This window comes from Canis lupus, chromosome 27 (assembly GCF_003254725.2).
Source record: "Canis lupus dingo isolate Sandy chromosome 27, ASM325472v2, whole genome shotgun sequence".
NCBI lineage: Eukaryota > Metazoa > Chordata > Mammalia > Carnivora > Canidae > Canis > Canis lupus.
In genome coordinates, this window is record NC_064269.1 from 29731210 (window position 1) to 30019567 (window position 288358).

Here is a 288358-nt window from a genome sequence, read left to right on the forward strand (position 1 = left end):
CCACTTCAAACAAGGCAGGTTTTTTGTTTTGTTTTGTTTGTTTTGTTTTGTTTTGTTTTTTTGCATTGAAGCCTGATACCCTTTTTGCAGTATAAATTCTGTAAAAATCATGGACTTCCTTGTAGTTGTAAAGATAGTAGTCCTCTTTCCTGCCACTAAGCCACTGAGCATGCTGATCACTGAGTTTATTACAGTACTTACTGAAGTGTTACCTTCTCGTCAACTCTGTTATTCATGAGCTGATTATCCAGGTGGTGGATTACCTCTGTTCCACCTTCTCCTCCCTTTTCCTCTACTATCTGCCCATTGGCTATTCACATGCTTGTTAGCATTTCCACCAGTTAGGTGAGTAACAGAAGGAAGGAGGAATTAAATTGCCATCAGTCAATTTTATTACTTGTTAGCAGCCCTTATAAAGGTTTGGTAGAAGAAGAAAATTTAAAATAGTCATTAAAATTAGGTTTGGGGGATTATCTGTGGCTTTTATTTATTCATGTCCTTTCTCTTGTCTATTAGCATAATCTATGACTATTGCATTTTACAATTATCTTGAATAAAAATGTGCTTTTAGTGGATATAGCTACTTTTCATTAATAAAGCTGTGTATGGTCTGTAAAACACATTGGGAGCTTTCATTATGATGGTATAAGTATACATGTAAAATATTATGATTAAAACTGACTACTTAAATAATGTTGGTCATATTTAATAATTGATGTTTGCAACATAGAGAAAGAAACATCCAATAAAATATGCAATATTTAGAGTTTCCACCTGCAGGTTTTCATATTCTCTGGTTTCTAGTGCTTCATAAGCATTCTGATCACTATGATTTCCAGTTTATAATACACCAAGAAGTTTAAGCTTAAGATACTAGTGATATCATGTTCCTTTTCCATAGAAAATTCAACATAGTGGTTACTTACAGATGGTATACCTCTATAATGCCAATATCATTTTTTGTATTGGCATTACAGATTATTTTGTATTTGTTCTGACCCTAAATTGGTAGAGTATCCTACCTAAATGCTTTACAAAGTGCCAGCACATAATGTAGTAAGATATTCCACTTCAGTGAAGAATAAACAACCTTATAGAGCAGTTTCTAAAATTTGACGTCTCTATTTTTTGTTGTTGTTGTTGTCTAAGAATATGAACTTCCAGAATTATTACCTTGGCTATCTCTCATCCCACATCTAGCAATATAGTAAAATATCATTAGTGTAATCCTGCTACAGGAGGAAAAAAAATAACCCACGGTTTACAAATATCCTGAAATACTAATTCTTTTTAAAGCTTTAAGGACTGTTATCTTAAATATTTATTTTTTTAATAAAGATTTTATTTTTAAGCAATCTCTACACCCAACATGGGGCTCAAACTTATAACACCAAAACCAAGAGTCTCATGCTCTTCTGATTGCGCCAGCCAGGCACCCCTTAAATATTTCTTAAAGAAGTCAGTGTGTAGCCTGCCTTCCTGGCAGAGAAGGGTTGACTTCTTAAATGAGGTATGTTCTGAATACAAGCTATTGCCTTACTAACTGGTTTGGAATTATTTTCATGGTTTCTATACTGCTATTTTTTCAATAATTATTATCACAGAACAGACACTATTCAGTAATAATTTGCTAATTAAGTCTTTTTTAAAAAATTTCTTCTCACTTGATTGAGAGTATGGATTAAGATGAGGAATTCTCACCCACAGCAATGCAAGAATGAAAACAAACAACTCAAAATAAACAGAGCTGAAGCTCCACAGGAGAATTAGTGATATAAATAAATGAATAAATAGACAAATAAATATGATTATACATGTGTTTTGACATTACATCAGTAGAAGTTCAATCTTTAGTGATCACACAAACACATTCCTGTCTAAATTATTTCTGGGAGAGAGATGGGATGTAATGTGTATGTAAGGCAGGTGTACCAGGAATCGAGAGGATAAAATGCATTCTCATGGATGAAGAAAAATTTGTAAGGCCAAAATGCTGATGGTTTTCACTCCATCAAAAGACAGGGCCAAAGTGGACTCATTGTTAAGTCCCACATCACCGAATCAAGACTTAATTACAGTTTCAGCCTCTCCCAGAAATCAAATCTAAAACCAGTAAATCAGAAGTCACTTCTGCAGGACTAGGAATGTAATCTCCATGATAGACTCCTCCCACCCCCAAAAGAAAGGGATCTTGGCCAAACCAATCCACTTTTTGCTAGTATAACTCCCTTGTTCCCACTCCCTTCTGCCTATAATAGTCTCTCATTTTGTACAGTTCCTTAGAGCTCCTTTCTTTCAGCTAGATGGGATGCTAATTAGCTTCATAAATTGTTGAATAAAACCAGTAATGTCTTTAAAATTTACTCAGCTGAATTTTATTTTTTAACAGACTCCATGTAATATTTCTCCCAGTTTTGGCAAGACTGGTGGTGTATGTACTAGAAAGAAAGCTGCACAGTATCTCCCTCTGAAATATACCTTAGAAGTAACACCATTCTGAAGCCCTGCCAGTATGAACATTTGCATCTTTTAGGATTAGTCAGAGAAAATATTGTCCTGCTCCTTAGCCCAATATAATGTATCTTATAGAAAAATGTGTAGCCTTTCCAGGCACTGATGTATCCTGGGGAAATAAGTAGTCATAGCAAGCAATAGATCTGACGTCATGAGTAAAACAGTAAATTGTTGTAGGCAAATTATGTAATGCCAAGATTGGAGAACTGTTTCCATTAATCAAAGCACTCTTCTAGGACCCAGTTGGTAAAATCTCTGCTTCTTCTCCTTTTTTCTTGTTAAATTGACATGCAGAAGTTTGAATACTTTATTCAGAAATTGACATAACATGAGGAATAAAGATTCAATTCCTAAATGTCTGCTAAAATGGAGCTTTTACATGAACTGAGTAATGATATCAAAAATGGATAACATTGGGAATTAAATGTGACTTCAAAATTCCTCACCACTACTACGGTGGTACATGCCCATAGGAAGATAAAAGATTTAAGACAAAAATCACCATAATTATGTCCCAAAGAAGCTTCAGAATCAAACGTAGAACAATATTTTTAAACTCTCAAGAGTGGTTTGGTCTCCACAAAGATCTTTTTTTGCTCAAATATTTGAGAACATTTTTCCAGATTCTTTGACTGTAGGCCAGACAGTATTTTGAATAATTTAGTGACTCCAAGAATGGCATTATGGCATAAGAATTTGAATATGATTCCCCCACACCCCCAGCCAAATCAGGGTGTATTGTCAGGATTCTGGAGAGTTACCTATCTTCTAGATTCTACTATTCATCCATCTATTCCTTGGAGACTCTAGATCTTCCCTAGTTTGACTGCTCTGAGCAATGCGGTCATGGCTAGATGGCTACAAAATTCTTAGACTGAAGATTTGCAGAGGAAGGATGGCCTTTGTGCTCCTCTGCTATTCTTGTTTCAGTGATAAGTTTACTATTCTGCAATTTTGTCTGTTCCAGCTTGTAAGGAATATAAAACAAAGTACTTGAAGAAGAATGGTCACCTTATGTCATACGTGCTGAACTTCCAAATTTTTCCACTATAATGAAAAGTTTCTAAAAACTACAGCATACTATGTCTGGCTCATTACTATATTCCCAGAGACTGCAGTGTCTAGTAAAAGTAGTCTATTAAAAACAAACTGCATCCATGTTTCCATTGGGGGGGGGATCAAAGAGCGTTTGGTTTCCTCCAGGTATAACACTATATCTCATGGCACAATTCCTGTTCTCTCAAATATGTTATAGGTGGTTTTGGTCAACATATTTCATCAAAAAAATCATCCAAGGTGTGAATACTGACTACTTCGGAAGTTCCTTTATTTCTGATAAATATTCTTTTGTGTTGGATGTTATTGTTCTAATTATTTATGTTATAATTTTGTCAGAGTAAGACAAAATCCTATCAGAAATTAAATTATAGGGAAGCCTGGGTGGCTCAATGCTTAAGTGCTTTGGGCTCAGTTTGTGATCCGGGAGTCCCGCGATTGAGTCCCACATAGGGCTCCCTGTATGGAGCCTGCTTCTTCCTCTGCCTATGTCTCTGCCTCTCTCTGTGTGTCTCTCATGAATAAATAAATAAAATCTTTATTATTAAAAAAAAGAGAGAGAAATTAAATTCTAATTCCTGTACACCTAGCATAACTCCCTATCCCTAAAAAAGACTGTTAGTGTTGTTATTGTTTGCTATTGTAAACATTCTTGATGCCCCTATCTAAAGATGGATATGATTTTAAATAGAGTAATTTGCAAATAAAAAAGAGTAAATAAGAGTCATATTACCTCTTTACCCCAAAGAGTGAATTATGGGCTATCCTTGATTATCATAAGATTTCATGACTTTGCTAAATAAAATGCATCTAAATAACTTCAACTTTGATTTCTGAAAGCCAATTGCTTACAGTTGACTGACTAGTGGATAAATGGTAGTCAAGGCCTTTCTGGAAATATGCATGATTACCTTTGGGTAAAGACTGCTCAGTCTTCACAGGTGTCATGTTTTGCTCTGGTAATTCCCCATATTTTTATGGGAATTTACAAATAACTAAATATTATTTCAATTCATTATCAGCGATATTTTTAAGCCCTGTTATATTTAAGACACAATGCTAACATATTCTCATCCTAGCTGTGGAAACAGACATGTTGATAACATGTCTACAATATAAATCATATTGTTAAAAACACTTAGCATATGCTGACCACAATGGAAACAGAAAAGAACTAGCAATTAATTTTGGTCTAAGTACTCATGAGAGGTTCCAAGAGAAAAACCTTTCCCTTAGGAATACTCATGAAAGACTCTTAAGATTTTGTAAAGGCAACATAATTCAACTAGAAAAACATTTACAAATGGCCATTTTTTCTAAGATGCTAAGGCACTGTGCAAGGCACTTACTTGGAAAGTACAAAGATGGGAAAAAAAATCCCACTCATTTATATCAAATTGCTTGGTATATAATGCAGGAGAAAAATATGTACAAATCTCATTATAACACAGTAATGCTCAGAGGTTGTGTGGCAATAGAGAAGGAGAAATTAATTCTAACATGGATTATGATAAAGTTTTCTCATGGAATAGTCATCTGTTCATTTATTAGTCTTTTATTTAATAATTTATATAACAAACTGTGAGCTAGGTACTGAGAATACAAGAAGACCAAAAAGACATAATGAAAGTTATGTTAAAGTCTGAGAAATAAACAAATAAGTAAGAAACCATCCAATGATAAAGTATGCTATTCTAGATAATAGATTTCAGCTTCAGAGACATATGAAATTCAATGGTTAGAGAAAGCTACTCTGTAGATATTACCATTTTAGCTGTGTTCTGACCAACAAGAAGGAGCCAACCTCTTAAATTCCATAGGAAAGGCTGTTCTGGGAAAAATAATGTAACTCATCCAAAGGCTTAAGTTATAAATGGAACAGGCCAGTTTGAGTAGAGTTAAATGATGGGGGTTGGTGGGGGGAGGGGGAGCAGGAAGATTAGGGTAATAAAGTAACATGATACAAAGAGTAGGGCAAGGCCAGATCTCATAGGGCTTCATAAACTAGAATTTGGAAGTTAGTCTAAGTACTACAGAAAGGCACTGGGGGATTTTAAGCAGGTGCTTTATAGGATCCTTTTTGCATCTGTGAGGTACATGGATTAATAGAGTGATGATGTTTCCAAGTTGTATGGCTACTTCAGTAGTCCAGGATAAATGTGACCTTTTTGTTTTTTTCATTAGAACTGTCAGAGTGGAGAATAAAAGAAGTGGATTAAATCAGAATACTTTGGAACTTCACATTTGACCAGAGCATTATGGTTGGATACTGGGACTAAATAGGGTATTTAATCTGATCCGTAAGTACTTCAACCAGGGAGATAAGAAAAAGTTTATGAAAAGAAAAAGAAGACAGGTAATATGGTTGAAAGACACTTGTTCTTAGAAGCAGGAACAAGGCAGATATGCACAGGTAAGAATATTAAGGTTACAAATTATGTGATTATTGAAAGTTCTGAATTATGTAGATGAGGAAGACAAGAGTAGTGAGAGTGATCAGATGTAGAATGTTACAAGTGCAGTAGTTAGGTCTGAGTTTTCCTGTTTGAATCTTGGAAGGATAATATGGGTCATTATTTTCTAAAAAATATTTGTCAACACATTTCTTTTAGTAGACAAGTAATAGATACTACAAAGTAATCTGAGATTTAATACTTATAATCTTACAAGCCAGAAATGACGTCAACATACTGGTTTTGAATTTAGGATGTCTTAGATTTTATGCAATCATAAATTGTGTTTCACACAAGATATATGTTATTACCTAATTCTTGATATTTATAAAATCAGGATCAATTACAATGTTATTGTAATTCTGGCTTGTAACTTCACATTTTATTTTCAACATAATTTAAGAAACTAAAGAACTTTAAAAATTATTAACTTCTGTTTGGAAGTACACAATATATAAAAATCTAATTTTGTGACATCAACTGATAGAAATGGAGATGGAGATGTAAAGGAGTAGAGTTTTTGTACATTAATGAAGCTCAACTGGTATAAATCTAAATTAGCATGCTATAAAATTAGGATGTTAAATGCAACCTCTATGGTAACACAAAAAATACTGATAGTATATATGCAAAAGGAAACAAGAAAAATTTTACTATAATAAATCAACTAAACATACAAAAAAGGACAGAAATGTAGAAAATGAGGAACAATAAAGTATAAAGCATTGAGAAAACAAATAGGAAAATGGCAAAAGTAAGTCCATTTAATCAGTCAGCCTTAAAAAGGAAGGAAATTTTGACATAAGCTACCATATGGATGAATTTTAAAGCTATGCAAAGTGATGAACACCAGGTGTTGTATGGAAGTATTGAATCACTATATTGTACACCTGAAACTAATATTACATTTACTGTATGTTAACCAACTGGATTAAATAAAAACTTAATAAAAGAGATATGCAAGGTACAAAAAACCCTAAAAAGGCAAGTATTACATGATTCCACTTACATGATATATCTAAAATAATCACATACTTAGAATCAGGATGTATTATAGTGATTTTCAGGGGCAGGGAAAGAATGGAGAATTAGTGTTCAATGAGTAAAAAATTTAAGTTTTGCAAATGAAAATTTTCTAGAGGTCTGTTGTCCAACAATGTGCATGCAGTTAACATTACTACATGGTAAACTTAAAAAAAATTAAAATATAATGACTGTTAAGGTTTCATTTTTTGAGGCGCTTATCTTCATTTGATTTACTTCTTTCTTTCTTTCTTTCTTTCTTTCTTTCTTTCTTTCTTTCTTTCTTTCTTTCTTCTTTCCTTCGTGGATGTTGTTTGTTGTTTTTTAGCACCAGGGAAATAAAATGGAACTCCTCAGATTGCTCTGATTCTAAACAACAACTTTTCTTTCCAACATATGGACTAACACTGACCTCTAAAAAATTATATTTCCTCTCACAGTTATAAAGAAAAGTATCCCTCCCCCACAAAAAAAAAAAAAAAAAAAAAAAAAAAAACAGCATAGGTCCCTAGGTCCACTCCTAGGCTTCCTCTTCTGCTGACCTTAAAATTAAGATAATAAATTTTGTGATTTTTACCACAATTTAAAAAATTCTCAATGATATTAACTTTGATTTCTCATCAGAAATCATGTAGGCCAGAAAAAGAAAGTGACATTTTTAAAGTGCTAAAAGGAAGGCATCTGGGCTCAGTCAGTTAGGCATCAATCAGTTAGGCATCCAAATATTGAATTCTACTCAGGTCATGATTTCAGGGTCATAGGACTGAGCCCTACATCAGGCTCCCTGCTCAGTGGGGAATCTTCTTGGGGTTCTCTTTCTCTCTCTCTCTCTGTCCCTCCACCTGCATGCTCACTATCTCTCTCAAATAAATAAATAAATAAATAAATAAATAAATAAATAAATATTTTTTTTTAAATGCTAAAAGGAAAAATGCACCTATCAAATAGGAATTCTTTGGGAAAACTATCCTTTTACAAGTGAAAGGGAAATTAAGACTTTCCCAACTAAATAAAAGGTGAAGTAGTTCATTGCTATAGTAAAAGCACCCTATAAGATTATAATAAAGGTTGGCTTATGAGCTGAAATAAAAGGACATTATATAGTAACTTGAAGCTATGCACACAAAGAAAGTAAAGGTAGCTACAAAGATAAATGAAAGTATTTTATAATATAAATATAATAAGTATTATTATGTTTGGAGTTTGTAACTTTATGATATAAAAGAAAACATGCATAAAATTATAATTATAAATCTAAGGTAATCAGCACATGATTTATAAAGATAAAACTGTGACAATTATAATACAATGAAGGGAAGGAAGGATATAGAAGCATAACGTCTTGTGACATTGAAGTTGATTACTAATTCAAACCATATTGCTATAAATTTAAAATATTTATTGTGACAAAAGAATAAACACTAGGAAAATAACAACAAAAATATACAGAAAATGAATGAGAGGGAATAAAAATGGCATACTAAGATCAATTAAACAAAAAAGAAGGCCAGTAATGGAGGCATTGAGAGGAAAAAGGCATAATATATATATATATATATATTAAGTAGAAAAACATAAGTAGCAATCCTTCTATATTAGTAATTATTTTCATTGTAAATTTATTAATCTCTTATTTAAAAAGCAGAGATTGGTAAAATTGATGTGAAATATGATCCAAATATATATTATTTTATAAGTAAGGGTACAAGAGACTCTTTTTAGATCTGAAGGCAAAAGTAGACTACAAATGAACAGTTGGAAAAAAAATACTTTACCCAAACAGTAACCAAGGAGAGGTAAGGTAGATATAGTGATATAAGACACAACAGATTTGAAGTCAAACATATTTATAAGAGTCTAGGAAAGGCATTATATATTAGTAAAGTTGTCAATCCATCCAGTAGAGATAACAATTATAAACATATGTGCATGTAACAATGGAGTCCTAAAATATATGTAGCCAAAACTGACAGAAATGAAAGAATAGACAATTCAACAATAATAGTTGAAGACCTCAACAATTCACTTTCAATAATGAATAGGAATACTGGACAATAATCAATATGGACATTGAGAACTTAAATAACATTATAAACCAATCACATGTAAGATCTATAAAATGCTCAACATTTCACACAAAAACACTAGATAGAATAAATGTGCTCAAGTACACATGGAACACTCTCCAGGGTAAACCATATGTTCTTACAATATGTGGGTATTATTTCAAAAACGGAAAATAACAAGTTTTGCTAAAGATGTGGAGAAATTTGAACACTTATGTATTGCTGGTGGGATTGTACAATTGTGCAACTACTATGGAAAATAGTTCAGTGGTTCTTCAACAATTAAATATAGACTTTCTATATGATCCAGTAATTCCACTGCTAGGTATACATCCAAAAAGATTGAAATATATTTTCTAGCAAAAATGTGTATATGAAAACTTATAGCAACCCCCTTTATTGATGGCTGAAAGGTGGAAACAACTCAAAGTCTGTCAACAGAGGAATGGACAAACAAGATGTGTATATTGATACAATACAATATTATTCAACCCCCCCCCCAAAAAAAAGGAATGAAGTATTGCTCCCTGCTAAGATGGATGAACTTTAAAAACATTATGTTAAGTGAAAGAAGACAGATACAAGGCCACATACACATAATGTGAAGTATCTATCATAGGCCATTCCATAGAGACAGAGAACAGACTTCTTAACTGATATGGGGTCTCCTTTAAAGGTCCTGAAAATTTTCTGGAACTAGAGAGTGCTGATTGTTGCACTATATTGAATATGTACTAAATGTCTCTGAATTGTACATTTAAAATGTTTAAAATGGTGAATTTCATTTTGTAGACTTCTGCAATAAAAAATTCCTTATCTTTAAAAGATAATTTATAAAATATAAAGGAAAAATTTATATGTAAGATATATATAAAATATGAAAAAAAGATTTCTATAAAATATGATTAACCAGTATCTATATCACACTTGGTACACTATAACTTTTTGATGATCTATAAAATATTTTACATATTTTTCATAACTTCAATTTACATATAGACTACCAATTTACAGATTTACACATCAATTATATATTGGCAGGAGGAGCAGGAAGATGGCAGCAGAGTAGGAGGATCCTACTCATCCCACAAATACAACTAGATAACTAATAAATCATCCTAAATACCCTCAAAATTGACCTGAAAATTGACAGAACAAAGTCCACAACTAAAGGAAGAGAAGAGGCCAAATGAAGGGAAGTAGAAAGTGTGGAGATGCAATTTGAGAGAGAAACAGATCACCAACGCTGCAGAGGGGAGAGGGCCATGGTGATGGAGAAGGGAAAGAAAGAGTACAGCACATACAGGAATACACAAGGAAAATGTTACCTAAAAGCCATTAGCTTGGAAGGGGAGAGGAGCTGAATTTCATCAATTTTTGCAACCATTGGGGCTTTGAAGCCTGGAGTTTTAAATGTTAGTAGGCTGGGCTGGGATAGACTGTGAAGGGCACTGCACTGCCCCTAGTGAGCAGGCAGGACAAACAATTCAGGGCAGATAGTGTGGTAACAATGATCTGAAAAACACCCAGGGCACAAAATGGGGAGATTATTTACTCTTCTCAGAGTGCATCCCTGAGAGGCAGCATTGACAGAGACACCACACTGGGAACAAGCTGGGTGGCACTGTTTCCTTCCCTTGTCCCTCAGCATAAAAACAGAGCCACCTACAGGAAGCAGCACAGTGCCAAAAATGACTGTCTAGCTTGCTGATGGAACTCCCTTCATAGTCACCATTGCCTCAGTCCCATTGCAGTAGATCCCTCCCCAGAAGACCAGCACAAACCCCTCCCACTAAGTCCCTTGAACAGAGAGTTTTATAGAGCTTCAGTTCCAGTGGAGATGGTGACAGGTCTTACTTCATAAGCAGACCAGAGCACACCAAGTTAAAACTCACAACCTTCAGGCCAGGCCCAAACACTGTCCTTAGCAGGCAAACAGAACCTCTGAGACAACTGGCCTGAAGGATAGAGCAGTCAAAACACAACAGCAGAGCACATGTGTCAAACACTAGAGACACTCCCTGAAGCATAGGCCCCGGCACTATATGACTTCTTCTTCATAAGGCCATTACTTTCAGGAGCAGGAGACATAACTGGCTTTTCTAACATAGAGATGGCAGAAACTTAGACAAAATGCAAAGACAGAAGAATTAATCCCAAACGAGAAAAAAGAAAGAAAGCCATAGCCACAGATCTAAGCAAAATAGATATAGGTAACACGAATGATGGAGAATTTAGAGTAATGATCATAAGGATACTGGGTTTGACAAAAGAATAGAAGACATCAGTCAGACCCTTACCACAAAGATAAAAGAGAATCAATAAAAGATGAAGAATGCAATAAATGATATTATAAACATGCTTGATGCAATGAACAGGCTGGAATAAGCAGAGTAAGAAAATTAATGATTGGAAGACAAAGTAAAGGGAAGCAATGCAGCTGAGGGAAAGAGAGAAAGAATAATGCAATACAGGAATAGACTTAGGGAACCCAATGACTCCATCAAATGTAATAACATTCCTATCATAGGAGCACTAGAAGGAGAAGAGAAAGAGAGGCAGACAATTTATTTGAAAAAATAATAGCTGAAAACTTTCCTAATCTGGGGAAGGAAACAGACATCTGGATCCAGGAGGCACAGAAAACTCCCATCAAAATAAACAAAGCCAGGCCAATAAGAAGACATATTATAATTAAATTTATAAAATACAATGATAAAGAAAAACTCTTAAAGCAGCAAGACAAAAGAAGTCATTAACTTACAAAGGAAAACTCATCAGGCTAGCTGGATATTTTTCAACAGAAAGTTGAAGTCACAATATATTCAAAGTTCTGAATGGGAAAATCTACAGTCAAAAATACTCTATCCAGGAAGGTTATCATTCAGAATAGAAGTAGAAATAAAGAGGTTCCCACAAACATAAACTAAAGGAGTTTGTGACCACTTAGCCAGCCCAGCAAGAAATATTAAAAGGGACTCTGTGAATGGAAAGGAAAGACCAAAAATGTCTATACAAAGGCAGGAAACACAAAAGCAGTAAAAAGGAATATTTCTATAAAAATGATTCAAGGAACACAAGAGAAAAAGGATATAAAATAAAATAACATATACCTAAAATGTGGGGAGCAGAGGAGAACAGAATGGTTCAAATTCGAACAACCATTAACTTAATGTAGACTGCTATTTGAAGAAAAGGTTATATAGCAGCCTAATGATAACCATATATCAAAAACCACTAATAAACGCGTGAAGAATAAAGAGAAAGAAATCTAAATATATCACTAAAGAAAATTAGAAAACCATGAAAGAAAGACAAGAAAGGATCAGAGAAAATCTCCAGCAATAACCACAAAAAAGTAATAAAATGGCTACAAATACATATCTATCAATAATTACTTTGAATGTAAATGAACTAAATGCTCTAATAAGAAAACGGGGTGCCAAAATGGATGAAAAAGACCCATTTATATATTGCCTATGGAAGATGCATTTTAGACCTAAAGAATCTGTAGATTTAAAGTGAGGAGGGGGAGGAGTGCCTGGGTGGCTCAGTTGGTTAAGCCTCTGCCTTTGGCTCAGGTCACAGTCTCAGGGTCTTGGGAATGAGCTCCATAATGGGCTCTCTGCTCAGCTGGGAGTCTATTCTCCTTCTCACTTTCCCTCTGTTCTCTCTCTCTCTCAAATAAATAAATACATAAAAATCTAAAAAGAAGAGGAAGAAGAAGAAGAAGAAGAAGAAGAAGAAGAAGAATAAGAAGAAGAAGAAGAGAAAGAAGAAGAAGACGAAGAAAGAAGAAAAAAGAGAAGACGAAGAAGAAGACGAAGAAGTAGAAGAAGAAGAAGGAGAGGAGGAGGATGAGGAGAAGTTTGCGGAGAGGAGGAGTATCAAGGACGAAGCACCTCTCGAAGCAAAGAACTCCCCAGCAGAAGCTCCTCCTCCTCCGTAGCTACCGAAGGCTCCCCGAATCACTGAGATCGTGGACATCTATCATTGCAAATGGATGTCAAAAGAAAGCAGAGTAGCAATATGTATACCAGACAAACTAGACTTTAAAACTAAAACTGTAACAAGAAACAAAGAAGGTCACTATAAAATAATAAGGGGGAAAATCCCTTTATACAAGAAGATATAACAACTGTAAATATTTATGCACCCAACATGGGAACACCCAATAAATAAATTAATGAATAATAAACATAAGGAACAAATTGATAACAATAATACAATAATGGTAGCCAACTTTAACACTCCACTTACATCAATGGACAGGTCATCAAAATAGAAAATAAACAAGGAAACAATGGATTTGAATGACATTCTGGACCAGATGGACTTCACAGATATATTCAGAACATTACATCCTAAAAAAAGCAAAATACACATTTCTTTCAAGTGCACATAGAATATTCTCCAGAATAGATCATATAACAGGTCACATAACAGGCCTCAACAAATACAAAAAGATTGAAGTCATGCCATACACCTTTTGTGACTCACTGTTATGATACTAGAAGTCAACCAGAAGAAAAAATCTGGAAAGACTACAAATATAGAGAGGTTTAAACATGTTACTAAAGAATTAATGGGTCAGTCACATAATCAAAAAAGAAATTAAAAAATATGAATCAAATGAAAATGAAAATACAACAGTGCAAAACCTTTGGGATGCAGCAAAAGTGGTCATAAGAAGAAAGTATATAGTAACATAGGCCTACCTCAATAAGCAAGAAAAATCTCAGATTAAAACCCCTAACATTATACCTAAAGGAGCTAGAAAAGAAGCAACAAACATTGTCTAAAGCCAGCAGGAGAAAAGGAATAATAAAGATTAGAGCAGACATAAATGATTATAGAAACTGAAAAAGAACAATAGAAGAAATCAATGGAACCAGGGTCTGTTTCATTGAAAAAAAATGATAAACCTGTAGCCAGACTTATCAAAAAGAAAGAACACAAATGAATAAAGTCACAAATGAGAGAGGAGAAACAATAACTAATACCACGAAAATACAAACTAAAAGGTAATATTATGAAAAACCTATATGCCAACAAATTGGACAGCATGGAAGAAATGGATAAATTCTTAGCAACATATAAATTACCAAAACTGAAACAGGTGGGATGCCAGGGTGGCTCAGCGGTTGAGCACCTGCCTTTGGCTCAGGGCATGATCCTGTGCTCCCGGGAGCGAGTCCCACATTGGGCTCCCTGCATGGATCCTGCTTCTCCCTCTACCTATGCCTCTGCCTATCTCTCTATGTCTCTCACGAATACATAAATAAAATCATTTTAAAAAGCTGAAACAGGAAGAAATGGAAAACAGCAAAAGATTGATAACTTGCAAAGAAATTGCATCAGTAATTTAAAAATTCCCAACAAACAAAAGTCCAGGACTAGATGGCTTCACTGGCAAATTCTACCAAATATTTAAAGAAGAATTAATATCTATACTTCTCAATAACTATTTCAAAATATTCAAGGAAGATAAACTTCCAAATTCATTTTATGAGGTCAGCATGACTCTGTTACCAAAACCAGATAAAAGCACTACTAAAAAAGAAAACTATAGGACAATGTAACTGACAGATCCAAAAATTCTCAGTAAAATACTAGCAAACCAAACACAACAATACATTTAAAAAATCATTCACTAGGATCAAGTGCTATTTGTTCTTGGGTTGGTCGAGTGTTTTAATATTTGCAAGTCAATCAATGTGATACATCACATTAAAGGAAAGGATAAGAACCTCATGACCATTTCAATAGATACTGACAGAGCATTTGACAAAGTACAATATTCATTCTTGATAATCTACCCAACAACGTAGGTTAGAGAGAACATACCTCAACATAAAGGCCATATATGAAAACCCCACAGCTAATATCATCCTAAATATGGGAAAACAGAGTTTTTCCTCTATGGTCAGGAACAAGACAGGGATGTCCACTCTCACCATTGTTATTTAACATGATACTGGAAGTCCTAGCCAGAGAAATCAGGCAACACAAAGAAGTAAAAAACATACAAATCATCAAGAAGTCAAACTTTACTGTTTGCAGAAGATGTGATACTTTATATAGAAAACCCAAAACACTCCACAAAAAAAAATGCTAGAAATGAAAATTCAGTAAAGTTGCAGGATACAAAATAAATGCATAGAAATCTGTTGCATTTCTATACATCAGTAATGAAGCAGCAGAAAGACATTAAGGAATCAATCCCATTTATAGTTGCACCAAAACCACGAAGATAACTAGGAATAAACCCAACTAAAGTACTGAAAGAACTGTACTCTGAAAACTATAAAACATTGATGAAAGAAATTGAATACAACACAAAGAAATGGAAATACATTCCATGCTCATGGATTGAAAGAATAAATGTTGTTAAAATGTCTATTCTCTCCAAATCAATCTACACATTCAGTGCAATTATCATCAAAATACCAACAACATTTTTCATAAAGCTTAGAACAAACAATCCTAAAATCTGTATGGAACCACAAAAGACTCCAAATAGTTCAAAGCAATTTTGAAAAAGAAAAGCAAAGCTGGAGGCATCACAATTCTGGAATTCAAGTTGTATTACATAGCTATAGTCACCAAGACACTATAGCACTAGAACTAAAACAGACATAAAGCAATGGAACAGAATAGAAAATCCAGAAATGGACCCACAACTATATGGTTAATTAAACTTTGACAAGGCAGAAAAGAATATCCCATGGGAAAAAGAATATCTCTTCAACAAATTGTGTTGGGAAAACTGGACAGCAACATGTAGAAGAATAAAACTGGACCACACTGTTACACCATGCACACAGTAGCAAAATAAATAAATTCAAGGAGAAAAAATGAGTGGGAAAAATCAGAAAGGGAGACAGAACATGAGACTCTTAACTCTGGGAAGTGAACTAGGGGTGGTAGAAAGGGAGGTGGGCTGGGGGTGGGGGTGACTGGGTGACGGGCACTGAGGGGGCACTTGATGGGATGAGCACTGGGTGTTATTCTATATGTTGGCAAATTGAACACCAAAAAAAAATAAATTTATGAAAAAAAAGGAATTGAGAAAATGGAAATGTCAAAGCATTATTGGAGAAAATAAAGTTGGCACCACCTTGAGAGTGCTTTCTATCTAGTCAAAAAATAAATAAATAATGAATAAATTCATAATGAATTAAAGACCTAAATGTGAGGTCTGAAACAAACAAAAAATCTACAAGAGAATGCAAGCCATATTCTTTTGACATCAACTATAGCAACATTTTTCCAAATCTTTCTCCTGAAGCAAGAGGGAAAAAAATTGAAAAAAAAATATTGGGACTACATCAAAATAAAAAGCTTTTGCAGAGTGAAGGAAATATTCAGCAAAACTAAAGGACAATCTATATTATTATATAGATTATAGATTATATTATTTTCTTATTAGAAAAGATATTTGCAAGTGACATGTCTAGTAAAGGGTTAATATCCAAAATATCCAAAGAACTTACAAAATTCAACAGCCCACAAATGAATAATCCAATTAAAATGGACAGAAGACATGGATAGACATTTCTCCAAAGAAGACAAAGATGGCCAACAGACACATGAAAAGATGCTCTATATTTTACTCATCATCAGGGAAATGCAAATCACAACTATAATGACATATCACCTTACACCTGTCAAAATGGCTAAAATCAGTAACACCGGGAACAACAGGTGTTAGTGAGGATGTGGAGAAAGGGGAGCCCTCTTGTATCTTGATGGGAATATAAACTGGTGCAGCCACAATGCAAACAAGTAAGGAGGTTCCTCAAAAAGGTACAAATAGAAGTACTCTATGATCCAGCAATTGCATTACTAGGTATTTACCTAAGGAATACAAAAATAGGGACGCCTCAGTGGTTCAGCAATTAAACGTCTGCCTTTGGCTCAAGGCGTGATCCTGGAGTCCCAGGATGGAGTCCCACATCGGGCTCCCTGCATGGAGCCTGCTTCTCCCTCTGCTTGTGTCTCTGCCTCTCTCTCTCTCTCTCTCTCTCTGTCTCTCATGACTAAATAAATAAAATATTTAAAAAAAGAATACAAAAATACTAATGTGAAGAGACATATGCGCCCTGATATAGAAATATTATTAACAATAGCCTAATTATGGAAGTAGCCCACATGTCCACTGACTGATGAATTGGATAAAGAAGATGTGATGTATATATACAATGGAATATTATTCAGCCATACAAAAATGAAATCTTGTTATTTGCAATGACATGGATGGAGCTAAAGAGTACAATGTTAAGCAAAATAAGTCAGAAAGACAAGTATGCTATGATTTCACTCATATGTAGAATTTAAGAAACACTATGAAAGAGCAAAGGGATAAAAATTTTAAAAGGGAGGGAGGCAAATCATAAGAGACTCAACTACAGAGAACAAACTGATAGTGCCAAAAGGAAGGTGGGGGATAGATTAAATAGATGATGGGGATTAAGGGGTCCATTTATTGTGAGGAGCACCAGGTGATATATGGAATTATTGAATCACTATACTGTGCATCTGAAACTAATATTACACTGTACATTAGCTAACTAGAATTTAAATAAAAACTTAAAAAATTATATATTGGCATGAATATTATAAATTTTTTCTCCAAACTTAGATTCTCTGATAAAATGCCAAAAATAATAATTGAAACAAAAAAGCAATAGACGCTTAAAAATAAGCAAATAGGAAAAACTGATTTGCCAGGAATAGAGAAAAACAAAATTAAAAAAAAAACTTTTTAGAAAGTGAAGGTAGAAAAATACTATGTCAAATATAAAAAGCAAAATAATTCAGGAAAGCATGTTACTCTTGAATCAAAATTAATGAGAAAAATCGAGTAGTATTATTTAATGTTATTTCATATGATTAATATGATTTGTTGTTATTGTTATTGTGCTTATGTGTGTGTGGTGATTTGCCAGATTAATATTCTTCTCATATGTAATGTCTAGGAGATAGTATTCTAGAGTTATATACCCTGGAAAGTACCACTGTGAACAACAAAGGTTTTTTATTTAATAATTTGTCTTTTCCTAATCATATCCAAATTTACCTTCTTATATTACTCCACCATTAAAGTCCAAGATTCAGCAAATGAAAACTTAGGCTGAACTAAAAATTCAGGTAATATAAAATTATTTAAATTAAAGTGGAAAGTTAGCTGGATGTGTAGCCTTGGCCTGTACTTAAGAACAGTCTTAAAATCACCAGATGCACCATTCTGAAGACTGCCAAGTGAGTAAGATTCTGGGAAAAAATGTTTGAATATAAATCTAGTCTGTCTAGAATTTATATTTCACAATTTTATGATAAATATTAAAAATTCTTTTATTTCAATTTTAGTGTATCTCATGACCAAACTAATTGTACACAGTCTAACAAATTTATGATAGATTTGGAGTTTAGAAGATAAAGTTTTAACATTTTATTGTGAAACTTATGGTAAAATTTAAAGTAAACATTCTTTTACTTCAGTAGCATATTTTCCTTAATATATATAAATCTGAGCTCTCCAAGGACAAGTCCCAATTCTTCAGCTTTAAAATATCTCATATTAAAGTATTTTTAAATGCTTCAATGCCCTCTTCCTATACTGTGGGAATCTTAGAAGCCTTTCAGTATGTTTAAAGAATTTCAGTTGTATGAGAAAAAGAAAAAGGGTGGTTATGTTTCCATTGTTCATCTACTCTGCCGCCTGCTTTTCTTAACCTGCAGCCGGATAATCTGTAACCATCCTTCTTGGTCCTGTAATTGGTATTTGCCACCCCATCTTGACCACAACTTAACTCTATTTTTAATATTCCAAAGCATCTTTTGCAAAGATTAGCTTCTGTGGTTACGTTTTCTGAATGATTTGGAGAAAAAGAAACAACTAAAAATTAAGTGTTAACTATCATGGTACCTAATAGCAATCATTGCACACAATCTGATTTGTTACTCTGGGTCCTCTTTTGTCCTAAATGCTCTTCCTTTACTTTATAGTCCCCTCACTACAAAGCTATCCAAGAAAACCCAAGATTTCCTTAATTTATCCTACATAAAATTCAGCTCTAACTTCATTTTTTGTGACTCTGCTTTGAGGCTAAGGGTGTGGGAGTCAGGTTGCTCATTGTTACTTCCCCAAATGCCCTTGAAAGTGCTTTGCTAAAGAAACACCCATCTCCCTGAAGATGAGTCATTACTTACCTATTATATAAAAGTGGCTACCCCGGATTTTTCTTAAATGTACACCAAAAAGCTGGTTTCATCCCTTTTTTGCTATATATGCAGATAGCCTTAAAGTTTTAAGTTATTTTTCTCAATTTCTTGTTAGATAATCCTTGAAGGGAAATGATATACGTATTTTAAAGAGATTGTGTACTTGCCTTACAATTTTTCTTTGAAATATTTTAATTGAGCTATTACACCTCCTAACCCATAAGCTAATTTTTTGAAATTAAATAAAGCAACATATGTGGTTAGAAAAAGAAAACAATACAATATAATGAGCATTGAGAAATAGTGACTTTAATACTGACGTCTAGTGCCTCTATTCACTTTAATAAATAGCAATCACTATTAACAATTTCTTTTATCTTTCTAGATATTCTGATTATATACATACATATATGCACCTTAAAAATGGTAATAGGCAAAAAAATGGTAATAAGCTTTTAAATACTGTTTTGCTCCTAACTTTTTCATTTTTGTTTATTTGTTTAGTTTTATATATTGGGTATATTTTGTATCAGCAACATAGCTCTAATTTTTATATGGCTATAAAGCATTCACTCATATGGTTATATTGTGATGTATTTTCCATTCTTCTGATTGACTCTGCCATTGTCTCAGCATATTGCTACTACATACAGTAAAGCAATGTATGTCCTACCTATATTTTGAGCACATGGACCATTAGCGTGCAAGATAACCCTAGAAATACAATTGCTGGTTGAAAATATAAGTACATTTTACATTTTGATAGATAATGCCAAAATATCTTTTAATGAGGTTCTACCAATTTACATTCAATCACTGTGCTTATTCTCAAGGATACAATAGTGGTAACATCAATCCTTTTGCAGCTCCTAAGAGGTAACAACTGAAATGATTAAGAGAATGTACTCTGAATGTAATGCCTGGATGTGAATCCTGGCTTACAAGTTTGTGACCTTGGAAAATGTACTTGATATTTTCTGCACAGTGATATTAACAATAGAATTTACTCTTTGGGTTGCTATGAGAAGTTTAATTAGTTAATATGTAAAAGCACATTAAACAATATAGACTTCCTATGGAATACTTAATACAAATTAGCTATTATTAATTCAATCAAGAGGAGAGACAGACAATAATCAAAAAGCACAAATAAATATGAAGTTGCAACTATTATGATCATTTTGAAGGAGAGGCACTTGATTTCAGAGACTACAGTATAGATCCTGCTTTGTCAGAGAAGGCTTTTCTAAAAGCAAGTGATTGATGATTCAGTTCCCAACTAAAGGATGATTCAACATTAACCAAGTGAAGAAGTTCAAGAGGAGCATTTGAGAAGAAGAGAATTATGTGCAAAGCCTGTGTCGAGGGAGCAATAGAGAGTATGGGAAACTGAGCGAAAAGAAAGAATACAGGTGAGAGTCACAGTATAAGCCTAGAGAGGTAGGCAGAGTATGAACAACATGGAATCTGACACATATAAGCATTCAATAGCTTTGCAGTTTTCTTTTCTCTTTTTCTCCTCGATCTCTTCTTTTATATAGTATATGTAGAATCAGCCCAATTGTGGGTACATATAATTGCTTTATTTTTATATTTTAATCTTATATATTTATTATTATTATTATTATTATTATTATTATTATTATTATTTAGACTAGGTATGTAGTAATACAGTCAGGAATATATTACACATTATGGAGGCAGGAATTTCCTAATTTTTGACATACCACAATTCTACCTTCTGAAATTATATTAACCTATGATAAATTCTAAGTTATTTATTATATCTCTATAATATATAAAATAACAATTGTGATTTAAATAGTTGCTAGGAACTCTAATAACTGTTGGTGGGAATGCAAACTGGTGTACCTGCTGTGGAAAATAGTATGGAAGTTACTCAAAAGGTTAAAAACAGAATCCAGTAATTCTACTACTGGGTATTTATCTAAAGAATACAAAAACATTGACTCAAAAGGATATATGCACCCTTATGTTTATTGTAGTATTACTTACAATAGCCAAATTATGGAAGTAGCCCAAATGTCCCTCAAAAGACGAATGTATAAAGAATGTGGTATATAGATGTATGTGTTCATATATGGCTGAATATTAGTCATAAAGAAAGAATGAAATCTAGCCATTTTCAGTGGATGGATCTAGAGGTAAAATGCTAAGTGAAATAAGTCAGTCAGAGAGACCATACCATATTATTTCACTCATAGATGGAAATTAAGAAACAAATGAACAAAGGAAAACAATGAGACAAACTGAAAACAGACTCTTAACTAAAGAGAACAAACTGATGGTTACCAGAGGAGAGGTGGGGGGATGCATGAAATAGGTGAAGAGGTTTAAGAGTATACTTACCATGATGAGCACTGAGTAATGTATAGAATTGTTGAATAAGTATATTGTACCCATGAAACTAATATAACACTGTATGTCAACTATACTGTAATTAAAATTTTTAAAAAGAGGAAACTAAATAAACAGAATATGAAACTGAGTGACCAAAAAATAATAAAAGCAAACAGAAATAGTTGCTAATAGGAAATAAAGCAATAAATAATGATAAAATAGCAATAACAACAAAGCATTGAGTTATGTGTCAGTCTTCTAAGAGTGTCATATGTATCCTCTCATCTTACTGTTATAGAAAGGAAGTTGGGAAGATGGCAGAAGAAGGAAGACTCTAGGTTTGCCTCATTTCTGGAGCACAGCTAAATAAATGGAAATCATTCTGAAAACCTAAGAAATCGATTTGAGGAATGACAGAACAAAATGCACAACTAGAGGAGAAAAGGCCTCCTTATGGAAGGTGGGAGAGCAGAGACATGATTTAGAGGAGAGGGTTGTGAGTGCTACAGAGGGGAGGAAGTCCTGGTCACAGAGAGAGAAGACAGAGAGATCAAGAAAAGGGAAGGTACACAGAGGATCTTATGACAAAAACACTAACCCAAAGATTGAGATCATACTATGCATATTTTCTGACCACAGAACTATGAAGCTTGAAGTCAATAACACACACACACATACACAAATTGGAAAGGACACAAATACAAGTAGGTTAAAGAACATCTTACTAAAGAATGAATGGGTTAACCAGGAAATAAAAGAAGAAATAAAACTACACAGAAACAAATGAAAATGAAAACATGACAGTCCAAAACCTTTGGGATGCAGCAAAAGTGGTCATAAGAGAGAAGTAATGGCAACAAAGGTCTACCTTAAGAAGCAAGAAAAATCTCAAATACACAACCTAACTTTACTCCTAACAGAGCTAGATGAAGAACAACAAATGAAGCCTAAAGCCACCAGAAGAAGATAAATAATAAAGATTAGAGCAGAAATAAATGATACAGAAACCAAAATAAAACAAAAAAAACCCCACAATAGAATAGATCAATGGAACTAGGAGCTGGTTCTTTGAAAGAATTAATAAAATTTATGAACACCTAGCCAGACTTAGCAAAAAGAAAAGAGAAAGGACCCCAATAAATAAAATCACGAATGAGAGAAGACAGATCACAACCAACGCCACAGAAATATAAACGATTATAAAAGAATCTTATGAAAAATTATGTCAACAAAATGAGCAATCTAGAAGAATTTGATAAATTTTTAGAACCATATGAACTACCGAAGTGAAATAGGAAGAAACAGAAAATTTGAACAGACTGATAACCATCAAAAAAATAAAATCAGTAATCAAAAATATCCCAAAAAACAAAAATACAGGACCAGATGGCTTCCCAGGGAAATTCTACCAAACATTTAAAGAAGAAAAGACCCCAAATAGCCAGGGGAATTTTAAAAAAGAAAACCATATCTGGGGGCATCACAATGCCAGATTTCAGGTTGTACTACAAAGCTGTGGTCATCAAGACAGTGTGGTACTGGCACAAAAACAGACACATAGATCAGTGGAACAGAATAGAGAATCCAGAAGTGGACCCTGAACTTTATGGGCAACTAATATTCGATAAAGGAGGAAAGACTATCCATTGGAAGAAAGACAGTCTCTTCAATAAATGGTGCTGGGAAAATTGGACATCCACATGCAGAAGAATGAAACTAGACCACTCTCTTTCACCATACAAAAAGATAAACTCAAAATGGATGAAAGATCTAAATGTGAGACAAGATTCCATCAAAATCCTAGAGAAGAACACAGGCAACACCCTTTTTGAACTCGGCCATAGTAACTTCTTGCAAGATACATCCACGAAGGCAAAAGAAACAAAAGCAAAAATGAACTATTGGGACTTCATCAAGATAAGAAGCTTTTGCACAGCAAAGGATACAGTCAACAAAACTCAAAGACAACCTACAGAATGGGAGAAGATATTTGCAAATGACATATCAGATAAAGGGCTAGTTTCCAAGATCTATAAAGAACTTATTAAACTCAACACCAAAGAAACAAACAATCCAATCATGAAATGGGCAAAAGACATGAACAGAAATCTCACAGAGGAAGACATAGACATGGCCAACATGCACATGAGAAAATGCTCTGCATCACTTGCCATCAGGGAAATACAAATCAAAACCACAATGAGATACCACCTCACACCAGTGAGAATGGGGAAAATTAACAAGGCAGGAAACAACAAATGTTGGAGAGGATGTGGAGAAAAGGGAACCCTCATACACTGTTGGTGGGAATGTGAACTGGTGCAGCCACTCTGGAAAACTGTGTGGAGGTTCCTCAAAGAGTTAAAAATAGACCTGCCCTACGACCCAGCAATTGCACTGCTGGGGATTTACCCCAAAGATACAGATGCAGTGAAACGCCGGGACACCTGCACCCCGATGTTTATAGCAGCAATGGCCACGATAGCCAAACTGTGGAAGGAGCCTCGGTGTCCAACGAAAGATGAATGGATAAAGAAGATGTGGTTTATGTATACAGTGGAATATTACTCAGCTATTAGAAATGACAAATACCCACCATTTGCTTCAACGTGGATGGAACTGGAGGGCATTATGCTGAGTGAAGTAAGCCAGTCGGAGAAGGACAAACATTATATGTTCTCATTCATTTGGGGAATATAAATAATAGTGAAAGGGAATATAAGGGAAGGGGGAAGAAATGTGTGGGAAATATCAGAAAGGGAGACAGAACGTAAAGACTGCTAACTCTGGGAAACGAACTAGGGATGTTGGAAGGGGAGGAGGGCGGGGGGTGGGAGTGAATGGGTGACGGGCACTGGGGGTTATTCTGTATGTTAGTAAATTGAACACCAATAAAAAAAAAAGAATTAATATTTATTCTTCTCAAACTCTTCCAAAAATAGAAATGGAAGGAAAACTTCCAAACTCATTTTACAAAGCTAGCATTACCTTGATTCCAAAACCAGACAAAGATCTCACTAAAAATGATAATTACAGGTCAATATTCCTCATGAACATGGATGCAACATTTCTCAACAAAATACTTGAAAATGAAATCCAACAATATATTATAAAATCATTTTTCATAATAAACTGGGATTTGTTCCTGGGCTGCAAGTGTGGTTCAATACCTGCAAATCAATCAGTGTGATACACCACATTAATAGAAGAGAGAATAAAAACCATATGATCCTCTCAATAGATGCAGTAAAAGAATTTGACAAAGTAAAACATCCAGTCTTGATAAAAATCCTCAAAAAAAAATAGGTTTAGAGGGAACATACCTCAACATCATAAAGGTCATAAACAAAAGACCCACAGCTAATATCATCCTCAATGGGGAAAAAGTTTTCCATCTATGGTCTGGAACAAGACAGGGATGTCCACTCTTACCATTGTTATTACCATTATTATTTATTTAACATGGTAGTGGAAGTCTTAGCCACAGCCATCAAACAACACAAAGAAATAAAAGGTATCCAAATTAGCAAGGAAGAACACAAACTTTTACTCTTCACAATTGACAAGATACTCTATGTAGAAAACCCAAAAGACTACCAAAAAATTGCTAAAAGTGATACACGAGTCCAATAAAGTCACTAGATACAAAATAAAGGTACAGAAATTTGTGACATTTCTATACACCAATAATGAAGCATCAGAAAGAGGAATTGAGGGGCTCCTAGGTGGTGCAGTCAGTTGGGAGTCCATTTCTTGGTTTCTGCTCAGGTGGTGATCTTGAGGTCATGGGATAGGGCCCTGTGTCAGGCTCCATGTGGTGTCTGCTTGAGATTCTTTCTCCCTCTCCTTCTGCTCTTCCTGCTGTGCCCTCTCGAAAGAAAGAAAGAAAGAAAGAAAGAAAGAAAGAAAGAAAGAAAGAAAGAAAGAAAGTCAAGGAGTCAATCACATTTACAATTGCAGCCCAAACCAATAAAATGCATAAGAGTAAACCTAACCAAACAGTAGAAGATCTGTCCTCTGAAAGCTATAGGTCACTTATGAAAGAAATTGAAGATGACACAAAGAAATGGAAAAACATTTATTCCCATGGATCAATAGAATAAATATTGTTAAAATGTCTATACAATCCAAAGCAATCTATATATTTAATGCAATCCCTATCACAATACCACCAGTATTTTTCATAGACAATCCTAAAATCTGTATGTCAGCACAAGAGACCCCAAACCGTCAAAACAATCTTGAAAAAGAAAAGCAAAGCTGAAGGCATCACAGTTCCAGAACTTGAGCCATATTACAAAGCTGTAGTGATCAAGAGTGTATGGTACTGGAGCAAAAACAGACATAGATCAATGGAGCAGACTAGAAAACCCAGAAATGGACCCACAACTATATGGTCAATTAATCTTTGTCAAGGCAGGAAAGAATACCCAATGGGAAAAAAGAATCTCTCTTCAACAAATTGTGTTGAGAAAACTGGACAGCAACATGCAGAAGAATGAAGTGAAATTGGACCACTTCCTTACACCATACACAAAAATAAATTCAAAATGGATGAAAGACCTAAATGTGAAATAGGAAACTATCAAATCCAATAAGAGAACACAGGCAGCAACCTCCTTGACATCAGCCCCAGCAGCCTCTTTCTGATTACGTCTCCTGAGGCAAGAGGAACAAAAGAAAAAATGAACTATTGGGACATCATCAAGATAAAAATCTGCATGGTGAAGGAAATAATCAACAAAACTAAAAGGCAATTATCAGAATGGGAGAAGATATTTGTAAATGACATATATGATGGAATATAAAAAGAACTTATCAAACTCAACACTCAAAAAACAAATAATCCAGTTATAAAATGGGTAGAAGACATGAATAGACATTTTTCAAAAAATACATACAGATGGTTAACAGATATATGAAAATATGCTCCATATCATTATCCCCAGGGAAATACAAATCAAAACTACAATGAGATAATCACCTCCCACCTATCAAAATGGGTAAAATTAACAACACAGGAGACAACATATGTTGGTGAGGATGTGGAGAAAGGGGAACATACTTACACTTATTGATAGGAATGCAAACTGGTATAGCCACTCTGGAAAACAGTATGCAGGTTTCTCAAAAACTAAAAACAGAACTACCCTACAACTCATCAATTGCACTACTAGGTATTTACCCAAAGGGTACAAAAATACTAATTTGAAGGAACACATGCACCTTGAGGTTTATAGCAGCATTATCAACACCAGCTAAATTATGGAAAGAGCCAAAATGTCCTACAACTGATGAATAAAGAAGTGAGATACATATATATGTAATATATATATAACATGTATATGAAAAAGTGAGATTCATAAATATAATATATATAACATATATATGAAGTAAGATACATACATATATATAACATACATAACATATATATCATATATATATATATAGGATAGAGCCCCTGTGTCAGGCTCCACGCTCAGTGTGGAGTCTGAGACTATATATATATTTAGAGACAGTGGTATATATATATACCACTATATATATATATATATATATATATATATAGAGAGAGAGAGAGAGAGAGAGAGAGAGAGAGAGAAAGGATATTACTCAGCCATAAAAAAGATGAAATTTTTTCCAATTTTGAACAATGTGGATAGAACTAGAGAGTATAATGCCAAGCAAAATAAGTCAGAGAATGAAAAATACCGTATGATTGCATTCAGATGTGGAATTTAAGAAACAAAACCGATAAACATGGGGGAAAAAAGAGAGAGGGAGGTAAACCATAAAATGTACTCTTACCTATACTCTTAAATCTTATAGTATATAGTACTCTTACTCTATAGTACTCTTAACTATAGATAACAAACAGGATTGCTGGATGCAAGGTTGGTGGGGGGATGGGTTAAAAATGTGCAATAGGGGGCAGCCCCAGTGGCTTAGGGTTTAGCACCGCCTTCAGCCCAGGGCGTGATCCTGAAAACCCAGATCGAGTCCCATGTCAGGCTTCCTGCATGGAGCCTGCTTCTGCCTCTGCCTCTCTCTGCCCACCCCCGTCCCGTCTTTAATAAATAAATAAAATCTAAAAAATAAAAATTAAAAATAAATGTGCAATAGGTATTAAGATGGCACTTGGGACGCCTGAGCCGAAGCCAGACCTTTTGAAGCCTCTCAACCCCGCCAGCATGTTTCAGGCTGAGTTTGACAAAGCTGCCGAGGATGTTAAGTACTTCAAGACCAAGCCAGCAGATGATGAGATGTTGTTCATCTACAGCCACTACAAGCAAGCAACTGTACGTCACGTAAACACAGAATGGCCTTGGCTGTTGAATCTCAGAGGCAAGGCCAAGTGGGATGCCTGGAATCAGCTGAAAGGGACTTCCAAGGAAGATGCCATAAAACCTTACGTCAACAAGTAGAAGATCTAAAGAAAAAATATGGAATATAATGGCTGGATTTGGCTGCCAGCATTGCATTCCGTCTAAACTGATCTAATGTCTTGTTTTTCTAATACTGTGGATGACATGAAATAATGCAAATAGCCCATTAACCTAGGTCCTGAAGACCATGCAGGACATGGCTCCAACAGAGTAGGAGCTGCCATGGTTACTGATCTGCGCTGAGTAGTTTTTATCCAGAGATCAATTAAAGTTGCATTTGTTACTTAAAAAAAAAAAAAAAAAAGTGTCTGGCTTCTGCTCAGGTTGTGATCCTGGAGTCCTGGGATCGAGTCCCACATTGGGCTCCCTGCATGGAGCCTGCTTCTCCCTCTGCCTGTGTCTCTGCCTCTCTCTCCCTGTGTCTCTCATGAATAAATAAATAAAAATCTTAAAAAAAATAAGAGGGGCACTTGTGATGAGCACTGGGTGTTGTAGGTATAAGTGATGAATCACTGAGTTCTACTGTTGAAACTAATATTATACTATATGTTAGCTAATTAGAAAATTAAATAAAAACTTGAAAAAATAGCTGTACTTAAACTAATAAAAATAGTTTATATAACCACATACAAAAAATCTTATAGGACTCTATGGAACAGATATTATTATCCATATTTTATAGATAAGAAAACCGTGGCACAATGGAGTCAAGATTCAGGAAGTTTTACTGCTAATAAGTAGTAGAACTGGGATTTGAATCCTGTTTTCTCGCATTCTGGAACATACACTCCATGATGAATTTGCAAATTTCATTTCAAAAATCACTCCACTCAATTCTTGTTCTGTCATTTACTAGCTCTAGGATCTTGTGCCATTGTCTTACACAGAAACTATAGATGAGAAAATTCAAAGAAAACACTAAGGAAATCCCTGTCATATGATATGTGCTCACTTTATATAAAATAAAAATATTTAAAAAATAAATTATTATTGTTGTTGTTATTGTTCAAGTTTGTTTATTCACTTGAAGACCAAAAAGATTCAATTCTCTCACTCCCGACATTTTATATTTATTTATATTTCCCTGGTATTAGGGCAATGAGTACTTCCTAAAAATTACATTGTCTATGAAACTAGTTTTACAAATTTTAAGTCCACAAAATTCATCATTGCAATATGCAACTGAATGGAAACTCCCAGTTTCCTGACAAAAATGTTTACAGGTTTCTTTAATTTTTGGTGTATGTTTTGTTCATAGTCAACAAAAGAATTTGGATGCTTGCCAGAAAGGTGATTTAGACTACATTTGCATGCAGAACTAGTTCAATAATTATGAGGGTCAAGTCATTCAAAATCCAATTCTGACAGAATCTAGATTGCTAAAGTAGTCTTCTTTAAGATGAGTATGGTTTGAGACCTTAAATATTCATCATTAATAAAAATTCTATGACATTTTTCAAAAGAACATTTGCCCAGGTCATTTGACCAGATGCCAAGTTAAATCATTAAGGCATGGCCAACTGCTATTTCATTTTTCTTTTCTCCCTTAATATCATAGGTTTTTTTAATTTAAAGGAACCTGAGATATAATTTTTCTTGAGTATGGAATTTACAAGTGAATATCAGAATCTCAGAAAGTGCCTTTCCCAAACCTAGAACTTTTGAGGTTTTTTGAAAAATCTCTTCTTGGGATCAGGGTACTGTTGATAGGGAAGAGTGTTTCTGAGCTCTTAATAATTAAATTCTGGATAAAAATTTCCATTTGACTATTTTCCAAAGGATAGGACAGAAGCTGTTTTACTTGCTGTTTGTTGTGTAGGTGGTCATTACTGTTGTTTTTTAATGATAGGATTAAACCATAGTCTATTTGATAGGTTTACTCTGTTGATGATTTTCTCTTCTATCACAATTTCACAGAAATAAATGCATCTTTTTTTTTTACTTACCCACACATTTTAATAACCTTTAACATTTCTCATTAATCAGAAGTAGGGTAAATCTTTTCCAATCTGTTTTAGGATATAATAAGGACAACTTTCTTTCACATTTCACAGAGTATACATCCATGCTTTGCTACCATAAAAGTTTCTTATGTTATCTCATCAGTTTTGAGAGTTTGTTTGCATATTGAAGAAAATTAGTGATGGAGTGTTTGATAGGTGACTTGATATGATTTTTGAAGGGCTACCGGAATTAAAGAATGAGTTGTATAAGAAAATGAAAATTAAAATTAAACTTTTAAGTATGCTATTTTAGATTCTCTATCTCGTAATTTAAGTATGTTGAATTAATATGTTATCCTAAGTTAGGAAGCATGTTTACTATCCAGTGACAAAATATCTCCCAGTTTTATCAAAAACCATCTATATTTTATTACTTTCAATGTGTTAAATATTAATTGCACAAATAGATGCCTACTATTTGTCACTTGCAATTACATATGCTTAAAAACTGTGATTTATATCCAGGTACATGAAATAGGACCTGGTAAATTTTTACTGATCCTTAAGAACTCAGATTATATTTTGACCATTTTGTGATTTCTTGTCCAATGCACAAAAGTAATCTTCTCTGAGTTTCCCTTAGAACTTTATTTATCAGAGATCATTTTATAATAATAACATAGCTAAAAATTTTTTGAGTACTTAGTATGCTAGGCATGTTTCTAATGCAGTATTTCATTTAATGGTTTAATTGCTCCATGAGAAACTTTACTTTCTGAGTTTGCCAATCAATTGCTATCACTTATCCATTCAACAAGAGCAACACATGTTTGTGTGTGTATATAGAAAAAGAGAGGGAGAGAGAGAAAGTAATACATATATATAGAGAGATTAGCTATGTATGCTATCCCTAAACATTGAAGATTCAAAGATTATAACAGAATCTATTTGGTTACAAAATAACATTATAACAAAATGCAGTTACATAACTATATAATAATACAGTACAGTAAATATCACAAAAGAAGTAAGTATGAAATGTGGTATGATGGAAAGGTCCAAAACATTTATTATGTGTCTACTATGTGCCATGTACTTTATAGAGTTTAAGATTCACAACTAACTATAGGGACAGCGATTGAGCGTCTGCCTTAGGCTCAGGGCGTGATCCTGGAGTCCCAGGATCAAGTCCCACATTGGGCTCCCTGCATGGAGCCTGCTTCTCCCTCTGCCTATGTCTCTGCCTCTCTCTTTCTCTGTGTCTCTCATGAATAAATAAATAAATATTTTTTAAAAGATTCACAAATATATTAATAAATAAACTTAACCTTTACTTATGAAAAAATTAAGATTAGAGAAATTTAGTAACTGTACAAAGTCACATGGCAAGTGACTAGAGATTAAGAAATAGAATAGATTAAGAAATAGAATCTAACTCTGATTTCATTATGTCAATTGGATTTTTTGCTTGGCAGAATTGAGGAAGACCAAAACAGACCAGAGGACATGGGATTTAGAAATAAGAAAGGAAAGGAGGGAGTTATCAGAATACTGGATTTTCTCAGGTTCATGCTCTGACTCTATTGTGAGCCTACAGAATCTATGTAAGTAACTATTCAAGGATTTCTGTGGACTTAATGCAGCTGAAGTTGCACCTCTCGGGAATAGCATTCCAGTTTCTTAAAGTAATGAAGACAAAGTGATGTAGATCTGTTTCTCACAAGATACACACACACACACACACACACACACCCTTATCAACTTATACTAATTTCTTTAATGAACTAAAAGTTACTTAATAGGTCAAATGGTTAATGAATCTTTCAAAACCTTCTAATTTGCACTCTACCTGCAGCTAAGTCATTAAGAGTATGATTCCTTGTATATCAATGACTAGTATGTATTACAGTAAAATGGTTGTACTAATATGCACACATTTGCTCAATCTGTTAGTTGACTACTTTACATAGCATTTGCTGTTTATTGATTTATCTTTTAGATTTATAAAATTGCCTTTCCTTTCAGAGCACAAGGATATTAAATAGCATTCAATGCTATATATATATATACATATATATATATATATATCCATACATAAATCCAATTTATGTATATAAAACAGATCCCAGATTATTACATATTATTTAATTCTCTGCCAGAATAATTGCATTTTAGTAGAAGAACCAAAAGACTCTTGATGTTAAAAAGAATAATGATGATTATAATTTACATGAAGGTGAGAGCATTTCAGAATCTGTATGAGAGGGGTGCCTGGGTGGCTCAGTCAGTTAAGCGTCTGCCTTGGACTCAGGTCATGATCTCCAGGTCCTGGGATGAGCTCCTCATTGGGCTCCCTGCTCAGCGGGGAGTCTACTCTTTCTTTTTCTCTCCCTCTCCACCTCTGCCCATCCTCCCTGTTCATTCTCTCTCTCTCTCTCTCTCTCTGTGTCTCTCAAATAAATAAATGAATGAAATCTCTAAAAAAAAAAAATCTGTATGAGGAACTAACTATTTGAGAATGTGTTTTCCTGAAGCAATACTAGCAATACTTACAATAAAAAAGTTTTGGAAGGTAAATCTTTAAAATTAGAGATATAAGAACCAGAGAATATCAAACCTAGGACACTCAGAGGTTTTTTATTTTAGTAAATGTAAAACAAAACTGAACCTAAAATTATAAACAATATAAAATCCTACTTTTCATTTACTGATTCACTCAAGAAATATTTATTGAGCCCTGGCTATAACAATATTGCTAAACATTAAATAAAATAATGCATTAAATAAATAGGTACCACATGGTAGAAACTTTTGTGGATATGGGATAGTGTGAGAAAAAGAAAGACAAAATATCTATAATGAAAGCCAGAACTACTCCCTACAATGTATTATTTTTTCACGTTGTTAGAGTTCTCTAGGAATTTTAGCATTATGATTAATTGGATTTTCTGATTTAAAACATTTTCATTGTCAAAAATTTTAATAAAATATACTTATCTTCCCCCTCTCTCTTAATATGTTTAGGATGATAAATGCAATGAAATTTCTTTAACAGTAGACCATATAGTATCTTATGAAAAATGATTATTTTTATGAAGAGCATTTTTTAAAGAATATTCTACTCTTGGTAGTATTTTACACGTAGTCTTAACTTTACATGCAAGCATAAAGATAATGCAATTTTTTTTGGTAATCCAACTTATTATGTGATTCCTGGTCTACTCAAATGAGATATGGGACAGTATTTTAGGTATATTTTTAAAAAATATACTTCTAGCTTCCAATAAATTTGTAATAAAAATATTGCTATAGTCTTAATACTGTATTACAATATGTACTTTCCTATTAACCAAATGAGTTTGAAGGGTTTTTCAAACTCAAAAGGTAACTTTCTTCTTGGTTTGAGGGTGAACTATTAAATTTATTTTGGGATTTTAAGTCCCCATATGTATCAATGCCCTAGATTGTTGTGTTTCTGAAATTCCTTAAACTAACAGAATATTTATACCCAATCAGTCAATGTCTTTAGGAAGATCAAAATGCAAAAAGAAAAGGATACCACTGGATAGGAAAAAAATACAGTACATTTGTGGGAAGTGCTGTGTTTTAATCATTGAATAGAGACAATTCTCTCTCCTCTAATATTTTTATTTCATTTTGATTTATTGTATTAAAGAATCAGAGGATGTCCTAAAGGTAGGCAGAGCATCCTACAGATGAGAAAACTGAACCTGAGTTTGATGAACTCAACAAAGGTCACATGGCTAGAGGATGGCAGGCAGAGTGGATACCCCTTTAATTCCCTGTCTCTGACTATTCAAATGCTTTTTGCACTGGACTGTATTTTTTCCTACAGTATAGACTACAGCCTCAACAATCAAATTCCAGCAGTCTTTCTATTGGGTCTTAACCTTTCTTTTCCTTCAAGTTTGATAGGAGTAAAGGAAAAACTCCCCTGTTGCCTTTTTTTTTTCGCATACATTTCAAAACACCTTTTAAGCTTTACAGACAATAGCTCCTAGAAACTATACTAGGTCATTAATACAAATTTCAGGGAGAAATTTGGTAAAAATAAAAATAAAAACAAAAGAAAATAAATATGGTCCTCTTTATAATAGTAGAATCTTTGTAATTTCCAGTGTTGGGTGTGATATAACCAATGAATTGATTATTTCTTTAGAAGGACCACCTTATTTAAATGAAGTATAATTCTTCCTAATGAATACTGTAAGAAATTTAGTGGAGCACAAAGAAATAATTCTTTTCTATCAGAGGGAATTTTGTAATCTCAGCAACTCCCTATATTTGTAACTAAGCAAAGTTCATAGTCCAATTAAAAAAAATCAGTATCTATGTATTGCTTTTCTTATTGCACTATAATCAGCACAAATTAAACCTTTATGTCAATTATAAGCATATGAACATCTTTTAGTATAAAAGAGAATGACAAAATGCTATACTTAAATAAGTAACGGCTGAGGCCAATTGCTGCTTAATTTACAGATGACATTACATCCTTTTATGGATGCTGTCTGTATGTTTGAGCCTAAAAGTTATCACATATAGATTCACTATGTCCCTTGCAGAGTGTAAAAATACCAGCAGACTGAAGTATTTAACCAAATAACAACAACAACAAAATGACTGGGAAACAAACATTTTGCTAAGTGTCAAGCATGTAACCTTAACCTTAGAAAGGTTCTTGCAATTGGAAATGAAAATCATATGGCACCATAAAACCAGGGAAGAATAAAAAGGAATAAAAATTCTGCTAGCCTACAACTGTTACATAGCTTTTTGTTCATGTTTTCAAGGAACTTGCTAATAGAAATTCACACTTCCAGAGATAAAAACCAAGTAAGTTATACTGTTGAATTGTTAAAGAACATCACTATTATATATCGTTTAAGAAAAAAGAAAAAAAAAAAGCACAAGGAATGTTTGCATTTAGAAATTTATCAGTTCCTTAAGTATTGTTCTAACAGGAAAATCAAAGTTTACATGTTACAATTAAGGGGAGCAAAGTTTTAGAGTTATGTCTATCTGTTATTACAATTCTTTTTAAACACCTGTCCTACAGATTAGATGGAAGGAATTTACATTTGATTTGCCAATTAAAGGTGTCTTATTCATGTTCAACTTAAAATATTTTTCTCTAATTATTTCATAACCTTTTGGACAATCAGTTCAACTCCCTATAATGGCTATTTATCACTCTGCCACTCTCTATCTACTCCCTAAAATGGCAACTAGGATTCAAAGGAAACATTACTTAACATTACTGAATGAGAGACATAGCTCTGAATTTTCACTCAAGTCAAATGTGTTCCAGACACTTTTACCTGCACTAACCAACATCTTAAATTTTACCAACATTAATATATTTAGTTTAAAATTCACAGCAGGGATCCCTGGGTGGCGCAGCAGTTTGGCGCCTGCCTTTGGCCCAGGGCGCGATCCTGGAGACCCGGGATCGAATCCCACATCGGGCTCCCGGTGCATGGAGCCTGCTTCTCCCTCTGCCTGTGTCTCTGCCTCTCTCTCTCTCTATCATAAATAAAAATTTAAAAAAATTAAAAAAATAAATAAATAAAATTCACAGCAAAGTAGATATTAGTATTTTAATTTTGTTGATAAGAAAATTGAGTCTCAGAAAATTAGCTATTTTTGTTGTTAAGAAAATGGAGTCTCAAAAAATTAGCTATTTACTCATATAACAGTTAAACTCAATTAAGCATGTGATATCTGATAGACATTTAAAAATTATGTATGTAATACACATATATAGTAATTAATTGAATTCATAATAACCTATAATGCAGACACTGATATTATCTTCATTTTATAGATGAAGAGACAAAAGCATAGGTTAAGTAACTTGTGTAATAGTACAGTGATATGTTTGAGTGTAACAAATTAAAACCCAGGCTGTCTGGCCCCAAAACCTATACTGTTAACTACCACTGTCTCTACAAAATGCACTGGAATATCACAAATTCAGATGATCTAAAAGTGGAATTGAACCTGAATAATGGGTTGGCACTTTGAGGTACTAAAGAAGGAATGAATGATCTTGTGCACTGTTTCCCAAGGTGTGTTATGGTATATTCCATAGCTAGTAAGATGGATTATAGCTAGTAAGATGGGTTATCATTAGCTCTGTCATCCTTACTTGCCAGTGACTAACACCCCCAATCTCACAATATGGTTATAAAAAGAGAGCCTGTGTAGCCTGAAATAGAGGGACAGTTTTCTTTCTTTTTTTTTTTTAATATTTTATTTATTTATTCGTGAGAGACATAGAGAGAGAGGCAGAGATATAGGCATAGGGAGACGCAGGCTCTGGGTGGGGAACCTGATGTGGGACTCAGGATCATAACCTGAGCCAAAGACAGATAATTCACCACTGAGCCACCCAGGTGCCCCTAGAGGGACAGTTGTGCATGCACTCGCTTACCCTAAACATGGGTTCCTACAACCCCGGTGTGCCTATATGACTATTGGTGAAGTTGAGGAGGAAAACAAAATGTATGGATATTACTGGAGTTGCAACTTGCCCCGAGTTCAGCTCCCACTGAGTGTCCTGCAGAGTGGTAAGGACCCATGGTAAGTACCATGGCAGTGAAGGGACTTTTGGTCTATCAGTTTCACACCCCACGAATTGTGGATATATGACAGGCCCATGGTTGAAAGGGGAGAGAAGCAAGGTCATTAAACTGGAGGAAGAGTGGCACCTGCATTATATATAACTAATTCTCAAATTTATTCTTCCTTTTCTAGATTCTATGATTTCCGGGAAGTTCTCTGACAATCCTCAAGTCTGGTGTTGGTATCTCTCTTATGGAATTTAATAATAAACTCTACAACCACCTAAATTCATTTCAAAAAATGTTAAAAATTGCAGAAAATATTATATAATTTAATTGATTTCTACAGTTATATATCTGTATTCTTTGCATGTCATACTTCTATAAAAAGTTAATAAAAATGTTAATATAAAGATTATAGGAACTACTGAAAAATGGTTTCGGAAGACATTTATCTTGGAATACAAACTTTAAAACTATGCATGCCTATTTTTCTTGATATTTAATACAATTAACTTATATAGCTATATTCCTTTACTTAAGATAAACAAATAATGAAATAAATGACAATAAAGAAATTAGTTTTGGGGCAGCCCTGGTGGCTCAGCGGTTTAGCACCACCTTCAGCCTGGGGTATGATCCTGGAGACCCGGGATCGAGTCCCATGTCAGGCTCCCTGCATAGAGCCTGCTTCTCCCTCTGCCTGTGTCTCTGCCTCTGTGTGTGTGTGTGTCTCTCATGAATAAATAAATTAAAAAAAAGAAAAAAGAAATTAGTTTTGACTTCATATCTAACTTTTCTAATAAAGGAAATCTAACTTTGAAACATTATTATAATGATCACCTATCATAATTACAAAGATAACCCAAGTTTTGTAACATCATCATAAAAATAAATTAAGTGCACTCATGGAATTTAATAAACAAAACAAATAAGCAAAGGGGGAAAAAAGAGAGAGAGAGGCAAACCAAGAAACAGACTTTTAACTATAGAGAACAAACTGATGGTTACTAGAGAGGACAGAAGTGGGGGGATGGGTTACAAAGGTGATGGGAATTAAGGAGTTTACATGTGAAGAGCACTAGTGCTGTATGGAAGTGCTGAATCATGATATTGTACACCTGAAACTAATATTACACTTTATGCTAATTAACTGGAATTTAAATAAACACTTAAAAAACATAAATCAAGTCAATTTTCTCTAAAGTGTGCCTTGTCAAATCAAGTTATTTGAAAAGCCCATCTTTAAACCTTGTTGATTTTCTTTTTAAAATTTTGTTCTCCACCAAAAAGCACAGTAGTATTTTTAACCACATTAATATGCATGATCTATATTAACTATATTTAACTGCATTAATTGTTACCAGTGATTCATGAAGTTAGTCATTACGAGTAATTAATGTAGTTCTTCAACATCACTTTCAGAAATTTCATGAAATGTACACATTTTATAAGATTTGTAGTTTCACTTTGCAATCACATGCCATTGTGCTTGAATTGTTTTTAGATGTTTAAAATAGCCAACGACCAGTAAAAAGACTGACCAACAAAGAATAAAGACTTTGATGTAATGGGGGAAATGTTTGGCATTTGAAGCAGGGCTGATAGCCAGTAAACACTGTTGTGGCCATATAAGTTGTTGAATTATTGGGATACATCCATACCTCAAAATCTCAACCCAAAGTATGTTGGGTGCTGCTGCCTTCACTAGCCTAACACTACTCTGGGACCCCCCCCAAACTTCCTCTTAATGCAAAAACTAGAGGAGAAATACCTGGCATAGCAGAGAGTCTCCATGACTCTGTCCCAGTGCTTTAGTAAGCATCGTTTCTGCTTGGTTAGTGACTGCCTCTAGATAGAAAATAGACGGAACAGAATATTTGAATTGAGCTCATTTTTTTTTACTAATCACTTTCTTAGTGAATATTCCCAGTGTGAGATGTGACTTAAAAAAAAAAAAAAGATTTTATTTATTCATGAGAGAGAGAGAGAGACAGAGACAGAGACAGAGACATAGGCAGAAAGAGAAGCAGGCTCCAAGCAGGGAGCCTGATGACTCAATCCCAGGACTCCAGGATCAAGCCCGGAACCAAAGGCAGATGCTTAACCAATGAGCCACCCAGGCGTCCTAAGATGTGACTTTTGTTTACCAAGGCAACACTGTAACTTCAAGAAGCCAGAAACCGCACACTTGGATATGGAGGATTCCTACTCATCCTTGCTATCATGTTTCATAGCACTCTATATTGCAAATGTTTCTTCAACTTTTTGTTGTTGTTGTTACTAACCTGGACTTTATAGCAAGGCACAGCTCTATCCTTTTCATATTCTATGCGTTGAACCAAGTTTTTACTCCGATTCTCTGAACCCTTGGATGATTTCACACCAGTGGAGTAAAGCTAAAGTTCTTACAATGATTTTTGAAGGTCTGCATGTCTTCCAACAACTTTGCCCTGACTGCTTGTCATTCTCACCCTTCCTCACCCTGGTCCAGCCATACTAGCTTTCTTGCTGTTCATCTAATTTGCCAATATGCTACCTCTAGAACCTTAGTATTTGTTGTTCCCTCTGCTGGAAATAGTCATTCCTTAGATATTACCATGGCTTATGTCAACTGCTTTCAGATGTAATCTTTCAGGTATTTCCTTAAAACCTTTCCTCTCAGGAAGTCTTTTCTGATGCACTTTATTTAAATGTTCACCTCTCTCCCTGTCAGTCCATATGCCTCTTATATGGTTCATTTTTCTCTATAGATGTATGATTGTCTAGGGGGAATAAATATTTATCCGTCTCTCTTCTAAAATATAAGACCCTTAGGTGTAAGGATTTATACAGTCCTTCATTCACTAAGGTAACTGTTGTCCCTAAGACAGTGCCCAGAACATAGGAGGTGCCAAATTAATATTTTTGAATTAACAGAAGCAGCGGGTGAAATAAAATTTTCATTAAGACGTCCTTTTGAGTCTCTCCTATGGGAGATATGGATTAACATTGATTGGAAATCTTCAATGTGGGTGATGCTTTCCCATTTAACAGTAAAATCTGTCTTGAGGGTATTTTTTTTTCATAAAAGTTTTTTTTTTGTTTGTTTGTTTTCATAAAAGAGGAAACACAGGTCCCAGAGTAGCTCACCCAAGGAGGCAGAGGAAGGATTCAGCTACAGATTATGAAGGGTTTTTTTTTTTTTTTCAGATTTTATTTATTTATTCATGAAAGACACACACTGAGAGAGGCAGAGACACAGGCAGAGGCAGAAGCAGGCTCCATGGGAGCCCAATGCGGGACTCGATCCGGGGGACTTGATTCCGTGACTTGATTTGGGGACTCGATTAGAGGACTCCAGGATCACGCCTTGGGCCGAAGTCAGGCGCTAAACCACTGAGCTACCCAGGGATCCCCAGTGTTTTTGACACTTAGGTTCTATAAGACCCTGTTAAGCTACTTCTGCAGTACAGAAAAAAATTTAGAATAGCTATTATTCAGAAAAATCACACATTGTCAAAAGTTGTGCCATCAGCCACAACCGTAAATATCTCATGTATTTTAAACTTGTAATCTGAATACTAGCTTGTGAAGATATGGCAAAATGGGAAAAGAAGGAATGAAAAACAGTGCCCCTGTCTTACCTTCTAAGCACTGGTTTCCATGTACTTTCCATATCCAAATAATTGTAAAATTTATGTTACTATCCCATATTACTCTCAATCTTGGAACTGATCCCTATTTAAAAAAAGCAATACAATAATAGAATAAACTATAGCGATATGAAAATGAGATCTTGAAAAATACAAATACCTTAGCATGTTTTCTTTTATAATTTTTAAAATTTAGAGTGTGTTTTATTTATTTAATTGCTAATGGAGATAACGGAATACAAAATATGTGTGAAAAAAAATAGTGATTGTCAGTGGTGGCAGAAGAACTACAACTACCCCAGACAGTGACACAACACTAACCAGAAAATGATGCCTTCTCTCCTTTAGGCAACACCCTGTGCTGAGATAATGGGCTGGCAAAGGAAGAGTAAATTGGATTTTTGGTCTGCACTCATCAAATGTTTATTCCAAAATTTGATTCACCATGGTCAAGATACAGCCATAATATCTTGAAACATAATTAAGATATTAAAAAGCTAATCTCCCTTTGAGTTATTAACAAATCAGCAATTAACACATTTAAATGTTATAAGATTCATCAATAAAATAGCAAACTGTTTTTAATAAATGTATCTTATTGTATGCAACTGTATCTCAAAACAGTTTTATAAATCTTTACAGATAAATTTAGTGTCTAATACATATCTCATAATCTTATAATTGTACATTGCTTTGGCAAAATTATTAACCACTTTAATTAACCATTGCTTTTTCAGGTTTAGATAGTTATGATGTTTGGTTCCTGAAAATCAAAGCCATTGTCAAAGCATAAAGGCCTCTCATTTTTGTCTATACTTAAAATATACTTTAAACCTTAAAAATAATTCCAGAACCCCGAATGGTATTTAAAACCCTAGCTAGATTATTATAATAATGGCAAAATATAAGCCACAACTCTTTTATTCATGTATTCCTAAGTTTTGAAAGGGACAATATTTATTTGATTATATAGTTTGCGGTAAATTTGTTGATAATTGAATTATAATACTCTTTCATTTTATAGAGAAATAGCTTTTTTTTTCAAATTTTATAAAGAAATTGTTTGTTTATATACAATTAAATACAACAAAAACCAGAAAGCAGTAAAAAAATACTACAGTTCTGATGTTCAGAAGCATATTTGGGAATGATATGCTTTGCTTAATATAATTTAGTCAACAGAAAATTAGTATATATTACACTGAAATTGTCAATTTTGTACTCTTGGACTACAACAAAATAATGTTGAACAGAAAGGCAATTCAAAACATTCAAAATGTAAATTCATCTATTATTTTTGTTATTCTGAAAAAACTATGAGTTTTCAGGACATCGGTGTATTCCCACATGCATTTTCATTGTCCTGTCATAACTGGAAAGTAAATGGATATTTTCAGTTGATATATACTGGATGAATAATGTTATATTCAATTTAAATTAGGAATATTTTGGAAATAAAATACAATAAGCATCAGTGTCACTGGCAATTACACATTCAGCATAATTACAAATAATTTACCAGCTATTAGAGTTTCCAATATTCTTAAAAAAATCCTTTATTGATTATCCAACTTATTTTATAAGTAGTTGTTCTTAGTAAAATTTACATGTGGCTACATTTGAATTGAAGGTCCATTTTTACTACATTCTTACCTTCTTTTATTTAAATTTTGATTATTTGTTGTAGAGTTGACACTTTTTTCATTGGTGTTTCTCTCTTTAAAATATCATTATTCCTGCCCACCTTCCTTCTTTTTTAGCTTCTTTAAATGAAAGCTTTCCTTTCATGTCTCCTCCCTTCCCCCTTATCATGTCCCCAAGACTCCTTACTCCACTATTCACAGGACATTATACTTTCTAGCTTAAACGATTTTTAGAAAGTCCCATTTTGGTGAATGGTGTAAAACAATTTCAAAAACAAAAATCAAAAGTGATTCACTAAAAAAAAAAAAAATTAAAAAAAGTGATTCACTAAGTTCCTAAAATATTCATGACACAACAGGAATTTCCTAATTATTGTATTTCTTTTAATATGTTTGCAAATTATGCTGTGTGTGTTTTTTTTTTTTTTTTTTTTTACCTAGACGTATGAATCTTGATTAGGAAATCCCTGTCCCTTTCTTAGATATACTCTCTAATTTAAAATCCCAATGCTAATTGTACAACAGTGCCAGCAAACCTACCAAAATCAACAATATTCTACTAATTTTTAACTCTGAAAACACTTATATAATATTTAAATAATAAATGGTCCATTTTACCCAATTCTCAGAATATAATTTTTAAAAGAAGAGATTAAACCTTCCAATTTTCTGAAAAATGTTGTGTGAAGTGCATTATGAAGTACTGAAATACTTGACAATGAAAATGCTAACATACTATTGTTTCATAAGGAATAAAAGAAGTAATCTGTATTAAATTGAAAGTTGATCTCTAAGAACCTTTGCATTTTTAGGAAGCTAGATTTCTATTCTTGAAATCAGATAGATAAATTAAAAGAAGTGCTTGCTTGCTTGTCTTCCAATAGTCATGCAATTTACTTCTGAAATTTAATTTTAAACTAGAGTAAAATATGTCTTAGAGTATGATACTACCTCTATTCTCTATGTCTAATCAGGCTAAAACTGATATCTTGATTTATCCCTGATCCAAATTCAGACAAGAAGCCTCTATATCTCCTCTAAGGGATTTTAATCAGTACTGAAATCATTTTGAAAATATTACAAAACTTTACCACGTGCTTTCTGGTCTGTATATGTATTTGGTCAACTAACCAGAAAAAGTGAATCTCAAAGAAGATACTTTTGTTCTCTAATATTTTGAGATAAGAATCCAGAACTTTTCTTTTACTATGATCCAGCATTTGGATTTCATACCATGTTTTTTTCTATAAACAGTCATAATATATATTCTATAACATCAAGTTTGTTTTTTTCTTAAAGATTTTATTTATTTATTCATGAGAGACACAGAGAGTGAGAGAGGCAGAGACACAGGCAGAGGGAGAAGCACGCTCCATGCAGGGAGCCCAATGTGGGACTTGATCCTGGGATTCCAGGCAGGCGCTAAACCGCAGAGCCACTCAGGGATCCCTCCAGTTTGTTTTTTAACATAGAACAGGAATTTAAAGGGACTTAATGAAGCAAACTTCAATACCATTCTGTATTTTAGAATGATAAAATTCCTCTACTTACTCTTTTTGGGTGCCTTTCCCATTTCTGACTTGGTAGCACTCAACTTTATATAGCTTTCCTCAAATATTCAACTTCATTTTCATAGTAACAAATCATTTTACAGTCCTATTTTACTTATTTATGTATTTATAATGCCACAATCGTTAATGAAAATTAAAAAAAAACCTGTCTCTTAGCATGCAAATAATTCAACCATTGGAACTAAAATCCATGGAGGGATTAAAGAACAGTGTCTCATATGGCAGCAGTCAGTGTGACATGCATATCACACAGTAGGTTTTATGAAGGGGATGAACATCCAAAAAAGTGACAGATGGCTTAAATGGAGGTAATACATTTATTGTACTGTTTCTTTTTTTCCTTAAAATGTCAGGTCTACAGTTAGATGTGTCTTGTGAGGATAACAGTGTTTGCTTAGGAGGAAATAAGCAACCCTTGGGAGGTTGATCTCAAAGTCAATATATGCATAAGAATCACCTGGGACCCTTGCTGAAATTCAGATTCTTAACACTAATCCAAAGACACTGCAGAGAAACTAAAGATTTTTTTTTCTTTTTCTTTCTGTTCCTTTTTTTTTTTTTTAATGGCATCCCAGATGATTCTAGTACAAGTGATCCATAGACTATATTTTGTGAAATAATGATCTATTATGTCCAGGCCCCAAAAACAGTGACTACTTTGCTTCCCAACATATAATATGACATTACCTCCATTTTAATTTTATACTTACTGTAGAAGTAATGATGTTTTATTCAGAAAATTTAGAAAATATTGGGAAATACAATAATAAAAATCATCTAAAATTTCACTATTCAGATATAATATTTAAAAATACATATTTGGGGGGCATCTGGATGGCTGTCAGTTGAAAGCCAGTTCTTGATTTCAGCTTAGGTCATGATCTCAGGGTCCTGGGATACAGCTCCATGTCAGGCCCCTTGCCCAGTGGAGAGTCTGCTTGAGGATTTCTCTCCCTCTCCCTCTGCCTTTCTCCCCATTCATGTTCTCTCTCTCTCTCAAATAAATCAATATATCTTTAAAATGCATACTTTTATGTATTTACAGTGAATTATATATATATGTACATACTTAATATGAGAAGTAATTTTTGTGTGGGGGAAGGGGGCAGATCTTTTTCATTCTGTATCAATTACATTCTAATAAAATAAAATAGAAACCATGCTAAGTATTGCAAATAAGGAATTGGTTAGCCAGATTTTAGAAAACTTCAGGATGCTGATGAAATTCAGGTATTAGTCACTCCAGGTAGTACCTGCCCTTCCTATGATAGAGGGAACCAAAGGTAGTAAGTGTGACCTAGAACCTAGGAGCTCAAAGAAGGGACCACAATACAACTGAAGCTTGGCTGAGGGAACTCAATCCTCCTGGTGATTAGAGGTTGGATGGTTGGTACTTGGACCAGTTGGGAATGGAGATAACCTTTGTTCTTGATGTGGTGTTAATAGTAACTACAAACAGAATGAGGTTTTGTATCAGCCCTATGTGCTAATAAATCTCCCTCTAATGCTTCCCATTAATGGAATATAGTAGAAACTCAGATGTCAGGAGGTCTGCTTTTCAGATCTAAGAGAACAGAAGAGAATATAGAAAGGTAAATTTGCTGCTGAGAGAAAAATAGTCACCACAATCCACCCCTTGGATTACTCAGCATCCTTCTATTAAATATACTTTCTAAATATACATCTACAAAATATACATCCTGAATATATTTTCCTGTAAACATATTTAAACTTTATGGAACACCTCAATGTTACTGCATTGAGCAGTAACAACTCAATGCTTTCTCCTAATAAGGTACAATTCTTAATTTAGATGGCAATTTTTTCCATCTTTTAAAAAATGTTAGATGCAAAGTCTACCAGTCACTGTGTTCAGTGTATCATCTCTGGAATGCTATTAATCCAATTTTCATTTGAACATAAATCCACCTGAACATAGGTTACTACCTAAGTACTCAATTTAAAAGTTACTAACAACAATCATTATATAAAATAACGAGAGAAATGAAGAAGAAAGAAAAACTTTAGCCAGAGTTTGTAAGTATGTAATAATCAAATGACAAAGTGGCAGTTTGTCTCTGTATTTTTGTAACTTGTCCCAAGGCTGTAGTTGTAACTTATGACTTCATTGTTCTCTTGCCTATCTATGTACCCTTTATTTAGTTGCCTTTTCATTAATTTTTACCATTAGATGGAAGTTGAAAAAATTCACCAGAAATACCCTTGAATTTAAGACAAAGTTCTTTCTGTCCCAATTATGTATCATTAACAAACTCCCCCTTGAAAAATGAGATTAATCACCTCAATCCAGTGATTCTAAAGCAGTAATTAAAATCATTAGAATCCAAAAATGAAGAGACAGAAAGCAAAGATTACAAGAGTAATTGATAGCCTCGAAATTAGTAACTACATTACCCATTTTAAGTGGTGGATATTATTACACTGATAATTGGTTACACAGGTATTTAAAGATTTTCTTTGAGGATGCTATATTAACTCAAATGGTATCTATGAGTCTACTACTATCCTAAGTCTAGAGGAACCAAAGGAAAATACCTAATAGCTCAGAAAAGAAGCTTCTAGATGGATGTTTCTCAGATCTCTGAAAGAATACCTTATAGTTGGGCCAGGAAGTGCTAAAGAAATTGATAAGTTAGGACTGACTTTGCTGCTGCATCAACACTGGAAGAAAATGAAAAAAGAAAGGAAGCACTTTTCCAGTTTCCTACTGTTCAAATAGTTTCTAGCTTTTCTACTGATATAACTTAACAAGAAGTGAACTGGTAAGAAAATCTAAAAACATATTTTGAAGACCCCAATTCCAATATCACAAGTTCATAAAGACAATATGCAAATAACTAACATACATGATATTGGACATATTTTGAGAATAATATTTTAATGTCTGCAATATGGTCCAATTCAAGACCACAGGGTATTTCTTGAATTATCCCTGAGCCCATCCCATCCCTAACCACACCATTCTCCACATGGTAGTAAGGATAAGGTTTCAAAATTGAAGCAGTGAAGTTCTGAACCCCTAAAGTAAATTCCCCGGCCAAGGGCAAATTCAAATTCTTTAACATAGCAAACAAATCTCTTTGTGACCTGACCTCTCTGTGGCCTCAACTGTTATTCTTCTTTGACTCTCGTCTCATCACATTGACATTTCTGAATAGTTTTTTTTTTCTCAACTTAACTCTATATCTTTTAGATGCATATGTGTCTGAAAATTCTTGTTCTTTCCTTGGGTTTTTCCTACTCATTCATTAGATTTTTCACTTAATCATTACTTACTGGAAGACTTTTCTGAATTGTTCATGCATGTCCTTCTCATAGCACACTATTTATTACCATTTATTATAATTGCTCTATCAATTTTTGACCCACTGGTACAAACTCCTTGAGCACAGGCCAGTCTTCCTTACCTGTCTATTCCCTGTCATGGCATCTAACTGACAAGTAAACAATTCCCAGAAGAAAACCAAATATTGCATATACATATATAAGTAGTTGTTCAGTAAAATTAAATTAAAAGAAATTTAAAGTAAAATGAAAATGAGATATACTTTTTAATAACATTTTATTATTTTTTTTTTTGAGAGAGAAAAAGAGCACATGTGTGAGGGGGTTGACAGAAGGAGAGTGAGAGAGAGAGAGAGAATCTTAAGCAGGCTCCATACCCAGTGTGAACCTAATGTGGAGCTCGATCTCATGACTCTGAGATCATGACCTAAGCTGAAATCAAGGGTCCAACACTTAGCCAACAGAGCCACCTATGCACCCTGAGATATATTTTTTATTAGTCTGATAAAGCATAAAATGTTATGTAATATTAAACAAAGCCCTTAATATTACAAACTGGGGTATAGAGTCGTGGAACTTTTATGAGAGCTATCTGGATATATTTGTTAATATGTTTAAATCCAGAAATTCCAGTTCTAGGGATACTTTAATGATATAAAGTAAAATATATGTCATAACATAAAATTATAATTGCCTCGCTACCTCTCAAAAGATAAGTAATTAAATATTTTATATATTTAAGTTGTCATGTTATGTAACTGCTATTAAGCAATACAGCTGATCCAATAGTACATAAGCAACATGGTAGATTAGTTTTCTGCCATTTCCTCCCCCCCAAAAAAACACTGATTTTGATAAACATCCATGGATCAGAATAATTCTGTGGAAGTCTAGGAGTCCAGGTGGAGAAGTTTCAGAATACTAGTGGAACAACAACAACAACAACAACAAAAATGATACTGAATGTATTAAAGAGGGTAAATGAAGAATTTAACTTTACTCACATCACTCTTCCCTCAGAGCATAGCTCAGGATCTAGGGAAACCCTCTAGGCCTGTTATTTCTCCCTTGGTAGAAAGAGAGGGCATGTGAGTGAGTGTGTGGAATTCTCAGCTTTGTGGAATGCTGCCTAAGAGGGCTACTTCTTTCTTACCTCATTCAAAGCACAGGGTAAGCTGCCTGACTGAGGAGTGCAAAGGGTCATGTAAAACATCAGACAGGGCTTAGAACATACCAAAGAAACATGGATCCTGCCAAACACTTAGTGAACCTTATCACAAAGCCAACCCATGAGCCACTGGGAATGTCTCAAATGTGGATCTCCCTAAGTGACCTTTGGGCACTCTCCACATTCTGTGTGCCTCACATATACCCACACACCCAGACTGTGCCTGGCTTCCTGTGCATGCCTTCAAGAATGGTGAGTGTTAGACTTTGCAGACGTTAAGTAAGCATGTGTAGAGTGCCGGCCCAATCCTGCAGAATTCGGAGAAAGCACCCAAATGTGACCATTGAGCACTACTCTAGGTAGAGCAAATGAGAGGTTGCCTTAGCACCCAGCTAGGCCTTTCAGGATCAAGAGAAAACATACAATATTAAGAATTTCCCCCACCCTCACCCCCAGAGGGAACAATAATATGAAGTAGGTGTATCCACAGAAAAGATCTGAGAAAGATCTCAGAATCCCTAAAATAGTTAACAGTCTATTTCTTTTCAAAAGGCAACTAGATTGACTAGAGAAAGTAACTGCTTCTTTAAATGTGCAGATAGCAATGAGGACTTGAAGGAACATAAAAAATCAAGGAAGCATGACACCATCACCACCAATAAAAAACACACTATTTTTTTTTTTCTGCACCAACCCCAATGGAGATATACAATCTGCCTCACAAAGAATTCAAAATAGCTGTTTAAGGAAGCTCAGTGAGTTACAAGAAAACACAGACAAATAAATGAGATCAGGAAAATAAAATACAAGCAAAATAAGAAGTATATTAGAGATAGATATCATTAAGAAGGAACCAATCAGAAATTCTGGAGATGAAGTATATAATGAAGGAAATGGAAAGAAATACAATAGAGATCACTGATGGGAGATTTGAGCAAGTAGAAGAATCTAAATTTGAACATAGTTATTTGAAATGATCTAGTCAAAGGAGAAGAAAAAAAGAATTAATAAAAGTGAAGAAATCTATGTGAATTGTGACCAGACGCAGCTGCAGGGACGCGTGGGCCTCGCTCCTCGTGGTGCTGAGCGCAGGGTGGGGTGCAGGGCTGGACTGGAGCTGCAGGCCTGGGATGGAGCCCCGGCCCCCTTCATAGCTATTCAGCCATTCCCAGCTTTACTGGATCTTCCCCTGGGTGCAGATGCAGTCAAGGCCAGCTGTGGATCCTGGCACACAGCTGTGGTGACCAGAAGGGGGGAGCTCTACACCTGGGGCTGGGGTAAATATGGACAGCTTGGCCACAAGGACACAACAAGCTTGGATCGGCCCTGCCGTGTGGAATACTTTGTAGACAAGCAACTCCAAGTAAGGGCTGTGAGCTGTGGGCCCTGGAACACCTACATGTATGCTATGGAGAAAAAGGGGAACTGATCTCTACAGCTAGGGCGTAACACAAATGTATAGTACAGTAACTTACACAGTTAACACCAGTGGCACTCCCACACCAGCCAAGGAAACCACTGCGAGCACCCCAATGGCCATGAATTTGCCCCTCCCAATCACAGCCCTCTTGCCTCACCTTAGAGGTGCATCTTCATCTTCAGTTCTGTCCTCCTGTTGAAGCTTTGGAAGGGAAGGCCCAAGGCCAGCACTGCAGACATAGTGAAATCCGAACCTCTGGGTGGGGGGCCCAAATGAGGGTAGGTTTCAAATCACCCCCCAACAACCCAAGGTAATTGAGGTCATGACAAGATTGGGGATCAGCAGGGGTCATCGTTGTCATCCTTCCTTACCTATTTTCACTTGGAATTTTATCACCCTTGTATGCATCCGTATTCAATAGACTTTAGTTTGCTTTCAACTTTATGTAAATGGCATCATTCTGTTTATGCTCCTTTGTGGCACTTTTTCATTCAGCACTGTATGATCCATTTATGCTGTGCCCTGCAGTTCATTCATTTTTACTGTTAATGCGATATTCAGTGGTGTGAATATACCTCATTATACGTTCTTAAAAAAAAAAGGAAACTATTTACACACTACAGATGTCTCAGAAGAGAAGAGAGGGAAAATGGAGCAGAAAGCTTAAAGAAATAATGGCTGAGGACTTCCCAAATCTGGGGAGAGATTGAGACATCCAAGTTTATGAAGCTCAAAAGTCCTCTGACAGATTTAGCTCAAAGAGATCCATTTCAAAACATAAAATAAATTTGTTGAAAATCAAGGACAAAGAGAATTTTAAAAGCAGGAGAGAAAAAGAATCCTCATATACAAGAAAATCCTGTAAGGATATCGGTAGACTCCTCAGTAGAAAGGATTCAGACCATGAAACAGTGGAATGATATATTCAGAATCCTGAAAGGAAAAACAAAAAACAAAAAACACCTGCCAACCAAGAGTATTTTACTTGGCAAAGCTGTCCTTTAGAAATGAAACAAACATTTTCCCAGACAAAAGTTGAGGTAGTTCATTGTTACTTAGACCTGTCTTACAAGAGATGTTCAAAAAAATTCTTCAGGCTGAAATGAAAGGATGCTAATTAGTAACATGAAAATAGTAAAATAAACTGGTAAAAGTAAGTATATAGTCAAAATCAGAATGCTCTAATAATGTAATAAGGTGGGTAGCTTGATCATTTAACTTTAGAATAAAGGTCAATGGACAAAAGTATTAAAAATAAGTAGAGCTACCTAATTTGTTAATAGATGTCAACTAATGATTTCAGCATATTTCAGGAATTTTCTGGCCCAGAGCATCAAAATACATCTTTAAAAATCAAATCATATAGCCACTGAAAACACATTGGTTGGTAAATGTAGTAAGTGTTTAACTTACTTGCTTTGATTTTTTTATCTGCGTATTGTGAATCATCATAGTAGACCAACGAGGAATAATTTCCTGGATTTTCCTGGAACCATTAAAGAAGTGTGTGTATGTGTGTGTGTGTGTGTGTGTGTGTGTGCCTTGAGTTTTCCTATCCTCTTGTCCTTGATTTAGCTGTAGTAAAGAAACTAATTCACTAGAGGCATGATCAGTTTTTTCTGGTTGTTCCAATATATTTTCTTTTGTGTTCTTTTAATATTTCTTCTACAAAAAAAAAATATTTCTTCTACAAGAGTCCTACACCTTCAAGCTAGAAAGGTGAAAGTTTAATAAACACTTAACCACTCTGTTAAAATCTAATATATACTTTTAAGCTATGCTGGGCTTAGTCTTTGCTGGTAAAAAAAAAAAAAAAAAAGTAAAGGAGGAGGAAGAGCAAATCAATTTTGCTTTCTAACACTATGAAGATGATTTTTAGTAGTACTTAAGAACTAAAGGGGATAAGTGATTGATAAGGTAATTAAATGATAAAAGTATCAGGCAAGGATGCAGAAAAAGTACAAATGAGTAAAATGATCAAGTGTGCTTGATCTAAAAAAATTACAGTTTCAAATCATATAAATTATAATTCTTAGAGCAGAAAAGAAATCTGTTTCTGGCCTATAATTTTTTTCTACTGCCTTTTTTTTTTTAAGCAATCACTGTGGATATGCTTTCTCCTCCTCTTTTTCCTTCCTTAACATTAGTGTCATGATTTTTAAACAAGACAATTACTTCATCATCCATGTCATTTTTCCCTGTTAGTTTTATGCCTTTTGTTCAGAAATCAAAAAAGTTAAAAATTGCAAAAGGTATCAGTTTCCTTGTTTTTTTAATAGTTTTTGTGATTATCACAAGAATCATGCAAATCAACTACAGTAACATGGTACAATGTGTAGTGTCATATATATTAGACAAAAAATTAAACTTATAGATTGTGGGCATTAGGATGATATTTCATATCCAGATGGATTCAAGACCTTGCAATTAGAATACTCTAGGCTACAGAGTCTTGTGTCTAAATCACTGATACCAAATTAACAGTCTGGGGGATGTAAACTTGCTTTTCTGGAAAATATTTGGACATTACATAATAGAGTTCAAGTATTAATGTAATTTAAAAACACAGAGTTAATATTCAGTAATGATAGTAGTGGCCTATGAATACCTTGAACCTTTCTATGTCCTTATTTTTCTCCTATTCTTATTCAGATTCTATTTCTCCTCACTTTCAGCTCATGGTTCTGGTTTTTCTTTTCTTTCTCTTTTTTTTTTTCTTTTTGGTTTTCTTAATAAATAAATGCTTATTGTTTACCCCTCTGCATCATGACATTGTATGCTTTCCTGGGTAGGAAGATTCACTTAAACATCTGCCTGGAGAAATCCAATCCACACAACCAATCACCACTAGCACTCTGAGAAGGCCATCTCTAGAACTTAGACAAAGAATAGGTTTAGGCAAGGATTTCATATACAAAGATGAGGAAATGCTTCAAAGTTCATATGTAACAATATTTGATTTCAGTTAGAATGCAAAGTATAGTGGCAGGCCTTACCATCAATTTTATAAAATTGACTAAATATATTTGAGATTTTTGGGGGGGGATGTTTTAATTTTATTAATATTCCTTATTTCTGTATTTTAAAACTATTCTGAGGTTAGAAAACATATGAAAGGCAGAAAAAAATTGTGTTTTATCATGGGAAGCCATTAAGCACTGAAGTGTGTATATGCAAAGATATAAATAAGTGTTACAAATGCATTAACATTTAAGACAAGTCTGATAATCCTTTAGATTTTCCTCAGCAGGTAAAGAAACTGATGGCCATTACAAGTATCAAATAAATAATGAATAATCACAGGATTTACAGTACTATCCTAGGTTCAAATCCATTAATTTAAACTCAATAACTTTTTTTTTAAATGCACACTTAGGGGAAAGCACTATTTAATGCATTTCAGAGAATACAAAATCAATTTATCTTTAATTAACAATCCAAATTCCTGTTATCAACTACCTGACATCCTTCCACTTTGCTTACTCTCATGAGTTAAAATTCAGCTCTTTGCCTACTCCACCACAGAATTCACATAGCCAAAGATAACTGATGGAAAACACAACATAATACTGACTATGTTATCATTAAATTCATGACCAATCTCAAGTGGGTCTAGTAGTACACAGTATCCAGGCCCAGCCTCTTTTTCTCCTTCATGTGACTATTTCTAATCTCTTCCTTTTCCTCATACTTTCATTTTTTAAAAATTTTTAAAGATTTTATTTATTCATGAGAGACACACAGAGAGAGGTAGAGACATAGGCAGAGGGAGAAGCAGGCTCTCCGCAGGGAGGCTGATGCGGGACTCAATCCCAGGATCCAGGGATCAGGACCTGAGCCAAAGGCAGATGCTCAACCACTGAGCCACCCAGGCATCCCTTCCTCCTACTTTTAATACCTCCTTCCAAAGTTCAGTCTTAGTTGCTGATTTCACTTCTTATCTCCCTCAGAGGAGAAAAAAAATGAGCGAGTTAGAAAATGCAGTAGACTTACTATAAGATGATGCTCAATGAATTACACTCTAGTAGAAAACCTTCTGCTTGAAATCGCTATAACCTATTTCAAACTAATAAAATATGAGAATAGAATGGGATGTCATTCACATTATATAGGAAAGATAAAAGGATTTTGCAGATATAATTAATATCTTTAATCATTTTGATTTCAGTTAACCAAATGGAAGAGTATCTTGGGTGGGATTGACTTACCAAGATAACTCTGAAAGAGAGCAGAGGCCTTCTCTGAAGACAGAGATATCTCTGGTGCTAGCTTTAAATAAGCAAGCTGTCATGAGTTCTACAGCTGACAGGAAATTAATTCTTCCAACAACATGCAAGCTGGGAAACAGATCTCAAGTCTTAGGTAAAAAGCACAACCCTCATTGCTTGATTGCAGTCTGGTAAGACCCAAAGCACTAGACACAGTTAAACCATATCTGGACTTCTGACCCATGAAAACTCAGATAGTAAACATGTGTCATTCAAGCAGTTAGTTTATGATAATTAGCTATGCAGCAATAGAAAATTAATACAGATGAATACTTTTTAAAAATAGATCTTATTTATTTATTCATGAGAGACGCACAGAGAGAGGCAGAGACATAAGCAGAGGGAGAACCAGGATTCCTGTGTTGAGCCTGATGCAGAACTTAATCCTAGGACCCCAGGATCACGACTTGAGCTGAAGGCAGACGCACAAACACTGAGCCACCCAGATGCCCCACTTTTGATGACATATATACACCTCACCTGATTGTGAACCCATGTAGTTTGCTTTTCCTCTTATAATAGTGGATGGATTTTTCCTAAACATATTGAGGACAGAAGATTATATGCTAATGCCTTTCAGCTACTTAAGTACATTATTTGTGTGTGTTGTGTGTGTGTGTGTGTGTATGTAACATATATCCCCTTCCTACTACATACCCATTTCTTTGCTCTCCTTCACAACAGTATACACATTTGAAGAAATTTACAGGTATATACTAACTTTTCTATCTGTTTTGAACTGTGTCTGATTAATACTTCACCCTCACAATCATTTAATTCACTTCTCTCTCACCATTCCACAAAAGCTGTTCTTATCAAGGTCAACAGTAACTTTCATACTGCTGTATCTGATGGTCAATTACTTTTTATCTTACATGGCTTATCAATAATACATAGCAGTGCTGACTCCCTCTTCCTTGAAACAGTTTATTCAGCTTCTAATACACCACATACTGATGATTTTTTTAATCACTTTAGTCTTCCCCCAATATCCTTTGCTATTTCTCCCTCATCCTCCTGATCTCTTAATATTAACATGCTCCCTTGATCATGGAACTTTATTTTCTCTATCGGCACTCATTTTTGTAGTAATCTCAAGTCTCATAGCTTTAGCTACTGTCCACTTTCTGACAACTTCTAAATTAATTGTTTTAGCCTTGGCTTCTCTGCTGACCTCAAGACTTATGAATTTGACACCCTCCTAGAATATCTACTTATGTGTTCAGTAAAGATATCACACTTATTATCCACAGATCCACTGAGATCTACCTTCATAATACTGTAATACCTTTAGAATCTGGTCAGTTGCTGCCACCTCCACACATGACATAATCCAATCAAAATCATCTTTCCCCTAGAATACCACAAGTATCCATTCCAGTTTCTCTGCTTCTATGCAACAACCAGAGTGATTCTTTTGAAACATAAAATGTCTCCTCTCCCTCTTCTGTCCCAATTCTTCTAATAGTTCCTTTTTTGTTCATAATAAAGGAACCTCTTTAATGGCTTTCAAAGTCCTTTATAATCAAGTTCCATTTTCTTTGAGACCTCAGCCCTTCATGTACTCTGCTCCAGCTACATTGGTGTCCTTGATTTACTGTTCACATGCCAGGCAAAATCTTGCCTTAGGGACATTACATTAGTTATCCCCTCTACCTGGAATATTGTTCCTAGATATCTATACCTCCTTTAAATCTTTGCAAAACATCTTGTTAATGAGGCTAACCTAGCCAATCTGTTTAAAACTGCAGTCTGCTATACAAGACTTTTAGCCCTTTTTCTTTATTTTTACCTTTATTTTTCCAATGAATGTATCACCTTGTAATGTGCTACATAACTTTGCTTTGCTTATTAATGTGTTTTAGCATTTGATAAGAATAACTAGCGAATAATAAGTTTTCAATATATTTGGTAAATGAAGAATGACTAAAAAGAATAAATTGATGAACAGTAAATATGAGGAAATTCAGCTTAGAAAAGTTCAGTAATTTTTTTTCCACAATAAGAATAGCAAAGCCAATATTCAAATCTAGTCTTTCTGGGTCCAAAGCCTGTGTTTTTCATACAATAAGTACATTAAATTTCAGGGTCTTGCACTAGATTTTGGAAATACAAAGATAATAGAACATAGTAATTAGACTCAGAAGTTAACAACATAGTGAAGATAAAATTTTTAAAAATACTAATTTCAGGGCAGCCCCGGTGGCTCAGCGGTTTAGCACTCCCTTCAGCCCAGGGCCTGATCCTAGAGACCCAGCATGAGTCCCACGTCGGGCTCTGAGCATGGAGCCTGCTTCTCCCTCTGCCTGTGTCTCTGTCTCTCTGTCTTTGTCTCTGTCTCTCTCCTTCTCTCCCCCTCTCTGTATCTCTCATGAATAAATAAATAAAATCTTTTTAAAAATACTAATTTCAGGGATCCCTGGGTGGCGCAGCGGTTTGGCGCCTGCCTTTGGCCCAGGGCGCGATCCTGGAGACCCGGGATCGAATCCCACATCGGGCTCCCGGTGCATGGAGCCTGCTTCTCCCTCTGCCTGTGTCTCTGCCTCTCTCTCTCTGTAACTATCATAAATAAATAAAAAAAATTAAAAAAAAAATTAAAATACTAATTTCAGTTGTTTTTAGGTATTTTTAATAAGGTCTCCCCAGAAGCTCAGAAAAAAATGGGGAGTATTTACATACAGTTTCTAAAGATTAGAAGTTTACTAGCTGCTTGTAGCATATATAAGAAAGGGAACAGTATTTTTCAAAACATGAAATAAATAGAGATAGTGGGAAATTTAGGGAGAGAAGAGGAAGTGGAGAATATGGGGAGGTGACTTTATGAATGAAAAAGACAATGGACTCAAGACCTTCTATTTCAAAGGTTAGTCCAGTTAGCATAGTAAGTAATTATTGTGGTCAGGGATCAAAAATTCTGAACCATAGGATTTGGTTTTTCTGTCATCTCCCTAGAAGTCTCTGCAATAAATTACCCATAGCGTACATCAAGCAGATTTTCAACTTTATTACTATAAGAACTTTATCTCTGGTACCAACCTAACACTCTTGAATTGGTTTAGGATGGTGGAAGAATTTCATGGCTCTGTATTAGATGTCCACCTGAGAAACCTAGAATAATAGCATTGATCAAAATCCTTCCTTGGCAGCTTCTAACTTAAGTTTTAACCTAAAACTCCATCAGTGTCTTTCCACTCTGGTAATAAGAAATGGTGAGTTGGGGGGGTGGGGGGGAAGGGAGAGAGAAAAAAGGAGAGAGACATGAAACATCAATAAAAATGAAAATAAGAACTGAAAGTTTCTTAAAAATGAATATCAAGGTAAATGTGGTCTAACTACTTTAGGACTATCTCACATGAAAGCCACCATTGGCCTCATTCCCTTGACTAATCAAGTGGGCAGAGAGGGAACTCTCTCCATGAGTTCATATTTTCCAAGAAAGACAATGCTATAACAAAGCCTGTACAATAATTTGTCTTCAGCTATTTATCTCTACTCTTTAATTGAGGAATGAAGCAAAGAGAATCTTGAATTTCTTATTTTAGTGAGTAGATAAATAAAGACATTGAAGCATATTGAACAGAAGGATGACATCTGATATTCATTTTATAAATATGGATGAAAGGGGAAGCAGAAAAATAAAGTTAATGTGGACACTAGGAGACCAATTTGGATCCTCTTTATTTTGATGAGAATTTAAATATAGGCAAACAACTAGGAGGAAAGAGACATATGAGGAATAAGAAAGGTCAAAAATTTGAAAGAAAAAACAAAGCACAAGGACAATTTGGATTATATTCAAGAGAGTAAGGAATTTAGGATTCTCAGAATTTGGCTTTGATAACTAGAATTATTGGGAAAGCAAGTTAGATGACATATTTCCAGGTGAAAGAAAAAGGTCAGAGTGCTTGGATCTCTTTACATGAACAACAGTTAATGTCTAGCAGTGATTAGTACTTTGTCAGGCTAAAAAACCAAATAGCAACAGCAAAACACACACACAAAAATCTGTTTTAATGTATTAATCACCTTGAATGAGGATATCAGCTGTCAGTTAAATAGAAAGATGATTAGGCTTTGAACATATTGGCCAATCTACTAATTTGCTGATCATCATCAGGCATTAGCTGGTTGCCAGACAACTACACGTTCCAACTGGGAAGATTCTCTCATGCTAACCAAGGATTAGATTATTTGACATCTTTTGGAAACTTCTCATATTATCTGAGGTCCTAGCAACAGATTGCAGTAATTTTACCTGAAGATATCTTAAAAGGTAAGTTAGTTTAAGTGATTGGGTTACTTTTAAAATTGCCATAATGGGGAGGAGGTGGGGCATAATTAAAAGGATAGTCCATTCCAATTTTAGTATGGCTGAATATAAATATTTGCTGATTTTCCTGCATGGGTAATTGTAAGATTTGTGTGTTTATTCTTATAATTTGAAAAAAAAAACCCTGCCAATATATGTGGTCCATTTTTAAAAAAAATAATTTTAGATATAACTTAGTGTGTCCTTTGAAATTTCATTTTTCCAAAGCTCAGGGAAATGTTATTTAAACATGAGTATTGTATCCATTTAAATAGCTATGGATTCTTCTTCTAGAATATCTTAAATTCTTAGGTTGGACTGTTCTCTGCTGTATATTTTTTAAGTGTTTATTTAAATTCCAGTTGTTAGCATACAGTATAATATTACTTTCAGGTGTACAATATAGTGATTCAACACTTGCATACAACACCCAGTGCTCATCACAACAAGTGCACTCTCTAATTAATCCCCATCACTGCTTTAAATTCCTGTCACTTGCCACATCACAGTTTATCTACAGTATAGTGGAGTCGTCAAAAGTAATGTATAAGAATCAAAAGGCATGGGCTTGGATCTTTGTATGTGCCACTTACACATTGTGTGTAGCACACAAATCATGTGTGGCATGCTTTTAGCTGCAAGTAACAAAACTACTGACTCAACAATTATTAATCTATAAAGAAATTTATTAACTTACATAATTAGGATCCCAGAGGTAGGTTAGTCTCCAAAGGTGCCCCTATTTACTGGTTCTAATATTCTCTCAATTATCCCTTCACATTTCCTCAAAAATCCCTGCATTAGGCACAGCAGTTCAATGATGTCATTAAGACCCAATAGAATGCTTATCCCTCAGGAACTCACTTCTTCTAGACATGAACAAAATAACAAATAGCTCTATCTACTACTAGTGCTCATCTTGTAATCACAAAAGTAGCTGCCACCTTGGAGTGAAACCAACACTAAATATCTGTAGGCCAGGAACAGAAAAACCTTGGACCCTTCGGACATCATTGAGCTACTGGTCAAATGAGCTTAGTTTTCTTCCGCTGGACTTGTAGCTATATAGGAAGCTAAAGTCCTTTATGGATCAAATCAATGTGAGGGCAGGGGTTTTTGCATTGCTACATACAAATTCTAAGTGGTAGATTCAGAAATAAAAACTCAAGTCTATGTGACTCCTCTGTTTCACTTTTAACCATTGTCACACAGTATCTATAAGCCATGATGCAAGAAACAGAGATATAAAAAGAGAAACTTAGCCCAAATACTAATTTTTTTTTCAGATGATTAAATAATCTTTGGACACAAACCCACATTTAGGCCAGTATAAGTTGGCAAAGAAATGCCATGGAGTGCTCACTTTAGACTTAATTAGAACCAGCTCTTGAAACTTTGGAATGAGGTGATCTTCTGAAATACATGGTCATGTGGAGGAATGGTGGATTTTGTTTTATTTTTAAAAAAAAAAAGTTCTGGCAGAAAGATTTAAGGGGAGTGGAGAAGGGATGTGGAGATGAACAGCATTATCCACTAAAATGTGTGATCTTGTTATTTATTCTAGTCTTAATATTATAAAATGAGAATGACAATAAAATAGCAATAGCTGTTTCTTTGAATTCCTGTGACAATTAAATAAAATAATGTGTATAAAATACTCAAAGCAGGTACAACCTGAAAATTCAACCAATCTTATTAATTATTAGGTTTTTGTTCATTTCTGTCAACATTCTAAAAGAAATTAAAAGTGTGTAGTTGTGCTGGACTTCTCCAAATTCACTCTCCACTCTTGGTAAGTCTTCTCTGCATCTCATGATCTTGGCTCATGCTATCTACATCCTTGAATTCCATTGTTCTGTATCTTCTGGCTAGGTTTGATCAATGTGAGACATTGACAAATCAGAGGAAAGGAGAAGAGAGAACCTGGAAGTATTTACTACCCAGGTTTTATCTCTTTAAGTTTTCATAAATTGATTACATTCATCTATCAAAACTTGCAGTTCCTCTCTGATTATTTCCAACAGAGATATCTTTTTCAGATTGCAGTAGCCACTCTATTCCCTTGCGTCTTTGCCCAAAGGGTTTGTACAGTTACTTCTGTTGCTGGTGTTGGGGTAACACTGTATTATGCCCTGATGGTCTCCTTGAACTAACTACATCTTTGCTTTACTAAGCTCTCCTCAAATTACCCATTTGAGTGTATATTACATTTGTTGATGGGACTCTGACTGATACTATTACTTGCATTACTTTTTCAATTTTCTAAAAGTCAATTCTGTTTTTATTGCTACTGGTGGTAGTTTTAATTTTGATATTGCATGCTTATTTTTTCAAAGATTCCTTATTTCAAATCAATGATCATCTCTGTATCCTCTGTCCCTACAGTACTTTGCATCCTTTTCAGTGGAGTCATATCTTCTTGGGTCTTAATGAGATCTTTCTTTAAAGAAAGAAATTTAAATTTTTCTTCTAGTTTCTGTAATGAATAATTTTCAGAATTTGATCCTTCCTCTGAATACTCAGGGAAAAGTTTTTTTTGTTTGTTTTGTTTGAGTTCTTTGTTGGTTGGTTTTTAGTTTGTTGTATACATTTTGATAGATATCATTGGCATAAGTGTATCATGATTATATATATTTTGACTGTCCTTTCATTTCAAGACTTTTCATAGTGAGTAATAATATCCTTTAAGAAATTGGTAAACAAAAAAACTCCTATCACCAACCTGCCTGGCACTCACAGCACATATGTATAAAATGAACTCTACTGGTTAAATGATGTTCCACAATATGAAATCTCCCAGCTGAAGGTGCTCTACATAGAACCTACTTTCTGGTGAGAGTGCCACAAGAGGTGTCTGACTTTGGCACAGCACCATGTAGTTTGGGGATCGGCATCAGCCATTCAAGGTCTGAAGTTAGTGGCTAGCTGCTGAGTCAGTGAGATTTTCACTGGGGCAGTCCTAGATGGTGTCAAGAATTAGCTTCTGAGTGATAATCTACCAATTCTGATTTACTGTTTTGGAAATTCTGAGAACAATATACTTTAAAAACATGTTTTTTTTTATTCTTATTAAATTGACTCTTTTATCAATTATGAATTCTGACCATCACCATAGATCTATTTTTTTTAATTAATGCAAAACCATACTCAATCTTTCCAGATACTATCTTTGCCAACAAGCAGGTCGTGAAGATCTACTTTGACCTAATTCCATACATGCTTAGTAGCATTTCCCTAATGAGATTTTTAAAAAGATTTAGTTTATTTATTCATGAGATACACAGAGATAGAGACAGAAACATAGACCTAGAAAGAAGCAGGCTCCAAGCAGGGGGCCAGATGTGGGCCTAGATCCCAGGACTCTGGGATCACATAAGACCCAAAGGCAGATGCTCAACTGCTGAGCCACCCAGGCATCCCTCCCTAATGAGACTTTTGATCTGATACTATAATGGCATGCCTATTAGTTAGCCCAATTTCTTATGTCCAACAGGCATTTCTTTCCCATTATGCCTTTTTGCTGATCAGAATTGCGATATTATATCCATCTTCCTGATCCTTAACACTGAACTGATGAAACATCTTAAAAATTACAATTCCTTGGATGCATTGATTTGAGGGAATAATGTCTTTCCTTCCCTTTAGCAATTCTTTTGGCGAAAACTGTATCATTCAACATTTGTATCCTCCTATATCACAAATTCTTTGCCTCTCCTTTCTCAACCTCCCAACACAGCATTTCCCTGAAATCCCCCTTCTCAAATCCTCCTATCCCTCAATATCTCTAACTCCCTCTCAGGATTAGAGTTTTGAATGAATAGAGGAAGAATAGCATGGATGGCAGACAGAAATAAAGGCTAATAACTTACCTTCTTCAGACAGCTGACCAGAATGTACTACTAACTTTAGTTAAGCAAAACCTTGTGTCTCTAAGACAAAGACATTAAAGGAAAAAACAGATACAGTATTGTTCTATCTGCCGGTTGGTGGGTCTTGCTAGAAAGGAAAGACAAGTTTGTTTCTAAATGAATTTCTCCATTCAGCTTTATTTGCCTTGAATTTATTGAAAATTCTTCATAAATCTTATGTATATATAATATGTATAAAGGATATATGCAATATAGTATATGTATTATTATATATTTATATATACATTTTTATTATCACGTTTATCATATTATATATGTATACATATGTACAATAAGTATATAAGACTAAATGTCTTGTGTGTATTAGTTTCCTAGAGCTGCCATAACAAATTATATAAACTGGGAGGCTTAAAATAGAAATTTATTTTCTCATAATTCTGGAAAATGGAAGTTTGAAATCAAGGTATTGCAAGGCCACATTTCCTGTGAAGTCCCTTGTAGCTTCTGGTGATTGCTGATAATTTTTGGCTTTCCTTGATTTCCAGCTTCCATTATTTCAATCTGTCTCCATCTTCACACAGCTTTCTGCCATATGTCTCTTGTCTCTATGTTCCAATTCCCTCTTCTTATAAGGGCACTAGTCATATTGGATTTAGCTGCTCACTCCACCCCTACTTAGTATGATTTCATCTTAACTTGCTCACATCTGCAAAGATCATAATTCCACAATTACATCTGCAAAGATGCTCTTTCCAAGTAAGATCATACTCACAGGTTCCTAGTGAATTTATAGTAGCCTGATGGACATTAATTTGGATGGAACACTATTGAACTCAATATAGCATCTAAATTTTAGTTTCTACCTTCACTTCTGGCTTTATCTTATTTTCTTACCCTATACCCTTTGCTATAATTCATTCTAAAATTTTAAATTTTATGTAACTTTGAAACATGGATCTTTGTAAGATTCATTTATTTCAACCAAAAGAGAAAAAATAATGTATATAAATATTCTGTAACATTTGGGGGAGGTTATTATATATAAGGATTTTCTATATTATAGGTATATGCATATATATTTATAAATATATAATTTATAGCTTAAAAATAGAATATTAATAACTTTCAAACCTGCCCTGAGCTTTTTCCAGATTGCATTACCTACCCACAAAGTAATATTCTGAATTTTATGTTGTGTTATTTGCTTTCTTTATAGTTTTTCCATATATATGTGAATAATTTTTTAATATATTTTCAATTTTCTTAATTTTAAAAAAATGTGTGACTGAAATAATACTGACTAGATTCAAGTGGCATGTTTTTCCTCATACTTAACATTATTTTAGAGGAAAAATCTATGTTGATGCATATGCTATGGTTGATTCATTTTTCATTATTTTATAGTGTCCCATTGTATATTTTCAACCTTATGTCCACTATCTCTTTATCTTTTTGCATGCTGAGAGATTTTAGGGTTGTTTCTTTTTTCTAATTTTTTTGCTATTACAAAACAATGCTTATTTGTTTTTTGGGGGTTTTTTTAAAGATTTTATTTATTTTTTCATGAGAGAGAGAGAGAGGCAGAGACACAGGCAGAGGGAGAAGCAGGCTCCATGCAGGGAGCCTGATGTGGGACTTGATCCCAGGACCCTAGGATCATGCCCTGGGCCGAAGGCAGGTGTTAAACTACTAAGCCACCCAGGGATCCCCAATAATGCTTATTTGAATATCATTCAATATGTCTCCTGATGCACATATGCAACTATTTCTCTAGGAATAATGTCAATGAAAATTTTCCGTCACTGCATATGTTCATATTCAAATTACTAAATAATGGGGAACAATTTTGAACATCGATTTACCAATTTACAGTTATATCAGCATATGTATTCATATTCAATTTTCTATATAGCTCCATGTTTTCATCGACACTAGCATACCTTAGTTTTATTTTGGGTCATTTGATGAATGTTAAATGGAATCAATGTGATTCTTATGCTGTATTTCTCTGCTAATAATATAGTTGATATGTTTTCATTTTAGCCATTCTAACAACCTCTTTTATGAAATGCCTTTTGTTGTTTATTTTGGGGAGTGCAATTTGTATTTCTTTATTTAAGACAGCTTTATAGATATTCTGGATGCTAATCTTTTGATATTATGTGCTTTGCTATTATTGTTTGTCATTTAGTGTTTTTTTTTCTTTACTGTCTTAATGGTATATTCTGATGAAGATAATTGCATAATTTTAGGAATATATTAGTTCCATTAATATTGTTTTGTGATTAGTATGTATTTGTATGTATGCATTAATTATAATCCTCCAGGTTTGAAATTCCTCCAAGTTTGAAATTTCTACTTATTTAGAACTATGTTTACTTTGTTTTCTTTATATAAATTCTATATGTTATAAATGATATGGCACTCAGCGATAATAATTTGAAAGCTTATTTTTCATATTTAAGAACTTTATCTATTTAGAATTTAGTTTCAATTTCTTTTTTTTTAAATGGTTTCAATTTCTTTTTTTTAAAACCCCTAATATTGGGTAATTGTCAAAACACCATTTATTTTTTATCCTACTTGTCTTGTTCCACTTTCACATAATGTGTTTCATATTTGTGTGCTTCTATTTTTCAGGCCTCCATATTCTTCCATATTTTTCTGAGGTTGGTATGTTACTCCTGTACCTATTCCATTCTAATTTAATTTCAGGGGCTTTATAACATATAGAGATACCAATTATGTATCCCTGCTCAATTTCCTTCAAATAAATATTGATTCTTCTTGGATATTTGCTTTTTGATTAAAGTCTTGAAATTAACGTGGAAAGATTCCTGAAAAACTTACAGAATCTTTATTTTAATAGTATTGAATCTAGTAATCAATTTGGGAAAAATTGAAATCTATAATCAGGATATTTTATCTTTTATCATAAATATGTTTATCCTCAGAAATTAGGCCATCATTACGATATTCTGATAAAAAAAGATATTCTGATCAAATATTTAACTTTATTTCAAAGTAACATTTTAATTTCATGTAGTTTAAAAATTTCATTTCATTTTATTTATTTATTCATGACAGACACAAAGAGAGAGAGAGGCAGAGACATAGGCAGAGGGAGAAGCAGGCTCCAAGTAGGACCAGTGTGGGAATTGATCCCCAGCTCCCTGGCTTCCAGGATCACGCCCTGAGCCAAAGGCAGATGCTCAACTGCTGAAGCACCCAGGCATCCCATTAATTTCATATTTTTAAATTTCATTTGAGTTTTATAGAAAAATTGTTGATTAATATCATCGTAACTTCATTTATTAAAATAAATAACTAAATACTTGTAGATTTTCTAACAGAAAGTCAAAGCCCCTAGAAAAATTGACCATAAGATTCTGCTTTTCCAATTTTTATTTTTTTCTTTTACTATATTATTGCATACATTATGACAACCAGTATATTTTCCATTATAATTAATATTGTTTTTCTTTATTTTAAATATAAATAATTTTGGTATTTTAACATTTACATTATAGTTGATTTATGTTTTCTACTGTATGGATAATCCATGTTATTAATGCTACATTATATCAACTATAATTATGCCTATTGCTACAAATATACTTGTCTAATTTGTATGTTACCCATTTCTTGGTTAGTAATTACCTGATACTACTCTTTGACCTCAACCTTTTTTAGTTCTTATGGTTTAGGCATATATTCTATAAACAACATAGAGTTAATTGATTTTAATAGGAAAAATGTACTTCTTTATAATAATTACATTTACTAAAATGAATCATTACTGAAACATATCTTATTTTTACCACTTTTTGTACTATTTTACTTCTATAATTTCTCTTTTGTGGTTTACTTCCTTTCCTCAGTCCATTTTCCTTCTCAACATATTTAGAATTTATGCACTCTATTGTTTTTTTTAATAGTACAGTAGCAATTTAAACATGCATATTTTGCTTAAAAATATATGTGTAAAGTAAACCTGTATATTTATTCTATTTCAATCAATATAAAATATTATTTTTGCAGAAAGTGCTTCTTTCTGCCTTCAGTTCTGGCATGATCCCGGGGTCCTGGGGTCAAGTCCTGCATAAGGCTCCCCGCAGGGAGTCTGCTTCTCCCACTGCCTATGTCTCTTCCTTTTTCTTTATGTCTCTCAAGAATAAATAAATAAAATCTAAAAAACAAAAACAAAACCCTATCCTATTTAAACCAATGTATTATGTATTTAAGGGATCATTGGTACAGAATGTTAACATGTATTCACTATTACAGATGAAAATGTTATCAGTCTGCTATGGACTATCTGGAAAAAAATACAGCAAATACATTGACTAATACAGAAATATAGGAAATATTTCCTTTAAAATCAGGAACTGTTATGGAAGTTCACAAATCACTTTTTCTGCTTAATATTGTATTAGAGTGTTTACTTGAGTCAACAACAAAAAAGTAAATAACTAGATTAATAACAAAAAGATTTGGATACAAAATAATACCATCATTAATTGTATATATTTGTCAACATAAATGTTTTTATTTTTTTTTAATTTTTTTTAATTTTTATTTATTTATGATAGTCACAGAGAGAGAGAGAGAGAGAGAGAGAGAGAGAGAGGCAGAGACACAGGCAGAGGGAGAAGCAGGCTCCATGCACCGGGAGCCTGACGTGGGATTCGATCCCGGGTCTCCAGGATCGCGCCCTGGGCCAAAGGCAGGCGCTAAACCACTGCGCCACCCAGGGATCCCACATAAATGTTTTTAAATGCAAAAAAAATGATTTGACTTAGAAACTGAAGCAAGAGAGTTTTATATAACACCATTACACAAATCAACTCTATTGATGTTCAAAAAAGGCAAACGGTCAGTAAATATAACTATTTCAGATTGAAATATTCTGATATAATATCACCAATGAAATGAAAACTAGTCCTTAGAGGTGAAAAAAATGTTAGATATTACAATCATATTTGGCCCTCTGACTCAGTTCAATTCTACTTGACCAAAAACAAACAAACAAACAAAAACGTTTAAAAAGCACATTGAGTAGGAGGGAGAGAACCATAATAAAGAAGGTTGAGAAACATAGAATTAAAATATGATGCAGTAACAAATCTAAAAATCTCACTAGCTTAGAACTCAAGGATGATATTATTTATGCTACAGGTTTGCACAAGTCAGATCAAGCTTTCAGCTCATTGTGTTCATTTACAAATAATAATATCATCTACTAAAATAACAACAAATGATGTGATTTAAAATATCAACAACAAATAAAGGAACCCAGGAATAAATATTGTGACGGATATTTAAGGCCTTTACAGAAAAGCTTTTAAAAAATATCATTAAAAAATTAACAACAAAATGTCCATAAGAATGCAAGTATCCATCAATTTACATATAGATTTCATCAATAAAAAAACCTAACACACACGTCTAATAATTTGAGAAGTTGACCATAAAATAGCTATATTAGGACAAAATATCAAAAATAGCCAGGTTTCTCTTGAAAAATAATAAGGTGTGGGAATTTACTCTGTCAGATATCAAAAGCATTTTTAATAAAACTCTGTTAATTAATTCAGTGTGGTCTTGGCACAGGGATAGAGACCATTAGATCAGAACCTAGTCACTCTGTACTTGGAAACTTATAGTACAAGGAAAGTGTCAGGAAAAGAGTAATAAATGGGATACTACTGGGGCATTATTTATTTACTATTATTTACTAGTACTGAGATAATACTTATTTGAAGGAAAAATGGAATTGGTTTTCTATCTCACATCAAAACAATAAATAAATTCTTGGGGATCCTTGGGTTGCTCAGTGGTTTAACACCTGCCTTCAGCCCAGGGCATGATCCCGGAGTCTTGGGATCAAGTCCCAGATCATGACTGCTTCTCCCTCTGCCTGTGTCTCTGTCTCTGTCTCTCTCTCTCTCTGTCTCTCATGAATAAATAAATAAAATCCTTAAAAAAAAACAATAAATAAATTCCAAGTAGAGCAAGAGATAAACAATGAGAAGAAAATTTTGCAAATTTAGAAGGAAAATTTGCAAATGAAAATTTGCAGAAATAAAATAATAGATTTAGGACATTGGGTCAGGACAATACTTTATATAAAATACTGTTATATGAGGGAAAATTAATGGTATATGAAGGAAAATATCAATAAATTTGCTACATTAAAATCAAGTTTTGTTATTCATAGAAAGCCTCTGCAGAGATAATTAAATGGCTAGGTAGAACTTGGGAGAAACTATTTGCAATGAATGTAACCATAAAATAATTTAGTATGTAAAGCAGAAAACATTCCTTCAAATCAATAAGATGAGCATCCCATTCAAAAGAAGTAAAGGACTTTTGAACAAACTGGCAGCAAGCATGTCATAAAAGTGGAAATAAGAATGACCAATCATCATATGAAAACCACCTCAGGATTAGAGAAATGCCAATTAAGACCATGTTAATATAATTTCAAGGTTGACAAATATTTAAAAGTCTGTTGGTTTTAGTGTTGCTAAGGATATGGAACAATAACTTACACACTACTGGTGGAAATGAATAATATTTACAAAGCTAGTCATGGAACTATTTCTATAAGCTAGGTCAGACATGTTGAACTATACAAATAAGAAGTACAGATTCCAGAAATATGTTAAGCCAAAAGTATGAATCTAATCCTTCCTAGGTATTAAATTCTATTTTTAATCAATCAATATTCAAGGGGACCCATACACTATGCATGGGAATGTAAATTGGTAGAGCTACTATGGAAAACAGAATGGAGGTTCCCACAAAATTAAAAATAGAACTACCATAAGATCTAGCCATTTCACTTCTAGTTATTTATCTGGAAAAAAATAACACATTAACTTGAAAAGATATGTGTACACCTATGCTGCTTATTGCAGCATTATTTACAATTGCCAAATACAGAAACAACCTAAGTGCCCATTAATGGATGAATGTATAAGGAAGATGTGATACAACACACACACACTGTCTCTCCATCTCTCTCTCTCACCCTGCACGATGGAATACTCACCAGCCATAATAAAGGATATAATCTTGCCATTTGTGACAACATGATGGACTTTGCTATACTAAGTGAATAAGTCAGAGAAAGACAAATACCATATAGTTTCACTTATATGTGGAATCTAAAAACAAACAAGTGAACAAACTAAACACTGATATATGTGGTGAAGAGATTAGTGGTTACCAGAAGGGAAGGGGATGATGGGGAGGTAGCTAAAAGGCTGAAAAGGATTGATTGTATGGTGATGGATGATAACTAGACTCATTGTGGTAATCACTCCGTAGTATATACAAATACTGAATTATTATGTTGGATACCTGAAACTAGTATAATGCTATATACCTTAAGAAAAAATATCCAATCATTAACCAACCTTCACTTTTCTTCTGTTATTTAAAATATATAGCCTTTTATTTTCTAATTCCTTGGGTATTTGAGTTGTCTATAAGAAGTATATTTATCTCTTAAATGTAAAATGCATGGGCCTGAAAACAAGGCTCAAAACTTGGATTTGGATTCTGCTCCAGTTCCTTAGACTACATACGGAATAGAGACTTTGGGTGGTCTCATTGCATACCTTGTAATTAAAATACAAGCCTATGTGGTATTTAAAGCAGGTGTGAGCTCAAACTGTTAATTGCACTATAAATTCATGCTCTTGCACCTGAAGAGGATTCATTTGTATGCACATTTTCAAACATATTACAAAAGAATTACCAACATATGCTGTATATTCTGTGCCATTAAGTCACAGAACAGGCAACAGCCATTCGCCAATGTAAGTGTGGTGCAGGTGTTAAGTGGAATCACAGATGTGATATGACTGAGGAAATACTGTAATTCAGGGCAGCAAGTAGACTTATTTCCTAGAAACTTTCTTCCAAACTGTTCTAAAGCATAAGATCATGCAACTGAAAATACAATAAAGATTGCATTAAAGGAAGACAAATTAAAAGATAGTTAAAGAGCAGGAAATTCACCTCCATAAGGTTGGAAGTTACAATTTTCTTTTGAGGTCTTGAACTATACCTTGAACTTTGATAAAAGTTGGATAAACCTGTTTATCACCAGGAAAGCAATCATTTCTCCAGGATATCTTGATATTAGATGTTTAGATGTTTACGCCTATCTGTTACATCAAAGGTCTGCTCCAGTAAAAGGTAATGAACCCCGAAAATCATTACATGGAAAACGTTAAATTCACTCTAGTTATCTTTAATACAGTATTTATAGTAGGTTGAAATGTAATGAAACTAGATTTATGAAAAAGTTAAAAATTCAAATGATTGTGAATCCTTTAAGAAGTGTAGACTATAAAAACTAAGATAAGATATTCTTTAGACGTAAGATTTTGCCCTTTTAAAATTTCATCAGGTCTTAGCCAATGACCTATTAAGACCCTAAACTCTTTGTGGAAATTTTAGGGCAGAATCCTGTGTATTGGTGTTAATCTCTGTGATGTTACTTCAGGAATATATTTGGGCAAGAGAAACATATGTTGAACACTAAACCCAGAGTTGATTTGATAAAAGTGATAACATAATGACCTTTGCAGTTTACTACAGGGAGACAGCTTGTTGAGGAGAGTCAATAGCATACTTAATTATCAAATAATTAAAATGCAAGTAAATATAAGTAGATATTATGGATATCAAAGAGGAAAGAAAAACTAATATGAAACAAACCATGTCATATGAATTTCATGTTAAAGTTTTCATGGTCTTGTTAACAAGTCTGTTAGTTAATTTTATGTGTCAATTTAGCTGGACCATAGTGCCAGATATTTGGTCAAATATTATTCTGTCTGTAGATTCTGAATTGCCAGCCTTACAATTGCATGAGATAATTCACTAAAATAAATCTCTCTTATGTATATATGCATCCTGTTCCTTCTGTTTCTTTGGGGGAACCCTAATATATATAATGTGTGTTTGAAGCAAACCAACTGATATACAGCATGCATGTTTTGACCTCATGCAAGCTAAAAGTAAGAAAAAGGAAGTATAAATATATAGAGAGCATAGAATGAGCTGGTATGAGTTGGTGATGAGTGTGATATAGATTTGAATGCACTATAATGAATAATCCAGGTTCATAGATCTCTTTGCCAAAAACCAAATCACACTTCCCAACTGTGTATTGATCATAGAGAATCCCTAGGTCTATCCCAGATAAAAGTCACATCCCCATTCTAGAGTTCACTTAAGTTACTAAGAGATAGTTGTGTAGGAAGAAAATATCTTTGTATGCTACTAAGCATTTGAAACTGTCAGCATGTCTTTAGAAAATGACCATATTTAGAGCATATCAGCAATAAATGATTATCTGATAGGTTAAGTCAGATAGAAAAAAACTAACAGGTATGGAGTATGACCTATTTAGCTAAAAGGTTCTGTGAAAGATAGACAAAGCCACTAAAAACCCAACAGGACACAGTAATTACCAGATCACAAATACAAAAAAATAAAAATTAAAAAAATTAAAATTATTTAGCCATATGTATATAGTAAACATGCTGTCATTTTGAGCGGTAGGAGAATTTGATATTTGATTACTGTATTAAACCAAGACCAGGGGTTCAAATGATAAGAGAGCCCAGTTTCTTTCTCTCCATTGGCTCAATTCTTTATGCTGGCTTGTTACTAAGACAGGCATTTATTTCTCTTACTGCTGTAAAGACATGGGATTAAATTCACCTTGCATTCTTTCCACTTCAAATCTCATAAGAGAAAAATAAGAATACCTTTTAGACACATTTTGTTTCTTTTTCTTAAATTTTATTTATTTACTAATGAGAGACAGAGATTGAGAGAGAGAGGCAGAGACACAGGCAGAGGGAGAAGCAGGTTCCATGCAGGGAGCCCAATGCAGGACTTAATCCCGGATGCTGGGGTCACGCCGTGAGTGGAAGGCAGACGGTCAACCACTGAGCTGCCCAGGTGCCCTGACACATTTTGTTTCTTACTTATTTTAAAAGTATAACCATATGATGACTATCACTTTACTGGATTTCTAAATGATAATCTCATTGGTCTAATCTTGGAAACCATCCTTTACCAGACAGGAGTGGAGCCCTTTCTAAAGAACAAGGACTAAAAAATGAAGGGAAGAGTTCACAAATAGAAGCTTGGAGAGGGTTTTCTGAAGAAAGATAATGGGATACTGAATTGTTATACATAGATTTTCCATTTGAAAATTAATAAAATATAATTGCATAATACTAGGGCCAAGTTGAATATAATTTAACATATCTTTGATGATTCAGAAAGCATTTTCAGCTAGAATAGTATATGAATATTATTGCACAAAAACTGCACAGTAGAGAATCACTAATGGTTATAGAAATATCCTATTACCAAAAAAAAAAAAAGTAAAGGTCAATAAGGGATTAATTGTACAACAGTAGTAGCAATTTAACTAAACTCACTTATACGCACAAAGGAAATGTCATATATAGGGATATAAGGACATACATACAATGCTATATTTTAGGTGAAATCTGTAGTAAATCAAGGATATTTCATTTCAAAAACATTTGTGGAGACGTGAAATGACTAGGCACAGTGTTAGGTGTGAGCAGCAGAATTGCCATCTCCAGGAGATGGCATTCTAGGTGGGAAGATGAAATGTTACACACAGAAATATAAAAGAGAACAAATGTATACAAAATTACATCTGTATAAGTGGTATTAAAGAATAAGTGAAGTAGGATTTGGAATGTAAGTAAGCGTCTTTGGTTGGGAGGATCAATTTACGTGAAATTGGAAAAATTTGGATGTTCATAGATAAAAGATTTACAACAGAGAGAAATTCAGATTAGATAACATTTGTGAAAGTCTGTTGACTTTCTGTTAAGATTGTTACCAGCTTATCTATAATCTTATGTGAACATAAGATTTTAGTTTAGAAAACTTTTGAAATTTGATTACATATTATAAAGCCACATCTAGTTGTCATCATTCTGTCCCTCATTCAATATTTAGAATTATTTTCTTGGGGTGCATGGGTGGCTCAGTGGGTTAAGTGTCAGACTCAGGTCATGATTCCAGGGATTCGAGATCAATTCCTGCATCAGTCTCCATGCTCAGCAAGAAGTCTGCTTGAGATTCTCTCTCTCCCTCTCCTTCTGCCCCTCCCTCCATACTCTCTCTCAATAAATAAATCTCTAAAAAATTATTTTCTTAAAAATTACTTTTTAATTGATGATAAAAGGTCAGAAGATCCTAGGAAAAATATTTAACTTTTGCAACTATCATGAGGAAAGTACACTTAGTTATCTAATACTGATTAAAATAATCTCTTCTGTCTTAATTAAATCTAAGCTCTTAAATTTTACTTTATTCAATAACAGTTGAATTCACATTGAAAATACAGAATGAAATTTGAAGTAACCTAATTAAACTCTTTATTCTTTTCTTTATTTAACTGCCTTCATTTTTCCAATTTTTCCAGTTTCCATTAAAACATCAAAATATAAGTAAATGTTATTAATTTAATAAAATCTTAAAAATATATAAAAAAGGAAAATCACTAAAATAGTTCAATCTTTTTGTTCCTGTTATTGTACAATTATATGAAGTACACACAATAAAAAATACTTCATAAATTTGAATACATAAAACATTTAATAAGAGATGTGTGACTGCAAGCCTCTAAGATGTGTTCCTCAATGATCCCCACCTACTAATATTTTCACATTTGTGTAATTCTCTCTTATATTGAATTAGGGTTGCTATGCAATTAATAGACTAATTTATAAAAGTCAAAGCAACTTCTTCCATGCCATGAGGACACCCAAGCAAGGTACAAGGAATCTCCTACCAACAACCAGCAAGATACTCAGGCACTGAGACAACATCATTTCAGTGAGCTTCCTTGTAAGCAGAACCTTCAGCAAAAGTCAAGGCCCCAGATGACTGCAGCCCTAATCATTACCTTAACTGAAACTGCTTGTATGACCATAAGCTGGAACCGCATCACTAAGTTACTCCAAAATCCTGACCTTCAGAAATTATGTTATATAAATGACTGTGTTTTTAGTTGCTAATTATTTGTAAGATTTTATTTATTCATGAGAGACATACACACACAGAGAGAAAGACAGAGATACAGGCAGAGGGAGAAGCAGGTTCCACACAGGGAGCCCAACGGAGGACTCGATCCCAAGTCTCCAGGATCACCCCCTGGGCCATCCAGGCTGCCTAGTTGCTAAGTTTTGAAGCATTTTGTTACCCAGCAATGAATAACTAATAAAACATGGCTATAAAATGATTAAGAAACAATGATATTCCTGATATGCGGAAAATGGATATGACTAGACTCCTAGGACACTCTTAAGAGCAACAAGCATTTCTCAAATATGGTTCAGTATTATATTGTTCTATAGATGCCCTAATAGGTATAAGAGCAGTGTAAGATTTGGTTGTGACTAGATTGAGAATGGAGAATACACACATAGGAAAGTATTAGAAACAATTGATTTTATTTTGGAGAGACAGATTTATGAAGTAGGTAGCATTCTGGAGAGGAAAAAAAGCAGAAAGCTGAGATGAGCCAGGGAGGATGTCAATGAAATTTGAACTGTTTTTGACAAATGTGTAAGATTTTCACAGAAGGAAAAAAAAAGAGAAAAGATATTCCTCTCTAGGAGAATGTTATAATCAGAGTTATAATGGTGGAAACAATATGTAAACAGTCATAGAAATATTATTTTTTTTCTGTAGTAGAAACTCTGACTTGGGGCATAGACATAAATATAGATTGATAGAACAGGTCTTCCAGAAAGGGTCTGAATGCCAAGCAGAATATTCTGATTTTAATAGCATTCAGGGGACCTACAAATGATCTTAAACCGTGAATACACCTTGACATTTCCTCTTGTAGGGAATGAGGCTTACTATTGAGAGAACATATTAGATCATTGTACAACCATAATTCTTAGGAAGTTCCTACTTATCTTGAGCTGAAATTTGTCTTCCATTAATTTCCACACTTGCTTGTACTTATCTAGCTCAAAAGAATTGTCGGGGAATCATACAAACTTTGTATTGAAAAGAACCTTGAATCTGATCTATTCCAACTACTCATTTGATTCTCATAAATCCACATAACATATGGCCATACATCTCATGCTTGAATACTCCCTGTGATAGGTTTTCAACCAGTTCTTCAAGCAACTGTATTTATTTTTAGACAGTGTGACAACAAAAAGTTTGCCTACAACTATGCTTGTCTATAAACATAGATGCCAGTTTTAGATCTTCAGATCACAGCCAATTTAAACAAAGTCTAATCTCTCAATCTTATGTGAACCACATAAGATGTTATTATTTTTAATATTTTATTTATTTAATTATTTGAAGAGGAGGGGAAGGCAGAGGGAGAGTGGGAGGGCGAGTGAGTCTTAAAGCAGACTTGTGCAGAGTACAGAGCCCAACTCAGGGCTCAATCTCATGACCCTGAGATCACTACACCAAAACCAAGAGTTGGTAGCTTACCTGACTGTACCACCCAGGTCCCCCAATATTTTAAGTATTTAAAGATGGCCTGCTTCCCTTGGAAATGGAGGATAGAAACAAGCATGGTATGGTTTGAAGTCCCTTCAATACTGTGCCCAAACTTCTCTAAGTTGTTATATGTCTACAGTATTTTAAAAATAATTCACAGATTGACAGTAACACTCCAATATGGGCTCTCTAGTATAGAGTAAGGCAGTGCCATTGTTTTCTTGTTTGGAATATATATTCATTTCTCCTTGAAATTCTTTAAGCTTTTTTGGTAACACTGTCATAATTGAGTTTGTTTGCAAAATTCACATTATCTCTTTTAAGTGTGCTGTATCCCTGCCACACCTCACCATCTTTATTTGTGTTCTGTAAGATCTAACAGGTCACTCATGTCCCTCAACTATATCAGGTTACAATGATACAACTGGGCAGCTTACATTTTGGTATCCGAGATTGTCTTCCTGTGTGGTCGAGAATTCTTATATTATTACTGTGACTGCTTTCACTATTCCAATGAAGAAACTGAAGCCTCATAAAAATTTTACTTGACTAAGCTAATACTTTTTGCAGAGCTAGCAGAGTAACTCCAACCTTGTAATTGTTTTTTTTTTTGTAATCATTTTTAGTTTTTCCACTAAATGTACATTATCTATATGAGGCATACGTAGTTTTTCCCTTATCAAAAACAATAGCTCGTTGCCTAGCTTTTCTCACCCATTCCCCTGTATTGTATCACAGCTTTAGTTTCTCCATCCAGAATTTTTTAATCATTGCTTTGTTCTCTGTCCCTATAAATTTGCCTTTCCCAGACAATCACATAAATCATGCAATATACAGCCTTTGAATCTGTCTGATTTGTCTCATTTCACAGAATATGATTGAGATTCATCTATATATTTTGTATGTACATATAGTTTCTTCCACTTTATTGCTAAGTGGTGTTCCATTGTACAGATGTACTATGATTAGTTTACATATTCACCAATTAATAAACTGGTTGTTTCCAATTTAGAGTTATTATGAATAAAGCTGCTATGAACATTCTCATACAGGTTATTGTACAAATATATATATTTTCAGTTACCTTGGATAAATATCATGAGTAGTATTTTTAATTAGTGCATTAAGTTTTTTTCATAAGAAATGACCAAATTATGTTCCAAAATGGTTATAATAGTTTGCTAGTACTACTATGACAAAACATCACAAATTGAGTGGCTTGGACAATAGAAAATGTATTGTTTCATAATTCTGGAGGCCATAATACTGAAATCAAGGTGTTGGCAAGTTGGTTGTTTCTGAAGGATATAAGAGAAAGCTCGTTTTCAGTTTCTCTCCTTGTCTTGTAGATGGCCATATTTCTTAAATGTCTGTTTACATCATCTTCCCTCTATGCCTGTCTTGTATACTAATTTTTTTTTTAAGGACAGGCATATTCGTTTAGGTCTAACCCAATGACCTCATCTAAACTAATTATATATATATATAATCTTATTTCCAATTAAGGTCATGCAATTCAACCTATAACTATGGTTAACATTCTCTCAGCCATGTATGAGATTTCTAGATGTTCTACATCTCCAACAGCACTTGAACATGTCAGTCTTTTAAATGTAGCTTTTCTAGTAGGCATATAGATAGTAGTATCTCATTACACTTTTAATTAGTATTTTCCTAAAACTAATAATTTTATGCATATTTTATATACATTTTTTATCAAAATTATTTCTTTGGCAAAGGAGCTATTCACATCATTTGCTTATTTTTTATTGGGTACTTTATTCTATCAATATTGAGTTGTAAAATTTCTTTATATATTCAGGATATAAGTTTTTAATCAGATGTATATTTTGCAATTTTTTTTGCAAAAAATGATGTTTTTCATTTTCTTCAAAATATCTTTTGAAGAATACCAGTTTTTAATTTTATAAACTACAATTTATTACCTTTTATTTTTGACTTGTGATTTTTCTGTCCTAATTCTGCTAAAGCCAAGTCATGAAGATTTTCTCCTATATTTTCTTAGAGTTTCATAGTATCAGCTATCTTAATTCTATGGTTATTCAAGTTAATTTTTACATATTCAGTGATGTAACATTTTTAGTTATTTTCTGCCATATGATGTCCAATTCTTCCAGTATTATTCATTGTGAGGACTATCTATATTTATTCCTAATTGCATTCTCTTAGCATCTGTATTTAAAATAAATTGTCCATTTTGAATGTGGGTCTATTTCTGCGATTTCTATTAAGTTTGATTATTCTATATGTATATTTTTACACTAAACTTCATTTCTTGAATATTGCGGCTTTGGAGTAAGTCTTGAACTTAAGTAATATAAATCTTCCAACTGTGTTCCTTTTCAAAATTATTTTGCTATTCTTGATCCTTTATAATATCAAATATATTTCATGATAACATTGTCAATTGTCACAAAAATATCTGCTTGGATTTTGATTGGGTTTACTTGGAATCTATAGGTCAAGTTGGAAAGAATGACCAGTTATCACTATTTAGTCTTCTGATCTATAAACATGCAGTATATCTCCATGTATTGCTAATTACTATTTTTGGCTTAGTAATGCATTAATTAATTAATGTATTAGGCTTAGTTAATGTATCTCCAAAATGCTTTGCAGTTTTCAGTTTAAAAGTCCTGTTAATATTCTATTAAATTTATCTCTGTTTTGTGGCTTTGAAAGTTACTGTAAATGGTATATTTTTTAAATGTTAAAGTCCAATTTTTGCTTTTTTTCTCTCTCTCTCTCTCTCTCTCACATATATGTGTGTGTATGTACATATGTAATGGCAGATAATTATACACACACACACACACACACACACACAAGTATTATGTAAACACACCACTAAATTGACTTTTGTTTATGGACCTTGAACCTTGCAATAATGCTAAACTCACTTAGTTCTGGTATCCTTTTATAAAATAATTTGGGAATTTCCATGTAAATAATCCTAACTCTTTTCTAAACTATATGGGTTTTATTTCTGTTTCTTGCCTTGTAGCACAGGCTAGAATATCCAATATAAAATAAAAGTGGAAAGAATAGAAGCTTTATTCCCAGTTTCATAGGGAGAATATTCTGGCTTCCTGTAGTATGATACTAGAAGTTTTTAGTATATGCCCTTTTTCAAGATGAAGGAGTTATCCTCTCTTCCTGGTATGTTGAGTTATTTAGTGGATTGGGATTGGGATTAGTTTGGTTTTTCTATGAATGGATGTTGTATTTTGGCAAGTGCTTTTTCTGCATTTATTGAGGTGATCACATGAGATTTTCACTTTGAGTCTGTGTGAATCTAGAGCTTAACTTTGGGATATAAACAAAACGTATCATAAGCTCATCTTGGTCAGAATATGTTTATATTTCCATATTGATTATTTAATCTGTTGATATATAATTAAGAAGTTTTATGTCTGTGTTGCTAAGATATATTTGTCTGAGGTTTTACTTTCTTTTTTCTGTTTGGTTTTAGTAGCATAAAATGCTGCCTTATAAAATGAGTTTACAATTCTTACCACTTCAATTTTCTGTAAGAATGTGTGTAGAATTGGCCTTATTTGTCCTTTAAATATTTGGGAGAACTGATTGGAGCAGCCATCTGGGCCTGGGGTTTTCTTTATAAGACATTTTTAACTAAAAATGCAATGTCAAAAAAAATGTAATGCCTTAGGAAAATATAAAGTTGTTCAATTTTTTAAATGAGCTTTGAAAGTTTAAGTCTTCCAAAGTATCTGTTCATTTTATCTAATTTATCAAATATATAGGCACAGTGTTGTTAATATTTATTTGATGTACTTTTAATATTTGTAAAAGCTTTGTACTGATGCCCCATCTTTTATACCCCACCCTTTTTTTTTTCTTTTTGAGAAGAAAGAGATAGAGAGAGAGAGAGACAGTTGGGAAGGGGAGACAGAGGAGAGAGAGAATCTTAAGCAGGCTCTGCACTCAGCACAGAATGGGATGCAGGGCTCCATCCCACCAACTTGAGATCATGACCTGAGCTAAAATCAAGATTCAGACACTTAACTGACTGAGCCACCCAGATGCCCCCTGCCTTTTATTCCTGATATAATGTATTTAGAGTTTTTCTTTTATCTTGACTAGCCTATGTAGGCTTAGCAATCATATCTTTTTTAACCAGCATATTTTGGTTTCACTGATTTTTTCCTATTATTTTTCTTATTATTTCCTATATTCTTATTTCACCAAATTCTGTTATTATCTTTATTTCATTCCTTCTGATTGCTTTAGGTTTAATTTGGTCTTCTTTTCCAGGTTCTAATTTCTTTACTTTTTATAAGATTTTATCTATTTCTTCGAGAGAGAGAGTGAGTAGGGACAAGGGTGGAGGGGAAAGGAGAGGGACAAACAGACTCATGCTAAGAGTGGAGCCAGACATGGGGCTCAGTCTCACAACCCTGAGATCATGACATGAGCCAAAATCAAGAGTCAGAAGCTTAACTGACTGAGGTCTTCCAGTGCCCCACCCAGGTTCTAATTTCTTAAATGTTCTTTTTTAATAAAATAATTTAATAATACAATTTTCCATCTCAATACTGCTTTAGCTGCACCTCACAAATTTTGATATGTTTTTTGTAGGATTATTTGTTTGCTTCATTTTAATTCCATTAAAATATATTCTAATTATCCTGTTGATTTCATTTTGGATGATGGGTTATTTAAAAGTATGTTATTTAATTTCCAAATATATTGTGACTTTGTAGATATCTTTCAGCTTTTTCTAACTTATTTATATTGTTGACAAGAACACATTTGTATTATTTCAATCCTTCTAATTTTGTTGAAAAAATTTCCTGGTTTTAAATATGGGTTACATTGATGACACGAATGCACTTTTATGCATTTTGGGGAAAAATGTTCTATAAATGTTAACTAGGTCATTTTGTTTGATTGTGGTGTTCAAATGTACTATACCATCCTTATTTTTTGTCAGCTTATATCAATTACAATAGATAACAGAGAAAATAATGTTAGAGTCTCCAACTATAATTTTATCTTTGTTTCCTTTCCCTTTTGAGTCTAACAATCTTTCCTTAGAATATTAGAAAACTAAGAAATTATTTTATTGGATACATAAATACTTAAGATTGTCATCTCTTCTTTATAATTTGACTTATTTGTTATATACAATGGCCTTCTTTATCCCTGGAAATAGTCTTCATATGGATATCTGCTTTGTCTGATACTTGAGCTTCTTAAATCAGTATTTACATGATATATCTTATTCCATGCTTACACTTTTAACCTATCTCTGCCTTTATATTAAGCAAGTATTTTATAGTCAGAATTTAGTTGTATCTTCCTTTTTTATCCAATCAGAAAATTCTTGTTAATGAAATATTACACATAATTATCAGTATGATTAGATTGATGTCTATCATCTTGCTATTTGTTTTATATTTATCACATCTTTTTTGTTCTCTTATTTTTCTGCCATTTTTGGGTAAATTAAAATAGTTGACTATTATACTTTTTAAAAATATATATTTCATTTATTTATTCATGAGAGACATAGAGAGAGAGAGAGAGGCAGACACACAGGCAGAGGGAGAAGCAGGCTCCATGCAGGGAGCCCGATGTGGGACTCGATCCCGGGACTCCAGGATCATGCCCTGAGCCAGAAAGCAGACGCTCAACTGCTGAGCCACCCAGGCATCCCCTATTATACATTGCTGACTATTGTCTTGTTATATTGTTTATTTTTAGGAGTTGCTTTAGGGTTTATGATACACATCTTTTGTTTATCAGAATCAACATTGTAATATATTACACAACTTTAAAGTATATTTGTTGGAACCCTACAACAGTCTAATATTAAACAATATTAAATGTTACCTTCCCATTCTTTGTGCTATTATTGTACACTTTATTTCTACATATGCTAAAGCCCCCACAATTCATTGCTCCTTTTTTTTTGTTTGTTTGCTTTAGGTCATCAACTATCTTCTAAAGAAATTAGAAATAGCCCACTTTCCACCGCTTCATTCCATTTAGTTGTTGCCAGATAAAGATGGGAGCTCAGCTTTCCTTTCTTCCTGCTGATACTGGGTAGTAAGGGGAAGAGAATCAGAGCATTGACTAGCCACACCTTGCACCATCCCCTACATATCAGTCTTGCTAATGCCAGATGGGGGTAAAAGACCAGCTCCTCTCTCAACACTCATGACATCAAAATTGAGAGGAGACCAAAGTGCTGATTAGTCTTGCCTTGCATGGCTTTAAGTATTTACTAGCTGGTGGGGGAATGGAAAGTCACAGTCCTTTTTGTTCCCACTAACACTATCTCATTTTCTGAGCACCTCCTGCTTCTGCCAAGTGAGAATGCAGACCAGTTTTTCACCTTGTCCACCAACACTGCCAATAGGAGGTTTGATTCACAGTGCTGTAATCTGCTATTGCAGAGTAAGTGTGATAGGATGGAATATTAGTTATACATTCCTCTCTGAAACTGTGCACAGGAGTAGTTTTTCCTTTGATTGGCTGGGGTAAGGTAGGTTTTGGCAGGAGATTTTCTGTGTATTAGGATTCCCCATTTTCTAGTCCATGACTGCAAGAAACAGGTTTTTCCTGGAGTTTTAGTTCTGTCTAGCTTGTGTTTTTTTTGTTTGTTTGTTTGTTTGTTTTTTGTTTGTCTATGCCTATTGGTGTTTCCAGGTTGGAGTCTCCTGCAATAGTCTGTTCAAGATATATGGGAAACAATAAAAAAAAAATCTAGGAACACCACCACCATGTTGTTTCTCAAGCCCCGAAGTGCCTAGGTACTCCCATTTTCTTCCTTCAAACTTTCAGTCTTCCTATAATACCTTTGATACCTCATGTCTAGGATTTTGCATTTTTAAGAGGTAGGCACTGGGGAAAATGCCAGACCAGAAGTCTAGTTTGCATTTTTGAAAATAGTATTCTTGTACAGCATTTTGTATCAACATATTTTCTTTCAATAATTTAGAGATAACATTCCACCATCTTCTAGCTTGCATCTCTCTCTTTCTCTCTCTCAATATACCTATACCTATATCTATAGATATCAGTAGTTATTGCTATAGATATAAATACTGATATCAATAAGTATCAACATCTATCTATCTAGTCAGATTTCATTTCTTTCATCATATGTTTCTATCTCACCTCCACCTTCACAGGTACCTCAAATATTTCTTTCTTTTCCGTTTTCCTCAATGTCTTATTTTTGAAAACCATATATATGTATGGTGATATTGCCCCACGGCTCCTGAATCCTCTGTTCTTTAAACATTCATCCTTGTTTTTTTTTTTTTCTTTTTCTTTTTTTGTGTTACATTGGATGATTTATTTTGACCTATATTCACATTCATTGATTCTACCTCTGCTGTGGTCTAACAACCTCATCAAAATAATCTTTCATCTCTGTATTCTTTTTTAATTCTATATCTTCCATTTGGCTCTTATTTATAGTTTATATATCTAATATTCTCCATTTTTATAGGTTATGCCCACTTTGTTCACAAAACTTTTAACGTATTATTCATATATATTTTTAAATCCCTAATAGTTCTATTATCCTGTCCATCTCTGAGTTTGTTTTTTTTTTTGACCACAGTATCTCTTGACTATAAGGATGACTACATATCAAGAGTTAAAATTAAAAACTAAAAGGAAAAAAGTCCAAAAGTATTTAAACAAATATGCATACTTCTGCTTTATTATTCGAACATGGCTTGACAGCATTATCTATTTACTATTTTAAGGAAACATCATTCCATGCTTCCAGTTATGGAATACATAACACAGGAATAAAAATCACAACATGGGAAATATAGTCAATAATATTGTAATAGTATTATTTGGTGATAGACAGTAACTACACTTGGGGTGAGAATAGCATTATACATAAAGAAGCTGAATCACTATGTTGTGCCCTTAAAACTAATGTAACATTGTATATCAACTATACCCAAATGAAACCAATGTAAAACAAAACAAGACAAACCAAAAAACCTACACTTACTAAGCTTTGTCAGATTGAATTCTGAAAGTGATGATATTTAGTGCTTTATATATAAATACAATTGAAATAAGATTTTCATGAGTTTTAGCTCACATCCATGTCGGTTTCAAATGAGTTTTAGTGCATTTTATTTAACAAAACATTTTTTGATGCTTTGAGAAATGTTGCTGGTTGTATGTTGGTTACATGTAAATGATATGCACTGAAATTACAAGAGTTAGAATAGGCTTAGTGAGAATGAATTATGTGTATGAGGAAAAATCTTAGTTTCAAGTGTTAACTTACTGAGACCCAAGTGATTCATTTGCCTCTAGTAATAATCTATGTGTGCATGGGTTTGTGCATTCTACAGACCACCTGATTATATGTCTATCACTGAGTAAGATCCCATTGAAAGGGATATTTAGATGTTCCAGAGAATTTAACAGTTCTACCAAATGATAACTATACATTTTCCCAGTAGGAATTCAGAGAGGAAGGGTAGGCTCTCTTCTGAGTTGTTCACAATAATGTCGGTGGAGTGATGTAGCAGTTAGTAAACAGCTAGAAAGTTATGTAATAATCAGCATGACAGTGGTGCTGTATTTGAAAGGTAGGTACAGAAAAAGGCATGAGTGACATAAAAAGTATGTGTAAGGACAGAGTACACTAAATCCAAGCATTGCTCTGTGTAGCTGAAGAGTAGAGTGGATGTGGGAAGTCATAAGAGGTGAGAAAACAGAGGTGTAGGAAGGGCCAAGATGAAGTAAGGTCTTAGACAACATTCTGAGGAAATGACAGTTACTCTGGAGTAAGTATTCTATACCGAGGAATAACAAACGATTTTATATTTTAGAAAGATTACTTTAACTTTTGGTACAGGACTACTTTAATAAAAGCAGGACAATATACAGTGGAATCAGTTAGAAGGCTTTTGCTTAGGCACATCTTGGTGTCTCAGTCAGTTGAGTGTCTGACTCTTGATTTCAGCTCAGATCATGATCTCAGGGTAATGAGGTTGAGTCCCACATAGGGCTCTGAGGTCAGCAGGGAGTGTTTTTGAGGTTCTCTCTCCTTCTCCTTGTGTCCCTCCCCCTGTTAATTCTCTCTCTCAAAAGAAGAAATGATTTTGTTTTTTAAAAGAAGGCTTTTGCTAAACTCTAAATCAAAGATGCTGACAACATGTAAAACAATACACTGGCAAAAAAGAAAAAGAAAGGGAAAACCACTTTCCAAAAGCAGGATTAACTATTGACTGATCATGAAACACACAGGATTTGAAGGCTAAAATATTACAGGTCATTTTCCCTAATAGAAAAATACAAATCATTAACTGAATAGTATCATAAAAAAGATTACATTTATTATTAGCAGGCTCTGAATGCTGGTTCTATAGTCAGAGTGAATGGTCTGTCTAGAAGTTTTATCACTAGCTTTGTGTACCTCCTGTGCCTCAATTTTATCATCTGTAAGATGGAGTCAGAATTTTAATTCTTATCATTCTTGTTAATATGAAAGAATATATAAATGATATATGTGGCTTAGAATAGACCCTGGAACTCACTAACCTCTAAAGAAATGTCTACTATAAATTTTAAGAGCTAATGGCATAGGGAACATTCTATTATTATCCTTTGCTATATAAATTAATGTATAGATGTATTATAATTTTGGCTATACTAATTTAAAGACATGGATTCTACAGTAGATAAAAGAAAGAAATAGTTAAGAACTACATATGAGAGTTAGCTCTTCTTAGCTAGCAACTTTAAAACTAAAGAATACAAGTGATCATACTAACTTGAATCTCGTCTAATAGAAAATAAATCAAATGTTTAGATTAAAATATTTAATTTTATATTACAACATTTAGATTTCATGTAACAAGTATCTGTCTATAAATTTTATTTATTTATTTTATAAAATATTTTATTAATTTAATGAGAGAGAGAGGCAGAGACCTAGGCAGAAGGAGAATCAGGCTCCATGCAGGGAGCCAGATGTGGGACTTGATCCTGGGACTCTGGGATCATGCCCTAAGCAGACGCTTGACCACTGAGCCACCCAGGCGTCCCTGCATATAAATTTTATAACACAAAATCCTAAACTTTAATTCTCAACCAGTTTTCTATGATTTTAGGTAAATAAGATATACAGTTTAAAATTTTTCTCAGATGTCTGGACTTATTCCAAGGCTTGTAAATGATTACTTTGCAGGTTTGATAGTGAAGTGCATGAGTTTCTCCTTATAGTACTACATTGTATTTTGTATGAAATGACAATTGAATAAGCCACAGAAGCAAAAATTTCATTCTGTTATTTTCATGACTGAGACCCAGCATAGGACTGAAAAATTAAAGGCATAAAGTATTTTTTTTCTTGTACATTGGTAGTATTAAATTTTAGTATCTTACAACATTGATGGCCTCTGAATCTGAACACTAGTCCATAATAGGATGGTAGGGAAGAAATGAAGTTGCTAAAGATGACATTTAACATTTATACTCTGATACATGTCAAGCAGGCTATCCAAGCAAGGTATACTTTTAGTCAGTTGAACAGTAATTGAAAACAATTGAGAAGACTAGCATAAGCAGAGATTTTCATTATAATGGATCAGAAAAACAGATTAACAAGCACTCAATACATTACACATCTACAAATGATTGGTAAATTTTCTTTCTCAGTCTTCTCAATGATATTTTGAAGGAAACTGAGATTCAATAAGAGGTAAATGCTAATAACATTATCATTGTTTATGTGTTAGATTTTATCAGTTCTTTCCTCCAAAAGAGTCAAACTGTTACATAGATATGCAGTGGGATAAACAGGCTCCTCAAGCAAAAAACTGATCCCTCTTGTTCAATAATTTACTACGGGAATATGTATCACATGTTTTGAACCTCTGGGAGTAATAGATACTTCTGTCTAGCCATGAAGCTGCATACCACAAATAGATCATTTACATAATTCCAACTGATAAAGACTTGCATTCAAGACAAATTTAGCAGGTGGCAGTCAATCTACTGTATGGATTTCTGACTGATGATCTTTCAAGACCTTTTTAAAAAAATGTCATGAACTAATTCAAAAAGATATATGCACTCCTATGTTTATTGCAGCGTTATTTACATGGCCAAGAAATGGAAGCAACCCATATGCACATCACTAGATAATGGATAAAGATGATGTGGTATATATAGACAATGGAATATTATTCAGCCATAAAAAAAACAAAATCTTGTCATTTGCAACAATATGGATGGATCTAGAGGGTATAATGCTAAGTGAAATAAATGAGTCAGAAAAAGACAACCGCCATATTATTTCACTCAGATGTGGAATTTAAGAAACAAAACAAACACAAAGAAAAAAAGGGACAAACCAAAAACAGACTCTTGATTATAGAGAATAGATGGTTACCAGAGGGAAGATGGGGGATGGGTGAAGGGGATTAAGAGTACACTTATCTTGATGAGCACTGGGTAATGTATTGAATTGCTGAATCACTATACTAAACACTTGAAACTAATATAACACTGGAATTTAAAAAGGTAAATAAATAAATATTTTAAAAATAAAAAAACTGTCATGGAAGCATTAGGTCTCTTAGATTCTATAAAGAACAATTTTGTTCAATTTAGAAATATTAAGTCATTGAACTCTAAATTTCCTTAAAAGGAGAACTTATTCTATCTACTCCTCATTTCTTACCTATAAACCATGCAGTAGTGTAAACTGTTTCACCTTGCCATCTTCCATTACAATAATTAGTGAGGAAAACGGAATTTCATGTTTATGCAGTTGGTAACATTGCATTGGTTTTGCACAATTTCAAGAAAGGAAAGATTTGGCCACTTTTTTATTGCCTTAAGTCAAGCAGTCAATCTACCAGTATATTTTATTAATGCCAAAATATTTCAATTAAAGTTTCTAGCAATGCATATGGGCATATTTAGATAAACATTTATAAACATTTTCTAACTTTTTAAATTATTTTTTTAAGATTTACTTATTTAGAGAGAGAATGAGGAGGCATGCGAGTATGTGTGCATGGGAGCATTTGGGCTGGGGCAGTGGGAGAGGGAGAGAGAGAATCTTAAGCAGTCTCCTCAGTCTCTGGAGTGAGTTTGGAGCCTGACATGAGGCTCAGTCTCACAACTCAGAGATCATGACCTGAGCCAAAACCAAGAGTTGGATGCTTAACTGACTGAGCCCCTTTCCAACAATGTTAATTTCTAGCTTAGCAATATCCTTTAAGTAAAGGTGGCCACACATTCAGTTTATATATTATCACAAACTCTTCAAATTAATTAAAATGTGCCTCAATTTATAACCTATTTTTAAATACTATCAAAATTTGGTCCTCACTTTCTCCATTTTATATGTAATACAAATTTCTATATATTTGGCAAAGAAGTTATAATTCAGAAAGAAAATAATACTTATCAATTTTTTGTTATTATGTATCTTTTTTTTTCACAATATAAGTGAAAACTGCATTCTGGGAAGTACAGTTGCTTTTTTTTTTTTTTTTTCCAGAAGAAAAATTGCCATCTTGATCCTTGTTGTTGCTTTCTTATAGCAAGAACTGTTCTCCTACACTACAAACCTGATCCTTCAGTTGTTACTACATTTTACATTATTTCTTCAGATTGTTTATTGATAAAGGGCCCAGTTCATATTTGATTCGATACTCATTTAGCAATTACTACAAATGTAATTGTTATTTCACACATCTAATAGTTTTAGAGGTATTCAAAGTGGATTATCTCTCAGAGAACTTAGGATTTTTTGAGACAGCAAAACACTGATATATTAAATAGACAGTATATTTATGTCAAATTAATATTAACTAGTATAGCTAATATATCTAGCATTCTTTTTTAAAATTTTTTTTTTTAAAGATTTTATTTATCTATTCATGATAGTTACACAGAGAGAGACAGAGAGGCAGAGACACAGGCAGAGGGAGAAGCAGGCTCCATGCACCGGGAGCCCGACGTGGGATTCGATCCCAGGCCTCCAGGATCGCGCCCCGGGCCAAAGGCAGGCGCCAAACCGCTGCGCCACCCAGGGATCCCTTTTTTAAAATTTTTTAATGTATCTAACATTCTAAATATGAGACAAGCAATTATGAACAGGGTTATCTTAGGGAGATTTTCATGGAGTAGGGGATCTGAATTGATCTGGAAAGATAAAATACAATAGACAAAGAATAGCAAGCAGCTCCTTGAAGGGAAAATATTATCATCATGCTCTTCTTAATTTGGTCATGTGTTGTGTGATAGGACCTGTAGATATAAAAAATATTGACTCAATAATGTCCATGAAATGGCACCATTCAGATCTCCTGCCAGAAATGTAATTGGCTATGGCCCTAGCTACTGGATCTATCATCATATTTGTTCCTAGCCACCCTTCCCAAAGGCTGTTCCCACCAACTACTACATACAGTGAGCTTACAGCACAGGCCTACTGCTGGGAGATACTAGCTAGGCCCCTTTAAATGACCACTTTGGCCCCAAAATTCCCTTTTGGTCTGGATGAAACCTTTTTGGGACTGCACTGCTGTCTGTGATTCATCCTACCCAATTCTTCTTTCTTTTTTCCTATACAGAAATCAGACCTGCACTGTAGTCCATAAGCTCCTTGTTCCTGCCTCTGGTTCACTCCTTATCCTTCACAGGAATTTCCTAGAATAAACCTCTTGCACTTCTAATTCCATCTTGGCATCTGCTTCCTGGATGGTCCAAACTAAACCAAGCCCTATCCTAAAGGATTACAAATTATTCTGGTTATGTTTACATGAAAGTAATTGTTAATACAATGAAATGAATGCCCTTATAAGGTGTTAATTTATTCACTTAAGAAATATTACAGTAAATAAAAGCCTACTATGGGCAAAGCACAATTCTAGGTACTGAGGACACACAATAAAATAAAACGCCTGGTATCAAGAAACTTACAGTGGGAAATGGACCAAAATAAACAGATAAATAAGTCAGTCGGAGAAGGACAAACATTATATGTTCTCATTCATTTGGGGAATATAAATAATAGTGAAAGGGAATATAAGGGAAGGGAGAAGAAATGTGTGGGAAATATCAGAAAGGGAGACAGAAAGTAAAGACTGCTAACTCTGGGAAATGAACTAGGGGTGGTAGAAGGGGAGGAGGGCGGGGGGTGGGAGTGAATGGGTGATGGGCACTGGGGGTTATTCTGTATGTTGGTAAATTGAACACCAATAAAAAATAAATTAAAAAATAAACAGATAAATAATGTATTGGATGTGCATAAATTTTAAGAACTCACCTATGATAACTGAAAGAGCAAACTATGTAAACACCTGCAGGAAGAGCTTTCTAAGCATAGAGAATAACAATTGCAAGGCTTTGAGAAGTCCATTGATACTGATTAACAAATAGCAACAAGACCAGTGAAGATAGAGGGGAGGAGAGTGAGGCAGGAGGACATGAAAAGTAAAGAATGACACTGGAAAACTAGCTGCAGGTAGATGTATATAAGCTCTGTAGAGTATGCTAAACTCTGTATATAAGCTATGTAGAATCTTGGATTTTATTCTAAGTAAAATAAAACCCTTTTGTAGGTCTGAACAGAAGATATCAGGATCTGGATTATATTTTAAAAGAATCCCTCTGACAAGTGGGTCAGGGAGGGCAGAAGGAAGAGAACCAGGTAAAAACTATGGCAGTGTTCCAGAGATGAGTGCTGGTGTATAGGTAGCAAGACACAGTGAAATTCAGAGTACATGGTAAAAATAGAGCTCATGGGACTTACTGATGAATATAATGTGAAATGTGAGAAAAAGAAGCATCAAGGATGACTTCAACTATTTTGACTTGAGTGACTGGTAAAAGGAGTTGGAATTACCCGAGATAGTTAAAGCAGGGAGAGACCAAGGACTTGGTTTGAGATTTATGAAGTTTCAGATGCTAATTAGTTGCCCCTTGGTACAAGTGAATAGGTAATGGTGGTGATTGATTTAGATGATCTTAAGGAGTGACACTGTGTAATTATCCTTCTTTGACTACTGCTGCCTCATTTCGGTTCACTTAGTACCAGATTGTCCACCTGCCCCCATCCTTTCTCTGTCTACTTTCAGGTCTATTTCCTCCTCACTGATACCTCTTTTGGATTACAGAATTATCCTCCATCTCTGTCTTGTTCTATGGAAGACTTAGGGCTGGCATTAAAATAGGCCCAAAGCTCCAACTATACAGTAATTAAAAAAAAAAAAAAAACTTTTATCTTAAAATCATTAAGAGAAATCCAATTCATATCCCATAGCAATACTACTAAAAAAAACCAATTCTACTGCCTAATTCTTTGGCAACACCAATTTACTCTACAGATCATTGTAAGCCAAACCCCAAATTTCTGCCTCCTGATTCACCTTTAAGTAGTTATCCCTTATTCTCTCCATTTGTCAGAAATCTGAGATTTTTGAAACGTAACCTTTCCAGTTAAATTGTCTTCTCTATAGATTGCATAATACTTAACAAATAAAAGTGGCTCTATACACTCTCCCCTCTGGTGAGTAGTGAGAGACAGGGAGGGGTTGGAGTGGTGTCCATGGAAAGGTCTTGGGGATAGAAGAAAGGGAGAAACTGTTGCATCCATGGATCTTGTCCTTTTCCAAGAATAAAGAATATTCTTACGTGGATATATGTAAGTAGATAAATGGTAGCCCCTGCTACCTTTTAGCATAGCGTTACTCAAAGTGCTAGTATTCAACAAGGTAAGGCCTTGCTACAAATGTAATGCCAGTGGAAATAAACAGAGGTTTTAATGAAACCTAGTAGACTAGTGACAGGCACGATCAAGCAGTCCATCAGTGTCTCACACTTCATGTTTCAGGGTCAGGAGGCACAGATTTAGTTCATTTATACCCAGATTTAAAAATTAATTATCTTAAGGTAGTATCATGGTATTTTTACCAACATATTGTACACTATAATGAGATCATATATATATTTAAATGCAAAAATAGTTGTACAGCTTCTTTATCCTCATTTTCCTATCTTATTCATAGTTTGGATACCTTCCGTTCTACTTAAGTGCTTAAAATTAGCCAGCTTAAACTTATTCTACTTCTTTTCTGATAGTTATATTAAAATGGAGGGGAAATTGCTACATGATGCAGGCCATACAAAATCAATGCATCCCATCAATAGTAACTATTACCTACCTCAACATATGAGCCTTTTATGACAAAAAACTTATTTTTCAAGCTCTCATTGCACTATCATTGAGTTGGATTTGGATTTAATACAGTGTGATGTCTTAAGCATAATCCTTTATTTCTGTGCAATTCAGGTTTTGTTTCATAATCAGAAAAACCTCACTCTTCTTCTGGTCTGTAGCATCTGTGTTATTATTTTAAGGTAACATATGTTTTTTTTTTCACTAAGGCATGAACTGTTTTACTTTATTTGTTCTTTATAATAAACAGGCTTTTTTTGTCAATCATCTTCATTTTCACCATAAGATTGATAAGGGCATTTCTAATTCATTGGGCATAGCATTTTACCACATAAAATCTGCAATTTAATGTGAGTATTAGGTATAGGTTCCATTATATTTGTGCAGAGTTGTAAATGTCTGAAGCATTTGTTAAGTTTTATAGCTGATCTTGTTCAAAGTAGTCCCTTCGGTCGGGGGTTTGGTGTCTAGATATTACTGAAATTCATATCTAATTTCACATAGGCATGCATATTAGTTTCTGGGTAAAGACAGAACAAGCCTCATTTTTTCTATCCCTTTTTAAAATGATATAACTAATTTTGCAATTATTTTAACTACTTTTTTTGTAGACAGAGGTGTTCGTATAAATGTGAATTATAAATCTGATAATATCTTAGGTAATTCAGAATTTCTTTAATACAAATATAAAAGAAAACCAGAGATTACGGCCATATATAATTTCTCATATATATTACAGTTCAGTAAAATTATATACTATATTAATATCATGTGTCTTTATAATATATGGTATACTTTTCTTCAGAAAGCTTGAAATTGCGGGGATGGGTTCATTTTCTTACCTGCTACTATACAAAGGGTCTATAGTTAACAGATGGCTACGTTTATTCTCTAATTTTTCCCCAAAGCGCTTGGTTGTCTTCTTTTTTTCTCTCGTGATGAGAACTCTTGAGATCTACTCTCTTAGCAACTTTTACATATGTAATAGAGTACTATTAACTATTGTCAAGATGCTGCACATTACAGTCCCTTGACTTATTTATAACTGTTAGTTTGTACCTTTAGACCCCTTTCACTTATCGAGTGCCTTTTTATATTGTTCATCCATATCCAGTACTTTCACAGAAAATGTTCAAGCGAATCTTGACATTAACCTGTTTATTTGTTCTGTTCTTTATTAATTAATAATTACTATTTATTAGCAAAATTCCATGAATAATTCAACATTGGATGCTAAGAAATTATATAATTGCAGTTAGTTTCCCAGTAATGATAGAACCAATACATTTGTCCATAATTTCATATAATTTTCTAGACTTTTTTATTTCATTTAAATTCTGAAGCAATATTGTAAAGTAAGGATTATGAAATTCAATATTCACTATTTATATTTAATTTGGTCCATGTTTTCAAAACTGCCTTTTCAGGACCTTTTGTAAGATTTCTACTTGTATATAAGTATGGTGAAATAGCTTGTAGGAGAATATTGCCCCTAAGAACATCAAGAAAAGCTGCTGAATAAAAGACATTTGGAGGGCAGCCCCGGTGGCTCAGTGGTTTAGTGCCACCTTCAGCCCAGGGCCGATCCTGGAGACCCTGGATGGAGTCCCACATCAGCTCCCTGCATGGAGCCTGCTTCTCCCTCTGCCTGTGTCTCTGCCTCTCTCTCTCTCTCTCTCCCTCTCTCTTTCTCTCTATCACTGTGTGTCTCTCATGAATAAATAAATATTTTTTTAAAATAAATAAATAAAATAAAATAAAATAAAATAACATAAAATAAAATACATTTGGAGAACAAGTCAAGCAGCTGAAGCAGCCAGGATTTGATGGATCAGTACTATTGAATGGGAGGTAGAGGAGAATCCACAGTTGAGGTCAGCTAACTGTTTCAACCACTGTACCCTGCAGTATTTGCCATTACTATGCTTAAGATATGGGACTAAGAACCCAGACCCTGCCTGGGAAGAAAGCCATGACTAATAGATAGAAAGTCTAGGCTCCTGTGGAGGGGGTCAGGGGGAGGGAAATCAGTATCGAAAGCCTTAAATGAAGACATCCTGGTGAGAAGGGAAAGTTGAAGAACTTAACCTCATGACTACAGCCTATCTCCTAAAGATATTTACTAAATTCAGAAGATATTTGGGTAGAGTCCTAAAATGCTTATCAGAAAGCACAGTTTATGGTGGTCTCTCAATGCCAAGGAGATAAGAGAGTTTAGAACTGCCAAGGGAAGATACCCCAGCGAGCATACCTGGCACTAAGTTCTCAAGGGAACAAATGGCGAACTGTGTCTGTGAGCAAAGGCAAAGCTAACTTCTTCCCAAGTCTGCACCTGACTGGAGTAAGGTGACCAGTCCAATTCAATCCACCTGGCGGAAAAAAAGGTAAGCCTTTATTGGAGGAAAGTTGCTTCATTTTTTATATAAAATGGTCCACTATATATAATCATTTCATGAGATTGTGCCAGGAGACTAAAAATTAAGAAGAAGAAGAAGAGGAGAAAAAAAGAAACCTAGCTGAACCAGATATTGTAGTTAGCAGGCAAGAGCTCTCAAGTTACTATAAATAGATTAAATATGAAGATTAAGAACACAAATGCAACTATAAAGATAAAATCGGAGATTTAATATGCAATATTAAAAAAGTAAATGGAATTTAAGAACTGGAAATTATAATTGATAATCAATAAATGGGTCTTAACACAGGTCAAATAGAAAGGCAGGATTAATGAACTGAAAACAGCAATATAAAACATAAACTGAAATGGAGAGAAAAATTTAAAGAATGTATAAAGGCATGTAAGAAGCATGTAGAACAATTGAAAACATCCACCATAATAATAACTGGAATCACAGAAGGAGAGAAGAAAAGTAGGAAATAATTTAAAATGATATTTTAAATGATAATGATCAAAAATATCAAAGTTTGGTAGAGTCACCCATATACTGAAGAAGCTCTGAGAACCCTAACTATGAAAACAACACCTCAGCAAATCTTAGTCAAATTGTTAAAAACAAAAGACAAAAAGATAAATCTTAAAAGCAGTCAAAGGAAAATAATACATATTTTCAAAATGAGCAATACGAATATTAGCATCTAATGTTCAAACAAACACGATGAGAGCTAGAAGGCAGAAGAATGATATATTTAAAATGCTGAATAAAAACAATAGCCAAATTAGTGTTCGACACCCAATGGGAAAAAATCCTGCAAAAAAATAAAAGTAAAAATAAAGAATTTTTTCCATGATAAAAACTGACCACTCATCACTAGAAACATGATAAGATAGCTTTTTTTTTTTTTTTAGATAGCTTATTATAAATATTGCAAAATAGGACTAAAAAAAAGGAAATACCATCAGTAGACTATAACTGGATTACTGTAAAATACCAAAACTCTCCTTCAAAAAAATCAGTATTTAGCCATCTAATAAGAATTAAGAATATTATATATATAGGCATGTGTGTATGTAAAGGATATCTGTTCCTGTATAAAAAATGTAACATATTTGAAAGATAATATCATCTATTCATCATAAAAATTCTGTGTCACTCTCTAACTTTTGGTATTTCCAAACTTTGGAATGTTTGTCTCCCTTCACTACTTATGAAATTTATATTTAGTTTTTTTTTTCTGTTTTTTGTTAGTTTGTATGTTTGTTTGTTTGTTTGTTTTTGAGGGAGGGAAGGGCAGAGGGAGAGGAGGAGAGAGAATTTAAGCAGGCTCATTGCCCAGCGTGGAGCCCAATTCCAGACTTGATCTCATGACCCTGAAATGATGACCTGAACAGAAATCAAGAGTCAGATGCTTAACCAACTGAGCCACTTAGGTGCCCCTATATTTAGTTTTTAGTGGCAAGCTCAAAGATTATGTTTCCTACTAAATTTTATTCAAATCAAGAGTAATCTTATTTTTAAATATAGCAACCATGGCTTCAATCACCACATCTTTTCTGAGAACTACTAAGTCATTTTTTGAATGACAAACTCATTTCCAATTGCTTTTTACAGATTTCTACTGAATGTCTGGAACATTAGAAATCCTGATAAATGAACAGCAGATACTTTAAACTCTAAACCAAACAATATTCTCAACGAAACTTATTGTAGCAATCTTGGATCAGGAAAGTGAATCCACTCTATTACAACAGCAAAAAACTTCAGTACTAGTTGATCCTGCCCTTTTGTCACATTTGAGGCAAAGGATATTGTCAATTTCTCTATTAAAATAGCCTCTAAAATACTTAATTCCTTTTTTTTATTGCTTCTGCCTTACTATATGTGCCATGTTTACAGACTTCTTTTGTAATATCTGTTAGTTGTTTATAGTATTTTCCCTTTGCTATCATTAGATTTCAAGTTCATTGATGACAGTGATTATGCTTTCTTTGTCTTTGTATCTACTCTCATATTAAATATTTTATTAACTTTATAAGTAGAATCACTGAGGCAATAATTGAATGCTACTGCTTAGATATATGGTATTATCAATATTATAAACAAGATCTAAACTACAAATATTCTATTTGAGGTGAAGATATTTAAATACTTATATATAGTCCCTGAAGATATTACTGTTGTATGTTTTGTTGTTGCTGTGTCTTAAAGTCTTAAAATATCTTCAACCTCCAGAATACAAAATCTGTTATACCACTGCAGGAATTTTTTTTTTTTTTTACAGGAAATTGGCTTATTTTTGCCAACTGCATTTTTAATGGATCAGGTAATATTAAATATTTAAACTTATTTTATATACATAAATTATTACATTGACTTATGTGACTTGAGTCATTCTTTTTATAAAATTTTATTAAAGAACAACCCAACCGGGGGGCTAGGGCAAGATGGAAGAGGAGTATGGTCCTCACCTCACCTGGCCCCACCAACATACCTAGATTACTTTCAAACCATTCTGAACACCTACGAATTCGACCTGAGATTTAGAGAGAAAACAGCTGGAACGCTACAGAGAGAAGGGTTTCACTTCTTTCAAGGTAGGAAGGTGGGGAAAAAAAATAAAAAAGAAGCAAGTGGGGGAGGGGCCCCACCAGGAGCCCCGCTAAGGCCCGGGGTGGCCAGAGCCTCCAGGACAGGAAAGCCCAGCCCCAGAGAAGCAGAAACTTTAAAAATCCGCACCAGATTCTTCCCGGAGGGAAAGGCGCTCAGCAGGGAATCGGGCAGAACCGCAGGAGGGCAGTGGAGCCTCCAGTCTCCCGGGGTCACTAATAGGGAAGGGCGCCCCGGGGAGAGCGCAGTAAAGGGCTGGAGCGCACCCTGAGCCTGGGGAGAAGCTCAGGAGGGGACTCCACACAGAGAGGACTGCGGGGCTCCAGGAGCGTAATTCCAGCAGCACAGGCCCTGGGTCCCAGGGTGCCAGGGGACACAGGCCACGATCCTGCGCTCGCCCTGGGACGAGTGGAGGCGGGAAGGACAGGACGTAGAGGACTATCCTGCATCTCGGTGCCCCCGAGCTGTGCAGATCAGCGTGCCCCGCCCTGGGAGCATCCACGCCCCTGTGGACGAGGAGACTGCGGTAGTTACTGGGGGAGCTGACTCCAGGGCTGGAGAGCTGACCACCGCCAGCGGTGTTGTTCCTCCTTGTGTCACCCTGTGCCTGGGACAGAGCGGGTGGCCAGGGAATGGGATAAACAGCTCCCACTGAGCCGTGCATCTGGCGGGGGGGGCGGAGCAGCACCCCCAGGTGCACACACCTGAGAATCAGCACAGCAAGCCCCTCCCCCAGAAGACCAGATGGAAGGACAGGAGAAGAGCAAGTTCTTGACCAAACAGTGCTGGAAAGCTCCAGGGAAAGTTGAGGGACTTACAGTATATAGAAGCAGAGGGTCCCCCTCTTTTTTTTCTTCCTTTTTCCAGTACAATTTGTTTTTATATCAGACTGTAAAACTCCATTATTTTTTCTCTTTTCCCACTTTATCTACGATATTTTACCACCTCATTATTAAGTTTCATTATTTTTGAATTTCATATTTCTACAATTACAGGCCCTAGATATATTTTCCACTTCTAGATTCCCTTCAACATCCTCAACTGAATTTTGGGAGATATACAAGATATGTTTTTTTGTTTTGTGTTTTTTGTTTTCTCTGCCTCGTTTTGTTTTACAATGGCAGAAGTCAATACCTTCTAAAACATGACCAGCATGCACCCAGAACCAAGTGGCATACCACGCTGGTTCATTCTGTGAGATTCCACATTCCCATCGTGCCCCCCTCTTTTATCTCATTTATGTTTTGGTGGTCAATGTTGGGGACTTTTACAAGTATTTCTGGTTTATATAAATTTGGGACTGAGCATCTTTTAACATACAGAATTTAATATAATCAGAAACAAAGGATCACCCTCTAGAACTACTAAGGTAGACTACATTCTTCCTCCACTAAAACTTCGTCACCACCACCATCTCCCAGTTCACCCGCTTTTTTTTTTTTCCCTTCAACTTTTGTTTTCTTTTCTTTTTTTCTCTTCTTCTTTGGGATTCTTGGCCTTTTATTTTTTACTACTTTCTTTTAAAATTTGTTTTTCACTTTAGTGGTCCTTTTGTTTTATTTAGTTCTGATCTTTGTTTTCAATGTCTGGTCTCTGACCTTGGCAAAATCATCTAGGGTGAAATTTACTTAGATCGTGGTTGATATTCTTGACTCAGCTCACTCATACAGCCACTCTGCACTGACCAAAATGACTAGAAAGAAGTACTCAAATAATCAAAAACAATACTCTCTGCCACAGAGTTACAAAATTTGGATTACAATTCAATGTCAGAAAGCCAATTCAGAAGCACAATTATAAGGCTACTGGGGGTTCTGGAAGAAAGCATAAAGGATTCAGGAGACTTCATGACTGCAGAATTTAGATCTAGTCAGGCTGAAATTAAAAATCAGTTAAATGAGATGCAATCCAAAATGGAGGTCCTAATGATGAGGGTTAATGAGGTAGAAGAAAGAATGAGTGACATAGAAGACAAGTTGGTGGCAAGGAAGGAGGCTGAGGAAAAAAGAGGAAAACAATTAAAAGACCATGAGGAAAGGTTAAGGGAAATAAATGACACCCTTAGAAGGAAAAATCTACATATAATTGGAGTTCCAGACAATACGGAGAGGGACAGAGGCCAGAAAGCATATTTGAACAAATCATAGCTGAGAACTTCCCTAATTTGGGGAGGGAAACAGGCATTCAGATCCAGGAAATAGAGAGGTTCCCCCCAAAAAATCAATAAAAACCGTTCAACACTTTGACATTTAATAGTGAAACTTGCAAATTCCAAAGATAAAGAGAAAATCCATAAGTCAGCAAGAGACAAGAGATCCCTAACTTATATGGGGAGAAATATTAGATTAACAGCAGACCTGTCCACAGAGACCTGGCAGGCCAGAAAGGGCTGGCAGGATATATCCAGGGTCCTAAATGAGAAGAACATGCAGCCAAGAATACTTTATCCAGCAAGTCTCTCATTCAGAATAGAAGGAGAGATAAAAGCTTCCAAGATAGGCAGAAACCGAAAGAATATGTGACCACCAAACCAGCTCTGCAAGAAATAATAAGGGAGACTCTGTAAAAGAAAGAGGAAGCCCAAAGTAATAATCCACAAAAACAGGGACTAAACAGGTATTGTGATGATACTAAATTCATATCCTTCAATAGTAACTCTGAATGCTTAATGATCCCATCAAAAGACACAGGGTTTCAGACTGGATAAAAAAGCAAGACCCATCTATTTGCTGTCTACAAGAGACTCATTTTAGACCTAACGACACCTACAGCCTGAAAATGAAGGGGTAGAGAACCATTTACCATTCAAATGGTCCTCAAAAGATAGCTGGGGTAGCAATCCTCATGTCAGATAAATTAAAGTTTATCCCAAAGACTGTAGTAAGAGATGAAGAGGAACTTTATACCACTATACCATACTTAAAGGCTCTATCCAACAAGAGGACTTAACAATCATGAATATTTATGCCCCAATGTGGGAGCTGCCAAGTATATCAATCAATTAATAATCAAAGTAAAGACATACTTAGATAATAATACACTAATACTGGGAGACTTCAACATGGCACTTTCTGCAAATGACAGATCTTCTAAGCATAACATCTCCAAAGAAACAAGAGCTTTCAATGATACACTGGACCAGATGGATTTCACAGATATTTACAAAACTTTACATTCAAACGCAACTGAATACACATTCTTCTCAAGTGCACATAGAACTTTCTCCAGAATAGACCACATACTGGGTCACAAATCAGGTTTCAACTGATACCAAAGATTGGAATTGTCCCCTGCATATTTTCAGACCATAATGCTTTGAAACTTGAACTCAATCACAAGAAGAAATTGGGAAGAAACTCAGACACGTGGAGGTTAAAGAGCATCCTGCTTAAAAGATGAAAGGGTCAATCAGGAAATTAGAGAAGAATTAAAAAGATTCATGGAAACTAATGAGAATGAATTTACAACCATTCAAAATCTTTGGGATACAGCAAAAGCAGACCTAAGAGGGAAATACACCGCAATACAAGCATCCCTCAAAAAATTGGAAAAAAAACTCAAATACACAAGATAATCTCGCACCTAAAGGAACTGGAGAAAGAACAGCAAATAAAACCTACACCAAGCAGAAGGAGAGAGTTAACAAAGATTCAAGCAGAACTCAATGAAATAGAGACCAGAAAAACTGTAGACCAAATCAACAAAAACAGGAGTTGGTACTTTGAAAGAATTAATAAGATAGATAAACCACTAGCCAGCCTTATTAAAAACAAGAGACTCTAATTAATAAAATCACAAATGAAAAAGGATAGATCACAACCAATACCAAGGAAATATAAATTATTTTAAAAGCATATTATGAGCAGGTATACACCAATAAATTAGGCAATCTAGAAGAAATGGACGCATATCTGGAAAACCACAAACTACCAAATCTGAAACAGGAAGAAATAGAAAACCTGAACAGGCCAAAAACCAGCAATGAAATTGAAGCAGTCATAAAAAACCTCCCAAGACACAAAAGTCCAGGACCAGTTGGCTTCCCAGGGGAATTCTATCAAACGTTTAAAGAAGAAAGAATACCAATTCTACTAAAGCTGTTCTGTGAGATAGAAAGGGACAGAATGCTTCCAAATTATTCTATGAGGGCAGTATCACCTTAATTCCAAAACCAGACAAAGACTTCACCTAAAACGAGAATTATAGGCCAATATCCCTGATGAACACAGATGCAAAAATTCTTAACAAGATACGAGCCAATGGAATCCAAGAGTCCATTAAAAAGATTGTTCACCATGACCAAGTGGGATTTATTCCTGGGATACAAGGCTGGTTCAACCCTCATAAAGCAATCAACATGATTGATCATGTCAATAAGAGAAAAAACAAGAACCATATGATCCTCTCCATAGATGCAGAGAAAGCATTTGACAAAATAGAGCATCCATTCCTGATCAAAACTCTTCAGAGTGCAGGGATAGAGGGAATATTCCTCTGCATCTTAAAAGCCATCTACGAGGGCAACCCCAGTGGCACAGCGGTTTAGCGCTGCCTGTGCCCAGGACATGATCCTGGAGACCCGGAATTGAGTCCCCCGTCGGGCTCCCTGCATGTAGCTTGCTTCTCCCTCTGCCTGTGTCTCTGCCTCTCTCTTTCTCTCTCTCTCTCTGTATGAATAAATAAATAAAATATTTTTTAAAAGCCATCTACGAAAAGCCCACAGTAAATATCATTCTCAATGGGAAAACCCTGGGATCCTTTCCCCTAAGATCAGGAACAAGACAGGGATGTCCACTCTCACCACGGCTATTCAACATAGTACTAGAAGTCCTGGCCTCAGCAATCAGGCAACTAAAAGTAATAAAAGGAATTCAGATTGGCAAAGAAGAAGTCAAATTCTCCCTCTTCACCGATGACATGACACTCTACCTAGAAAACCCAAAAGATTCCACCCCAAGATTGCTAGAACTCATACAGCAATTTGGCAGTGTGGCAGGATACAAAATCAATGCCTAGAAGTCAGTGGCATCTATGAAGGCAATGGAAACAAAAGTAAAAATAAACTATTAGATGTATCTTGCAAGAAGTTACTGTGGCCAAGTTCAAGAAGGGTGTTGCCTGTGTTCTCCTCTAGGATTTTGATGGAATCTTGTCTCACATTTAGATCTTTCATCCATTTTGAGTTTATCTTTGTGTATGGTGCTAGAGAGAGGTCTAGTTTCATTCTTCTGCATGTGGATGTCCAATTTTCCCAGCACCACTTATTGAAGAGACTGTCTTTTTTCCAGTGGATAGTCTTTCTTCCTTTGTCGAATAATAGTTCACCATAAAGTTGAGGGTCCACTTCTGGATTCTCTATTCTGTTCCATTAATCTATGTGTCTCTTTTTGTGCCAGTACCACACTGTCTTGATGACCACAGCTTTGTAGTACAACCTGAATCTGGCATTGTGATGCCCCCAGCTATGGTTTTCTTTTTTAAAATACTCCTGGCTATTCAGGGTCTTTTCTGATTCCACACAAATCTTAAAATAATTTGTTCCAGCTCTCTGAAGAAAGTCCATGGTATTTTGATAGGGATTGCATTAAACGTGTAAATTGCCCTGGGTAGCATTGACATTTTCATAATATTAATTCTTCCAATCCATGAGCATGGAATATTTTTCCATCTCTTTGTGTCTTCCTCAATTTCTTTCAGAAGTGTTCTGTAGTTTTTAGGGTATAGATCCTTTACCTCTTTGGTTAGGTTTATCCCTAGGCATCTTCTGCTTCTGGATGCAATTGTAAATGGGATTGACTGATTCCTTAATTTCTCTTTCTTCAGTTTCATTGTTAGTGTATCGAAATGCCACTGACTTCTGGGCATTGATTTTGTATCCTGCCACACTGCCAAATTGCTGTATGAGTTCTAGCAATCTTGGGGTGGAGTCTTTTGGGTTTTCTATATAGAATGTCAAGTCATCGGTGAAGAGGGAGAGTTTAACTTCTTCTTTGCCAATCTGAATTCCTTTTATTTCTTTTTGTTGTCTGATTGCTGAGGCGAGGACTTCTAGTACTATGTTGAACAGCAGTGGTGAGAGTGGACATCCCTGTCTTGTTCCTGATCTTAGGGGAAAGGCTCCCAGTACTTCCCTATTGAGAATTATATTTGCTGTGGGATTTTCATAAATGGCTTTTAAGATGTCGAGGAATGTTCCCTCTATCCCTACACTCTGAAGAGTTTTCATTAGGAATGGATGCTGTATTTTGTCAAATGCTTTCTCTGCATCTAATGAGAGGATCATATGGTTCTTGTTTTTTCTCTTGCTGATATGATGAATCACATTGATTGTTTTATGAATGTTGAACCAGCCTTGCATACTGGGGATAAGGCAAGAGAAACAAAAGCAAAAATGAATTATTGGGACTTCATCAAGATAAGAAGCTTCTGCACAGCAAAAGAAACAGTCAACAAAACTAAAAGACAACCTACAGAATGGGAGAAGATATTTGCAAATGTTGTATCAGATAAAAGGCTAGTTTCCAAGATCTATGAAGAACTTCTTAAACTCAGCAGCAAAGAAACAAACAATCCAATCATGACATGGGCAAAATACAAGAACAGAAATCTCACAGAGGAAGACATAGACATGGCCAACAAGTACATGAGAAAATGCTCTGCATCACTTGCCATCAGGGAAATACAAATCAAAACCACAATGAGATACCACCTCACACCAGTGAGAATGGGGAAAATTAACAAGGTAGGAAACCACAAATGTTGGAGAGGATGTGGAGAAAGGGGAACCCTCTTGCACTGTTGGTGGGAATGTGAACTGGTGCAGCCACTCTGGAAAACTTGTGGAGGTTCCTCAAAGAGTTAAAAATAGAACTGCCCTAGGACCCAGCAATTGCACTGCTGGGGATTTACCCCAAAGATACAGATGCAGTGAAACGCTGGAACACCTGCACCCCAGTCTTTCTAGCGGCAATGTCCACACTGGCCAACCTGTGGAAGGAGCCTTGGTGTCTATCAAAGGATGAATGGATAAAGACGCTGTGGTATATGTGTACAATGGAATATTACTCAGCCATTAGAAATGACAAATCCTCACCATTTGCTTCAACGTGGATGGACCTTGGGGGTATTATGCTAAGTGAAGTTAAGTCAACTGGGGAGGGAGAAACATATGGTCTCATTCATTTGGGGAATATAAAAAATAGTGAAAGGGATTAACAGGGAAAGGAAAGAAAATGAGTGGGAAATATCAGTGAGGGGGACAGAACATGAGAGACTCCTAACTCTGGGAAACGAAAAAGGGGTAGTGAAAGGGAGATGGGTGGGGGGGTGAGGTGACTGGTGATGGGCACTTAGGGGAGCACTGGATGGGATGAGCACTGGGTGTTATAGTATATGTTGGCAAATCGAACTCCAATAAAAAATATACAAAAAATAATAATAACCCAACCAAAATATGGGGCTAAATTAAGCTGTTAGGTCATTTTTAAAAAGAAGTAATGTATACTATTATCAAGCTTGAACAAATTATATAAGACCATTAGTTATAACATGGTTAAATATAAATAAAGTGTGAGATAAATTAAAAGTATATTTCTCTCTTTTGTATTTGATAAACATGGAAGAAAGACAAATATTTAACTACTTACTTGCTTTCAAATATGGTTCTTAAAAGGATATTCTAGGTTTTAGTGCATAATGTATAGTGGATAATTCAGTTAGCCTTAATAGAAGAAAGTGACAGCACACTGTCAACTCTATTGATGTGTATACTGTGCAGGAAACCACAGAGGAGATTTAATCTTTGAAGTTTGTTTTAAAAACCTACTGTGTTTATAGCTTGGATAAGAAACTTGTCATTTTATTAATGATGAGTGACCAGTTGTCACCACACATGAAAAAAATGTGACATATTAGTGGCAAACAATCACAAGAAAGAACAAATGTAAATACTTATAATTTTAGGAGATAATTAAAGCTCTCAAGACAGCAATTGTGAAAAGCCAGCACGACAAGGTGAATGTATGTTGACAGAAAATATTCATATTGATAGAAATATGTATGAAATCTTCTTTTTACAATATATATGCTACTATACTTTTGGAGGTCATATGTTTTTATTAACTGTATAAATGTATGTGAGGCTTGTTTCCTCATCTTATTACAAGCAACATATGGTTAATACTTTAACATTATATAAATTATTTTAATTTGAGTGTATTCTGTGTAGGATTTTTTTAAGTTAAAAAAAAGTTATGGGATAATTTTTCTCCTTGGCTTCAACAAAACATCAGAAAGGTGTTAATACCTGGAATGCATAAAGGAGAGAAAGTTAGCTAAAATAATTTAAAAGCTTCCTTAATTCTTACCTGCCAAGTTCTTTTGCTAAATAATGAACTTAAAACTTTTTAAAAAAAATATTTCATGTATTTATTCATGAGAGACACAGAGAGAGAAGCAGAGACATAGGCAGAGGGAGAAGCAGGCTCTTTTGCAGGGAACCCAATGCAGGACACAATCCCCAGACCCCGGATCACACCCTGAGCCAAAGGCAGATGCTCAACCGCTGAGCCACCCAGGCATCCCTGAACTTAAAATTTGTAATAAGTCTTAAGAATGCTATACTTTAGGAAATCAAAGGAGAGATAACTGTAAAAAATATCTAAATAAGTAGAATGAGCCACTTAGTAGTATGGGTGACAAAAATGACATTTAGGATCAATCTATGAGGCAAGACCTCAGCTAAGCCTAGAGAAAAACATAAACATTATTTTGGCATCTACTTACATCTGGCACTTCTTTCTAAGACTTCTTATCTGCAGGTATTTCCTCCGTATCCTATTTTGACATACATGCAGTTTCCTATAGACAGATGCTCAGATTTTAATTCAAGATCAAGAAAATTTACAAACACATAGAATAAAATAAAATAGTGAAACGACAGAATTGAGATTAACAATTCTAAAAAGAACTGACCACTTGGATGAATTGCATGGTCCTTCTTGTAAGCAAGAGGTGATCAATAAAAGTAGCCAAAAAGGTCACATACTTATATGGTAGGAGAAAACCAACTCTTACTTGTTTTACCTTAATGATTTATCCTTTGCTGTGCGGAGTAGAAGGACACATACATTCCACTATAGTATCCTGGTATCTTGACTGTATCCCTACTGATAAGTAATGCCAGAGATAATTTTTGTCCTGATTTTTCCAGAATAAACTCAGACACTGGCATTCTAATGAACATAATAACATATGAATGGATGGATGGTTAGATAGATTTAAAAATCTGCTCATTTATATATATATATATATATATATATATATATATATATATATATATTTATGAGACTCTTCCATTTCACCTGTCTCTTTTTTTTTCTCTCTCTCTCTCTCAGACAAACACACCCTCCTCACAAGGGCACATGGAAAGGAATAAATATTGAAGTCCAGAAGCCCATTGTAATTGTAAAATAACATGTAGAACTTCTTAAACATACATATCCTAACTCAAGTCTTGCCCCACAAAAAATTTCATCAATATATCTAGGATCAGTACTGGTTGTCTTTGATGACCTAGGATCATTTTATTCCAACTTCTATTTTATTACAAATAGCTCTGTACATGATTTGAGTATAAACCACCATATGATTATTTGCAAGGAAATGAAGAAGCCTTTACTTTGCATAAAGTTGACAGTGAGATTCTTTTAAAGGTCATAACCTCAAGTAAATTCTAATCAATTCATTGGAAAAAAATCTTGAATTACAGATAATTTTTAAAAATTCAATTGGTAAAGAAAGATACACTGATAAAACTTTTTGCATAATATACTATCCCTATTTGATTCTACTCTTTGATTCCACTGTTGTGGGATACAAATTTTAATTTGTCAGATCATGTCACTTTTCTGTTCAGAACTTTGTCATGGCTGCACATTCCAACAAAATGCTTAAGTTAGCTTATTGGTCCAATAATTTCTGACCTTTTCTGACAAGCCCCATGCTCTGGGCTCATGGTACTACCCCCACTTGTTTTGTCCACAGAACTTACCAAATATGTTTCTGCCTTAGAGTCTTTGTTTTAGTTTCCCTGTGCCTGTTTTGTGCCAGACATCTGCTTAACTAACACCTTACTCTTTTTTTAATTTTTGTTCATTTTATCATGAGAATTATCCATGATGCTATTTAATATTTTAAACTGCCCAGCTACTTTTAGCACTCTCCAAATCTCATGTTCTGCTCCATTTTTTTCTTTAGTTCATCAATTTCTCATATCCTATATAATTTACCTATTTAGCAACAAAACATTCATTGCGTCTCCATACTAAACTGTAAGCCCCATTATGCAAGAGACCTTGGTTACTTTTGTGCACAATGCATGGAAAAATTTAGAATAGTGTCTGGCACACAGAATGAATTAATTTCTGATTTCAAACATTTATTTAGAATAAGTGAACCTATTTATTTCAATACAGTGCAACCATCTTACTTTCACAAATAAAAGTTTAAAGGTTTACAACGAATACTTTCTATAGGATACTTTTACCATTAGCTCTTTCACTAAAACTTCATTATACTCCATTTGAAAAGATTATCATGAAGCTGACTGTGCCAGTGCCATGCAGCCTCTGCCAACTTGGAATTATTGATCTTTAATACTATCAATAAGTGATTGGCAAATGGTTGTTTCTTTAAGTCAGGTGTATGAAAGACTCTGATAGTTAATTATGAATCATCTTCACAATGAGAAGCATTTGCTAAAGACTACTTTTAGGAACAAGCAAATTTCTTGTTTGGTCCAGCTGCAAAAATAAACAATGTCAGAGTAAGGAAGTTACAAGAACATGATTTTACTGTGAACTCTCTTTCCATAGCCTCTAAAGATGACTCAAAAAAAAAAAATAAAGATGACTCAAAACCAAGTAATATGCAGTTTCTAACTTGTTTATAAAATTTGGAAGAGAGAGAGAGAGGCCGAGGAATACCGTAATGGAATAGAGAGTTATATGTAATTATTGCTTTATTGCCATGTGTCCCAGAGTGATTAGTGAGATTAAGGAAGAAAGTAGAAACCTACCATACCTCAATTCCTTAGCTACCTCCTCCTATTGTTTTATCTTCCTAACACCAAAAACACCCATCTATGGAAATGAGAGGGCAGACCATGCCTTCCAGGAAACAACTCAGGTATTAATTAAGCCCTGTGATTTAAGCCTATGTGACTTCTGAAGTATGACCAAGAAGGATGTTCTTATGTAGGTGAATGTCCTGCTAAAATCCAAATATAGAAGCATCAGAAGAGAAAGAGAGAAGAAAGGTAATATGTAAGAAGGGAGATAGAGTTAAAAAAGGGAGAGAAAAGCAAAGAACAGTCTTTAAAACTTTTTTGCACTTTAAAAACCCCTCCACTTCTACCTATTAAATGTACAAAATCTAGTTGACATTTTTTTCTATATATGCCAAACCTAAGGAATAGAATTGTTTTCCAACTTTTACCCCAAATGAAATTGATTAAAGCCCAAATAAGAGCTCCAAACAACATATGTAATTAATGGAAATCAGGAAATATATACATTATAGAAAATAAACCTCAAGAACATATGGAAAGAGAAAGTGGTTTCTCTACAAAGCTAATAGGATAGTCTCTAACCACATGTTATATTAGGATAAATAAGAAATAAGCTCAGAAAAAGTGCAAAGGAAAACTATTAAAACTTTCAAATTTACATGAAAACTGTAATGTGAAAAAATATGTAGAATTATTATGCATGAGATCTTAGATTTTTTACAGTCTTTTTAAAAAGATTTTATTTATTTATTCATTTGAGACACAGAGAAAGAGAGGCAGAGACACAGGCAGAGGGAGAAGCAGGCTCCATGCAGGGAGCCAGGTGTGGGACTCCATCCGGGTCTCGAGCCCAGGTCTCCAGGATCATGCCCTGGGCTGAAGGCGGCGCTAAACCGCTGAGCCACCTAGGGCACCTGGGGCACCCGCTGTAGGGCACCCAGGCTGCCCTACAATCTATTTTTGGCAATGAATTAATTCCTTTTCTGTAATTTTGCTAAACCTACACAGGTGTTACAAAGGACAAAGTTTAGCAAACCTATGTGAGAAAGAAAGAAATTTTTAAAGTGAGTACAGGAAACAAAGTCTTTAGAAGATACATATTATAAGAAGTGCAATGTGGAAATTATTGTATTGCTCTTTATAGAAGTAAAAACCATTTACCACCCACCATGTCATTTTTGATACAGAATCACACTTTGTCTTGTTCTTTTTGACTCAATAATAATTATCCCCTGTGTTTGTTACAGTAATAAAGGTAATAATAATTTGCTCTAATAGTGTACTTTTCCTCCTAAGAGTTTAAGCACTTTAGAGCAAACTATTCCACTCATCTTCATAAGAACCCTGCAAAGTAGGTATATAGAGATAAATGGCCATAAAAGATGAATAAAGGAAAATGTTTTAACCTGGAGAGTTGGATTCTTATTCATCTTCATTGTCTGAGCCAGAGAAATGGAGTCTGCATCATGAATACAGAATTGAAATTCTCCCAAGATTCCAAATATTTTTTCCTTGATCTCTGAGGTAAATGGTGAACATTTTTATTGCTTGAAATTTCGGCCTGACTTAAATTGAGATATACTGTCAAATTTTCTATGTAATGGTATTTTACTGAAAGAACAAAAAAATACATTTTTTCAAAGGATTTTTGGCACAGCTATCAGAAGTGTCCATACTTAAAAACTACAGGCTCATTTAATATGAATGTGTCTTCTAAATACAGCAGGTTTCATGTATTAATTAAGGCCAATAATTAATAGATATATCGAGCTGATGATTTTAGGAATACTGCATTTAAGTATTTTCATGGAATCTATACATGTCATGATATTTTTTATAGAAAGTAACAGATCATCTTTAGAAATAGTAAATAAAAATGGTCAAGCTCTGTCCTTAAAAAAATAGTTAAGAATTCATCCCACTGACCCTATGAGTTTGATTAGTCCATTCTGAAGCATGAATTGCTAAACTATATTTTCTAGTATTCAATACTTCTTTTGAAATAGAGGAAGTTTATTCACAATTTCAAAACTTTGGAGAATATGTTCAAATATAAGAAAATACAAGATTAACATGAATCTGTTAAGTTCTCTTCTTTTATCTTGTGCGATACAGTAAATCCCATTGTTTGCTTCTTATAAATAAAAACCAGAGTGACTCAATCAACTAGCTAATTAGCATTAAAGAATATTGAAAATGAGTGTTAAATATGCATTATTTATAATCAGCAAAGTTGAAGTTTTATTTTTTTTTAATTGTTTAATCCAGTGTATTATTTGGAATGTAATATTTGGTGTTAGAACTGTTACAATACATACAGGTGGTTTTTAAAATATCAGGATTAAGTATTTTGCCTATATATATTTTTATTGATCTTGGCTTCATAAGGGAATAAATGCAAAAAATAAGGTTATTTCCACACTGGCATAATGCAATGTACTATTTTATAAAGTGCCTTATGCTGTTTTGCATATCTGACACTGTTATAGCTCTCTTATGGAATGACGTTCATTATACCCATGCTGCCAACTCTATCAATTCCATTTGATGATGAAAACAAACCCAGGGCTTATCGTGATGATATGGAATTGGGTACAATCATATCCTAAATTTCCAAAAAAAAAAAAAAAAAGAAGGAAAGTAGAATGATACAAAAAGAACTACATTTATATATTTTTTGTAAAATCAATGACTTTATTGACTACCTTTAAATTTTAATATTTTATTTGCCCTTTGCCTCATTCTTATTTTTTGTATTGCATTTTCAATTATAGTGTAGGTATTGGCAATCTATTTCTAATTCCATATGTTAACAAGAAAATAGGCAGAAAAATGGATAGGTAGGTGGAGTAGATAGATGGTAAAAGATAGATGATAGATAGATAGATAGATAGATAGATAGATAGATAGATAGATAGATAATACATGGTTAAATGATGGACAGATACCCATAGGGGCATGGGGAGTGAGAGGTAGAGAAGAGAGAGTAGCAGAGAGAAAGAGAGAGAAAGCAGGATGTAGAAAGAGAGGAAAACAGTATAAAATTTAATCTGAAGAACCATAATAGAAAAATGTATTGTTATCCTTAGTTTATGAATTAGGAAACTGAAACTTCCTGGGATTAATCACACTGCCCCACATCACACATTGGTATAGAGTCAGGTCTGTATACTGATCTGAAGAGTATGAAGACTGATGAGTAGGCTGATGTTTAGATTGTCACCCACCTGAATACGGACAGAGATCACTAAGCATATAAGGACTGAAGATCAAAAGTGTATTCCCCATACATTTGTAAGTCAAGGTAAAATAAAGCAATACCAGAAAAGGAGAATTTACAAATGAATTCAATGAACAGAATAAGCCACACGTACCTTTCAAAACTTTAAGACTGATGGTCTCTTGTGACCAAATAAAATAAACTAATTTATCTATATGTTCCATTTCATTTGGGTTATAAAATTGTTTGTCTGCTTTCCAATCAAGTAAACTAGAAAGAAATCATGCCTTTTCAGCAGTTTTTCTCAATTTCAGCATCTGGAAATCCTGTTTTAGATTTTTATAATCCCTTTTTTCATTGTTGAGTCTAATTTATTGGGAACTTCCCTCTTCCTCTTAATTTAAACAATCTGTGATCACACAGAATGAGGTTCCCTGGGACTGAGTCCTTCCATTGTCAGACACACATTGCTTCCTTTTCATTACATGATAGTGAGTTAAAAACAGCTGTAAGTAGGGAGCTTCAGACAATCACATAGGAGATAGAATTCTGGATTTCTGGATGAAATTATCAAATAAATGAAATATAATACTTACTCCTATTCTACATCAGGAAAGAAGAAACCCATCCAAGTAAGAGTGTCACCCACTCATATAGGTTTTGCAAATACTGAAAATTAATGAAATTGGCCTCATGTTATAGAAAGTGCAAAGAAAACTACTTCTCAAATGACATCATAGCTTTCACATCTTTAAGCATTTATTTCTAACTTCAGCTATTTTAAAACAGCAAAATGTTACACTTCTATTTTCAAATCTTAAAAATTCTGTATATTTTGGCTGTATGTATTAGAATTATAAACTACAAATAATTTTTAGGTTTTTAGATGATGTCTTTACAATAATAGGTTAACCCTTAGGTTTTATATACTGTAGAATAAGTTCATATTTAATAAACAAATGTAAGGTGCCAACAACAATAATAGGTAAATTTCCTATGGAGTTATTTTTTTATACAGTCACTCCTTTTGGATGATATTCCCGAGTTACCAAAAATCTGTAAAATTGTTATGCCACAAACATAAAATCAGGCAACAACCTAGAGTGGTGTGTCCTGTGAGCTAACCATTATAATAGACATCGTTTTGTTATAAATTATTTCTATATTTTAAATATAGAGCATGAAGATATAAAGCTTACTAATCAAAAAGAAAAAAAAACAGTAAGTTTCAAACCAAAGAGAAAATTAGAATGTTGGATGTAAAAAAAAAAGTTTCTGGTCCCAAATACTCAAGTTCCAGTGAAAATTTGTGTTGGAAATTATCTAACTGAAACACAACAAAAATATTAAAAAATAAATAAAATGACTACATCTAAGTCAGAGTTCTCATTTAACTTTGGGCTTCATGAAGTCTGTTGTGTGTTTATAGACAAAGCTTTCTGGCAAGTGAAAGGAACACTAGTAAATATGGTGTTCTTTGTAGAAGGCCTTATTATCACTGACCAACTATATAAAAACTTTATGTGCTCATCATATCATGGCACAGATGAAAATCAACATTTCAAAGAGCCAGAACCATTGTTCTCTGAAGTTACCCTGTTCAGACCATCATTCAAGCAAGAGAAATGAAACAGATTAAGGGGTTCAGCAATTTTCAACATCAGAGTCAATTCCAAAGATCGTGTCTGCTCTAACAAAGATCTGGATGTCATTTTAGCCAGTGCATCAATTATGTGCAGAAAGCCACAATGCTGCCCTCGGCTGTGGCTAGGAGATAAGAATTCTGGTTAATAAGGACAGTTCTAGGACAGACACAAATGAGATTATAGGATGTAGGCCCAAGTCGTGCCAAAACTCGGGCTGATGTTTTTGTCTTCAGCTGTCACAGATGGGGTAGCTTAAAACATGCATACCACATCATCTTTTAAAAAAGAAAATGGTGAGGGGGGGGGAGAAGATTTTCAAGGACAAAATGTTATAAAATGACAGAGAATTTGGACTTACAGAAAAAGACCAGAGAACTAAACCTATTACAAAACTGGCACATTACTGTTCAGGATTTTGGCAGGGTGTATTTATAACAGATTTCATGCAGAGGATAGAATCCAAAAACTACTCCTCCCCTAATTATGAACTGAATTCTCCCCTCTTTGAAAAAAAAAAAAAAAGAGGAAGAAATAAAAATAACTTCATTTTTGGATTATATGGAAATTTAAAGAGAATCAGCTCAGCAGGATAGATTACCAACTGGAAAATTTGGAAGGAAAGTAAGGTCTGGGATTTCAGCTCCAAGCTGCGGACTCTGAATTTGTCACAGAGGTTAGTTCTCTCTCCGAAAGGGAGCCAGCCATCCTGTACAAGAGTACCCCCTGTTGGTTGGTTGGCCAGAGAACATTGGCACTGCCTGCTGTGGCAGCTGCTCATTTAAACTTCTACCCTGAAATCTGCTAAAAGAAAAGCAAGAAAGATTTGAGAGAGGGGACAGGGAGATTAAGGGAAGCAGGAAGGATACTGTGTAAGGAAGGAAGTTAGGGGCAGAAATTTTCTCTAATTCTTTTGTTAAGGAAAAAAAAAAATCAAATACAATTAGAGAATATAGGGACAACACAACACTGTGAGTAGATTTTATCCAAAGACATTAAATCATTGTTAATGCCAATGTGTTTCTAACCAGAGCTTTTGTTACCATAATTGTACCTTTGAATTGTTACAGTATGGGTCCAATTCTCATCCTTCTGCAAAACACTTTGGCTAGGAGATTCAGAGAATATATTTTTTATTCAAAAAGAAGATAATGGTATGATTTTATTTCTCTGAATAATGCAAATTAGGTCTTAAAACTTCCTTACCTTTCTCAATATTCAACCAACACTAGGAACAAGCTGAAAATTAAAGAATTCTGAGGTAAGCTCAGTTATTCATTTAACCAAACATGTGACTGTGTCTGAAGCTGTATCAGATGCAAAAAGAAGACCTGGAAGGAAAACAAACAACAAACCTCCACCTTGTGTGCTTACTGATTCCTTCTGCATTTCAGTCCTGTCATTTTTGGTTTTTAGCAGCAGTATGTAATTGAAATGAAAATAATTCTATCATAAGAAATGCACACAGTGCTGTGCTGAGCTGGAGTATTAGCAAATGCTAGGGGAGTCTGAGTCAGATTTGTTATAATCTTTACAGCGAGGATACACTGGGGTTCTAAAAGGTTAATGAACCACTTGTGGTAGACCTTTCCTTCACATTTTAACTCTGTTTTATTCCTGATAGAACCATTAACTTCTACACTAACCTTTCTACTTGTTACTATTACACACATTCTACCCACTAAAGCTTTCTATTGATTTTTGCCAGTGAGGTTTTATAAAATGTAGGTTTAAATACATGGTTTCTGCAATTGTGTTAGCATCAGCTAGTGTGTGTGAAGACAAAGATTAATTCTCTGGTTTTAATTTTTTTTAAATTGTCATTCAAGTACTCTTTTGTCATGATTGTTTTTCATGAGGAAACTTCTCTGAAGCTTTCACATTTGTGTTGGTAATATTATATGGCAAATACAATTTTATTTTCTTAGTTTTAAATGTTTATTCTAAATATATTAGAAGATATATAACTTTTGTTCCTGTCATTCAATAGGTTTCCCAACATTTTCAATCATTGCTTGTGTGTACGTGTGTATGTATATGTACTATGTGCATGTATGTATCTCTGTGTGTGCTTTCGAATGAGAGATAAAGAATGAGAGATGGAAACAATGTATATAAATAGACATACAAATAGTTATGTGAATTTTTACTTAGAAGCCTCCATAATTTGCTAAAATGAATGCATGAGATTTTTAAAAACATTCACGACTAAATTTGGCTCTGTGCAAATCATGTCAAAAATACAAATCCAGTATGCCTTAAATAAGAATACTATGAAGAAGTTAGCCCTGCCATTTTAGTTTCTTCATTTTTTTGAAGAGTTTTAACTGATTTTGTTACCTTTTTATTTTATATATCACCTTACAGTCAATATCCTTCTTTAAGAGTACTTTTAATCTATTATTTGTTCAGTTTAATGATATTATTTTTTTTAACTTAGGGGAGTAGTGACATAAAGGAGCAAGGAAGAAGAAAAATAAATATTAATCCACATGTTATCTCGCCACTGAATCAAAGAATGAAAGAAGAGGAGGAAGATGAGAGGCAAAGGAAGAGGAAGAAAAGTATGTACATAAAGGATACAAAGGAATGAGGCAAAAATATTAACATTTTAAAGAGAAAATATATTTTTTATTTCTGATATATGATATATTATTCTGATCTACCTATCTAATCTATATAAGACCTATCTAAGAATAGATAAATAAATAGATAGGTGATAGATAGTTATCAGAATAAACATAAAGAGAAGGAAAGAGAAAAGCGGGGGAAGCAGATTGAGAGAAAGAGAAATTGTGTCTGCCTATCCTAGTAAGATAAAAATTTAAAATCCATATATATAACAAACAACCCAGTTCAAATAAGAATAAATAAAAACACCCAACAAGAAGAAAAACAAGTACTTATCATATTAGTACTTTTATATTTATTTACATATATAATAATTAGAATGTGATTAGATCACTGAATATCTCCTTGCTAGATTTTATATATCTGATGGCTGGGAAATATCCTGACTTCTTTTAAAATTTAATATCCTTGCTCAAAACTTTCAGTACTTTATCCTTAGATCTCAAGTATTAGAACAATTGCCTGATGATCAAAACTTGTTAAACCAATCATGAAAATTAATAGACACAACTAAAAAGACATTGTTTATTCTTAGCAGCAAATATCTAGACTTTTTTAGAATTCTTATTGGTGTTAAATAAAAAACAAAATATGTATGTGTATGTAGTATTTATTTTGCAAGAAATGATTATTTTTAAATGCTAGCAATGCTCATCTACCTTTCAGTTAGCCATACTATATGTAATGTCTACATTCTTGAATCGGGATGTAATAATATACATATTATCAACAAAATACCTTAAACTACCTGAAGACCAAGTACATAAGAAAATATTTTGATATTTGAAAATTTTTCTTACTGACCTAACTCAATAAAGGGATACAAATAGATACTTTTCAGTTTGAGACACTAACACCATGGACCTGTTAACTTATCCTCTTAAAGGCATATATTTTCACCATAGGACACTGGGTTCTAAGTGACCAGCAATTGTGTTCTTTGATAACATGCAGCAGCTGGACATTGCTAATTATCAGATGTCATTTTTTCAGTTGGTGAACTAGCAGTAAATTTTAACAGCTTTGAGATTTAAAATTATAGCCTCGATCAGGTTATGTCAGACCACTAATCAGGAGATCAGAATCATCTGAGATGAAGACAAAAGACATAAGGTGGAGAGGAAGACATGATGCCAGTAGACCAACTGTGCTTGGGGTAGATAATCCAGAAAGTAGGTGGGTAACAGGAAACAGGAAATCCAACAAGGGGGCATAGATGTCAAAGCAGTGTTTTTGTGTATCTTTGTTTATTTAAAAAAGGAAATCATGGAAAAATGATCTAGAACCTGTACTGAACTTGATACAATCTCCTTTCAATTCTGATGTTTGAGACAATGAATACCACCACTAGAGAAGATCATAAAAATTTAGGTCAGGCAAAGCAGAGGAAAATTTCAGAGGGATAGTTGAGGCCTATGGCCTCTTCTGGTTGCAGAATGTGCTGTGGATATATGTGGACAAAAGGAGAAGAAGAAATTAGTTAAGGAAAACGTAGATTTCCAGAGCTTCAAGTAGCATTGTGTGCAGCGGGGTCCATTTTTAAGCTCTTAAACTTACCTAACATACTTCAGATGTTATAGGAAAGGGAATCTATTTGTAAAGTTGTGAGGAAAATAACTCTCTTGTTCATAATCTACACTCATTTGCTACAGAGTTAGTGGCTATGTCAGAATAAAACTATAATACATGGGGCTTTGGACCTTCCTGTGGCTAAGCAAAGGGAATGGGCAGTCCTCCTCGTCACAGTATTTAAACAGTATTTAAACTCTGCTGGTACTCTTCCTAGTTAGGGGACCTAGGCCACTGCCCTCATGGCTTGACATACTGCCAGGTGCTTGAGATCATTGCATGGTAATATGTGCTTTATAGTGGTGTTTGGGCAGGCAGCAGTGGTACTACTTGCATTGCTATGAAGTTTGTAAATCCTATTCCTCAAGAAAAAACACATCAGCTCCCTCTCTGTAGGGCATTTTTTTCTACATATGAGCAAGTCACAGCTAGAGTCATCCTAACTAGAGCTTCCAAGAATTCATTGGGACCCTACATGTGATTTATTAGCATCATGAATTACTGAAGGCCACTAAATGAGTCATATATTTTATTAAAATTTAACCCGTAATTGATAGAAAAAGATGCAGCTGTCCTTGGAAATGGAAATAAAAAAATAAGTCCATGATGTTATTCAGTCCTTTACCCCAGCACTGTCTCAAGCAATGGGGGAAAAAAAAGCAGTAAAAAAGTGTATCCCTTCAAGGAGCTTATTGTCTTGTTGAAATGACAGCTAATTTTATGTATGATATGTTCTGTGATAGTGGTTGATATAAAGTATAAAGAGCAAATAGGAAGGGGACTTATTTTAGTCTTGAAGAATCAAGAAATGTTTATTAGAGAATTGTATCCTCTCTGAAACATGAAGAATGAGTATCATTAGTTAGGCAAAGAGAGATGATGGTTTCTCAACTTTAATAAATAATGTTAGTAAAAGTTTCTGGAGATGACAGAAACCTTGACATATTAATGGAGACAATGAAGGCAAAGTACCAAGTGAATGGGACTCAACATTGTTAGCTAGTTTTTCATTCCTTTTATATCTACTATTACTGCTACAACTACTAATAATGATAATTCTAGATGGAAATTTCAAGGATATACATGGAGGAAGATAAGTAGTTTTAAGTATAATAAAACTAAATGAAATTGGCAAAATCTATATTATTTAGTATTATATGCCCTTAGATGAGACAATGCCATTCCCAAAGTAGAAACATTGGAAGGCAACTTCCTTAGACAAGAAGGTCATGAAAGGTTTTCAAATTCCATCTATTATTGCTGGCTGGAATTTCCAAATTTGATCTACTTTGTTGCCTGGAATCTATCTATCTATCTATCTATCTATCTATCTATCTATCTGACATCTATTTATCAACTAAATATTGGTAGATATTTAGATATATACATATCTATCTATAGATTATCTCAAGCAAAAAATACAAGATGGAATATTAAAGGGCCTTCCTACCTGCATTCCCTAGCAGTATTCTGCTACTACATAAATCCTCCCAGAACAAAAATGAAACCCTGGAAAAGAAGTGGGAGGCCCTAGCTCTTATGGAGATTATGTTTCCACCATCTTGGTGGAATGGGACTTCATTATCATCAATAAATGTTTTAAACAAATAGAATTAAAGTTTCTGTATCTGAGGTAAGAACACATACACACAATATATAATCAAACATTGTCATTAAGGAATTTTTTACTATTATTTTATCTACCAAACAAGTGGTCTCTCCTGCTTAGAACTATGTTCTTGACAGCAGTTAAGTGATGTTTTGTCTTAATTTTAATATTCCTTATATCCAATAAAGTATTTTATTCATAGAAGGTATTCAATAAAAGTTGTGTAAATACATAGATAGATAAATAAATTTGTATAATCTTTAACAGTCTGAAATTATGAAAATAGTTGGCATGTTATTTTAGAGTCTAATTTATCTTAGACATAAGCTTAGATGTTTGGCTTTGTACAGAAAAGTAAGCAACTTACAAAAGAACAAGTAGTTGGCAACTACTCTAATTCCACCTAATTCCAGAGAACAGAAATTAGAAATATAGGAAACTGGATCTTAGCATTCAAATGTATACCATGCAGGGAAAAAAAAATAAGTTTGAGGAATAGCTTTCACAAACACATTTACTGCTATAGCGGGCCATAAACTATGCATCTCTTCCTTTATTTTAACTATGTGAAGCCATGAAAGCAAATGTTTCATAAACTCACCTTCTCCTGAAGATGATTTGTCAAGTCATTGCCCTTAACTTTTGACAACCCAATGAATCCACAAAAATAGAACATGCCCCAGGTCTAAAAAGAAATGATAGGTTCAACAGAAATCAGTTAGTGTATTAAACATCAATTCCTTTACTTGGTTTTCATGGCGAGTTATGTCTATGACCAATATCAGAATATTTGCTAAATAATCAATCATGTTTGCCATTTCTTTAGTAAGATGAAAGATAATAAAAATGGTAGGAAGATTAAGAAGGTTCATGTGATTTTGGTGATTGTGCACACATTAATTATAATTTTTACTAAGTATATTTTTTTTGTAGATCAAATAAGCTTGAAAGTATTTAGCAAAGCAACTTGGAAAGTGGCCCAGGGCATATGTTATCCAGCTTTCAAAAGAAAGATTCTATTCTCTGATGAGAAATAAACAGCAATATCTAAATTCTTAAACATAGTTAAACAGTAATTTGTAACAGTAATCTAACAGTATTGTCCAGATATGCAAATGTTATTTAAATAGAATTTGATAGATGAGTAACAGGAAATGTGGAATGGATGAATAAAACACATGGGCGCCTGAGTGGGTCATTTGGTTAAACAGCCAACTCATGATTTTCGCTCAGGTCACTATCTCAGGGTCATGAGATTAAGCCCTACAACCGGCTTCAGCTCAGAGCACAGTCTGCTTGAGATTACCTCTGTCCTTCCCCTGGCTTGCATGTGTGCATGCATTCTCTCTTTGTCTGTCTCAAATAAATAAAATCTCTTCAAAACAAAACAAAACAAAACAATAAAAATTTGGTTGTGAACATTTTGTTGATAAAGACTATCCAAACTAAAACCCAAATGATCATAAAACATTTATTAAGCATCTATTATATTCCAGGTATTGTGTTAGGTATTAATGATGTACATAATTTCTTTCCTGAACGGATTAACAGTCTGGAGGAAAATGTTACAAGAAAAAAATTACAAAATTACAAAATACAAGAGCCTAAAAGAAAACACAGGTATTTTAAGTGAAGTTTTAAAAATATAATGCAAAATGTCATTGAATTTCCTTTTTTAGGTAGAAATTGATTGCGACAGGATGTAGAAAAAGAAATTTAATTTTAGGATGGTATAGAGTTGAGCAAATTTGGTGTTTATAGAATAAGAGGAAGGAGTTACAGAACATATGAGATTTTAAGAATATTTGGGAATTATATCATTGTCTATATCAGTAAAGAATAGAAAAATAAAAGCAACCAAATATAGGCTAAATAGAATTTTCTGAATGCACTCTTCAAAGTTTTCCCATGAGGTGCCAGCAGTTTTGAAAGTACTTTTAGTATACTTAAAGTATATTACCTTTTCATAAGGAATCGTCTGTATGCTAGTAATTGTCAGTGAGAGTTCTACTATACAATCCTTGTCATCTTGAATATATTTTAAGTAAAATATCTTGAAGAAATACTTTATTGCCATTTCATGAAATTATTCTGCTTGGGTGCAAACGGGAAAATGATCAAATTGAGCAAATACTTAGCATAGCTCTGACCCCAAAGTTCCATGACTGAAAGCTATAGTCTTTTCCAGGCAAAATTGTGCTTATTGATAGTTCTTATTGATATAATTGTTCAATTTCTCTCCTCATTGTACTCAGATGAGTAGTCAAAAATATTTTAGTAATGTTTCTTTTGATTAAAGTGTCTTTATGGAAGGTGACACAGTAGAGGTAGTGAGTGGACATATATACTGGTAATACTGGTACCAAATAAATATGCACTTATAGAAAAGTAAGGACAACCTACTTTGCCACACCATTTCCCCTCAGTCTCTGGCCACCTTGATGCAGCACTATGCAGAATTGATTTTGACATCTTACATCAAAATTCATTTTGTCTAGAATAGGGCATCTTACATCAAAATTCATTTTGTCTAGAATAGGGCATCTTACATCAAAATTCATTTTGTCTAGAATAGGGCCACAAGAGCCTCATGTTTACTGTTTGAATCACAAGGAATACATTTGACCCTTTTCTAATTAATCTCAAATACCAATAAGTATATTTCAGTTAATTCTGAAACGTGAAGGAAAAAAATAAAATTCATTGGCGGGCGGGGAATAAATTAATTGTAAAAAGGAAAATGACCACAGCTAACAGACTGTAAACAGAAGGATATGAAACAGATATGAAAAAGATAGGTCAAAGGTGACTGAGTCCAGGTTCCAAGTATGTCCTTCATCTAGACCTATAATAAATGTAAAATTTTTACTTAAAACAGAAAAATGATTTGGCAAGTACAAAATGTATGAAGACTTGAATTAACATAAAATTACACACAAAAAAAAAACATAAAATTACACAAAAAATACTTGTGGTTTAGTTTTCTACAAGCTCAATATAAACCTACAGTGTTATGTGACTGCCTAAAAAATCTCAATAAGTCTACACTATGACTATGGAGGGAATGAAATCAGAATTGGTGGACTTTCAGCTAGGAGAGGCCATGTCCAAAGAGTAATCAGTGGCATACATCTCAATTTACTGTACCATATGTAGTTAAGTAGGATGATTGTCACAGAAATAAACCCCTACCTCTACCTGGGACTAGCTATCAGCAATACTTATGCATATGGACTCAGTCCTAGGTCAGGTGGAAATTGAGTTCAATGTACCATGCCTTGATCCTCAAAACCACCAATTATGCTAAGTCTCTAATAACTTCAGACAGTAGGTCACAACAGATCAGAGTTCTATTTAGGTATTGTAGTGAATTAGAGGGTAAAGGCCATTTATTTCCCCCATTGAAGTAAGCCCTTCATTCAATAAATATGAGTCTTCGGTATAAACCTCAAGAAGATATGCTTTTGTCAGCAGCCTCTACTTGGAGCTAAGTCACCTTATTAGAAAAACTGGGAATTCTAGGAATTTATCATGTAGGGTCCATCTGAAGCTTTCTTGAAACAAATATATATATCTCAGTTATTCTCTTTTTGTTCCTATATGGATCAGTAATTCTGCCTTGAGTATGTTTATGTTTATCCCTTGCTTATTAGAGTAATGGAAATAGACTTCAATAATGCTAAAATGGATGTTCCATTAAGACTCTAGCAATCGTCAAACCTACTAAGGTAAAAGAAAGACATTATCCACTTCAGGTCAGTTGCAAATTGGCTCCCTGCAAACTTGCAATTTATTATCTCATATTATGCTCATCTCTTAAAGCAGGAGTGTCTCTGGCACTGGTGAATTTCTCTAGGTCTAAAAGCTGCAATGACAGCAGTGGCTAGAGCATCTTCTCCATTTTATACTTTGCATCGAATTAGATCCCCACACTCTGATGGGCAATGTTTTGATGCATGAACTCTACAAAAACCTGGAAATGAACTTCTTAACTAGAAAACTTCTGTGAGAAGCCAGAGTACAAGGCTGAGAAGACTATCGATGAGTGGTCAGAAGTACACTCACCAGCTCAGCATGTAGGCCTCTCCACTGTGATTGAATGAGCAATAGTTTGTCACAGATACAAAATCTCAGCAAACCCAGGCCACTATTCTGTTCAGGCCTAGAGACAGGGACAGAAGAGAGACCCTTGGCATGGAATTCATGGAATAATTATTTAATAATCTCTCTAAGAAAGCTAGAATGCCTGTACTTTGATTTGTTTCAGATTCCTTCCTTCAACCAAGTTGGCATGCTTCTAGGGTGGGACTATTCTAAGAATGTGGATATGCATATGGTACTGTGAAAGGGGGGATCAAAATGTTGCTTAGAGATGAAGCTGAGCCCAAAAAGGGAAGAAACAATACCTAGCCTCCAATCCAGTGGAGACCAGGTCAAAACAAACAGATAAACTGACAAAGGCCAAATAATTTTAAAGGGAGAGAAAGAAAGACAGTGGAAACTGGGAAGAGAAAGAATATAGAATAAAGAGAGAAGGATAGAGATTTCAAGAAGTGCCAATAAGTAATATGTTAGAAAAGGACCAAAGGGCAAGTTCTCAGCTTTTTAAAACTAATGTGCTATAAAACTGAGAAATTAATAGCTACCATAATGCCAGATATAATGCAAAAATAGAAGAATTTATTAAAATCTCAAGGTATCTTTGAAAATACAAGGGAACAAACCAGGACAAGTTTCAAATATTCTAAGAGTTTACAAGATATGATAAAGATGTTATGATTGTTTAAGAAAATAAAATGTAGCCCATGGGTTAGAAAGTCAGAGCTCTTCATCAAAGGATCTGTTTTTTCTCATGTTGCAATATTTTTCCCACTCTTAGAAGGGCCATCTGTCATTGACCTACAAGATTTTTTTTTTTTCAAACCAGATGTTATATGTTCTATAAAGTTCTGAAACTATTCAGTGGAATAACAAAAAAACCCCAGCATATTAATATGGCAATTCATCTCTTCACTTTTAAGTTTCTAAAGCACAGGAATTTATATAGATTTCTTCATAAGGGCACAAGTCTTACACAGTTAAGAGTAGGCATACTGTAACGATTTTTCTGATAGATCACTATTGGAAGTTTTTTAAATGCTGTGCTTTGTTAGACTAATTTTACAAGTGTTGTAAAAAAATCACATGGAAATGACTGATTTGAATTTAGCACTCACCACGATATCCATAGACAGAAGTCCCAATCAAAATATTTTAAATTAGCACATATAGGATATATCTGACAGGTTAGGCATTTTCAAAATTCTAAAATGTAAAGAAACTTAAAAATTTAGTCAAGGGAAACTGTTTTGCATTTATAATTCACTATTGTCAGTATATTTTTGTAGTGGTAGAAAAAGACAAAACTATTTTAGAATGGTTCCTATGGGTATTCACTTTAAGCTTAAGAATAGATATATTAGTAAACCAGGTTGCATCTTTTTAACACCGTTATTATAAAATGTGGGGTTTTTTCCTACTCTGGTTCATTTTCACTCTATAAGTAGTTGAACACTTTTAACAATTTCATCAATGAATTCCCTCTGTTCTCAATTACTTTTTTAAGTTTATGTGCTTTTGAAATATCAGTTATATTTTGTTCATCCACACATTGCACTAAAATTTAACTGAAAAAAATTACCTCTTCACAAATATCTTCACCTCATAAGGGGTGAGGAAAGAAGTTGTTATATTTGTCTGAAGCATCATGGGAAATTATTTCCTGTTTTAGAGTAATACACACATATATACACATGCACACACATTCAGAGTTCCTCTGTTATGTTGGGAAGTTCACAGGGAGATTACAAAATAACCTTAAATTGGTAAATGAGTCAAGTGGGTGGCATTATCAGTTAGTGCACATTGTCTAATTGTAATGCATTGGACTTCTACAGTTGTGCTTTAATTCTGCTTAAAGGAATTGTGGGTTTTTTCCCTCCCAGTTTGTAAACCCATGGTCTCCTTGAAAAATAAAACTCTGCACTTGACATTTTCAGATTCCCCTTATCCCATTTCCATTAAAGCCAAGTTTGACTTTGGGAGCACTAAGAATTTCAGAGAATTGAATTCCAGAGAGAAACTCCTACTGGAATAGAGTCTGCCTATCCAGGAACACAGAGGACAGCTTTTTCTCACCCCTGCTAATGAAGAGCTAGACTAATGTCCCCTCTTGGGGTTTGCAGTAATACTCTCATGGAACATTCATTTGCAGAAGCTGCTGAGTTAACTCCAAAGTCCCCCTTTCCCATAGCAAGTTGTCTACAAAGACAGTAAATTTAAGGGGTCATGATAATGGTGTCTCCCAAGACACTGAGTAAAATGTTGCACGTTCTCACACCCCATTTCAAATTCTCCTATGGATTGTTGATGGCAAGATGTGCGTATCTTGAAGAGGTCACCTCCAAGAAGTTTCTACAAAGCAACTAATACACAGACTAGTTAACTGTGGAAATAAAGGCACTTTTGTGAGACTCTTCTTTCTGGTACAATTAAAGTAGATGTTGTCACTGTATACTGCAATAGAAGTAAGGGTGTAAGACCTCATGTTAAAGGTAAGTAAAAGCTAATAAATGAAATTATGAGCATAAACTCTTTAAGGAAAGTAAATGTAGCTTTCCCTAATACTGTCCAGAGCTAGAAACAGGTCCTTTCACAAAGGAAAGAAGGAAGGAAGGAAGGAAGGACTGAACAAATAAAAGGGTAAACAGAAAAGTTTACCCTAGTTGACAGCTAATAGGGCAGAGAAGGTATAAAAATGGTTTCCTGCCCATGTGCATTAATTAGGCTCTTATTTTTCAGTTATTTGGTAATGATCCTGGATTTTCTTCTAATAATTACTATGGAGCTAAAATGTAAAGCAAGATCCTGCATATGAGAGGAATCTGAACTGAAACAATCTCTACTGTTGGTTGTGAAGGGTTTCTTTGTGTTTTGTTTGTTTTTTTGTTGTTTTTGGGGGGTTAGTTTTTTTTTCCCCCTACTGAGTACTCTGTCAGCAGGAGGTCAAACTATGGTCTCTTTAAAATGGATAAATCCAACAGTTTTTCTTTCTTTTCTGTTATATTTTTTTAAACCTGCCTCAGAATTGTGAGAACAAACTTAATATATGGACTTCAAGAATGATTTTCTCTAAAGAGGATGCTTTATGCCCAGAAGTGGATCTCTCACTGATACTCATTTTCTGGGGACTGGTTTGTGACTCTATGTAACACTAGCTCTTTTAATAGCCCCAGGAAGAATTAGTTAAAAATTGACGTTGAATGTAATTCATTTGCTACAAAGTGGTCTTTCACCCCCTGCTCTTCTCTTTCACTCACATCCACATTTTCGTTTCCAGTCCTTTGTTAAAAAATAAACTGCACAGCAAAAGCATGTGAGGATAAGGATTTCTGAATACCATCATGCACACCATGGTGTTCCCAGCACTGAGCCATTAATGTATCACTGCTATCTGGGGCTGGTTGAGGGAGGAGAGAGAGTTAAGAGGAGCAGCTGGCTAAGGAGGGCCCCAGGGATGAGCTCCCAGAGACACTAACCTGGAAAGAAGAGAGTAATGGCCTTCATCATATCTAGTCTCCTCTTGGCTCCCCGCTCTCAGCTCTCAGGGATCAGCTTGTTGCTGGGTATGCCACTAGCTTTTGTGTCACTCTACACAAAATCAGCACAGGTAGGACTGAAAGGAAAATGCTTTCCTTACTTATCTTTTCAAAGTTAAATTAATAATAGTCTGGGACAAATAATGTGTAAGGTAATTAGATTTATGCATTCAAATTGGGCAAAATTTGTTTAGGTCCAATTGTTACTCTTTACTCCCTCTTTAAATAGCCAAAGCCTATTTATTCTTTCCTTCTATAAACTTGCACCATGAATACCAAGAAATGGGATTATGCTATGGCTTAATGCACATTTAGATCAGTGTTAAGCTCCTTTAAGTTTCTGAAGTTGGAAATTAAAAAGTCTTTGCTGGTAAAGGGAATTGCAAGTATCACTAAAGAACAGAAGAGGAAGCTTTGGAATCAGTACAGTATTTTATTCATCAATAAGAAACATTTTCCCCTAAGCCCCCAATAAACAAACCATTTGGATTCAGCTGAAGTTATGTAGATTTTAAGGTTGCTGGATCCAAAATGCTGAAATGCTGTTTAATATTAGAATTGTTGGTAGTGAAATGGATAAAATTAAGGAAGTAAGACCAGGTTTTTAGTTATGTCCATGATGTAGATATTTAAGTTGCTAAATATGGTGATAGGAAAAAGGTTAAGAATATACCCTCAAGCAAGATTTTCAATTCACCAAAGAAGGAGGAAGAAACCATTAAAGAAACAGTGAGAACAATAACTTAAACTCCTGGTATCCATAAAATGCTTAATATAAAATAAATAAAGGGATTTTTAATAAATATTATTCATTGTTGTTTGTGACATTATGTAAATCAATAGAAAAAAGAGGTTACCTTAAAACATAAATATTTTCAAAGATATATCCTAAGCAATAGAGATGTGAATCGTCGTTAAAAACTAAAGAATGGGGAATTACCATTATAAAAGGACTAGTATGCTCTAATTTGTCACAAATATCCTGAAGAAAATCACCGTTTTAAAAAATCTACACCTGCTGTAATTGGCCACATCAAGAATTCTTGGGACACTTGGATGGCTCAATTGCTTAAGTGGCTGCCTTCAGCTCAGGTCATGATCCTACTGTCCTAGGTTCAAGCCCATGTCAAGCTCTCTATTCAGTGAGGAGCCTGCTTCTCTCTCTGACTCTCCCTCTCCCCCTTGCTTGTTCTCTCTCTCTCTCTCTCTCTCTCTCAAATAAATGAAATCTTTTTTTTTAATTTTTATTTATTTATGATAGTCACACACACACAGAGAGAGAGAGGCAGAGACAGGCAGAGGAGAAGCAGGCTCCATGCAGGGAGCCCGACGTGGGAGTCGATCCAGGGTCTCCAGGATCGCACCCTGGGCCAAAGGCAGGCGCCAAACCAGTGCGCCACCCAGGGATCCCAAATAAATGAAATCTTAAAAAAAAAGAATTATTTAAGAATGTGGAGAAGGTCAATGCTCTATCTCAAAATGGCATTTGGTTAACATATACAAAGAACAAATTTTGTTACACATTGATGGTTCTCATTATGATAAAAGTATAATTACAGATATAAATTTCTTTTAGAAAAATCTCATAAGCAAGACGTATTGCTATTTTGAAAATCTTAAAAAATATGTCTGAACAAAGATTTAAAACATGTCAATGAAAAAGATAGAGGAAAGGTGATTTGGATTGTGAGTTCTTTTTATTTTGGTTATTTTTCTTATTTCTCATTTGGAAATGGACAAATGTTAGTGTACAATGAAGTAATAAAACCAAGTACAGATAAAGGGCCAAAAAATGTTTTAAATAGGTGAAAATCAAGTTTAAAATACTGAGCAGGGGATCCCTGGATGGCTCAATGGTTTAGGAACTGTCTTCGGCCCAGGGTCCTGGAGTCCCAGGATCAAGTCCCATATCCAGTTCCCTGCATGGAGCTTGCTTCTTCCTCTGCCTGTGTCTCTGCCTTTGTGTGTATGTGTGTGTGTGTCTCATGAATAAATAAATAAAATCTAAAAAAAAAATACTGAGCAAAATGAATAGGGCTTCTGAAATTCTTTTAAAATAGGGATAACTGAAGCTGTGTTAGAGATAATGATGAACTCAAATGGGTAAGCTAAATATTTGGTTGATGCAATTAACAGAAACAAAGTAAAACTATTCATTTAATACTTTAAGTTTTTTTAAAAAAAATATTTTATTTATTTATTCATGAGAGACACAGAGAGAGAGAGGCAGAGACACAGGCAGAAGGAGGCTCCATGCAGGGAGCCCAACGTGGGACTCGATCTTGGGTCTGCAGGATCAGACCCTGGGCTGAAGGTGACACTAAACTGCTGAGCCACTCAGGCTGCCTTTCATTTCATACTTTAATGTTGCTTGTCAATATGTAAAGTGAGGTAATATAAAAGAGCTATAGGGGAAAATGTATTTTGTGCCAACAGAAAAATGAGTAATGGATAAAATTTCTAAGAAGATAGATTTACATTAATCTAGGAAATAGAAATCATAGTATTTCAAAATGGAATGTGTTCTACTTTGAACCATTATAAAGTAATTAATGAGTATAAAACTTGCTATCCAGTCATAATGAACTATAAAACTGGAAAAAAAATTATTAAACATTTTTTTTCTTTTTATTCATTGGAGACTAGGTGGCAAAAAACTGTGATCCATTAGAGGAAAAATAAAAACAAAACAGATGAGCCCTATGTATATACCCTACGTTTCTGAATGGAGTTAATTATTGGACCTTGGCATAAGGAGAAGTGGCATAAAGATGGGTTCATACTCCTACTGAACTGAACACATAGAAATTGGAGATTAGCTAGGCTTACAGAGCTGGTATCCAGAAGTCAGACTACTGATAAAAAAAGAAGTTACTCAGAGAAAGAGCTCCAAATCTGCATATGTATCACCTTGATTTTTTTGGCTAAATTTCATATACACAGAATGAGTCCACAAGGCCAGGTAAAGAACAATGATTAAGGAAATACAATTATCATAGAGCCATAAGATGGAAAACTCCCAGAACTTTCATAGAGTTGGGTAAGTATTGAGTTAACTAATCAGACTGGAGAGATTTCATGGAACCTACACAGTATTTTATAGAAATGCCAAAAGGGCCACATATTAGAAGTGGATATAAACTAATCACAGTATAAAGTTACTCTAGACCTTACCAGGGATTCTTGTAGTTATGTTATAATGATTAAATGGGCAATTCTTTAAGAAAATAAAACAATACTGAATGTGTATGCACTTAATAATATAGGCCCATTATACATGAAAGACTGACACGAAAAAGTATATAGGAAAATCTAAAGTTTTGGTTGAATTATTTCAAGAGCTTTACAGCCCACAAAAATGGAATACACATTTTTTTCAAGTGTGTATGAAACATTAGCCAAGATAATACATATGATGGACCATAAAGCAAATTTCAATAAAACAAAGAGACTGAAATTCTTTTAGGCATTTATTCTTCATAGGAGAATTAAATTAGAAATCAATAACAAGGGGTGCCTGGGTGGCTCAGATGGTTGAGCTTCCAACTCTTGGTTTCAGCTCAAGTCATGATCTCATGAATCCCCACTCACCTGGAGCTCCTCACTCAGTAGGGAGTCTGCTTGAAGATTCTATCCCTCTGTCCTTCCTCCCCTGCAGGCACGTGTGTGCATAAATTCATTCTCATTCTCTCTCTCTCTCTCATAAATAAATCTTTTAAAAAAGAAATCAATAACAAAATGATATCTTAGAAAAGCCTCATATATTAGACACCAAATAAAATATTTCTAAAAAATTTATGTGTCAAAGAAGAAATAACAAGGGAAATTAGAAAGTACTTCAAACTTAATGATATTGAAAGCAAGACATTAAAATTTGTGATTACAACCCATATAGTGCTTACAGCAAAGTTTCAACCTTTAAATGATTATCTTAGAAGAGAAAAATCATCTAAAATTATGTGGTCTAAATTTTCATCTTAAACAGAATAAGAAAAAATTAAACTTCTATATAGCTAAAGAAAAATGTACATAACATTGGAAAACAATAAAATAGAAAATGCAAAATACAGAGAAAAATCAATGAAGCTAAAAGCACTTTCTTTCAAAAGATCATGAAAATTGATAAAACTCTTACTACACTGATGAAGGAAACAATAGAGAAAGACTCACAAATTACCAATGACAGATATGAAAAATAGGACATCACTAGAGAGCCTACAGCTATTGAAATGATAAGGGACTGTTGTGAAAAAAAATATGCCCTTAATTCGGAAACTTAGAGAAAACGGACTTGAAAGACACAAATTAGCAAAAATGATATAAGAAGAAATAGAAAATTTTTATTACTCTGTTCTGTCTAAATGATATGTAAAAATAATTCAAAACATTGTCACAAAAAAGAAAGAAGGAAGGAAAAGAGAGATGGAAGGAAGGAAGATGGAAAGAGAGAGAGAAAAAGAGAGAGAGAGAGAGAGAACCAAAGAAAAGAAAAAAAAAAATAGGAAAACCTCCAGGACAAAATTCCTTCACTAGTAAATGCTGTGGATTTTTTTTATTTTTTAAAAGATTTTATTTATTTATTCATGAGAGACAGGCAGAGACACAGACAGAGGGAGAAGCAGGCTCCATGCAGGGAGCCCGATGAGGGACTTGATCCTGGGACTCCAGGATCACACCCTGGGCCAAAGGCAGGTGCTAAACCACTGAGCCACCCAGGGATCCCTGTGGATTTTTAAAAATAAAAACATATTACAATCCTTATATAACCTCTTTCGGAACATTTGAGTGTAGGGAATAGTTCCAGTTCAGTCAAATATATTATGGGAAAAAATACTAATATCCCTCATTAACACGGCCAAACCTTAGCAAATCCCAATGCAAATCCAACCAGTATCCTACACAAGGAAAGTACATCATGACCAAGTAAGTTTTATGATAGAAATGTAAGACTATTTTAATATTTGAATCAATCAGGATAATTCATTATAGACTCAGTGTACTTATACTCAACATTGTATAAGTTCCTAATGAATAGAAAATGGAAAAACAAAAATAAAAGTTGTACAAAAAATAAAATTTTATTTGTTTGCAGATGATGTCATTGTGTATATGGAGAATCCTAAAATTTCTAATAAAATAAGAAACTAATAAGTGAAATTAGCAAGGTCAAATGACACAAGAACAGTATGTACAAATAGATTTTATTTTGAAGCAAATCATTTTGAAAATTTAAAAAAGCTTAAAGCATTTATAAGAGTATCCGGCTATATAAAATACTTGGGTACAAACTTAAAGTATATGCAAGGTACATACTTTGAAAGAGATATTAAAGAGAATCTCAAGAGTTGAAGTTATATGTGATGTATATGCATGGAAAGACTCAAACGTTTTAAAGCATCAATTTTCCTTGAGTTGGTACAATAAAATGTTAACAAACTCCCATGACTTTTTTTTAAATTTTTTATTTATTTATGATAGTCAGAGAGAGAGAGAGAAAGAGAGAGGCAGAGACACAGGCAGAGGGAGAAGCAGGCTCCATGCACCGGGAGCCCGACATGGGATTCGATCCCAGGTCTCCAGGATCGCGCCCTGCGCCAAAGGCAGCACTAAACCGCTGCGCCACCCAGAGATCCCAACTCCCATGACTTTTATATAGAAATTAACAAAATGATTATTAAATTTATATGGTAGTGCTAATAATCTAGACTAGAAAAACCAATCTTGAGAAAGAAGAATATTTGTGGAAGACTTACACTTTCTAATTTCAAAACTTAATATAATGCTATGGTAATTAAGATAAGGTGGTTTTATAATAGAATATATAGAGATCAATGGAATAGAATGTCCAGATAGTCTGTCATTTTCAACAAATGAGCCAAGGAAAGAAGAGTAGGGAAAGAAGATTCTTTTCAACAAATGGTGCTGGAACATTATGAATGTCTTGTAGAAAAAAAAAAAAAGTGAAATTTTATCATTCATAAAAATTAATTCAAAATGGATGATAGTTCTAAATATAATGACTAAAACTATAACAACCTTAGAAAAACATAAGGGAAAAATCTGTGCAACTTTAGGGTAAAAATTACTATCAAAATGGACAACATAAAAAGCACTAACCACAAAAAGGAAAAAAATGATTAACTGGACTTCAAAATGAAAAAAATGCTTATCAGAAACTACCATAAAGAAGATAAAAAGGCAATCCATAGATTAGGAGAAAATATCTTCAGTGCATATATCTGTTAAAGAACTTGCATTCATAGTATCAGTTAATTATTATATCTCTATTAAAATAATAGGAAAATTATTCCAGGGGTAACTTGGGTGGCTCAGTCATGATCAGGTCATGATCTCAGGGTTGTGAGTTCAAGCCCCGTGTCCTATCAACTTGGGAACTGTATCTAAATAATTATTAGTATCTAAATAATTTCCTGCTCAGAGGTAGTGTGCCTGAGATTTTCTCCTTCGGCCCCTCACCCCTTGCTTTCTCTCCCTCTAAAATGAAATGAAATGAAATGAATATGATCTTTAAAAAATAATAGGAAAATATTTCAAACATTTCTTTACAAGAGAAGATATATGAATTACCAATAAACACAAGAAAAAATGCTTAATATCATAGGCAGTTAGGGAAATGTAAATTAAGACCCCAATGTGGTGGCACTACACATATACTAGAAAGACTAATCTTTAAAAGGTTAATGAGATCAATTGTTGGTGAGGATGTAAAACAAGTGGTACTCATGCTTAGCTGGTGGGAGTGTAACAAGATATAACTGTTCAACAGATATATCAAAAGATATAACTTTTCAACATAAAACTGTTGAAAAGTTTTATGGCTTCTAACAATGTTAAATATACTATTGCTATATATCCAAGTAATTATATTAGGGAATATTTATCCCAGAGAAATGAAATAAAATCTCTTCACAAAATGCCTTGTATACAAATGTTCATAGTTTATCTATTCATAATAACCCCAAACTGGAAGCAACTCAAGGACTCATCCACCAATAGATACTATAGTCATAAACAGAAGAAACAACTAATACATACAAAAACACAGAGAATCTCAAAACAGTTTAAAAATCCAGGTCTTAAAAGATACATACTGTACATGTTCTTTTATATGAAGTTTACATAGACAAAATTAATTTATATAGAGAGAAGTAGTATGGTTGACTGGGTGAGAAGTGGCTGGGATTGACTGCAACTCATAAAAGAACTTTTTGGATTAATGAAAATGTTCTATATCTTAATTGGAGTGTGGTTACATGGGTTTATACACTGGTCTAAACCCACTAAACTGCACTTAAAATTTCTGCATTTTGAAAAAAATTCTGCATTTTATGATATGCAAATTGAATCTTGGTAAAGTTGAATAAAGATACACAAGCAAAAATGATACTTGAACTCATTGTTTGCATTCAAAACATAAGTGGAATAGGTTGTTTCTCAAGCAAGTTACCTTTCCATCTTAGATATTTTCATGAAACCTCGAGAAGTATGGTTATCTTTGCCTCTCAAATCTAATGCATCCAATATGCATTGTTTATTAACTAAAGAACCTGTTTTGTATTTTGGATTCTGCATCTTGCTTTGATACCATCCCTTCATAGCCTTTTGTTATATCAGTGTTTTGTATGATAGATTTTTAACCACAGGGTCTGAGTCAGCTGACCAATCACCTCTTAATGTTGGCAAAAATTATTCTTGCATTGGACATGTGTCTCAACCAAGCCACCTCTAAAACACCTTCACTTCTATAATATATAACAGTTACCTTTCTAGATAATCATTATAATTCACTGTTCTGTGTTACCTAAAGATTGCTTCTGAGCCTTTAGGAGTCTCTGTAGTATCAATGGTATGTAATTGGCTGCAATACATTGACTGTATTTTATGCCCATTTGGCCTCCCTTATCACAAGTTTTCTTCTGAGACAGAAGAATGTCTTCTGTATTTGTTTTCTATTGTTGCTATAACAAAACCACAAATTTAGTGCTTAAAACAACAGAAATTTGTTATCTGAGAGTTGTATAGGTTAGGAGTCCAGGCACAGCATGCATCAACTGATTTCTCTACTTAGACTCTCACTTAGCAGAAATCAGGGTGTCTACAGGACATATATGACTTCATAATCTAAAACCTGGCATTAGGCCCATGTACACAGAATGAAAATAAATATATTACTCTCAATTTTGACCACTCTTTCCTTCCACATTCCCTAGGATGTTTATCCATCTTCTTTACATCATAAAATTAGCTTTTGGTATGAGAGAAATTACTCAATGAGTGTTTGTGTTTGAGGAAAATTTAATGTATGAAGGCTATGGTTGTGGGAGCAAGTTAAATTCACTACTGTATCTTAAAATATTCCATGATTTTTGTCACTGCTCCCTCCAATTGTATTGTTTTTTACTTATAGAAAAATCATGATTCCAGAGAATATGAAAGAAATGTCATGTTTAAAAAGCTATAAAGACAAGAGTATGATTACCAAGTATGATCAGGGCCCCACAAAGATGCTAAGGGGAGATTTCTATCTGGAACCTATAACCCAGATGGACTGAGTTGGCTCAAAGCTCTTATGACAGGTCTTTTCTCATAACAGCCCATGTCAAAAGCACCTGACTTACTTGAAAGGTAGCAATCTCAAAGCAGCTTTCTATTTTTCATGTCCTTGTCTCTAATTTCTGTCAATGTTAACACTTAAACCACATGGATGAAGAAAGAAAAATTAAAGAATGAGATTCACAGAAGAAAAAAAATACTGGGGCATCTCAATATAAACCAGTCTTTATCATTTTCAATCCAATTTCTATATATCTTGAAACAAATAAATATTTTTATGTTGCCTTTTGTATTGTTCCCTTTTATTACCATAATAGAAATACTCAGCAGGCAACATGTTGCAGATCATACTAACATTATGTGCTCCAGGAAAGTTTCATGTCTATTACAGGAATATGTTTATGATTTTCTCAAGCCACTAGATACAAATCTGAAATTCAAATAAATAAGTATTCGGTTGCCACCTTTAAAATGAGTTAATGATGTTTACGAATACGTAAGTTATTTTCAATATTTTCTAGTTATTTGACTAGATTGTGTCTATATGAGTCCAGTATATGTATTTTTTATAATATGGACATTCAAAGCCTACCGATTCTTCCCATGTAACTCTCAGTGTTGAGTGTCATGCCCAAATATGTGTTTAATAAAGTTTTAACAAAGATATGTTTAAAGTTTGTAAATGAACACTTAATTTTTTAGAGAAGTTTTAGGTTTTTTTTTTTTTAGAACAAAACACAGGGAAGGTATTGAGATTCTCCAGATCCTTCCCACTCCTACATATGAATTATATCCCCTTTCATCCATATCCTTCCCTGCCCAAGAGATACACATTTGCTAAAATTGATGAACCTACATTGACACATCATAACACTTAAAGTTCACAGCTTACATTAGGGTTCATTCTTGGTGTTGTACATCCTATGAGATTGGACAAATGTCCAATGACATTTTTCCATCATTATGGTATCACAGAATATTTTCAATACCCTAAAAATCCTCTGTGATCAACCTATTCATCTCCTCTTTGATCCCCAAATCTTTTAACTGTGTCCATAGTTTTGTCTTTTCCAGAATATTGTCTAGTTGGAATCATGCAGTATGTAACCTTTTCAAATTGATTTATTTCACTTGGTAATATGCATTTCAGGGTCCTCAGGTCTTTTCATGGCTCAATTATTTTTACTACTGAATAATATTTCTTCATCTGGGTGTACCACAATTTATGTATACATTCACCTACTGAAGGGCATTATGGTTGCTTCCAAGTTTTGATAACTATTAATAAAGCTGCTATAAATACCCATGTACAGGTTTTTGAGTGGATATAAGTTTTTAACTACTTTTGGATAAATACTATAAAGTGCAATTGCTGGATGATATAGTAAGAGTATGTTTAATTTTGTAACAAACCAAAATATCTGAACCATTTTATATTATCAGCAGCAACATATGAGAGTTCCTGTTGCTCCACATCACCAGCTTTTGTTGTCAGTGTTCTGAGTTTTGAACATTCTAATAGGTACATAGGACATTATATATCAATTTCTTTAATAGATAAATCTATTCAGATAGTGTATTTCTTCTTGTGTGAGTTTTGGCAAATACTATCTTTCAAGGAATTCAAATCCTATATTATATATATTGCATATATAATATAATATATATATCCCATTCATTGACTTTTAATGTTTAACTGTCTTTATATTAAGAGTGGATTTATTGTAAACAATATATACTGAGGTCTTATTTTTATTCATTCTGACAATCTCTGTCTTTTAAATGGTGTTTTTCAACTATTGACATGCAAGGTGATTACTGATATAATAAGAGTAATAATTACCATATCTGTTACTTTTTCTATCTATTGCCCACCATATCTTCAATATGAAGAACTTCATATTTTTCTTCATTCTTATTCTCTCCTTCCACTCTTTTTCTGACTTTTTCTGGTTTCAATTGAGAATTTTAAAAATAATTCCATTTTCTATGCTTTCTCAGTACATTGGTCATGTTCTTTTTTTTTAATTTATTTTTTATTGGTGTTCAATTTACTAACATACAGAATAACCCCCAGTGCCCGTCACCCATTCACTACTACCCCCCGCCCTTCTCCCCTTCTACCACCCCTAGTTCGTTCCCCAGAGTTAGCAGTCTTTACGTTCTGTCTCCCTTTCTGATATTTCCCACACATTTCTTCTCCCTTCCCTTATATTCCCTTTCACTATTATTTATATTCCCCAAATGAATGAGAACATGTATACAATGGAATATTACTCAGCTATTAGAAATGACAAATACCCACCATTTGCTTCAACGTGGATGGAACTGGAGGGTATTATGCTGAGTGAAGTAAGTCAGTCGGAGAAGGACAAACATTGGTCATGTTCTTATTTCGTTTTTGTGTTTAGAGGTTGCCCTAGAATTTGTTATATATATTTAAGGCTATTTCAAATCCACTTTTTTTTTTTTCAAATCCACTTTCAAATAACACTATACTATTTAATAGGTAGTATGGGTACTTTATAATAACAAAATAATCCTATCCTTTTTTCCTGTTCTTTATAGCATTACTGCCATTTATTTCACTCATATGTAGACATACATAACATATATGTGCATGTGTGTATATATATATATACATATATATATATATATACTTAAGCATACATGATTAAATACAGTGTTGCTATTATTTCAAATGGTTATTGTTTAAATAAGAATAAGAAAAATAAAAGTTTTTTACTTTCACTCATGCTTTCTTCAATTATCTTCCTTTCCTTATGTTGATCTGAGGTTCTGACCTGTATTATTTTATTCCTCTCTAAAAACTTAACTTTTTTTGCAAGGCAAGTTTACTGGGAACAAACTCCCTCAATTTTTGTTTGAGGATGTTGTTATTTCTCCACTTTTTTAAAAAAGATTTTATTTATTTATTCATGAGAGACAGAGAGAGAGAGAGAGAGAGAGAGAGAGAGAGGCAGAGGGAGAAGCAGGCTCCATGCAGGGAGCCCAACGTGGGACTTGATCTCAGGTCTCCAGGATCAGGCCCAGGACTTGAAAGCGGCGCTAACCGGGCTACCCATTATTTCTCCACTTTTGAAGAATATTTCACAACATACAGATTCTAGGTTGGTGGTTTTTTTCTCAATTCTATATACTTCACACCACTCTCTGCTTGTTTGCAGTTTCTGAGAAGTAGGATGTAATTCTTATCTTATTCCTCTATAGGTAAGCTATTTTTTCTGTCTTTCATATTTTTCTTTATCTTTGATTTTCTGTAGTGTGAAGACAATATGTCTAAGTTTAGGGTTTTGGTTGTTTGTCTGGCATTCATCCTGCTTTCTGTTTTCTGAAACTCCTGGATTTATGGCTTGGTGTGTGACATTAATTTCAGGAAATTCTCAGTTATTATTTTTCCAAGTTTTTCTTCTGTTTCTTTCTTTCTGGTATTCTCATATGTGTATGTTACCCCTTTTGAAGTTTTTCCATAGTCCTTGGATATACTGCTCTGCTATTTTTTTACCCATTCTTGGTTTTATTTGCTTTTTGGTTTTTTAAGTTTGTATTTAAACATTTTCTAGCTCAGAGATTCTTTCCTCATCTGTCTAGTCCATTAAAGGTATCCTTCTTTTCATTTATAGTGTTTTTTATCTTTAGCATTTCTTTTGGGGTTTATGATTTACATTGCCCATCTATTCTTGCACGCTGTCTACTGTGACCATTAGAGACCTTAACATATAATCATAGTTGTTGTAAATCCCCAGTCTGATCATCCCAACATCCCTGCCATGTCTGGTTCAGATGCCTGCTCTTCAAATTGTGTTTTTTACCTTTTGATACACCTTGTAATTTTTTCTTGAGAGCCAGACATAATGTACTGGGTAAGATGAACTATCATGAAAAAGTCTTTAGTTTTTTTTTAATAATAAATTTATTTTTAATTGGTGTTCAAATGGCGAACATACAGAATAACACCAAGTGCTCATCCCATCAAGTGCTCCCCTCAGTGCCTGTCACCCATTCACCCCCACCCCCTGCCCTCCTCCCCTTCCATCACCCCCAGTTCATTTCCCAGAGTTAGGAGTCTTTATGTTCTGTCTTCCTTTCTGATATTTCCTGCCCATCTCTTCTCCCTTCCCTTCTATTCCCTTTCACTATTATTTATATTCCCCAAATGAATGAGAACATATAATGTTTGTCCTTCTCCGATTGACTTATTTCACTCAGCATAATACCCTCCAGTTACATCCACGTTGAAGCAAATGGTGGGTATTTGTCATTTCTAATGGCTGAGGAATATTCCATTGTATACATAAACCACATCTTCTTTATCCATTCATCTTTCGATGGACACCGAGGCTCCTTCCACAGTTTGGCTATTGTGGCCATTGCTGCTAGAAACATTGCGGGGCAGGTGTCCTGGCGTCTCATTGCATCTGCATCTTTGGGGTAAATCCCCAACAGTGCAATTGCTGGGTTGTAGGGCAGTTCTATTTTTAACTCTTTGAGGAACCTCCACACAGTTTTCCAGAGTGGCTGCACCAGTTCACATTCCCACCAACAGTGTAAGAGGGTTCCCTTTTCTCCGCATCCTCTCCAACATTTGTTGTTTCCTGCCTTGTTAATTTTCCCCATTCTCACTGGTGTGAGGTGGGATCTCATTGTGGTTTTGATTTGTGTTTCCATGATGGCAAGTCAGGATACAAAATCAATGCCTAGAAGTCAGTGGCATTTCTATACACTAACAATGAGACTGAAGAAAGAGAAATTAAGGAATCAATCCCATTTACAATTGCACCCAAAAGCATAAGATACCTAGGAATAAACCTAACCAAAGAGGTAAAGGATCTATACCCTAAAAACTATAGAACACTTCTGAAATAAATGGAAGAAGACACAAAGAGATGGAAAAATATTCCATGCTCATGGATTGTCAGAATTAATATTGTGAAAATGTCAATGTTACCCAGGGCAATTTACACATTTAGTGAAATCCCTATCAAAATACCATGTACTTTCTTCAGAGAGTTAGAACAAATTATTTTAAGATGTGTGGAATCAGAAAAGACCCCGAATAGCCAGGGGAATTTTAAAAAAGAAAACCATAGCTGGGGGCATCACAAGGCCAGATTTCAGGTTGTACTACAAAGCTGTGGTCATCAAGACAGTGTGGTACTGGCACAAAAACAGACACATAGATTAATGTAACAGAATAGAGAATCCAGAAGTCGACCCTCAACTTTATGGTCAACTAATATTCGATAAAGGAGGAAAGACTATCCACTGGAAGAAAGACAGTCTCTTCAATAAATGGTGCTGGGAAAATTGGACATCCACATGCAGAAGAATGAAACTAGACCACTCTCTTGCATCACACACAAAGATAAACTCAAAATGGATGAAAGATCTAAATGTGAGACAAGATTCCATCAAAATCCTAGAGGAGAACACAGGCAACACCCTTTTTGAACTTGGCCACAGCAACTTCTTGCAAGATACATCCATGAAGGCAAGAGAAACAAAAGCAAAAATGAATTATTGGGACTTCTTCATCAAGATAAAAAGCTTCTGCACAGCAAAATAAACAGTCAACAAAACTAAAAGACAACCTACAGAATGGGAGAAGAGATTTGCAAATGACATATCAGATAAAGGGCTAGTTTCCAAGATCTATGAAGAACTTCTTAAACTCAACACCAAAGAAACAAACAATCCAATCATGAAATGGGCAAAAGACATGAACAGAAATCTCACAGAGGAAGACATAGACATGGCCAACATGCAGATGAGAAAAATGCTCTGGAAAAGTCTTTAGTAATGTAGAGGTTAGGTGTGGGGGTAGTGGAAGCATTCTATAGTCCTACGATTGGGTTTAGCGAAACTGCCTCTGGATTGTGAAGTTCATAAGTGTTTATGTTTTGTTTTGTTTTGTTTTTTCCTTCCTCCTAACTGTGGCAGATTGGCTAAAATGGGCTAGAGTTAGGTGTTTCTCTTCCCTTCAGTCAATTAGGCTCTGACAATACCCCAATTACGCTCTTCTAAGACCCCAACTGGTTAGGCGCTTGATATTTCCTGTTAGGGCAGGCCTTGTTAAGAACAAGAGTACACTGGTAGATTTTAGAATGGTTGCTCTTCTCCTCCCGTGGCTAAAAGCAGGAGGGGACTTTTCTCCCATGTTTACTATGGGAGTCTGGTTGAGCTCTTAAAGGTAAATCTTATATTGTGAAGCCCCTCGTATAACTGGATTTTGTTGGAGTTTTTGACTCACAGAGTTGTTCACATTGGACTTCCAGTAATTTGTCAATTATAGTTCAGTTCCTACCCAGTTTAAGAAATTTTGAGATGATTTCCTTTGACCAGGGCATTCAAAATCCTTAAACTAGGAAGAGTTTGATATAATAAACCAACAATGACTTGAATTTTAGAGGTGATCCTAGCCCTAATTCTATTACCTTTGATCTTAAGCAATTTTCTTTTCTATCTACACAACAGACACCATAGTAATTTGCAGAGAGCAATTAATAAAATATTGATTATTCTCAGTTCAATATACAATCAGAATAGATATCTGTTATCATTTCAGGGTGTTAGAATTGGATGCCATTTAAAAATTATCCTTAAATGTAATTGGATGCCATTTAAAAATGATCCTTAGATGTTATTTTGTTCATTCCAGCATCATTTTTTCAAAAAATAACAGAAAGAAAAAATATATCAGAATCCAGTAAGACATATGTGAAAGAAAACTAAAATTGTCTAGAGTGGGGCTGGATGTGTGTAAAATATGTACATAATTTGCATTTGAACTTGAAATGCGATTATACAAGTTTTATCTTTAAAAAATAAAATGAAAATTAAACTTAATTCATAAATTCCATTTCCTTATGGTGTTATTTCAATTGTTATGAACGTATCTAAGTCGGAAACTATACATAGCTGAGAAACAGTGCTTGTTCTTAAAAAGTCTTTTGGAATAAAAACTGCTTCACAGCTTGTGAAATATTATCATTTATTTTCACCATTTGGCTTGGGATTTTCTCATCACTTTTGAATTGTCTTTCTTGTTTCCCAAGATCTCTTGGCTTTTGACAATAAGAATGGGTGATCCCCTGAGTAAAATTCAGACAGACCACATGGCTTGACAATTTGAACTTACTCTTTGCCTTTCAACTTCTCCTTCCACCTCTCTTTTTATAAAATCCCCAGGGATACACAAATTTCACCTTTACTACGTGAAGATGTGTTAGGGGGAAAGAAGCAAAAAGTGCTTTTCACATATAGTTGAACATGACCAAATTATACCAGTGGAAACTGATGAAATGTAAAAAAAAAAAAAAAAAAAGTGTTAAGCGATAAATCTTACTCTGCTTTATGTGGAAGAAAATTTATATGGCTACTATATAAAACTTCCCACTATTTATCTAAGATTATTTTAGCTGCCTTAGAAATTAGTTTAGTTGTTGCAGAAGCTGAGAAATCACTGTGAGAGAAAATATTTTTTATTATCACTTTACTAGTATTCATTCCCCTTTTCATTGGAAGCAAAACACAGTTGGGGTACTGAACTAAATATTTCTTACTAGCTCAAAATTAGAGTTGGGGAGTCTATATTGCATGAAGTAAATAACTGGCTTATTCTCTAAGAACTGGTTTTGAACTTGTACCTAATCCAGTGTCCTGTAAACTAAAAAAGTTAGAATGAAAGTATGTTTCTATTATTTATCAAAATCATCACCATCATTACTATCCTTGTTAGTTGACCATTATTTACTGCTTACTCTACATTAGGTGCTATATCCAGTACTCTGTCTGAATCAATTAATTCACTTTTCAACATCTTCTATGTGTTCATTTACAGTACCATCCTTTGTCTTTTTCTGACTTTATAATACAATACCTTTGAGTGCCCTTATCTAAATCCATGGATTCTATAGATATTCAGGTATGATCCACGTTTAAACTTTAGCCAAGATGTTGTTTCTGAAGTAGAAGTTTTCTAACAAATGACCTAGCAAACCTTTCCACTTAGATGATGTTCCCTAGATAACTAGGGAAGGGATCCTAGAAGGGATATGTTCCCTTCTCTCTATATTTGTTTCCCTGATAACTTAAAAAAAATACACATCAAGTTGCCCAAACAAGAATTCTACCAGTATTCCTACATGCTTCTCTTTTACTTTTAACATTAATCATTCTTAAAATCCAATCAATTCAAATTAATACCATTTCTTTTGCTTCTTGAGTTTCCGTCTCTACTATAGATTAAGCAAATACTTAGCTTTCTACATCTTAGGACCACTATTATCTAGCCATTAAGTGTGAAAATGCTGGATTCAAGCCATGCATGTTTCCAAATCCCATTTTCACACTGCCTCACTTTGTGACCTTGGACAAGTTTCTTACCTTCTATGGGAGTACAGAAATCTTTATCTAACATCATGTACAATAAGTGAAAGGAAAAAAAAAGTCAAGAAAATAAAGCAATAGTTAACAGTAAATATCAAATGAGATGTTAAAGTAAATCCAAATATATCAGTAAATAAAGCAGGGGTAAAAGAATGAATTTAGTTTTTAAAAGTCAGAGATTATGACACTGCAATTTTTTAAAGATTTGTGCCTATATGAGATGTGCCTAGAATAGAGTGAAACATAAATGGATGTAAAACATATACCATGAAATATCAGTTATAGAAATACTTATATATCAGTTTAAATAACAGTATAGAACCTTAAATTATACATGGAATTTAGAGCATTGTCTCTCTTTGCTTTCCATATCAGTCAAGAATGTCTGTGGAAATTCACAATACCCAACTGAAAATATCTTACATAAAAGAGAGATGATATTGATTTATATAACTGGTGAGTTCAGTCAGGGATTTGGCTTAGATATGGCTGTTTTCAGAAGTTTAAATGCTGGGTCATTCTCTCCATCTTTTGGCTCCATTTTTCCCTTCATGTTGCTTTAATTCAGCTGATAGATTATCTCTGCATGGCAGGAAGGATATCCACTGTCAGCCCCATTCAAAACCTGCCAGCTTACCAATTCTAGCAGGTAAAAAGGAAAAGAGACTTCTCTCTTCCTATGCCTATAGAAACCCTGGAAGACACTCTGTTTAGACTTGCCAGGGGTGAGTCTATGGATTATTACTGACTGGGACGTGTGCCCAACTGTTTGACCATAAGTGAAATGAGGCACTGTGATTGACAGAACTCTTGGATCATGAGTATTTTATAGGATGGAGCAGTATTCCAAAGTAGAATATAGAGCAAGAAAAAAATACATTGTAAATACTCTTTTTATTGATTATTATTTAAAGAAGGAAATAAGTGCCAGAAATAGTGGATGCCTATAAAAAGAATCTGAGAAGACCTTTTTTTTTTTTTTTTTTTTTTTTGAGAAGATCTATCTTTAAGATAAGCAATAGGCCCATGGGACAAAAGAATACTCCTGTGGCTTATATATGTTCAACCAAACTAACACTGACTTATTTAGATATAATATGTAAACGCATTTAGCTTATCATCTCTGTAAGATAACCTCTAGCTTATGGCTATCTTCTCCTTAGATTAATGACTAAAACATATTTACTTGGAAATGAAAAGAAAGTATAGATTAATTGAATTTTAAATTATGATTTTTGGCTGCAGGCATTAGTACCAAACTATAAATATTAACAGAGTGTAAAATAAAAAGTTTAAAAAAATTTAAAAAGTGGTTGGCTTGGTGTACCTTTGTGCTTTGCTTTCTTTTATATGTTTCCCACACACAGCAGACTTTTACGGTAAATGAAATTAGGCTTCAACTTCTTCCATTCCGGTGACTAGATTACAAGGTATTTACTGATGGTGCATTTTTATGGACTCGGATCAAGTTTTAGTAAAAGTCACAAACCTCTGTTAACTCTCAATATACTAGAAGGAGCAAAAGGATACCTGTGGATTACAGTGAAAAACAGTAGTATTAAAGGAAAGAGAAGTCAACTATAGGGGAAAATTGAAGGCATATAGCATGGAGCATAAAAGTTTATAATAGTTAGATGTCCTAAATTAAAAAAAAAAAAAGAAAAAAAAAGTTTTCCTAGAGAAAGAATAGTGCCCTAGAAATTAGTTACCAAAGAAACATGAAAACAAAACTGGAAAATTCACAAATATGTCAAACAGCATACTACTGAAAAAAAAATGGTTCAAAGAAGAAATCAAAAAGGAAAGCAAATAATATCCTAAGACAAATTAAAATGTAAATATCATAACCAAAATATAAGATGTAGCAAAAGCAGTTTTAAGAGGAAAGTTTATAGCAATACATGACTACATTCAGGAGGAAAAAAATTCTCAAATACACAGTCTAATTATATACTTCAATGATGAGAAAGAAAAGAACTAAACCCAAAGTTAGCAGAAGGAAGGAAATAACAAAATTAGAGTGGAAATAAATGAAATAGAGACTAAAAAGATAATACAAAAGATCAATGAAACTAAGAGCTGGCTTTTTTTTTTAATTTTTATTTATTTATGATAGTCACACAGAGAGAGAGAGAGAGAGAGAGAGAGAGAGGCAGAGACACAGGCAGAGGGAGAAGCAGGCTCCATGCACCAGGAGCCTGACGTGGGATTCGATCCCGGGTCTCCAGGATCGCGCCCTGGGCCAAAGGCAGGCGCTAAACCGCTGCACCACCCAGGGATCCCAAGAGCTGGCTTTTGAAATAATAAACAAAATAGACAAAACTTACAGAAAAGAAGAAGGAAAAAGAAAGAGGGCTCACATAAAATAAAAAATTAAAGAGCTGTTATAACTGATACTATAGAAATATAAGACTGGGGCACCAGAGTGGCTCAGTTGGGTAAGTGTCTGACTCTGGATTCCAGCTCAGGTCACGATCTCAGGTTCATGAGATCAAACCCCATGTTGCTCTACATGCTGGGTGTGGAGTTTGCTTAAAATTCTCTCTTCTTCTCCCTCTACCTCTCCCTCCCTCTTTAAAAATATTGATAAACAATCACATTCCAAGAAATCATATAATCTAGAAGAAATGGATGAATCACTAGTAACATGCAATTGCCAAGACTAACCCATTAAAAAATAGAAAATCTTAATAGATTAATCCCTAGTAGGAAACTGAATTATTAATCAAAATCTCTCAAAAAAAAAAAAAAGAAAAAGAAAGAAAGAAAGAAAGAAAGAAAGAAAGAAAGAAAGAAAGAAAGCAAGCAAGCTCAGGATCAGATGGCTTCAATGTCAAATCCAATGTGTGTGTGTGTGTGTGTATGAAAGAAATTGAAGATACCACAAATACCTGAAAATATATTCCAGATTCATGGATTAAAAGAATTGATACTGTCAAATGTCCAACTATACAAAGCAATCTAAAAGATCAGTGTAATCTGTGGAGTAGATGCAATCTTTATCAAAATTCCAATTGCATTTTTCACAAAAATAGAAATAGCAATCCTAAATTTGTTTGAAACTACAAAAGACTGAATAGCCAGAGCAATCTTGGTGAAAAAGAACAAAGCTGGAAGCAACACACTTCTTGATTTCAAACTATAGTATAAAATTATGTAATCAAAACAATATGGGCTGCCCATGGCTCAACGGTTTAGTGCTGCTTTCAGCCCAGGGCATGATCCTGGAGACCTGGGATTGAGTCCCATGTCAGGCTCCCTGCATGGACCCTGCTTCTCCCTCTGCCTGTGTCTCTGCCTCTCTCTCTCTCTCTCTCTCTCTCTCTCTGTCTCTAATGAATAAATAAATAAAATCTTAAAATATATATATGGTATTGGATTAAAGCAGACACATAGATAAATGCAACAGAATAGAAAGCACAGAAATAAACCCATACATATATGGCAATTAATTTACAGCAAAGGAACCAAGAATATACATGTTTTGGGGAAAACTGGATAGCCACATGATAAAGAATGAAACTGGATCCCTATATTGCATCATATGGAAAAATGAACTCAAAATGAATTAAAGGTTTCCAGAATTGAAACTCTAAGACTCTTAGAAGAAAACAGAGACAGTAAACTCCTTGTCATAAGTCTTGGCAATGACTCTTTGGATTTGACACCAAAAACAAAGGGAATAAAAGCAAGAATATACATGTGTGAGAACACTAAACTAAAAAGCTATGCACAGCAAAGGAAACCATACACAAAATGAGAAAAACAACCTATGGAACTGGAGAAAATATTTGCAAATCATATATCCAGTAGAGGGTTATTATCCAAAATATACAAAAAAGTCACAAATTCAATAGCAAAAAGAAAAAAAATCCGATTATTAAATGAGCAGAGGAACTGAATAGACATTTTTACAAAGAAGACATCCAAATAGTCAACAAGGATAGGAAGAGATACTTGACATCACTAATCATCAGGGAAATTAAAATGAAAAGTACAATGACATATCACCTTACAACTGTTAGAATGGCTATTATCAAAAAGACAAGAGATAACAAGTATTTATGAGGCTCTGAAGAAAAGGGAACTCCTGTGCCACTTGGTGGGAATGTAAATTGGCATAGCCACTATGGAAAACAGTATGGAGCCTTCTAAAAAATTAAAAATAGAGCTATCATATGATCCAGCAATCCCATTTCTAGGCATATATTCAAAGGAAATAACAGGATGCACCAACATGTTTACTGCAGCAGTATTATTCATAATAGCCAAGTCATGGTAAGAGCCTAAGTGTCAGTCACTAGATGAATTGGTAAAGGAAAGGTGGTCTACAATACAATGGAATTTTATTCAGCCATGAAAATAAGGAAATTCTGCCATTTGTAACAATATGGATGGACCTTGAGGGCATTATGGTAAGTGAATTAAGCCAGACAGGAAGATGAATATAGCATAGTATCACTTATAGGTTAAACCTAAGAAAGAGTCAAACTCACAAAAACAGAGAGTAGAAAAATGTTTACTAGGGGATGAGGGGTGGAGGAGATAGAGAAAATTTGGTATAAGGGTGCAAATTTTCAGAATAAAGTCTATGGATATAATGTATAACACTATGACTATATTTGATAACATTACATTATATAATTGAAAATTGCCAAGAGAATAGACCTCAGTCTCTCTCTCACACACCAAAAGATATATGTGTGAAGTGATTGCTGTGAAGAAAAAATATAGTGTAAGTCCTTAAAGATTCTAAGAGCATATTAACATCTATAGTAAAATAAGATGCTTTAATGCCTCTTAAAAATCATACAAGTGTTATGCTTATTAGTTACTATTTATGTTATTTTTGTAAAGCAGGTCATATCTGTAATAGAAACTTCCAAATTAAGTGGAAATTAAATGGTATTTATTTCCAAATGATTTTTTGAGACATTCCTTTCATTTTAATGAGTCCTAATGCACAAATATTGACTATAATGACTTTTACTATTGAATCGGTGGTTCCCAATCCATGTTCTCAAGACCACTGGAGTCTGGTGACTTCACTTGTGAAGTGAAGTCATCAAAATTTGTATTAACTAAGCAACAACCATAAAAATGACCATAGGAAAGAAAGTTGGTGTCACACACACACACACACACACACAAAATAAACAAACAAACAGAGTAACAGGGACTTCTGCTTCTGGCCAAGATTGGATCACTGGTACTAGACTAGCCCTGCTGCCATTAAAAATAAAACACAACAAACAACAAAAAAATCATAGAAAATTAGACAAAGAATAGAAAAAATATCTTCACATATATTAGATAGCAGGCAGCACAGAGCTCGAATTCCAGTCGAAGAAAAACAAATAAAGTATACCTTACACTTTCCAGGCTTTCTTTTTGGTGGCACTTTCCAAGCCAAAGTTAAGGGAAAGGGAATCCAAGCACAAGGAGAGAGTATTTCTGAGATAAGAAAACTAAGATGGTTAGGATTTGTAGGGCAATGCACCATAAAAGTGGTGCTACACAGAGGAAAATACATCCAGAAATTTTAAAAGAAGCTCACTTCAACCTCTGGCTGAATATTCAACTGAATATACAAAGATTGACACTCTATGAAGCCAGACAAGAAAATTTATGAATAAAGAGCCTACAAGGTTACAATAAACAAAACCAATATCTCAAGTCACAAGCTCACATCCCCTGAGATGTGTTTCAGATGCTATAGCCCCAAAGATGCTTCATTGAATACCCAGAAAATTTGATGGACACCTCAGAAATGCCAAGCCTGAGGACAAACATTAAAGTGAGAGGAGATCTATGGTTACTGTAGATGTGTACTAACAAAGTATAAAATCAAGTTTTAAAAAGACGAAGGTGATTGGCAATTAAATTAATGGCTTGCCAGAACAAAACCAATTCCTTAAGGAATATAGCAGGATCAGTGATATTCAAATGTCTAGCATCCAATCAATAATTACTAAATAGGCAAAATGCTGAAAAAAAATATGACCTATATAACAAGGAGAAAAATCAGTCCATAGAAACAAAACAAGAAATTATAGGGATGATTTAATTGCATGAAGAAGACTTTAAAAAAAAAAATTCTACTACTATGTATAGGTATTTAAACCAAAGCATAACACAGCAACGAGAAAAATGACAAGTATAAAGAATTGTCAAATAAAACTTAACATCTAATAGTACATCTGGCATGGATTGGCTAAATAGGAGATTAGTTTTTCCCAAAGACATAATTAAATTTAAAAATATGGCAATAGAAACTATTCAAACTAAAACATGAGAAAAAAAAAAGAAAAGGGTGAACAACAGTCTTAGTGGACAGTATTTATTCCAATATAAATATATATTTTTATAATATAAATATAAAGGATATTATATATAACACATAATACAAATATATATAATGTATATAATGTAGATTGTGGATATATTTATATTTGCAATTGGAGTACCCTAAAGATGAGGACAGATACATAAAATAATAGCTGAAAAATTCCAGATTTGATGAAAATATCTCCACAAATCCAAGAAACTTAATAAACAAACAGAATTATACTGACACACATCATATTTAAATTGATGAAAATGTTTAACAAAGAAAAAAATTTAAAGCAAAGAAAAATAGACATATTACATGTAGGGAAAGCAAAATTAAAATAACCATTTAGTATTCATTAGAGTATTCAGAGACAAAGAATACAAATTTTTAATTTACTGGGGAATACTCATACTAGAATTCTATATGTCTCAATTCATACTAGAATATATGTTTCAAATTTTATGGCAGAACTGGGATCCCTGGGTGGCTCAGCAGTTGAGAGCCTGCCTTCGGCCCAGGGTGTGATTCTGAAGTCCCAGGATCAAGTCCCATGTTGGGCTCCCTGCATGGAGCCTGCTTCTCCCTCTGCCTGTGTCTCTGCCTCCCTCCCCACCCGCCCCCGTGTCTCTCATGAATAAATAAGATCTTTTAAAAAAAATCATGGCAAAACAATGTTATTTAATAACAGACAAGTTTAAGGTATACAACAATAGTCAACCTGTACTATATGAACTTCTTTGAGATGAAAAAATGTTTTCTGATGGAAACTAGTAAAAGTTATATTTATATGTTATATGTACAAATATAAAATATTTTCATGTTTTTTTAAATTTCTAAAAAAATAAGCGTTTTGATAAAAAATAACACCAGATATTGAATACCAAGGTATGTCATTTATGAAAGTAAAATATGTTACAGTAATAACACAAATGATAACAGAAGTAAAAATACAGCATTAAATATGCAAATGTATAATACTATTTGAAAGTAGATTATAGTAAACTGAAAATACATATTGGAAACACAGTAGCCACTAACAAACCATAAGACAAAGTGATTCAACAAAACATCAATACAGAAGATAAACTGGAATACTAAATGTATTCAAGTAATCCCAAATGAAAAGCAAAAGACAAAAACAAATATAATATAAATAATTATATTAAATGTAAATGGACTAAATATACAAATCAAAAGGGATAAACTATTAGACTGCTTTAAAAAACTCAACAATATTTAATTATACACAATCTATAAAAATATACACTTCAATTATGAAAACATATTCAGTAATAAAAAGGAACAATTCCACTTACACATGCAACAATTTAGATGAGGCTCAGAAATATTTTTTAATGAAAATATCCAGACACAATTTGTACATACAATATATTTTCATTGATATAAAGTTCTGGAATAGACAAAAGCAATCATGTCAGTAATTTGGTTTGACAGGTATGAAGAGTGAAGTTTACTACCAAAAGAGCATGAGGAAACATTTTAGCATGATGGAAATGTTCTAAATCTTTTTTTTTAAGAAGATTTATTTATTTATTCATGAGAGACACAGAGAGAGAGAGAGAAAGAGAGAGAGACAGAGACATAGGCAGAGGGAGAAGCTGGTTCTTTGCAGGAACCCAATATAGGACTCAATCCCAGATCATGGGATCACAACCTGAGTCAAAGGGAGTGGCGCAACCGCTAAGCCACCCAGGCATCCCAAAATGTTCTATATCTTAATGTGAGTGATGATTATAATGGATTATATAAACACATCAAATTGTTCACTTACACTTAAGGATGACCCTTGTGATGAGCACCAGGTGCTCTATGGAAGTGTTGAATCACAATAATGTAACCTGAAACTAAAATTATATGGTATGTTAATTAACTGGAATTTAAATAAAATTTTAAAAAAGTTTTAAAAAAAACTAAAGTGTTTTATTTTATGTAAACTATACCTTGACAAAAGTCATGAACAAAAAGAAAGAAATGAATTGGAAAAAACTTGTCTAGAGCAAGAAATCAACTTAAATATCATTTTTTTTCAATTTATCAAAACAGATAAGTTGAGCACTTTCTAACACCATATGTAAAAATAAGCTAAAAATGCATTAAAGGCCTAACTGTCAGACCAAACTATTAAAAATTCTAGAGCTGGGCAGCCCAGATGGCTCAGCGGTTTAGTGCCACCTTCAGTCCAGGGCGTGATCCTGAAGACCCCTGGATGGAGTCCCACCTTGGGCTCCCTGCATGGAGCCTGCTTCCCCCTCTGCCTCTGTCTCTGCCTCTCTCTCTCTGTGTCTCTCATGAATAAATAAATAAAATCTTTTAAAAATTAAATTAAATTAAAAATTCTAGAACAGAACACAGGCAATCATTTCTCTAACACTGGCTATGGGGACTACAGCAAAATAGAAAGCTTTTGTCTAACAAATGTAAACATCAACAAAACTAAAAGCCAATCTACTGAGTGGGAGATGATACTTGGAAATGATACATCTAATAAGGGGATAATATCCAAAATATATAAGGAAGTCACCAATTCAACAGCAAAAAAACAATCTTATTAAAAACTCGGTAGAGGCCCTAAATAGACATTTGTCAGTAGACACACGAAAGGATGCTCAATATCACTAATAAACAGGAAAAGTAAATCACAACCAAAATGAGATATAACCTTACAACTGTCAGACTGGCTAAAAACAAATAAACAACAACAACAACAAAAAGACAAAACAAAACCAAAACAAGAAATAACAAGTGGGGACAAGAATGTGAAGAAAAAGGAATCCTTGTGCACTCTTGGTGAAAATCTAAATTGTATATGCATTGTGGAAAACAGTATGGAACTTCCTAAAAAAATAAAAATAGAAATACTATATGATCCAACAATTCTACTGGGTATTTACCCAAAGAAAACAAAAATCACTATTTGGAAAAATATATGCACCCCTATGTTTATTGCAGCATTTATAATAGCCAATATATGGAAGCAGCCCAAGTGTCCATCAATAGATGAATGAATAAAGACATACACATACACACACAGATATTATATAGCCATAAAAAAGATGAGGTTTTTGCCATTTGTGACAGCATGGATGGACCTAAAAAGTATTATGCTAAGTGAAATAAGTCACACTGAGAAAATAAATACCACAAGATTTCACTCATATATGAAACCTAAAAAAATATATATGAATAAAGAAACCAAAAATACAGAATCATACCTATAAAGAACAAACTGATGATTGCCAGAGGGAAGGGGGGTAAAGATATGGGCAAAATGGTTGAAGAGGAGTGGGAGATACAGGCTGTTAGTTATGGGATGAATAAATCATGGGAATAAAAGGATATAGGGAATACAGTCAATGATATTGTAATAGTATTGTATAGTGACAGATGGTAATTATGCTCATGGTGAGCATAACATAACATATAGAGAAGTTGATACACTCTGTTGTATACCAGGGACTAATGTAACATTGTGTGTCAAGTGTATTCAAATTTAAAACATGAATAAATAAGTAAATAGATAAGCTGGAAACCAAGTTGTTTTCCATAGTCATTTCACCTAATATCCAATTTTTAGGGGTCTAAAGTAATGCGAATTTGAAATTATTTTAATGACTCTAGAATAAATAGTTGACTCCATATAGCAGAGCTCAAGATATGTTTACTGGTCATTTCTACATAGTCTACATTCTTGATAACATATAGTTTCAATTCTGAATAACAGTTCTTACTGCATTGGCCTTTGATTTCTTAGCAGCATTACCTTTCAGAAATCATGAAACACGTTGATTAATACTGGGAGTATCTGTGTATGCCAAAGTAAAAGTTTCCACTGATTTCATGTTCATAGAGGCAAATGGCCTTTAAGTAAGAAAGGTGATACAAAGGTCTTAAAAATCCACAACTGCTGAATTTCTAAAGTCCTTTACCATGAAATGTGCTTTTAAACACACACACACACACACACACATATATATATATATATAAAGTCTTTCATCTCAAGTCACAAAACTATATACCTGAGAATAAACTCATTTTACACCAACATATGTTATCTGATAGGGAGGAGAAGAGTTAAACTCCATAAACATGATCTAAAAGCTGATATTCTTTCAGACAGAATTAATTTTAAGATTTAGAAAGTAATATGAAAGAGAAGAGATAACCAATTTTTTTCACAGAATGTTTTAAATCTTATTATAAAAATGAAAATTATTAACAAGTGGAAAAGAAATAATATAACACCTATGAATTAGGAAAGAATCTGAAGAAAATCCACAATGAGACCAAGGGACTACTAAGAAGTACAGTAAGTATAAATAGAAAAATATCCTAAAGAAATTAGGATTTAATATTTTATTTAAAGTTCAGATTGAATTTAAAAATAAAACTATATTCTGTATAAGCACAGTAAATATTATATATAATGACAGAACTCTTGAGTATTGAGAATAGAGAAAAATAAGACCATAGTTTATAAATACACTGATTCATATATTGATAATTCAGCACATTGCAATTAGACCTAGTGGAAACCTAAAGAACAATCTTTATATGATCTAGAGCATACTTTGCAAACTGTACATAAATGGACTCACATTTCTTTTTGTAAATAAAATTTTCTTTGAAAACACCCATATACATTCATGTATGCATTGTCTATGGCTGCTTTCATGCTACAGGTACAGAGTTGATGTAGTTGCAACACAGATCCTATCATCTGCAAAACCTAAAATATTTAAAGTCTGGCCTATATTTTTAATTTTTTTAATAATAAATTTATTTTTTATTGGTGTTCAAATGGCCAACGTACAGAATAACACCCAGTGCTCATCCCGTCAAGTGCCCCCCTCAGTGCCCGTCACCCATTCACCCCCACCCCCCGCCCTCCTCCCCTTCCACCACCCCTAGTTCGTTTCCCAGAGTTAGGAGTCTTCATGTTCTGTGGCCCTTTCTGATATTTCCTACCCATTTCTTCTCCCTTCCCTTCTATTCCCTTTCACTATTATTTATATTCCCCAAATGAATGAGAACATATAATGTTTGTCCTTCTCCGATTGACTTATTTCACTCAGCATAATACCCTCCAGTTACATCCACGTTGAAGCAAATGGTGGGTATTTGTCATTTCTAATGGCTGAGGAATATTCCATTGTATACATAAACCACATCTTCTTTATCCATTCATCTTTCGATGGACACCGAGGCTCCTTCCACAGTTTGGCTATCGTGGCCATTGCTGCTAGAAACATCGGGGTGCAGGTGTCCTGGCGTCTCATTGCATCTGCATCTTTGGGGTAAATCCCCAGCAGTGCAATTGCTGGGTCGTAGGGCAGGTCTATTTTTAACTCTTTGAGGAACCTCCACACAGTTTTCCAGAGTGGCTGCACCAGTTCACATTCCCACCAACAGTGTAAGAGGGTTCCCTTTTCTCCACATCCTCTCCAACATTTGTGGTTTCCTGCCTTGTTAATTTTCTCCATTCTCACTAGTGTGAGGTGGTATCTCATTGTGGTTTTGATTTGTATTTCCCTGATGGCAAGTGATGCAGAGCATTTTCTCATGTGCATGTTGGCCATGTCTATGTCTTCCTCTGTGAGATTTCTCTTCATGTCTTTTGCCCATTTCATGATTGGATTGTTTGTTTCTTTGGTGTTGAGTTTAATACGTTCTTTATAGATCTTGGAAACTACCCCTTTATCTGATATGTCATTTGCAAATATCTTCTCCCATTCTGTAGGTTGTCTTTTAGTTTTGTTGACTGTATCCTTTGCGGTTCAAAAGCTTCTTATCTTGATTAAGTCCCAATAGTTCATTTTTGCTTTTTTTTTTTTTTTTTTGCCTTCGTGGATGTATCTTGCAAGAAGTTGCTGTGGCCAAGTTCAAAAACGGTGTTGCCTGTGTTCTCCTCTAGGATTTTGATGGAATCTTTTCTCACATTTAGATCTTTCATCCATTTTGAGTTTATCTTTGTGTATGGTGCAAGAGAGTGGTCTAGTTTCATTCTTCTGCATGTGGATGTCCAATTTTCCCAGCACCATTTATTGAAGAGACTGTCTTTCTTCCAGTGGATAGTCTTTCCTCCTTTATCAAATATTAGTTGACCATAGCTGGGGGCATCACAATTCCAGATTTCAGGTTGTACTACAAAGCTATGGTCATCAAGATAATGTGGTACTGGCACAAAAACAGACACATAGATCAATGGAACAGAATAAAGTCTGGCCTTTAAAGAAAAATTTTGCTTATCCATAGTATGGAAAATAAAAACAGATCTGAAAGGATAAAAAAATTCCAACAGTAATAGTATTTAATAATTGCATTAAAACGTTGTGGTTGTTTTCCATGGCAGAATCAGACAGGGATATAATGCGTACGCTGATTGAAACCTTGAGCAAGGTTTTCAAGGGATATTCTTTGGTGGTGGTGGAAATACGAGGGGAGGAAGAAACTGAGACAGAGATGGAAAGAGTGAGAGAGAGAAAGAGAGATTTTTAAGGAATTAGTTCATGTGATTGTGAGAGTTGGCAAGTCCAAATTCTGTAGGGTAGGCTGGTAGCTGGAGACTCAGGAAAGAGTTGATGTTTCAGTTGAGTCTGAAGGTGGACTGCTGGTAGAATTTCTCTTTCTTTGGTGGAGGTCAGCCTTTTTTTATATTAAGGGCTTTGATTGAATGTGAGGCCCTCCACTCTGGCTTCCGAAGTTAATACTATCCCACCTAGATGGGGTGGTGGTGGTAGACTGGGATTGTTAAGTTACTGATTCCCAGAACACATCCTTGCAGAATCCTGTTTATTTGACCTAGAGGGGTGTCCTGAGAATTTCTTTAAATTCCCTAAGTGCTCACATAGGCAGCCAGAATCAAAAACTACAGGGTTAGGAAAAAATTTTTGACAAGATGCTTTATATTCATTGTTATAATGCATTTTGATACAGGATTACAGTGCAGTGTGATTCATTCACAGAGTTTATCAAATGTATTTTATGCATTTTACCAGTAGACCTTTATTCTTACAAGATCTATTAACCCATGTTTCTTTTTGTTGTTGTTAAAGATTTTATTTATTTGAGAGAGAGAGACCCAGGGATCATGACCTGAGCTAAAGGCAGCTTAACCAACTGAACCACTCATGCACCTCCATTAACCAATGTTTCTTGAAGTAGGTTGAGATCTGTTGCTCTAGCCAATGCATTTATTTACCAAAGAGAAAATGAAAGATCAAGAAAGTTCTTTCCCATAGTCACACACCTTAATAATAACAGAATCAAATCCAAGACTTGGGTTTCCTTTCTTTCTTTGATGCTCTTTTCATTCTTCTTTATAAAATAACTTGATATCATTCCTCCTGACTCTCCACTCAAGTTTCACCTGTGTCTAAATTACTGCCATCAGGATCATTGCACATTTAGGTGGAAGATTCTTCATTGCAATGGTGGGTACAGAGTTTACTTCGAATGCACAATGCACTGTGACAGGGAATAATTTATCTCTCTCATTACCATTCCCTTTAAAATACCACTTTAGGTGCCTGAAAGTCAGCTTCCTAGTCAGTGTTAACTGCTGAGGCTCTGACAGAATGACAGTCCTGAACTGGTTAATCAGAGAGTATAAATGATGTCAAGGTGACAGTCACTACTCTATTAGTGTTCGTATAAGGAAGCTAAGAACCTCTACCCATGATTCTTGGAAAAGTTTTATAAGAACTAAGGCCATTTTTATCATAATTTTTAAATAAAGTATTTTCAGAAGGGCAAATAATAACAGTTCATGGTCCCAATGTTCTCCCTACTGCTGCTTGAGAACAGAAATTCTCATCTGAGGTGTGACAATTTGCTGATTTGGATGATTCATTATGGGGAGCCAATAAGATTCACATACCAAAATTTGCAAGTAATTACTTAAAATATAAATTGTATGTGATGTAAATTTAATATGATATTAATTATCCCTCTTGTAGCGCTCAATATATGATCTTGAATGAAAGAGAAAGTGATAGATTTTCCAGGTTAGTACCTGAGAGTTTGTTACACATGTGATTATCATTCTGTAGATATGTAGCTGATAAAAGATGAGAACTACTGAACAAAGGAGATTCTGACACATTTTCTTTTGGGACACACCATTCTCTATTACTTGTGAAATTTCATATACATATATATATATATACACACATCTGACCCCCCCACACACACACACACAGACCCACACAATCAGAATCAAAAATTATAGATTGCATCACGGTCTTCCCATCTCTGAAATATTTCATTTTATGTTTGAAATTCTACCAAAAATAATCTATATCTTCTCTATGGTATTTTTTTATGGTATAGATTTTTTAATGGCAAATAAATTCATGAAGGTATTGAGATGACCAAGAAACAAGCCTGGATGAGACAAATATAATTTATTTCATAATAGAGGAGGCATACGATGAAGTCTAGGTTGTGTACTCTGCCATATTTACAAGGATACTAGAAGGTCCTTTGATGACCTAGACACCTACTATTTACAGTGTTTCGTATATCCACCATTTCAGTAATAATAAGTTTCACTATATTTTCACTAAATAGCAGAGTTCCAGAGTACCTTAAAGAGGAAAAGGATTGAAAGCTGATGCTCCAAATTCTGGTTTGGGACCAATTTTTCTGTCATATATTTTTTTCAAATTAAATAATTATATGTTCCTTAACATTAAGTAATGAGAAATTAGCATATGAGCAAATATATGAATATTCTCTCACTACATGTTTTAAAAGGTCCTAACTAAACCGAATGTACCTCATACATAAGATTTGTTGATTTTACTAGAGATTTTCAGTCTTTATATTGTTTTACATTTTTTATTTAAATTCAATTTGCCAACATATAGTATAACACTCATTGCTCATCCTATCAAGTGCCCTCCTCAGTGCCGTTACCCAGTTACCTCACATCCTTCATATTGTTGAAGTCAGAAGCATTGTAACTGCAGTTCCAAAGTGAACCTATGCCTGCATAGATATTGATCTAAATCAGTTTGGTGTGGTAATATCATTTCTCTTGTGATATGGTTTAACTTTTCACCATAATATAGATTCACTCCAACTTGGAATGCCTCCAGCATTCAGGTGGCTAAAGGGAAAAAAAGTACTGAAGAAGCTACTCACACCTACAGGCTACACCTACACATTAAACTCACTGCACAGTCAGCTTGGGTGAAATTAGAGAGAAAACTGCCCAAGCATGTCAAATGTTTAAGCTTTAAGACCCTGGGTGGAATGAAACAAAAGAGGAAGGAATCCAGGGGTGCTTTAGCATAATCAAGCTGGCTCATGCCACTGAAAGCACAGCTGGGATTGAGAGTTTACTGCTGTGAGGAAACTTGTAATTGTATTCCAGTCCCATGGTCACCCGTGGATGTGTGTGTGTGTGTGTGTGTGTGTGTGTGTGTTAAATTTCCTTGCTAAGAAAGCAGAGAAAAAACAAATACTAAAGAGAGTGATATGTTTCTCCTTCTTTTTTTATAAATGTGTAAAGCCTAAATATGTCTTTTCTTCCACACCTTCAATTTTACTTTTGACATACTTACATAAGGTGCCTTGGTGTCCATCACCTTAAGATCCTTTCATTCAATCTGAAAGTCTATTACAGTATTCCAAAAGTGCAGTGTAATGCAACAGTACTGTACTTGAAATGTCTTATTTTTGATGTAATAGACACATAAAGAGCGAAAAAAATTTTGCTTATGTTTAGTGTCTACAGTACTAGTCAGAGGAGCCATCCAGCAAGCCAACAAACTAGATACTCTACTAGCCCAGATACTAAGAAAGCAACATTCTTTCTTCCTCTACACTCCCATGCTCCCATTTTAATGGTTTCTCAATGCATTTTCATTTGATGATTTAGCCATTTTGTAAAACTGAAAACTACAAAACAGGATCTAATAGCCACCAACACATCACCTATCTACTTACCAGATACATTTATGTCTACTGCAGAGATGGGAGTTAGAATTAGGTAGGTGGCAGGGGCAAAATTATACACTTCGATAAAGAGAGATAACAAAAGATTATCTGATTATCTGAACTTCTTTACAAAAACAAACAAAAAACATGATAAAAGTCTACAGGAACAAAAAAGTTCCACATTAAATATTCTTGCAAAATATTGTCATGCTATTTGTCCTACTATAACCCAATTTATACCAAAACAGTAAATGCTTTCTAACAATTGTGACAGATGATCATCCAAACAAAGTTAGTTATTTTACATGTTAATCACTGTAAAAAGGCATGATTAAATGGTTTTCTGTAATTTTTCATTACTATTTGCAGACATTCCACACTTCCATAAACATACTCATATGCTAAGGGAAGCCTAAGATTTAGCCATTCTAAGATTTAGCCATTCTAAGATTTTAGAAATTAGTGTAATTTCTAGTGTGCTTGGAGTTATTCCTTTCCCTTTTAATTTCCATGACATTCTGTATGAAAACTTTTATACTAAAACAGTAAATATGACTCAGTTAAAATTATTTGGATAATGATGCTGCATCTCTAGAACTGGATTTCATTCTAAAAGTTTTATCTTATTAGGTATGAGTTTAAAGGCTACCTCCAAGCTAAGCAGTTGGGAGGAGTTAGCCATATTATTTAAGTTTTCAGTTGCCTTGGTCTACATACTGATAAATTCTACTTATTTCATGAAGTTGTTGTGAATTTGAAAAATGTACACCAATCATGAAAAGTATAGCTATTGGGATGCCTGGGTGGCTCAATGGTTGAGCGTCTGCCTTTGGCCCAGGGTGTGATCCTGGAGTCCAGGGATCGTGTCCGGTATCAGGCTCCCTGCATGGAGCCTGCTTCTCCCTCTGCCTGTGTTTCTGCCTTTTTATCTGTGTGTGTGTCTCTCATGAATAAATAAATAAAATCTTTAAAAAAAATGAAAGGTATAGCTATTAACATATAGTGAAAACAATTGTTTTTATTTGTTGTTATTATGACATTATTAAAATTTTTCTGAGATACTTAAGAAATATTTAGTTGTTTTATTCAGCCCCTGTTATACAATCTGCTTAATTATGTTAGTACATTCTATATTATGTACTAATATATAAATCAATGTAACTTATCAACTTTCTGTCCTTTTATAAAAGCTAGACCCTCCAGGGGTGCCTGGATGGCCCAGTCAGTTGGGCTCTGAGTCTTGGTTCCAGCTCAGGTAACAATTTTGGGATCCTGGGATTGAGCCCCAGGATGGGCTTTGCACTCAGCCTGGAGTCTGCTGGAGATTCTCTCCCTCTCCCTCCCCACCTCCTCCTCTCCCTACTTATGGGTGGGCATGCATGTAATCTCTCTCTCTCTCTCTCTTTCAAAATAAATAAGTAAGTATATAAATGAATGAATGAATGAAATATCTTAAAAACAAACAGCTTGAACCTCTGGAATTATTCCTAGAGGTTATGCATTAGGTTGAATGAACTAACACTTGAATTATTTCAAACCCTTATCACATTTAAAGCCAATGAACTGCTTAGTCATTGTAAGGTAGCCAAATTTACAAAGATTTTTTTCAAATGACTGCTTTAATGTTTGAATTTTTGAAATTAAAAGATAATTGGGGAAGGATTTCATTAAAATGGAAATATCTCATATGCATTCACATGCCTAAACTCAAAAAGTAATAGCCCACAGATTAACTAACTGATTCTGATACCTAACAGATCTGGTCCTAATCACAACTCCATCATGTATAAACTGGTAGTTTGAGGAACAAATTTTTATCCTTCATTTCTTCTTCTGTAAAGCATGAATAATAATAGTAACAGCTTCTTAGTTATTCCCTAAAGACTGCTTAGCATATCTTAGGTGATAATATGTGTTCAATAAAAATTATCGGTTGTTGTTGCTACTCTTATTTAACTCTAGTTAAAGTTACATAAAAGGAAAAAAAAAACATGACATTTAAAAGTTTAATTTAATAAATTTATAGAAACTATATTTTAAATTGTATTTAAATCTACTAAAATATTTAGTATTTGTATACTCAGAAATACACTAAAATTATGATCTCTTAAAATTTCATAGTATACTTTTACTAACCATTGCATTAAGTTTTTGCTTGATAGAATTGACTGTAAACTTTGGAGAATTGGACAGTTCTTATTTTCTGGATTTAATAATGAGTTTAGTGTCAATAAAATGTATGATTGGATCTTTCCTTAAAAACCATTTCTTCAATTATTGTAAAAACTTGTTTTTTACTTCTTTATTTCTCTATTTAGCATAATTGGCATATGATATAGATGTTTTTCTATTTTTTAAAAATTCTTTGTCTCCAATAGAATATAAGCTGTATAATGAAAGGGAAATAATTCATTCACTGTTATACTCTCACAATGTAGACTATTGCCTGGTACTTAGCATATTAAATAATCATTTGTAGAATGAATACAAGAATGAACAAAATAATCCTATATAATAGACTTACAGTTAATGTAAAAAGGACTAAGTAAAAAGGGAAAGAATATTCAATTTATGCATATTATTTCCAGATTATGCTACTACTTTTACTTTTGAGTAGCCTATACATAACTCCTTTCAGTGAAACTTAAAAAAAAAAAAAGCTTGTCAAATTTTTTTGTACAAATATTTCATGTGCATTTAAAAGGAAGAAAGATATTCACAATACCATCCCACTGTTTAGAGATAATAACAGTAGATTACATTTATTATACCCTTGCTTAGTGCCTGGCCCTGTGCTAAACATATCACATAATCTACTCTAAACTCAATAAAACTAGAAGGTATAAATGATTACCACCAGTTCTTAGATTAGAAAATGGATACAAATAGTGTAAGTAACCTTCCAAAACCATAAAATGGTAAGGGTAGATTCCAAACCTAAAAAGTTCACAAATCTTAATCTTACACTGTATTATTAAACCTTTTTTGTCTATTTTACATACGTACAGACTTCTCCATGCAGTTTATTTTAGATATTTTGTGGTTTCTTATACTGGTTTTATGATACTAACTCTGAGCATTCCCTTGTGCATTATATATTCAAAATTCATATCTTAAATTGATGAATAATATTTAACAATTCTTTCTTTCGCTGAATACTTAGATTATTTTCTGTCTTTCAAAAGACACTGGTTAGTTTATTATGATAGTATAATTGAAGTAAAACTGTTCAGTATGGCAGAAGGGTATGAACATTTTTAAAAGTTTGATTCTGTTGCCAATTTTGTTTAAAAATGTATAAATTTTTATTACAGCAAACATTGTTTATAATACTTCTTTTAGATGCACTTAGCTGTCTTTTGGCATTATCATTTTCTTTAAATTCCATTATGAAGGTGAAGATAATGTCACAATATTTTAATTTCCATGTTGTACATGATTTTACATCTTTACTGTTTTATTCTTTGTAAATTGCCTGTTTATGTCCTTTATCAAAAGTTTTCCTTTTATAATTATTTGTTCTCAATTTTATTTCTCCATCATTTTGATTAAATTTCTCATATTTCTCCATCATTTTGATTATAAAAAATTCAATTCCACTAAAAAAAAAAAAATTCAATTCCAGACTAATTTTGGTTTTAATTTTCTCTTATTTGGTGATACATAGGAGATTTAGCCTTTGTACAGTTACATTAGTTCCTTTCTTTCCTTCTGTGCTATCTCTTTATTTTTATACTTAAAAATTGTTCCTTGGGACAAAATCAATTCTTCCACTTTAACTTATGTCTAATATATTAAATTACTCAAATAATATAAAATCTATTTTAGTATAAATATAAAATTGTCACTAATTAATTGTCACATCACTGTGTACTGATTCATATTCTCTGATGGATTTTGATGATGCTCAACAAAAAAATTTCAAGTGAGTAAATTTAAAGATCAAATTGGCTTTATTAAATAATTCATGAATTGGGTAGCTCTTCATCTAGCAAATGGGAGCTCCAAAGGGCTACAGAAAGGGAAATGTTTCCAACTTAGGACAAAGAAGTCATAAACAAAAATAAGAATTGTTTTGGAAAGTCATCTTTTTGGGACCTAGGTGGATTACCTCTCTGGTGCTGACCTCAAAATTTGAGACTAATTAGATTATATTCCTGAGGAAGGTTGAAACTGCAATTAGGTTAGCTATTAAACCCCACTTGAGGGGTCCCTGGTGGCTCAGTCAGTTGGGCAACCAACTCTTAGTTTCTACTTTGGTCATGATCTCATGGGTTGTGGGATCAAGCCCCGGGTCTGGCTCCTCATTCTTTGGGGAGACTGCTTGAAAGATTCTCTCCCTCTGCACCTCCTGCCATCCCCCTTTGTCTCTCTCAATAAACAAATAAATCTTGAAAAAAAAAAAAAACAATTTGGTGGGTCTAGCACAAGTAACTCCATTTGGGGCCTGTGGTTCTCTTTTTAGCAATGATATTTTCTTTATCTGTACAATTTTATATATGTAGTTTTCTGCTTCTGGAATGTCTATTTTTTCTTTTGATCTTTATTTCAATTCCTTGTAATTAATACTTTCTTATTATGATTACAGCTTTCTATGATTTATTATCTAGTAGGAAATGTCTTTCATTTTCATCTTTTTTCAAAATGCTAATGGTTGGCCTCATTAAGTTAATTTTCCAGGTGTGTTCTAGAATTATTCTGTCAAGACCCAAATAATATCTACTAAGTTTTTAATCAGATTGTGTTCAATATATACTCTAATGAAGAACTGGCATCTTTAAAACATTTAGAATTCTTTTTTGTGCTTTTCAGTAAGCTTATATAGTTTTTTCATATTGTTTTTGGTCATCTTTTAGAAAATTTGACCTGTGTATATTATGCTGGAGTATGTTAAAGGCACAAGCTGGATCCAAACCTAAGCAGTTGTAAAACCCTTAAAGTCTCATGACCATAGATGTTACATCCTAACTATAGAAGTGATGGCACTCAGGATTCAATTAAATATCAAACTATCTATATGGTAATTTTCACATTAGTACCTTAGCTTCCTCACTCACCTACCACAAACTCACACGCATGCATGAACACATGCACATAGTTATATACATTCATTGGTTTAGGCCCATATCTGTGAAACAAATCATCTTAGTTTCATTACTTTTTCAATTCCCCATGGAAACAAGCAGGGTAATAATTTTAAACAAAGTTAAGAGATGCAAGTTTTAAGGGTGCCTGGGTGGCTTACATCTTGATCTCAGGGTCCTGAGATGGAGCTGCATGTGAGGCTCTGTACTCAGCAGGAGTTTGCTTGAGATTCTCTCTCCCTCTGTCTTACCCCAACCCCCCCACACACACTGTCTCTATAAAACAAATAAATCTTAAAAAAAAAAAAAAAAACACTTAGGAGAGTTTTATCATGCCAAAGTGGAGTGCAGTCGAATGTGGTTTGAATCCCAGCCTTGCTTTTACTATAGTGTCACTGAGCAAATTGTTTACTATCTGGAACTTAATTTTATTCATCAGTAGAAGGGGCAAAGTAACACAACTTAATTTAAAGGAATTTGGTAAGGATTAAATGAAGTAATACTTGTGAAGTTTTTAAAATAGAATTTGAAATGTAGTATTTTTTTTTCTCTTAAATTTTTATTTATTTATGATAGTCACAGAGAGAGAGACAGGCAGAGACACAGGCAGAGGGAGAAGCAGGCTCCATGCACCGGGAGCCTGATGTGGGATTCGATCCCAGGTCTCCAGGATCACGCCCTGGGCCAAAGGCAGGCGCCAAACTGCTGCGCCACCCAGGGATCCCTGAAATGTAGTATTTGATGCAGGTTGGATATTATTAGATAAATATGGGCATTTAGGGAAAGAGAAGAGAACACAAAGCGTATAATTCCTTTCTTTTAAACCACAATTCTAATGGCTAGACTCAAACATACATATAGCTTTCAAAAAATTTATAAAGGTAACTGCTATGAAGCATCCTTTTGCAAAGCACTCTTTTAAGAACAGAAAACATAATTCTATCAACATGAAAAAAGAACCTGAAAAGGTTTTTGCTCTGGGAAGTATTTTCTGTCTCCTCCTCTTTGATTGTATTACCTATAGAGTTTAAGACAGAGAGAACCTTCAGCTATCAAAGATCCACAGGCACAGAAAAACTCGTGGTCATGATGAAGTTATATCCCAAAGTACCCACACAGTTTTCCCGCTTTTTTCTAATCTTAGAAATGAATATTTGAATCTTAGAATAAGATTCTCTAAACTTTCTGGATAAGTATCCTATTAAGGAAAATCATTAAATTTACAATTGCCTATTTACATATATGTGTGTGTGTGTATACACACATATATTTTCAAACACATGCATAACTAATAAAATATGTTATAAAACATAAACATAAATATAGTTTAAAAAAGAAACAAGCATTTAGATGACTTTCAAGTATCATGCTTCATATTATCGTTAGTCAATAACTCATAGTAAAATATGCACTTAAGAGTGAGAGCCATTAGTAAAACTAGTGGACTCAAATGCATATTTCCAATAGACTGATACTTATGAAAAGAAAATCATTCAGGAATTTTTTAGATTTGATTGGATCATCATTTTGTCTTCTTGTTTTTGTTCTTAATCCTTAACATAGGTGATAGGGAACTCCCATTCAAAATACAGACACATCAATATTTCTCTTTTCTCATTATGCTTAAATATTTAGTATTATCTCATTTCTGTGCTGTTTTGCTAAAGATTTATTCCAGGTCTGTTTGTATTTTGTGAAGTTTTATTAATTAAAATTACATACTATAACCTACAAATATAAATTGGAACAAATTGTGATTAGTTGAGACACATGCTAAAAGTGAATTGAAGAATGAAAGCACCCCTTTTAGCCTCGCCCCCAAACATGGAGAATGTTCACTCTCCCCTCATGACTCTGTTTCACCTGTCATTCTAGCCAGATGAATTTGTCACTGTCATACTTATGATAAAAATTCACAATGTGGGCAGCCTGGATGGCTCAGTGGGTTAGTGTTGCCTTTAGCCCAGGGTGTGATCCTGGAGACCCAGGATCGAGTCCCACTTCAAGCTCCCTGCATGGAGCCTGCTTCTCCCTCTGCCTATGTCTGTGCCTCTCTCTCTGTGTCTCTCATGAATAAATAAATAAAATCTTTAAAAAATTCACAATGCTAATTTTTTTCTTATTAGTTAAAAATAAATTTTAGTTAAAAATAGGTTTTCATATTTTCTATCCAAATCTTACCAAACCATTACATATCTCACAATACTAAAAATTATTTCAATTCTCTAATTACTTTAGACCATTCCCCATAATGTTAAAGTTTTTAATTCTATAATTTGCATTAAGACTTACAAATTAAGAAATTCTAGCTATGGGTGATATACCTCCACTTGCAGGTTACACGTGCCTGACTAGCACAGGGAATGTGTGGCAGATGGGATCAGAGATCCTCCTTTCTGCCCTTCTTCAGAAGCTTTTCTCACCTCCAAGTCTTCATCTACATTAAAACATATTCAAATATAATTAGTGTAACATTAAAATGGAGGAAATTTTGTAATTGCCAGTTGTTTTGTAGCTATGGTTACATCAAAGATTTATAGCAAGTAACTCCAGGCTGGGCACGAACAAGCAGTCAGCAAGAACAGCAGTAAGAAAATGTTTGTGTGCATGTGCAGGTGTGCTGCACGATGTTTGCCAAAAAAGAAAAAAAAAAGGAAGAAAAAAGAAAGAAAAAAAAAGAAAGAATATTCGGTGACATTTAAGGTGCTAATATCTGGAAGTCAACCTTTAATTTGACAGCTTTTAGTGCTAGTTAATTTCATCCATCCAGGCGAGGTGTAGGAAATTTGCAGCACCTTTAAATTATCACGTTTTCCACACTGCCTGGGGCCTATGTGGGATACCTGAACCATACATTTTTTTTTACCTTTTTTTTTCAGGTCAGTTGAAGTAAAACTTTCATTCCCTTTCTCAGACAATTAATCTTTAGCTAATTGAAGCAGGGATGCTGCAGGATGGGTTTCACTGGGGCCTGTAAATCTCATTTAGCAAAGTGAATTCAAGGCACATGCTGTACCTAATGATGTGACAGGTGGACTGCACCGCAAGACAGCAGCCTCGGAAAAGTTGATTCTCATTAGACCCGCAGAGTCCTGCAGTCAGTCTTCTGATGGCTGAAGAACACTGATCGCATCTGTTTGCTACTGGGGTGGGTGGGGGGGGAGACAGGAAAGTTGCAGGGTTGGGGGGATGTGGATTGTGAAGGAAAGCGAAGAAGAGGAAGGGGCAAAATTCTCTTCTATTCTTTCACGAGTTAATATCCTTGACTCCTGCCCAAAAACCCAGCAGGTCTACCTCCCACCAAGCGATCAGCCTCCGTTCTGCTGACTCCAACAGGGTGCACCCTTTTTCTAATTAACTAAAATGGCTATGGAAAGCAAAGGAGGCCTTGTGTTGGGTGAACCAATTATTTTGAAGGGTATTAAGTCATCAGATTTACTTTTATCTTGATTGCATTGTGGAAATCGTGCATAATTAATGGTGGGAGCTTATTAGGAAAATGATTAGGCAAATTACACAGGTGTCGGATGCATTTTTTATGATAAATTTGCTAGAACAATCCTGCAATTCCATCTGTTCAGCTCACATCAGAATGTCACTCTGAAGAAATTAATGGTGCAGAGTTATACAAAGTTACTAGAGGCTTTGGTGGCAGATTTAGGTAATACATGTATAAATATATAAATATAAGTATATAATACCCAGCAATTCACTAATAAGTTTTTGATGTTACAGTTCAATAAATTTCTTATTTAATCTTGAAAGAAAATGATAGTCAGATGGAAACAAAGAAGTAGAGCAAATGTAAACCTCATCTCATCAGTTCGATTTGTCCGTAAATAAAAATAATCACAAGCTATAATAACTTTTGGCTTTGCACGATGACTGCAGACAAGCTACCAGCTCACTACTAGTACGAATCATTGTGTTTTACCCAAAATATCCAATTCTACCTGCAGCCTTTCCTATTTTAAGTGTCCTTTCCATTTTAAATGAAATAATCTTAACAGTCACACTTTATCAGAAGCCCTCATACAATTAGTATATCTACTATATACCATATAAACCAATTGTTTACTATTTGAGGAGCCACCTTCAAAAGTAAGTCAAGGAATAGAATTGCTAGGAGCCCTCATTCCTTCCAATCATTGTTAGCTAGGATCAAATCAGATTCTAGCTCACCTATTTATTTATGATCAAGTAATATCACATATTAATATTCTCTAATCTTCCTGATACCGTGATATAAAACATTAATCTAAACCATGAGGTCTAAAAGCATTTAGAGATATGACTGAGTATCAATAAGCAATTGTACTTCAGAGTGTCTTTTAAAAAAATGTTAGTCCTAGTTATTTTTTTTAAATCAAGAGTAAATTCTTAAACATCATTCAAAATGTATACACATATCAAAGACATGAGAAAATGCTTATAGCTTAAATTATTAATAGGAGGGGACTAAAATCAGCTAATCACTCTTGCTGTTATATGACATCATGAAAAGATTTTTTGTAACCTTGTGTCTTTGATCTCTTCAAATTCTAAAGAAACTCAATAGAACAACAATTATGAATGTTGACATTGTATATTGCCCAACTGCATCATTCACCAAAACAGTATTTTTGAGTTACAAAGAGAAGATACCACGTGTTCCCGGCTAATGGAAAGAATCAACTTTAGTAGTCCATGTGTACTTTGTTAAGCTGGATATTCTCAACTACTTGCTATACAACTGTCTGATTTTCCTTAAAAATGGTCAAACTCAACAAGATAAAAAATGTACTCAGTATCAATACTTCCAAAATAGTTCCCACATTTATGTATACAGAATTATTTAACAAATATCATTATATCCCACCTAATCAACCACACTTTAAATTTGAAAACCATCTCTTTCCTCAGTTTTATGCCAACATTAATTTACCAGAGTCCTGTCATGAGTATCTTTCAGTATTCTTACAAATGCTACCTCAGTTCAGAATTCATTGTTTCTCACTTGCATTAACTTGATACTTTCAAACATGCTCTTTTGCTATTGTTTTCTAAATTGCTATTGAAACTATTTCCTAAAATTCTATCACACTATTCCCACATTGCTTATAAGAATTCATCTTTCTTAAGAATCATCCATTCATGATTTGATGTTTTACCCACTATTTTAGGCTTATTTTTTGCAACTCTCCTCAGTCATCCTGAATGACCCATGATTCTTTGAGTACATCATGTAGTGTCTCTGCCTTTGCAAGGAATTCTGCTCCTATTGTTCTGCTACCTGAATATTATTCCTTACTCATCGAATTTCTGAATAATGTCATATTCTCTGTGAAACTTTCCTGAATCTCATATATGTAGTTTTTACCTTTTCTACAGTGCTATATAGTGCTTTTTATTTAACTCAATATTACTATTTCCCTTACCATGTCTGTCTCTTCCACTTAGATGTGAGTTCATTGAATACAGGGATCAAGTCTCACTCATCACTCTATATAGCTACTGCCCAATATATTTTTGAAATAAAATATATAATAAATGATTATCAAATAAATGAATGAATGAAAGTATATGTGTAGCATGACATGGCTGAATAGTGACATTTCAACCTGCTTTTGCTAGAGGAGATGTTGGTCCATGGGAAAATGAATTGCTGAATAATAAAGCAAATCATTTTATGCTACTACTTAATGCAGAAGCCAAACACCAGGGTGAACTATAATTTTCTCTTAGTGATATCCCTCTCACACACACATACATATACACATCTTTGCTCACTCACCAAAGGAAGCAGAGGGAAAGGGTGTTCGCCAGTGGAAGCAGCAAAGAGCTGTATTAAATGGGTATATGATCTTGATACCCAGAATATATATGAAAATCAGCAGCATTGGAATCCTCTTATTAGAAATGCAAACTTAAAAAAACAGAAATGCAAATTTTAAAAAAGATTTTATTTTTGTTTGAGAGAGAGAGCTCAAGCAGGGGGTGGGAGGGAGGGAAAGGGAGAGGTAGACTCCCTGCTGAGCAAGGAGCCCAATGTGGGGCTCAGTATCAGGGATCGGGATCATGGCCTGAGCTGAAGGCAGATGCTTAACTGACTGAGCCAGCCAAGTGCCCCCAGAATACAAATTTTAAGACCAACTTTAGACCTGCTAAATCTCAATCTACATATCAGCAATATTACCAAGTGATTTATAGCACATAAAGTTTGAGAAATATAACATTAGAAGACACATCTTTCCAAAACTCTAGAGATGCATGTAATAATAGATATATTAAAATACTAATAGATATAATAGTGCAGTATAATGAAGAAATTAAATTCCAACTGTGATCAACAGCAAACAGGTACTGATAATTTTTTTAAACAACAGGGTGAACTTTTATTATGGAGGGAGTGAATGGCTCTCCCTTTCACTCATGTGGGGTGTGGGTCAGCATGAAGAGAGCATGGCATAGCATGTATTGCAGAATGAAGAATAGAAAGCAAGGGTCAGGACAGGATCATGAATGAATATCACAGTCACCCACTTTTGAGCAAAGCTCATTTCTTAACAACACAGATTAGAAGTTAGTGCCCTAGGGGTGCTTGGGTGACTCAGTCGTTTAAGCATCTGTCTTGGACTCAGGTCATGATGCTGGGTCAGCCTTGTTTGGGCTCCCTGCTCAGTGGGGAGTCTGCTTCTCCTCTCCCTCTTCCTGTCACTCCTCTGCTTGTACCTCCCCACCCCCCGTCAAATAAAGAAAATCTAAAAAATAAAAATAAACTAAAAAGAAGTTATCACCCTAGTTGTTCTGTCTGTGTGGTTCTGTGTATGTGTCTGTGACTGTGTGTGAAATATACACATATAACTTACAATACTTAAGATTTTGTTTTGTTTTAATAAATATACTGGTTAAATATTTTGTTCTTCTCTGTGGATTCAGCCATTTTCAAATGATCCTTTTATTTTCCTCCTAAAATTTCAAATAAAAAATAATTCTCTCATTACTAAGAGTTATGCAAAGTAGATAGGACTAAACTGTATAGAATCAATCTATAAGCTGAGGAGCACACTTGACAAAACAGGCCCTGAACAATTTACATTTTCAGGTGTGTCCCAGAGCCACATCCTAAGGTCAGGCCTACAAACCAAAGGGGAATGGATGATTTGGTAACATGTTTGGCAAGAATAATTCTGACACCAAATGCAATGTCTTCTCAGTTAACCAGATATCTAAAACAAACATTTGCTTTTATCTTCTCAGAATGGACAGGGCAATGTATCTGAGTGGATTTAGCTTAAAATTAACATTTCACTTAATTTAATTAATGAATGAAATAAGCATGAGGAAAAGAAGATCTCAGACTTCAAACACTGTAGGCATAAGATTGCTCTTTATAAGAATTGGATTAGTTCTTTTTTTTATTAGTTCTTTAGACACCATTCTTATTTTTTGATATTAAACCTGTCTTTATTTCCTGAAAAATCTTTTAGTACAATATCAGAAGCAGACAAATTTTCATGGAACTTCTTTTTTTCTTCAGAAATCTATAGGGAAGGGCACCTGGGTGGCTCAGTTGTTGAGTGTCTACCTTTGGCTCAGATCATGATCCCGGGGTCCTGGGATCAAGTCCTGCATCAGGCTCCCCTAAGGGAGCTTATGCCTATGTCTCTGCCTCTCTCTGTCTCGCATGAATAAATAAATAAAACCTAAAAAGAAAAAAAAATTAAAGAAAAAACTTAAAAAAAAAGAAATTTGTAAGGAATTTTGGTTACCCTCATCACCTACCATATTGTGATCAATATAGAGTATAAGGTAAAATTTCTATGTAATTTCCTGAATATTTAATAGTATAATTCTTAGAAATTTATTACTATTATGTATTTCCTTAGTCATAGTCCCACATTTTGAATCAAGTCAGTTTATATTATTTGGTACTGATTATAACAATAATAATCTTAATTCATTTTAGTCATACTAAGTTTTCAAAATAATTTTACTAGCCATGATTATGTAATAACTGCTTATAAAGTGAAGCACAAATATTTTATTGATTTTTAAAATATTTCAGAATGAATTAATACCAAACATATTCAAATGCAAACTTATTTTCAACTATTTTCTTTTCCTGTCAACAACATAAATTTTATGAATCAAACATCCTCCCCTATTCCGTGATAACTCACCAAAAATTCTGATCTTGTCTCCAATTCAAAGAGCTCAACTGTGTAGATTCAACACTGAGAAATATACATGCACCAACAAATGTAGCCTGGAAAATTTTACCTCTCTTTCCTCAATATTTCAGTGAATATGAAATTATCAATAACTGTTTAATTCACTTACTTATCACAGCAAAGTCCATTCAAACACAATCTTTAAGGTGACTGGGTTCTAAATAATGTTTTAGAAGCACCGTGAAGACCAAAATTGAGTGCCATAGGCTATGTATCCCCAGGCCTGCTGCGCTGAAGACAACCAATCCTTCAGGGGACACCCCAAGTATTTCACAAAATTATGTTTTAAGTCTCGTCATGAAAATTTTAAGGAGAGAGACTTATTAAATTGTTTCAAAGGTTGGGGCGCCTGGGTGAGTCAGTTGGCTAAGTGTCTGCTTTGGGCTCAGGTCATGATTCCAGGATCATGGGATTTAGCCCTACACCTCACCCTGCTCAGCAGGGAGTCTGCTTCTCCCTCATCCTCTGCCCCTTCTCCCCTGCCCTGCTCATGCTCTCTTTCTCTCTGTCTCTCATATAAATAAATTTTAAAAATCTTTTTAAAAATAAAATGAAAAAAATTGTTTCAAAGGTATAAATATTATGTAATATGGAGTAAGAATTTTCTAAAGATAGGTTGGTGGAGAGAAGAGGTGCTTTTCCTAAAATTATTTAGGCAAAATAATCTCCTATAAAACAAGGAAAAACATAACCAGAAGATTTCATTAGATATCAGCATTTACAGAGATATCTACTGCTAGGACAATTCATTCTAGATTGTAAAGACTGAGTTTTGGTCATTCCTTCTAAGATGATGTATAACTTACAGGAACCTCTTCTTTACTCACTCTCATGTTATAAGATAGTCTCATTCTTGGGTGCCTGGTTGGTTCAGTCAGTTGGGCATCTGTCTTCTGCTCAGGTCATGATCTTATGGTCCTGGGATCAAGTCTTGCATTGGATTCCCTGCTGAGCAAGGAGTCTGCTTCTCCCTCTGCCCTTTTCCTCTGCTCATGATCTCTCTCTCTCTCCCACTCAAATAAACAATAAATTAAATATAAAAATGTAGTCTCATTCTGTTAGACTCAATTCTTAGCATCCTAGACAGACATCAGATAATACATCTTCTAAGATTACGTAGAGAACCAAATACACAAAATATAATAGCACCAAGAAATTGGTGATCTGAAATATTCAAAGAGAAATCACATGAAAAGGATAATTTCACTCGACAATGGAGAGCTGATTCTATGGAAGAAAACAAGATACTCTTTATTAATTCTAAGGATGGACAATCTCCTATACTCTTAAATGCATAGAAAGTGAGAGAAAAGACTTTTCATAAGGCCTTTTATATTTTAATTTTTAAGGTTTATTTATTTATTCATGAGAGACAGAGAGAGGCAGAGATTTAAGCAGAGGGGAAGCAGGCTCCCTGTGGGGAGCCCAGTGTGGAACTTGATCCCAGGACCCAAAGATCATGATCTGAGCCAAAGGCAGATGCTCAACTACTGAGCCACCCAGGTGTCCCTCATAAGGGCTTTTATTGAACATAGATGATGTATGTCTTCTGAGAGTTACTTCTCCATCAGTTGCTACCTCCCACATTCAATCCAACTACAATTCAATTCTTTATTGATGTGAGATTAAATTTTTTTTAGTTGACACACAATGTTACAATATCACATTAGTACAACAGAGTGAATCAACATCTCTATATATTATCCTATGCTCACTACAAGTGTAGCTACCATCTATCACCACACAAGGCTATTATAATACCACTGACTATATTCCTATGCTGTACCTTTTACTCCTGTGACTCATTTACTCCATAATCAGAAGTATGTACTTTTCACTCTCCACCCATTTCACCCAGCCTCCTTCTCGCTAGCAACCACCAGTTTGCTGTGTTTACAGATATGAATTTTTTTGTTTGTTTATGCATTTCTTTTGTTTTTGAGATTCCACCTATGAGTGAAATCTATATGGTGTTTGTCTTTCTCAGTCTGACTTATTTTACCTGGCATAACACCCTCTAGGTCCACCCATGCTGTCACAATGAAAAAAGTCTCATCCTTTTTATGGTTGTGTAATATTCTAGTGTGTCTGTGTATATTTTGGTGTGTGTGTGCCACATCTTCCTTATCCATTCATCTATTGAGGGACACTTAGATCATTTCCATATCTCGGCTATTGTAAATATGCTGCAATAAATGTAGGGGTGTGTATGACCTTTTGAATTAGCATTTTCATTTTCTTTGAGTAAATATCCAGTATAGTGGAATTATGCTCAACATCACTAGTTATCAGCAAAATGTAAACCAAAACCATGATGAGATATCACCTTACATCTGTCAGAATGGCTGAAATAAAAAAGATAAGAAATAATGACAAGTGTAGATGAGAATGTGAAAAAAGGAACGCTTATGCACTGTTGGTGGGAATGTAAATTGGTGCAGCCACTGGGGAAAACTACATGAATGCTCTTGAAAAAATTAGAAACATCATATTGGTGTGGGACTTTGGAGGAGCTCTGTTTCTGATCTCTAAAGTGGAGACATTACCCCTTCCTGTTTCCTACAATTATCTTGAGCATTGAATGATATAATACATATAAACCACTTCACCCAATGCTGTCACAATCACCACCAAAATGATCATTTTAAAATTATGTCAGGACTGAGAAGGAATTAGGACATTAATATAGCAGTCATACTGTGTTATTTTACTTTCATCATGACTACCCCAAAGTTTGATTCCCTAGGAAAATAATAGTTTAAAATTTCAATTAGAAAATTTACTTTCCCTCAAATTTTTATTCCCTATTTCTCTCTTGATCTTTAGCATCAAGATTATTGACATCAAGTGATGGAATGGAGTTGTGCTTCCCATAGTTCTGAAAAGAAAAAATATTAGTTATTGTGAAGTTACTTTAGTATTTGGCATCCATGTAATAAAGGTCTGCGCCTATCATCTTTATGTGGTAGGGAGAAACCCATGGCTAGATACCAATGTTCATAGATAGCTCTTATAGAACTGGACTAACCTGAAAGCAGTAATAGAATGTTAACAACAACAATAATAGAATGTAACAGACATTACATTCAGGAAAGAGAAAAAGAGAAGGCAATAATTTGAGGAAGCTCCAGTAAGGGATTTCATTCACAACTAAAATATGTTTCAAAAATAAAGGCTCCATAGAACTTAGATTAATCCATCATTTATCTTACCCATAAGGTGGATCTGTAAATGACTTAATCGATCCATAGCTGTGTTCAGTATCTTATGCAACAGTGGATCAGGAAGAAATAAGATTGTGGGTAAGGGGCATTAATAGAAAAGATTGAGCTGGAATTAGCTTCTCAGATTCTTTGCTACTGTATCCTCACAGCTTCCACCTGTTTGGCTTTAAACTTGAAGGAAATTTCTTCTTACATGATTATTACCATGGGGTGCTGTTCAAGCTTGGAACAATTCCTTTCATTGTTTCAGTGGTCAAATTAAAGAGATTCCTACAGACTTATACTATTAAATAATTTTCTTGTCATTGTTCTCCAAAGTTTAACTAGTTCAGTGGCTACTTATTATAAGACACTTTAAAGCAAGTCAGTGAAATAAAAATATAATTTTAAATTTAAAAAAAGGTAACTCAGCTCAGAGATGACAACTGAAAAGGAGCAATATTCTGTGTGAGTAAATCCCAGGGAGGTCCTAGGTAGCACAGATTCATGTTCCATGGAACTAACACCTTCCAGATACTTAGTATTGCTTTCAAGATTGGAAAAGAAAATATACTGGCATTATGCCCTGCTCATGGTAAAAGGAGAACATCTTATAGAAGTAGCTTTGGCAACATAAGGTTGCTACAAATCCTTGACAATGCTATCATCTCATCCAAGTCTTCCCCCCCTCCCCCAAAACAATCCTGCTGTTATACATTTACAGAGATCATCTGAAACATCACTGAAGCAACATTCTGTCTTGTGTTTCAAAAATGAACTCAGTTTTGGTTCTGGAATGATAACACTGAGAATCAGCCAGTTGAGAGATTTGCTTAATTTCCCATATTATTTATTCAGGCCAAATTTTTATTGGAAAGCAGTCTGGTTTTCCAATAAATGATCCAGAAAGATAGAGCAATACTTCCATTCTGTCACACAGCTGAACTTTCCCTCTTTCCCAAAACAAGTTTCCTGTTTACATATTAATCAATACATTTTTTTAAATTACTGCCCTTATTCAGGAGAAAATTGGGGCATGGCTCAAATATTGACTAGGCTTGTGTTCCTCTTAGCACCAGAAGCAAGTTGGATTGCCCAGGGTGAAATTCCATTTGTGTGGCCACTGGTGGGGAACTTCTATCACTTCCTTTATTAGTTAACAGAGATCACCTTTCTCTCCTGTACCACTTAAAATATCTTGGTATGAGGAATGAGAGAGGAATGTGTGCAGAATGAAAGAAAAACTACACATTTATAATTTGAGCATCTTTTTAAAAGGTAGCAAAAAGGCGGAGTTACTTTGAGAGCACACACACAAAAAGTTACTTTGAGGGCAAAAAAGTGTTACTTTGAGAGCTCTGAAGAAGATTATTTAGGCAAACAGTCTGATAGTGATTTTAGTACAGAAGGTAACACTTTAGGAAAAGAGCTGGAAAGGGAGGTAAAGGGAAGCTAAAATATTCTGCAGATAAAATGAATAGGAATTAGGAAGGGCAGAGAAAGGAGAGAAGAGGAGAGGGGAGGGGAGGGATAAAGAGAGGAAGAGGAGAAAAAGAGAAGTCAAAGAAAAGAAAGAGCAAGAGCAAAATCTGGGAAAGACATAAATTTCTAACTAGTGGGAAGAGGTAACCAGTAATAATTGACTGCAGTGCAAATCACTCTTTGGCCCTCCACACCATTAGAAGTTTGTGTTACATATGTGCCTGTGTGAGAGGTTTCAGTGAAATTAAAAAGTCTGAGTTACAAGTCTAAATAGGCATGAATGAAACAAAAGAGTCATGTAAAGTGAGATAAGGGAGACCAAAGGATTAACAAAAAGAATGGAGAGCTTGAGGACATAGGTTAAAAAGAATTGACAAAATTCTTTAGGAAAACATGGCATTCTCACATGATCCTGAACAGACATCCAGCCAATTTAAATCTCAGAGCACAAGAGGCTATCAGCTGATATTTTGTTACATAAATTAAAGTAAGTATTTTTTCTGTATAAATGACTGAGTTAAGCATTTGTTAGAGAGCTATATAATAGCTTAACTATGGGGATCCCTGGGTGGCGCAGCAGTTTAGCTCCTGCCTTACGCCGGGGGCGCGATCCTGGAGACCGGGGATCGAATCCCACATCGGGCTCCCGGTGCATGGAGCCTGCTTCTCCCTCTGCCTATGTCTATGCCTCTCTCTCTCTCTGTGACTATCATAAATAAATTAATTTAAAAAAATTAAAAAAAATAGCTTAACTATGGTATACTATATAAATTAAGCTATACCATACCCTACTAAAGCAAATAAAATAATGATATGTATACATGTATGGTATAGCTCTCCAAAATGAGATCCAAATACAGCAGGAAATTTTCTAGTTTTTTTTTATTATTTCATTTTATCTGAAGAGTTAAAATAGGCACTACTATTTCAGTACAAGTGACAAAAAAACAAACACAAATATGGAAACAAATGGTTGACCTCTTTCTCTGGTAAATTCAAGAGCTTTAAGACTCAATGTTCAAATGTACCAGGTTGCTCATTCTTTCATGTCATCTTTTCACTCTGTTGGCTTGATTTCAAGGCAGATCTTTCCCATGTTATGGTATTGATTGTCACCCTTAGCTCTAGCTATCCCAAGAAGAAAATAATTTCATTCTTGAAAACATCAGCAAAATACTATTGGCTCAGTTCGGGTCATATGTCCATTCTTAATCCAATCATTGCAGCACAGTAGATTCAGAAAATTAGAAAAATAGATAGGGTCAGAAATGCTAGAGTAAACTCTTGCCAAAGTAATATACTCTGTTCATTTATAGTTATGCAGATATGAATTTTATAGTAACTCTCCGGCAGTCTAACATCCATAAAAAAGCGGTGCCTGGGTGGCTCAGTGGCTGAGTGTCTGCCTTTGGCATGATCCCAGGGTCCCGGGATGGATTTCTGCATCCAGTTCTCCCTCTGCCTGTGTCTCTGCCTCTCTGTGTCTTTCATGAATAAAAAAATAAAATCTTTAAAAAAAATAAAAAATAAATAAAATCCAGAAAGGAGTCTGAACTCAACCTTCATAACAAAAAGTTTCAAACTTTTTATCAAATTTGTTTCATTCAAGTGGTTTTGTCATCTGCTCTTTCACTGCTGATAGTTTTCACGAAGAATCTATTTTTGGGAAGGTATTAATAATGAATGAGAAAAAAAAGCTTTGTGAACTTTCAACAAGTATATACGTAGTTCACTGTTTTTTTATTTTAATATACAGTCCATTTATGTTTCTCTATATAACCATCTTTTATAACAGATGAAATTTTCATAGACACATGTACAAAATGTTATTACCAAACTAGATTCCAGTTTCTAATATTTTGCACAGATAACACTTTAAAATTAGTAAAATTATAAAACTGCTTATACTTTCCAGATAATGCTTTTACTCTATTATCATAAATCCATAATTAATACTTAGATCTTATTGGCTAAAAGTATTAAAACAAATAAATAGCAAAGAGATGGTTTGTTACTATAGGGGTAGAATTTTTAAAGTTTATTTCCTTCTCCCCCACCCCCCAAGTGAATACTTATATAGGTCATATATACAGGAAAAGATGGGATAGGAAAAAAAGGGTGAATTATGTTCCACTACTCATGAGAAAAAGACAATTGTATTCATAGTGTATATAGACATTACCTGTAAACCTAAAAAACTTGTATAACTTAATTAACTTTATGTTAAATCTAGTTCAAAAAACTGCCTAACTTTGCCAAAAAAATATAGAAACTTCGTAAAAGCAAACAGAACTAATATATTAATGTAATTTTAAAGTTAAACATTGAAGTTTTTAATATTTATGTGCAATGGATGCTTCCCATTCAAACATAATCACAAATTTACATGACAAATGCATTCCAAATAATTGGGAGTCATTATTCACTTTAAAATGATTCTTCCCAGAAATACATAAAAAAAACTTTATTTAAACTTATTTTCTGTATTTATTTGGAGGTTAATGGCATAAGGAAAATATAAAGTTCAGAAAAGAGGATTAAACATGTCTATCTCCAAACATATGAAGGATTCATTCATAAAACAGACCAGCCTAATTTCAATGGCTAAAAAATTTATAGAATTGCAAGAAATAGAGGGGAGGGAGAGAGATTTTCGTTCAGGTAAACAGAAGAAGTTTCTACAACCAGAGTGGTTCAAAAATGGAATGCACGTCTTAGGAAATAACGAATTTCTTGTCAACGGGATTGTGTATGACTAAACTAAATGGTTCAGATATGGCAGAGAGAATTCTGGGCTGTGAATTAAGTGGTGGGCTACTTCCAAAATATATCAATGTACTCTAAACCTGCTGCTTCCTGGATACTATTCATTCTTTTATCAAGAATCTGATGGGATCCCTGGGTGGCGCAGCGGTTTAGCGCCTGCCTTTGGCCCAGGGTGCGATCCTGGAGACCCGGGATCGAATCCCACGTCGGGCTCCCGGTGCATGTAGCCTGCTTCTCCCTCTGTCTGTGTCTCTGCCTCTCTCTCTCTCTCTCTCTCTCTGTGGACTATCATAAAAAAAAAAAAAAAAAAAAAATTCTGAAGATAGATGATTTTCAATTGTTAGGAACAGATACCAAAATCACTTAAAGTAAATGAGAAATAATTCATGAAGCTATAATGGGAAATCATGCTGTTAAAATAAAATTCCAATTTACATGCAGACTCTCAGGAATAATATTGATATTTTATTTGACAAGCAGGTTTTTTTTTTTTTCCATTTTGGGGGGTAAAGGGCAAAGTTTTAATACAACATCCATTCTGACAAGTTGCTAGCCAACCAGGCAACCATTTTCTCATTCTTCCATAAATATATAATAAGCAGAATTATGTGCCAGGCCTTTTGTTAAAAGTATAAGATATATTAGTGATCTTGATAAACATAGACCTTGCCATCATACAGCTCTCATTCTAATAGGGAAGCCAGACCAAAAGCATATTAACAAATAAATTAATTTAAAAGAGGGTTGGAGTAAGTAAGATAGTCAAGAAAGGCCTTTCTGAAAAGCTGACATTTATTTATCTTAAGATTTGAAGTTGGAGGTGTTAACTCTGCGAAAATAAGGGCAAAGAATATTTCAGAGAAGCAAGCATTGGCAAAATTCTTGGAGGCAGCAAATAACTGGCCAAAGGGAAGATAGAAAAGAGTGGTTGAAGTCAGAGAAGAGAATGACATCAGATATAAATGTGGAAAGAGGCAGGTGCCAGGTTCTACACACATGGAGTTTGGATTTCATTTTAAATGTAATGGGAGGGATCCCTGGGTGGCGCAGTGGTTTGGCGCCTGCCTTTGGCCCAGGGCGCGATCCTGGAGACCCGGGATCGAATCCCACGTCGGGCTCCCGGTGCATGGAGCCCGCTTCTCTCTCTGCCTCTCTCTCTCTCTCTCTCTCTATGACTATCATAAAAAAAAAAAAAGATTTAAAAAAATAAATAAATGCAATGGGAAATCATTAAATATTTTTAAGTCAGGAATAAACATGATTTGATTGGTTTTTTTAGAAGACTTCAAGGATAGATGAGTAAGGGATGCATTAAAAGTGAGAAAGAGTAGAAGCATGGAGACAAGACAGAGAAAATGAATGGATTCCAGATAAAATTTTAAGCAGAATTGTTAGGATACACTGGTGAATTTAAGAGCCGTATTTATTATTTTTTATTTTTTTAATATTTTATTTATTTATTCACGAGAGACACAGAGAAGCAGAGACAGAGGCAGAGGGAGAAGCAGGCTCCCTGCAGGGAGCCCCATGCAGGACTTGATCCCAGGACCCTGGGGTCACGTCCTGAGCCAAAGGCAGACGCTCAACCACTGAGCCACCCAGGCATCTCTAAGAGCTGTATTTTAGCCAATGCTGAAACTATAAAGTAGTTTTGGAGCTCTGCTTAATAATAAGGGCAGCAAACTCTCTTCAGTGATAGCAGCCTATCACTATTAACAATAAATCCCCACAATAAATAAGATCCAAGAAGACTCACAACATTTCCCCCAAATAAAAAGTAATGCAGTTCTCACCTAAAACAAATACAAAAACTATATATAAATATGTGAGATGGGATCCCTGGATGGCGCATCGGTTTGGCGCCTGCCTTTGGCCCAGGGCGCGATCCTGGAGACCCGGGATCGAATCCCACGTCGGGCTCCCGGTGCATGGAGCCTGCTTCTCCCTCTGCCTGTGTCTCTGCCTCTCTCTCTCTCTGTGACTATCACAAATAAATAAATAAATACCTTAAAAAAAAAATTTAAAAAAAAAAAATAAATATGTGAGATGACGGATGATTAATTAACTAGATGGGAGGAATCTTTTCAAAATGTATACATATATCAAATCATCTCAGTATGCACTTGAAATTTCTTGCAATTTTGACAGTTCTACCTCAGGAAAGCTGGGGGAAAAAGTAATATGCTGCATTTATTGGATTTTTACAGGTTTTACTAATTTCCTTAAATTTTTTTAAACCATTGTAGGTACTGGCTATCAGGTTGTATGGCAAATCAGTTAACAATAAGCTAAAAAACAATAATACTCATAATCTACATCTGAGTAGCGGTTTACTACAGTGATTTCACATTTTTTTGGAGATATATCAAATTGTACAATATATACATACCATCATCCCTGTTTTACAGATAAAATAACTAAGCGTCACAAAGTTTAGGGGACCTGCCTAAGGTTAAAACAGCCCGGATACTCGAACCTAGGTCTTCTAACTCCACCATAAACCCATTCCAATATATAACACTGTCCTCTCAATGCAAATTGCATCTGTCATACTTTACCTCATGTTCAAATATGAATTTGTGTAAAGTGGCTATATTCAAAATTCTAATACCAACTGGTAGGAAAAGTCACAAAAAAGAAGGGAACTTAGCCTCTTTAGTCAAACCTTGGCCTTTCTGCTTAGCCTGCAAATTCACGGCTGATTGTGATAGAGGTTTCCATGGTGTAGGCACTAGTCTCTCATGAACCAGACTTACACCATCAACACTTAAAACTGAAAGCCATTAGACAACAGTAACTTAGGTCACTGTTATTATCACTAAGAACATATGCAGCACTTTATATTTGGGAAGGGGTCAATCAAATGTAGACAGATCCAGGTGCTACTTAAATGGACAAATCTGTCCTGGCATCTCAGCAGCACACTCATTTCATAATATAGTTTTCACTCTTTGATTTATGACAGAATATAGAAATTATAACATAGTGTATAGTTAAAGCATAGAGAACCTTCACCCATGCAAACCAGGAAAAACATCATGTTCTATTTTGTTTTGTGTTTTTGATGTTAATAGCTTTATCATTAGCTATTCCAGGGCATCAGTACTGTTATAAGAGATCCAATTTATTCTTTGGTCCCCAGGTATTAAGGGGAAAACAACACAAGTAAGCATAGCAGGCTTACCTCTTATTGAAACCATTTAGAATAGTTTGATGGTTATATTCTTGTAGTCAAGGCACATGCAGTTTTCAATTTACATGTCTGCCCCATAATAATTCTGTGGCTTTAGATAACATTTCTGCACCTTTGCTTTATCAACATTTCTGGAGGAATTAAAGAAAACATATGGGCATCACTCATTACTTTTGGCCACCCAGCCTGACCTAATTAATACCCATTAACTGAAACTTGTTCCAGATAGTCTACTTTCTATTCTATTCTTCCTTGTGACTTTGATGCAGGCACCTGATTGCAATATATATGTGACTGGAAATCAGGTGCCTGCCTCAGAACCTAGATATTAGTTCATCAGCTAGTGATGCAAGGAAATGGAGAGCCCCATAGAAGTGGCATCAACAAGGCAGAGGTTGGAAATGTTGGTGGCAAAATGCAGTCTCTGATACTCATTTCATCAGAAATGTACATGCGGGCATCTGGGATACAGAAGGGGAGGATGGAGCATCATTGATAAACCAGTACTGCTGCACAATTTGGGGTTTTTCTCCTGGTTCCTTTGCCCTTTTAATGATACTTTAGGTTTTTAAATACCTTTTTAAGTAAATTCCTTTTCCACATAACTCATCTTATGTTGCTTGTACCAATGAGCCATGACTTCTAAGAAAAATAATTAATTGGGCACCTGACAATATCCGAGGTCTGAGTTTTGGAGTTTATGAAGTACTTTCTTATATATGATTTCCCTTAGCTAAGAGTAATACAAAGATTAGCAATTTACAGGTGAAGGAACTGGTGGTCAGAGAGTTCACATGAATTTTCCTGAGGATTATATTTGGGAGCCATTAGATTTAATCCTTTAATTTTCCTGATACTATATCTGATATTTATTATTAAACCATAACTTTTCACACATGGTATTCTAGCAGATTGTGGAGTACTAATCTTGATAAAGAACAATAAAATGAACCTTTAAATCATAAGATGTAGTCTATCAGACAGCCTCATCTATGCAGAGCACCCACTTGCCCTAAAATAATATACTCATTATGGTTATTACAACAAAGCTTTAGATAGAGTTTGTATAAAGCAGATATCTTGTCTAGTCTCTGTCAGTCTCCAGGGTCCTATTATACTTTATAAAATAAAAATATATGATTTTCTGGTTTTGAAAAGGTAGAGAGACAATGTTAAAATGTAAAATATCCCACATTTAATATAAAATATTCTAAATTAATTTGATAATTCACTGATTTCTATGGCATACAAATACATGAATCTAGACAAATATCCAAATCTACTCAAACATATTATGTCCTAGAAATTCCCAATATTTTATTCAAGACATCTTACACTACAAATACACTCCTCATTTCCTTAAAAATCTGTGACACATAACTGTCCACAAATAACACACCTACGGAAAATAATACTGAATTGCTAGCAAGAGTTCAAATTGGTAAAATCTCGGGTAATGGCATAAATTCATAAAGTTAAATATGTGCAAACCCTGTAACTCAGAAATCCCCCTTCAGAAATGTACCTAGAGGAACTCTTGTGTCTGTCCAACCATGAGTCATAGCCAAGAATATTAATTGTGGCAACTGTTTATAAAAAAATATTGGAAGTAAACCAAGTGTCAGCTAGTAGGAGAATAGATAAAATATGGTATGTTCCTACAATGGAATATAAAACATTAAAAAGAATAAACTATAGCTGCAAACAACAACACAGATGAATCTCAAGCACACGATATTAAGCAGAAAAACAGGAAGTCAGAATATAAATCATACTTTATGATTTCATTCATCATTGTTCAAAACCAGAAAAATTCTAAATAATATATTTTTTAGAGTTACATACAAATGTAGTAAAACTCTAGAGGAAAGTAAGTCTTTGATTAACACAAAAATTCAAAGTAGTTTTTACTCCTGGAGAAGTAAAAAATGTGAAGAGAGCCTTTAAAAAATATTTTGGTGGAATTTGATGAGTGATATTTTATTATATTATTTATATCATAATAATTTAAACTATAAATATGACATAATTCTTAATATAACATTGTTGAATGATATACATGTTAATTATGTATTAATGATCTTAAGTGTTGATTGAAAGGGCTCAGTGGACTCAATGGTTTATAAGAGTAAAGAGTATTATAATAAAGCAATATAATAATATATAATTATAATATGTAATAACATATAATATATATTATAATATATAATACTATAGTACAGTGATAGCAGGAGAAGAATCCAGGAGCAGGAGAAGAATTAAAAGTGTCTGGAGACACCAATGAAGGCTTCTTTGTTCTCTTTCCACTGCTCAAGTTGTATGGTATATACACTGTGTGCAGGTCTCAAACTGCTACCACACCTCAGTACCAGAACTCTCACCAGAGAGTGAGCGAGCACTAGCAGGGGTGAGGGGCAGAGGAGGAGGGAGAAGCCAACTTTCCACTGAACAGGGAGCCTAATGTGGGGCTCCATCCCAGGACCCTGAGATCATGACTCCAGAGGAAGGCACAGCTTAACTGACTGAGCCGCGCAGGCACTCCCCAACCTCTTATTGTAGTGGAGGTCTCTTTATGGGGAACTGGTAGCAGGCACAATCGGACTATGTGGCCTCTCTTAACCATGGAAACCATATCTCCCTCCGCAACCCTGCCACCCCCATTGCCCTGCCCTAGACCAGGCTCAACCAAACCCAGGTGCAAATCATAAATCCAACTATGATTGCTAAGCAATGCTGAAGACTAAAATAACTCATGGAAGAATAAGAAACTGGTGGTTATAGAACATCATTTTTTCTTAGTATGTTCCTTAGCATTGGTTATAAGTAGCTGTAGTTGTAAGTCAGTAGCTATAGTTATAAGGCATAAGCTATAGTTGTAAGTATGGGGCCAACCTATACAAGTGAGATTTTTTTAAATTTTATCCTTTTTTATTTTTTAATTTTTTTAAATTTTTTTATTGGAGTTCAATTTGACAACATATAGAGTAACACCCAGTGCTCATCCTGCCAAGTGCCCCCCCTCAGTGCCCATCACCCATCACCCCACCCACCTCCCCTTCCACTAACCCTTGTTCATTTCCCAGAGTTAGGTGTCTCTCATGTTTTGTCACCCTCACTGATATTTTCACTCATTTTCTCACCTTTCCTTTTATTCCCTTTCACTAATTTTTATATTCTCCAAATGAATGAGACCATATAATGTTTGTCCTTTTCCATTGACTTATTTCACTCAGCAAAATATACCAAGTGAGATTAACCCATGCTGTGCTGTACACAGGGCACATGTGCACCATTTGGTATGGGAGTATTGACTATATATCAAAAATATACTTAAATTTATATAAATAATTATTTACTGGCCTATTTCTACATCCATTCAATCTTGATGATTAATTCACTTATCTTATATCTCTAGGCTTAGTCAAGCTGCAAATTTCGGACCATCTCTATTCCTAAGCAGGAATGATACAGGGACAATCTTCATCAATCCACCTCAACCCTGCCATGTCACTAATTCCTTTTTAACAACTTTTGTTTTATTTTAACAATGACTACAATGAGTAATACCACTTACTAAGCAGTTTTTGTATTAAGCATTGAGCTAAGCACAAAATATTTATTATCTCATTCAATACACATATGAAGTAATGAGAAATTAAGACTCAGAGCATTTAACTTTCTAGGTTATATAATAAATGCACCGAGAATGCTTTCAGCTACAACTATAAAAAATTTGATCACAATACATTACATAAATTGGAGCTAATTTTTCTCTCATAATAAGAGGTAAATAGGGATCCCTGGGTGGCGCAGCGGTTTGGCGCCTGCCTTTGGCCCAGGGCGCGATCCTGGAGACCCGGGATCGAGTCCCACGTCGGGCTCCCGGTGCATGGAGCCTGCTTCTCCCTCTGCCTGTGTCTCTGCCTCTCTCTCTCTCTCTCTAACTATCATAAATAAATAAAAAATTTAAAAAAAAAATTAAAAAAAAAAAAATAATAAGAGGTAAATAGCCTGGCCCCAAGTTGTACAATGATGTCAGTACCAGAGCCTCTATGAGGCTTTTGGCCTTTTCTTTACAGTTGCAAGAAGGCTGCTAAAGTGATACCTGTTATGTTTGCATCTGACACAGGAAGAAAGGAGAAAGCAGTAATGTAAGCAAAAATTAAAAAAAAAAAGTCCTTTTTATCAGGCAAACTTTTCAGCAGAAATCCCCAACACATCTACTTATGTCTCATATAGAAGAGTGCTACATGGGCACACTCAACTGCAAGAGACTTGGAAAGGCAAGGAAGAAAGGCTTAGAGATCGGGCATTGGTTAGGCCAGGAAAAGTGTCTATCTAGCAAGTAAATGACAGGGCCTGAAATCAAATATATTATATAAAGCAGACTTTCCCCTCATTCTCTTCTAATTAAACTGATATTCCCACTTGGCAACCAGGTCCTAGCTTTTCTTTATTTTTATCTTGCATATAAGTCCTTACCATGATTCCCTACCAAGAACACCAATTTTTCTGAGAACACCATTCTATAATCCTTTTATTTGCTTCCCTAAAGCATATTATGAACCTTTCTGGTTTTCTGTGATATTTTATTCTTCTGTATTGCTTACCAGCAAATTCTGGCCTACTCCATCTTTCTACTTAAGCTGGATATGGCTGTATGTTCCTCTCATTAATATACTTAGTGTTCTCTAAATATAAACCTAGCTATCTCCTCTTTAGATTATTCCATTCAGTATGCCTGAAATGACTTTTCTTCTCCATCTGCAAATGTCCACCCATTATTCCAACCACAGCATATTCTCATTATTGAAACTGTCTCAGAACACCACAGCTTACGTGGATCTCTACCTTTCCTGAAGTAAAGTAGAATTTGCTGTCAATTCATTTAAAATATAATGTCTTATCCTATAAAATCTGGTGATATATTTGTGATTTATCAAATATGTTGTAATTTTTGTTTTAAAATACCTGATATATACAGAAAAGTACAAACCATAAAATAGTAATCACTCATATTCTAAGCCCCAAGAATGAACTCTTTACACTTCCGTCATATTTGCTTTTTTTATTCTTTTCACATACATATTCTCTAAAACTTGCTACTGGTGAATACATATATGTAATTAAGAATAAATAAATATATATATATTATTATTTAAATATTAATAAAAAATTTAAAAATCCACCTTTGTCAACACTTCAATCCCATTCCATGTCCTCTATATATTCCAAGAGCTAATCCTTTCACAATTTCTATGCAATTTTTCCCTTTTTAATTTTTATTCATATATCCATCTGTATGCATGCACATAAATATATTATATATATTTTACATAAAAATTACTCTACCAGATTCATGATTTACTTCAACTTTTTTCAGAAAGGTTGTAGAAAATAATATATTTACATACATATATATATGTAATTTCAGCTCAGCTCATGATCTCATGGTCGTGAGATGGAGCCCCATGTCAGTCTCTGTGCTCTGTGCAGAGTCTGCTTATGAGTGAAAATATCAGTGAGGATGACAGAAAATGAGAGACTCCTAACTCTGGTAAATGAACAAGGGGGAGTAGAAAGGGAGGTGGGCGGGGGGGGTTGGGGTGACTGGGTGACAGGCACTGAGGGGGCACTTGACGCGATGCGCACTGGGTGATATGCTATATGTTGGCAAATTGAACTCCAATAAAAAAAATCTCTTTCCCTCTCCCCCTGCCCTCCCCGCACACTTGTCTCTCCCCCTCTCAAATAAACAAATAAATCTTAAAAAAATAAAAATATTAATAAGTTGAAATATGTAAAAGTGAAATTTTAGTATCTAGATATGTTTAATTTAAGCCATATTTTCTTTGCAATGTCTAATTTGATTTAGCTTTGTTCATTGTACATGATGACTTGATTAAAGTTCAGTAAAAATTGGTAAGATATTCTTTGTGACTTTTATGATGCTCAATCTTTGCTAATGTTCCATGAACGCTTGGAAAAAAAAGGAACATTTTATTTTTGTTGCTCACAGGAACCTACTTAAACATACTATATCAAATTATAGTCCAAATATTCTATACTGTAGACAGTTTGTCATCTGTTTCATCTAAAACTTTTGGAGAATTTGCATTAAACTTTTGTTCCATAGTAAAATGTTCTTGTAATTATGTGTTTTTGTTTTGTTTTCTGCATTATTAGGTACCTACAAATTTACATTAAAATAATTTCTTTATAAACTTTCTTTACCTTTATGTTTTTATCCACTCATTTACTAAAAATCTATCTTGAAAGAAGTTGATAATATTTTTAGTATTTTCTTCATGTATATTTCATATTTCATATTCATTGTTTTGTGTCCTAATGTTTTACATGTTTTTGTAAGCACATAAAAATTTAATTTTAAAATCAATCTTATATGCTCCAGATTTTAATAGATAAGTTTAATTCATTTGTAATTAATATGAGTTATGATATACCAAAATCTACCTTACTTTTATTTTCTGTTTATCAATAGTTTTTTTTCTTCTTGTTTCTCTTCTGTTAATTTGTCCCCTACTTCTCTTTTATCCTCTACTCCATATTATATCAGAAGCTACAAATCTCATTTCCATCTATATAAGTGGTTACCCTAATTTTTTAGCTTATATGTTTTACTATATATTTTCAAAGTGTAAACATAGGGAGAGGGGGTAGCAAAACCCCTTCCTCTCAAGTTACTATTAATTATTGTACTAAGAAAGCAAGTCTGTATCTCTATTTATTTAATTCTACTCCTTTGCATTGTTGTAAAGCATAAAACCCCAGAGCCTCTGGTAACACTGCTCCTCCCATAAACTCTGCATCTCCATCCATAGAAGAAAAAGGAGATGTCAAAGCTCTGCATATCAGGCAATTTTTCATTGCCCTTCCTTTCCTCATAGCTGATAGCCTCACTACCCTGAGCTACCTTGGAGTTTATCAGGACTAATCATGTCTTTTATTTCTGCTTAATTTAGTCCCCAAAGGATGACTAAGACCTCCTGCCATCTCTCATCACCTAGAATCACATCCTTACAAGGTTCCATGCAGCCTTTTAGTGACTACATCTCCTACTTTATCCCAACTCCCAAGACTTTTCTATTCCTCCTGAAACAAGGATTTCAATCTCCTTTATTCTTAGGAATCTTTACTGAATATTCCCTTCACCTTCCTGTTTTACTTGAAACCTGATAGTTTTCTAACTACACTGGTTTCCTTGCAGTTCTCTAAGGTGCTATGTTTTTTCTTCCATATCTTTCAAGTTACCAACTCTGGAAGTGTGGTAAGTATTTCTCATTGTTACTTTCAGACCATTTTCTCTCCCTATTCCATTTACAAATAAAAATTGAAAACATATTTTAAGATTCATGTAATTATCTTTGTCAATCTTTATTCTTTCTGTAATTATCTATGGAATCAATATTTCCTTTCATGTATTGATTGTTATAGCTCCATAATAGCTCCCATATTTCTCCTGTCAATATTCTAAGTGACCTTAATAAACACATGAACAGTTCTTCAAACATGGCCTCTCAGTTTCTTAACCTTCTCTACTCAGATTATCTTGATCTATGTCTAACTCAATTGTATACTCCCAGAGTTAGATGCTAAATTTTTCTAGTATCAGCAACTGAAATTTCTCCATAATCTCAATGGCAATAATAATTCTCTGACAAGCTCTGTTTTTTCCAGCTCATATTCTTTAGAACCCAAGTGCAACAACTTTTCTTCATTGCTAGGAACTATAACCTTTTTCTCTAATAAATTTTTATTCTATCCTACCACCTTCATGTTTCGTTACTACTTTTAGTCCATGGTCTATTATTAAAACTATTTTATCCTTATTCTCTGATAATTTCATCAAGGCTCATAACTTTGATACTATCTATATACTGATGACTCCCAAAAGTATATCTCCATGATAGACTAAAGATCATGAGCTCCAGATTTGTTTTTCCAACTATTTCCTTGCTGTTTTCCATCTGGATTTCAGATAGTTTAACATGTCCCAATCTGAATTACTAACTGATTTTTTCAAATCTGATTCCCCTTTCATGTTCTCTAGCTCATTAAATGGCAATCTTCAACTATAGTTGCTCAGGTTAAAATCTTGAAGTCGTCTCTGACATCGTTTTCTCTCCCAATGCACAATAAACTTATAGCAAATTTTGTTGACTCTGATTGCAAAGTATATATGCAGTCCTATCTCATAACTATCACTGTTGTTATCAAGTCAGTGCTACCAATATCATTGCAATAGCCTTTCACCTCAGGAGTTAGCAAACTACTGTCTGCAAGCCAAATAATCTGTTCATATTATTTGCACATGAGTCATCTTTTACTCATTGATAAGTAGGCAATAATCAAACATTCTGGTTACTAATAATTTTTGTACTATTTATCTTGGACTTTAGCTTGCTCTTTAGCATTGTCTATGGTGTTACTGCCAAGTATTTCTTCACATTAAAAAAAAATTACCAGTTAACTAAATTTTAAGTTCCCTGAGAGTATGGATCTTGCCTCATGCAACTTTAATATCCTACTTTGCCTAACATATCATGAGTGATCAATCAACATTTGTTGATTGATTGATTTTAAATATTGCATTTCACTTGAGTTTCAATACACAGTACACAAGTAACAAAGAAATAAGATTCAGTAGTCTACACTAGCACTGACCTGTACCCTATCAGCAGTCAGAAATGAGCTTTGGAGGATAAGCTGGTTTCTCATGTTCCACTGTGTCAGAACTCAGGTACACAGGGCAAGAAGTAGGAGGCAGCGTATAAATGCACAGAGGATTCCAGACAGAATCTTAAAGTAGTAAATGCACTTTCAAAAATGAAAAGGTTTACTTCAAGGTCCTGGTTCCTTACACCGTTAGAAATATTATTCAGGAAAAGTCTTTTAAAGAAGCTCTGTTCACATAGTATGCAATTTCATACACACAGGACAGTCAGGCTACTAGGGACTAGTTTTGTATTCTATAATTTATTTGCCACCTTCAACTGTTAGCTTATATATATGTTTATGTAAGACTATATTTTACATTTATTACCAGATCAAATAATATATATGCAGCACCAAGAGAAAGTATTCCTACTGCCCCTGCAACAATATAATTCACTCCAAATTTAAAGAATAGGAGAGATGTCTGCTTAGTCAATGCATTTATCTCTCTGTCTCTCTGTCTCTCTCTCCCTCTCTCAAAAGAAATAACTACCTTGGAAGTTCACTAAGTTCATAAGACTGTAAACAAGCTCTACAAATATAAAGAGAGTCAGGAGGGATAACATCCCAGCAAAATATATCTGAGGGAAGAAAAGAGGAAAAGGTGTACAATGTTCCAAAAACTATATATGTATTAACATGAAATTCACACTTGATTTTTATTAATAAGCCTCGGTTGGCTATTATATCTGTGTAGTCTGGTTAGGAAAATTAAAAATGGTTTCTGAACATCATTAAATCTAGTGGAACACTACTATTTTACAGGAAAAGAGACAATATAAGAGATTACTCCAAGAATGGCAGACACAAGAAAAGAAGTCAGAAATTGACATTAGGAAAATAAGTATTTGGAGAGAGACAGAGAAAGAAGAAAAGAGGTGTACAGAGACAGGAGCTAGAGATAGCTGGTTCTGAAATGAAATCAAGGAGAAATAGACTGATATATCAGTTGATCTATATACTCAGGGTATTACTGTTAGTTATTTATTGCACTGTGAAATATGAGCTAGTGTTTCCAAACATGTCTGATTATAAGAATCACCTGGAGAGCTTTTATAAAATAGTGATTCCTCAGATCTATACCTCTACATCTGAACCTCCACTTTTTTCTTCAGGATGGCACTTGGGCATCTTTCTTACCTGTATTTATGTCTATTTATATATACATATATTACATATATAATATGCATATATAATGTTTAATTCGTATATATACACATAAATAGTGTTAAATGTGTGTGTGTGCGTGTATTCATATGTATGTATGTACAGGAGATGAACCCATTTCTAGACAGGAACTCATACTAATTTTGGTGGGCCATGAAAGAATGAGTGGAGAGGGTCTCTGTCCTTCTTTGTATCTCCCTAGCTTTCCCTTCACAAGAAGAAGAAATCCTGGTTACATTAAATGAGGCTTCAAATGTGATACTAAACTACACAATTCATGGAAGAAGCCCTTTCTTCTGCCAGGGTGATAAAGAAGATGGAATATAGAGCTCTATCAGGTAGATAGAGCCAACTTGCTGCTTTCTCCCTTCCCTTTACTGAGATTACTTTTAACCCTTCAATTATTTGTTTCTTATAACCAACTTGTGATGAAGTTGGGATTTAGTCAATGGGATGTTCCTAATAATTTCTCACAAAGTGGTTAACTTCTAGTTTTCTCAAGCTTCAGCTGTGACTCCATCTGTAAAATAATGATAATAACACTTACCTTGTAGTTTAGGAAGAGTACAGAAAAACAATGTATTTCTATGATTTCACTTGTAAACTAACATAAAATGTTACTTATACAGTTAGCTAAAGGTAAATTGTGCTTTGAATGCCAAGTTAGATTTCTAAGATTGCCTGATACTTTTTGATTATCCCTGTAAAACAAATCACAGTGGTATATGGTCTCTGGGTCCAGCCCACAATTCCAGACTCCTAACAAGGGCTTAGAATTCCAATTAATCATTGTTCAGATCTTTCCACTTTTTCCCATCTGCTTACAAAGAGAAAATCAACTAAACTTGGATTGTTGAGAACTATTTGATGAAATTCACCATTAGTTATCAGAATAATATAATCTTACAGTTGAAAGCTTTAGTTTCCTGAACTATAGTGAAAGAGATAAAAAAAAAAAACAACTAACTACGTATTTTGAAAATAACTTCAAAAGGTTTAACAAAAACACTTCACATGTCTTATAGCTATATAATCTTGAAATAGTTATTTAATCTCATTAGGCCTTATTTTACTCATATTTAAAACAATTATAATGATCATTCCTACCACATTTATTATAAAGATTAAATGCTACCATTTACATTGATCAACCAGTATAATTCCTGGCATATTTTAAGTGTTATGCCAAAGCTAAGTATGTTGATTATTATATACTCAAAAAGGATAGAGTTTATACTCTAGTAAAGGTTTCTTGAGTCTCCTAATTTTCCCACAATTATTATTTCATTATTTAATTTATACATATAAAATTTATTTTAAAATATGCATTTTAATTATTACAAAAATAACAGAAACATGAGAGGTTTTTCTGAAGCCCATAATCCTTAATATAAAATATAGTGTTACAATATAAGTATTATACCTTTTATAAATAAATTAAGCGTATCAGTAAGCTATAGTCTATTAAACCACATATATAAAATGTATTAACTAACTTTTTATTCATTTCTCTAACAAAATGATGATGGTTATTAGAGGATTTAGGAACAACATTAACATGGCATTAAAAGAAATTTTCATACTGAAATTTAAAAATGAAACTTTTAATTTTGTATTTCAACTTAAGTTTAAATTACTAAACAAAACCCCAAAATCCAGATACCATTTTGGCAGACATGTAAGTCTTAGCTGTTACATAGAAAAATAGGTGGTAATTGCTGAAACTAATACATAAATTTGACAAAGTCTCAGGACAAAAAAATCTGTTGCATAGCAATAATGAAGCAGGAGAAAAAGAAATCAAGATATGAATTCCATTTACAATTGCACCAAAAACCATAAGATATCTAGAAATAAACCTAACCAAAGAGGTAAAAGATCTGCACTCTGAAAACTATAGAACACTTCTGAAAGAAATTGAAGAGGACATAAAGAAATGAGAAAACATTCCATGCTCATGGATTGGAAAAACAAACATTGTTAAAAATGTCTATTCTACCCAATGCAATCTACATATTTAATGAAATGACTATCAAAATACTGCCAGCATTTTTCATAAAACTAGAATAAACAATCCTAAAATGTGTATGGAACCACAAAAGACCCTAAATAGCCAAAGCAATCCTGGAAAAAAAAAAATAAAAAAGCAAACTCAGGATGCCTGGGTGGCTTGGCAGTTGAGTGGCTGCCTTTGTCTCAGGGTGTGATCCTGGGGTCCAGGATCCAGTTGACATCATGCTCCCTGCGGGGAGCCCGCTTCTCCCTCTGCCTATGTTTCTGCCTCTGTGTTTCTTATGAATAAATAAATAGAAGAAAGAAGAAAAAGAAAGTAGAAAGAAAGAAAGAAAGAAAGAAAGAAAGAAAAGAAAGAAAGAAAAGAAGAAAGAAAGAAAGAAAGAAAGAAAGAAAGGAAAGGAAGGAAAGAGAAAGAAGAAAGAAAGAAAGAAAGAAGAAAGAAAGAAAGAAAGAAAGAAAGACAAGAAAGAAAGAAGGAAGGAAGGAAGGAGAAAGAAGAAAGAAAGAAGAAGAAAGAAAGAAAGAAAGAAAGAAAGAAGAAAGAAAGAAAGAAGAAAGAAAGAAAGAAAAAGAAAGAAAGAAAGAAAGAAAGAAAGAAAGAAAGAAAGAAAGAAAGAAAGAAGAAAGAAAGAAAGAAAAATCTGGAGGCATCACGATTCCAGACAGTATGGTACTGTCACAAAAACAGACACATAGATCAATGGAACAGAATAGAAAACTCAAAAATGGACCCACAACCATATGACCAACTAATCTTCAACAAAGCAAGAAAGAATATTTAATGGATAAAAGACAGTGTCTTCAACAAATGCTTGCTAGGAAAACTAAACAACAACTTGCAAAAGAATTAAACTGGACCACTTCTTTACACCATACACAAAAATAAATTCAAAATTGATGACAAGCCTAAATATGAGATAGGAAACCATCAAAATCCTAGAGAACATAGGCAGCAATCTATGATGTGAGCCATGGTAACTGCTTACTAGCATGTCACTAGAGACAAGGGAAACAAAAGCAAAAAAATGAACTATTGGGACTTCATCAACATAAAAACCTTCTGCACAGTGAAGGAAACTCAACAAAACTAAAAGGTGGTCTACTAGAATGGGAGAAGATATTTGCAAGTTACATTTCTGATAAAGGGTTAGTAACCAAAATATATAAAGAACTTATAAAACTGAACACTCAAAAAAAACAATCCAGTTAAGAAATGGGCAGAAGACATGAATAGACATTTCTCCAAAGAAGATATACATATGGCTAAAAGACACATGAAAAGATGCTTAACATCATTCATCATTAGGGAAATAAAAATCAAAACCATGACGTGATACCACCTCACACCTCTCAGAATAGCTTAAGTTAACAACACAGAAAATAATAGATGTTGGTGAGGATGCAGAGAAATGGGAACCCTCGTACACAATTGGTAGGAATGCAAACTGTTGCAGTCACTCTGGAGAGCTGCATGCAAGTTCCTCAAAAAGTTAAAAATAGATCTACCCTGTGATCCAGCAATTATAGTACTAGGTATCTGTCCAAAGAATACAAAAGAAATATTGGAAGGGGTACATGCATGCACCCTGACGTTTATAGCAATATCATCAACAATAGCCAAACTATGGAAAGAGCCCAAATGTTCACTGATTGATGAATGGATTACGAAGATGTGATTACACACACACACGAATATTACTCAGCCGTAAAAAAGAATGAAATATTTCCATTTGCAATAAAGAGGACAGAACTAAAATGTGTTATGCTAAACTAAATGTCAGAGGAAGACAAAAACCATATGATTTCACTCAGATGTAGAATTTAGAAAATAAAATAGATGAACATATAGGAAGTGAAAATAAGAGAGAGAAGGAAACAAACCATAAGAGACTCCATGATAGGGCAGCCCTGGTGGCGCAGTGGTTTAGCGCCGCCTGCAGCCCGGGGTGTGATCCTGGGGACTCAGGATCGAGTCCCACATCGGGCTTCCTGCGGGAGCCTGCTTCTCCCTCTGCCTGTGTCTCTGCCTCTCTCTTTGCTCTCTCTGAATGAATAAATAAATAAATCTAAAAAAAAAAAAAAAGAGAGAGAGAGAGAGACTCCATGATAGAGAACAACCTGATGGTTGATGGAGGGATATGGGTGGGGGATGGGCTAAATGGGTGATGGGTATTTAGGAGGGCACTTATTATGAACATTATATGTAAGTGATAAATCATTAAGTTATACTCCTGAAAATAGTATTACACTATATGTTAACTCATTAGAATTTAAATGAAAGTTTGGAAGAAAAAAAAGTATCCTAGGAGGGAGGGAAAAAAAAAAAAAATGTGTTGGGATGCAATCTCACTTTGGATATATGACAAATATTGCATGGACATAATAGTTATGACAGAATTTGACAAGTAGAAAAATTAATAGAAAAATTAGTCTAATACAATTGTGGTGTGTGGGAAAAGAGCAATTTCTTAGAGTGAAAACACATGACCAAGTTTATCATTTACCAAAGTTTAAAAATTTTAATTGAGGGATCCCTGGGTGGCGCAGCGGTTTAGCGTCTGCCTTTGGCCCAGGGCCCGATCCTGGACACCCAGGATCGAATCCCACGTCAGGCTCCTGGTGCATGGAGCCTGCTTCTCCCTCTGTCTCTCTCTCTCTCTCTCTCTCTCTCTCTCTCTCTCTCCCCCCGTGTGTGTGACTATCATAAATTTAAAAAAAAAAAAAAAAAACAAATTTAAAAAAAAAATTTTAATTGATAGCGAAGTTCCATAAATATACAAGTAACTAGACTTAATTTTGTATAATACTTTGCAAAACTTCACTTACTTTTATTCTTTCTTTGTTTTTTTTTTTTGTGTATAATCCACCTCTTTGAAAAAAGGGCATTTTGGAAGACCATATTTTATAGAATATGACATACAAAATGACACTATAAACCATTAGACTTTCCATTACTTCCACTGTAAAAAATCCAGAATTTTACCTAACACTGAAACCACAAAAAGGATTTTGCTTTTGGAAGAAATTAAATAAGTAACGGTAGACTAATGTTCAGCCTTCAACAAGTAGAAGAGGTTGATCCAATTTTCAAAGACCCCTAAAAGCTTTTGAAGCAATGAACTATTGATGAACTCAACCTTATATAAAGGAAGGATTTTCTGAAGTAAAATGACAATCTGCTGCAGCTCTGGTGTTTGGTTTTTTTTAATTTGTTTGTTTTGTTTTGTTTTTGCTTATTTGCTAGTTCTGCGCATGAACTGAAGATCAGGCTTATTTCTTTATTTCATTATTTATTTGAAAGAATCTGTTGGTGAAAAATAACCAGCAAAAATTTACTTATTATGAAGTGTTGGAGGGAAAACTGCAAACTTAACAAGAATTCAAATGCAAAGTCTGGCTTTCCTGCTAGATACTTTCTAAGTGTTGGCCTCTACCAGAGGCTAGAGTGTCAGGAGAAAAGAATCTACAAGGCAAAGCAAATTATCCTGTACTCTTACAAAAGATACAAAGCAAAGACATGTCAAATTCATCACCAGACTCCTTTTTCAAAAAACTGACATGTTTTTAAGTAGATGTTGGAGGATGTTGGGGAAATGGCTAAAACATCTGAAGGGCAAAATTTGAAGTATAGTATTTCAAGGCGGGGAAAATTAAGAGCCAATATGCAACCAAAGGACCTGGAGAATTATGTCCTAGACAGGGGCTGAGTGAAGGGAGATTTCATCATAATTCAGCTAAGTCCCTATCAAGTTTAAATTCTAATTGGATTAGAATAATCAATCCCTTATCAGCTGCCTAATAGAAGAGAGAGGAAAATCTCTTTCATGTGTGAAAAATAACTTCTTGACACATTATCCACCAAAAAGCCAACAATTACTAGACAGGCAACATGGCAATAATATATGGCTGGTAATTAACAGAAACAGTAGGTAATAGAAAGATATTCATAGTTTTCTGACATTTTGAACTTAATGGAAAATAACTATAATTAATATGTCAAAAAATTTTAATGGATAAATGGATGAAAAGATAGAGAACATCTCCAAAGGACTAGAATATATAAAACAGAATAAAAAAGACATTCTATAATTAAACCTTGCAAAGTCTGATATTAAAGAATTAAATCTTTGGGTTAAATTACATATTGGATGGGACAGAACAAGATTATTAAATTCAAGTATAGGTCAATAGAAAATATACAAACTGAAATACCATGATTAAAAAAGAATGGTTGAAACACAACATAGTACATGGAATATCTGAGCAAAACTCAAATCTAATCTATTCTTAATTGAAATCTAAAGAGGAAAATATAGACAAAACAAGATATAAGAAATATTTGAAGAGAGAATGGCTGGGCATTTTCTAAAATTGCTAAAAGACATAAATCTACATATTCAAAATATCAGTAAAACAAAGCATGAAAAACATACAGAGAAGAAAGAGAAAGAAAGAAAGAAAAAAAAAGAAAGAAAAAAGAAACAAGTAAACAAAGTCACATAAGTATATCATAGCAAAACTGCTAAAATGCAAAGGAAAACCAAAACAAAAAATAGAAGATAGCACACAGGAATGGGGCGGATGCTAGAAGTGTTATCCTCAAAGGTACAGTAATAAAATTGAAGATGAGTTCCTACAGAAGAGAAGAAAATCAAGACACAATGAAATGGTCTTCTAAAAATACTAGAGTCAGGGGAGGAGATAAGTCTCAATTCTATACCCATCTATACTCATGAACAATAAAATTCTGTACTCATAAATAACATTCTTCAAAAATAAGGATGAAACTGAGATTATTTCTAGGCAACGATTGAGATAAATCTTTAGCCACAGCCATGAATGCATGAATAGATAGGTATATGACAGATAGATAGACAGATAAAAGTAGAGAAGGAAAATGGTCTTAAGAGAAGTGAGAAAATTAAAGGAATGGTAAAAATGTGAACCAATAAAAATTAATACCTATCATGCAATGCAGTCATTGTAACGTCTTCTAAATGTTGCTTATGCATAGAATGAAAATGACAATAACATAACACTGGGTAGCTTAAGGTTAAAAGAATTTCCAAGGTTTTAAGTTTCTATCAGCATCAAGAAAATGGTAAAATAATAATGTGTTAGACCATAATTTGATAAGAATGCATGCTGTAATCTCGAGGGTAACAACTAAAAGAAGATTAAAATAGTGTTTAAATAGAAGGTAAAATAATGTAAAGGGGGGATAATGGGATAATATAAGTATTTGCTTAAGTTTTAAAAGAGAAAATTCAGAAATGAATGTAACATTAGAATACAAGTATGTTCTTTTATACAGATATACTTTTATAGAAATATGTTTTTTAAAAGATCTTTTTTTAAATTTATTTATTCATGAGAGACACAGAGAGAGAGAGAGAGAGAGAGAGAGAGGCAGAGACACAAGCAGAGGGAGAAGCAGGCTCCATGCAGGGAGCCCAATGTGGACTCTATCCCAGGTCTCCAGGATCAGGCCTTGGGCTGAAGGTGGCGCTAAACCGCTGAGCCACCCGGGCTGCCCAGTATGTTTTATTCCTAAATATATCAATATTACACTAAATTTAAGTAGACTACACACTCTACATGAAAGCCCAATAATGTTAGGAGAATACACAACAGAAAAGACCCCCAAAATATGTGCCTCTTGGAAGAGATACATCCTAAATATAAGGACACAGGCTGAAAAAATGAGGGGAAAAGATACACAAAGAAAAACTAAGCATAGTAAAGCTAATATATGTTTAAAGCAAGATGATTTGATGCAGATAGACATTACACATGATAAAAGAGGTCAATCAACGAGAAAATGTAGCAATTACAAATTTATATGCAAGTTAACATAATTTCCAATATGAAACAAGGATTGATAGAACTAAAAGGATAATTAGACAAATCTCAATCAACTGGGAGACTTGAACATCTTTCAATAACTATAAGACATAAGTAATTGGATAACAGAATTAACAAACTTTACTTAATTGAGATTTATAGGACACTGCCATCAACACAAACAGAATTTATATTAATTTCAAAATGCACATGAAGCATATCTTGATCTAAAAAACAGTTTCTCTCCCCAAATTGGATATCAGCTAGTAATCAATAACAAAAAGCTAACTAGACACATTTAACAGTATTGAAATTAAACAATATGCTTTTTAAAAGATTATTTATTTATTTATTTATTTATTCATGAAGAGACACACACAGAGAGAGGCAGAGACACAGGCAGAGGGAGAAGGGGGCTCCATGTAGAGAGCCCAATGCGGGACTGGATCCTGGGACTCCAGGGTCATGCCCTGAGCCAAAGGCAGATGCTCAATCACTGAGCCACCCAGGAATCCCTAAACGATATACTTTAAATTGATCAGTATGTAACAGAAGAAATGAAAACAGAGATTTGATAATATTTTGAAAGGAAAGAAAAAAATACATTGTGGATCAAAACTTGTGGGATGTAAATTAAAAAAAAAAAAGGTCTTGGTGGGGATTTACACATTAAATAAGTATACTAACGAGAAGAAAGGCTGAAAATCAAGAATTTAAGCTTCTCTCTCAAAAACTTACCAACCATAACTGTAATTGGAAACTAAGGAATGTATAAGAAAGAGAAATAATAAATTAATAGAAGTAACAAAATGTAAAACAAACATACCATATACAAAATATATAAAATCTAAAGTTGGTTATTTGAACGTTAAAAATTGACAAACTCTTTGGAATACTGATCAAGATTAAAGAAGGAAAACAATTATACCTCTCGGAATTAAAAAAGGGGGGAATCATTACAAATTCTAGAGACATGAAAAAAATAGATGATAATATGAACAATGTTATATCAATAAATTCAACAATTTAATTATACAAGTTTTTCTTTAAAAAATACTACTTAATGAAGTTCCTAAAACACATAAATATTCTATTAAAGAACTTGAATATCTTATTTCAAAGAAAACTCCTGGGGACCTCTGGGTGACTCAGCAGTTTAGCACCTGCCTTTGGCCCAGGGCATCATTCTGGAGTCCTGGGATCGAGTCCCATGTCGGGCTCCCTGCATAGAGCCTGCTTCTCCTTCTTCCTGTATCTCTGCCTTTCTCTCTCTCTCTCTCCTCTCTCTCTCTCTCTCTCTCTCTCTGTCTTTCATGAATAGATAGAAAAGAAAAGAAAAGAAAGAAAAGAAAAGAAAAGAAAAGAAAAGAAGAGAAAAGAAGAGAAAAGAAAAGAAAACTCCTAGCCCACATAGCTAATATTAAAGGAAGAAATTATACAACTGTTAAGATTCTTCTATAAAGTACAAAAAGATGGATTAAACATTTTATGAAGCTAGCAAAACCTTGTGTTTACAGTGTGAAAATATCATAAGGAAGTAATTTGTAGGCCAATATCTCTCAAAAGCATTTGATGCAAAAGAAAAAATCTTTTTAAAAATTTATTTATTTGAGAGTGAGAGAAAAAGAGAGTAGGGGGAAGGCAAAGGAGAGGGAGAGAATCTCAAGCAGACTCCCTGCTAAGCATGGAGCCCCATGAACTCCAAAACCATGACCCTGAGACCATGACTTGAGACAAAACCAAGAGTTGGACAGTCAGTTGGTTTAGTCAGCTGAACCACCAAGGCACCTCATTGATGCAAAAATTATTAATAAAATTAGAAGATAATTAAGCTAATAAATATCAGATTAGTAAATATTAGCAAATCAAATCTAGGATATATTAAATAGATGATATACCGAGATCAAAGTAGGGTCTATTACAGGAATGTAAAGTTAGTTTAAATATTTGAAAACCTAGGCAGGAAAATAAAGTAAATCATACAGTCATTTGATAGATGCAGGAAAAACATTTGGTAAAATTCAACACATATTTATGATACTTTTAAGAAGGAGGAGGAGACGCAGAGGGACAGAAGAGAGAGAATCTTGAGCACAACTCCCATAGCCAGTGAGAGCTGGAGGTGGGGCTCCATCTCACAACCCTGAGATCATGACCTGAGCCCAAATCAAGAGTCAGATGCTTAACTGACTGAGCCACTCAGGCACTCTTTTTAAGATTTTTATCATAATAAGCTAGGAAAAAAGAAGAAAATTTCCTTAATGTGATAAAAAGGATTTTTTGTGGTGGTTTTAAAACATATCCACAAATTCTTTAATACTTCCCCTTTTAAAATTTTTTTAACTGTAACAAAAATCTTTGAGCCTTAAAAATCATGAAAAAGCACAATATAGCAACCTTTTAGAGATTCTGGGTCATGGTCTATCATAGGCAAACCTTTAGATATTCCTGACTGATACATCCACTGATCTTATTTGAACTTATTTGAACATGTATGTACTAAAGTGTATATTCAGTTCTATACAATTTCATTTCATAGGTTGCTATATCTACCACACCACAGCTGAACAGTTCTATCACCACAAGGATCCCTCCTGTTTCCCTTTTATAACTTCTATAGTTATAGAAATGGATCATATTTTCTATTGTAAATGGATCATATAGTATATAATTTTTGGCATTGGCTTTTTTTCACTCAAATTACTTTTCTGGAGACTCATCCAAGTTGTTGGGTGTATCAATAGTTCAGTTCTTTTTATTGCATGAATAATATTCCTTAGTATAGCCATATCTCAGTTTATTTAACCATCCACCTATTGAAGGACATCGGGGCTTTTTCTGGTTTTTAGTCCACCATTAATAACGTTTCCATGAACATTAGTATATTGGTTTTTGTCTGAACATAAGTTTTAATTTCTCTGGGATATATGCCTAAGAGCACAATTGCTGGCATCTAGGGACAGTTAGATATTTAGGGTTTTGGAGGTTTTGTTTTTGTTTTTAAGGCTATAAGTAAATAAACAAAATCTAAATTGTTTTCCAGAGTAGCCACCTAAAATCTGTGAATGATCAAGCTTCTATATGTTCTTACCAGTATTTAATGTAGTCACTATTTTTATTTTATTCATTGTGGAAGGTGTATAGTGATAACTTCGTGTTGTTAAATGTTCATTCCTTTGATGCCTAATGGTATTGATGTACACATATGCCATCTATGTATCCACATCAGTGAAATGTCTCTTTATATTACCTGCCTATTTTATAAATAAATTAGTGGTTTTTTTAGTTTTATTGTTGAGTTTTAAGAGTTCTTTATATATTCCACATACAAGTCTATTTTCAGATTTTTGTTTGCAAATATGTTCTTCCATTCTGTAACTTAAACTTTCATCCACCTCAAATGAATTGAAGCAAAAGAAACCTTAACACAAACACACACACACACACACAAACTCTCAATTTTGAAGATGTCTATTATTTTCTTTCCTTTAATGTTAATTCTGAGAATATTTTGCTCAGCCAGGTGTGCCGAAGGTATTCTATGGTGACTTTTTATCCTATGGAATTACTAAACTCACTATTTAACTGAGATACATCTATTTATTTAAGGGTGTTTTTGTGGCTTCCTTAACATTCCAATGCGTAAGACATTTCTTCTTTATCTTGCATCAGTACTATAAATTTCCCTTTAACCATTGCTTTCCACTACATCCCCAATCATTAATAATTTGTACTTTCATTTTCATTGTTCAAAATGTTTTTCAAAGAATATATGTTCTTTATCTATACATTAGATGAAATATTCTTTAAATAACCATTAGATCCAGTCAACTGATGGTGCTCTTCAGGTCAACTGTGCCCTTCCTGATTTTCTGTCTGGTAGAGCAGTATTGAAGTCTCTAACCATAATTGTAGATTTGTCCATCTCTCCTTGCAGTTCTATCATTCTTTCTCTATGTCTTTTGATATTCTGTTGTTAGGTGCATACACAATAAGAATGGTTACAGCTTTTTGGAGAGTTGATTTCATTACCATTATATATAATGTTCCTCTTTATCCTTCACAATTTTACTTGCTCTAAAGTCGGCTTTGTCTGAAATTGATACAGTTACTTTAGCTTTCTTTTAATTAGAGTTAGCATGGTATATTTTTCTCCAATCCTTTACTTTTACCTATATCCTCTTTATATTTAAAATGAGTTTCTTATAAACAGCAACATTTATTTGGGTGTGGTTTTTCATCCTCTCTGATAATCTCTGTTCTTTTATTTTGTGCATCTAGATCATTTATATTTAAAGTAATTATAAATATAGTTCATTACTATCTACCATGTTTGTAAATTCTTCTATTCATTGCATTTGATCTTATTTATTTTTTAATCTTACCTTCTTTTTCTGCTTGCTCTGGTTTTAACTGAGCATTTTATAATATTCCATTTTTTATAATATTCCATTTTCTCTCATCATTTTACATATCAATTTTATATCTTTTAAATTATCTTTAATGGTTACTCTATAGTTTGTAGAACATATTTACAGCTAATATAAGTTTGCTTTCAAATAGTACTATACTATTTCACAGGTAGTATATACGCCTAATAACAGAATATTCACAATTCTTTCCTTCTGTACTGTATAATATTGCTGTCACTAATTACACTTGTTTATATTTAGCATCACTCAACAGTCACTCAAAATGTCACTATAATTACTTTGAACAAAAGGCTATCTATTAGATTAAGAATCAAAAAGTAATAGATTCTTGTGTCTTCATTTATTACTTTTCTAGTGTTTTTAATTTCTTTATGTATATCTGAGCTTCTGACCTATATCACTGCCCTTCTTTCTGAAGAAATTCTTTCAACATTTCTTGCAATGCAGGTCTCCTAGTGACATATTTCCTTAGTTTATGTTTTTCTGAAAAAAGTATTCCTTCTTCACTTTTTTTTCCTTCTTCGTTTTTATTTTTTTTAATTTGGGCAAAAGCTGCAAATTTATTTTTATTGTGGTAAAAATGCAAAACAAAAAATTTAGCATCTTAACAGTTTTTGTGTGCAAGTCAGTAGTGTTAAACATTTTCACATAATTTTGAAACAGATCTCCAGAACTTTTTTTTCATCTTGCAAATCCTAAGCTCTATACCCTTTAAACAATAGATCTCACCACCCCACCAACAGACTCTTTTCAGTTCTTTAGAATCACTATTCTACTTTGTTTCTCTATGAATTTGGTTTGCTTTAGATACCTCATGTAAGTTTTATTTGTGTGTGTGTGTGACTGGTCTATTTCACTTAACATAATTATCTTCAAGGTTCATACATGTTGTAATATGTGACAGGATTTCCTTCCTTTTTAAAACTGAATATTATTCTATTGCATTAATATACTACTTTTTTATCCATTATTGATTAGTAAATATTTACATTGCTTCTACCTCTTGGCTATTGTGAATAGTGTTGCTGGGAACATGGATGTGCAAACATTTCTTTGAGACCCTGCTTTCAGTTCTTTTGAGTATATACCTAAAAGTAGAATTACTGGATTATATGGTAGTTCTATTTTTAATTTCTGAAGAAACTCATACTATTTTCATAGTAGTTATAACATTTTACAATTCCACCAAAATTGCACAAATGTTCCAATTATTTTCCATACTCACCAGTATTTGTTATTTCTGTTTTTGTTTTTGATTACTATCAAAACCAGACACTAATAGTGTCTCCTTCACTTTTTAAAAATATCTTATTTATTTATTCATGAGAGACACACAGAGAGAGGCAGAGACATAGGTAGAGGGAGATCAGGCACACTGCAGGGAGCATTGTGGGTACTCATCCCAGAACCCCAGGATCATGGCCTGAGCCAAAGATAGATGGTGGCTCAACCACTAAGCCACCCAGGCATCCTGGTTTTCTTCACATTTAAGGGATAATTTTGCTTGGTTTCCTACATAGGAAATGCAATTCATATTTCATTTATATGAAATAAGAATGGAGTAGTTTCTCTCTATTCAATCCACTGGCTTTTCCACTTTGTTCAGGGTTCATTATTATTTTCTATCAGTTGTATATCTTTTCTGACTTTTATCTAAAGGTATGCAGGTGCCTACATGTACTTTTTAAACAAAAAATCAATCATGTTTTATTTACTGGTCTCTTATTTCAAGACTACTTAGCTCCATACAGAGGACTAATCATAGGGATGAGAGTTATAGGGTTTTTTTTTTTTATTATATAACAGCCATTGTAGAGTAAGGGGGCAAGATGGTGGAGGAGTAGGGTCCCCAATTCACCTGTTGCCACCAACTTACCTATATAACTTTCAAATCATCCTGAAAACCTACAAATTTGACCTGAGATTTAAAGAGAGAACAGCTAGAACGCTACAGAGAGAAGAGTTTGCGCTTCTAACAAGGTAGGAGGGTGGAAAAATAAAAATAAAAAAATAATCCAGTGGGGGAGGGGCCCCGAGAGGAGCCGGGACTAAGGCTGGGCAGTGAAAGCCTCCAGGACAGAAAAGCCAAGCCTTAGAGAAGCAAGAACTTTAATAGTCCACACCGGATTCTTCCCGGATGGAAAGGTGCTCAGCAGGGAAATCGGGCAGAACTGCAGGAGGGCAGTGGAGCCTCCAGTCTCCCAGGGTCACTAATAGGGAAGTGCAACCCGATGAGAGCCCACCGCACACGCGGGCCGAGCATGGCAAAGGGCTGGAGCGAGCTCCTGGTGGGGCCTCGGGAGAAGCTCAGGCAGCAGCTCCGGATGAAGGGGCTGCGCCGCCCCAGGAGTCCGATTCCAGCAGCACAGGCCCCGGATCCCAGGGTGCCAGGGGCCACAGCCCAGGATCCTGTGCTCCCCCCGGGAGAGGTGGAGGCAGGGAGGGCACAAGATGGCAAGTCCTCTCCTACCACCAGGAGCCCCCAAGCTGTGCATATCTGTGTCTCCCGCCCCCGGAGCATCCAGGCCAGTGCGGACTGGGAGACTGCAGTACTTAACTCCAGGAGCTGACTCGAGGGCTGGACAGCTGGCCACCGCCAGTGGTGTTGTCCCTCCTGGTGTCATCCTGTGCCTGGGACGGAGCAGGGCTGCCAGGGAATAGGGGCCTCGCGGGATAAACAGCTCCCACTGAGCCCAGCACTTGGCAAGGGCGCAGGGCAGCTCCCTCAAGTGCACACATCAGAATCAGCACAGCAGGCCCCTCCCCCAGAAGACAGCTGGAAGGACAGGGGAAGAGCGAGTTCTTAACCAGGCGGTGCTGAAAAGCTCCAGAGGAAGTGGAGGACTTACAGCATATAGAAACAGTGGATACCCTTCTTTTTTTTTTTTCTTTCTTTTCTTTTTTTTTTCCTTCCTTTTTCCAGTATAACTCATTTTAGCCACTCTGCAGTTGAGCAGAATGACTAGAAAGAAGAATTCACCACAAAAGAAATAATCAGAAAGAGTACTCTCTGCCACAGAGTTACAGAATTTAGATTACAATTCGATGTCAGAAAGCCAATTCAGAAGCACAATTATAAAGCTACTGGGGGCTCTGGAAAAAAAGCAGAAACAGGAGACTTCATGACTACAGAATTTAGATCTAATCAGGCCAAAATCAAAAATCAATTACATGAGTTGCAATCCAAACTGGAGGTCCTAACGATGAGGGTTAATGAGGCAGAAGAAAGAATGAGTGACATAGAAGACAAGTTGATGGCAAGGAAGGAAACTGAGGAAAAAAGAGAAAAAACAATTAAAAGAACATGAGGAAAAGTTAAGGGAAATAAATGGCAGCCTCAGAAGGAAAAACATCTATGTATAATTGGAGTTACAGACAACACCAAGAGGGACAGAGGATCAGAAAACATATTTGAACAAATCATCGCTGAGAACTTACCTAATTTGGAGAAGAAAACAGGCATTCAGATCCAGGAGATAGAGAGGTCCACCGCCCTAAAATCAATAAAAACTGTTCAACACCTCAACATTTAATAGTGAAACTGGAAAATTCTAAAGATAAAGAGAAAATCCTTAAAGCAGCAAGAGACAAGAGATCCCTAATTTATACGATGAGAAATATTAGATGAACAGAAGACCTTTCCACAGAGATCTGGCACTGCCAGAAAGGGCTGGCAGGATATATTCAGGGTCCTAATTGAGAAGAACATGCAGCCAAGAATACTTTATCCAGCAAGGCTCTCATTCAGAATAGAAGGAGAGATAAAGAGCTGTCAAGATAGGCAGAAACTGAAAGAATATGTAACCACCAAACCAGCTCTGCAAGAAATATTAAGGGGGACTCTGTAAAAGAAAAGGAAGCCCAGAGAAATAATTCACAAAAACAGGGACTGAATAGGTATTGTGATGACACTAAATTCATATCTTTCAATAGTAACTCTGAATGTGAATGGACTTAATGATCCCATCAAAAGACACAGGATTTCAGACTAGATAAAAAAGCAAGACCCATCTATTTGCTGTCTATAAGAGACTAATTTGAGACCTAAGGACACCTACAGCCTGAAAATGAAAGGTTGGAGAACAATTTACCATTCAAATGGTCCTCAAAAAAAGAAGGGGTAGAAAAAAAAAAAAAAAGAAGGGGTAGGAATCTTCTTATCAGATAAATTAAAGTTTATCCCAAAGACTGTAGTAAGAGATAAAGAGAGGACACTATACCATACTTAAAGGCTCTATCCAACAAGAGGACCTAACAATCATGAATATTCATGCCCCTAATATTGGAGCTGCCAGGAATATAAATCAATTAATAGCCAAAGTAAAGACATACTTAGATAATAATACACTAATACTGGGACTTCAACACGGCACTTTCTGCAAATGACAGATCGTCTAAGCACAACATCTCTAAAGAAACAAGAGCTTTCAATGATACACTGGACCAGATGGATTTCACATAGATTTACAGAACTTTATCCAAACACAACTGAATACACATTCTTCTCAAGTGCATTTGGAACTTTCTCCAGAATAGACCACACACTGGGTCACAAATCAGGTTTCAACTGATACCAAAAGATTGGCATTGTCCCCTGCATATTTTCGGACCATGATGCTTTGAAACTTGAACTCAATCACAAGAAAAAATTTAGAAGAAACTCAGACACGTGGAGGTTAAAGAGCATCCTGCTTAAAAGATGAAAGGGTCAACCAGGAAATTAGGGAAGAATTAAAATGATTCATGGGAACTAATGAGAATGAATATACAACCGTTCAAAATCTTTGGGATACAGCAGAAGCAGTCCTAAGAGGGAAATACATCACAATACAAGCATCCCTCAAAAAATTCGAAAAAACTTAAATAGACAAGCTAGCCTCACACCTAAAGGAACTGGAGAAAATTGACACCAAGCAGAAGAAGGGATTTAGTAAAGATTAATAAAGATTCCAGCAGAGGGCAGCCCTGGTGGCTCAGCAGTTTAGTGCCACCTTCAGCCCAGGGCCTGATCCTGGACACCTGGGATTGAGCCCCACGTCGGGCTCCCTGCATGGAGCCTACTTCTCCCTCTGGTTGTGTGTCTGCCTTTCTCTCTCTGTGTCTCTCATGAATAAATAAATAAAATCTTAAAAAATAAAAATAAAAATAAAAGATTCCAGCAGAACTCAATGAAATAGAGACCAGAAGAACTGTAGAAGAGATCAACAAAACCAGGAGTTGGTACTTTGAAAGAATTAATAAGATAGATAAGCCATTAGCCAGCCTTATTAAAAACAAAAGATAAAAAAGACTCTAATTAATAAAATCATGAATTAAAAAGGAGAGATCACCACCAATACCAAGGAAATACAAATGATTTTAAAAACGTATTATGAGCAGCTATACGCCAATAAATTAGGCAATCTAGAAGAAATGGACGCATTTCTGGAAAACCACAAACTACCAAAACTGGAACAGGAAGAAACAGAAAACCTGAACAAGCCAATAACTAGGGAAGAAATTGAAGCAGTCATCAAAAACCTTCCAAGACACAAAAGTCCAGGGCCAGATGGCTTCCCAGGGGAATTCTAGAAACAATACCTATTCTACTAAAGCGGTTCTGAAACAAAGAAAGGGATGGACTACTTCCAAACTCATTCTATGAGGCCAGCATCACCTTAATTCCAAAAACAAAGTTCCCACCTAAAAGGGGAATTACAGACCAATCTTCCTGATGAACAGAAATGCAAAAATTCTTAACAAGATATTAGCCAATAGGATCCAATAGTACATTAAGAAGATTATTTGCCATGACCAAGTGGGATTTATCCCCGGGATGCAAGGCTGGTTCAACACTTGTAAAACAATCAATGTGATAGATCACATAAACAAGAGAAAAAACAAGAACCATATGATCCTCTCAATAGATGCAGAGAAAGCGTTTGACAAAATACAGCATCCATTCCTGATCAAAACTCTTCAGAGTGAAGAGATAGAGGGAACATTCTTCTGCATATTAAAAGCCATCTATGAAAAGCCCACAGCAAATATTCTCAATGGGGAAACACTGGGAGCCTTTGCCCTAGGATCAAGAATACTATAGGGATGTCCACTCTCATCACTGCTATTCAACATAGTACTGGAAGTCCTAGCCTCAGCACTCAGGCAATAAAAACAAATAAAAGGCATTCAAATTGGCAAAGAAGTCAAAGTCTCCCTCTTTGCAGATGACTTGATACTGTATATGGAAAACCCAAAAGACTCCACCCCAAGATTGCTAGAACTCATACAGCAATTTGGCAGTGTGGCAGGATACAAAATCAGTGCCCAGAAATCAATGGCATTCCTATACACTAACAATGAGACTGAAGAAAGATAAATTAAGGAGTCAATCCCATTTACAATTGCATCCAGAAGCCCAAGATACCAAGGGATAAACCTAACCAAAGAGGTAAAGAATCTATACCCTAAAAACTACAGAACACTTCTGAAAGAAATTGAGGAAGACACAAAGAGATGGAAAAATATTCCATGCTCATGGATTGCAAGAATTAATATTGTGAAAATGTCAATGCTACCCAGGGCAATTTGCACATTCAATGCAATCCCTATAAAAATACCATGGACTTTCTTCAGAGAGTTGGAACAAAAATCTTAAGATTTATGTGGAAATAGAAAAGACCCCAAATACCCAGGGGAATATTGAAAAAGAAAACCAGAGCTGCGGATCATCAGAATGCCAGATTTCAAATTGTACTACAAAACTGTGATCATCAGGACAGTGTGGTACTGGCACAAAATCAGACACATAGATCAATGGAACAGAATAGAAAACCCAGAAATGGACCTTCAACTCTATGGTCAACTAATATTTGACAAACCAGGAAAGACTATCCACTGCAAAAAGGACAGTCTCTTCAATAAATGGTGTTGGGAAAATTGGACAGCCAGGTGCAGAAGAATGAAACTAGACCATTCTCTTACACCATACACAAAGATAAACTCAAAAGAGATGAAAGATCTAAATGTAAGATAAGATTCCATCAAAATCCTAGAGGAGAACACAGGCAACACCCTTCTTGAACTTGGCCGCAGCAACTTCTTGCAAGATACATCTATGAAGGCAAGGGAAACAAAAGCAAAAATGAACTTTTGGGACTTAAGATAAAAAGCTTCTGCACAGCAAAAGAAACATTCAACAAAACTAAAAGACAACAGAATGGGAGAAGATATTTGCAAGTGACATATCAGATAAAGGGCTAGTATCCAAGATTTATAAAGAACTTCTTAAACTCAACACCCAAGAAACAAGCAATCCAATCATGAAATGGGCAAAAGACATGAACAGAAATTTCACAGAGCAAGACATAGACATGGCCAACAAGCACATGAGAAAATGCTCCACATCACTGGCCATCAGGGAAATACAAATCAAAACCACAATGAGATACCACCTCACACCAGTGAGAATGAGGAAAATTAACAAGACAGGAAACAACGAATGTTGGAGAGGATGTGGAGAAAGGGGAACCCTCTTGCACTGTTGGTGGGAATGTGAACTGGTGCAGCCAGCTCTGGAAAACTGTGTGGAGGTTCCTCAAAGAGTTAAAAATAGAACTGCCCTAGGGCCCAGCAATTGCACTACTGGGGATTTACCACCAAGATACAGATGCAGTGAAACGGCAGGACACTTTCACCCCAATGTTTATAGCAGCAATGTCCACAATAGCCAAACTGTGGAAGAAGCCTCGGTGTCCATCAAAAGAGAAATGGATACAGAAGATGTGGTCTATGTATACAATGGAATATTACTCAGGCATTAGAGACGACAAATACCCACCACTTTGCTTCGATGTGGTTGGAACTGGAGAGTATTATGCTGAGTGAAGTAAGTCAATTGGAGAAGGACAAACATTATATATGGTCTCATTCATTTGGGGAATATAAAAAATTGTGAAAGGGAATAAAGGGGAAAGGAGAGAAAATAAGTGTGAAATATCTGTGAGGGTGACAGAACATGAGAGACTCCTAACTCTGAGAAACGAACAAGTGGTAGTGGAAAGAGAGGTGGGCGGGGGTTGAGGTGACTGGATGATGGGCACTGAGTGGGGCACTTGACAGAAGGAGCACTGGGTGTTATATGTTGGCAAATCGAACTGCAATAAAAAAATACAAAAAATAATTTTAGCCATTGTAGTTTTTGGCAACTTTTATAATGGTTATCATCAATAACAAGTATTAGTTGAGCATCTACTGCATGTTAAGTGCCCTAGTAGATACTGTGATATTAAGGATGGCTTGAGGGAAGAAAAAATTACATATCTGAACATTGTACTAGCAATTAAAGGCAATATAGTAATAAAAACCAAACAACATAAATTTATAATTTTTCTAGTTCACAGGAGGAAGAGCTCACTATCCTATGCAACAAAAATGTCAGTTGGCTAGGACCTGGAGTAGAAGAATGTGGCAACAAGAGACATAATGTGTGAAAGAAGTTTTGAACCAAATAAATATTTTAAAAATTTAAAACTAACTTATACTAAGCAGTTATGCCTGTCCCATTCAAGAAACGTTACAAGTATTAACATATATAATACTCAACAGTCTCATGAGATAAATACTCCTATTATCTCCATTATATCTCTGAGGAGACTGAGTGAGGTTTGCAGAGTGAAGTAACTTACTATGTTCATGTAGGCTTTAATGCAGATAGTGTCTAGAACTAGTGCTTTTAACATTGCTAAATCCTGAAGATAGGTCTGTATATAATTTAGAGTGTGTGTGTGGAGTGTCATTGGAGCTACATTTTACAGGCTTCTGAATGCCAGGCTAAGTATTTTAAATATTTATCTTCAAGCAATGAGGTGTCAATGAAGATTCAACCAGAGGAACAGCTTGTACAAAAGAGTGTTTTAAGACAATTAATTTAATAGCAGTATATAGAATGGACTGAATTTGAAGAAGAGAAAGAATAATTATTGAGAAATGTGGTTCCATAGTTAAGTAGCAAAGGGGTGAATGCTTATTTCAGGGTAAAAGCAAGAAATAACAAAATCAAAGGACACGCATTAAGGTCATATTACTTCCTTAATTCTACCAGAGGCACTATTATCACAGCAACAAGGAAAATGGCTTTCTTGAGTTCATAGTCTAAGATCACATACATAAGAGATCTTACTTCTTAGTCTAGCTAAAGTTAAAAGAAAAAAAAATGTTTGTATGTATCACAGTATGGGCAGATGAAGAAAATTCCAATTGCCACGTAATGCATTTACCAACATTCAGCATTTCCTAAAAAGGGTTTCATAATACAAAATTGTAAAATAGTATATATTTGAAGAGTTGAAAAATAAAGGTATTTAGAATGAGGTCAAAGTACATGTATTAATGTACCATATATTATCTTTAGTGAAAGAACCATTCTCAAAGAAGTAAGCAGAAAAAATCTTTTAACAGAGGCAGCACAAATCAGGGGAACCTTATTAAAGCATAAGTACCTGAGAAAATGAAAGAATACAAAAATAAAAGCAAGATCTGAAAAACAGATATTTTCAGTCAGAAAGCAGAACATTCAATATAATAGGAAAAGGCATCATAATAGAAAAAGGAGAAAGCATAAACACCTCTAGTACACACACAAAAATAATAATTGTTTTTAGAAACTAGGAGATGGGTTCCAATTTCCATAACTTAATAAAAAGACACTTTACATGCAAAAGAGCCCTAGAAAAGATTAGAGACTGAATGACCTAAAATAATGCTTTAGAATTGCCCTGCTTTTTTGTCAAAATCTCATATTATTCAATATAATCATATATACAAAAAAAGTAATCTAGCAACAAATTAATTTCTAGATGCCTGAATATAACAGAGAAGGACATGTGCAAATAAACTCAGCAGGTAGTTAATAGCTGGCTTCTCCAAAAACTGATTGTCATCCTTACATGTGGAAAAAAGAATCAGGGTACTGCCTTTGGGAATATCTCTAACATATTTATACTGGTGATTTACCTCACTAGTTAATGGACATCAATATCCTCGCTCCAAAATAGAAGTACTGGAAAGAGATTGAAATGAGCTCAAAGGAAACATTTCACTTCAAGATAAATACCATGAAAATGTAGTCAATTGCAATTTCTTGGGCATAAATTGTCATGTGTACATACTTTATTAAAAATGAGTTTAATATAAAAAACTATTCTTGGTACTCCACTAATGTATTCATTCTCCCCACCTCCTAGAGCAGCACAGCTTAGTTGATGACTTAAATGATAAAAAATCATGATAGTGCAATAGAAATGGGGCCAAGAGCTATTGAGGGTGGCTTAATGATCAGGATTAGAGTACCTAATTTTCCCAGAAAGACATCCAAATCCAAATCCCAGTAGCAATTCCACTTCCTATTCTTGAAAGATCAATGAACTATGTTCCAAATACCTCATTTTATGAAGGCACTTTTGGCAGAACTATGCATGCATAGCATTGTCTTAGGGGAATGGGGTAAAATCCATATTTCAACTTGAAAAACTTTATATTCAAAATATATTTTAAGGTTAAAAAGGTAATTTTTTATCTATCATTGTTCTATCTTTTCACAGACTTATGATATGACCCCAGCTTTAAAATATGGAATTTTGTGATTTTATCAATGTCTTCTTATTAAAAAATAAAATATCTGGTCTTACTGAGCCACTCCCTGCTAAAACCTCATAGGTTTTTTCTCTCTCTCATTGTGCTTAATTAGTTCATCTGGCTATCAAAATGCTGTCCACATAATTGCTACTCATCACTTCATAAAAAAATATCCTAGACCCATGATGAACATAATTTCTAGTACCCTGAGAAGTTCAAAAACTGTACCATCTTGGACAAGTTATGTTAGCTCTCTGGACTGGATTTTGGTGATACTTGATGATCTTCAGGGAGACTGTCGGCTCTTGGCTGCTACAATGTCACATGCACACAAGCATTTTCAGATTCCAAACTGACAAGAATGTCAAGTGTGATGAGCTGAATGTTGGCTGCACAGGATTCAAGCACTGAATTCTTATTAGGTGTCACTAGGACAAAGTGATCCATAATCAAATTGTTTTCAGCATGTTGGTTTTTGTGTACCAAAGTGCCTAGAGTTTGTGATGCACATGGTAAAAATGCTTTCATAGATTGTTGAATTCAAATTCAACCTGTAACACTGATTGAGCAAAATCTGTGTGGTACTAGGCTATGTCCTGCCATATAAATTATCAGTTTTAACTTAATCCTTACAAAAATTCCTGAAATGATTCCAAAGGAAAAAAAAAAAAAAAACGATAATTGTGTTGTCATTATCACAATTTCAGAATATAAAAAACTGATATCTATAGACACTAATAAATAGAAGAATGACATTTTTAATATGTATCTTATAGTACATAATACTTAGACTGTTGTGATATGTGTTTGTGTATGTGTGTGTAGTATTTAGTATGTACCATTATTGATACTTTCTATTGACCAGACGTTGTATATATGGTGTGCACGTCTGTGTACGTGCACTTCAAGGTAGGTGTCATTTAACTGTTCAAGCACAGAGATTGAATATCCTGCCCAAAATGACAAAGCTGTTAGGTGGTAGAGCCAGGATTCAAACTCAAACAAGTCTGATTTTTATGTATGCATGTATGTATGTTTGTTTGTTTGTTTAGTTATTTATTTATAGAGGGAGAGAAAGAGAGAGACAGGTGGGACAAGAGGGGGAAGGAGAGAGAATACTAAGCAGGATCTATATCCATGCAAGACTTGATATCACAGCCCTGAGATCATGACCTGAGCAGAAATCAAGAGTCAGATGCTTACCAAATGAGCCACCCAGGTGCTCCAATAAGTTTAATTTTAGAACCTATACTCTCAATCACTTCCTCGTACTGTCTCCAGACCATATGCCTATTTTCCTCTCCAATTTTCATTTCACACCCATCACTACTGGACCACAACTCAAAAAAATCATTATGAAGTTGTTTGAATCCTATCAATGCAATGCAGGATAAGACTTGAATATGTCCCATTATCATCTTCTTAAGTCACCTAGTTCCCATCAGATAAAGAAGCTGATAATGTGGAAAAAAATATTCCTTGCAAGGTTTATGCTTTTGTTCTTTAAATGAATTAATATATCTGCTATGTGACTATTGCATATATGTGACTATTTTGTTTAAAGCGGGAAAGGAACTGTTGACCTAAACTCAAATGATAGGGATTGTGAACACTTTGTGATCATTCTGCTCTTGGCCTTTGATCCCTTTGCATTGTTTTTTTTTTTTATTTATGATAGTCACAGAGAGAGAGAGAGAGAGAGAGAGAGAGGCAGAGACACAGGCAGAGGGAGAAGCAGGCTCCATGCACCGGGAGCCCGACGTGGGATTCGATCCCGGGTCTCCAGGATCGCGCCCTGGGCCAAAGGCAGGCGCCAAACCGCTGCGCCACCCAGGGATCCCCCTTTGCATTGTTAAACATGGAAGGCAGGGCGGGGAAGCATACATACATTATGGTCCCACACCATATCTGATCTTTCAATTCACACCTGGAAGAAATGGCCTGTAGAAACAGCACTGCTTAAATGCAGATTCCTTTCAGTGCAATCTTGGGGGTGACCAGCCACATGTATATTTTCACTCTCACAGATACACTCTCAATTGCAGCTGTAATCTACCTTTAAATACTACATATTCCCTTTGAAAAAAAAAACATTTCGCTTTTCAAAACTTAGCTTCAATTCTTCAAAACAAAATTTATCAATCTCCCTTGTGTTTTTAGTAGCAACAATGAAAAGAGACAATTTCTTAAATGGAGAATTGACAAGTGACAGTGATTAATGACATTTTTGTTTATTGGTTTGGCTGTAGGCCAAGTATGAAGCAGTGCTTCCCTAGACCCCTTGTTGGTAAAATTGCAGTAAAAAACAGGTGCAAAAATATTACACATAATGTAGTAGAAAAGGGCTTACTTCCAAGAAAGTCTACCCATATTAGTTTACATATTTTGTACTTCACTAAAGGAGAAATGTGGATCAAATTTGTTCCAACTCAGTTGGAAGCTCTATTTTTCCTCTTTGGTCCACAAAGTGTTTAAAAAGCCAGTCAAGATAAATGTAAAAGGCTTAAGCTAGTTTCTATTTTATAGAAATAAAAATCTTGCTTTTTTTTTAATGACTCTTTACTTTTTAATCTTTTATTTTTGGCTATTTTTATTCCCAATTGGAAATATACAAATAAACCAAAGAGTATTTATTAAACAGTGACTTTCCTTTCCTTTCTTCATGTGCTACAGGAAACAGTTTCTGTCCTTGAAAAGCTTCTGTTCTGATCAGGAAAACTAACTAGATAGCAGTTCCTGCAGTTCCATTAACATCCTACTTGCTTCAATTACACTACTTATTCCTCTTTCTACCATCTCATCACCTAGGTACCAGATTTGTAATATTTCTTCATCATATCTTCTCATTAAATTTATTGACTGCCTTGTCCCCATAGGAGAGAGAGAGAAGTCAACTTCAGCACTCACAGTCTACAGATACAGATAAAAGGTGTAAACAATAAGGAAAACAGTGACTCATTTTTACTGAGGGAGAAATAAAGTGGAAAACTGATGAAAAGAAAGCCCATAATATGTAAGTACTCAGGTATATTAGACAAATAAAAATTATTTTGTAAGTCAGAATAGGGTTATAAAAGAAAACAACTATAATTTTTACAATGTATGTATATATTTTATTTGATATTGGACAACTTGGGGCCTTCCTGAATGTTCCCCAACATTTTCTAAAAATCATCCAAGTGCTCTAAAATGTTCTGTGAATTTCTCCTGACATACTCTCTGGATTTGGATATTATTAAAGTATTTATTCCTATCAATTAAATGAATATATCTCCAACAGAACCAGTACCTAGACTCAGGTTTGCAACCCCCTACTGCATACTGATATTGTGAGAAAGAAATAAAGTTATATTAGCAATAACTTTAATATGTTGAAATTGTGTTATGATTTTTAAAGTCTTTTACCCTTAAGGCATTTGAACAGCACAAAGATTGAACAGAGAATTTGAAGCACAACCATAATCCATCACCAACTGTTTAAAATGTAGTTCTGTCAAACATATCCAAACCATCAATCCCCATTTCATTGTCAAAATTACGCCATAATCAAACCTTAGTTGAGTGGTTTCCACCCTCAGGAAATTCAACTTGTTAGGGGCATTTGAAAGGGAGGGAGCATTTTAAATTCTGTAATAAAATGAAGAACTGTCCCAACAAAAATACTGGTAGCACCCCTGCTGAAAAATTACTGCCTGAATCTAGCCCTTTCTCAATGGAAAAGATAAGAATAGAAATATCCTACATGAGCCAATGCCAACCCCAATTCTGCGGGCACCCCAGGGTATCCCCAATTATCTCAAGTGGACTAATGACATTTTCTAAAAACTCAGAGTGGGATTTTAAGGTCTTCTATTTAAAAGAAAATGCTGCATTGCATTTTATGTTGAGAAGGTCTTGAGATCAAGCTAGATAAAGTGCTGAAACTTCCAGTAACAGAGCCTGTATCATGTAATCTATCTAAATCTAGCACACAGGGGAAAATAGGTAACCATCAACTGTCTATAGCTGATGCAAGATTGAATGGATGAGCTAAATGAATAGATAAATATTTTGTTCAATGCAAGTTTCCACAGAGGATGTAAAAAACAATCAGACATTGTCCTGTCCTCGTGTAGCTTTATATTAACTTGTGGGGAAACAGGTCACTATTTCACAAATGATGGAATAAGTACCTTTAAGAATATGGAAACCAATGATGTTAAAGATTTCTGAAAGTCCCCAGGTGGTAATATGATAGGTAAAGTTTTTTTTTTTTTTTCTAGTATAACTGTTAAAAAGATAATGGCTGGGTAAAAATTTAGATGAGTGATACTTCTTATTTGATATTTAATAACTCATTGTAATACTTTTTAATGTTTTCTATCCATAACTTAAAAAGATAGAAATAATGTTGATCAAAGAAGTTATGGAAATTTGATTATTGACTTTCTTAAGATTTTAAATTGTACTGTTATCTACATTTTATTGTGGAGTTTATTGGAGCATATTTCCATTTACTCATTTATGCATCATCCATCCATCCATCACCAAATAAGCTTCTGTTATACACTCATATGGGCAAAATTCTGAGCTAGACAATTTAGGAAAAAACAAAGATATATAAGAAAAAAAAAACTATTCTCTAAGAGTTTACAACTTCTGGGTCCTATTCGACAAAATAAATAATAAAATTCTTTGCAAAGATGTTGATTTGACAGCAAAAAAATTATTGATGATATATTAAATTGGGTCACTGTAGTAGCTCAATATCCACTTAGAAATGCCATTTAAATAGAGTATAATAAATGTTCAATTTGCCATGCCCCATCCTGTCCTAAGTGCTCTTATGAGACCACCAATTAGCCCAAAATAACCCGATCATCTCTCTATTCACCAAAAAAGAGTGGTGACACCAAGTTTTCATTGTCTTAGCAAAATGTTCATAATTTACCATTTTTATGCTGATCCTAGGTTTCAAGTAGGCATTCTAATCTAAAGTAATGACACAAAAGTAACACTGCAATATTAGAATGATTGACACTTTTATGGTATCTTCATCAGACACATTCAGTAAAATACTTTTCTATATGTCTTCTTATACTTTTCTGCTATTATTCTGTCAGTCAGAAGTTGAATATAAACTTTAAAATATGGTGATAGTCATAAAAGTCTTGTTCCTGCCCCCCTCTCTTTCTATACTTATACATGTATTCATGTATGTGTATACTCACACATACCACATAAGTATGTTTAGGTATGTTTAGATAATGTATCATTCAATTAAGCATATTTGTTTTGAATCTACTGATTATATTATTAAAAGGCACATGAAAAGGAGGGAGGATGCAAAAAAAGGGGGGGGAGAGGAAGGAAGGAAGACAGGAAAGATATGTCATGTTCAGATGTATTGGCCCACCATTGTATGACGTTACATAAAATAATGTAACTTCACTCCAAAGAAAGGACAGCCACAACCACTTTTTAAAAATCTTAAACAATGCTACAGTTTTAGGGGGACTATTCCAAACTGTGAATGACTTAGGACTTTGGTCTTTCTTCTGTCTTCCTGTGTCTGTCTCTGGATAATGTCACAGATCAGCACATAAATTAAAAGACTCGAGAAAACATTAGACATGAAATTAAAACCTATTAATTTATTTTATGCATAACCCTGGCAGGATCTATGGTGAGTGAAAGATTTTAAATGACTACTGCCTTGTTTCATTTGGGTTTGCTTGATTTTAATGGAGACAGCCCAAAACAAACACACCAAAACCAGCGTGTCTTCAAACTGTGATCTGTCCTCACTTTCCTTCTTTTTAAAGTTAAAAAAAAAAAAAAATCTCTTCACCCACAGAACCTCCCACTCTTACTGTGACATTTTGCTTATATTTCTATTATTCTGTTGAAATTCCTCTCTCAGCCATCTGTACACTCTTCTTTATTAAATCCAATGGCCTCTGCTCAGTTCCCATCTTACTCTGCTGCATTTCCCATCATTTTCCATTCTAGAGCATTTTCTTTAGGAACTCTCTTTCCTCCTGGTCTTGTAAAAAAGTCCCATGGCTGTCTAGTCTTCCAACCTCTCTGAATGCCTGAAATTCTCCTTCCAAACTTACTGGTCAATCAACAAGACTTCCTCACATCTATACAGCTTACTAAAAGTAAGCTTTTAGTGTCTTAATTTTTAATATGATGTATAGCCATTGGTCACAGGAAATCTGAGGAATGCTACAAAGAGTCAAAAATAAACATAAATAAGGAAAAGGGAAATTAGATAATATTGAGATAAGACAGCATAGGGGGAAGCAACCATAAAGCAACTCTTTGTTAATGATTTTTCTGAATTCTTTTAGGTCTGCATCCTTTGTCATGTGTGATCACTGAAATGTCTGTTTAGTCACTTAGCGGTCAGATAATGAATGATTGGACAGAGGTTTCCATATGTGCCTGGAACCAATAAGTCTCTCAGTCTTTATGGGGATGATCAGGGTACCTGCAGGGGCACATTTTTAACATTCAGCCAGGCAGTTTACAACTGTGCCTTTCTTTTTACTTCCTTCTTTGCAGAACCTCAAGAATAGCCAGAGGTAAAAACATATAGCCCTGGTTCATTCCTGAATACACACACACAGTCCTGGGCATTGGCACACTTGTACACACATATATGCACTGCCTTCTAGGTTTCCAGGGATATGTTTAATGTTTTCAAAGCTCCTATGCAATATCTCATTCCCCCAGATTTTCCTTGTAAGCTTTCCGCATAGTCTTTTGTTTGCCCAAACTTTTATCCAACTTTTCAGGGAGCTACAATGTTCAACAATGATCTCAATGTATAATTCTTTCAGCGATATTTAATTTTTTAAATGACTCACTGTAATAAAAATAAGTTAATAAAGTATTTAGAGAGGGAATAAATAGGGAACGACTTCATTAAATTTTTTCACGTTTCATTAGAAACCACTCTTTTTCCTGGTCGATCCCTCATATCCTGCAAGTCTCAGTGCAAAGGTCATTTCTTCAAGGAAGCCTTTATTGAGCTTCCAGACAACCTCAAACAATGCTCTACACTGCTATAAATCCTGGAAATTGATGGACCTTATCATAGTGTATATATCTGAATATTTGTATAATTTTTTGACTACTATTGTCTCTACTTTTGCTTTTACTTCCTTCTTAACACAGAACCTGTATCTGCTTTGCTCATTCCTGTATCCTGACCACTTAACCCCACTTACTGTCACATAGAATGTTAAGTATGAATTGCATAATGGCATGTCTACATTCCAGGCATAGAGAGTTTATCTAATTCCATGACTTTATTTCCTCTACATACAACCATAATTTCAAACAGTCTACAGAGGTCCACATGCTGAATTATTCACTGCCTGCTGAACCTCTCTGCAACAGAAGGACATTAAAAACCCCAAATCAAATATCCTCTCCTCGAATATACATTTTCATCTTTTCCATATGCAACTTATAACCTCTATTGAGGACAGAAACTTAGGAATATTCTTACTTACTAGTTTATTTTCACATTCTTTATCTATTTGCAAATATGTCTTCCTATTACCAACTTATACCATTATCAATTTATTTTCAAACACGCTACTACAGATATTTTTCAAATATACATTCTATAGCAACCTTTCAAATGATATCTAAATTCCTAAAACTGGAACTTATAATCCTCAGTGATTTGTCCTTCCAATCTTTTTAAAATCTTAACTCCTGTGTCAAATTCCACTCCTTGCACATGGACATCACACAATAATTAGAATATTGCACTAGAGTTTTACCGATTCCTGAATATACTTTTGCCCCTCTAAAGAGAAGCATTTTTTTCACTTCTTTAATTTCAGTATAATTGGCATATAGCACTGTTTAAGATGTACAATGTGATTTAATAAACATATATAGCAACATGATTACCATCATAGTGTTAGCTAACACCTCCATCATGTCATATAATTATCATTGTGCATGAGTGAGAGAGAGAGAGAAAGAGGGAGAGAGAAAGAGAGAGAAACGTTAAAGATATAGTGTCAGCAACTTTCAAGTATGGTATTGCTAACTATAATCACAGTGCTGTGAATTAGGCCTCCAAAATATATTTATCTTCTAACTGCAAGTTTGTAACCTTTGACCAACATATCCTCAATTCTCCCATTCCCAAGTAACTACTATTTTACTTTCTGTTACATGACTTCAGCTTTTTTGGATTCTACATATAAATGATGTCATACTATCATACAGTGTTTGTCTTTCTCTGAATAATCTCACTTATCATTATGTCTTTAAGTTTCATCCATGTTGTTGCAAATGGCAAAATTTCCTCCTTTCCTTTGGCTGAATAATATTCCATCATATACACATATATACTGCACTTTTTTTATCCATTCATTCATTGATGTTCATTTAGGGTGTTTTCCTATCTTGGTTACTGTGCATAACACTGCAATAAATATGGGAGTACAGATATCTTTCCAATATCTTGTTTTCATTTCTTTTGCATATATACTCCCCAAATTAAAACTACGTTTTTAAATAAACTTCCCACTATTTTCCATAATGGCCAAACCAATTTACCTTCTCACCAAAAGTAAAAAAAAAGTTCTCTTTTCTCCACAACCTCACAAATATTTGTTATCTCTTGTCTTTTTGATAATAACCATTCTAACATGAGGTGATATCTCATTGTAGTTTTGATTTGCATTTCCCTGATGATTAGTGATGTTGAGCATTTTTTCAAGCACCTGCTGGCCATTCGTATGTTCTTTGAAAACATGTCTATTCAGATTCCCTGTCCATTTTTAATTGAATTTTTTATTGTTACTGAGTTACATTAGTTCTTTATATAACTTGGATATTAACACCTATACTTAATCTATGGTTTGCAAATATTTTCTCCCATTCCACAGGTTGCCTTTTCATTTTTTTATTGCTTCTTATGCTGTGCAGTAGGTTTTTAGTTTGATGTAATCCTCTTAGTTTATTTTTAATTTTAACCATTATGCTGCTTGTGCTTTTGATATCATATCCAAAATATCCTTACAAAAACCAATCTTAAGGAGGAGACTTCTATTTTCTACTAGGAGTTTCATGGTTTCAGATTTATGTTTAAATTGTCAGTCTGTTTTGAGTTATATTTTAGAGTAATGTAAGATAGTGGTCCAATGTATTTATTGATTTCCCAGCCATTTATTGGAGAGACTCATCCTTTCCCCTTGAGTATTCTTGGCTTCTTGGTCAATTTTTTGTTGACCTCATATGTGAGAGTTTATTTCTGGACTCTTGATTCTGTTCTATTGATCTATGTGTCTATTTTTATGCTGGTGTCATACTGTTTTGATTACTATAGCTTTGTAGTATAGTTTGAAATAGGAAGTATGATGCTTCCATGAACATGGGATATTTCTCTGTATCTTCAATTTCTTTCATCAAAGTCATGTACGTTTCAGTGTATAAATATTTCACTCTCTTGTTAAGTTTATTTCTGAGTAGTTTTGATGTTATTGTGAATGGGATTGTTTTTGTTATTTCTTTTACAGATATTATGTTGCTAGTTTATAGAACACAACTGGTTTCTTTGCATTCATTTTATATTCTGGAATTTTACTAAAATGATTATTTCCAACAGTTTTTTTGGCTGAGTCTTAGGATTTTCTATATATAAGATCATATTATCTGCAAATGAGACAATTTTACTTCTTCCTTTCTGATTTGCATGCCTATAATTTCTTCATCTTGTCTTACTGCTCTAGATAGAACTTCTAGTACTGGGCTGAATAAGATTGGTTCGAGCAGGCACCTTCATCTTGTTCCTGATCTTCACCATCAAGTATTATGTTAGTAGTGGGTTTGTTGTATCTGACCTTTACTATATTTGTTCCTTCTATACCCAATTTGTTGGGTCTGCTAGCTTTGGGCCTATTTTGTTCTTTTTTCCCCATAGTTACTTGAAGTATAAATACAGGTGGTTTATTTGAGATCTTCCTTTTTTTCTTAATATATGCATTAATTGCTATAAACTTCCATCTAAGAACTGGTTTTGCAGCATCTCATAGGTTTCATAATGTTGTATTTCCATTTTAATTTGTTTTGAAATGTTTGAAAAAATTTATTTTACAATTTCTTCATTGACTCATTAGTTATTCAGTGTTGTTTAGTTTCCACATGTTTGTAAGTTTTCCAGATTTCCTCTTGTTGATTTCAAATTTCATAACACTGTGCTCAAGCAGATACTTGAAATGATTTCAATCTTCTCACATTTCCTAAGACTTGTTTTGTGGACTATTATATGATCTATCCTGGAGGATGTTCTGTATGAACTTCACAAAAATGTGTATTTTCCTGCTATTGGATGGAGTGTTTTGTTTACATCTGTTAGGTCTATAGTATGGAACAAGTCCAATGGTTCCTTGTTGATTTTGTCTGGACGATCTATCTATCCATTGCTGAAAGTGGAGTATGGAAGTCAGCTACTGTTGCTGTGTTATTTCTCTCTTCATATCTGTTAGAATTTGTTTAATTTAGGTGCTCTAATGTTGGGTGGGTATATACTTACAGTTGTTACATCTTCTTAATGAACCAACATCTTTACATTATTATTTAATAATGACCTTTTTTAATTACCATTTTTGGCTTAAAATCTATTTGGTCTGTTAGAAGTATCACTACCACTGCTCTCCTTTTGTTTCCACTTGTGTGGAATATCTTTTTCCATTTCTTCCCCTTGAGCCTATGTGTGCCCTTGAATCTGGAGCAAGTCCCCTGTAAGCAGCATATGATTGGGTCTCTTTCTCTTTTTTTAATCCATCCAGCTACTGTGTGCCTTTTGATTAGAGAATTCAATCTATTTATATTTAGAGTAATTATCAATATATACAGACTCACTAATGCCATCTTTTAATTATTTCCTGTTTTATTATTTCATTGTTTCGTTTTTCTCCTCTCACTTCCTTTCTTTTTTTTTTTTTTTTTTTTTTTTTTTTTTGGTAGATTGGTGATTTTTTTTTCCCATGGTGGTATGTTCCAATCTCTTCTCTTTATATTTTGTATATGTTCTATAGGTTTTTGCTTTAGTAGTCACCATGAGGTTCACAAATAACATCTTACAAATATGAGTCTGTTTTATACTGATAGCTACTTAACATCAGTCACAGAAAAAAATTCTACCCTTTCCTCCCAATTTATATTTTTGATGTCACAACTTACTTCTTTTTATATTGTATATTCATTGGCAAATTATGGCAGCTATAGTTTTTTAAATAATCTTTCTTTATTCTAAGGAAGAATGGAAATAGTCTTTTTATTTACTCTTTAAACTATCAATAAGAGGTTAACATACAATTATATTACAAAATTAGAGATTTTGCATGTGACTATGTATTTACCTTTACTATGTGTTGTATATTTTGTATGTTTTTAAATCAATTTCTTTCCAATTCAACTTGAAAAACTTTCACTATTTCTTGTTAGGCAGGTCTAGTAGTGATGAACTCCCACAGTTTTTATTTGTCTAAGAAATTTCTGAACAATAAGTATACAAGGCAGAATGTTCTTGGCTGGCAATATTTTTCTTTCAGCATTTCAAATATTCCATTCTACTTTGATACATAAGATTTCTGCTGACAAATTTGCTAGTAGCCTAATGGGAATTCCTTTGTATTGTGCAATCTTTTTTTCTCTTGCCACTTTTAGGATTCTCTCTTTGTATTTTATTTTTTACCACTTCATTATAACATCTCTTAGAAAAGATTGTTTTGGATTAAAATAATGAGGTGATCTCATAGCTTCATGGATTTGGATGTCCAAGTCTCTTCCCATGTTTGGTAAGGTTTCAACCATTATCTTTAAAAATAGACTTTCTTCTTCTGGAATTCCTATGTTCTGATAATCATTCTTTTGATGGTGGCTCAAAGACCATGTAGGCTTTCTGCTGCTTTTCTTTTTCCTTTGTTCTCCTCTGTGTCATTTCAAAATTCCTATCCTTTGACTCACTAATTCTTTCTTCTGCATGATCTATTCGGCTATTAATGCTTTCTATTGCATTCTTCACTTCATTGACTTGTTCATTCTCTATGATTTGTATCTCTTTGTTAAATTATTCATTGTGTCCACGTAGTATTTTCCGGATTTCTTTGAATTGTCTGTGTTTTCTTGTTTTATTGAGTTTCCTCAAAATAGTTACTTCGGATTTTTTTTTTTTTTTTTTTTATCAGGTAAATGCCAAATTTCCATGGTACTATGTTCAGTTACTAGAGGGATATTGTGATCTGGTGAGATCGTGTGTCTTTGATTCTTCATGTTCCCTGGAGTATTCTTTTTTTTTTTTTTTTTTTTTGAAACAATAGTCCTCCTCCCATCTTTACTAGCTGCCTTCACTTAGGAAATATTTTTTATTGGTCCTGCTATAAATTTAGAGACTTTCTCTGACCTTCAACACTTCTTGCATCCTTTGTGGCAACTTTAAGCTTGTAGATCTTCTCCAGTTCTTAAAACTCACCAGACTTGCTGCTAGAAACATTTTTTCCCCTTGAAGGTGGCATTACAGCTTAAGATTGTAGACTGTGATTTCTCCCTTACTCACAAACCCTGGCCTGTTTTCTGCACAGGTTATCTCTCTCCCTAACTTTGCTTTCATGGCAACCCTTGGGATTGCACACAAGGAACTAGCTGAAGTGAGGAGAGATGCTCATTTTGAACTTGGGAGATGAGAAATGTGTGAGCCACTTAAAGAAATCCTTAGGTGAGGTTTTCCCAGCAGATAGCAAATGGGCTTACTGCTAGAATCCAGAACACAGCAGGAACTCTGTCCCCTTAATGCCCTCTGATATTCTTATCTGCCTCATTCCTGATGTCCTCCCTCCACTCCAGTCATGGAACTCCCACTTTGATACTCTGGTGTGTGACACAGAAGTAGATTTTTTTTTAGCACCATCCCACAGGGCTGGGAAATTTGGGTATTCTTTCACTGTTCAACCTTTCTCCCATGGGAGAGATTGTGGGCCTCCTCCATCTCTACACTGCACAACCTTATGGGGAGAGATGATGCTGTCAGAGTTCTTTTACCCATCCCAATGGCTCAAAATTTGTATTTTTCCCCCCTTCAACTGAATGTTGAAATTTCTCCTGTAAAAATCTTGATTCTACAAGGGACCTCTCATCTCTGGGTAACTTCCAAAGTCAGCATTCTCCAGGTGCTCTCAGACTAGAGCCCTGAGGAGCTAAAACCATTTCACAGATACTGTGCCAGTTCCACAGTCTGAACTAAGGTCTGTCTGCCTATTAACCAGGGCACAAGTGAGTGACATTCAACATAAGCATATGGAATTAAAATTACCTAACAAGGGCTGGCATGTTCCTCAAATCTTGAGAACATATATTATTCATTCTCTATATAACAAAAGGTAAAAAGCAAAATATCTAGTTGTCATCTTTCACAAATAGAACATGGGAAAGCACTATTTAATTAAAACTGATGCCATCAAAACTGCTATGTTGTAGTCACATTGTATAGATGTAGAAACCAATGCTATTGTATGAACAGGTACACTGAATTGCTATTTGTTTCATGAAATCATGAGTTTGTTACATGCAAAATATTGTTAGTTAAAACAAAATATAGATTCATTTTATTTTACAGGGATTATTGTACCTTTATTTTCAGATTTATTTTATTACTATATTTATAATGATAAAGAAACATAGGTACATAATTAAAATTTAAAACAGAATGAACAGTATATATTCAACTTAACATTTTCTAATGTTTTAATTTTCTCTGAAACTTTCTGTGTATTTTTAAACTTTCATGGGCATAAGAGCACACACATACATACACATGGACACATCCACAGACATACATCTTTATTTTCAAATGATACAAAAGATGTAATAAGTACCAACCACAGATTCTACACAATGTATAACAGGAAATATTTTGTTTCTTTATACAGTAATGGAAAGTGAGAATTCTGGTCAATTGGAAATAAGAATGAACAGAAAATAGTGTATTTGTTGGAATAAATGTTGTTTTATGCATTTGTGTATCTAAAGCAATTTGAATGTGGTTTTGACATTATTTTCTAAATGACGTGTGGTCACTTGAGGTGAGAGGGGAATAGTAGAAAACAAACCTAATAATGGCTTTTCAATAGAAATTGCTTGTTTTCTAAGGATGTAAATAATTTTGCAGTAGTCTGCCATCATTTATGGGCTCTTGTCTTCACACTGAATCCCAGAACAAGTTGGGAGCATCTTCTTTGGAAGAGTGCACCAGAATAACTAATACGGAATAATTAATGAGTGCAAATAGTAGAAAAAATATAACTTACAGGTTCAGATGAGCTCTTTTAATGATTTTTCTTCAGCTATAGAGGCAATTGCAGAAAGAAAAGCATATTGACACTCAGGATGAAGGAAAAGAAGAAAAGTTCTGGAAATAAATTTCTAAGAAATTTTCAAAATACGTGTTTCTAATCTATCTTCCCTCAATGAAAAGTCAACTTTTGACTAGTTATAGTCTAAACAAAGTATGTATAATGTGTATGAATATTAAAGAATCATTTAATGATGGAAAGTGTCATACCACTTAGTCTAACACTTGAAACATGTGGTCAATTTTATTAAGGTAAGAAAATTCTCCCAATTTATTCCCTTTTTTTTTTTCCAATTTATTCCCTTTTTCCATTTTCTATCTTAATCTTTAGATCTAACTAGTGTTTCCTGTCTAATTTGTCTTAGAGTAATAAAGTTTTTACCATATACTTTACTTTTATTAATTTATTTTATCTCTAGTCCATTTTGAGATTATCTTCTCCACGATAGGTTCAGACAAAGAAATCCAATGCCCTTAGATGGCAAAGATGATCCATCAATATCCATTCTCCAAATCTTTCTTCACTAATAGAAATGCCTTCCAAATTTTAACTGAGTCCTTTTACATTTACAGCTATGTTTATTTTATGACTAAATTTTAATCCAATGAAATTGAACAGAAGTTACACAGGCAGTTTCTGTGACATCCTTCTGTGTCAAAACTTCCTGCCTAGATTTATCTTTTCATTTTTCCCTTCACACCAGCTAAAATTTAGGAGAGCTTTTAGTGATTTACCTTGTCCAAGCAAGAAACACTAGATCTTCACTATATTTTAATAACTAGAATTTCAATAAAAACTTGAAACAAAACAAAAAGTAACACTAGATCTTAAAATCAAAGATAAAAAAACACATGTTGGAAATGAAAAGCCACCCTACCGAACAAAATTACTGGATGATCTCCTGGACAAGCCCCCACATACTTCCTGTACTATTTTTGGAGAGAGGAGAACAAAACAAAACAAAAACAAATAAAAACAAAAAAACTACTGACTTATTTAAGCCACAGTATTCTGAAATCTTACTGATATAATAGTTTAGCCTACACACTACATAATGTTAAAACTGGAAATAGAAATAGTATGCTACCAGTTAAGCAAACAAACAAACAGAAACTAAAATATAAGGCGTTGCCTCAATGGATAGTAAGAAAATCGATACTGCAAATGGGAAAGCTATGAGTCTTGTTATGTTATGGTCAAGTATTTTAAACTGTTTATCTGCAATAATTTAAAGAGAATGTGATTCTGGGGCTTGGAGATGAAAATAAAATGTTACAATTATTAAATGTTCCATAAAACTTTTAGCAAAGTATTAAAAGAAATAGATTAACCCAGTCAAAAAATGACAAATTTCTTTGCAGATATGGAAGACACCATACCATGGACTTTCTTCAGAGAGTTGGAAAAAATCATCTTAAGATTTGTGTGGAATCAGAAAAGACCCCGAATAGCCAGGGGAATGTTAAAAAAGAAAACCATAGCTGGGGGCATCACAATGCCAGATTTCAGGTTGTACTACAAAGCTGTGGTCATCAAGACAGTGTGCTACTGGCACAAAAACAGACACATAGATCAATGGAACAGAATAGAGGACCCAGAAGTGGACCCTGAACTTTATGGTCAACTAATATTCGATAAAGGAGGAAAGACTATCCACTGGAAGAAAGACACTCTCTTCAATCGATGGTGCTGGGAAAATTGGACATCCACGTGCAGAAGAATGAAACTAGACCATTCTCTTACACCAGACACAAAGATAAACTCAAAATGGATGAAATATCTAAATGTGAGACAAGATTCCATCAAAATCCTAAAGGAGAACACAGGAAACACCCTTTTTGAACTTGGCCACAGCAACTTCTTACAAGATACATCCATGAAGGCAAGAGAAACAAAAGCAAAAATGAATTATTGGGACTTCATCAAGATAAGAAGCTTCTGCACAGCAAAAGAAACAGTCAACAAAACTAAAGACAACCTACAGAATGGGAGAAGATATTTGCAAATGACGTATCAGATAAAGGGCTAGTTTCCAAGATCTATAAAGAACTTATTAAACTCAACACCCAAGAAACAAGCAATCCAATCATGACATGGGCAAAAGATATGAACAGAAATCTCACAGAGGAAAACATAGACATGGCCAACAAGCACATGAGAAAATGCTCCACATCACTGGCCATCAGGAAATACAAATCAAAGCCACAATGAGATACCACCTCACACCAGTGAGAATGGGGAAAATTAACAAGACAGGAAACAACAAATGTTGGAGAGGATGTGGAGAAAGGGGAGCCCTCTTGTACTGTTGGTGGGAATGTGAACTGGTGCAGCCACTCTGGAAAACTGTGTGGAGGTTCCTCAAAGAGTTAAAAATAGATCTGCCCTATGACCTAGCACCATTGCACTGTGGGGATTTACCCCAAAGATACAGATGCAGTGAAACGGCAGGACACCTGCACCCCAATGTTTAAAGCAGCTATGTCCACAATAGTCAGAACTGTGGAAGGAGCCTCGGTGTCCATCGAAAGATGAATGGAAAAAGAAGCTGTGGTCTATGTATACAATGGAATATTACTCAGGCATTAGAAACGACAAATACCCACCATTTGCTTCGACATGGAGGGACCTGGAGGGTATTATGCTGAGTGAAATAAGTCAATAAGTGGAAGGGGTGGGGGGTTGGGGTGACTGGGTGATGGGAAATGAGGGGGGCACTTGGCGGGATGAGCACTGGGTGTTATGCTATATGTTGGCAAATTGAACTCCAAAATAAATAAATAAATAAATAAATAAATAAATAAATAAATAAATATTTTAAAAAAGGAATAGATTACAATTCCTTAAGGAATATTTATTTACTTTGGCCTCAGTTAGTGTAATAATTTTTAGTAGGCAGGGTAGAAAAGTCATTTGTTTAACTCAAACAATTGAAAATAATGCTGCAGATATTTGTCAAATAGCTCTCATTATGACTTTTCAACTAGATAAATGAAAGCTAGCCTAACGGTAAAGATCAAATTAAGGAGCATATCTTACCCCATTAGGTTTTTTGTTTGTTTGTTTTTTGTTTTTGTTTTTTTTTTAATTTTTTTTTTTTTTTTACCACTGAAATGAGGGAGAAAGGGAATAATCCTGAAATACAAACTAGTATTTAATACAGGTTTAGAGAACTACGTCCAAAAATTAACTTTGGTATGACTGATGGTACATGAAAGTTATTGAAATTATATTAATCTGAAGTAAATTTTTAAAGAAATTATATTGTCATAGAAATATCCAGCCAAACTTTGAAAAACCATGTGATTATTTGAAACCTTAAATTATTCCTAAACTTTCAAATCTAGACTGGCAGGAAGTAGTTGTAGAAGCTGGACAGTTCTATACTGCCCACTCCTATACAGTCACAGAAGATAATGAACAAGGGACACTGATTTAGTTTCTTTATTTTCTAATAAAGAAACTTATTCGACTGCCAGAACAGAGAATTTGTGCAATTTCTGTTCAGCAAGATTTCTTCATTGATATGAACTGTAACTCTTATGTCTCCTATTTTTCCCTTTTCCAAATGAAAGATGTGTTTGCATTTATACGTTCTACTACTCTTCTTTAGTGATAGTAATCTCCTTGGAACATTGAACATGGGCACCCTTAAGACCAAAGAGACCAGAGAGCAGAAATTGTAAACTGTTCCCAGGATGCCTTTCCCCACTCATACTTTTAGTAATTATCTCTCTTCATTTATTTTATTTCCTTTTATTTTTGGCTAAGCACACATCTGCTCAACCCGAGACTATATTTCTCAGCCTTCTTAAAGGTAAGTGTATTCATGTGACTAAGTTCAGTAAAAGGGGATTTGAATGAAAATTATATATTCAATTTGCAGGTTATTTATCTTATATATTAAGCTTCTTGTCCTAGATTTTTTCCTGCCCACTCTGTATGGGCTGGAACATTAACATGGTGTTGAAAAACTTCTGTTTATCATGTTAATGGGTACAGATCAATCAACAAACCTAAATCCAGAACTGGAAACCACACATTAACAATGAAAATTGAATGGTATCAACCTACCAGCTTAGCTACTAACCTATGATTATTTACTAAATAAACTTTTAAAGTGTAATCTACTACTTCCCTGAACTATTATGGGGAATAATATACTCTCATTTTACTTAAGTTATTATATTTTAAGAGTATATTTGTTACAGCAGCTTAGTTTATACTTTAACCAACATAACAATACCATTATATTACCAAACTACATTTGCTTACTGCTTGTGTTCTCCCAAACCATAAACCCTTCTGTGTAAAAGCTTATTTGATTTCATATTTTTGGTTGTTCCTTAGCAGCTCTATTATGGCTACTTCCCCAAGCCTACTGTGATGGTTAATTTTATGTGTCAGCTTTACTGGTCAAATATTATTGTGGATATTTCCGTGATAGTGCCTTCTTAGCTGAAATTAACATTTAAATTGGCAAATTTTGAGTAAAGCAGAGTACCCTCCATAATGTAGGTGGGCCTCTTCCAATAAGCTGAAAGCATTAATAGATCAAAGACTGATCTCTCTTGAGCAATAAGGAATTCTTCCAGCAAACTAGCTTTAGATTGCACTTCAACTATTCCCAAAGTCTCCAGCCTTGCCAATCTACTCTACCAGATTTTGGACTCACAAAGCCTCTACAATTTTATGAGCTAATTCCTTAAAAGTTAATCTCCCATTCCCTCTCTCTCACCACACACACATGTTGGTTCTGGTTCTCTGGAGATGTCTGATAAATACATCTACCCTGCTACTTCTCAGTACTTAATGCCATTATAAAATCACCATTTTGCTATTGACAGTATATATCTCAAATTTGGATTATTTCCTTTCTGCTACAAATATTTACTGAAGAATTATTATGTATACCAGACTCTAACTTTGGAATATAAGTAAATCTCTGTCTCATAGGGCTTATGAAGGGTGGAAGAGACAGAGAATATACATATATATATATATGCATATACACTTAAATACATAAATACATAAAATTTTGAAAGTTTTGTAAAGAAAAAGCAAAAGAGCTCGACAACAACTGAGAGTTGGGTCACTTTAGAGTGGGTCAGGGCACAGTATCTCTTGATGATCCAAGGAGCTGAGGAGGGAGTTGGCCATGAGGACACTTTCATAAAAAAGAAGTCCAGAGTGAGGAAATAGTAGGGGCAAAGTTCTCGTGATGAGCGAATGCTTGATGTGTTTAGGAAAAGTTTGACTAAAATATAGTGAATAGAGTAGCCAGAAATTTAAGCTGGAAAGGAGTCTCTATATTTAAGATTCTAAATGCTGCCTAAAAAGGCACAAGTTATGTTAGGGATAATAAATGCCTTAAGTCTTTTTGAGACTACGTTTCCAGGGTATATGTTTTGAAAATTCTAGATATGTTTAGGAGTCACCTCAACATTTATAAGAAATAAGACCTCTTCCACATGTTGATAACTAGTCAAGAAAAATCCCTAAAAGTTTCCCCAATTTAAAGATGAGATAAATGTTTCATGCTGTATTTCTATAGTTGCAGGCCACTTTTTTTTTAATTCCTTGTAAATTTTCTAGAATTGAGGTGGACTAACCTAGTCTCAGTACCACTTAGGAACTGGGAGAAGTAGTGTGGCCTCCAACTTTTACCCTAGTCTAAGGCACTAGTCAGCTGAAGACTCACCTCTTGTGCCCAAGCCTAGAATAGTAAGGAGGTGAAACCAGTCACTAGGGGAATATAAAGGAGAGGCTTGAGGACCAAGGTTACATATCAACATGAAAATTCTTACTTTACCAATAGAGAGGGTCTGAATTGTATTTTATTAAAGTGATAGCATGTTTTCTTAGCATGTAGAGATGGCCTTGTATCAAACCTTATAATTCTGGCGTTTAGCCCTCAATTGTCCATTTACTCCTGGTTTTGATAAGCAGGACTTACTAGCAGAGGTGAAAGATGAAAAATAAAGGCTCCAACTGTAAGGAGTTTCCATTGTTATTAATTATTTTATGAGAACTTCAGGAGGGCAAGGCCTCTTTGCAAATTTTGTCCTTAAAATAAATATATCAATAACCCAGCTCTTATCATACAACAAAATTAGGATCCTCCATGTAAGCAAAAGAGAATCTCAGTGCCGACAGAAGTTAGAATAAAAGGGAAATTAATTTTTTTTCCTTTTAGAAGCCATTAGAAATGGCAGCCCTCTCATGCCAGATGCTACCTTCAAAATATAGTAATTATAGGAGGTTTTAAAAGAGACTCTACAGAGGTTAGCTTTAGTTGCATGATGAAGTAACCCTTGGTGTGGTAGTACTTTATATCACCATCCCAGGCCCAAAGGGGAAAGGGAAGGAGGGGCTATTAGAATGCATTGGAACAGAGTCACATAGATTAAGAAACATTGAGAGTGGGATCCCTGGGTGGCGCAGTGGTTTAGTGCCTGCCTTTGGCCCAGGGCGTGATCCTGGAGACCTGAGATCGAATCCCACGTCGGGCTCCCAGTGCATGGAGCCTGCTTCTCCCTCTGCCTATGTCTCTGCCTCTCTCTCTCTCTCACTGTGTGTGCCTATCATGAATAAAAGAAAAAAAAAACATTGAGAGCAATAGTAAACCTCAGTGCAAAGACAGGAACAAAATCTTTTAGAGAAGGGGCTAGGGAAATAAGTGTTCTGACTTTACTCTTCTCACTCCTTCTAGTACCCTACAGAGATGCACCTAGAAGCCAAACTTGACAGTAAGACAGAGAGAGTGGGAATTATGATGTAATCTGGGATAGTGAAGAGGACATAGAAGGATCAAAAATTAACCTAGCGGAAGAAATGGGAACTGTAAAACACATTTCACTTCCTTTAGCTAGACAGTAGGATCTGTCCCAAGGTGATTCCATCAAGTAAGATCTCTAAAAATGAAAGAGAAATAATTATTCCTTTTTTCCTATCATTGATAGAGAAAATATGTGAGAGATAAACCAACTGCCCCTACTTCAGTATTCCAAAGGATGGTAAACTTTCTATTAATAGATTAGTTACTATTCCTTTGGAAAGAAGAATGAGGTGAAGGTGGACAGAAATATTGGAAATATTTCTTTAAATAACCCCTCACCCCAATTTGAAGGAGAGCTTCCTGTCAATGGGCTCAAAACTTGGGAAGAGGAACATCTCTACTTATAGTGCCCACAGATGCAAGCATAAAAGTTAATAACTTTTTAAAGACAAAATTGTCCAGGCATATTTAATCATACTCATAATACCTAGATACATTTGTCACTTTTAAAGAATACTACAGTTAATATTGGAAATACATTTGCTTCCTTTCTGGAATGAGGATTCTGAGCCTGACCTTAGGCTACTCTTTATGGATCTGCAAAGTGAAGCCTTAAATGAAAAGATGAGTCTTTTCAGTTCTTTCTAAAGGTCACAAGGCTGAAGATCATAGTAAACTTTATTTTGTGAGTCCCAAAGCACCAGAAACACCCATGTAATATAAACTGAGATTTTTCTTTATTTCATCATCTAATGTTGTTCAATAAAGTCAGCATTTTCCAAATATACATGTATGTAAAATTCAAAGGAAGTATGTGTATATCTCATGAACAAAAATTAAATTAAATTTTTGAAAAACCATGCAAGTGAGATCTTGCTTTGGATGGAAAAAAAAAATATTTCTTTGTTTCTCTTTCACTGAAAACCCTAGCTGACAACACAATACTAAATCATATATTTCCTATTTGTTTGTAATTCACTTAGATATGGAGAACATTATGTAGCATATTATGTAATTGTATTATAGTACATGTAATTGTATATAGTACATGTATTATAGTACATAGACATGCTTTAATTTATGCCACAGCCTACAAAGGTGTTGGTACATTTACTAAATAATAAAGAAATAGTATCAAGAAAAAAAGTGTTAATCTGACAACATTATCAAAAAAACTATTAACAAAACCCAAAGTCAAATAGCAAACAAAAATATCTACAAAAAATAATATATATTTTAACATATAAAAAGAGCTTACAATCAGAATTTTTAAAAATATTCAAGCTAAAAAAAAAGAATTGAAGGTTGTTTAAGATTTATTTATTTATTTGAGCAAGAGAAAGAGAATGCACAAGCATGAACAGGAAGGGGAAAGGAATAGAGAATCTCAAGCAGACTCCAGGCTCCCATGGAGCCCAGCTTGGGGCTCAATCTCACAACTTTGAGATCAGGTAAGCCAAAATCAAGAGCTGAATGCTCAACCAGTGTCTCAAAATTGAAAAGCGTTTTTAAAAAGCCAAAACCACACATCAAATTTGTCTGCATCTCTCGATTTCCACCCTTGTCCTATTCATGATTTTTCTCTCCTATGTAGTATAAAAATAGCCTGTTAACTCTTCTTAATAGCTTCTACTCTTGCCTTTCTGGTTGATTCACTATCCACATATCATCCATAGTAATCTTAGTAACACATAAACTTGATTATGTTCCTTCCCTCAGCTTAAAGTATTTAATTACTTACCACTACCCTTAGAAATAATTGATAATTTTACCCCATGGTTGAAGAATCTTTCATTGGACTATTTCTACAAACTACTCTGATTTCTTCCCCAGTCACCCTCTGTCCTTTTAGCCAGGTTTACTCTAGTAATATCAGTCTTATATATGATCACTGAACACCCAAGCTTGTCTCCATTTTAGACTTTTTCCTTCTCTTTGGAAAATTCTTCCCTGACAATGGCTTGTGACTCACTTCCTAACTAAATTCTGGTTAAAATTGCTTAAATTCTCCAAGTTTTTCTCATCTCATGATCTTAGCATATGCTATCAAATCTTCCTTAAATTCTTATCTATTTCGTTATAAATATCTGGTTTCTTATTATTTTTCTATTTTTCAATTATGCACAAACTTTATAGAGTCAATCTCTACAGACTTGGTGTCTAAAAGATATTCCCTATTTCTATCTTTAAAATAAAGGCTGTCCTGTCTTCTGCTCATAACATGATCAATGAGAAAATAAAATGTATTTTATCCCCTATAGTAGATAGAAGTATCCATGCTGTGGACAGAGTTCTTGATGCCCTCCCAAGATCTACTCCAGATGTATACACCTTGCATAATCTCTTCTCCTTGAGTATATGTGGGGTATGAAAATATGATAGAATATTGCTCCCATGATTAAATAACTAATTAGTTTATTTTGAGTTTGTCAAAAGTGAGATTGTCCTGTAAGAATCTGACCCAAGCTGATGAGTTCTTTTAAAAAGGTGAGGAAAGACATTCTCCTGATGGACTCAAATTTGAAGGAAAATGCCATGTTGTAGATAAGGGAACCCTAACTTGTCATGGTAACTGATAAAGACAATGCCAACCATAAAAATCAGAATAATATCCTTCATGACACTAACTCAAACAGCTTTAATAATATATTAAAACAACTCTAGAAACATATACAAATATAATACATCAGAAACAAATGGGATTTAATCAAGGAATTCAAGGTTAGTTCAACACTTGAAAATAAGTCCATTATTTCATCATATCAACAGACTAAAAAATGAAATCTCAATAGTCTCAGAAAAAGCATTTGCCAAAATTCAACATTCATTCATAAGAAAACCTCTATGCATACTAGGAATAGAAGAAAATTTCATTTTTCTGATAAAGGATATTAGAAACAAACTGACCAGTGATATAGTACTTAACTGCTAACAGACTGAATTCATTCTTTCTAAAATCCAGGAGGATGAGATAGCTCTCAACTCCATTAACATTGTACCAATTGTCTAGCCAAAAAAATATTAACTACAAATTTAATTTGGGAATATATATAAAACTCTTTAGTTTATCCAGTTCATTTGAGTGAGTTTGCTAGGTTGTCTTTTAAAGAATTTGTCCATTATATTAAGTCACAAAATAAAGCAAAAAACAAAAAGCACACAGATTAAATAAAATAAGACTATACATTTGCATATTCTATGACTGTCTAAATAAGCAATTCCAAAGATAAAAAAAATAGTGATACTGGTAACAATAGCTGTATTTGGTAAGGTTATAGGAAACAAGTTCAATACTAAAAGTCAGATTTCATTTCTATAAAGCAACAAGAAATGAATAGAAACAGATATTTAAATATATGTATTATATATTATATATTATAGAAAATATATACAAATGTAATTATATAGAAATAGACATATACCTATGAAACACTTGCATTAAAAAATCAGTAAGTGCTTAGGGATAAATTTATAAAATATGTGTAAGACCCATACACCAAAAACTATACAATACTTCTGGAAAATATTTAAAAGATCTAAATCAATGGAGAAATGTACTGTGACCATGGATCAGAACTATATCATTAAGTTGTTAATTCTTCCCTTTTGATCTACAGATTCAAAGCAATACTAACCAAAATCCCTGTAACATTTTTGGTTTTGCTCTTATTGTTACTGAAATTTAGGATATACAAAGGATTGACAGAGGCATAGATTATATTTAAATGTAGTGCTAAATTTAAAAAGGAGAAATAAAATCTTGAGAGAAATTATATGGTAGAACATAGTCAACTTTAAAGGTATTATATGATAAATAATGATTGAGAAGAAATATGTTTTATATCTAGAAATAAAAAATATATCATTTACAGGGATTAATCAAATAATAGGAGTATAAATATATTCCATTTTATAAAGGTAAAAACAGAAAAAATCTATAATCAGAAAAAATTGAATTGTAAAAGAGAGAAATTAAATAAAAATGCATTACTTTCATTTATTTTTACTCATAAGATAATGAATACTATTTAAGAAATAGAGCATTACACATATGCAATTAGCTTTAGTTATGTGTTTATTGAAACAAAATAGATACCCATGTAAATGATCACAGTAAGGGAAACAAATTCAATGTAACAAAATAAGAAAAATAATCTAATAACAGAAAATGTAACTAAATTTGACTACAGAACACAAATCAAACATTTCTGTCAAATCAAAAGGAACATTTTTAGTAGAATATTGGTTACATAATTTGTAGCCATATAATGAAATATATGTAATATAGATGTAGTCATTGAAAATAAAGCAACTCTATATACTGATAACAGTCTTTAAATAGAAATTACAAAATGAAGAAAGGTGAGTGAGTTCATATTTTTTTAAATCACATACATACATAGAATATCTCTGAGAAGATGTAGAAGGAATAATTGAATATTGATTTCCTTTGAAGATAGAATTTGTAAGAGACTCTAGAGAGACACTTTTCACAGTATATGCTTTTATATATTTTAAATGTTGTGCATGCACATATTTTATTGATTCACATATAAATAACATTGTTTTTAATAGGTACTTCCTTCTTTTCTATCTCAATATCTCATTCACATCTTTCAGAAAATAAGAATTCATAATAAGAAATAAATTTGTTTTCATGTTATTTATCAGGCCTCTGAGACTGTAAGCTTTATATGAGATGGAGCCAGGTATGTTCCCCCTGCGCAGAACCTGGTCTACAAGTAGACTCTAAATATGCACATTTTGCAGCATATCAAGTTAATAAAAGATAGGCAATTGAATCAACCAACAAAAAAGGAGTCAAGCAAATTAAAAAATATATATATTTATAATAGTAAGCAATCACATACAAGTTTAAAACAAAATGAAATATAGTTTTGCCTACCTAATCTGTGAAACACTTTATAATATCTAATACTTGTAGATATATGCAAACAGGCACTTTCAAATATTGCTATGTTAGAATGAATAATGCCCATCAGAAAAATTTTCATAAAATAGAAAAATTAGATTTAACATAAAGTTTTAAACAATAAAGGACTGGCCAAAATATCAACTATAAAACTTATCAGGAAATACCATGATGAAAAAACAAATGTATAATAATCTTATGAAAATTTTTTCACATATTAGGAACCAACTTATTTATTTTTCTGAACACATTTTCCTAAAGAAAAAGCATACATACACAAACATACATACATTGCAAAAATACTGAAAATAGAGTGGGAAATATCAGAAAGGAAGACAGAACATGAGAGACTCCTAACTCTGGGAAACAAACAAGGGGTGGTAGAAAGGGAGGGGGGTAGGGGGTGGGATTGACTGGGTGACGGGCACTGAGGGGGGCACTTGATGGGATGAGCACTGGATGTCTATGTTGGCAAATTGAACACCAATAAATTTAATAAAAAAATACTGAAAAAATAAATTTTAAAAAATACTGAAAATACAGGGCACCTGAGTGGCTCAGTTAGTTAAGCATATTACTCCTGATTTTGGCTCAGGTCATAATCTCAGGGTTGTAAGATCAAGCCCTACATCAGGCTCATGTTGGGCTTGGAGTCTGCTTAAGATCCTCTCTCCCTATCCCTGTACCCCTCCCTCACCACTTCTCTCCTTCTTTTCTTTAAAAAAAATAGTAAAAATAATTATAATGATAAAAATAATAATACTGAAAATATACAAGGCAAGAAGTTCAGATTGATTACATCTTAAGACCTGGGCTATATGCATATTTAGATATTTTCCAGATATTCTATAGGGAACATATCTAAATTTTTAAAGATGAAATTTGTAACAGAAGTAAAAAGCTTGATTCTAAAAGGGCAAAAAAGCAAAGCAAAACAAAAATAATAAAACATAATTTCTATTATGAGACCTGGTCCTTTAAAACAATGTTTCAAAGCACTTCTCTTCTATTTGAGGCAAGCAGAAGAGAACATTGCAGACAAGATATGTTGGCATTTGATGTAATTTAAAGAACATAAATTTGACTCTTGTATAGTCCTGAATTCAAATATGTCTCCACTTTTCACCAAGACCCAGTCTGGCCTCTATGTAACGGACTGTCTTTATGTGGATGAATAGTGGGGCTCCATAGCTATCTGCAAGATAAATTCCCTTTTACGTCTCTGAGTCAGTTTCCACATCTGAAGTGCTGAAGTGGTGCCAACTCCAAAAGAATTTAACAAAATAATGCTTATAAAAATGCCTAGAACACATTTATCTTAATGAATGTATATATACCGTAATGTATAAATTATAATGAACATAAACTTTCTATATGTAAATAGAGACACAGAGTGGATGCCCATAAAAATGGAGACTTATAATCGCATACTGACAAATGGAAGTGCATTCTGGAAACTACACTTTTGTAAAGAGCAGAATAGATATGCATGCAAGTAGAACATAAAAGGCCAGTGTATTTTCTATCTTACATAGGCAATTTTAAGAATAAACAGAAGGGATTTACAGAATTTGATTTATTAATAACACATATTTTATTTTTGGTTCAAAACTAGGTTTATTCTTTTAGGATGGGCAAAAATGTGTGAGAAAGAAAGAAAGAAAGCCAAGATTTAAGGAAAGACTCTGAAATAAAATATGCACACACAGACTTGAAACAATCTGGTCCTAGGGTAACAAAGTAACAGGTTTTTCTCCACACATTTCCCCACCCCCAGAGAGGCACTGAATTCCAGTATGCAAACAAAAGGGACATATTGTAGAGGTGACTCATACAGCTGGGGAGACAAAAGGCGGCACCAGCCAAAGCCAACATTTAACAACGGCCTATCATGAAAAACTTGTTTCTCTCTTTTTGAGGAAAAGTGGCATGTTTGAATAAGTGACATATTCTTTAAAGTTTCCATTTTTAAACATTAACAAATATACCTCAAAATAACAACCAACTTTCCCTTTTTTTTATAGAAACCCAGTTTCTCATAAATATCTGTCTGTGCTTTCATCTACATATGTGCTGCTATCTTTCCATAAACTCAATCACAGTGTAATTTAGTCTGTATTGGTAAATGTAGAAAGGCTCTCAGATGGCTTAGAAGAAATAGAACAAAATTAGTTTGGATTTTTTTCCAAGTGGATTGTCACAATCTGTGCATGTTATTTCCCTTATCGTTACATTTATGCAACATTCAGATTCCCTTTCCTCCTTTATCCATCTCCTATTTAACATAAACAGGGGAAAAATTAAGTGAATATAATCACCTCTCAATCCTTTATAAACTTTATAAAATAGCTAAGAGAGTATAATGCTTGAATGGTTGTTACTGGTTTGAATTTGGCATGTGACATCAAAGCAATGTATCTTCTGCTATGCCCAGGAAAATCTTAATCAGAGTTCCAAGCACAAATAAGCAGGGAAATTTTTTTCTGGCTATGCTGTGCTATAAAATTCCTGAATCTGGTCTCTGTCATGATCATCCTTCAAAGGAACCTCCATTTTAACACAGCTGTCAACAGACTCCAAAAATAGGTATTAAAAGAGCTTGATTATAGAAATGTGTTTCATCTCATTTCCAAGAAAGTTTATATTTGACATAATACTTATTTATTGTATTAAAAATGATTATTTTCTGTTAAACACCCCCATATACATGAACAACTGAGATATATGTGAATGTCAAAATCATAATCAAATCATTTCTTTCAAGTAGCTCCAAGATAATCTCCAAATTTCAAGGCTCCTTCAACTTCTCCTATTAAATGTTATTCTAATAAAAGGATGAGAACTAAGAGTCAAGCATCTTTTTCCCAACCAGTGACAATGTTATCAGAACTATCTGAAACAATCAGATTTAAAAGATGTTTCTAATTCTTGATTTCTTATTGTGTGCATCCTAAACCCTTTATTCACATTTTTATGATGAACACTTCCAAGCTGAATGTCAATTACCCATTTATACTTTATTTTCTCTTACTAGCACTCCCTATGGAGCATGGTTCTTGTGTGCTTCCCCTCTGTACCTAAGTTTAAAATACAGTGCTGAAATATTCCCATAATTCAATAAATTATCTATTGTATGGTAATCTGGTTTAAAGTTCACAGTCACAATTCTGATGCACAGAAAATTGTTTTCACCATACTGAATTTAATTCTATTAAAGTATCTCCATTTCTGCTAGGAAGTTGATAAATAACACCACCATTTCAGATTTAAGATACCTTAGTAACTTCCAGATTAATATGGTTTCCTTGGGGAAAATACTCAGCCTTTCTGGATTTCTATACATATCCCCCCCCCCTTTTTTTTCATACTCCCTTTTCTTCATCTTTCATTAGAGTTTAGGAGTGGCTTGAATAATGGCTGGGCATTGGAAGAGACAGGTGGAAAAAAATACGCAGAGTCTATAATGTTCCATGAGGTTCTATATTATTCAGGTCCCTTAGAGTATTTTTCTAGGCTCCACAGGGTCAAAGCTAACTCACCAGTACCCCATGCATGTTCCAGAGTATAAGAAAGGAGGATGAGAGGAAGTGAAAGGTATGAATTTCCCTATTTAAAGATATGACCTGGCATATGCCTCAGAACCTTAGCCCTGTAGCAACCCCAAACTTCCTCCTTGGTAATTTGAATAATGATGGTTGAGCTGTCCATGGGGCTGTGGGACCAGCTCTGGCCAGGCTCTGGCCCCAGCACCAGGCCTCCTTGCCCTCCTCCAGCCTCAGGCTAGAATTGGGGCAGGGAGAAGGGGAGGGATCCCCACAAACTTTGGAGGGGATGAGAATCAGGTTCTAAGGGGGATTAGGAAGAGGAAGAGGGTAGGAGGGGTTGTGCATGCATACACACATACACACACACAGAAGTTGTACCTAGAAGTGTGTACACATTATTCTGCTTATATGTAATTGATTGAAACTTAGTTTCATGGATTATACTAACAGAAGAGGTAGAGCACATACATTAATAACTACATTATAAGGAGGAAATAATTTTCATAAAATGTGTAAAAATAACATCTAAAATAGTTGAGCAGGAAGGATTAATCATCTTGAGGAATTAAGTAAAGCATTTGAGAGCATGTCTCCTATAAAATGAACTGAATGTATTACATTTGATTGACTTACTGAACTAATATTTAGTGAACCGAATCCATGTAAATAATGAGAAGTTAGCTAATATGAAGCAAAACAATTATTGTATTTTCCTTAAGTGAGCTATTAATTATTAATTTCGATATAATTTTTTTTCTTGACCAAAGTGGATATATGAAGGTGAAATCTGGAATATTTTGAGATTTTTTTTTTAAGAGTTCAGAGTTTCCATGGATCATAAGTCATATTCAATGTCATGAATCAGGGTGACAGCAAAAAAGATCTTTTAGTCCAGGTTCTTCTTTTTATCAGTAAATGGAAAACATACATAGACACTCTGTAGCAGACCCAAATTTTTGCTTCCTTGTCCAAAAGTGCAAGAAAATTTAGGAAAATAATTATCTTGAAAAGGAGATATTCCTAGAACTAACCTAAATTGAAAATAGCTAGCTTGACTCCATATGATGGAGCATGTTGCCATTCTAACAAAATCAAGGTGTGTATCATAAATAGAGGAAGAGTATTTTTGGTGTAAGCAAATATCAAGTTCTGTCACAGCTATGTAAGCATCCAAATTGTGGCCTTACATGGCTTAATTCTTGTGCAACATAAAGGTTGTTCTCATTGTCCACTGCCTCCTCAGGTGACTCACTTCATAAATAATTTCACCTCTTTCTTTAATAAACAATATTCCTTTTTTACTTCCTCTTCACTGTTGGAATTATAAACAATCTTGTATCTACCATAACATAAATAAATATATATCCCCTAATTTTGATAATTGATTCTCGGTACCTGGAACTCCTCTCCTTCCCTTTATGAACAAGTATTTCTAGAGTACAATTCTTACTCATTGTCTCTGGTCATTTACTCCCCTTTCACTTTCTAACTCATATCAATCTGGCCTCTGCTGCCACAACTACAACCATGTTAAAGTCAACAATGGCCAATGATTTTCATATTTCCAATGCTATAGCCAATTTTCTGTCTTTATAAAACCTAAGCTCTCTACAGCTCTTAAATATGTTTTCTATCACTAAAGTTACAATTTCCTATGGCTTCTGAGAAACTACTCCTCACTGGGTGTTCTCATGCCTTTCTGGACAAATCTTGTTCATTTTAATGATTTATGTATTTTATTTGTGTACCTAATCTATTGATGCAGAATACCAATATGATAAAAATTCTCTGCATTAAGGAATGTATAAAAATTCAAAGAAATGCCATATATCATGAAATGACTTTGTTGAATCATTAAATTACCCCATCAATGGTTGTAAATTTTAGATAAATCATGAGAATCCTCTGGAAACAAAGAACTTATTCTTATTTTTCAGTTCTCCATTCACTTGATAAATATTTATCAGCTGTCCACTATAAACCAGAAAGTCTTCAAAGCATTGCCTATACAGAAGTGAACAGACAACAAAGGGATGAAGATATAAAAGAAGGAAAATCAATCATAGTAAAAACCAGGATAGGAAAAAAAATAGTTAAAACCATAAAAGAGCAAAGTGAACAACTTACTCCCTGAAATTGAGAACATAGCAGACATGTGTTTAATATATATACTACAATTGGAAAAACATAGAAAAGATTAGGCTATCTTCTTGTCACAGATGGCATGCAAATTTGTAAGTATTTCTATATAATTTTTAGAATTAATACCTAAACCTGAGAAAGATACTCTTAAAAAGAAATCTCAGGCCAATGTCACTCAGGAATATTGATGAAATAGTCTTCAATAGTGTATCATCAAACATAATTCAATACCTAAACCTAAATATACCTAAAATATTTTAATATAAATAGTTTAGGAATGCAAGGATGGTTTACTATCAGATATTCTATTAATACCACCACATAATTTGTCTAAGAAGGAAACACATCAAAATGTCTCTGGAGATCATGAGAATGCCTGACAGAATTTCAAAACCTATAGCTGCTAAATATCAGTGAGTAAAATAGAAATTGTGTAGACAGTGAAATACCACAGATACCCACCAGAATGGCTAAAGTGGAAAAGTGGGAAATGCCAAATTTTGTTAAATATAGGGAGTAATCAGAATTTTCCTACACTGTTAGAAAGAGTATAAATTAGTACAACATTATATGGAAAACAGTATAGCAGTATCTGCTAAAGGTGAATATTTGTATGACCATCAATTTTACTCTCAGGTATATTACTGATCAAGATGATCTTAACATTTCCTTCAACCTTTAACCAAGTGTTACACAGACTTCTCTTTTATTTTTGTACCTGATCTTCCTTTCCTAGAACACTAATTTAGAAAACATGTTATGGTAAATTCTCTCTCTGTCTTTTTGAACTGTAAACTTTTAATCTCCTTGCCAGGCTTGTAACCCAGGTCTTAAGGACCTGGATGCTATCTATCCCTTTGAAATGTAACCAAGAAGATAGCACCCCTATCTCCCAGTCTCTGCCGGTGGGTAGAAGCCTAGCTCAATGGGTGCTTAGCTCCAAGCTGTAAGACTAGCTCCCATCATCAACATTGATAATTGGGTATGGCCAATTAGCAAACACAATGGCCTATCATCCCCCTATCCTGGCTTTTAATAACTCTTCTTACCATTGCTGGCATGGACTTGAGCTTAGACTGTTTCTGGTCTCTATTGCAATAGCCTAGAATAAAGTCTCTCTTTTTCTCTTTTTCTTTTCTCTCTTTTCTTTTCTTTGCAAGTTGGATCCACATCTAACATGGAGTGCAATGTGGACTTGAACTCACAACCCTAAAATAAAGATGTGAGCTGCAATCAAGGGACAGATGCTTCACTGACTGAGCCACCCAGGTACACTTTGAATAAAGTCTTTCTTACATTCCTTTGTCAGTCAATTTTTGCTTTGGTGTTTTCATCAGAAATGCAAATATATGTACAAAAAAAGAGCACTAGGATGTTCACAACAGCATTATTCAAAATAACCCCAAACAGAAAACTAGCCAACTGTTCATCAACAATTGAATGAATGCTTTATATAAGCATGATATATTCACACTATAATTCTATTGAACAATGAGAAAGAAAGCACTACAAATGCAGGCAAACTCTGGATCAGTTTTCAAAAACATAATACCAATTAAAAAAAGACACACTGTTTGGTTCAATACATATAAATTACAATAATGGTGAAGCTTATCTATGCTTTTAGAAATAGGGTGCTGATTATCTTTGGTAGGGGACAGTGACAGGGAGAGTTATTCAAGAGTTTTCTGGCTACAGTCAAGCAGTAAGTATTCTGGTCAACATCAAGAAGTGCTGGTCATACTCTGTCTCTTGATCAAGGTGCTGGGTACATGAGTGTGTTTAGATTGTCAAAATTCAGCACATTGTACTGTTGTGATGCACATTTTAAAATGTATATAATACTTAATGTTTTTAAAAGTCACCCAAGAATCTTATTAAACTTGCAGATTTCAGTGCTACAACTCTAGAGATTCTGACTTAGAAAATCTAATATGAGGCTAGGATATGTATATTTTGACAAGTAAGTGGTTTAGAACCTTAAATAGTGCCTCAAAAAGTCCTGGCACTATTGTCAGTAAATATACTGCCTTCAGTTACTTTTGCTCTCTAGATGTAGCTTGGTATAATGCCAGAGCATCCTCTGCTGCACCAGAAAAAAAAAAAAAAAAAAAAAAAAAACTATTTTGAGCTATGAACCAAGGATTGATTTAAGATATATATTTTATGTATTGCATCTAGCCTTGCTATTTGTCAGATTTTATAGAAACCTCCATTCTCTTATTTCTGTATGTTCTAGGCAGCCTTCTGCAGAGGTGAGGAGTTGTCTTTGTCTCTATAGCTTATATTCTGGTAAATTCTACCTTGAGCCATTTAATAAGATATAGTTCTTCATGTTTCATGCACATGGTCCAATGGTCCAAAGCTCAACCCTTATACTCAGAAAGCCATTGTGGGATCTTTAACATATTTCAACTTGTCTTACTCTATATTTTCTCACCTATCAAATGGAAATTTTAATAATAAATCATTTTGGCAGTCAAATGAGATGCAAATGAAAGTGTAAACTATAAAGAAATATGCAAATGCCAATCAGTTCTGCATTATAAAAGATAAACCAAAGACAATGTCATAAGAAAGAGAAGGGATTGTCCAGCAGCTACTCACATTGTCAATTGTATCAGCCACATTCTCTGCACCTATATCCAAAAAGATGGTGACTTCAGTAGCAAGTAGTTAATCCAGCAAATTTGGCCACTCCAAATCTAAGCTCTTCAAACCCACAGGGCTAAACACACTGTTTCACAACTTTCATTCTAATTCACCGCAAAAACTCTGAAGCTTCCTCAACTCCCCTGCATTTCTACTGTTTTTTTCTCTTCTCTTACTTTCATTAGATGACTTCTCCCCTCATATCCTATTAGAAAACACAAAGACTTGGTTGGGAAATCTTACAATCTACCACCATTAGGTTTACCAATATGGTTCCTAGCACAATATTTTCTATGCAAGAAAGGTAGCTCTCAAATACAGTCCCTCATTTTTTAGTATGTCAATGCTGTGACAGTTAAACACGTTAAATGAATTTTTTTCCTCCCTTTCATAGTCAAATTTCTTCACAGATTCAATACTCAATATTTCCACTTCTTAATACCCTATTCATTCTTCAACCCAGTACAAACTGACCTCTTTTACTATACAACCAATAAGTGCTCTTTAAAACAAATGGAAGGGATGCCTGGGAGGCTCAGCAGTTGAGCATCTGTCTTTGGCTCAGGGCATGATCCTGGGGTCCAGGATTGAGTCCCATATCAGGCTCCTTGCGGGGAGCCTGCTTCTCCTTCTGCCTATGTCTCTGCCTCTCCTCTCTCTCTCTCTCTGTGTCTCATGAATAAATAAATAAAATCTTTAAAAAAATGGAAAATTTCATTCCTTATTTGCCTTGATCTCACAGTGGCTTCTGTTTTTCTTTTTTTCTTTTTTTCCATTTACCTTCCTTTTTTTTTCTTGTTTCAAAAATAATTTAGAGGTGAAATTCAAAAAACATAAAATTAACCAATTTAAAATGAGCAATTCAGTGGCAGTTGTTCATTCACAGTGTTGTACAGCTACTAGCTCTATTTAGCTCCAAAACATTTCTATCAGTCCAAACAAAATCTTTTACCCATTCAACAGTTTCTCCCCATCTCTACCCTAGTAACCACCAGTTTGCATTCTGTATTTATAGATTTGTTTATTCTGGATATTTTATATGTCAAATGGAATCATATAATATGTACTACGTTGGCTTCTTATACTTGGCATGCTTTGGAGGTTTCATCTACATTGTAGCTTCAGTGTTTATTATGCTCGAATAATATTCCATTGTATGTAAATACTACAATTTTCTTATCCATTTATGTACCTTTCTTCTTGAAATACACTTTATTATGGTTTCTAGCATACTACACTATATTTTCCTCTTACTCTTTGCAGGCCCAACACTTAGCATAACATCTTAGAGGTTCATGTATAACTGTAGTTTACAACAATACTTGATTCCTTTTTATCAATTAATAATATATTCCCTTATATGCATATATGCCACACACACATATATATTTATATAATATAGTATATAGTATATATTTGTGTGTATTTATATAATTCATATTAATAAATAATATATTTATATATAATATGTATAAATTATAAGTATATTAAATATATACATATCATGCCCCCACCACCACCAATTGTAAGACCTGCATCTCTATCCTAGGTATTTCTTTTGAGCTCCAGACCTATATATCATATGGGCATATTAGATATTGCCACTTGATAATCACACACATAGATATACTTGTCATAATTATACCTGAAACACAACATGATAAAACGATACTTTCCAAAAGACCATGCTTCTTTCTATTCTACATCTCCTTGCTTATTAAATGGCACTGCCATTCACCCTGGTAGCTAACTTAAAAATCTAGGTATTGTTCTTATTTTTTGCCCTCCCTTCCTCTGTCACATTCAACCACCAACTTTTTTTTTTCTTTTTCTTTTTTTTTTTTTTAGTTTATCTTTTTAATGGTTCTTGAATCCAATCACTTCACTCCAATCCCATCAGCATTAACCTTGTCCAAGCCACCATCTTGGCTTCTGTGGATTGAAATGAACTCTTTTTCAGGTGATGCTGAGGCCTCCAGGCACAGTCTGTTTTCCACATTGCATCTAGAGTAATCTTTCTAAAACAAGTTTTGTTGTCAATTCTATAATAAAGAAATCTCTTCAAATGATTCACACTGCCCTAAGGATAAAGAACACATTCCTTTAAAAATTCATAGATCCTTTAAGTATTGATTCTGCTTACTTGTGGCCACCTTTCCCAACACTCTACATCCCATGCATAATAGATTAATTTTAGTTCTTGATCAGAGCCACACATCCCCTTTATTTAAAGATGTTTAGGATGAGCACTGGGTGTTACTCTGTATGTTGGCAAATTGAACTCCAATAAAAAATAAATTTATTATTAAAAAAATAAAGATGTTTAAACAAGCTGTTTTCTCTGTCTAGAACACCCTCTTCACACAAATAACCATTACTTTCATCTTACCAATTCTTACTCATTTCTAAAAGGTCAAGCCTTTCCTTTTTTTGCCTTCAAGAGAGATTTTATTCTGATCCTGTTTTAGTTGCCCTACAATCCGAATGACTGTTTTATGTACTGTGTTAGCTATTCTGCCTTGTCTCAGCCTCATGGTTCTCTACTTTCTGTTTGGTAGAGACCATGTCTTTTTGCATCTTTTTTTGAGAATAATAAAGCAGAGTTTTCTAAAACTTTTATTATTTCTGAATGAAACATTTTTCAGATTATGTACTTCTTCTATCCTTCCCTTTTTGTGGGTAGGTTGAAATATCCTTCAAGACTATGGTTGTATCTCAATAAAGCAAATTTCCTGTACTTCCACCAACCGCCCTCCTCTTCATACCTCATAGTCAGTTTATGTGGAAAGACAACACACTCAACATGCAAGGTACCCTTGCACAAGTTTGAGCTTTGGAAATTTAAAGTTGAGGATTGTGATAAAAAGGGAAAATCATGGAACAGTCTATTATCTACACTAATGGACTATTCAGTCTATTAACTAATCAAAATTTTTTTAAAAAAGCAGTTGAGTACAAATAGTAAATATACTTCATTACTAAAAGTCTCTAAACATGATTTGTACAAAGATAATACAAACTTTTTTCTACTTATGATTTTGAGTGTTTTAAATATGGATTTGTAAAAGGTAGTCAATTAAAAAATGCAAAGAAAACAAAAGTTTTCCTGAAGATTTTGGAAAAAAATCCCCCAAGGAAACAAAGTACTGGCCATGAAAAAATAAATCAAAAGCTCACAACAAGTATTAGTGTCAGGGTGAAAAACTGAATAGAATCAGAAATGAACACTTGGATTTCACTGTTCGGTCTAAGTGAAATAATAAAACAAGCAGCGTGACTGATGAAAAAGAAACTAGACTATCCCACAAGTGATCCGCATTTCAGAATCACCCACATGTGACTTTTAAAAAGTACAGTGTTTTCAGTATTGTGAAACAAACTGAACAGTGCTGCTTTATCTTTTTAAAGTCCACAAAAGACACATTAGCATATTCTATAATTTAACATTTAAAAATCTCCTTATATCGTGTAAGTTTCATATGAAATGAATCCTAATAGGGATGCACCAAAATATGGTGGAAAGAATCTTGTATTAATGTTCAAAGACCAAAATTCTAGCCTAAGACTTATGACCGACTATATAATCATGAACAAAGCAGCTAACCTCTTTCTCTGTGCTATATTTTCCTCTCCTATAAAGTAATGAGTGGTTGGGACTAAATGGTCTCCAAGATCACTTTCAGCTCAAATTCTAGCATGGAATAAAATTGAAAAGCAAATGTACTTTTCACTAAAATAATTACTTGCTACTAAGTATAATTGCTTCCTTTTGGTAAAGGACATGCTCATTATACTCATTTTTATGTGCATAGCACTGTTTTCTATTTACACAGTGTGCTACTAAAGCCATGTGATGTTTTTTGAATAAGCATAAAAGCACTTACTCTTCCAAATGAGTCTAGTCCCATCTTCGATGGCTAAGTCCTGAGTTGCAGACTTCTACTGATGCTGAGATTCATCAGTTTGAAACTCTTAAAATTATCTACCAAATTAAAAATACATACATTTGAATTCACTTAATATTTCATGTATTTATTCACTTATCAAAGATAGCCTCTCTACAGGTAAATCTTAATCTTTTGACTGTGTTTTTGATTTTTCTTTTCTAGTAGCAATGAGAAATATTTCACAGCGAGGATTGGCATGAAGATAGATAAAGTTGGATAATATAGCATTTGGTTTCTAAAGTGTGTGATTTAATTATAACATACAAAGATGAATTTTCTTGTGTGGCTAGTAAAATAGTAATTTTAAAAAATGTCTCAAAAGAATGATTCTAAATATGATTTGAAAAATAGTAGCATATTTAGAATAAATGTATGAATTCCCAGGGAGAATGCTTTGAAGTTTAACATTTCACTGGTTATGTAGGTTTTACTATTGTTTGTTTGAAAAATCAATTTCATTACTCAATAAACAGACATATGTATAATAAAGATACAAATAAAGCTTGTGTTCGAAAGAGTCTATTTATACATACATACATATACATACTTTGCTAATTTTGGAATTCCAGTTTCTTTCATCATTTTTATCTTAAACAACCTTCATCTCTAATTTCAAGAATAAATAAATAAATGACTAAAGAGAAATGTGGAAATTTCCTTAAAACAGCTATCTTTAAGCATTGTGTAAGAGTAGATACTTCGTGGAAACTTATTCCCAGGGCCTGAATACTAGGCCTTCACCTCTTGTCAATACCATGACAAGCTCTTCACCACACTAAATTATACTTTTCTTGAAAGCAAAGCCACATTTGGAAAGAAGCAGATGTATTTTTTTCACTTCATAAATCTTTTGGCACAGAACATTGAGAAAATATATTTTATTAAGTCATAATCTGTGTTTCTTAGAGACAACTACTATTTTTCCTTATAGATCATAAATGACTTTCATCCTACAATTTCTAAAACCCATGCACATTTTCTTGTTAAAACAAAGACAACACAGATTACTATTGTTAAAATCTATAGATTGCCCATGTGAAAAAAGTTATTTTTTTAATTTTTGAGAAATGCAAGAGAGGAGGCACCTGTGTAGCTCAATTGGTTAAGTGTCTGCCTTTAGCTCAGGTCATGATCTCAGGGTCCTGGGATGGAGCCCCACATTGAGCTCCCTGCTCAGCAAAGAGTCTGCTACTCCTTCTGTCCCTTCTCTCCCTGCTCATGCATACACACACACTCTCTATCTCTTTCTCATTCTCTGTCTGAAATAAATAAAATCTTTTTTAAAAAGGAAAAAATATGTAGAAAATAAAAAATACAGCTGTTACTTCCTTCCATTCTCAAATTTTAGTCTCTTATACTGTCATTATTCTTTACATTCTTTTATCCTTTATTCATTAATCTAGACATATTTTACACTGTACATTCTACAATATTTTTTACTTTTCCATACTCAACACAAATCCTCTTAAACAGATTTTTTTTTAGCATTATTGTTTTACATGATTTGTTAACACATTCCACTTGAAATCTAGTCAAGAGAAAGAAACTGACAGATTTTTTTTATTTGGGTTTTGCTTTTATATTATTGTCAACGCTAAGTCAACATCCTGTTATGATCAACCATAGATATGTGCTCACTTTCTGGAGTAAAATTTTAAAATAGCTATAAAAAAGTTGGGATTACTATGTTTCATAATTTTATTTAATTCAAATTGTCACTTTACACTAAATGTGGCAAAGTACTAAAGACCTCTTTATCCGTGAAAGAATAAGTAAGTAGGAGGAACTTTTCCTGTGTCTCATAAAATCAGCAGTATTACTTGAATCCCCATGCCAATACATGAAAAGAAGACTTGGGATCCCAGAATCTATCTTTCCACACTTGCTTCAGCCCCATATTATTCACCCTACCAGCATGATAGAGTGAGAGCTTTTCCCATTATCTAGCTAAAGTCTTCCCTAGTCATCTGAGACCAAATGCAATGATGCCACTTAGGCTCCCACATTACCTTCTAATAATCTTCACTATACTATTCAACAAGTGTGGTACAATTTCTCATTTCCAGGTGTGAGCAAGGACCATGTCTTGGTCACTGTTGAATTTCCAATTCATTCTATAGTTTTTGGTACACACTTGATAATAAATACTCTATTTAATCAATTCTCACTAAAAAGTGTTTGCCAACCAATTTTACCCTAAGAGTAGTATGTAATCATCTGTAGCTTTCCAACTTATGTTGATCAGTTTCTCTGACTTATGAAGTCAGTTTCTCTGCCAACATATCAGGAATCAATAACATTGAAAGTGAATTCCAGAATTTCAACCTTTTTCATGACCCTATGCTCTTCAATGACTGCTCCTTTATATTCACTCAACTCATGTTATACCAAAATATAAGCTTCTTGGCCTTGATATGGGGCTCTTGTTCTTGCATGCTGACCTTGGCTTTTCTTACCTTGGTTTTGCCAACTGCCATTTAGACTTGCCCACTTTGAAGTATCCTCAGAAACAACACACATATATATTACTGCTGTTGGTCCAGAACTTGGCTTTGGTTGAGTTTTTCTCAGCCTTTGTGGACAGGAATTTTACAATATAAACATTTGATAAGGTTTTATGTCCATGACATGACATGACGGCAGTGCTCTTCTAATGTGATTTTCTATTTCTGCACTACACTAAACTTTCCTCTCATCATACCTCCCCAATAATATAAAGATTAAACAGTATGTTGAAGCTAAATATTTTAGTTTTGTTTAATTATTAGTTTTAACAAACAACATTTTATTATTATGGATAAGTGTTGTAAACATATAAGATATGTAATTGTTTTTATTTTCTTATAAAATGAAATGTCATCTACAAATTTTCAGTTTTCTTGTGGCAACCCATGTCTTTGTTTCCCCATATCTACCATTAAAATGAAAGTCATAATACTAGGTAACTGTGAATGAGTCACAGTAGGCTCCTCTCACCACTCTTCTCCAACTTAGTCCCTTGGAGAAAGAATGAAAAAATTCCCAAATATTTTCCACTTAGTTCATAGCATTATATATTAATAAATATTAATTCCATTATTTTAATTTGTCTTTGCTCTATCCCATTATTTCTGCAATAGTATCAAATAGGAAAGCATCTGAGTTCACGTTAAACCCAAGAGAATTAGGAGGATGTTAAGCATAAGCATACGAAAGTCATTGTCATCTGATAAAAATACATGTAATATATTTACTCTATAATTTAGGGAGATCTCACATATATATGATAAATCATGCTCATATATGTACAGACATATAAATTATATATATGTATATATATGTGTGTATATGTATATGTATATATATAAGTATATATACACGATTTGCACATTCTATTTTTTTTTTTACTAGACATACAGTTTGTTAAAAAAGAAGCTTTAAGTATTATTCTAACTCACATAATTCTGAAGAAAAGCATTCTGGACTAGTATTTCAACATATTTTTCCATAAAAATAGCCACGCTTGACAGCAAAAATGAATATTGAATGGAGATAAGGAAAAGAGAAGAGAAGGAAGTGTTCAGCAAAAGACACACACACACACAAAGGTAGAATATCAAGGATTACCTAAATTTAATTAAACTAGAATCTTTCTGTGAAGTTTCTCAAACCTAAATTATTAAAAAAATATTAAAGACAGAATGATCTGTGACCAAAATATGTTTTAAAATTTCTTTCAACTGATAATGTATTTAAGTAGCATAACTGGACATTTTACATGGACTAGTGTGTTTGATCTAAAGGAAAGTGATTTGTAGGGATTAAGAAGGCTCTGGACTTACATTTAAGTATGACTTTTATTGAGGTACAGACATATATGAGCATGATTTGCAAACACTGGCACAGTCTGGTAGAAGACTATTTGCAGAGAAAGCTGAATAACAGTCTAGTCTCTCAGGAAAGAATATGCCCTTAAAAAGAAAGAATCATCCTGCTTAATTTGAACAGGTAGACAAGAAAGCTTTAGCTGCTGCAAAGAATAGGAACTCTTAAAAAATGGAGTTGTTATTACTAGAATCTGTTCTCAGTTCCTAGATAATTCCTTGGTTCTAGGTTGGAGTATAGCATAATTAAAACATAATTTTGGTATCCTGCAGTGTTAGATATGCTTCCAATAGCAAATTGTTGTATTTCTGGTGGGGACTGTGGTCTGGTAGGAGTGCAGTGGCCATCATCAGGCACTATAGTAGGGATACCATAGAAGTAGATGCATATCTGAGCATATAGAAGATTCTCTCTGATACTCCAAGAAATACTTAAGGGAAAACACATGATTTACATAAAGAGAGAGAATTTGAGCCAGGCTAAACTTAATACAGGTATGATATTTTCTAAAATGTGAAAAGGTTTAAGTCTACCAAGCTACCAGATTTCTAGGCCCATTAGTTCCTTAATATAACACTGATTTTAAAATATTATTGCAGTAGCATCAGCAAGATGGCAGAATAAAAGTTTTCGGCCATTATTGGAACCCACAGGAACATTGACTTTTGACAACCATTCAGGGACAAGAGCAACATTGTGGGAGTTCAAGAGTATAGCAGAGAAGTACCAGCACACCATGGGAATAAAAATTTTGAGAATAGATACATCAAAAAAGAACAGTATCATGCCTCCCTAAAACACAGTTCATTGTCAAGATGGAACCTCCTCAGCCCACAATTTCTCCCACAGGGAAGATAATGTAGTGAGTGAGTGCCCAGTTTTCCCTGCTATCTGGGACACAGCCCAAGAAGCTCATTTTTTTTCTCACTTATCCAGAATCCCCAGGGAGTTTGACACCCAGACTACTGAGGACTAGCACAGCTAAGTGTTTTGAAGAGGCTGAGAGTGAGATGGAGAGGTTGAAACTTATATAACAGGGCTTAGAACTCAATAACTGGCCACTAATTCTATGGACTTTGTAAGAAGGCCTTCCAACAAAACCATTTGGAACACCTTATCTACAGACTCTTCTAACTGATTCATGAGCATTCCCAATGCTCTGAATATCTCACTCCCACTTTGGCCAATTTCCCATGCACACCCTCAGGGATGTCAAGTGCCAGTATTTGCATATGGCTTGCAAGTACATGCAGACAGCCAGTTTGAGTCTTCAGGATTAAGAGAAGTCACACAAACCTAGAACCTTTAAGGGTACTACCCTAGAGAAAATAAGCAAGGGGCTCTCACCATCTAGCTAGACTTCATAAGCTTGAAAGAAGGCATATTATCATAAGAATCCCTCCCTTGGGCTCCTGGGTGGCTCAATCGGTTAACAGTCTGATTTTGGCTCAGGTCATGATCTCAAGGTCCTAGAACTGACCCCCACATTGGGCTCTACACTCAGCAGGGTGAGTGCTTGTCCTTCTCCCTCTGCCCCTCCCGTGCTCTCCCTCTCTCTCTCTTTGTCTCTCTCTCAAATAAATAAGCAAATCTTTTTAAAAAATCCTCCTTAAGGGAACAAGAGGTGTGGAGTCAGTGCATCTCTGAATATGACCTTGGAGAGTCTCTAATCCTTAGCCAGGATTATGAATGTGGAAAAAATGTCTCTCTTGAAGCCACTCAGTAAAAATTGGAGGAGGTGTTTTCTTCTTCAAAGGAAAAGATAGAAAAGCAAGACTTCAAGGAAAATAATTTAAAAAAAATCCTGACACCTCCAAAGGAACACAATAATTTTCTAGTAACTGACTCCCCAAAAATATAGAACTATGACTTGACCTGATGAAAGATTTAAAATAATTGTTTTCAGAAAGCTTAGGGAGAGACATCTGGGTGGCACAGTCAGCTAAGCATCCAACTCTTGGTTTCAGCTCAGTTCATGAACTGAGGTCATGACTCAGGTCATGAGATCGAAACACACATCAGGCTCCATGCTCGGCAGAGAGTCTGCTTAAGATTCTATTCTCTCCCTCTGCCCCTCATTTCTCTCTCTCTTTCTCTCTCTCTCTTCTTTCCTCCCTCTCTCCCTCAGATAAATAAATCTTAAAAAAAAAAAAAAAAGTTCAGTGAAACTCAAGAGAATATAGGCAAAACCAGGAACTAAACAGTGAAATACAAGAGAACTCAACAGAATCAGGAAAATGGTATGTGGAAAAAAAAAATTCAACAAAGCTAGTAATTTAAAAACATTCCAGTGCTGAAGTATACAATGAATGAATGAACAATACAATACAGCACATTGAGATCAGACTCAATCAAGCAGAAGAAAAAATATGTGAACATAAATACAGGTCATTTGAAATTATGTGGTCACATGAGAAAAAAAAAGAATTAAAAGTAATGAAAAGTCTAAAGGCATATCAACAAGAGAATGAATATAAACATTGCGGAAGTCCTAGAAAAAGGAGATACAAAGAGGAAGAGCTTATTTAAAGAAATAATAGCTTAAAACTCCCAAATCTTAAAGAGAAATGTGGCTATCCATTCATATGAAGCTTGAAAGTTCCCAAAGAGGTATAACCTAAAGAAGACTTCAATAGGGCACATTACAATCAAACTGTCAACAAATTAAAGACAAAGAGAATACTGTGAAAGCAGTAAGAGGAAAAACACTTTATATATACAAAGCAAGCCTCTTTGAGTCTGTCAGCAGATTTCTAAGCAGAAACTTTGCAAAACCATAAGAGCTGGTAAAAGAATAAAACTAACAACCAAGAATGCTTTATCTGCTAAAGCATCCTTCAGAAATGAAAGAGACATACAGACTTTCTGAGACAAACAGAAGCTAAGGGATTTCATTACCACTATAACTCTTAAGGAAAAATAAAAAGGCTAAAAAGAGTTCTTCAGACTAAAATAAAAGTATGCTTGTTAGCAACATAAAAATATAAGAGAATATAAAACTTATTAGTAAAGGCAAGCATGTAGTCAAATTCAGAGTACTCTAATACTGTAATCGTGGTATAAATCACTTTTAACTCTAATATAAAGGTTAAAAGGCAAAAGAATTAAAAATAACTATAGTCTAATATTTTGTAAATGGACCAACAATATAAAAAGATGTAAAGTGTGACATCAAAAACAAAATGTGGAAAAGTGTAGAGTTTTTATATGTAGGTTGTTATCAACTATAAATAGTTGCTATATTTATGTAAGTATAAAATATACTTTGTGGTAACCAAAAAGAAAAACCTACAGTGAACACACAAAAGAGAAAAAAAAATCAAAGCATTCACTATAAAAAAATTATAAAATCACAAAGGAACACAGCAAGAGGAAGAGAAAAACAAAAATACAAAAGAGCCAGAAAACAATTAAGAAAATGCCAATATTTAGTCCTTACATATAATTAACTATAAATGGATTAAATTTTATAATCAATAGACACAGAATGCATAAATGTATGAAAACAAAATCCAAGTGTAAGTTGCCTGCAAGACACTCACTTCAGCTTTCAAGACACACAAATAAATGTGAAGAATTTATAAAGATATTACATGTAAACGGGTACTTAGAGCAAGAGTAGCTATATTTTTATTCAACTGTGGACTATCATCCAGATAGAAAATCAAAAATGCAAATTGTATTTGACTGCACTTTCTACCAGGTGGACTTAATCAGACATATACAGAACATTATAACCAATACCAGTGGAATACATTTTCTCAAGTGCACACAGAACATTTCTCAGGAGATAGATCATATGTGAGGGTATAAACAAGTCTTAGCAAATTGAGGAGTGAAACCATATGAAGAGTATTTTCTGAAAAGAGTAGTATGAAAGTAGAAATCAATCAAAGAAAGAAAACTGGAAAACTCACAAATATGTAAACACTCACACATATTCCTGAACAACCAAAAGGTCAAAACAGAATCAAAAAGGAAATCAAAACTCATTTTAAGACAAATAAAAATGGAAACACCATATACCAACACTTGTGGGATGCAGGAAAAGCAGTTCTAACAGAGAAATTTAAAGCAATAAACCCTTATATTAAGATAAAAGAAAGATCTCAAATACATAACTTAACTTCATACCTCAAGGAACTATGAAAAGAACAAACTAAGACCAAAGTTAAGAGATGGAGGAAAATAACAAATATAAGAGCAGAAATAAATGAAATAGAAACTAGATAAACAATAGAGAAGATCGACTAAACTAAGAGCTCATTTTTTTTTAAACATAAAGCCACAGTTAACAACATACTCAATGGTGAGAAGCTGAAAGCTTTTCCCCTAGGGTCAGGAACAAGATAAGGAAGCCCAGTCTTCCCATCTCTATTTCACATAATACTGGAAGTCCTAGTCAGAGTAATCAGGAAAGAAAAGTACATTTGAAACATACAAATCAGAAAAAAAGAAGTAAAATATGTTTGTTTGCAAATGACATGATCTTACATATAGAAATCCCTGAAAATGCCACCAAAAAAATTATTTGAGCTAATAAACATGTTCAGTACAGTTGCAGGATACAAAATCAATATATAAAAATAGTCATTTTTTTGCACACTAATAATAAATTTGTGAAAAAGAAATTAATAAAACAATCCCATTTGCAATAGCACCAAAAAAAATAATTAGGGATAAATTTAAGCAGGTATAAGTTGTTTATAAAAAAACTATAAAATAGTAATGAAAGAAATTGAAGAAGACACAAGCAAATGCAAAGATATTTTGTACTAATGGACTAGAAGAATTAATATTGTTAAAATGCCCACACAACCCAAAGAAATCAATAGATTTATTGTCATCCTTATCAAAGTTCCAATGGAATTTTCCACAAAAATAGAAAAAAAATACTAAAATTCATAGAGAACCACAAAAGTCCCCAAAGAGACAAACCAATCTTTAGCAAGAAGGACAAAGTGGAAATATCACACTGCCTGATTTCAATTATTTTTTTTTTTTTTTTGAGCAAACTCTATCCTCATTGCAGGACTTCAACTCATGACCCAAGATCAAGAGTTACATGTTCTACTAACTGAGCCAGCCAGGTGCCCACAATACCACCTAATTTCAAAATATACCACAAAGTTACAGTAATTAAAGCAGTATGCATAAAACCTGGCATACAAGCAAATACATAGATCAATAAACAGAAGAGGGAGACCAGAAATAAACAACACATTTACAGTCAACTGATTTTTAACAGAGGTGTCAATAATACAAAATGGGGAAAGGATAGTCTCCCTACAAATGGAATTGAAAAAACTGGATATTCACATGAATAAGAATGAAATAGAACTCTTATCCCACCATGCATAAAAATAAGCTCAAAATGGATTGGACTTAAATTTAAGACTTGATACTGTAAAGTATTAGTAGAAAATGTAAGAATACAGTTTCTTGACATTAGTCTGGGTGACTTTTTGGGTATAATACCAGAAACACAGTCATTAAAAAAAAAAAAAAAAAAAGATAAATGGGATTGCACCAACCTAAAAAGGAAAGGAAAGGAAACAAGCAACAAAGTGAAGGGACAGTCTATGGAATGAGTGAAAATATTTGCAAACCATATACAGGCACACCTCATTTTATTGTGCTTCACTTTATGGTGCTTCACAGATACTGTGCTTTTTGTTTGTTTTTCATTTGTGTCTTTTTTTTTTAAACACAAATTGAAGGTTTGTGGCAATCCTGGGTCTAGCAAGCCTATCAATGCCATTTTTCTAACAGCATTTGCTCACTTCATATCACTGTGTCACATTTGGATAATTCTCACTATAATTCAAACTTTTTCATTATTACATTTTTGTGATAATCTGTGATCAGTGATTACAACTCACTGAAAGCTCAAATAATAGTATTTTGTTGTAATAAAATATTTTATAATTAAGATATGTACATTTTAGACATATTTTGCACACTTAATATACTAAAATATAGCATAAACATAACTTGCATATGCACTAGAAAACCAAAGAAAATATTTGACTCACTTTATTGTAATATTAGCTGTATTTCAGTGGTCTGGAACTCAACCTACAAGATCTCTGAGGTATGCCTGTATCCAATAAACAAGTAATTTCCAGAATATATAAGGAACTCAACTCAATAGCAAGAAATCAAATAAGCCCGATTTTAAAAATGGGCAAAGTATTTGAACAGCCATTTCTCAAAAGAAGTCATACAAATGCCCTAGAGGTATATGAAATGGTGTTCAATTTCACTAACCATCAGAGAAATGCAAATCAAACCACAATAAGCTATCAATTCCACCTTTAGAATGGCTAAACTCAAAAAATAAAAGGTAATACAAGTTAGTCGTGGTATGAAGTAAAGGGAAATCTTGCTATCTGTAACAACATAGATGAACCTGAAGGACATTGTGCTAAGTGAAATACACTGGACACAGAAAGACAAATACTACACAATCTCACTTATATGTGTACTATAAAAAAGCAAAACTCATAGAAACTAAGAGTAGAATGAAAGTACCAGGGGCTAGGGATGGGGTGGGGGGATGAGGAGATGTTAGTCAAAGATTATGAACTTTCAGTTATAAGATGAATAAGTTCTAGAGACTGAATGTACAGCATGGTAACTATACTTAATAATCTTTCCTCATACATACATACAAACACACACACACACACACACAAACACAACACAGTAAATATGTGAGTTGTTGGATGTGTAAATAGCTTGATTGTGCTAGTCATTTCACCATGTATATATATATCAAAACAACACACTGAATACTTTAAATTTAAAAATTTTGTATCAGAACTCAATAAAGCTGAAAAAATTAAAAATAACATTAATTGTCCCAGAAAAAATGTTAATTTGTCTCCCAACCTCATTCAGGCTCCCCTTGAAATCCTCAGAACAGAATTCAATAGGAATGGACACACCCTGTACCTTGAATTTAAACTAGGCTATAGATAGAGTCTCCTTTGTCAAACGTAAGTAGGATACAGGTAATTTAGCAAAAGCCAATGGCATGAGGGTATAAAAACCTAAAAGACATAGGAATAAGCCTCTCCCTAGCTGCAAATATAAGTAAAGATATATTTCTATTAAATGCATGTACATGCATTTTTGCAGGCATTTATGTGCATTAACTCAATCCTTGCCACAACAATTCGCAATACATTATTATAATCCACATGGTATATAGTTGAGGAAACTGAGGCATATAAGTCATTAACCCACCCCTAGAAAATGCAGGATGTTGAATTAGAATCCAGGCAGTCTAGTTCCAAGGGTCATGTCCTCAACTTTTACTTCCTAGCTAAATTTCAAGCCCTTCTACAAAGATTATATCATATTCTCTATTCTTCCTTGAAAAGACTATTTAGCTTCTGTTATTAACCAGCATCTTCTTTAAGGAATGTAATTTGAGGATATTCAAAGGTTCCAAAATTCTAAATGAGGGAAAAAGTTGTATTGTTCCTGATGGAATGGCCTTATATGATATTTTGAAAAATTAATTGTTTTAAATCTCCCTAGTAATTTTACTTTATATTTTCTAGGAAAAGAAATCACATCTAATCTTTTCTTCAGAGAAAAAAAAATCCTATATTATCAATGCAGAAATAATTCCTATAATATCAATAGTTTGTGAAGTACTTTAAGCCAAACGGTTTCATGGTTAGGAAAATCTCCCCTCCTCCAAATCTATAAACTTTCAGAAACAAGGCAGGAATTGTAATGTTTTCTTGTTAGATTGCATAAAGGTTACTCTAGTAAGTAACTTATAAGTTACAGACACATATTACCGTTGAGGGAAAAGTAATTTGTTGTAATCATTTTTAATTATAGTTATTTTTAATTATCTTTGCTGTATGTGTAAACATTAAAAATACAAACAGTGCTGCTATAGCACAGATGGTTGGTGCTTGTTACCCAGGCTGTCAAGCATCATTTGAACACCACTGCCTCCTTTTTTTCTAATTGTAAGGAAAAGCAATAAAGTTGCTTCTTGGAAATAATTTTCATGTTTGAGAAAACTGGCTGTTACTAAGGGTGGGAGAACCAATTTGTGGAAAATTTTGTCAGCCTTTTTTTCTCTTCCTCAGCAACATTTTTAAACTCTTCATTTGAGACCCTCTTCACTCTTAATGGTTTCGGTTTACCCAGTAGTCAACTTCCACATGTTCATGCTTGGTTTTGCTTTGATTCAATCAACTAATCAAGAACCTGGAATGGTTAAAAAAAAAAAAAAATAGTCCCCTTTCAAAACTTGAATACGTGCATTAAAGTGGCAATATGAATTGTGCAGATGGCACCAATGTTCCAAATACCTGGTTTTATTCAGGTCCACACACAAAAAGAAAAGTAAAATTACATAATATTCTAAGATTTTAACAATAAAGTAGCTCTGATGTCAACATATGATAAAAGAAAGCCCCTCCAATTTTTTTCAGTTATTAACCTGAGAACTATTATATCTGCCACCTGGTGGCCAGCACTAAAGTGGGTTAAACACTAGTTTGAATACTCCTCAAAAAAAAAGATGAATTTCTTCCATGAGCTTAGAGCCAAAGTCAAAGGCTACATCATAATCTGAATGTTAAATCTGTTATATCAATGCAAAGAAAAAAAAATGCCCTTGGCTTAGCTTGACATTGGTCAATACATTATATTCCCATTTATTTTTTAAACTATTGTTCAATATTCAATGTTGTCTATGCAGGCATGCTGAGTGCAGTCATGGCAAAAAAAAAAAAAAATCCTGATAATCAGCTTTGCAAATAAAATAATATTCTCTACAAACATGGAACTGTAACCAAAGACCAATTCAGTTTCCCACCCCCCCAAAAAAGGAATTCTACCCATAAAGATGCAAATGAGCATAAAATAACAAAAAGATCGATGGCAATCTATATCAGTGATAATAAATGGAATAATAGTTGTCTAAACTGACCCACCAGCTTTACTACCAATCATTCTGATGATCTGGGAAGGCAGAAAACCCTGCAAGAAAAATAATCATAACATTTATTTTCTAATTTTCTGTATTTCTGTATGTCTTAGGTCATTTAAATACTAATCTACAGAAAGATACACAAAACATGAGATATAAATATTTAGGTAATGTGGATACATGCAGTAAGTTAATGAGACAGAAAGACATTTACCCAGAAGTTGAGGAAGAAAACTCTAAATTTGAAAAAAAAAAAAGTTACATTCTTTTAGTCCAAAAGTAATTGTTAATGATGAATATTGAGATAATTAAAAATCAAATTTTAATTTATCACTGAAGGAGCCAGATGGACAGTCCCAGAGTGCATGTCTGTTTTTATCACAGAAGCAAGTTACAAAGACTACTCTGCCATTTCATGCCAATTTTATACTTAATGATGAAATTGCCCTTATTAAAACCATAATACTTTGCTGAGAATATAGATGAGTTATAGAGCACTGTCCTCTTAACTTTAGGAACATGACAAATAGCATAGGCAAGATTAAAGCCCACTTACTCTGAATATACACCATAATGAATAAGCTAGAACTTACCAATTTTGTATTCATTATTTAAGTTAGAACCTATTACATTAATCAGAATTTTGAAGTCTGTACCATAAAGGCTTATTTTAACTGCATGGATAAGTGATTTAATTATATGCCCAGTGTCTAGCCTTGTAAAGATAATGAGTATAGCAATATATTCTTTGGAAAACAAATAAAAGACCTGTTAAAAAGTCTCTGGACATCTTTTATAAAATAATGCACAGTGTATATTTTAAAAATATATGTTTAAAAGTATCATTGAGCTAGAAGGAGGAGGAGGAGTTGCAGCAGCAACAACTGAATGGAAAAGAGAAATCCAGAGAAGTCAGTATGGAAGCCAGTTTTGTCCTATAGACAAAGGTCAAACTCTGGCAACTTCCAAAGCAAAGACATGGAGACTTCCCATAGCACTGGCACAGTCTGATGACACTGAGACTGAAAATATCATGATGGGAAATGAGAGGGTGCATTTTTCCCCACAGAAAAGCACATGGAAACTGTCTTGTCCTGACTTTGGAGCCAGCTGGAGGAAAAGAAAAATCTTTCCTGAGAATGCATCACTACACACCAATCCTCACAAGAAATTCTAATGCCAATTCACACTTCCTTTTGTGATTCCAAAAATCTCTTAAGTATTTATTGGTCTTATTTTAGGATTGATGGTGCTTCCAATATCTAGCAGAAGTAACTGTAGACCTTCATGGGAGACACTCGCCTTTCACTCAGGCTTCAAAATTCTAAAAAGTTCAAAGATGACAGGTCACATTCAAGAATTAAAAAATTTACAGGACAACACAGCACCTAGAACAAGACTCAGCAGAAATACAAGCAACATCAACACACAAAGATTTCCAAATGATTGGATACATAATAGTAACTGTGTTCACTATATATAAAAATATAATAAATTCAGATAACATTCTTTTTCTCAATTGTTTACTCATTTATATTGTTCTCTTGGGGTCTCACTCACTAGTTTGGTATTTGTACATCTGACTCTTCCTAATGTCCCTGACATCCATTGAAATAGTATTTTCTGATCTACTGTCCTCAGCCAGTCCAGCTTCATATTTAACCCCAATCATTTCCCTGATCTTGAAAAATCTGAATTTTAGGTAAGAAATTATTCCTCCATTTCCCTTTTGGCAGCAAACTTCTCATTACAAAATTATCCATACCCAATCCCTGATCCACCTTCCAGGCAAGAAGCTGAAATGGCTTTATCGTTAATTATTAGCTGTGCTTTCAGATCCACTCCCTGTAGACAGTGCCTTCATACCTTTGCTTAGACTTAACCAAATCCTAATCTAGGTACCACCGTTTATTAGCTGTGCCTGGTTAGTCTCTTGTCTTTATATCTATTTGTTGACCATTCTCCTATTTATATCTCGCACCTAGAATTCTCTCCTAAATATCTATTTGATATCTCTATGTGGATAACTGATAAATGTTTTAATTTAGAGATGTCTAAACTTGAAATCTTGTTCTTCCTTTAAAAATTGCTTCTTCTTGCCTTCCTCAGTACACCTAATGATATCTCCATCATTTTTTAGTGGCTCAGCCAAAAGTCCTGGAACATGCCTAACTTTTCTCTTTCTCTCATACTCCATATCCAATTTTTCAGGAATTTGGTGGAGTCTTCAAATTATGTGTAGAATATAATGAGTTTCGTCTCTCAATATTCACTGTATAGACAGATTGTGTTGAAGATGCTGGCCTCATCCTACTTTTACTATTTCTTTTTTTTTTCTTTAAGATTGTATTTATTTATTCATGAGAGACACAGAGAGAGAGGCAGAGGCACAGGCAGAGGGAGAAACAGGCTCCATGCAGGGAGCCCGATGTGGGACTCGACTCCAGGTCTCCAGGATCACGCCCTGGGGTGAAGGCAGTGCTAAACTGCTGAGCCACCTGGGCTGCCCTAGTCCATTTCTCCAATAAATTCTCCTCTGAATCCCAACTTGGGGAGATTGGAGTGGGAATATAAACTTAAAGAGTTCATCTAACTTTCTGAATCTTCTCCTGCAATAGGAACTGCTACTGCACATATATTTAGTTACCTTTTGGAATCATGATGTCAGAACAACTCCTTACTGGATTATGATGCAAATTTGTATGCCTCATTTGTTATGTGCTTTCTTGGGCACCAACTATAATCTGAGCTAAGACACTTTAGGCAATAAATACTGGACCACTGGCTTAAATGGCAAATGTCAGTCTTACAGTTAGATCAAGACATTGGCCTTGGCCCCATGCTACTTAATCTGACTTCTACTCAACTTCACCTCACTTTCAACCATTTGCAAAATTGGCTAAGAGACTTTCGCAATTTAAATCTAACTCTTAAAGTAACTGAAGTCCAGAAGTAGGCAGTCCAGGATTCATGCAGTGGCTCAGAAATTACCACAGACACATGGCCTTATCTTATCCTCCAATGTGAGATGTAGGCTTCATTTCTATTCTTGTGGTCTTGAGGCTGTCAAGTGATTGCTCATCGTCCAGACATCATGAATACATTCCAAGCATAAAGAAGAAAAAAAGAATACAAGGAGCAGAACCTGTATTGGTAAAGTGAAAACTTTCTTAGAAATCCTCATCCTGTCTCTCAACGGAACTACAACATACATCTTACCCTCACTGCAAGGAACTCTGGGAAGCAAGTATTTTTAGTATTTTAGTTATATTGGTTCTCCACACATAGGACACTCTTGGTAAAGGAAAAAGAAGGATGCATTAAAAAGAACGATGTGTAGACAGCCAGTTTCTGCCATGTCTAGCAAAGAACACTCAACTTGTTTCATAATCTGCAAGAAAGGTCACACAAGTTGGATGAGTATTAATAGGTTAAAAATAAGTTCTTCTTTTCTTACAAGTCTCTCACAACTTTAAAATTACAAAGGTATGTATTAGATTATTCTTCTTTAGAGCAAATTCAATGTTGGGCAATTTTATTCACTTTGGTTACAAGCAATTGGTCAGCTTACTTCCAGTGTGAATGCCTAGAAGATTGGGGAGCTCTGTTCCAATACATTTTCCAATTCTTTTAATACCTGTCTATTCCAGCTGGCTCCTTTTCATGGTTCCAAACTTAATGGGTAGAAATGGCCTAAGTTTTTTGGTCTAAAAATTAGTTACAAATTTATGAATACAACTGGTTATAATACAGGGAATACTAGTTAGATATGCTAATCCTGAAAAATGGTTTGCTTCTGTACAGGATTCCCTCTATTTGATGACTGCCAGAAAGCTTGCAGACAAATTTGGGATCTGCCCTGATCAAGTTTATAGGACTTTAGCAGTACTTTTTTTCCCCCCAGAACTTCTTGTCTATTTTTCTTAGGTACACATAATTCATGCTCTCTTGGCATATTACATACACTTCATAATGTAAATCTTCTTCCATAAAGGTAGGATGAAAATAAAAATATTTTCGTATAAGTGAAGCATTATATTGGCCAAATGTTTTCTGCACATGGTGCACTGTGTTATGAAACCTGAAGGCACACAAGATAATTGGAACATGTTACTAGTCATAAGAATCATATCTATCTATCTATCTATCTATCTATCTATCTATCTATCTATCATCTATCTATCATCTCATCCTTCCTCATGTGAAACAGGGAAGTTCAGTTTGCAAATATGGAACCATTATGGAAATTTAAATATAAATTAAGAGGCAAACATCTGCTAGGAGGTGTCAGATGGGAAATCAGTAAAGAGACGATTCAGAGAAGATGAATAGGGGTTAACTCTCAGAAAAAAAGTGAGACATGGTTGAAAGAAGTGGGGAGCCCTGCAGAAAGAGAATGTGAAAGAGTGAACAGACATGGAAGTGAACACATCATACAGAGAGCCATATTACATGAATGTGCTAAAGGACCCATAAAGACACATTAGGCTGATAACAGTAGTACTTAAAAGGAGATAAGTAGAGAGCCTTCTGTTTGATTCAGCAAGAAACCAAAAACCACATCATTCTGGAACTGGAAAGAGTTGTGATGAAACAGTGTTTCAGGAAGATTAATTTTGTAAGCATTATGAAGAATGGATTGGCATGAAACTGAATTGAAGGAGGACAGCTAGGAGTATGTTGAAATAATCCACGTGTGAAGTTATGAGGGCCAGGACAAAAATGGTAACTACTGAAACTGGAAACGAGTAAAAAAAGTAAGAGTCATTATATGAAGCATCAGCAGTCTCCAATTTTAAAGGGAATCCAGCTGAGAACAAGAGGTTAAGCTGACTCTGTGGCACTACTAACCATGCTTATAATGGTGCATATATCATTATACATTTCTACAGATAGAGAGGTTTACAAATAATGAACCCTGTATCTACAATTCCTACCATTCTAAAATAATCCCTCCAGTTACTATAATTTGTGCTCTGATGACTTCATGAAAATGGTTATTTCATGATTCTAATTACACTGATAGTTTCTGAAATAAATCACTGGTTCTATCAATTCTGAAATTTGTCTTGCATTTGGCGTCTTATTTACAAAGTGCTTTTGTTTGTACCACAGACCAATGATAAGCCTAAAAATGGTCCAAAGGATTATGCCACTTTGCCCAAAGATCATAGTAACAGATCTTTTTAGTGGAACTGGCTACTCATATTTGAAATTTCTTTTTTTTTTCATATTTGAAATTTCAAACAGCATTATGCTTTCTAGATCTGATGAAAATGACTGACTGGTTACCAAAATCCATGCTTTCTTCTCTTCCTGGAAACTGAACTTGACTACATCTTCCTTCAGGGTGACTGTGTAACTGAGTTCTTGCCAATGGATTGTCAGAATTGATATTCACCAATTCCAGGATTTGCCTGTATAACCACCCAAATCTACTCTTCTGTTTTGTGAATTTCAGAATTTGTTCTATGAATTTCAATTCCAAGTGATCTGTTAACCACATGCAGCAGTTAAGACTTCAATCAGCTATAAACCTGGATCTCTGAAAAATTGTACAAAGGTATATATAAATATATAATATACATATATATACATATATGTTCTATATATGTATGTACATATATTATATATTTCTATATAAATATAAATATTATATATTATATATTTATATATTTATATATTTATATCCATTCCATTTATATATTTATATCTATTCCATTAATATCTATTTCCTGATAGGATATAATATATATTTCTATATATAAATATAAAAATTTATATATATTTCTATATAATATTTTCTATATATTTCTATATTATATATATTTCTATATAAATATAAACTTTTTCTTAAGCCATTATACATTTTAGGCCCTAACAAATGTTAGAGTAGTTCACCAATCCTCATACACCAGGTAACAGATTTCCCCTTGAAAATACTATTCACACACACACACACACACACACACACAAAATGGCTGTGATTCAATCTCTTCAGATGACGGTAAATATCAGGTTGAGCATCAAATTCCAACCAAAATTGAAAATGTTTTAAAAAAAAATGTTTTAAAAACAACTTATGTAATTTTCCAAATCTGGTGGATCCTGCCTAATACCCTGGAGCTGGGCTGTTTGTTGGGTAATGTATAGTATGGAAGATCTTAGGAGCAAGATTTAGAGAGCTGTTGCAGGATCCCAAAATCATATAAAAAGAATAAAGCAAGTAGCAGGAAACAGGTCTGAGGAAAAATGCAGGCATAAACTGAATAGTGCATCAAACTGAACACTTTTAAATAGTAGATGATGGATTAATAATGAAAGATAAAGGAACAGAATGGAACATCTGTGGGTCCCAATACTGTTTGCTCCAAAAGAGGACCAATTACTTATTACTTGACATCCTTTTTATTATCTGTAAATATTTTTGATGGTCCATATAAATTACACAAATTCTAAATTACAGTTCGATAAATTCTTACAATGCAAACATACTCTCTCGTGCACTTGAGTAATTTTCAGCCCCAGAGCTAATTATTCTTCTAACTTTTATCACTATGAATATATAAATAAAAGCATTAGAATATAAGTCTGCTTCTTTTATTCTACTATTCTCTCTATACTGAAATATAGAGATATATAATATCAGTATGTATGTCAACATTATTGAATTTTTTTTCATTTTATATAGTATTCTATTCTATAAATATTCACGTATTCATTCTAATATAGATTTATATTTCGGTTATTTCCAGTTTGAGGCTATTATAAATAATGCAGCTAAGAAAATTCTTATGCATGCATTTTGGTGTACATTTACATGTATCACTGTTTAGTAGAGGTGGGGTTGTAGGGTCAAAATATATTCCTATGTTCAGCTTTAGAAGATATTAACAGTTTTCCAAATTTACGTTAGCAATTCTTATGGCCACCAGCAGCGTTCAAGAGTTTCAGATGTTCTACATCTTTGCCAACAATTGATATATCAGTTTTTCAGACATTAGCTATTCTGATAATTAGCTTTTGAACATGGTTATAGTTGTGAGGTGGCAAGAAGGACTTTGAGTTGTACAACATTCTCTCTAAAATTGATAATGCCAGGTTTTTAGGTTAGGCATTTTATTCTTTGTGATATGCTAGAACATTGTGGTTTTAACTTAATTAGTTAAACTGATGGTTATGATGTTAATCACTTTGTCATGTACTTAGTGACTATTTATGTATCTTCCTTCGTAGTTATGTTTTTGCTTCTTATTTTCCTGGGTTTCTTGCCCTTTTACTGTTGGTTGTAGGATTTTTTAAAAAATATATTCTAGATACATATCCATTGTTAAAAGAGTAATGTAAATATTATAGCCTAGTCTGTGGTTTGTGTACTTAAATTTTTGGTTGCTCTGTGCATATATGCATCCAGAATTTCTTTTAGTTTGGGCTTGTTGGCAACAAGATTTTATTTGTACAAGAACATTTTTACTTTTTTTCAAAATAAAAACTCAAAGGTGGGTTTTATTGGCAATTATTTTACCAGAACTTTTTTATTTAAAGATCTTATTTATTTATTCATGAGAGATACAGAGAGAGAGAGGCAGAGACATAGGCAGAGGGAGAAGCAGTCTCCCTGCGGAGAGCCCGATGCAGGACTCTATCCAGGGAACCGGGGATCATGCCCTGAGCTGAAGGCAGATGCTCAACCACTGAGCCACCCAGGTGTCCTTTAGCAGAACTTTAAAGTCGTGGTTTTATTGTATTCTTTCTTTGGAAACACCTGCTGTCTGACATACTGTTGCTCTTCTAAAAATGTTATGTATCGCCCTCCATCTGATTTTCATTGAGATTTTTCTCTTTGGAGTTAGTAGTAAGTTTTTACTATTTTGTGCCAATAGGTACATTTATTTGCATTCATCGTGCTTGATATCTTTAATCAGCCTGAAAAATGTTTAGCCAGTTTCTGTTAAAATATCTCTTCCCCATTCTGCCATGCTTTTCCCAATAACACTGAAATTCTATGATAGGATAAATAATGCTACCATTAGGCATATAGCATTTGTCTTCCTTTCTGTATTTTCCCACCTTTTCCTCCTTTGATTATCCAGGACTTTTTAATTGACTCACTTTCCATTTCATTAATCATTGTTTTGCTCTGTCAAATATATTGTTGTCAGTTTACGAAATTCTCAGATTTAGTTACTTTATTTTTACAAAATCCAATGGTACAAATTTTTTTTTTTTTGTTCTCTTTGTATACATTCAAGATTCTAGTGAAGTTTTTTCTTTCATTGTCTTAAACATATTAATCATAGTAATCTTAAGCCAATATCTGATCTATCTGTTTCAATTGTCTAGTTTTACTCTTGTTTTATTTGGTCCTGTTTCTTGTCATGTCTATTATCTATTATCTTGATCTCAACAAGACTCCAAGACTTCCTCCTCTCTCTTTTCATCTAGTCTATTTTCCAGTCTCACTCTGAAACTTTACTTGTTTCCCCACTCAATCTTGACTCCAATCTGTATCATTTCAGTCTCCATATGTTACCATATTGACCTTTCTAGACCTCTTTACTTTTTATTTTTGCTTTTGTTTCCCTTGCCTCCTGAGACATATCTAGTAAGAAGTTGCTATGGCCGATGTCAAGAGATTACTGCCTGTGTTCTTCTCTGGGATTTTAATGGTTTCCTACCTCACATTAAATCTTCCATCCATTTTGAATTTATTTTTGTGTATGGTATAAGAATGTGGTCCAGTTTCATTCTTTTGCATGTTGCAGTCCAGTTTTCCCAACACCATTTGTTCAAGAGACTGTCTTTTTTCTATTGGATATTCTTTCCTGCTTTGCTAAAGATTAATTGACCAAATAGTTGTGGATTCATTTCTGGGTTTTATATTCTGTTCTATTGATCTATATATCTATTTTGTGCCAGCACCATACTGTCTTGATCACTACAGCTTTGTAATATAACTTGAAGTCCAGAATTGTGATGCCTCCAGCTTTTTTTTTCTTTTTCAAGGTTACTTTAACTATTTGAGGTCTTTTTTGGCTCCATACAAATTTTAAGATTGCTTTTTCTAACTCTATGAAAGATACTGGGGGCATTTTTTCCATTTCCGTGTGTCATCTTCAATTTCTTTCATCAGTGTTTATAGTTTTCAGATTCTGAATTCTTATATAAGACATTGTAATTCACACGCTTACCATAAAGATTAAATGAAATAATTTGTGCAAGGTATTTAACACTGTACCCAGTGCATAGGAGGTATTTAAGTAAATAATGTGATGTCTATTTTTGTTGTCAGTAGTTTCACAAGCTCAGTATATTAGAAGATTCCCTTGAAAAGGTTAGAGAAAATATTTTGGAGTGAGACAGTTAAATCCAAATATCAGTTTTCAATTAATTATATTATAATCTTCAATTAATTATTTAAGCTTCCCATTTCTCAGTTTCCTCTATTATAAAATAAGAATAATGACATACACTTTATAAGGTTTTTATTAAAATATTCATTCAGCTAAATTAACATAATTCCAAGTACTAGTAATACAGCATGTAATATATTCTAATAATATAGAGTGAATCAGACACAAATGTTTTTCTCAATATTCCAGTGATGATAGAGGTACAACAAACAATAAACACTTAGATTTGCTTTTTAAAAATTAAAAATTCTAAACCATTTAAATTTAATAAATATTAAATCCCTGTTCTGTTGAAATTTGTCAGAAAAAAATGCCAAGCTACCATAGTGACATAATCTGTCCTGATCTGATTTCAGATCAGAAAGTTGTTAGCTTTCAGACAAGAAAACAGTACTATATATATATATAATCTTTACCAAGTGATTTGACTTACTGATTTCTTTATTCTGTACCTCATTTTCAAAGTATTTGTAGTACAATTTCTGTATTTAGTTATATCTATAAACCTACTGAACAATCACGTATATCCCTTTCTGAACTAAGTATCCAACAGAAATCTCCACTTATTTGTGATTTGAGATAAGCACTTCTGCAAAGGCTGCAATGGACTTGAACGTGTATTCTAGCAAGTACTTGACATGGAATTTGCTCTAGCTATCTGGAAAGTTCTCATAGATACTCTGATGATTCTTATTATAGTTGATTAGATATGTTTTGAGTATTGTCACTTTAAATTGAAAATATGCCAGCCTTATTAGCATCATCACTGACAAAAGTTCTTAATTAAACTACTGATTCCATCACTGACATAGTTTATGGGTGCTCAAAAGTTGTAAATCTGTCCTTCCATTATGTTTTCAATTTTGCTCTAAGTATTAGATTCCAGTAGTTGTACACACCTCTAAAAATCATGAAATTATTCAATTCTGACAATTATTTTAGGAGATCCTCTAATCTTACCCTCCTTTTTACCTTTGAATGACGAAGCCTCTTGCAAGGTCACCTGGGGAATAATGAGAATCTAAGACAAATTTTAGTTCAGTGTTATTTCCTCTATACACTGTATACATACCCTGTTCTTTGAAATCTACCTCTTTTTCACTTTTCATTGTTCTAATTTCTAGTCTCCTCTTCTTGCTCTTTCTTTATTCCTTCTATGTAATTCTATTTCCTAGATCCTTCCCCTTTTCCTTCTTGGTTTCTCTGGCTATTTATTACATTTATTCCCAGTTCCTTGCTTGTTGCATGAAATAAATTGTAAGGTTACCAAAAGCAAGTTGGTCCCATGCATATGATATACCAAAGTAACATTAAACAGCTTTACAGAAAGTTAAAAATAAAACGAATGATGCTGGATACTTAACAAAATTGGCTATAAAACAGTAACATCATCAGTCAGTTAATGGCATACGAGAATATCTCATAGACAAAGAAGAAAAAAATAAGGAATCTTAGTTCTCGGCTACTGTATTGGGCATTTTGCAAACATTTTTTTAAATGTATTTTTTTTTTATTTAGAGAGAGAGTGCATATACACACATGCACGCACATGCTTGCACATGCTGGAAGAGAGATAGAAGGAGAGGTAGAGAAATCCTTAAGTATACATCCTGCTGAGCACAGAGCCTGACATGGGGCTTGATCACAGGACCCTGAGATCATGACCTGAGTCCAAACTAAGAGTTGGACGTTCAACTGACTCAGCCACCCAGGTGCCCCACAGATATTATTTATTTATTTTTGTAGTACTTCCAAGCAGTCATTATTGAGGAAATTACTCTCAGAAAAGTCCACAGTGTAATATCAGTATCATACAACAACTTGTCAGAAGGAATAAAATTCAGGCCTTTCTCTCTCTAAAACTTCATGTTCTTTTTAGCTCATCACTCTTTATGGTGGCCCCTCATCATTTCCTTAGAAGGAAATATGATGAAGTTGGTTACTTGCTAATTATGATGCCTAAGATATTTTCAATGAAAGTGAAGAGAATAAAATCAAGTTAGTAAAATCAAGTCGATCATTATTTTCTTTCGATTTTGGTACACTGGCTTGCTACCTAATTGGCTAATGGTTGGAACTGATAGGTGTGATAAAAATAATTAAATCAATTCTTGTTAAAAAGGAAATGACTGCTATCTAAATATGGTATCAAGCTTAAGGATTCTTATGTGTTACAATTTACTCAATCTCGAGATATAGAAGTCAACTTTGCATACAAAAGAGTTCATTTGAAAATACTGCACATGTGCCAAGACAGCAATTTCAGATCCTTAGACTCTGATACATTCTATGTGAGCATTTATTCTAATATAACAAATAATACAGATAACGAGAATCCTGAAAATTGCCTATGTTTTTAAAAATAACAAGTTATAAAAGATTATTATGCCTATAACAGAGTCATTTGCTGTCATTTGAAGTACTGAAGGTTGAGAGACAATTCTTTACAGGTTTCTTGCGTTTTTGTACATCTTATGACTGAATGCTGGTTGCCTTTCTGTTCTTGACTCCATCTTGCAAATGTCACTGTACATGAATAGCCATAGAAGATTGAAACAGCATCTCCCTTTGGGACAATGGGCATATTTGCTATCTGGCATAAAGGATTCAGATTTCCTGAAAACAGAGTCCCTCTCTCTGGAACCTCAGTGGTGAGTGTGTGTATTCCCTGGTCCTCTTTCATGTTTGCCTGTAGCAGTTAGAACTAGAGGACCAGCATGAAAATATAGTTGTCTGGCTATTGCTATTCTTATAAGTAGTAAACTGTCCCCTGACAGACTCAAGAGACTTGTACCTTTTGCCAACATCTATGAAACTGTGGCAGACTAACAGGCTAGCTTGCAAATATGGGAAACCCTTGCCACTTGACAGTTCTAGACAGTGAACAGAAAAACTACTACTAAAAACAATTCTAGATAAATAGCAGTGGGTACTTGACAGTAGAAGCAGTTTGAAAAAGGGATAAGCTTAAAATCTTTTTATAGGGTTGCTTAGGTTCAGATCTCTCTGATCCTAGACCAGTTATTCAACTTACTTGATCTAAATGTTAATTTAAAATGCTATTATTTGTAGTTTGGACTTCTTTTTGTTTACTATTTTAGAGGCAAATCTTAAGAGTAAGTCTAAATTTCTTTTTTAAAAATGTTCCTTTAATAGGTTTTATTTTACTAAATTTTTAATAGTTTAATCCATCTACCAAAGACTATATCTCATATCCATCAGAAAAGGCAATAAAAATACAGAATTTTGGTCAAAGTCTGTATTATAAATCAACATTTAGTAAAAATAAACTCTTTTTTTAATATTTAGTAAAAATAGACTCCTTATTTGAAAATATTATCATCGGTTTATATCTCACAATTCAGTCTAATTTCCGTGTATTTAAATTCACTATTTTTTCTCAGTTGTTTTTATTTATAAAACTATGTCATTACACACTCAATTTTCAATACAAATATCCTAGGAAATCAGACATACAGTGGAATATAGTTGGCCTATAAAATAATTGCAATACAAGTTGAATTTGCATTTGAATTTAAAACTAATATTAACATGGAAGAGAATCAAATAGTGTAATATCTAGAATGTCAGATTGCATAGCAACAAATGTGTTTTCTTTCTTTAGATAATTAACATATGGATGTTAATTGATTTGTGGAAAGCTATCTTTGTGTACTCTCCAATTAAATTTATGTCCGTTGTTTAGAAAAAATTTGATCCTTTCTTCAAAGAAAAAGCTGGTTAAATTAAAAAAACTTTTTAATTTAAATATCCAATACCATGGACAGCAGGCAGTTTCAACCTAAAATTCTCTCTTCATGTTGACATTTGAAATCTCAGTGTACTTACATGGAACATAATCATCTCCTTAACCCTGGCCTCTGCAGTATTTTTCTGTAAGTTTTGTGTTGCTAACTACATAACATAAGACATAAGGGAGTATGAGGGGAACCTTAGAAAGTGTGAATATCACTTTCATAGATTTCCTCACAGTCTTTCTTTGGTGCCTGCTACAAAACCCACTTAATCAGCACCCTGATAAATGGTGCATCCACTTAATTGGAATAATTGCCAAGGAGAAGAATCAATGTAGTTCATTTCAATGACTCCAAACAATGGATAAACTGCACACAGAGTTCATTTAAATAGCACCCCTGATGTTGTCTGTAGGCCTAAAACAGGTGTGAATTGGTATTTGCCAGCACGAACTTCCCACTGTGTAACCTTTTTTTGGCACCATGCTGTTTTCCTGTTCTACCACAGCTGCTAAATTAGGTTATCTTACTTTGGATGAGAAAGTTAAAGTCCTTGAAGCTCTGATTCCTCAGTAATATGTTCACATAAGCAATACTCCAATAATAAAAGAAAAAATAAGTATTCTGGAAAAGAGTAACTGAGTAATTAGATGCTGAAAGACAGGAGTGAAATGTGTCGATATCTTTTTTTAAAAATTCAAAACACCACGATATCAGAAGTATTCTCGGGATTCTAATAGGGAAAGAATATCAGGGCACTTATATTCCAGTGGATACATCTTCAAATGATATTAGAAACTTGGAATAGTCTTTCCGAAGAGGAACTAGATGGCAAAATATCTCTCTAATTTCTGGTTTACATGTTGTTGTATGTATGAGTATAACCTTTTGGTAATCAAGATGAGTGATTAATTAACACATTTATTTTTCTCAGAATCTGTGCTAATTAAGAATATTCTACTATATTTTTCTCAGTCTCTTTTAAAACTAAATCCATATGCAAAATGTCTCTATCTTCCTACATGTTTGTTTATTTATCTTGTGAATCTGTTTGCTGAAATCTGTTCATGAGCGAGGTTGAGACTTGAGATCTAAGAGTCAGAAGGAGGAGAATTAGGACCAGTTTCCCCATGGAGAGTCCCTGATGCATGTTCTCATCATAAACTTTGGCACCTTTCAAAGGGATAGAGTTCATGAAACTCTAAAAGGAAAGGGTAGGAGGCAAGCTAGATATCATTTCATACAAAGTTCTCATTTCATAGATGAGGAATTTAAATCCTAGACAGACATAGGTTTGTCTCAAACTCTAACCAGTCCCCTCAACTGGTTAGAGGTATAGAGTCAGACTTCTTGGTCCTATTCCAAGAACCTTTGAATTGTACTCTTCCTGCATATGACAGTAACTATCTTACCAAACATCAGAAAGAAAATGGACATTGAAGACTATAAACTGTTTATATATGTACTGGTTTACTGTATTGTTTCTACATGATTCTGCAATCTAAGCATGTGTTCATGCAGCCATTTTCTCATCCATTTATGCATCTCTCAACAAAATGTATGAGTTCTTGCTATGTTCAGGCAAGTAGTAGGCCTCAAGAAATTTGGAACTGCTATCTCTCTCCCTATCTTCAAAGATTTCACAGCTAGAGATAGGTCCAAGTATGTGTGTGTGTGTGGCGGGGCGGGGGGGTGTGATATACTTAATTACCACCCTTTATGACTGTGCTACATATCAGGCTTTGTATAATATCTCATTTAATCTTCATTGCCATCTTATGAAATGGATTATTGACTATATTATGTAAATGAGAAAAATTAGATTCAAACCTGCTTAGCTAATAAATGGCAGAGGCAAGTTTTGAATCTAACTGATCTAATAGTCCAAATTCTTTCTCTTTCCTATGTTATCTCCCACTGGGATTGGTAAAAAAAAAAAAAAAAAAAAGACTGAAATTCAATATGTATCTACCTCATAGCTTTGTTTCTTAAATAGGAAAATTCGCTTTTAGGAAATGCATTCATTTACCCTGTGAATGCTAACCTGGCACATTCAGGCATGGGAGTGGGTCTCCCCTAACAATATAGCCTTGATTTACTTCAGGACACAGAACTCAAAAGAAAAGGGCGGGGGGAACTGAAGTATTCTCTTTCACTCTAATTATAGATTAACTGGTGGTCTCCTCTCGAAACTTTCCAATTTTTAAGAAGCTAAAAAGACACCTCTGAAAATAGAGGTTTAATGTCACATTTGGTTACCATTTTATTTGGATGTCATGGTCATTTCTTGAAGGGGTAGAACCTGAAATAATCACATGACATCATCACTATAGTTGCTAAGAAGGAAATTAATACAGGTGAACAACAAAGGCAACATTGCAGAAATGGATAACCAAAGGACAAAGTATAGATCTGAGCAGAAAAAGTGGGCCCAGTTATATGTACATGACCTTGTTACATTTATATGTATATCAGGCAATTGGGGAAGCAAATCAAAAAATCTCAAGAAGCCACTGCATGGCACCTAGAATATATAAGAGGGGGGAGACTTGGGACCCAATCTGCACTTCTGAGCAACACCTTGAATGTAAACATGAAAATAGTATTGCAGGATTTAGTCTTCAATCAACTGAACTAGGGTCACCTGGGAGGCACAGTCGGTTACGTGTTTGACTCTTGGTTTTGGTTCCAGCCTAACCTCAAAGTTGTGATTTCAGGGTCATAAAATTGAGTCCTGTGTCAGGCTATGCGTTGAGTGTAGAGTCTGCTTGGGACTGTCTCCATCCCTCTTTCTCTATCTAAAATAAATACATAAATCTTAAAAAAAAAAAAAAAAGTAATCTATTAAACTAAACAAATATTTAATGAGTATTACATTACACATGCGATACCCACAGTTCTAAATTTATATCCATGAGACAAACCAAGTGAAATTACATTTAAATTTATGTATTTCAAATATTGACATGAAGGTACACTGTATTGGCCTACAACATTTTATTTCTGATCACTTAATTGTATATTATACTTTTGTTTCACAAAAAAAATGTATCTGTAGTCTTTAAAAATTGAAACGAAAATCAAAATGTATTAGGATTAAAGGGAATTTAAAAAAATATCTATCTAATGTAATAGTATCATTTTTGAACAGATGGCAAATCTTAACTTTTATTTTTGCAATGCACATATTATTAACACTTGACCTGGTATGTTCCCTTTGGATAATGATTGTAACATGATAAAGCGAAGAAAAAACAACTAAAACTGTTATCCTGTTAGCAACTAAGATTAATTTGATATAGCAGAGAATTGCTAAATAATCTGGCAAAACATGAGGTATTTTGTATATCTATTTTAGGAACATAAACTAGTCATTACAAAGGATAGTGACAAGTAGGTATGTTGCAAATTTCAGATTAATTAAAATGCTGTTTAACAAGCCCTATTAGAATGCAAACGTTTTTCATGATTGCTGTCACAAGCTGGGTTTTGGTTTTGTTTGCTGGGTTTCCTATCCATTTAAGCTTTTCTATTCCACCATCCCTGGCCTCCATTCCTTTGCATTGAAGTGAACCCAAGCACAGCAACATTAGCCTAATGCATGAGCACAATGAGGTGAAGAAAAAAAAGACTGAAGAAGTAAGTCTAATTACTCTAGTTTCATAGAATAAGCTTTTAAGGCTAAGTTCACACTAGGGCAATTACCCACCTAATTGCTCTAGTTTGAAGCTGGTTTGAAAAGATGTTTTCAGCAATGTGAGGGGAAAACATGCAAATTCAGTGGATTGGTTTGATCCCTATTGACCTTTTTATTAAAGAAAAACCCCTTGAAATGTTGAGATGACATTCCTTGAACATACTTCTAATGTACCACAAAGCAGTTCCTGATAGATTGCAAAGCATTGTGGAATCACACCAAAACCCATGTACTAACCTTACTCTATCTTATAACTGGCCAATAAATAGAAAAAAAAAGAATGTCTCTAAAAATATAAAACCTTCACTTACACAGACATATCTGGCAACATAATGCCTTTTATAATGTAATGAACAATGTAATGAATGTTTTTATTATATTTGAAAACGCTTTTTTATTCTTTTGTTTAATAGTATTCTCAAAGCTACATCTGGTTAGTTCTATAACATAAATTCCTTAAAATGCAAGGTTTATTATAACTGAGATAGAAATGATTGATAAAATGTCCAGTGAGAGCCAGTTCTCAAATAATATCTAATGGAAAGGATGTCTCATAGGAAGGTAGGAAGGTAGAAAAGAAGCAAGGAAGGGAGGAAAGAAGGAAAGAAAGGGTTAAGGGAAGTCAAAGTGAGGTTGAAGTGAAAATCAAGGTTGATGGGGGAGGTAAGCCCTAAAGACTTGAAGTCCATGCCTCTGGCAGAGCACACACTTTTATAGGTTGGCATCTCTTTCACGATGTAAACAAAAGATCTAAAGAAAATTATTCAAAACAAGGGTAGATTTAAGACTAAAAGAACTGAATTATCTAAGCCAATCTCATTGTTAAAGAAAACTAAATTTTAGAGAACTGTCAGAGTCAATGAAGAATTAATAATACAACTACAGCTTGTTCTCAAATCCAGGTTTTCTGACTGCCCATCTGTTTATGAACAGTTTATAGATGGGAAGAACAAATGGAAATCCATCCAGGTTAGTTTATTGGATTAGAAAGAGAGAAGTGCCTTTTAACTGCAGTCTACATTTAGGGGACCAGAAAGCAAGTATCAAAACTCTGTATTAAAATCAGCTATGAACATCCAATAAGTCAATAGGAAAGAAATGCTGAAGGAGACAGAAACAATGATATTGAGGGAATTAGGTTGAAAGAAACTATCAGATATTTAACAGAGAAATGTGAGTTTCTGTTCCGGTCTAATGCTGATTTTTTTTTTTTTTTTGGTATATTCTTGATACTGGATTATCTAGGTGTGCTAGATGTTTTTTAAAGAGGTAAAGTATAAAATATATACTTGATTTCACTGTTTCACGTTGTTTGTCACTTTTCTTCTGAGGTCTACCTTTGTGATGGGGGGGGGGAGAAAGGGATTAAGATAGCAGACAGACACAATAGGGAAAGAAATGTCTGACATTTTAACTCACATCTTTGTAATGACTGACTAGAAGGATACTTTCCTTAAAGTTTAGAAGAATAAAGAAAAATTTTATAACTCATTATAGCTGAGAAGTCATGAGAAATGCAACAAATTGAATCTATGTTTATGCTGACAATTTTTATTCTAATAGTATTATTTTCAAATTTGTGGTTATTACTAGTTCTTTAAAAGATTTAAGGAAAAGAAAAATAATTTATCTTCATTGATTACATTGGTAATTTTTAAGGAAAACCTTTTTTTTTTTTTAGGCTAAACATGACAAATATCTCATTAGATGTACCTACCTGCTAGTGTTTCACCCATCATGGACATTAATAATTAATCACTGTATTAGAGATAATTGATTGATTTTTCGTTAGTGTGTCATCCCTGCTTTGGACCAGATGTCAGTAAATGATTTCTCTAAAGATCTGGACAATAGGTATTTTGGGCTTTGTAGGCCATAAGAACTCTGCTTCATTACTCAACTCTGCTGCTGTAGCTCCAAAGCAGCCATAGACAACATATAAAAGAGTAATTGCCACTCTATTCCAATAAAACTCATTTACAAAAACAGATTTGGACTCATTACATTAACAAAAGAAAGAATAAAAAGCATATGATCATCTCAATAGATGCAGAAAAAGCATTTGACAAAATATCCATTCGTGATAAAAACTTTCACCATAGTGGGTTTAGAGGGAACATACCTCAACATAATAAGAGCCAAATATGAAAAACCCACAGCGACCATAGTACTCAATGGGAGAAAACTACTCTCACCACTTTTATTCAACATAGTACTGGAAGTACTAGCTGCAGCAATTAGATACAAAAAGGCATAAAAGGCATCCAAATTGGTAAGGAAAAGTAAAACTGTCACTATTTGTAAATGACATGATACTATATACAGAAAACTATATAGATTCCACTTAAAAACCAATAGAACTGATCAATGAAATCAGATCCAAAATTAACATGCAGAAATCTATTGTGTTTCATACATTAACAACAAAGCAGCAGAAAGAGAAATTTAAATTAATCCCATTTGTAATGGCAAAAAGAATAAAACACCTAGGAATAAATTTAACCATGGAAGTGAAAGAACAGTATTCTGAAAACTATAAAACACTATGAAAGAAAATTAAGAAACTACAAATAAATGTATATTCCATGCCCCCAAATTAGAACAATTTACATTGTTAAGATGTCCATATTACCCAAAGCTATCTACAGATTCAATGTAATCCCTATCAAAATATCAATAGCATTTTTCACAGAAATAGAACAAATGATACTAAAATTTGTAAGAAACCACAAAAGATCCTATCTTTTTTTTAGAAAGTATTTGCAATCGTTTTTTTTAAGATTGATTGATTGATTAATTGATTGATTTAAAAAGAGAGTGAGCATGAGCAGAGTGAGGGGCAGAGGGGGAGGGAGAAGCAGACTCCTCACTGAGCAGAGTCAGGTGTGCAGACTCAATCCCAGGACCCAAGATCATGACCTGAGCCAAAAGCAGATGCTTAACCAAATAAGCCACTCAGTGCCCTCTGCCTGAAAAACATAGCTGGAAGTTTCACAATCCCAGATCTCAAGATATACTACAAAGCTGCAGTAGTCAAAACAGTATGTTATTTGCACAAAAACAGATACAAAGATCAGTAGAATGGAACAGCAAGCCCAGAAACAAAACTATGTAAGACATGTATAGGTGTATATGGTCAGTTATTCTATGACAAAGGAGATAAGAATACATAATGGGGAAGAAATAGTCTTCCCAATAAATGGTGCTGGAAAAAATGGCCAGCTACATACTAAAGAATGAAACTAGACCATTTCCTTACAACATGCACAAAAATAAACTCAAAATAGATTAAATGTGAGATCTAATGTGAGAGCTGAAACCATAAAAATCCTAGAAGACAACACAAGCAGTAATTTCTCTGACATCAGCCACAGCAACATTTTCATAGGTATGTCTCCTGAGCCAGGGGAAACAAAAGTAAAAATAAATTACTGAAACTATATCAAAAGAAAAAGCTTTTGCATGGTGACAGCAAACATCAACAAAATGACAAAGCGACATACTGAATAAAGGAAGATATTATGAAAGATATATGTAACAAGGAGTTTATACTCAAAATATATAAAGATCTTATACAGCAGTACCCCCAAAAAAGAATCCAAAGAATGGGCAGAGGACCTGAATAGGCATTTTTCCAAAAAAGACACAGAGATGGCCAAGAGGCACATGAAAAGATGCTCAACCTCACTAATCATCAGAAAATTGCAAATCAAAACCACAATAATATACCATTTTACACAGGCTAGAATGCTTAAAATCAAAAACACAAGAAATAACAAGTGTTGGCAAGGACACAGAGAAAAAGAAACACTTGTAACTATTGGTGGGAATGCAAATTGGTACAGCTACCTTAGAAAACAGTATGTAGGATCCTCAAAAAATTAAAAATGGAAACACCATATGATCCAGTAATTCCACCCAAAGAAAACAAAACCATTATGTGAAAAAGATACACGTACTCCTATGTTTATTGCAGCATTATTTACCATAGCCAAGCCATTGAAGCAATTCAAGTTCCCGCTGATAAATGAATGGATATAAAAAATGTAGTATATATGTATACACACACATACAAACACACAGATACACACTGGAAAATATAGTCATAAAAAAGAATGAAATCCTGCTATTTGCAACAACACAAATGGACCTAGAAGGTATTATGCTAAGTGAAATAAGTCAAACTGAGAAAGACAAATGCCATATCATTTCACTTATACGTGAAATCTAAAAAGCAAAACAAAACAAACAACAGACTCTTAAATACAGAAAACAAATTAGTAGTTGACAGAGA

General features: G+C 34.2%; 1 protein-coding gene across 1 annotated transcript; it reads left to right on the forward strand.

Annotated features, from left to right (window-relative positions):
* Positions 1–27887: 27887 nt before the first annotated feature.
* LOC112665657 (acyl-CoA-binding protein-like) lies at positions 27888–28128 on the forward strand. Its single transcript, XM_035707541.2, has one exon. It carries the CDS (start codon positions 27892–27894, stop codon positions 28123–28125), a length of 234 nt encoding a protein of 77 aa, XP_035563434.1. The 5' UTR covers positions 27888–27891; the 3' UTR covers positions 28126–28128.
* Positions 28129–288358: the final 260230 nt, after the last annotated feature.

Excerpts from the sequence above, each read along its gene's own strand:
- LOC112665657 (XM_035707541.2), top strand. The coding sequence starts at position 27,892 with ATGTTTCAGGCTGAGTTTGACAAAGCTGCCGAGGATGTTAAGTACTTC.